Source organism: Ranitomeya imitator, chromosome 1 (genome assembly GCF_032444005.1).
Source record: "Ranitomeya imitator isolate aRanImi1 chromosome 1, aRanImi1.pri, whole genome shotgun sequence".
NCBI lineage: Eukaryota > Metazoa > Chordata > Amphibia > Anura > Dendrobatidae > Ranitomeya > Ranitomeya imitator.
In genome coordinates, this window is record NC_091282.1 from 577700959 (window position 1) to 577912225 (window position 211267).

At 45.8% G+C, this 211267-nt stretch overlaps 1 protein-coding gene and 1 long non-coding RNA gene across 2 annotated transcripts; both read right to left on the reverse strand.

The window, feature by feature from the left end:
- Positions 1–59233: 59233 nt before the first annotated feature.
- On the reverse strand, positions 59234–210520 carry LOC138680117 (serine protease ami-like). Its single transcript, XM_069767851.1, has 5 exons — positions 210401–210520; positions 170426–170579; positions 128934–129072; positions 127885–128142; positions 59234–59729 (listed from the first exon to the last, which is right to left on the reverse strand). Exons 1-5 carry the CDS (start codon positions 210456–210458, stop codon positions 59541–59543), a joined length of 798 nt encoding a protein of 265 aa, XP_069623952.1. The 5' UTR covers positions 210459–210520; the 3' UTR covers positions 59234–59540.
- Positions 145809–147281, reverse strand: LOC138680133 (uncharacterized). The gene is made up of 3 exons (XR_011321616.1): positions 147218–147281; positions 145965–146175; positions 145809–145889 (listed from the first exon to the last, which is right to left on the reverse strand). It is a non-coding gene; the product is annotated as an uncharacterized lncRNA (long non-coding RNA).
- Positions 210521–211267: the final 747 nt, after the last annotated feature.

Below are 211267 nucleotides of genomic sequence, written 5' to 3' on the forward strand. Positions count from 1 at the left end.
CGCCCCCCCCAGCTGTTCTGAAAATACTCACCCGGCTCGCTCCCTCGCCGGCGCTGCTTCCAGTTCTGGCCGCATCTTCTCTTGTATGCGGTCACGTGGGGCCGCTCATTTACAGTAATGAATATGCAGCTCCACCCCAATGGGAGGTGGAGCCGCATATTTATGACTGTAATCGGCGGCACCACGTGACCGCTGATACAGTAGAAGATGCGGCCAGGACAGGAAGCAGCGCCACCCAGCGAGGGAGCCGGGTGAGTATTTTCAGAACAGCGGGGAAGCGCACAGGGGGTGGGAGGGCGGGGAGCACATAGATCTTTATTTTAAACACAATTATTCATATCTTCTCTACAGCAAACGCTGCTGCGGGGAAGATATGAATCGCGGCTTCAGCACCAGTGGGGGGGACAGCGCTTAATGTAGTGCTGTCTCCTGCACGGCACACGGACTGCACACGGACAACGTCCGTGTGCGGTATGTGTTTTACACGGACCCATTGACTTTAATGGGTCCGTGTAATACGTGCACTCCCACGAACACTGACATGTCTCTGTGTTTGGCACACGGAGACACGGTCCGCAAAAAATCAATGACATCTGAACAGATGCATTGATTTTAATGTGTCTACGTGTGTCAGTGGCTCCGGTACGTGAGGAAACTGTCACCTCACGTCAGGGCCGGCGTCAGCACCCGGCACAGCGGGCAAATGCCGGGGCCTTGGGAAGAAAGGGGGGCCCACTAGCAGCTGGGAGAGCAGAGCAGGAGATAACATGCTCTCTCCGCCCACAAAGTCACTGCTGGCTGCGTTCTCTTAACCCCTATGTGCCAGCTCTGACACAAGCATCTTCTCACTCAGTCAGTGCAGCCAGGCAGGCACACATAGGGGTTAAGAGAAGGCAGCCAGCGTGACTGTTTGTGGGCGGAGAGAGCAGTTCTCTGCTCTGGCCCCTGGCTGGCTGCAGACAGTGCTGCTGAGCTGAACTTATCAGGAAGATTCCGGAGGAGCTAGTCCTACCAGAGTGCAAAGGTATCCAGCAATAATTGCAGTTGGTCCTGTGGCTCAGTCTGCTGCTGTCTGTCTCCGCTGCCTAAAAATGTGGGTGATGTCTGGAGGAGCAGCTGGTGGGGTGCAGCCTGCAGCCGCCCAGCTCTCCCAGAACCCCAGAATACATGCATGCTGCACCAAACCTGCACCAGTGGGGTAGGAAGAAGCTTAACCCCTTCCCATCTGTATGAAGGTTATTGCTAAACCTTAAATATAACAATCTGACCCGCATAAATGGGGTTAACCAGATGCCAGGAGGAAGGGGAGCTGCTGCCATGTGGGCTGTAGGTTGGGGCCCGTGGCCCCATGCTGGTGACTGGAGGGACTCTGCCCAGTGCTGGCATGTGGGTGATTTCTGCTCCGGAGTCTCAGCTTCTCTCCTCCACATCACACTGTGCAGTCACAGCAACATTGGTTGTGTCTGTCCAGGTCCAGCAGCTGCCACTGGTCCCACCAAGGACATGGCATCACTTAACCCTTCCCCTGCAGCCTCCGGCAACAAATCCACATTATTCCTTGATTAAATCAGGTTCCAACCCAATAGAGGAGCAGACATTTCCTGCTGCCATTAGGGTCCGGGAGGGGTGACATTGGCTGCCCTGCTACTCTGTAGTGGGGGGTGACAAGTGTAACACGGGGTAACGATGAGGGAGAAATGCACAGGATAATAGTGAGAGCGACAGAGGGCAGTGTATGGTATGGAGCAGTCAGGGGGTGGGCTGCAGGATCCCCCCATACTGTACATGACTGCTCGGGACAGGGAGGCGTTTAATGAGCTTCTAATGACGGGGCACTAATTGGGTCATTAGGGTTTGTGGAAAGGATTCAGCATCAGGTCCCTCATTAATGCCCGAGCGATGTTACTTTGTAGCACAGATCTGTTAGGGCCGCAAAACCAAACAACGTTGTTTATGTAGAAAAGTCTTTGTTTCATAGAAAAACTCAAAACAGAAAAGATTTTCTGATACAACAACGCCCTGCTCACGACACTGCACAGCACCTCTCCTGTATATATACACTGCACAGCACCTTTCCCCCTGTATATATACACTGCACAGCACCTTTCCTCCTGTATGTATACATTGCACAGCACCTCTCCTGTATATATACACTGCACAGCACCTTTCCTCCTGTATATATACACTGCACAGTACCACTCCTCCTGTCCTGTATATATACACTGCAGAATTTACAATAGCTGTCACTCATGTAAGAAGTGAAATCTGGCATTGTACTATACATTTCTCTGCCATATCTGTGCATCATAAATCGGGTATGTGTTAAAGGGGGGGGGCCCACTGAGACTCTTTCGCCCGGGGCCCTCAAAAACCTGGAGCCGGCCCTGCCTCACGTACCGGAGCCACTGACGTGTGAAACCGGCCTTAAAGTGTGTCCGAACTTTGTGGGTCTCATAGAATGACACAGGGATCTGGATTCAGCCCACAGACCTTGAGTTTGACACTTGTACCTTACAACATAGATTTTTTTTTAGCCAAAACCCTTATTTAAATTTGTTTCCAAATTTCATTAAAATAACTGCATTGAAGTGCAGTGTGAACTGGAACTTAAAACGTGTGAGCTGCTTCAGTGGTCTGTAAAAAAAAAATGAAGAGCTATATTTCAGATTCATTCCCATTTATACTTTGGTTCGCAGATGGCTTAAATGTGAATATTAGCCTTTAAATGTATGTAATTTGAAGACTTCTGTTCACCAGTATAGTGATATTTAGCAACTGCATATATATAAACTGGGATACAAATCCACTTTAAATTTGTGTTCCTCTTTTCTTATGAGAAATTTCATTAAGGCCTCCTTCACATCTCCGTGTTTCCAGTATGCGTGGTATCAATTTTTTTCACATATACACATACAGTACCTATTATAATCTATGGTGTTATGCATAAGTCTATGTTTTTACATGGACCATGTGTTCATCCCAGGGGCAGATACTGACAGTTTTGGGTCTCTGTGAAAGAAATATATCTGCCCCCCCTTTCATGGTGACAAAGCTATATACAGCTGTGGCAAAAATTAAGAAACAATCACATCAAAACCCTGTCATGGGAAGCCCAGACCTGAACCCCATTGAAATTCTCTGGAATGTAATCAAGAGGATGATGAATAGTCACAAGCCATCAAACAAAGAAGAACTGCTTAAATTTTTGCGCCAGAAGCAGTGTGAAAGACTGGTGGAAAGTATGCCAAGACAAATGAAAGCTGTGATTAAAAATCATGGTTATTCCACATAATATTGATTTGTGAACTTTTCCTGAGTTAAAAGTTTAGTATTGCTGTTTCTAAATGATTATGAACTTGTTTTTTTTTTGCATTATTTGAGGTTTGCAAGCAATGCATTTTTTTGTTATTTTGACCATTTCTCATTTTCAGAAAATAAATACAAAATTATTGCTTGGAAATTCGGAGACATGTTGTCAGTAGTTTATAGAATAAAAGAACAATTTACATTTTACTCAAAAATATACCTATAAAGAGAAAAATTAGACAAACTGAAAATTTTGCAGTGGTCTCTTAATTTTTGCCAGAGCTGTATATTGTGGTATTTCTCACTTGGCCGGTCGTTGAGGCATACGCTGGGACATTCAGGGATAAAACAAAAGTCCATTTGGTTTATTAAAACACAGCATAAATCGAGTTTCAGGTATTTGGTAACATGCAGCACCCCGTGCACCATCCGGCAACCGTTTGGCTTTACAGTACCCACTGTCCTCGCTGAGCCTTTGTGTGCCTAACACGGATTATTATCTGTTAACTGTCTGCACAGGTTCCCGGATACATCTTATCCTCAGAGGCATCCTCTCTGGAGGTGTACCACAGGCATCCTCTCTCTGGCTCGGCCTAGCCAGCACTGCCCGTGCACAAACACACAGACTCCGTCTTAGGTATTCAGACACACTCTGTAGGTGACTGGACCCACCCATCTCTCCAAGTCACCTGGACGCCTTCTCAATGTATAGTAAACCCTGCTGTAGATCTGCTGAAAAAACAAGCTCAGGCTTCCATCACAAGGCCACCCACCTCTGTGATACATACCACCCATTAATTAACCCATTATCTACCAATGTCCTTTTTTAGGGACGCCTAATCTTTTCCTTCTAACAACTAAAGGTACCATCACACATAACGATATCGTTAACGATATCGTTAACGATATTGTTGCTTTTTGTGACGTAGCAACGATATCGTTAACAAAATCGTTATGCGTGACAGCGACCAACGATCAGGCCCCTGCTGGGAGATCGTTGGTCGCTGGGGAATGATCAGGACTTTATTTTGGTCGCTGATCTCCAGCTGACATCGCTGAATCGGCGTGTGTGATGCCGATCCAGTGATGTGTTCACTGGTAACCAGGGTAAATATCGGGTTACTAAGCACAGGGCCGCGCTTAGTAACCTGATGTTTACCCTGGTTACCATTGTAAATGTAAAAAAAAAACACTACATACTTACATTCCGGTGTCTGGTCACGTCCCTCGCCTTCAGCTTCCCGCACTGACTGTGAGCGCCGGACGGCCGTAAAGCGGAGCACAGCGGTGATGTCCCCGCTCTGCTTTACGGCCGGCCGGCGCGCCGCTCACAGTCAGTGCGGGAAGCTGAAGGCAAGGGACGTGACCAGACACCGGAATGTAAGTATGTAGTGGGTTTTTTTTTTTTACATTTACAATGGTAACCAGGGTAAACATTGGGCTACTAAGCGCGGCCCTGCGCTTAGTAACCCGATGTTTACCTGGTTACCCAGGGACTTCGGCATCGTTGGTCGCTGGACAGCTGACTGTGTGACAGCTCTCCAGTGACCAAACAGCGACGCTGCAGCGATCGGCATCGTTGTCTATATCGCTGCAGCGTCGCTTAATGTGACGGTACCTTAAGATTTTATAATTTTTTAAATTAGGTCCAATTTTTTGTGTCGTGTTTGTAAAATGAAGGTTTTCAAAATAGGAAATCATGTCATTGTCATTTTTAATTGAATATTGGGACGCTCTTTTCTGAAAAATCCGTAAAATGAAAATTTCTAATTTGGCAAGTAATGGGTTAACCATATGGCCACTCGACATACCATAATATATATATAAGAACAGAGGAAAAATGATCCAGCTTGAAGCAGAGGGGGCTCAAACTTTGTAAAGCTTTATTGGACAACTTAAAAAATATATAAAGTTCTTGAAAAAATCTGCATAGCAAACACCTGGCACACCAGTGAGTCCGATCAACACGTTTCAATTAAAAAGTCTTACTCATGATCTACCTCGTAGTGCATTGAGAACATATATATAGTATACACGTGACTAATGTTGAGTAAGGTTGAGCGACTTTTAGTTTTTTAGGGTCGAGTCGGGTTTCGCGAAACCCGACTATCTCAAAAGTCGAGTCGAGGGAAATCGGCCGATTATCGTGAAAAGTCGGGGATCGACCGAAACACGAAACCCAATACAAGTCAATGGGGAAGCATAGTCGGCAGTGAGTGGAGGCCAGGAAAACACCTACAGTGCCCATTTTAATGGCAAAAACATCCATTCTTGGTACTAAAGCTTGTCAATCTTAACTTACCTTATAATAATAGTTAGGCATTGGACATTGGGGGTCATTTGGCTAAAGTTGTGGGGGGTATCGCTGGGTCAAGTATTTAGTGGGCCCAGGAAACGTGGACCACATCACGGCAGTGGAGCAGGGAGAGGTAAGTACCGTATTTTTCGCTTTATAAGACGCTCCGGATTATAAGACGCACCCCAAATTTTGAGGAGAAAAATAGGAAAAAAACATTTTTAATAAAATGGTGGTGCTTTTTATAATCCATGCATCTTATTGCTTACCGGGGTGGTGGCTGTGTTGAAGCTGGGTCTCAGCATTGCTGCTGCAGGAGGTGGGTGTTGCCGTCGCACTCTGTCCCATGCTGCCGTGTGCTGCCGCCATGCTGTGTCTCCGAAGCTTGCCATTGCACTCTGTCCCTTGCTGCCGGGTGCTGCCACCATGCTGTGTCCCTGATGCTTGCTGCCACACTTTTTTTACTGGGTGCTGCTGCCACGCTGTATCCCTGATGCTTGCTGCCGCGCTCTTACCGGGTGATGCTGCCGTGCTGTGTCACCGATGCTTGATGCCATGGTCTGTCTAATGCTGCCGGGTGCTGCCGCTGCCCTCTGTCCCGTGCTGCATGGGGGAGCTCTGCAGCTCCATCCATGCTTTCCTGTTCGGTGGATTCCTTCCGGGAAAATGGCCGCCGGGAGGTGGCGCATGCGCACACGAAGATCTCGGCAGCAAGATCTCGGTAGATGAGATTTCAGTACTGAGATCTCATCTCCCGAGACCTCCCGGCGGCCATTTTCCTGGAAAGAATCCACTGCACAAGAAGGCATGGATGGAACTGGAGAGCCCCCCCATGCAGCACGGGACAGAGAGCGGCAGCAAGCACCTGTGACACAGCGCGGCGGCAGGAGCACAGGGTACATAGCGCGGCGGCAGCAGCAGCACACAGCAGCATCGGGAATAGTGTGGCGGCAAGCATCGGACACCCGCAGCGGCAGCACCGATAAGGTATGTCCGCATTGTAAGACGCACCCCCCATTTTCCCCCAAATTCTGGTTGAAAAAAGTGCGTCTTACAAAGCAGAAAATACGGTATTTCAACTTTGCAAGTGCTGTGATCCTGAGCAAGTGGGGGGGCCCACTCGTTCGCATTGGCACTGGCACAGGGCCCCTCAAAGTACGGCGGTGTGTTTGCACGGCGGGGGCGCCTCCCACTGGCAGCGACAATTTTGCATACTATGAGGGGCCCTGTGCCAGTGACGTCACCAACGAGTATCCCCCCCGCACCTGATGAAGGAACCTGCACTTTCATCTGCACCTTCCTCTTTGTCGCCGTGTAAGGTGGTATAGTATGCGGGAAGGGGAACCTCACTTTCAGCAGGGTCAGAATCTGGCTGTGTAGCGTGCAAGGGGAATGTAGCGGTCTGGGTCAATGTACCAGCAGAGTCATCTAGCACTGGCTGGGCAATGGGCAGGATGAGGAGGAAACACAGATATAGTCCCAAATACAAAAGTAGGCTAAAAGCAGTTAAAAATTGTTAACAGGACTAAACAGGCATTGCTTTGTTCAGTGGAGGACAACTGTAATGAGAGGCTGACACAGTGAGTAGGCCCAAATCAGTAAGTAGTCTAAATGCAGTTCAAAATTGGTAACAGTAGTAAACAGGCGGCACTGCTTTGTTCAGCGGAGGAGAACAGCAAGGAGCGGCAGACACCATTAGTAGGCCCCAACCCAACTAGTAGGCCAAATGCAGTGTTATATTAACAACTACTGAATGAGAGCCTGAAAATGGAAGCTCAGGAAAGGCAACCAGGAGAAAAGCAAGGTGCGGCAGACACCGTTAGTAGGCCCCAACCAAACTAGCAGGCCAAATGCAGTGTAATATTAGAAAAACTACTTAACGAGAGCCTGAAAATGGAAGTTCAGGACAGGAAACCAGGAGAACAGCAAGAAGCTGCAGACACCGTTAGTAGGCCCCAACCAAACTAGCAGGCCAAATGCAGTGTAATACTAACAACTACTTAACGAGAGCCTGAAAATGGAAGTTCAGGACAGGAAACCAGGAGAACAGCAAGGAGCGGCAGACACCGTTAGTAGGCCCCAACCAAACTAGCAGGCCAAATGCAGTGTAATATTAACAACTACCTAATGAGAGCCTGAAAATGGAAGTTCAGGACAGGAAACCAGGAGAACAGCAAGGAGTGGCAGACACCGTTAGTAGGCCCCAACCCAACTAGCAGGCCAAATGCAGTGTAATATTAACAACTACTTAACGAGAGCCTGAAAATGGAAGCTCAGGAAAGGCAACCAGGAGAACAGCAAGAAGCGGCAGACACCGTTATAAGGCCCCAACCAAACTAGCAGGCCAAATGCAGTGTAATATTAACAACTACTTAACGAGAGCCTGAAAATGGAAGTTCAGGACAGGAAACCAGGAGAACAGCAAGGAGCGGCAGACACCGTTAGTAGGCCCCAACCCAAATAGTAGGCCAAATGCAGTGTTATATTAACAATTACTGAATGAGAGCCTGAAAATGGAAGCTCAGGAATGGCAACCAGGAGAACAGCAAGAAGCGGCAGACACCGTTAGTAGGCCCCAACCAAACTAGCAGGCCAAATGCAGTGTAATATTAACAACTACTTAACGAGAGCCTGAAAATGGAAGTTCAGGACAGGAAACCAGGAAAACAGCAAAGAGCGGCAGACACAGTTAGTAGGCCCCAACCCAACTAGTAGGCTAAATGCAGTGTAATATTAACAACTACTTAACGAGAGCCTGAAAATGGAAGCTCAGGAAAGGCAACCAGGAGAACACCTTGGAGCGGCAGACACTGTTAGTAGGCCCCAACCAAACTAGTAGCCCCACTGCAGTTTTAAAATTCCGATAGTCTGAAAACCTGATAATTGCAGGTCCTTTTTTTTAAGAGGACAGCTGTATTGAGTGGCGCAGCCAGACACTGCTAGTAGGCCTTACACCACAAAGTTGGCTCGATGCAGGTTTAAAAAAGGTTACATGGGTACACGGTCAGCATTGGTGTGGTCAGTGGAGGACAATTGGAAGGAGGGACCACAGACAGACTTACTAGGCCTAAAATAAAAAAGTAGGCTCTATGCACTTTTAAATAGGTTCCAGGGGTACACAGGCAGCATTTGTGTGGTCAGCGGAGGACTATTGGAAGGAGGGACCGCAGACAGACTTAGTAGGCCTAACATAAAAAAATATAATAACATACCAGAACTGACCATATATAATGACCATATTTACAAGGAAAGACTCAATATAACGATAAGATAAACATAGAGAAACCAAGAGCTTTTAAATCCCAAAGTATAGAAATAATGTATCTATTAGTAAATAAAAATAAAAACAAATGTCCAGCAAATAACTATCAAAATACCTTTTATTATAATACAAAACACAAACTAGACATAAAAAATACATACAATACAATACAAAAAGAAAAGAAATCACTGGATAGGTCTAATGGACGATAATGCAAACTGGCAGGGGTGAGCAATCCACAGAAAGGGAGGCACTCAGCAGTATGAGAAATATACCCCAGCAACCATGTTTTAAAAGCTGGGTAACGCAATTACGTACACATACAAAAAGGAGTAGCCACAAAATGACCCTAATATGAATGGGCAAAGACACCAAGGATCATGGGAACCACTACACTACAATATATGCCATGTGGCAGAATTACCATATCCCCATGACTCCTAAAGTTAAAGTGCCAATAGTGCGCATATATAAGAACATGTCTTACCCATGGAAGCCAGACACCCACCGCACAGGTACCCCAACGCGCGTTTCACCGCTGCTTCTTCAGGGGGCAGTGTGTAAATGTGCAAGATTCAAGGTTTAAATACCCCCGTGTGAAAAGCATGACCCAATCACCTGCGTGGAATAAGGCTAGCTCCAGCCGCGTCTGACGAGCGCATGAGGGCGAGGTCCACTACAGCCAATCCCGTCCGGCGTCAGGAAGCGGTGAGTGTTGGGAAAAAGTTCCCATGACAACGTGTACACTCATCGCATGTAATAGACGCCATTGTGGACCAGAGGTGGAGGGGACATCAGTGCGCATGCGCTACCCGCGGCAGGAGGTAACCACGCCGCAATGAATGCAGGGGAAGGAGTTACCATGACGATACCCATACCATGCTGCACAGCGCCCGGAAAGAGACATAAAAAGGGCGGAAGTGAGAGAGCGGACATCTCAGGTATGGGCAGCAGCAGTGATAAATGTACCAAGTGAATAAATATATAAGCATTATAATAAATTATGCAAATACAAGTACCGCAATATATATGTAAGTATAGTACAGTACAATGGTCCATTTAATACAGGAAAATAATGGCATGAATCCAAATGTCCTCAGTATGCTGCTGATTTCAAAGATGATGCAGGTAAGGGGTTTTGATCCCAAATCGTTCATTGTTCACAAAAATGCTCATCACAATAGGGGTATAACACGATTGAAAGTTGATCCAATAAGACGTACACTAATAGGTGAAAGACACAAGAACACACAAAGTTAAAATAAAATGAAAAACAAAGACTCCAAGGACAGATGATCAATACTATAGTAAAAGGATCACCATATATAGCTAAGGCAACCTCAGAGCAGGCACACACGGTTATAAAAATGATGAAAAGCTGATATTTTCATTTAGTCCATGTGGGGTTATGGTGTCTAGCGTGATGATCCAACGACACTCGAGCTGTGCCAACCTACGCTTGAGGTCACCACCCCTAATCCCCCCATGTACTCTATCGATACCCCGAATCTTGAGCCCATCGGGATTACAGGCATGGCACAGCCTAAAATGGCGGGGAATCGTTTTTAGGGACGCTACGTCGAGAGGTGACTGGGCCGCTTTAACGTCCCTTCCATGTTCCCTAGTTCTCACCCACAGAGTTCTAGAGGTGAGACCCACATATATCAGGCCGCAGGGACATGTGGCGTAATACACCACAAAATCGCTGCTGCATGATATATATTCTCTAATCCTGAATTTTTTAACACCATCAGATGAGCTAAACTCCGATACTCGTTCAATATTCCGACAGGCCAAACACGACCCGCATGGAAAGCATCCTTGTTTGGGCTTCGCAGTATAAAAGGGAAGAGAGGGAGTCGAGACATAATGACTTCTGACTAGGAGATCCCTCAAATTATTGCTCCTCCTTGCCGTCATCAGCGGTCTCTCGGGGAGCAACCTACCAAAGAAGTAGGTGCGCTCGTCAGACGCGGCTGGAGCTAGCCTTATTCCACGCAGGTGATTGGGTCATGCTTTTCACACGGTGTATTTAAACCTTGAATCTTGCACATTTACACACTGCCCCCTGAAGAAGCAGCGGTGAAACGCGCGTTGGGGTACCTGTGCGGTGGGTGTCTGGCTTCCATGGGTAAGACATGTTCTTATATATGCGCACTATTGGCACTTTAACTTTAGGAGTCATGGAAATATGGTAATCCTGCCACATGGCATATATTGTAGTGTAGTGGTTCCCATGATCCTTGGTGTCTTTGCCCACTCATATTAGGGTCATTTTGTGGCTACTCCTTTTTGTATGTGTACGTAATTGCGTTACCCAGCTTTTAAAACATGGTTGCTGGGGTATATTTCTCATACTGCTGAGTGCCTCCCTTTATGTGGATTGCTCACCCCTGCCAGTTTGCATTATCGTCCATTAGACCTATCCAGTGATTTCTTTTCTTTTTGTATTGTATTGTACGTATTTTTTATGTCTAGTTTGTGTTTTGTATTATAATGAAAGGTATTTTGATAGTTATTTGCTGGACATTTGTGATTATTTTTATTTACTAATAGATAGATTATTTCTATACTTTGGGTTTTAAAAGCTCTTGGTTTCTCTATGTTTATCCTAACATAAAAAAGGTGGCTCTATGCACTTTAAAATAGGTTCCAGGGGTACACAGGCAGCATTGGTGTGGTCAGCGGAGGACAATTGGAAGGAGGGACCGCAGATAGACTTAGTAGACCTAAAATAAAAAAAAATAGGCTCAATGCAGTTTCAATTATCTTGCAGGGGTACACAGGCATCATTTGTGTGGTCAGCGGAGGACTATTGGAAGGAGGGACCGCAGACAGACTTAGTAGGCCTAACATAAAAAAAGGTGTCTCTATTGTTGTGAATTCTGTGGCCAAGCTCCCTCCTGTGGTCGTGAGTGGTACTTCGGCTGGTTCTGTCTATGAGCTTCCTTTTGTGGATGAGAGTGGTACTGCGGCTTCTGAGTTTCCTTCCTCAGGTGATGAGGTTAAGTCGTTAGGTGCTGCTCTATTTCACTCCACCTAGTGCTTTGATCCTGGCCTCCAGTCAATGTTCTAGTATTGGTCTTGCTTCCTTCTGGATCGTTCCTGTGGCCTGTCTATCCTGCATAAGCTAAGTTTTGCTTGTGTCATTTTTGTTTGCTATTTTTCCTGTCCAGCTTGCTATATTGGTTTTTCTTGCTTGCTGGAAGCTCTGGGACGCAGAGGGAGCACCTCCGTACCGTTAGTCGGTGCGGAGGGTCTTTTTGCCCCCTCTGCGTGGTTGTTTGTAGGGTTTTGTGTTGATCGCAAAGCAATCTTTCCTATCTTCGGTCTGTTCAGTAAGTTGGGCCTCACTTTGCTAAATCTATTTCATCTCTGCGTTTGTATTTTCATCTCAACTCACAGTCATTATATGTGGGGGGCTGCCTTTTCCTTTGGGGTATTTCTCTGAGGCAAGGTAGGCTTATTTTTCTTTCTTAGGGCTAGCTAGTTTCTCAGGCTGTGCTCGAGGCGCATAGGACTGGTCAGGAGCGCTCCACGGCTACCTTTAGTGTGGTTGGATAGGATTAGGGATTGCGGTCAGCAGAGTTCCCACGTCTCAGAGCTTGTCCTATGTTTTTGGTAATTATCAGGTCACTTTGTGTGCTCTGAACTTCAAGGTCCATTGTGGTTCTGAATTACCTGTTCATAACACTCTATACACTTTTAAATAGGTTCCAGGGGTACACAGGCAGTATTGGTGTGGTCAGCGGAGGACAATTGGAAGGAGGGACCGCGGACAGACTTAGTAGGCCTAAAATAAAAAAATAGGCTCAATGCAGTTTCAATTATCTTGCAGGGGTACACAGGCATCATTTGTGTGGTCAGCGGAGGACAATTGGAAGGAGGGACCGCAGACAGACTTAGTAGGCCTAAAATAAAAAAAAGTAGGCTCTATGCACTTTAAAATAGGTTCCAGAGGTACACAGGCAGCATTGGTGTGGTCAGCGGAGGACAATTGGAAGGAGGGACCGCAGACAGACTTAGTAGGCATAACATAAAAAAAGTAGGCTCAATGCAGTTTCAATTATCTTGCAGGGGTACACAGGCAGCATTGTTGTGGTCAGCGGAGGACAATTGGAAGGAGTGTCTGACACAGTTAGTACTCCAAAATAATACATAGATGTTAATGTCTCGCAAAAAAAACAAAAAAAAGGGTGGCATACTTAGATACAGGGGTGGGCTCCTCTGTTGACTTTCAGACATTGTTATTTGGCGCCAAGTATTTACTGGTGTAAATGTAGGACAGGGCCACTGAATATTTTAAGTAGCATCATACATGTCAACAAATTGGTATTGTCAGTGCCAGGCATTGAAGGATTTCACCGCATAGACTAAACAGCGGTGGAGCAGTGACAGATAATTTTGCAAGTGGTAGAGCACAGGTTGAGCTGGGGGGTGGGAGGCACTCTCTCGTGCCTGGCGGTACTGGCCCAAGGCCCCTCATGTTACAACGGTGTGTCTGATGTTGGGTGCGCGCCACCACCGCCAGAGACACTTCATTGTACTATGAGGGACCCGGTGCCAGTGTCGTCGACCAAAGTGGGCACACCCACCTCTTCAGACAAACGGCACTCTCACGGGTGCTTTCGCCAAGTGGCAAGACCACTGCCACGTGGGGGGAGTCAGCCCATTTAGGGAGGTGTAAACATGTCATATGCTGGACAAACAGCAGCTGCAAATGGAGAAATTGGAACACTCAATAAGACCAATCCAAAAGCAAGACCTTTTTAAAGGAAAGCTAGGTGTCAGCTGGGAAAGGTGGGGCAAAATAATTAGAAATCCATGAGTGGTTCATTTTAATGAAGGTTAGATCATCAACATTTTGGGTAGCCAGACGAGTCCTTTTTTCGGTCAGTATTGAACCAGCAGCACTGAATACTCTTTCTGATAGCACACTAGCTGCTGGGCAAGCGAGCTCCTGCAATGCATATTCGGACAATTCAGGCCAGGTGTCTATTTTGGATGCCTAGTAATCAAATGGGAATGACGGGTGAGGGAGAACATCGATAGGGGAGGAAAAATAGTTAGTAACCACACTGGACAAATGTTGTCTCCTGTCACTTTGAATTGATGCTGCAGTACCTGTCCTGTCTGCGGTCATTGCGAAATCACTCCACAACCTGGTCAGAAAACCCCTCTGTCCAATGCCACTTCTGATTTGTGCACCTCTAACACCTCTGCCCTGTTGCCCCCTGCAGCTCGTGTGAGAACCATCACCGGCGCTGTGTGCTGGGAATGCCTGAATCAAACGGTCAACAAGAGTTGCTTGCTTGGTTGCCAATATTTGTTCAAGGTTCTCATGTGGCATGATGTTTTGCAGTTTCCCCTTATAGCGTGGATCCAGGAGGCAGGCCAACCAGTAAACGTCATCGGTCATCATTTTTATAATTTTTCGGATAGGCAAGGCATAATTCGCCATGTGGGCCAATGTTCCAGTTGTCAATTCACTGCTTGTGCTGGGTTGAGGAGCACTTTCAGGCAAATCAACGACACTTGCCTCCCTCAAAAACCCTGAACCTGGCCTTGCAACGCCACCAGGTTCTATTGCCTCCTGAGAAGCTTCCTCATCCAAAAAATACTCATCCCCATCATCCTCCTCGTCCTCCTCCTCTTCGCCCGCCACCTCGTCCAGTAGACTTTCCTGACCAGACAATGGCTGACTGTCATCATGGCTTCCCTCGTCCTCGGCTGCAGATGCCTGCTCCTTTATGTGCGTCAAACTTTGCATCAGCAGACGCATTAGGGGGATGCTCATGCTTCTTATGGCATTGTCTGCACTAACCAGCCATGTGCATTCCTCAAAACACTGAAGGACTTGACAGAGGTCTTGTAGCTTCGACCACTGCACACCTGACAACTCCATGTCTGCCATCCAACTGCCTGCCCGTGTATGTGTATCCTCCCACAAATGCATAACAGCACACCTCTATTCGCACAGTCTCTGAAGGGGGATGCTCATGCTTATTATGGCGTTGTCTGCACTAACCAGCCATGTGCATTCCTCAAAACACTGAAGGACTTGACAGAGGTCTTGTAGCTTCGACCACTGCACACCTGACAACTCCATGTCTGCCATCCAACTGCCTGCCTGTGTATGTGTATCCTCCCACAAATACATAACAGCACGCCTCTATTCGCACAGTCTCTGAAGCATGTGCAGTGTGGAGTTCCACCTTGTTGCAACGTCGATGATTAGGCGATGCTGGGGAAGGTTCAAAGATCGCTGATGGTTCTGCATACGGCTGGAGTGTACGAGCGAATGGCGGATATGCGAGCAAAGTCTGCGCACCTTCAGGAGCAGGTCGGGTAACCCCGGATAACTTTTCAGGAAGCACTGCACCACCAGGTGTGAGCCAGGCAAGGAATGTGTTTCAGTTGTGAAAGGGCTATGGCAGCCATAAAATTCCTTCCGTTATCACTCACTACCTTGCCTGCCTCAAGATGTACACTGGCCAGCCATGACTGAGTTTCTTGATGGAAGAACTCAGACAGAACTTCCGCGGTGTGTCTGTTGTCGCCCAAACACTTCATTGCCAATACAGCCTGCTGACGTTTGCCACTAGCTGTTCCGTAATGGGACACCTCGTGTGCAACAGTGGCAGCTGCGGATGGAGTGGTCGTGCGACTGCGGTCTGTGGACGAGCTCTCGCTTCTGCTGGAGGACGAGGAGGAGGAGGAGGGGGGGCGAACGCCTACAGCCAACTGTTTCCTAGACCGTGGGCTAGGCAGAACTGTCCCAATATTGATGTCCCTTGTTGACCCTGCATCCACCACATTAACCCAGTGTGCCATGATGGACACATAAAGCCGTTGGCCATGCCTACTGGTCCATGCATCTGTTGTCAGGTGCACCTTTCTACTCACAGATTGCCTGAGTGCATGGACAATGCGGTCTTTTACATGCTGGTGGAGGGCTGGGATGGCTTTACTCGAAAATAAGTGTCGACTGGGAAGCTCGTAGCGTGGTACAGCGTAGTCCATCAGGGCTTTGAAAGCTTCGCTTTCAACTTACCGGTAGGGCATCATCTCTAACAAGATTAGTCTAGCAATGTGGGCGTTCAAACCCTGTGTACGAGGATGAGAGGATAAGTACTTCCTTTTACTAACGAGAGTCTCTTGCAGGGTGAGCTGGACTGGAGAGCTGCATATGGTGAACTAGCGGGGGTGCCGGTGGACATGGCAGACTGAGAGAGGGTTGGTGATGGTATTCTTGCTGTTGGCCTACATACAGTGTTTCCTACCAAGAACCTGGTGATTCCCTGACTGCTTTGGCCTTGCGACGAAACCTCCACATTTGCTGCAGGTGGTGTGGTAAACGGTGGGCTTACAGTGAAGGAAGGGATGTAGCGTTGCTGACTAGCTTTCAATGTGAGAGGGTGCAGCAACGTTAAGGAACATTTGGTAGTTAGTCCAGGCTTGCAAGTGCATGGTGGTTAAATGTCTACGCATGCAACTTGTATTTAGATTTTTAACATTCTGACCTCTGCTGAAGGTCCTTGAGCATTTCTTACAGATGACTTTGCACTGATCATTTGGATCTTGGTTAAAAAAATGCCAGACTGCACTCTTCCTACTATCGGATACCTTTTCAGGCATTGCACACTGAGCTACTTTAACCGGATGGCCACGCTGTCCTACAACTGGTTTTGGTTTTGCCACACGTTTTTGGCCAGATACGGGCCTGCCAGATGGAACCTGTTGCAATGTTGATGCCTGCTGCGGCTCCTCCTCCTACGCTTCAGAGCTACTGCCGGCTGCACCGTGATCCCCCAATGGCTGCCAATCAGGGTCAACAACTGGGTCATCTATGACCTCCTCTTCTATGTCCTGTGCACCTTCCTCTGTGTCACCGTGTAAGCCGGTGGTATAGCGTTCGTGACGGGGCTCCATAGTCTCATCTGGGTCAGATTCTGGATCAGTACACTGCGAGGGCAATGTTGTGATCTGAGTCAAAGGAACAGCATAATAATCTGGCTGTGGCTGTGCATCTGTGCACTCCATGTCCGATTCATCTTGTAATGGGCATGGCCTGTTAACAATTTCCCTTTCTAACCCAGGAACGGTATGTGTAAAGAGCTCCATGGAGTAACCCGTTGTGTCACCTGACGCATCCTTCTCTGTTGTTCTGGGTGAAGAACGCAAGAAAGCGACTTGTCCCTGACCGGGAACATCCACTGACGACGTGAGTCTTTTACATTTTGCACTTTCCGAAGAGGAGGCAAAAGAGCTAGAGACAGAGTCAGCAAGGAAAGCCAAAACTTGTTCCTGCTGCTTTAAAAGCGGTTTTCCTACTCCCAGAAAAGGGAGCGTTCGAGGCCTTGTGTTGCCAGACGATGACGGTGGCTGAACAACTTGAGACTTAGGTGCTATATTGCTTTTCCCACGACCACCTGATACTCCGCCACCACTACCATCATTACCAGCTGGCAATTACCGCCCACGGCCACGACCTCTTCCACCAGACTTCCTCATTCTTGGAAATATGTAACCAAACTAACAAACGGTTTTTGGTACTGTAAAACCAGTCACAAGGTGGATGCAAAATTGTTGTGAATTTAAATCTCCCTTTATAGATGTGTGAGACTGCAGGGAAAATCAGGCCCACTGTATTACAGTACACAGTTTCAGTGGCAGACAGTGGCTGACAGATATGCCACTAACAGGACTGACGCAAATGCACACACTGGAAATAAAAATCTCCCCTTCTTTTTTTTATTGATGGGAGACTAGTGAATAAATCTGGCCCACTGTTTTACAGTATTGTTTCAGTGGCACAAAATAACAGACCGATACCACAGACTGGACTGGCACAGATGCACAGATTTGCCAATATTAATCTCCCCTTCTTTTTTTTTTGATGGGAGACTAGTGAATAAATCTGGCCCACTGTTTTACAGTATTGTTTCAGTGGCACAAAATGACAGACCGATACCACAGACTGGACTGGCACAGATGCACAGATTTGCCAATATTAATCTCCCCTTCTTTTTTTTGGTGATGGGAGACTAGTGAATAAATCTGGCCCACTGTTTTACAGTATTGTTTCAGTGGCACAAAATGACAGACCGATACCACAGACTGGACTGGCACAGATTTGCCAATATTAATCTCCCCTTCTTTTTTTTGTGATGGGAGACTAGTGAATAAATCTGGCCCACTGTTTTACAGTATTGTTTCAGTGGTACAAAATGACAGACCGATACCACAGACTGGACTGGCACAGATGCACAGATTTGCCAATATTAATCTCCCCTTCTTTTTTTTATGGGAGACTAGTGAATAAATCTGGCCCACTATTTTACAGTATTGTTTCAGTGGCACAAAATGACAGACCGATACCACAGACTGGACTGGCACAGATGCACAGATTTGCCAATATTAATCTCCCCTTCTTTTTTTTATGGGAGACTAGTGAATAAATCTGGCCCACTATTTTACAGTATTGTTTCAGTGGCACAAAATGACAGACCGATACCACAGACTGGACTGGCACAGATGCACAGATTTGCCAATATTAATCTCCCCTTCTTTTTTTTGGTGATGGGAGACTAGTGAATAAATCAGGTCCACTGTTTTACAGTATTGTTTCAGTGGCACAAAATGACAGACCGATACCACAGACTGGACTGGCACAGATGCACAGATTTGCCAATATTAATCTCCCCTTCTTTTTTTTGGTGATGGGAGACTAGTGAATAAATCTGGCCCACTGTTTTACAGTATTGTTTCAGTGGCACAAAATGACAGACCGATACCACAGACTGGACTGGCACAGATGCACAGATTTGCCAATATTAATCTCCCCTTCTTCTTTTTTTTTTTGATGGGAGACTAGTGAATAAATCTGGCCCACTGTTTTACAGTATTGTTTAAGTGGCACAAAATGACAGACCGATACCATAGACTGGACTGGCATAGATGCACAGATTTGCCAATATTAATCTCCCCTTCTTTTTTTTTGTGATGGGAGACTAGTGAATAAATCAGGTCCACTGTTTTACAGTATTGTTTCAGTGGCACAAAATGACAGACCGATACCACAGACTGGACTGGCACAGATGCACAGATTTGCCAATATTAATCTCCCCTTCTTTTTTTTTTTTTGATGGGAGACTAGTGAATAAATCTGGCCCACTGTTTTACAGTATTGTTTCAGTGGCACAAAATGACAGACCGATACCACAGACTGGACTGGCACAGATGCACAGATTTGCCAATATTAATCTCCCCTTCTTTTTTTTATGGGAGACTAGTGAATAAATCTGGCCCACTGTTTTACAGTATTGTTTCAGTGGCACAAAATGACAGACCGATACCACAGACTGGACTGGTACATATGCACAGATTTGCCAATATTAATCTCCCCTTCTTTTTTTTATGGGAGACTAGTGAATAAATCTGGCCCACTATTTTACAGTATTGTTTCAGTGGCACAAAATGACAGACCGATACCACAGACTGGACTGGCACAGATGCACAGATTTGCCAATATTAATCTCCCCTTCTTTTTTTGTGATGGGAGACTAGTGAATAAATCTGGCCCACTGTTTTACAGTATAGTTTCAGTGGCACAAAATGACAGACCGATACCACAGACTGGACTGGCACAGATGCACAGATTTGCCAATATTAATCTCCCCTTCTTCTTTTTTTTTTTTGATGGGAGACTAGTGAATAAATCTGGCCCACTGTTTTACAGTATAGTTTAAGTGGCACAAAATGACAGACCGATACCATAGACTGGACTGGCATAGATACACAGATTTGCCAATATTAATCTCCCCTTCTTTTTTTTTTTTGATGGGAGACTAGTGAATAAATCTGGCCCAATGTTTTACAGTATTGTTTCAGTGGCACAAAATGACAGACCGATACCACAGACTGGACTGGCACAGATGCACAGATTTGCCAATATTAATCTCCCCTTCTTTTTTTTGGTGATGGGAGACTAGTGAATAAATCTGGCCCACTGTTTTACAGTATTGTTTCAGTGGCACAAAATGACAGACCGATACCACAGACTGGACTGGCACAGATGCACAGATTTGCCAATATTAATTTTCCCTTATTTTTTTTTTTTTGATGGGATACTAGTGAATAAATCTGGCCCACTGTTTTACAGTATTGTTTCAGTGGCACAAAATGACAGACCGATACCACAGACTGGACTGGCACAGATGCACAGATTTGCCAATATTAATCTCCCCTTCTTTTTTTTATGGGAGACTAGTGAATAAATCTGGCCCACTATTTTACAGTATTGTTTCAGTGGCACAAAATGACAGACCGATACCACAGACTGGACTGGCACAGATGCACAGATTTGCCAATATTAATCTCCCCTTCTTTTTTTGTGATGGGAGACTAGTGAATAAATCTGGCCCACTGTTTTACAGTATTGTTTCAGTGGCACAAAATGACAGACCGATACCACAGACTGGACTGGCACAGATGCACAGATTTGCCAATATTAATCTCCCCTTCTTTTTTTTGTGATGGGAGACTAGTGAATAAAACTGGCCCACTGTTTTACAGTATTGTTTCAGTGGCACAAAATGACAGACCGATACCACATACTGGACTGGCATAGATGCACAGATTTGCCAATATTAATCTCCCCTTCTTTTTTTTGGTGATGGGAGACTAGTGAATAAATCTGGCCCACTATTTTACAGTATTGTTTCAGTGGCACAAAATGACAGACCGATACCACAGACTGGACTGGCACAGATGCACAGATTTGCCAATATTAATCTCCCCTTCTTTTTTTTGGTGATGGGAGACTAGTGAATAAATCTGGCCCACTGTTTTACAGTATTGTTTCAGTGGCACAAAATGACAGACCGATATCACAGACTGGACTGGCACAGATGCACAGATTTGCCAATATTAATCTCCCCTTCTTTTTTTTTTTTGATGGGATACTAGTGAATAAATCTGGCCCAATGTTTTACAGTATTGTTTCAGTGGCACAAAATGACAGACCGATACCACAGACTGGACTGGCACAGATGCACAGATTTGCCAATATTAATCTCCCCTTCTTTTTTTTTTGTTGGGAGACTAGTGAATAAATCTGGCCGCCCACTGTTTTACAGTATTGTTTCTGTGGCAGGAAATGACAGACAGATACCACAGACTGGACTGGCACAGATGCACAGATTTGCCAATATTAATCTCCCCTTTCTGTTTTTATATGGAAAACTAGTGAATAAATCTGGCCCACTGTTTTACAGTATTGTTTCAGTGGCACAAAATGACAGACCGATACCACAGACTGGACTGGCACAGATGCACAGATTTGCCAATATTAATCTTCCCTTCTTTTTTTTTTTTTGATGGGATACTAGTGAATAAATCTGGCCCACTGTTTTACAGTATTGTTTCAGTGGCACAAAATGACAGACCGATACCACAGACTGGACTGGCACAGATGCACAGATTTGCCAATATTAATCTCCCCTTCTTTTTTTTATGGGAGACTAGTGAATAAATCTGGCCCACTATTTTACAGTATTGTTTCAGTGGCACAAAATGACAGACCGATACCACAGACTGGACTGGCACAGATGCACAGATTTGCCAATATTAATCTCCCCTTCTTTTTTTGTGATGGGAGACTAGTGAATAAATCTGGCCCACTGTTTTACAGTATTGTTTCAGTGGCACAAAATGACAGACCGATACCACAGACTGGACTGGCACAGATGCACAGATTTGCCAATATTAATCTCCCCTTCTTTTTTTTGTGATGGGAGACTAGTGAATAAAACTGGCCCACTGTTTTACAGTATTGTTTCAGTGGCACAAAATGACAGACCGATACCACATACTGGACTGGCATAGATGCACAGATTTGCCAATATTAATCTTCCCTTCTTTTTTTTGGTGATGGGAGACTAGTGAATAAATCTGGCCCACTATTTTACAGTATTGTTTCAGTGGCACAAAATGACAGACCGATACCACAGACTGGACTGGCACTGATGCACAGATTTGCCAATATTAATCTCCCCTTCTTTTTTTTGGTGATGGGAGACTAGTGAATAAATCTGGCCCACTGTTTTACAGTATTGTTTCAGTGGCACAAAATGACAGACCGATATCACAGACTGGACTGGCACAGATGCACAGATTTGCCAATATTAATCTCCCCTTCTTTTTTTTTTTTTGATGGGAGACTAGTGAATAAATCTGGCCCAATGTTTTACAGTATTGTTTCAGTGGCACAAAATGACAGACCGATACCACAGACTGGACTGGCACAGATGCACAGATTTGCCAATATTAATCTCCCCTTCTTTTTTTTTTGTTGGGAGACTAGTGAATAAATCTGGCCGCCCACTGTTTTACAGTATTGTTTCTGTGGCAGGAAATGACAGACAGATACCACAGACTGGACTGGCACAGATGCACAGTTTTGCCAATATTAATCTCCCCTTTCTGTTTTTATATGGAAAACTAGTGAATAAATCTGGCCCACTGTTTTACAGTATTTTTTCTGTGGCAGAAAATGACTGACAGATACAACAGACTGGACTGGCACAGATGCAGTGATTCACAATATAAATCTCCCTTTTTAGGTGTGGGACAGTGCAGAAAAAATACAGGCCCACTGTTTCACACTACACAGTTTCAGGGGCAGAAAGTGGCTTGAAGATATATAAAATAAATAAATAAAAAAAAGGGACTGTACTACAATTACTATCTCCCTACACTAATCTCAGAAAAGTATGGCAGGCAGCAATAAAAAGGACTGCTGCACACAAAAGTGTGGACAAACAAACAAGATAGCTGTGCAGAAAGGAAGGAACAACAGGATTTGTGCTTTGAAAAAAGCAGTTGGTTTGCACAGCGGCGTACAAACAGCAATGCAGCTATCAGGGAGCCTTATAAGCTACAGAGCTAATGCACAGAAATCTAGCCTCCACTGTCCCTGCAAGGAAAAGGTGGTGTTGGACAGTGGAAATCGCTACAGCACAAGCGGTTTGGGGGTTTATATTCCCTACCTAATGCTATCCCTGCTTCTAACGAAGCAGCAGCAACCTCTCCCTTTGCTCAGATCAGCAGCAGTAAGATGGCGGTCAGCGTGCACGCCCCTTTATAGCCCTTGTGACGCCACAGAAAGCAAGCCAATCACTGCCATGCCCTTCTCTAAGATGGTGGGGACCAAGAACTATGTCATCACGCTGCCCACACTCTGTGTCCACCTTCATTGGCTGAGAAATGGCGCTGAACGTGTCATATGAAATGCGACTTTGGCGCGAAGGTCGCCGACCACGTGGCCGACCCCACACAGGGATCGGGTCAGGCTTCATGAAACCCGACTTTGCCAAAAGTCGGCGACTTATGAAAATGATCGATCCGTTTCGCTCAACTCTAGTGTTGAGCCACCCCCCTAGTGTTCGAGTTCGATTCAGTTCGTCAAATTGGGGCGTGTTCGACGAATGTTCATCGAACTTTCGACGAACACCGTCGAACCCCATTGAAACAAATGGCAGGCAAACACAAACACATACAAACACATAGAAAACACATAGAAAACACCTTAAAAGGTGTCCAAAAGATGGCAAACTGCTCAGAAGACACAACAAACACATGGAAAAGTCACAACTACATATAGTCATGCGAAAAGAAAAGAGGTGGAGGAGTAAAAGGAGGAGGAGAAACAGATATAGGCATGTCATTGTTATGCCGCTACCGCTGCCGCCAGCTCCGCCCACCCATACTCACCTGCCTTCGGCGTTCCGGCATGCTTCCTCTCCTGCGGCACCTTCCTCTCTGCGCTCGCTCCCGGCCTCTGATGTTCGTCGGGTGCACGCGCACACCAGATTCAACACTGCGCGTGCGCACTTCTGATCCTCCTGCCGGACGCTCCTTCTCGTCCTCTCTATCTTCCTGGGGGACTGCTACCCGGAAGTGTTCTTTCTCGCAGGTATGTATAACCGCTTCCTGCCGCCCCTCTGTGCCTGATGATCATATGTGTTTTCATGTGCTCTTGGCCGCCCGTGGTCCCCGTGCATTCTATGCTCTCTGACTTTGGGTCTCTTTTGTCTCTGCGGTACCATGCCAATTCCTGTGTCTCAGCCATATCCCCGTCTGTCCCTGTGTCTCTATGGTATTTCGTCTGTTCCTGTGTCTCTGGCATGTTGCCATCATTCCCTGTGTCTCTGCGTACCTGGTTAGTCCCTTGGTCTCTGCAGTGCTCCCGTCAGTCCCACTGTTGTTGCAGTATCCACCTATCCTGAGTTCCCTCCGCTCTGCTCCCGCCAGTCCGTTTTCTCATCTTTTTTCGTCTTGGTCCCCCAGCTTCCGTGGCAATAGTCCCTTACGGGCCTGCCCCTAACTCTCCCTGTATAGGGGGCGGTCCATCTGGCTAGCTCGTCCGTGAGGGGATCGTCGTCACGGTCCATAGGGTCCACTTTTGTTTTTGTATGGATCGTCACAGTCATGCCCTTCTAAAATCAAGAAAGGCTAGAGTAAAAATCTAAAATCACCCTACCAACACCCAGACGTCGTGCCAAAAAAATTTAAAAAATAAATATCTTTAGGTAGAATGGCGGCGAGTCCATTCAGAACACTTTCCTTAGAAGACGTAGTGGTATCCCTGTTGGGAGTTGTGCCAAAAAAGGAACCCAATACATTCAGACTAATTCACCATTTGTCATATCCAAGGGGCAGGTCAGTAAACGACAACATCGACTCGGAACCAAGTACAGTACTATGTACTGTACCTCCTTTGACGAGGCAATCATGCAGGTCAAGAAGTAGGGAAGGGGCACCCTAATGGCCAAAACAGACATTGAGGGGCGTTCCGGTTACTACCTGTGCCTCCGAATAGTGTCCTTCCATTGGGCTGCTTCTGTGAAGGAGCATACTACATAGATCGCTGTTTGCCCATGGGGTGCTCCATATCTTGCTCACTATTTGAGGTGTTTAGTTGCTTCCTTGAGTGGGTCGTCATGGATGTTTCTAAGGGGGCACATATTATCCATTACCTCGATGACTTCTTATGCCTGGGCCCAAAAGATTCACCACAGTGTGAATACACGCAGTAGTCCACCTGTGAGAAGGAGAGAGCTGGAGGGAGAGTGGACACCCCAGAGCCGAGGGGTTATATTGAGTAAGGAAGAAGGCAGTGTAGCTTGCTTCATGGGTGGGGTACTCTGCTGAGTAGCACAAAATGCTACTAGGCCAAAAAGGATTTCCTGGGCTAGATGCAGTTAAAAAGTAGTATTTAGATAAACAGGCAATGTAGCTGTAGCTTGCTTCATGGGTGGGCTACTCCGCTGACATGCAGACACTGCTCCTAGGCCCAAAACTATTTACTGGGTTAGATGCAGTAAAAATTTAGATACACAGGCAGTGTAGCTAGCTTCACAGTCGGACTACTCCACTGACGTGCAGACACTGCTACTAAGCCCAAAACGGTTTCCTGGGTTAGATGCAGTAAAAATTTAGATACACAGGCGGTGTATCTAGCTTCACAGGCGGGCTACTCAGATGACTACACGACAATGCTACAAGCCTGAAAGGATTGGCTGAGCTAAATTACACCAAATGCTGTGACAAACACTTGCACAGCACTGGCACAGACCTGCCTTGCAAAAAGTGCTATGAACTGCTGTAACCTACCCTGAAAAGGGCTGATATTACAACTAGTCCCGACTCCCGACTCCCTAAACCTATCTCTCAGAAAATTCGCTCTCAAAAAAAGACTCTTTGACTGTATAGCGCCCACAGCAGCAGCGGTGCCGTCTAACACTAAGCTGCAGCAGTGAGGAAATGGTGGCGATGGGGAAAATGGCTGGTTCTTATAGGGCAAGGACATGTGACATACCCAGCCAATGACACATACCCTTGCTTGTGTGCATCACATGCACATTGCTGTGTGTGCACTGCTGATAGGCTGAGAGACTGCCCCGCCCCACTGTAAATGCAGGTAAGAAAAAAAAAAAGGAGATCAGCATTATTTCAGCACAGATCTATCCCCGCCTGCTATACACTGAAACAGTCTATTAACAATGATAAACAGTTTTAATGTGCAAATGAAGTTAGGCTTTTGGTGAACGAACAGTTATTGAACAGAAACTCGAACAGACGAATTTTAAGCAAATTGTTCAAGTTCGACGAACGACTCGAACACCGCCCAAAACAGCTCGAATTTGAAATTGGCGAACAGTTCGACTCGAACACCGCTCATCTCTACACGGGACATTGATTGGACAGACAATTAAAAATGCAAAAAAGCACATATAAATATAGAAAGAAGTGATAGCAGTACTCAGCAAGGGATTAATTTCTCCCCAACAACTGACTTTGAACTATTCAAAACTTTACTTAACTTGAATACATTTGCACATAACTTGACAGTGAAATGCCATTTCCTTTCAGATGTTGCTATTGAAAATGTTATTTGTACAGAAAATCTTGATTTTTCCACTACTGATAATATACGTATGTTTCATGAACAGAAAGCATTTCTCAGTCTAAAAATGTTGGAGAGAGAATCTTCTTTAAGATCTGCATGATAACCATGATCTTATAAGACAATCAGATAAACGAGGCATTATCGTGTTACTAGATGCAGGGCTATATAAAAAAACTGAACTTACTAGGCCTGGAAAAAAAGGAAATGTACCTTGAACTTAGTTCTAATCCCACTGAAGAATTTAATTCATTGCTCCACAATCTGCTATTGGAAGGTGTATATATGATTGTTATTGATGACAGAATAGCAGAATTTAAAAAAAATGATCATCCTGTCACTCCAATTTATCATTCATTCCCAAAAATACATGAAAATGTGTTTCCTCCCCCAATGAGACCAATAGTTGCAGGTATTAGCTCCATAGGGGAAAGACTGGGATCTTGGGTGGACCATTACCTGCAACCATTGGTACAAAATACCCCCAGTTTTATACGAGACTCAAAATATATAACTTCGGTTTTTGGTCAATTTTACTGGAAGAAAGAATATGCAGGGCTTACATGTGATGTGGTGGGCTTATATCCATCAATTCCCAACTCTGTGGCTCTATCTAGTTTGTCATACTCTGCGTACAACAATGACACAAAAAACTTTCTGATATCTGCAGTAGATTTTTTATTAAATCACAACTATATTTGCTTTGATAACAGGTTTTTCAAACAACTAACAGGAGTGAGTATGGGTGCGAAATTTTCGCCTTCTCTAGCTAATATTATGCTGAAATGAGAAGAAAGTCATATTTATGATGATGATAATGATATATGCAAACACATTGTGTGGTATGGTCGCTATACAGACGACTTGATCCTAGTATGGAGGGGTACACAGGAGGAGGCTATTAAATTTGTTGATCATATTAATAATAATAATTTTAATTTAAAATTTACTTATTCTTTTCAGAAAAAAACACACCAATTTTTGGGATTTGAATCTCCTTGTAATACATTCAAGCATACCGTTGAGATTACCCCCTACAGAAAGCTGACTTCAAGCAATTCAATCCTCAGAGCTAACTCTTGCCATCCAAATCATGTCATAAATAACATTCCATACGGTAAACTCATTAGAATAAGAAGGAATAAGAAGGATGGCACCATTGAAGCTCTAAAAAACTAAAGGGAGAAAAATACTTTATCTAAAAAACTAATTAAAGCTGCCAAAAAGGAAACAGAGAAGCACATTGCTAAGGAGAGTAAAACTAATCCCAAACTGTTCTTCAACTATATCAATAGTAAAAGAATAAAAACTGAAAATGTAGGCCCCTTAAAAAATAGTGAGGAAAGAATGGTTGTAGATGACGAGGAAAAAGCTAACATATTAAGCACCTTCTTCTCCACGGTATTCACGGTGGAAAATGAAATGCTAGGTGAAATCCCAAGAAACAATGAAAACCCTATATTAAGGGTCACCAATCTAACCCAAGAAGAGGTGCGAAACCGGCTAAATAAGATTAAAATAGATAAATCTCCGGGTCCGGATGGCATACACCCACGAGTACTAAGAGAACTAAGTAATGTAATAGATAAACCATTATTTCTTATTTTTAGGGACTCAATAGCGACAGGGTCTGTTCCGCAGGACTGGCGCATAGCAAATGTGGTGCCAATATTCAAAAAGGGCTCTAAAAGTGAACCTGGAAATTATAGGCCAGTAAGTCTAACCTCTATTGTTGGTAAAATATTTGAAGGGTTTCTGAGGGATGTTATTATGGATTATCTCAATGAGAATAACTGTTTAACTCCATATCAGCATGGGTTTATGAGAAATCGCTCCTGTCAAACCAATCTAATTAGTTTTTATGAAGAGGTAAGCTATAGGCTGGACCACGGTGAGTCATTGGACGTGGTATATCTCGGATTTTTCCAAAGCGTTTGATACCGTGCCGCACAAGAGGTTGGTACACAAAATGAGAATGCTTGGTCTGGGGGAAAATGTGTGTAAATGGGTTAGTAACTGGCTTAGTGATAGAAAGCAGAGGGTGGTTATAAATGGTATAGTCTCTAACTAGGTCGCTGTGACCAGTGGGGTACCGCAGGGGTCAGTATTGGGACCTGTTCTCTTCAACATATTCATTAATGATCTGGTAGAAGGTTTACACAGTAAAATATCGATATTTGCAGATGATACAAAACTATGTAAAGCAGTTAATACAAGAGAAGATAGTATTCTGCTACAGATGGATCTGGATAGCCAAGTTGGGCTACATTTAGCCCAACTTGGGTCTCTCCCTAAGGTGGCTAGCATATATGTATCGCTTGCTCACCGAGCCCCACTCCATACAGCCAACCAATTCCAGCCCTGTGCTGATGAGGGCCTAAAGCCCGAAACACGTGTCCACAGGTAGGAATTGGTTGGCTGTGTAAATTTAGAAACTAATCCGCAGCATTGCACGCTTGGCGGTTCCAAGCGCTGTGGATTAGACAGGGGTGGAAAGAGATGATTTGCATAGCTCCGCCTACTGCAAAGGATTCTGGGTAAACCTGCTATTCTTTGTATTATGCTGCTTGCAAGTACTTTCCGTTTCAGGAAAGCATCCACTATGTATTTCCTTTAAGTAGAGGGCTTTTCGGTCTCTTTTGTCCCGCTACATTTAGCCCAACTTGGGTCTCTCCCTAAGGTGGCTAGCATATATGTAAACAAGATGATAAATTAAAACGAATAGTAACACAAAATGATATTAAATTTGTTGCTAAAAGAGATCCCACTGTGGGCTTGATCTTGTTTCCTAGCCTGTTCTCTTGTTCTTCACGGGATACTAACTGAGCTACTTGGCTCGATGCCACAGGGTTTTTTAGATGTGGAGCCAATCGTTGTAAAACATGTAACTATGTCTATAAAACAAATAAATTCTCATGTTTCCACAATCATAAGGCTGTGTGCACACGTTCCGGAGTTTTCAAATTTTTTGCGTTTTTTTGCTATAAAAACGTAATAAAACAGCGAAAAAAAACCCGCTCACATTAAGCATTCTATTAATAGAATGCAATCCGCATTTTGTAAGCACATGCTGCGTTTTTTTCCAGAGCGGAAACGCATTCTGGAAAAAAAAGCAGCATGTTCTTTAATTTGTGGCATCATGGGTGTTAGGAGTCGAGTTTCCTCTGCTGCACAGGGGGAATCTCAATCCGTGTCTGCTGCGGTCTCCCATTCTGCATCGACCGCAGTGAGGTCTGCTCAGTGGAGGCGTCGCTCCCAGCGTCTCGCTGGGGCTGATTCTGTGCAAAGGGTTACTACTGCCTTTTCTGGCTCTCCCATTGTACCCTGCACTGATCTGCGGCGAGCAGGCTTCTCTAGGACTAAGTCCTTATTTTCACACACTGAGCATGCCCAGGGCAAGATCTCTCAGTGGAGGTCTAGGGTCACACGCTCAGGTACTGCAGCGACTCCCATTGGTCCTTCTCATGGAAGGTCCTGCAGGTACTAGGACTAGTTCTGCTTTGCGCACTGAGCATGCCCATGGCAGGATCTCTCAGTGGAGGTCTGGGGTCAAGTGCTCAGATGCTGCAGCAATTCCATTGGTCCTTCTTTCACAGGTCCTGAATGTGCTGCAGCTATTTAAGGTTCGCATGGCCGCACGGCTATGCGCTAGTATTGTCTTTATATTATGTGTGTGTGTTGATGGATGGATGTCGAAGGATGAAAGCTCCTAAATATCCCATTCCTAGTGTTGTTGTCTGTTTGTGGATGATGGTAGCTATCTAGCGCCCGACTAGCCATCAGCATGTTACACACATTACAGCGTCCAGTTGCTGTGTCCGCCAGTACGGCGCCGTGCGCTTTCTCTGCGCTTTCCTGACCCAAGCCTGGGTGGTTAGTGGCGTCCGTCGGTGCGGCACCGCACGCACTCTCGTGCCTTTGTATATTATTATTTCTGTTTCTCTGACACCCCAGTTGCGGTGTCGAGCACATGAGGTCTTTGAACTCAAATCCTCAGTCTTGGGATTGAGATTAGAGACTCCTTGCTTGCGCTCTAGGTGCGGTACCGCGGTCCTGTGACGCAACAGGGTTCGCTTCCAGTATACAGGGTGAAGTTAACCCATGAGTGTATTTTGATAGTACCGCCATATAGTCCGTCTCTACTAGCAGCAGGGTTTTTACCTGCACGGTGGACCTCGGACTGCGAACGCACCTAATTCCATAACATCTTATTCTTGGTGCGTTCCGCCAGTCCCTAACATAATACTAGGGCCAAGGTCTGGCTAGTAAATGACGGACGATCAGCGTTCACAGCGGTACATCCAGCAGCTGGAGGGAAGGTTGGCGGCTCTCGAGCGTTCAACCTCAGCTGTGGATGTCACTGCTGTCGCTGTTCAGGCTGCTACTGTGGCTGCAGCCACCTTGTCCACTGCCGCCCCTGTACTGACTCTATCTCGCCTCCCGCTACCAGAGAAATTTTCTGGTGACAGTAAGTTCTGTAGGGGTTTCGTGAGTCAGTGCTCAATACATCTCGAGCTTCTGGCCTCTCGTTTCCCCACAGAGCGGGCTAAGGTGGGGTTTATTGTATCTCTACTGTCGGACAGGGCGTTGCAGTGGGCTACGCCGCTGTGGGAGCGTGGCGATCATGTGGTGCAGAGTTCTCCGTTGTTTCTGAGCACTCTGAAACAGGTCTTTTTAGGACCTCGTGTCACCCATGATACGGCGCTCCAACTGTTGGCATTGACTCAGGGCTCGTCCTTGGTCAGCCATTTTGCCGTCCATTTCCGCACCTTAGCATCTGATTTGGAGTGGTCGGATAAAGCCCTTATTCCAATATTTTGGAGGGGGTTGGCTGACCATGTTAAGGACGCCCTGGCCACTAGGGAGATTCCCGCCACACTGGAGGAATTAATAACCGTATCCACTCGTATTGACCTCCGTTTTCACGAGCGGAGGTTAGAGCGGGCCCAGTGTAGGCAGAGGTTTCGGCTGGCTCCCACCTTCGCCAAACCTTTGGAATCTCCAGTCCAGGCACCTGAGTCCCATGAGCCTGTGGTAGTGTCACGAGCGGGATCTAAGTCCCGGACCGCTCGTGCACAGGTTTGTCATGTTTGCCAACAGTCAGGACATCTTGCCGCCAGATGTTTCCAGCGGTCGAGGAAACCTCAGCGTCTAGTGGTAGTGGGTGGAGGTGCACTAGACACGGCGACGTTTGCCTCCAAATTGTCCTTTAAGGGGACAATAACATTAGGCTCATCCTCCCACTCGGTAGAGCTCTGCGTGGATTCTGGGGCGGAGGGCGATTTCATGTCTTCTGCCTTCGCCCAACCAGTGCTATCTCAACCAGTAACGGTACAAGTGGTGAATGGGTCGACACTCCCCGCACAGATAACACATCAGACTATCCCTTTTACTCTGTCCATGTCACCATCTCATCAGGAGATTATATCTCTGCTCATCATTCCTGAAGGAATTGATGAGGTCCTGTTGGGGATACCTTGGCTACGGTACCACTCTCCTCACATCGAGTGGTCCTCGGGCAGAATTCTGGGATGGGGTGAATCTTGTGGGGGCAGGTGTCATCAAGAGTGCGTTCAGGTTGCTACTACAGAGGTACCCGCAGATCTTTCCTCTCTCCCCAAGCAATATTATCTTATGGTCTTATGCAGACGTGTTCTCCAAAAAGGCGGCGGAGACCCTTCCGCCCCATCGCCCCTATGACTGTCCTATTGATCTCTTGCCTGGTGCTGAGCCTCCCCGGGGTCGAGTTTATCCACTATCTCTCCCGGAGACGGAGGCAAAGTCTCAGTACATTCAAGAGAATCTGGCAAGAGGGTTCATCAGGAAGTCAGTGTCTCCTGCTGGGGCACGGTTCTTTTTCGTGCAGAAGAAGAATGGGGAACTACGTCCATGCATAGACTACAGGGGTCTTAACGCTATCACCGTTTAGAACAAGTATCCTTTGCCCTTGATATCTGAGCTCTTCGATAGGCTTCGGGGAGCTAGAGTGTTTACTAAACTAGATCTGCGGGGTGCTTATAACCTGATTCGCATCTGTGAAGGGGACGAATGGAAAACGGCGTTTAACACCAGAGATGGGCACTATGAGTATCTGGTGATGCCCTTCGGGCTCTGTAATGCCCCAGCCGTTTTCCAAGACTTTGTCAACGACATCTTCCAGGATATGCTTTCCACCTCAGTTATAGTCTATCTGGATGATATTCTCATCTTTTCTCCAGATATTGATTCCCACCGGAGAGATGTTGGCAGAGTCTTCGACCTCCTACGGGCAAACTCTCTGTATGCTAAGTTGGAGAAGTGTGTGTTTGAGCAGGAGTCTTTACCTTTCCTGGGCTATATCATCTCCGCCCAGGGATTGGCTATGGATCCTGCCAAACTACAGGCTGTGATGGACTGGCAGGAGCCCCACTCTCTTAAGGCGGTGCAGCGCTTTATGGGGTTAATTAATTATTACCGCCAGTTCATTCCCCACTTCTCAACTCTGGTAGCTCCCTTGGTAGCCCTCACCAAGAAGGGAGCGAATCCCAAATTGTGGTCGGAAGAGGTCTCCAAGGCCTTCACTGCTATTAAGTCTCATTTTGCTAGCGCTCCCATCCTACATCGCCCTGATGTGGATAAGCCATTCTTAATGGAGGTGGATGCCTCATCCGTTGGTGTTGGAGCAGTCCTCTATCAAAAGGATGCTCAAGGTCGGAAGCATCCTTGCTTCTTCTTCTCCAAGACCTTCACACCAGCGGAGAGAAATTACTCCATTGGGGATAGGGAGTTGCTAGCAATGAAGTTGGCCTTTTCGGAGTGGAGACACCTTCTGGAAGGTGCGCGGTTTCCCTTCCAAGTTTTCACGGACCACAAAAGTTTGGTTTATCTACACACTGCCCAGCGGTTGAATTCTCGTCAGGTCAGAAGGTCCTTATTTTTCTCCCGGTTTCATTTTACTCTGCATTATCTCGCCGGGGAGAAGAATATTCGTGCAGACGCTCTCTCTCGCTCCCTTAATGTCAACTGAGGAGGAGGAAGAGGAGCCTCGGCTTATTGTCCCTTCAGAGAGCCTGAGGACCGTAGCACCGGTTTCACTAGAGTCTGTGCCTCTGGGTAAGACTTTTGTGCCCATTAATCTGCGACCGGAGGTTCTCTCTTGGGCTCATTCGTCCAGGGTGGGTGGACAATTTTGGGACAAAAAGGAGATCTGAGCTACTGGGGAGGACGTATTGGTGGCCACATATGGTCCGGGACGTCAGAGGTTACATTCAGGCGTGTGTCTCTTGCGCCAAAAATAAATCTCCTCGTCAAAGGCCAGCTGGGTTACTCTATCCCTTGCCGGTGGCAGATAGGCCCTGGGAGATGGTCGGGATGGACTTTGTTGTAGGATTACCCAAGTCTCGCGGCTGTACCATCATTTGGGTCATCACCGATCATTTCTCAAAAATGGTGCATTTTGGTGCCGCTACCACGGTTACCTTCCGCACGGGCCTTGGCAGCGTTGTTCATAAAACACATCTTTCGCCTACATGGTATGCCAGACAAAATTGTCAGTGACCGGGGTCCCCAGTTTTCGTCTCGGTTCTGGAGAGAGCTTTGTCGTCTTCTCAGCATTGAGTTGAATCTCTCTTCCGCATATCATCCCGAGACGAATGGCTTGGTAGAGAGGGCCAACCAGACCTTGGTCACATACCTGCGACATTTTGTTTCAGCCAGGCAGGATGACTGGGCATCCTTGCTATCATGGGCAGAGTTTGCACTGAACAACGCCGTAGCCGATTCCACTGGACAAACCCCATTCCTCCTCAACTATGGTCAGCATCCACGGGTACCTGTGCCTTTGCCCGTGTCTTCCGCAGACTTCAGGGTGGCAAACTGGGCTGTGGAGGCACAGGATATTTGGGACCGCACTCAGGATGCCATTCGGGCCTCCAAGGAGAGAATGAGGTCCTCTGCCGATGCTCATCGGCGCCCCGCTCCGACCTTTGCTCCTGGCGACTTAGTGTGGCTCTCCGCCCGTAACATCAGGCTGCGAGTTGAGTCCACTAAGTTTGCTCCTCGCTACTTGGGTCCCTTCAAGGTCCTCGAACAGGTTAATCCTGTGGTCTATCGTTTGGCCCTTTCGCCATGCCTGGGTATCACCAACACCTTTCATGTGTCCCTCCTGAAACCCGTGTACATGTCCCGGTTTTCCGAATCATCTGCTGGGACATCGGGTTCGTCTACGGACGATTACGAGGTGAACGCTATTTTGGGGTGCGAGGTGGTACGTGGCAAAAAATTTTATTTGGTGGACTGGAAGGGTTATGGTCCTGAGGACAGATCCTGGGAGCCTGCTGAGCACATTCGGGCTCCGCAGCTCATTGCTGCCTTCGAGCGTAACGAGGCCCAGGGAGGGGGGGGCCCTGGGAGGGGGGGGTGATGTTAGGAGTCGAGTTTCCTCTTCTGCACAGGGGGAATCTCGATCCGTGTCTGCTGCGGTCTCCCATTCTGCATCGACCGCAGTGGGGTCTGCTCAGCGGAGGCGTCGCTCCCAGCGTCTCGCTGGGGCTGATTCTGTGCAAAGGGTTACTACTGCCTTTTCTGTCTCTCCCATTGTACCCTGCACTGATCTGCGGCGAGCAGGCTTCTCTAGGACTAAGTCCTTATTTTCACACACTGAGCATGCCCAGGGCAAGATCTCTCAGTGGAGGTCTAGGGTCACACGCTCAGGTACTGCAGCGACTCCCATTGGTCCTTCTCATGGAAGGTCCTGCAGGTACTAGGACTAGTTCTGCTTTGCGCACTGAGCATGCCCATGGCAGGATCTCTCAGTGGAGGTCTGGGGTCACGTGCTCAGGTGCTGCAGCAATTCCATTGGTCCTTCTTTCACAGGTCCTGAATGTGCTGCAGCTATTTAAGGTTCGCATGGCCGCACGGCCATGCGCTAGTTTTGTCTTTATATTATGTGTGTGTGTAGATGGATGTATGTCGAAGGATGAAAGCTCCTAAATATCCCATTCCTAGTGTTGTTGTCTGTTTGTGGATGGTGGTAGCTATCTAGCGCCCGACTAGCCATCAGCACGTTACACATATTACAGCGTCCAGTTGCTGTGTCCACCAGTACGGCACCGTGCGCTTTCTCTGCGCTTTCCTGACCCAAGCCTGGGTGGTTAGTGGCGTCCGTCGGTGCGGCACCGCACGCACTCTCGTGCCTTTGTATATTATTATTTCTGTTTCTCTGACACCCCAGTTGCGGTGTCGAGGGCATGAGGTCTTTGAACTCAAATCCTCAGTCTTGGGATTGAGATTAGAGACTCCTTGCTTGTGCTCTAGGTGCGGTACCGCGGTCCTGTGACGCAACAGGGTTCGCTTCCAGTATACAGGGTGAAGTTAACCCATGAGTGTATTTTGATAGTACCGCCATATAGTCCGTCTCTACTAGCAGCAGGGTTTTTACCTGCACGGTGGACCTCGGACTGCGAACGCACCTAATTCCATAACATCTTATTCTTGGTGCGTTCCACCAGTCCCTAACAATGGGGATTCCACACACATAGGAATGCATTGATCCGCTTACTTCCCCCATGGGGCTATGCCCACCATGTGGGAAGTAAGCAGATCATGTGCAGTTGGTACCCAGGGTGGAGGATAGGAGACTCTCCTCCAGACCCTGGGAACCATATAATTGTTAAAAAAAAAAAGAATTAAAATAAAAAATAGGGATATACTCACTTTCTGATGGCCCCCGGAGTCCTCCCGATACTCAGCGGTGCACGTGGCGACTTCCATTCCCATGGATGCTTTGTGTGAAGGACCTGGGATGACGTCGCGGTCACGTGATCCCAGGTCCTTCGCACAAAGCATCCATTGGAACGGAAGCCGCAGCGTGCACCGCTGAGGAGATCGGGGTACGTCGGAAGGTGAGAATAACCTTTTTTTTTTTATTATTATTATTTTTAACATTAGATCTTTGTACTATTGATGCTGCATAGGCAGCATCAATAGTAAAAAGTTGGTCACACTTGTCAAACACTCTTTTTGACAAGTGTGACCAACCTGTCAATCAGTTTTCCAAGCGATGCTACAGATCGCTTGGAAAACGCTAGCATGCGATATATCCGCTGCAGGAATTGCGGAATTGCCGCGGAAATTTCCGCGGCAATTCTGCAACGTGTGCACTTAGCCTAAGCAATTTGACATACATGATTACATTAATTGCAACACTGAAAATGTGGTGTATTTAATAGAATGTACCACATGCAAAGTTCAGTATATAGGCTGTACTACATGTCCGCTAAAAGTGCGAGTCAGACGGCATCTATCAGATGCTGAAAATTCTAAAGCCCTCTCTGCTTCAGCTATGTCTAGACATTTTTACAATGTGCACAAAGGTAATTTAACCCCTTCATGACCCAGCCTATTTTGACCTTAATGACCTGGCCGTTTTTTGCAATTCTGACCAGTGTCCCTTTATGAGGTAATAACTCAGGAACGCTTCAACGAATCCTAGCGGTTCTGAGATTATTTTTTCGTGACATATTGGGCTTTATGGTAGTCATAAATTTAGGTCAATAATTTTTGTGTTTATTTGTGAAAAAAATGGAAATTTGGATAAAATTTTGAAAATTTCGCAATTTTCAAATTTTGAATTTTTATTCTGTTAAACGAGAGAGTTATGTGACCCAAAATAGTTAATAAATAACATTACCCACATGTCTACTTTACATCAGCGCAATTTTGGAAACAAAATTTTTTTTTGCTAGGAAGTTATAAGGGTTAAAAGTTGACCAGCGATTTCTCATTTTTACAGCAAAATTTACAAAACCATTTTTTTTAGGGACCACCTCACATTTGAAGTCAGTTTGAGGGGTCTATATGGCTGAAAATACAAAAAAGTTACACCATTCTAAAAACTGCACCCCTCAAGGTGCTCAAAACCACATTTAAGAAGTTAATTAACCCTTCAGGTGCTTCACAGCAGCAGAAGCAACATGGAAGGAAAAAATGAACATTTAACTTTTTAGTCACAAAAATGATCTTTTAGCAACAATGTTATTGTACAATTTGTCCTGAGTACGCCGATACCCCATATGTGGGGGGAACTACTGTTTGGGTGCACGACAGGGCTCGTAAGGGAAGGAGTGCCATTTGACTTTTTCAATGAAAAATTGGCTCCAATCTTTAGCGGACACCATGTCGCGTTTGGAGAGCCCCTGTGTGCCTAAACATTGGAGATCCCCCACAAGTGACCCCATTTTGGAAACTAGACCCCCCAAGGAACTTATGTAGATGCATAGTGAGCACTTTGAATGCCCAGGTGCTTCACAAATTGATCCGTAAAAATGAAAAATAACTTTATTTTCACAAAAAAAATCTTTTACCCTCAATTTGTTCATTTCCACATGGGCAACAGGATAAAATGGATCCTAAAATGTGTTGGGCAATTTCTCCTGAGTACACCGATACCTCATATGTGGTCACAAACCACTGTTTGTGCACACGGCAAGGCTCGGAAGGGAAGGAGCGCCATTTAACTTTTGAATGAAAAATTAGCTCCAATCGTTAGCGGACACCATGTCGCGTTTGGAGAGCCCCTGTATGCCTAAACATTGGAGCTCCCCCACATGTGACCCCATTTTGGAAACTAGACCCCCAAGGAACTTATCTAGATGCATAGTGAGCACTTTAAACCCCCAGGTGCTTCACAAATTGATCCGTAAAAATGAAAAAGTACTTTTTTTTAACAAAAAAATTATTTTAGCCTCAATTTGTTCATTTCCACATGGGCAACAGGATAAGATGGATCCTTAAATTTATTGGACAATTTCTCCTGAGTACACTGATACCTCACATGTGGGGGTAAACCACTGTTTGGGCACACGGCAGAGCTCGGAAGGGAAGGAGCGCCATTTGACTTTTTGAATGAAAAATTAGCTCCAATCGTTAGCAGACACCATGTTGTGTTTGGAGAGCCCCTGTGTGCCTAAACATTTGAGCTCCCCCACATGTGACCCCATTTTGGAAATTAGACCTCCCATGGAACTAACCTAGATGTGCGGTAACCACTTTAAACCCCCAAGTGCTTCACAGAAGTTTATAACGCAGAGCCGTGAAAATAAAAAAATAATTTTTCTTTCCCCAAAAGTTGTTGTCCAGTTTTTCCTGAGTACCCTGATACCCCATATGTGAGGGGGAACCACTGTTTGGGCACACGTCGGGGCTCAGAAGGGAAGTAGTGACATTTTGGAATGCAGACTTTGATAGAATGGTCTGCGGGCATCATGTTACGTTTGCAGAGCAACTGATGTGCCTAAACAGTAGAAACCCCCCACAAGTGACCCCATTTTGAAAACTAGACCCCCCACAGAACTTATCTAGATATGTGGTGAGCACTTTGAACCCCCAAGTGCTTCACAGAAGTTTACAACGCAGAGCCGTGAAAATAAAAAAATTATTTTTCTTTCCTCAAAATGATGTTTTAGCAAGCAATTTTTTATTTTCACAAGGGTAACAGGATAAATTGGACCCCAATAGTTGTTGCCCAGTTTGCACTGAGTATGCTGGTACCCCATATGTGGGGGTAAACCACTGTTTGGGCACACGTCGGGGCTCGGAAGGGAAGTAGTTATGCTTTGAAATGCAGACTTTGATGGAATGGTCTGCGGGCGTCATGTTGCATTTGCAGAGCCCCTGATGTGCCTAAACAGTAGAAACCCCCCACAGGTGACCCCATTTTGGAAACTAGACCCCCCCAAGGAACTTATCTAGATATGTGGTGAGCACTTTGAACCCCCAAGTGCTTCACAGAAGTTTACAACGCAGACCCGTGAAAATAAAAAAATAATTTTTCTTTCCTCAAAATGATGTTTTAGCAAGCAGTTTCTTATTTTCCCAAGGGTAACGGGAGAAATTGGACCCCAATAGTTGTTGCCCAGTTTGCACTGAGTATGCTGGTACCCCATATGTGGGGGTAAACCACTGTTTTGGCGCACGTCGGGGCTCGGAAGGGAGGGAGCACCATTTGACTTTTTGAACGCAAGATTGGCTGGAATTAATGATGGCGCCATGTTGCGTTTGGAGACCCTTGATGTGCCTAAACAGTGGAAACCCCTCAATTCTAACTCCAACACTAACCGCAACACACCCCTAATCCTAATCTCAACTCTAGCCATAACCCTAATCACAACCTTAACCCCAACACACCCCTAACCACAGCCCTAACCCCAACACACCCCTAACCCTAATCCCAACCCTAACTATAATCCTAACCCTAATCCAAACCCTAACCCCAACACACCCCTAACCACAACCCTAACCCCAACGCACCCCTAACAATAACCCTAACCATAAGCCTAATTTTAACCCTATTTCCAACCCTAACTCTAATTCCAACCCCATGTGGGCTATGTGCCCACGTTGCGGATTCGTGTGAAATTTTTCCGCACCATTTTTGAAAAATCCGCGGGTAAAAAGCACTGCGTTTTACCTGCAGATTTACCGTGGATTTCCAGTGTTTTTTGTGCAGATTTCACCTGCGGATTCCTATTGAGGAACAGGTGTAAAACGCTGCGAAATCCGCACAAAAAATTGACAAGCTGCGAAAAATACAACACAGCGTTCCTGCACTGTATTTTCCGCACCATGGGCACAGCGGATTTGGTTTTCCATAGGTTTACATGGAACTGTAAAGCTGATGGAAAACTGCTACGAATCCGCAGCGGCCAATCCGCAGCGGATCCGCAGCCAAATCCGCTGCGGATCCGCAGCCAAATCCGCACCGTGTGCACATAGCCTAATTTTAAGGGTATGTGCACACGATACGGAAAACGCTGCAGATCCACAGCGTTTCCGCCACTGCGGGTCCGCAGCAGTTTCACATGAGTTTACAAAAAACGCTGCGCAAATGCTGCGGAAAAAACTGCGTGGAAACGCAGCAGTTTACATTCCGCACATTTCACTTCTTTCTGCGGATTCCACAGCAGTTTTACAACTGCTCCAATAGAAAACCGCAGTGAAATCCGCAGAAAAACCGCGGTAAATCCGCGATAAATCCGCAGCGATTTTGCACTGCGGATTTATAAAAACTGATGCGGAAAAATCCCCAGAGAACCAGAATACGTGTGCACATTCCCTAACACTAACCCTAACTGTAGTGGAAAAAAAAAATTTTTCTTTATTTTATTATTGTCCCTACCTATGGGGGTGATAAAGGGAAGGGGTCATTTACTTTTTTTTTTATTTTGATCACTGTGATAGGTTTTATCACAGTGATCAAAATGTACATGGAACGAATCTGCCGGCCGGCAGATTCGGCGGGCGCACTGCGCATGCGCCCGCCATTTTGGAAGATTGCGGCGCCCAGGGAGAAGACGGACGGACACCGGGAGGCCCGGTAAGTATAAGGGGGGGGAGATCAGGGCACGGGGGGGCATCGGAGCACGGGGGGGTGGCATCGGAGCACGGGGGGAGCGGACAATAGGACAGGGGAGCGGAGCACACGACAGAGGGTAGCGGAACATAGATCGGAGGGCTGGGGGGGAGATCGGTGGCAGTACACCAGTGTTTCCAGCCATGGCCGATGATATTGCAGCATCGGCCATGGCTGGATTGTAATATTTTACCAGTTTTTTAGGTGAAATATTACAAGTCGCTCTGATTGGCAGTTTCACTTTCAACAGCCAATCAGAGCGAACGTAGCCACGGGGGGGGGGGGTAGAAGCCGCCCCCCCCGGGCTAAACTACCACTGCCCCTGTCCCTGCAGATCGGGTGAAATTGGAGTTAACCCTTTCATCCGATCTGCAGGGACGCGATCTTTCCATGACGCCACATAGGCGTCATGGGTCGGATTGGCACCGACTTTCATGACACTTACGTGGCGTCATGGGTCGAGAAGGGGTTAGCTAGTCTTAGATTCTGTGGAATAGAAAAGGCCTACAAACCTCCAAGAGGAGGTAACTTAAAAGCAGAAACTTTTCAGTCGAGAAACATATTGGATGTTTATGCTTGACACTCGTACCCCTCACGGTCTCAATGATAGACAAGACTTAATAAAACAATATTAATTAATGCTTAAATAATACTTCTCAAGGGAAAATATCATGCAAATTTAAGTTAATTAATATCCATGATGGTTTGGAACTGGTAATCACTTCTTTTTACATTTATATATGCTTTTTTTGCATTTTTTAATTGTCTGTCCCATCAATGTCACGTGCATACTATATATATGTTCTCAATGCACTAAGAGGTAGATCATAAGTAAGACTTTTTAGTTGAAACGCGTTGATTGGCCTCACTGGTGTGCCGGGTGTTTGCTATGCAGATTTTTTCAAGAACTTTATATTTTATATATTTTTTAAGTTGTCCAATAAAGCTTTACAAAGTTTGAGCCGCCTCCACTTCAAGCTGGATCATTTCTCCTCTGTTCTCATTTGGCGTGGGTGCTCACCCCGATCCATGCTGGGCGTTGGCACTTTTCGGGATTTCATTGCAGACTGGTAAGCTGACTATTTTTCTTTTTATTATACAATATATATATATATATACTGTATATATAGTTATGTATATATAGATATATATCCGCAAACACACACACACACACACACATACATGTATACATATTACACAATCTGCTTCATTTTGTATATTGCCATCCCTTATTACACAGTGCCCCCTCTTATGTACAGCACCATCCCTTAGATATCAGATTTTATAGAGCCCTGTGTTTATTACATACCATCCTGTCTTGTAAGATGTATAATGCAATGACAGAGCATGGATACTTCACACTAGACCTCGGAAATCAAGGTCCCAGAGTCTAGAGGAAGAGTAGAGAGGCACACAATCCAAGCTGCTTGAGGTCTAGTGTGAAGTTTACACAATCAGTGATGGTTTGGGGTGCCATGTCATCTGCTTCTGTAGGTCCACTGTGTTTTATCAAGAACAAAGTCAACCATCTACAGCCATCTACCAGGAAATTTTAGAGCACTTCATGCTTCCCTCTGCCGACAAGCTTTTTGGAGGTGGAAATGTATTTTTCCTGCAGGACTTGGCACCTGTCCACACAGCCAATAGTAAACATGTTAGGTGTCGAGATCCCGCCTCTGCACAGGGGGAATCTCGAACCATCTCCGCTGCAGTCTCCCATCCTTCTCCAGCCGCAGTGGAGTCTGCTCAGTGGAGACGTCGGTCCCAGCGTCTAGCTCAGGCTGATACTGGACGACTGGTTACTGCTGCCTTTCCAGCTTCTGCCATTGGAACAAGGGAACCCAGTGGACTTAGTCTATATGGACTTTTCAAAAGCTTTTGATACGGTGCCACACAAAAGGTTGATGCATAAAATGAGAATAATGGGGATAGGGGAAAATATGTGTAAGTGGGTTAAGAGCTGGCTCAGGGATAGGAAACAAAGGGTGGTTATTAATGGAGCACACTCGGACTGGGTGGCAGTTACCAGTGGGGTACCACAGGGGTCAGTATTGGGCCCTCTCCTTTTTAACATATTTATTAATGACCTTGTAGGGGGCATTCAGAGCAGAATTTCAATATTTGCAGATGACACTAAACTCTGCAGGGTAATCAATACAGAGGAGGACAATTTTATATTACAAGATGATTTATGTAAACTAGAAGCTTGGGCTGATAAATGGCAAATGAGCTTTAATGGGGATAAATGTAAGGTCATGCACTTGGGTAGAAGTAATAAGATGTATAACTATGCGCTTAATTCTAAATCTCTGGCCAAAACCATCAATGAAAAAGACCTGGGAGTATGGGTGGATGACAAACTCATGTTCAGTGGCCAGGCAGCTACTACAAAGGCAAATAAAATAATGGGATGCATTAAAAGAGGCATAGATGCTCATGAGGAGAACATAATTGTACCTCTATACAAGTTACTAGTTCGACCACACTTAGAATACTGTGCACAGTTCTGGTTTCCGGTATATAAGAAAGACATAGCTGAACTAGAGCGGGTGCAGAGAAGAGCGACCAAGGTTATTAGAGGACTGGGGGGTCTGCAATACCAAAATAGATTATACTTGGGGCTATTTAGTTTGGAAAAACGAAGACTAAGGGGTGATCTTATTTTAATGTATAAATATGAGGGGACAGTACAAAGACCTTTCTGATGATCTTTTTAATCATAGACCTAAGACAGGGACAAGGGGGCATCCTCTACGTCTGGAGGAAAGAAGGTTTAGGCATAATAACAGACGCGGGTTCTTTACTGTAAGAGCAGTGAGACTATGGAACTCTCTGCCGTATGATGTTGTAATGAGTGATTCATTACTTAAATTTAAGAGGGGATTGGATACCTTTCTTGAAAAGTATAATGTTGCAGGGTATATATACTAGATTCCTTGATAGGGCATTGATCCAGGGAACTAGTCTGATTGCCGTATGTGGAGTCGGGAAGGAATTTTTTTCCCCAAAGTGGAGCTTACTATTTGCCACATGGTTTTTTTTTTGTATTCCTCTGGATCAACATGTTAGGGCATGTTAGGTTAGGCTATGGGTTGAACTAGATGGACTTAACGTCTTCCTTCAACCTTAATAACTATGTTACTATGTTACTATTGTAGCCAATACTGGGCAGCGGCGAGCAGACGTGTTTGGGACTAAGTCCTGCTCTTCCCTTTCTGAGCATGCCCAGGGCAAGATCTCTCGTTGGAGATCAAGGGTCACATGCTTAGATACTGCAGCAAATCCCATTGGTCCTTTAGGGAGATCCTGAAGGTGTTCTTCTTCTGTGGCTGACTCCCATTGGTCCTTCTGGGAAGGTCCTGTTCTTGCTGCAGCTATAAAAGGTTCGCCTGGCCGCATGGCCATGCGCTAGTGTACATTTGGAATCGTGTGTGTGTTGATGAGTGCAAGTTGTTCTTTAAAATCCCCTCCCTTGTATATGACAGTTCGCAAAAGGTGGATGCTTGCTGTCTAGCTCCCGACTAAGCTGTCAACGTAAAGACACACGATACAGTATCTATTGCTGTAACCGCCAGTGCGGCGCAGTGCGCTTATAGAGCACTTAACTATCCCATGTCTGGGTGGTTAGTGGCGTCCGCCAAAGCGGCACAGCACGCACTCTTGTACTTTGCTATATTTTCTGTTACTTTGACACCCTAGTTGCAGTGCGAAGCGCAAGTGGTCTGAACGTACTCTAATCCTGTGTCTTGGGATAAGTCCTGAGACTCCTTACTTGCGCTCTTGGTGCGGTACCACGGCCCTGTGACGCAACAGAGTTTGCTTCCTTCACACAGGGTGAAGTTAACCCATGTGTGAATCCACATTGTACCGCCATATAGTCCGTCATTACTCAGCAGCAGGTTCCAGCTCTGCACGGTGGACCCCGAGCTGCGAATGCACCTTATACCATCTCTCTTATAATTTGGTGCGTTCCACTAGCCCTAACATTACACTAGCGCCAGGGTCTGACTAGTAATGATGGACAAACAGCAATCCTTGCGGTACATCCAGCAGCTGGAGGGTAGGTTGGCGGCTCTCGAGCGCACAACCTCAGCTGTGGATGTAACCGCAGTTGCTGTTCAGGCTACTAGCGTGGCTGCAGCAACCTTGTCCACTGCCACCCCTGTTCCGACTCTATCTCGCCTCCCGCTGCCAGAAAAATTTTCTGGTGATAGTAAGTCTTGTAGGGGTTTCGTGAGTCAGTGCTCTATACATCTCGAGCTTCTGGCCGCACGTTTCCCCACAGAGTGGGCAAAGGTGGGATTTATTGTGTCTCTCCTGTCGGACAGGGTGTTGGAGTGGGCTACACTGCTGTTGGAGCGTGGCGATCATGTGGTGCAGAGTGCTTCGTTGTTTCTGAGCAGTCTGAAACAGGTCTTTTTAGGACCTCGTGTCACCCATGATACAGTGCTCGAACTGTTGGCATTGACTCAGGGCTCGTCCTCGGTCAGCATTTTGCCCTCCACTTTCGCACCCAAGCATCTGAGCTGGAGTGGTCGGATAAAGCCCTTATTCCGATATTTTGGAGGGGGGCTAGCTGAGCATGTGAAGGATGCTCTGGCCACTAGGGAGATTCCCGCCACACTGCAGGAGTTAATAGCAGTGTCCACTCGTATTGACCTCCGTTTTCACGAGCGGAGGTTAGAGCGAGCCCAGGCAGAGGTTTCAGCTGGCTCCCACCTTCGCCAAACCTTTGGAATCTCCAGTCCAGGCATCTGAGTCACATGAAGCCATGGAAGTGTCACAAGCGTGATCTAAGTCCCGGACCGCTCGTCCACTCCAAGTTTGTCATGTTTGCTAGCAGTCAGGACATCTTGCCACCAGATGTCCCCAGCGGTCGAGGAAACGTCAGTGTCTAGTGGTAGTAGGTGGAGGTACACTAGACACGGCGATGTTTGCCCCCAAATTGTCCTTTAAGGGGACAATTACTATAGGCCCATTTTCCCACTCGGTAGAGCTCTGCGTGGATTCTGGGGTGGAGGGCAATTTTATGTCATCTGCTTTCACCCAAAGTCACGCAATTCCCCTGGTAATGTTAGCTCAACCAGTGACCGTACGAGTGGTAAATGGGTCGACACTGCCCTCACAGATAACACACCAGACCATCGTTTTCACTCTGTCCATGTCGCCATCTCATCAGGATATCTCTGCTCGTCATTCCTGAGGGAATTAACGAGGTCCTGTTAGGGATGCCTTGGCTACGGTACCATTCTCCTCATATTAAGTGGTCCACAGGCAGAATTTTTGGATGGGGTGAATCTTGTGGGGGTAGATGTCAGAGGGAATGCGTTCAGGTTGCTACTACTGAGGTACCCACAGATCTATCCTCTCTACCCAAGCAATATTGGCCCTATGCGGACGTGTTCTCCAAAAAAGCTGCGGAGACCCTTCCGCCTCACCGCCCCTATGACTGTCCTATTGACCTCTTGCCTGGTGCTGAGCCTCCCCGGGGTCGAGTCTATCCATTATCTCTCCCAGAGATGGAGGCAATGTCACAGTACATCCAGGAAAGTCAGTGTCACCTGCAGGGGCTGGGTTCTTCTTCATGCAGAAGAAGAACGGGAAACTACGTCCATGCATAGATTACAGGGGTCTTAACGCCATCACCATTAAGAATAAGTATCCTTTGCCCCTGACATCTGAGCTCTTTGATAGGCTTCGGGGAGCAAGGGTATTTACTAAATTAGATCTAAGGGGTGCTTACAACCTGATTCGTATTCGTGAGGGGGACGAATGGAAGACGGCATTTAACACCAGGGATGGGCACTATGAATATCTGGTGATGCCCTTCGGGCTCTGTAATGCCCCAGGCGTTTTCCAAGACTTTGTGAACGACATCTTCCAGGATATGCTCTCCACCTCGGTCGTAGTCTATCTGGATGATATTCTCATCTACTCTCCAGATATTGACTCCCACCGAAGAGATGTTTGCAGAGCCTTCGACCTCTTACGGTCAAATTCCCTCTATGTAAAGTTGAGAAATGTGTGTTTGAGCAGGAGTCCTTACATTCCCTGGGCTATATTAACTCTGCCTAGGAATTGGCTATGGATCCTGCCAAACTACAGGCTGTGATGGACTGGCAAGAACCCCATTCTCTTAAAGTGGTGCAGCGCTTTATGGGGTTCATTAATTATGATCGCCAGTTCATTCCACACTTCTCAACTTTGGTAGCTCCCTTGGTTGCCCTCACCAAGAAGGGAGCAAATCCCAAATTGTGGTCTGGGGAGGTCTCCAAGGCCTTTCTCTCCATTATGTCACACTTCGCTAGTGCTCCCATCCTACATCGCCCCTATGTAGATAAGCCATTTATAATGAAGGTAGATGCCTCATTTGTTGCTGCTGGAGCAGTCCTTTTCCAAAAGGATGCTCAAGGTCGGAAGCATCCTTGCTTCTTCTTTTCTAAGACCTTCTCACCAGCAGAGAGGAATTATTCCATCGGGGACAGGGAGTTGTTAGCCATGAAGTTGGCCTTCTCGGAGTGGAGACATCTCTTGGAGGGAGCTTGTTTTCCCTTCCAAGTCTTCACAGATCACAAGAATTTGGTGTACATGCAGACAGACCAGCGGTTAAATTCTCGCCAGGCAAGATGGTCCTTGTTCTTCTCCCGGTTCCATTTCACCCTCCATTTTCTTTCCGGGGAGAACTACATTCGTGCCGATGCTTTCTCTCGCTCCATTGTATCATCTGAGCAGGAGGAAGAGGAGCCTCGGCTTATTGTCCCCTGAGAACTGTGGCCCCGGTTTCGCTCGAGTCTGTGCCTCTGAGGAAGACTTTTGTACCATCCAATCTGCGTCCAGAGGTTCTCTCTTGGGCTCACTCGTCCAGGGTGGGTGGACATTTTGGGTTCAAAAGGACATCTGAGCTACTGGCGAGGACATATTGGTGGCCGCATATGGCTCGCTGCAGACTATGTTCGGGCGTGTGTCTCTTGCGCCAAGAACAAGTCTCCTCGGCAACAGCCAGCTGGGTTGTTTTATCCCCGGCCAGTGGTGGACAAGCCCTGGGAGATGGTCGGGATGAACTTTGTGGTGGGCTTACCCAAGTCTCGTAGCTGCACCATTATCTGGGTGATCGCCGACCATTTTTCCAAAATGGTGCACTTATTGCCTCTTCCATGGCTACCTTCTGCACGGGCTCTGGCAGCGTTGTTCATCAAGCATATCTTTCGCCTACACGGTATGCCGGACAAAATTGTCAGTGACCAGTTTTCCCCAGTTTGCATCTCGACTCTGGAGAGAGCTTTGTCGTCTTCTCAGTATTGAGTTGAATCTTTCCTTGGAATATCATCCCGAGACGAATGGGTTGGTTGAGAGGGCCAACCAGACCCTGGTCACATATTTATGACATTTTGTTTCTGCCTGGCAGGATGACTGGGCATCCTTGCTACCATGGGCAGAGTTTGCGCTTAACAACGCTGTAGCCGACTCCACCGGTCAGATTCCTTCTTCCCATATGTATAACCTTACATTTATCATTGTTAAACCGCATCTGCCACCTTTTGGCCCAAGTTTCCAACTTATCAAGATCCATCTGTAGCAGAATACTATTTTCTCTTGTGTTGACTGCTGTACATAGTTTTATATCATCTACAAATATCGATATTTTACTGGGTAAACCCTCTACCAGATAGCTAATAAATATGTTGAAGAGAATAGGTCCCCACACTGACCCCTGCGGTACCCCACTGGTCACAGCGAGCCAGTTAGAGAATATACCATTTATAACCACCCTCTGCTTTTTATCACTAAGCCAGTTACTCACCCATTTACACACATTTCACCCCAGACCCAGCATTCTCATTTTGTGTACCAACCACTTGTGTGGCACGGTATCAAACGCTTTGGAAAAATCAAGATATACCATATCCAATGACTCATCTTGGTCCAGTCTATAGCTTACCTCTTTATAAAAACTGATTAGATTGGTTTGACAGGAGCGATTCCTTGTAAACCCATGCTGATATGAGTTAAACAGTTATTGTCATTGAGATAATCCAGAATAACATCCCTCAGAAGCCCTTCAAATATTTTACCAATAATAGAGGTTAGACTTACAGGTCTACAATTTCCAGGTTCACTTTTAGAGCCTTTTTGAATATTGTACCACATTTGCTATGCGCCAGTCCTGTGGAACAGACCCTGTTCTGCCTTCCTCCACGTATGATGCGGTGTGGATTCTAGCATATGGCTAAACCTTCATCCATTTCCTCAGTAAACCAACTGTATAGGTTCTTAGGTCTATATTTATTAAGATGGTGAACGATGAACAACAATAGTGGATGATATTGTGAGCTATGTGATATAATGGATGATCAGGTAAAAACTACAAAGGAAATAACAGTGCATCAGTATTTGGCACATTACAGCATGTTACAGGATGCAATAACATGAACAACAGAGATTACAGAGCTAACACAAAACAAGCACATACACAGTTATCATTGCTATCTTAGGGCAAGTTCAGGATGTCAGCATTGTATTACTTTATATAGGCAAGCATCTATCTGCATACAGAGAAACAGCAATATGAAACAAAGCACAAAATGTCTAACTACACACTCTGCTACACAGTGGTTGCATAACTGTTCTAACACACACATGTAAGTACATTTTTGCCTCACCAGAATCCGCTTATCAAAAGCAATGATTTGCAGGAAGAGAGAGCCAGGAACATGTGTGTAAGACTCAAGGTCCGGGGGAAAATGGTTACTCTTGCTCGGGATACCAGGGGGGAGGTTCTAGTCAAAACACAGGCTTAATGGGAACCTGTCCCCCCAAAATCGAGGGTGTGCTAAGCCCACCGTCATCAGGGGCTTATTTACAGCATTCTGGAATGCTGTAGATAAGCCCCCAATGAATCCTAAAAGTTGAGAATAAGAGGTTATATTATACTCACCTGGGCGGGCGGTCTGATCCGATGGGCGTCGCAGTCCGTCCGGGGCCTCCCATCTTCATAGGATGATGTCCTCTTCTGATCTTCACTCTGCGGCTCCGGCACAGGCGTACTTTGTCTGCCCTGTTGAGGGCAGACCAAAGTACTGCAGTGTGCAGGTTCCGGGAAAGGTCAGAGAGGCCCGGCGCTTGCACACTGCAGTACTTTGCTCTGCCCTCAACAGGGCAGACAAAGTACGCCTGCACCAGAGCCGCAGCGTGAAGACCAGAAGAGGACGTCTCTCTGATGAAGATGGGAGGTGCTGGACCGGACCGCGTCACCCATCGGACCGGACCGGGACCGGGAACGCCCCTGGGTGAGTATAAAATACCCTCTTTTTCTCATCTTTTAGGATACATCGGGGGCTTATCGACAGCATTACAGAATACTGTAGATAAGCCCCTGATGCTGGTGGGCTTAGCTCACCCTCGATTTTAGGGGTGACAGGTTCCCTTTAAAGCAAAATGCTCCTGGATACAGGAATAGGATAAATGTGTACCTAGTGACCTCTAATGGTGACAACTGGAACTACATTGTGAATTAACTTGCTGCACATTAATGGGCAGAACACTCCCCGCTTGGCATCAACAGATGCCACTATTTGGTTCTTTTGGGGATAATAACAATACAAGTTCAGTAACTGGCCCGAGGAACAGTTTGTTCTCCCCAAGCTTGCACACTCTGACCTCTACTTTGCGCACCTTCCCGTCCTTGCTGGGAAAGGGCTTGGTGACTAGGCCAAGTGGCCACTCGTTTCGATGTGACCGGCTGTCTTTGACTAATACAACATCACCAGGTTGGATGTTTGGGCAGTCTTTCTGCCACTTTGTCCTGATTTGCAGGGTGGAGAGATATTGCTTTCTTCATGTGTCGCAAAAGATATTGGACATGCTTTGTACAACACGAAGTATTGTAACCTTGGCTCTTCCAGGTTGGAAACAGTAAAGACCTGCTTGTAGTGATGCCAACCTTTACAAGGTTTCTGGCATGCAGGTAGGGCTGACTGGTAGGACTGGAATACATGAAGTAGACAAGCGATGGCTCGAACAACTGACTTTCAGGTTGAGAACCTGATGAACCGATGAGATTCGAGGTGTTGACTTGAAATCACTATATGTAGAGCAGACACTCGAGGACGGAGCTCTTCGTCGGTATCTGGATCCACTAGTTCGAATGTATCACAACTGCTGATGTGAGGCATAGAACGGTTCAAGGAGGCAGGGCCTGTGAACCATGTAGTGTCCTTAAGATGACTTGGTGCAATGGATCTAGTCGCATGCTCTGCAGGATTGTGGTGAGTAGGCACGTAGTGCCACTGATTAGGGCAGGTGGATCATTTTATCCTCAGTTTCCGGTTGTTGACGTAGACATAGAAGCGTTGCGTTTAGTTGCAGATGTATCCCAGTAACACATTCCTATCAGTGTAGAGCTCTGCATCTTTGATCTCCAGATTCATCCCATCTGAGATAAGCTCAGCAAACTCAACTGCGAGGATGGCAGCGCAGAGTTCCAGTTTGGATATCGTGTGTTCGCGTAGTGGTGCCAGTTTAGTCCGGCTCATCATGAATCCAATATGGCATTGTTCTTTCTTTTCTATGGTTTTGAGGTACGCTACTGCTCCGATCGCTTTGACTGATGTGTCACAGAAGATACAAAGTCTTTGTGTTTTGACTTCTGTGGATGGCACAGGACCATACGGTCGTTTCACACGAAGGTCAGTCAAGGTTTCGAGAGACTTCCTCCACTCTGCCCACAGGTCAGCCTTTTCTGCTGGAAGTGGATCATTCCAATCAGATGTGTCTTGGGTGAAGTTCCTTAGCATCATTTTTCAGTGGATGGTTACTGGACTTACAAATCCCAGGGGGTCGTATAGACTATTCACAAAAGAAAGAACTCCTCTGCGCGTGAATTGTTTCTCGTCCTTGCAGATCTGAAAGGTGAAGGGCCAGGCATCCGTCTTCAGATCCCAAAGTAATCCAGGGCTCCGTTGCATGGGAAGGGAGTCGATGCTTATGTCTAAGTCTTTTAGATCATTGGAATAGTCTTCAGAGGGAAAGGCATCCATCAACTCTAGGCTGTTGGATTAAATCTTGTGTAACCTTAGGTTAGACTGAGCGATCATTTCTTGAGCCCTTTTTAGTAAACTGATTGCAACCTTATTTGTTGGTGTGGACTTCAAACAGTCATCTACATTGAAGTCCTTTTCTACGAAGGGTCTGACGTCTGACCCATACTCTTCTTCCCCTTCTTTGGCGGAATACCGGAGGCCATAGATAGCGACTGCTGGGGAAGGGCTGTTCCTGAAGATGTGTACAGTACTCTCATCCGGTACTCTGCGATGTCTTTGCCTGTGTCATTGTCACGCTACCTGAAGAACCTCAAGTAGTTTCTGTGTTCCTCCTTGATGAGAAAACAGTGGAATATCTGTTGTATATCAGCCATAAATGCCACCGTATCTTTGTTGAAACAGAGTAGTACTTCTAGAAGTCTGTTTTTCAGGTCTGGGCCCGACAGTAGGACATCATTCAATGCAACGTCTTCAAATTTGGTGCTTGAGTCGAATACCACTCTTATTTGACCTGGCTTCTTAGGATTGTACACTCCGAATATGGGCAAGTACCAACACTCCTCTGAGTGCCGAAGTGCAGGTGCAATCTCTGTGTGTTTGTTCAGGAATATCTTCCCCATGAAAGTAAAGAAATGTTCCTTCGTGTCAGGTGACTTCTGAAACTTGTGTCTGAGGGAGATGAATTGATTGTAGACAAGTTCCCTGTTGTTGGGTAGGTGTCTTCTCCGAGGTCGAAATGGTAAGGGTGTGACCTAACTGTTTGAATTGTCCTTGACAATTTGACTATCCATTATGTCCAAGAACATCCTGTCTTCTATAGACATCGCTACCTTGTCATCTTCCTTTGTCCTGTGGAAGACTGTACATCCTACAGTATGTGGTCTTGTTCACCCTCACAAGCGTTGTCTTCGTTGGTAAGAACTGAGAAAGGGCAAGGTAGGGAAGTGCTGTTTGGTAATTCCTTTATCAGTAGACTATTGTGACATGGCTGGAAGAGAGATGGACGTCCATTTTCAAGTGTGCTGGTAAGCATACTGTTGACTGAGGCCAGCTTGTGTGCTCCTCCAAGACAGAAGTCTCCTATAATGACCCATCCAAGGTCGAGCCTCTGTGCATATGGAGCGTTCCGGGAGCCGTTGATATATTCTCTAGTCTTGTGGGCTCGTAGTATATCTCTTCCCAGGAGTAAAGCTATTGGGGCTTCTGGGTCCAACTCGGGTATCAGGTGGGTTATACGCTTCAGGTGGGGGTGATGTGTTACCGCCTCCATTGAAGGTATCTCAGACCTGTTGTCGGGAATCTGGTTGTACTGCAGGATGGTCGGTAGTGATAGGCAGGTCTGGTCATCTACAGTCATGGCCAAAAGTATTGACACCCCTGCAATTCTGTCAGATAATACTAATTTTCTTCTTGAAAATGATTGCAAACACAAATTCTTTGGTATTATTATCTTCATTTAATTTGTCTTAAATGAAAAAACACAAAAAGAATTGTCCTAAAGCCAAATTGGATATAATTCCACACCAAACATAAAAAAGGGGGTGGACAAAAGTATTGGCACTGTTCAAAAAATCATGTGATGCTTCTCTAATTTGTGTAATTAGCAGCACCTGTAACTTACCTGTGGCACCTAATAGGTGTTGGCAATAACTAAATCACACTTGCAGCCAGTTGACATGGATTAAAGTTGACTCAACCTCTGTCCTGTGTCCTTGTGTGTACCACATTGAGCATGGAGAAAAGAAAGAAAACCAAAGAACTGTCCCTATGGGAGGTGGAGCCGCATATTAATTTCTCTAATCAGCGATCCCACGTGACCGCTGTACAGGGGAAGAGCTGCGGCACCCGGAGACCGTGTGACGGGCAGAGGGAGCGTCAGGACTAGGTGAGTATGCCTCAGCGCCCTCTCCCCCTCACCCGCAGACCCTGCCACCCACCGTGACTCCAGTATAAGCCGAGAGGGGCACTTTCAGCCCAAAATTTTGGGCTGAAAATCTCGGCTTATACTTGAGTATATACGGTACATGGTACATCTTGAAGTTTGTTCTCTTCTGGAGGGGCTTACTAGTATTGTGAGGAGGACCTGTGGAAACAATATTAGTTTTTTGGGCTGCCACAGGTGTCTTACTGGGTTTGACACCAGGGGCAGTGAAACATGACAGAGTGAAGTCAAAACTAGGGTCATTTCTGGGTGACAAATTCCACAAACACAGTAAAAGGAGGGAATGGTACGTTATGAGTTTGCTTATACCGTGAACCATGTGTAACTCACTTTTCTTTTAAGTTGTAAGGGAGTTTCTGTACTATTGGATTGACACCCCTAGCAGTGTCTAAGAATGCCAATCTGTGCAAGTGACCTTCCTTCTGGGCAACCTGTAACTCTATCAATAAATCACTCAATTCTCTAAGCTTCTGATAACCTTTAGGCCCTATCTTAGGGAAATCATCAATTCTTTTGTATAATGCATTCTCTATGATTTCTATGCACCCATAGCATTCATCAAGTCTTTCCCACACTTTGCGTAGACCTATGTGTGGATACTTTATATTAATGTCTCTTAGTCTTTTGGCATGCTTGACCGACTCACTTCCGAGCCACTTTACCAGGAGATCTAATTCCTCACTACTAGAAAGGTCCACTCCCTTAATGGCGTTCTGGAATGAGGCACGTTATGATCTGTAGCTTTCGGTTTTATCAGTGAACTTTACAAGTCCTTTAGTAACCAGTTCTCTGTGGGCAAAGAACTTTGCAAAGTCTATGGTGGCTTGGTCAGAGCTGGTACGAGGCAGTGTGTTATAGTCATGTCTAATGTGTGGTGTGCCACCATACCTGTGAGACGTTCCTGGTTTCGGAGAGTCTGCATAGTACATTTCTGGTGAAGGTGTCTCTTTAAGGCGGGACTGGAGCCGTACCTTCTGATCAGTGGAACGGTAGCTGTGATCGACATCTCTATGCTGGGCATCCTCTTGTCTATAGTAGCGAAGTTCGAGGTTGGATCACTGGTAATCAGCCTAGGCTGGTTGGTGTAGTGCGTCAGGGCTGTCATCCATGCCAGAATGTTGATGGACGTACTCTGCGATGCGCTGCGCTGGATCTTGCTGCTCTAGATGTGTTCCAAGAACGTTGCTGCATCTCTCATCATCAGGATCCTCCATCGCTTCCAAGTACTCTGCTTTAGCTATTGCAACTGCTGTCTCTTTGTCTGCCGCAAGTCTTTCTAGAGACGCTCGCAGGCGTGCACTTTCTGCTTCATGTTCTGCTTCATGTTCTGCTTGTCTCATCTTTAGATGCATCTCTTGTTCAGCGAAAGAGGACCTCGCTTTGGCCGCTTCGGCTTCAGTACGAGCAACAGCAGCAAGCTCTCTTATTGAAGAATTGTTAGAGTCTGCTTGAGACCTTGTTTTGAGTGAGGATGTATCGCGTCGAGATATTGTGCGCTTAGCTGCATACTACTGAGTATTTTGGCGGGAAACTGAGTTTTTGTGCGGGCGAGCGTCCGCTTGGTGGGAATGGCGTAGCACTTCTTGGCAGGCTGCAGTATTGTTCTGCGGCTGTATGGCAGCTGCTGTGATACCCATATGCGAAGCAGTGTGGGTGTTAGCTGTCCCGTACAGTCTGATCAACTACAGCCTGCGACCGGCTATCAGTTTCACTGAAGGCGGCTAATCGGTTCTTACTGGATCCTGGGTTCTTATTCCCTGCGGCTGTATGGCAACTGCTGTAATAGCCGTACGCGGAGCAGTTTGGGTGGTATTGGTCCTGTAAAGTCTGTGTAATCAACGCGAGCGACCGGCGGTTCCGTTTTTACTGTCCGGCCTTCCTCCACATATGATGTGGTGTGGATTCTAGCATATACTAAACCTTCCTCCATTTCCTCAGTAGACAGACTGTATAGGTTCTTAAGTCTATATTTATTCAGATGGTGAATGATGAACAACAATACTGGATGATATTGTGAGATATGCGATATAATGGACAATCAGGTAAAAACTACAAAGGAAATAACAGTGCATGAGTATTTGGCACATTACAGCATGTTACAGGATGCAATAACATGAACAACAGAGATTACAGAGCTAATACAGAACAAGGCAGATACACAGTTATCATGGCTACCTTAGGGCAAGTTCAGGCTGTCAGCATTACTTTATACAGGCTAACATCTATCTGCATACAGGGAAACAGCAATATGAAACAAAGCACAACATGCCTAACTGCACACTCTGCTACACAGTGGCTGCATAACTGTTCTAACATAACACACACATTGCTTATCAAGAGCAATGATCTGCAGGAAGAGAGAGCCAGGAACATGTGTGTAAGACTCAAGGTCCAGGGGAAAATGGCTACTCTTGCCCGGGAAATCAGGGGGGCGGTTCTAGTCAGAACACAGGCTTAAAGCAAAATGCTCCTGGATACAGGAACAGGATAAATGTGTACCTAATGACCTCTAATGGTGACAACTGGTACTATATTGTGAATTAACTTGCTGCACATTAATGGGCAGAACAGACCCTGTCGCTATAGAGTCCCTAAATATTAGAAATAATGGTTTTTCTATTACATTACTTAGTTCTCTCGGTACTCGTGGGTGTATGCCATCTGGACCCGGAGATTTATCTATTTTAATCTTATTTAGCCGGTTTCGCACCTCTTCTTCGGTTAGATTGAATACAGACCAGAGTCAGAAACTAAAGTAAAGCCACTAACGCAATCACGAGTGATAGTGTGGTGCAGTCGCCCATGGCAACGGACCTATTTAGCAGGTTTCGCACCTCGTCTTGGGTTGGATTGGTGACCCTTAATATAGGGTTTTTTTTGTCTCTCGGCATTTCACCTAATATTTTATTTTCCACCGTGAATACCGTGGAGAAGGTATTTAATATATTAGCTTTTTCCTCGTCATCTAAAACCATTGTTGCCTCACAATTTTTTAAGGGGCCCACATTTTCAGTTTTTATTCTTTTACTATTGATATAGTTGAAGAACAGTTTGGGATTAGTTTTACTCTCCTTAGCAATGTGCTTCTCTGTTTCCTTTTTGGCAGCTTTAATTAGTTTTTTAAAGTATTTTTTCTCCCTATATTTTTTTAGAACTTCAATGGTGCCATCCTGGTTTAGTAGTTTAAATGCTTTCTTTTTACTGTTAATTGCCTGTCTTAGGGTACCGTCACACAGTGGCACTTTTGTCGCTACGACGGTATGATCCGTGACGTTCCAGCGATATCCATACGATATCGCTGTGTCTGACACGCAGCAGCGATCAGGGACCCTGCTGAGAATCGTACGTCGTAGCAGATCGTTTGGAACTTTCTTTCGTCGCTGGATCTCCCGCTGTCATCGCTGGATCGGTGTGTGTGACACCGATCCAGCGATGCGTTCGCTTGTAACCAGGGTAAACATCGGGTTACTAAGCGCAGGGCCGCGCTTAGTAAGCCGATGTTTATCCTGGTTACCATCGTAAATGTAAAAAAAAAACAAACACTACATACTTACATTCTGGTGTCCGTCAGGTCCCTTGCTGTCTGCTTTCCCGCACTGACTGACTGCCGGCCGTAAAGTGAAAGCAGAGCACAGCGGTGACGTCACCGCTGTGCTGTGCTTTCACTTTACGGCCGGCAGTCAGTCAGTGCGGGAAGTAGACGGCAAGGGACAGACACCGGAATGTAAGTATGTAGTGTTTGGTTTTTTTTTTACGCTGGTAACCAGGGTAAACATCGGGTTACTAAGCGCGGCCCTGCGCTTAGTAACCCGATGTTTACCCTGGTTACCCGGGGACCTTGGCATCATTGGTCGCTGGAGAGCTGTCTGTGTGACCACACAACGACTTACCAACGATCACGGCCAGGTTGTATCGCTGGTCGTGATCGTTGGTAAATCGTATAGTGTAACGGTACCCTTACTTCTTTGTTTAGCCACATTGGGTTTTTCCTTTTTCTTGTCCTTTTATTACCACAAGGTATTAACCGCTTATAGTGCCTATTTGGGATGTTCTTAAACATTTACCATTTATTCTGTATTCTTATCTCTGAGGACATTGTCCCAGTTAACCAGATTAAGGGCATATCTAAGCTGGTCAAATTTTGCCTTCCTAAAGTTCAGTGTTTTTGTGACTCCCTGACAAGTCCCCCTAGAGAAAGTCAAGTGAAACTGTACAATATTGTGGTCGCTATTTCCTAGATAATAATTATAATCCTTATTTTTATATAGTTTATTTTTATATTACTGAGCCACCATGCTCCCCCTAGATGCCCGACGACCTGGGTCTCCCATAGACTTACATTGGGCTCGCTGTTCTGGCCGAGTACCTGAGTATTCTAATTTGGTTGACCCGAGCAACGAGCACCCAAGCATTTTAGTGCTCGCCCATCACTAGTAATCATGTTTTTAAACACAGCGCCATATTTTTTCTCAATAAAGTTTATTCTTTAATACCTATGACAAAGACTTCTATTTCTTTGTAGGTTGAGTAATTGATTTGGAAGTGCCAATTATTTAGACCTTTATTTGTAGGGTTTATTATACCACTCTACAGGTTGCATATGGTATTACAGCATAGTTACATTTACTGAAAGAGAGCACTGCAATACTGTAATATGCAGGTGCTGGGATGCAGTAACACAAATTCTGCAGAGCAGGGGCTAACTATATTTAATTAATCGACAGTAGGGAACTCCGCACAGGGACATAGCAGGGTAAAAGGGTACAAAACTAAATGGTTGTTTAACTAATAGTCTCTGATTAACAGTTCAGTTATCGTGGCTCCGCAGCCTGACATTCGCTGGAGGTCCCGTGGGTAGCAGGATGCTGGTGGTGGTCTTTGTGGTGTCTGCTGGCATTCTCGTCCAGCACATGTTCCTACTCTGGAGGCAGCGGGTGGTCACCAGTTTTGCCCGCTGAGCCCCTAGTCCATGTATCTGTGGAGCAAAAGAATAGAGCTCTCCACTGGATTCCTCTCCACGCGTGTCTCTTTAAAAAGCCGCTGTTACCTGAAGGGCTGTGCTGCAATGCTCTGCCAACGTGCGCCTCTCTGGATGTCACAGCTGCGATGCTCCATTGGTCGCACGCTCCTCTATGCACCCACCGGTTTCGGTGAGTCCCTCACTATGCCGCCCTTTCTCTTCACGCTGCAGCCTGTCATTCCCATCTCAGCGTTTGTGGTCTGTATCTCCTCAGCATTCTGGCGGGAAGACTACTTCCGTTGCCGCACAACCCATTTTACCACACACTGACTGGCCACGCCCCCTTCACCCTGGTTACTGGCTCGCTCCAGTTGCAAACTTATTCCCCCCCAGGAACAGGAGGTTCGGCCCCAGAAGTTCCGGACCCTGCTTTTCAGCAGCTCTGGCATCCCGGTCTTCCCTTCTGCAATACTACATCTAAGTTTTCAGTAGCTATTTTTGGAAGGACGCAATCATATTTTTCGAATCCATCAAAACTCTTTTAGGTATTCAATAAAATAACAAGTAGAAGTTGTACAATACATACTTTAATAAGTAATGATACAAGACAGGCTGATGCTGTCCTCATAACATAACCACTTGCACTGTTGTTGAGTGTGGGCACAAGGTGGATCGTACATAACAATGAAATGCCACAATCCTACACAATACCTCAACTACAGTGCTAACTAAAACAGATGCATATAGTTCTAGCACATAAAGCCAGTCTGCTGTGGTTATTGACAATTCTAACTAAATACCCAGAGTAAGGTTTTTTCTTCACAGATATAGATTTAAAGAATATACTTTCTACAGAAATCCATCATTTCATGTTACTCAGACTTTTACAGTTGGAATAGGTATGGTTGGTTCGGTGAAGTTACGCATGGTCTCTACAATCCAGTTCTTATAGGGAGCAATGCGTGTGTATTTTCCTGGACGTTTTAGATTGCCACAGACGGTAAATCCAGAAGACACTATAGCTTCCACGACTTCATTGCATATCAAAGGTCCACCAGAATCACCCTAATGAATAGAAATGGTAATAAATATTATTTTAAGTCCAAATTTTATTCAAAATCCTTAATCATTGGCAGAATTACTGCCTTTTTAGTTCCTCAATGTAGATCAAATACACTACTCAAAAAAATAAAGGGAACACTAACATACCAAATCCTAGATATCACTGACTGAAAATTCCAGTTAAAAATCTTATTCATTACATAGTGGAATGCATTGAGAACGGTAGAACATTAAAATGATCAATGTAAATCAAAATTAATATCCCTTTGAGGTCTAGATTTGGAATGATGCTCAAAATCAAAGTGAAAAATCAAATTACAGGCTGATCCAACTTCAGCAGAAAAACCTCAATACAAGGAAATGATGCTCAGTAGTGTGTGTGACCTGCACGTGGCTGTATGACCTCCCTATAATGCCTCGGCATGTTCCTGATGAGGCTGCAGATGTTTTGCTAAGTGATTTGCTCTCAGAGCTGGATTAAAGCATCAGTCAACTCTTGGACAGTCTGTGGTGCAATGTGGCATTGGTGGATGGAATGAGACATGATGTCCCAGATATGCTCAATTGGATTCAGGTTTGGGAAATGGACATACCAGTCCATAGCATCAATGCCTTCATCATGCAGGAACTGCTGACACACTTCAGCCACTTGAGGCTTAGCATTATCATGCATCAGAAGGAACCCAGGGCACACTGCACCTGCATATGGTCTTACAATGGGTCTGAGGATTTCATCCCTGTACCTAATGGCAGTCAGGGTACCTCTGGCTAGTACATGCAGAGCTGTGCGACCCTCCAAAGAAATGCCTCCCCACACCAATACTGATGAACTAAAAACAGTCATGCTGGAGGATGTTGAAGGCAACAGAATGTTCTCCACTGAGTCTCCAGATTCTGTCACGTCTGTCACATGTGCTCAGTGTGAACCTGCTCTTATTTGTGAAAATCAGAAGGCACCAATGTTAAATCTGCCAAACTGGATGATCTCTGGCAAATGCAAATCACCCTGCATGGTGTTGGGCTGTAACCACAACACCCACTTGTGGACATCGGGTCTTGATACCACCATCATGACGTCTGTATATGACAGTTTGAGCAAACACTTGCTGCTGGTTTGTTGCCCTCTCCACATCTCATGATATATTGGCCTGACTCTTAGTGTCTGCTCCATTCTCTGGATACTGAGCTGACAAAAAAAGCTTCCCTTCTTGCTACAGCTTGCATTGATGTGCCATCCTGGATGAGCTGCACTACCTGAGCAATGTCTGTGGGTTGTAGACACCATCTCATGCTATTGTACAGCACCTCTTAGGGTCAGAGCAATGAATAAATGCAAAAGTGACCAAAACAACAGCCAAAAAGGATGAGAACAGAGAAATGGTCTGTGTTCACCCCCTGCCAATCCGCTCCTTTCTAGGGCTTGTCTTGCTAATTGCCTATCCCATTTGCACAACAGCAGGAGAAATTAATTCACTATGAGTGTTGCCTTATAACTGGACAGGTTGATTTCACAGAAATATGATTGACTTGGAGTTACATTGTTTCCTTTATTTTTTGCCTTGGAATATTGTCTCTCTTCAAGTTAATTCTATGTGTACCTGTAGATTTTACCTGCAGATTTCCAAAAGAAAAATCTACAGTGGATACAACATCAGGCAAGTAGATACAATTTTACAAATATTATCCACATCACCTGTGGCAGACTTTTTTCAGGGTGGATATTAAAAATTAGTGTAAATTTCCAGATTTCTTGTCCTTTTGGCTCCCTCAATAATATTAACCAGTATGCAATAAGCATTTTAGTAACCTCAGGAGCCAGCTACAAGCATACAGTATGTTGGGTATAGGCATATGATTCTGTCCTTTAGGCCACATTCAAACGTCCAGTATTTAGTGAGTATTTTACATCAATAATTATAAGCCAAAACCAGGAGTGGAACAAGCATAGCAAAAGTATACACCATGTTCCAAATTATTATGCAAATTATATTTTTCTCGGATATTCCTAAATGATAGGTACAAATGACAGTCAGTCTAATAAAAGTAGAGTATACATCGAATCAAGGCAGCAAAGATTGAGACAGAGAGACTCATTAACAGAGAGTAAAAATAATCCCAAAATATTCTTTAACTACATAAATAGTAAGAAACTAAAAAATGATAGTGTTGGCCCCCTTAAATATAGTCTGGGTGAAATCGTGGATGAGGATGAGGAAAAAGACAATATGCTAAATGACTTTTTTTCATCACTATTTACACAAGAAAATCCCATGGCAGACAAAATGACTAGTGATAAAAATTCCCAATTAAATGTCACCAGCTTAACCCAGCAGGAAGTGCAGCGGCGTCTAAAAATCACTAAAATTGACAAATCTCCGGGCCCGGATGGGATACACCCTCGAGTTCTGCAGGAATTAAGTACAGTCATTGATAGACCATTATTTTTAATCTTTAAAGACTCCATAATAACAGGGTCTGTACCACAGGACTGGCGTATAGCAAATGTGGTGCCAATATTCAAAAAGGGGACAAAAACTGAACTCGGAAATTATAGGCCAGTAAGCTTAACCTCTACTGTGGGTAAAATCCTGGAGGGCATTCTAAGGGATGCTATTCTGGAGTATCTGAAGAGGAATAACCTCATGACCCAGTATCAGCACTGGTTTACTAGGGACCGTTCATGTCAGACTAATCTGATCAGCTTCTATGAAGAGGTAAGTTCCGGACTGGACAAAAGGAACCCAGTGGATGTAGTGTATATGGACTTTTGAAAAGCTTTTGATACGGTGCCACACAAAAGGTTGATGCATAAAATGAGAATAATGGGGATAGGGGAAAATATGTGTAAGTGGGTTGAGAGCTGGCTCAGGGATAGGAAACAAAGGGTGGTTATTAATGGAGCACACTCGGACTGGGTAGCGGTTAGCAGTGGGGTACCACAGGGGTCAGTATTGGGCCCTCTTCTTTTTAACATATTTATTAATGACCTTGTAGGGGGCATTCAGAGTAGAATTTCAATATTTGCAGATGACACTAAACTCTGCAGGGTAATTAATACAGAGGAGGACAATTTTATATTACAGGATGATTTATGTAAACTAGAAGCTTGGGCTGATAAATGGCAAATGAGCTTTAATGGGGATAAATGTAAGGTCATGGTAGAAGTAATAAGATGTATAATTATGTGCTTAATTCTAAAACTCTGGGCAAAACCGTCAATGAAAAAGACCTGGGTGTATGGGTGGATGACAAACTCATATTCAGTGGCCAGTGTCAGGCAGCTGCTACAAAGGCAAATAAAATAATGGGATGCATTAAAAGAGACATAGATGCTCATGAGGAGAACATAATTTTACTTCTATACAAGTCACTAGTTCGACCACACTTAGAATACTTTGCACAGTTCTGGTCTCCGGTGTATAAGAAATTCATAGCTGAACTAGAGCGGGTGCAGAGAAGAGCGACCAAGGTTATTAGAGGACTGGGGGGTCTGCAATACCAAGATAGGTTATTACACTTGGGGCTATTTAGTTTGGAAAAACGAAGAATAAGGGGTGATCTTATTTTAACCCCTTTACCCCCAAGGGTGGTTTGCACGTCAATGACCAGGCCAATTTTTACAATTCTGACCACTGTCCCTTTATGAGGTTATAACTCCGAAACGCTTCAACGGATCCTGGTGATTCTGACATTGTTTTCTCGTGACATATTGTACTTCATGATAGTGGTAAAATTTCTTTGATAGTACCTGCGTTTATTTGTGAAAAAAACGGAAATTTGGCGAAAATTTTGAAAATTTCGCAATTTTCAAACTTTGAATTTTTATGCAATTAAATCACAGAGATATGTCACACAAAATACTTAATAAGTAACATTTCCCACATGTCTCCTTTACATCAGCATAATTTTGGAACCAATTTTTTTTTTTGTTAGGGAGTTATAAGGGTTAAAAGTTGACCAGCAATTTCTCATTTTTACAACACCATTTTTTTTTAGGGACCACGTCTCATTTGAAGTCATTTTGAGGGGTCTATATGATAGAAAATGCCCAAGTGTGACACCATTCTAAAAACTGCACCCCTCAAGGTGCTCAAAACCACATTCAAGAAGTTTATTAACCCTTCAGGTGTTTAATAGGAATTTTTGGAATGTTTAAATAAAAATGAACATTTAACTTTTTTACACAAAAAATTTACTTCAGCTCCAATTTGTTTTATTTTACCAAGGGTAACAGGAGAAAATGGACCCCAAAAGTTGTTGTCCAATTTGTCCTGAGTACGCTGATACCCCATATGTGGCAGTAAACCACTGTTTGGGTGCATGGGAGAGCTCGGAAGGGAAGGAGCGCCGTTTGACTTTTCAATGCAAAATTGACAGGAATTGAGATGGGACGCCATGTTGCGTTTGGAGAGCCCCTGATGTGCCTAAACATTGAAACCCCCCACAAGTGACACCATTTTGGAAAGTAGACCCCCTAAGGAACTTATCTGGATGTGTGGTGAGCACTTTGACCCACCAAGTGCTTCACAGAAGTTTATAATGCAGAACCGTAAAAATAAAAAATCATATTTTTTCACAAAAATTATATTTTTGCCCCCAATTTTTTATTTTTCCAAGGGTAAGAGAAGAAATTGGACCTCAAAAGTTGTTGTCCCATTTGTCCTGAGTACGCTGATACCCCATATGTGGCAGTAAACGGGGAACGGGGAGAGAGCGGGGAACGGACCGCGGGCCAGGAAACACCGGCACGTCGCTAGCGCGTGCCGAACATGGCACGCGCTAGTGCTGCGCGTTCCCATTGCCGTGAATGGGCGCGCTAACGGACGCGTTGCACGGCGTTAATTTCACCGTGCAACGCTGTCCGTTAGCGCTTTCCCATTAACGCAATGGGAACCAAGCCTAAATCAGATGAACTTGTCTGGCAGAAACATTCCTCATTATGCTTTTATCAGCATGAACACGTCTGTGCTCAGATTCAGCCACAAATCTCTTAACAGTACGATAATCACGCTTACGTTTTTGGGAAATATCTAATGTTTTCATCCCTTGACCAAGGCATTGCACTATTTGATGCTTTTCGGCAGCAGAGAGATTCTTTTTCTTTCCCATGTTATTTGAAAACTGTGGCCTGCTTAATAATGTGGAACATCATTTTTAAGTAGTTTTCCTTTAATTAGAATCACCTGGAAAACTAATTATCACACGTGTTTATGATTGATTTCAGTGATCCATTGAGCCCTGAGACACAATAACATCCATGAGTTTATTTGAAAAACTAAACAATTAAATTTTTATGCCACTTAAATCCAATTTGCATAATAATTTGGAACACGGTGTAGAAACACGTGCCCCACTTTTGCATTTTTCACACAGTCTGGGTTTTGGCTTACAAATACTGATGTACAATGCTGAATGTGTGAACATGGCCTTAAAGTGAATGAGGTGGTTTGTTTTGATGCCCTATTCCTTGATTGACAGCTCTGGATTTACAGAATCCAGGGGAGGAGAGTATTAGAAAGAAAACAAGTAGATGGGAATATGCACTGAATTGCTCAGCCACATCAAGGGTGCATTGCCCACTTGATTAGCATATTTGAATAAAGAAAGATTTCTGGCGAACACAAAAATGGATTTGATCACTGTGGAGACACAGGGGGGTCAGCGGACATCCCAGTCCACTAGCCAAAACTGCACGGACCAGGGAGCATCCCATGGAATGCCCACTCTCCTTTTAATGTGGTCATAACACTACTCAGACATAACAAGGTGAGAGTAAAACAGTGTGGTAATGCTTTATTGAACCACAAAACAGGCAAATAACACAAAGAACAGTAACAGAAAAATAGTCAAGATAGTGCACTATCGCCGGGATAAGAGCAGCTGTTACTTCATAGCTTCCAGGCCTGACTACCCCACCTGTGGCATGCACAGACAGAAGGTAAGGACAAGCTTAGGAAGATGACAGTCCATTGAGATACAAGGCCAGTTGACCGGAGGGTCACAACCTGGCTTTACCTTACAGAGCTGACTACCCCACTTGTGGCACGCACACAGAGGAGGTAATGACAAGCTTAGGAAGATGACAGTCCATTGATATACGAGGCCAGTTGACTGGAGGGTAACATCCTGCATTCTCCAAACATCACCATGGAGCCAGGCGACCAGCGGATCCCAATACTGGCTTTCTCCAAACATATCCATGGATGGTCAATAGAGCAAATCTGTATTCTTCCTGCTGAGGTTGTGGTCCCCTAAGCTGGCTTCCTGTAGAATGACAAATCTGTGTCCCTCATGATGGAGCCATGATGTCTTGGCTGCTGTGCTGTAGAGAGTCTGGTTCTCTGGATCTCTGTCTTTCTCTCTGTGGATGTAAATATCCCCCTTTTTATAGTCCACACTGTCCTCGAAACCCGTATCCAGAGGTCAAGAAGAAGATAGGTGGTGAGATAAACTCGCATTGTTCAATTATTTAATCTACTTGCATAGTTTTTCCTTTTCTGTTTTTCAAGTCAACAAACTGGCTGGCCTGGAGAATGTGTAATCAACATATCAGCAAACACCATTGTTCAATGACCCTTTATCACTAGTCATCCTAAATAAGAGCATAATATGTTACAACAAATTGTCAACTTACAAATCAATATTACAGGCTTACGCAAGCAAAAGTCTGTTTTCTTGACCAACCAGAAAGAAACACATAAATTCAAAAGTCAACGAATACAGTCTATTCCTAATGGCTTGCTGAAAGTAGGCATTTGGTTAATTAAGATAACATGCTGCGTTCTCACAAACAATAAAGATATGATTTTTAAAAGTGATATGTCCACTCCAAGATGCTTGGTTGAGGCTGGTTTCACACTTGAGTAGGTGTAACACCCCAGGGTCCTGGTTTTTACAGTGGCATTGCTTTCCTCAGAGTGATGTCACGCTGGGAAGCGAGGGAAGATCTCTTATCAGGTAAACACAAACATGCAGCATGTTCACACTCCAGGCCAGAAGGGGGAGCTCTAAACCCGGTTTAAGGGGAACTTCCCTATATAAATTTTCTGGTCTGGAGGGGAAGTCAGTCAGTCTGTCAGGAGGACAGAGAAGAGATCAGTCATACAGTGAGTGTCGGAAGGACTGGAGAAAGATAATACAAAAGTAAAGAACAGATTGTAGAAAGCGTGCAGGAGAGCAAAACACAAGAGAGTGACACCAGGGGAGTACAGCAACATTTGGGCTACCTCCCTGCAGAGCGCAGATTCCGGTAGCTGGAAGACCGAGGTTGTGTCGGACTCTAAGAGTCACAGCAGAAACCGGCAGGACAGCTGGACTACATGTAACCTGTCCGCCCTAACACCCAGGAGGCACAGTGGCACATAGAGCCCGGCTTGTGATAGAGACCCTGTAAAAATGCTCAAGCCACCTGTCATATGGGTTAGTGTCCCACCTTTATGGAGGACAGAGAGAACCGTAAAGACCTTGATAGAAGCCACAGGCAGCAAGGGACTACAGCAAAGCGCTAGTAGGAAGGCTTTCATCACCACCTGGTAAAGGGGACTCTGAACTTGCTTCCAAGCCGGCCGGACCCTGCCTGTACCTGTGATCTGGTGCCCTGGACTGTGGATACCTGAAGTCTCCAGTAAACCAGGTAAAGAGACTGCAAACCTGTGTTCTCCGTTCTTTACTGCACCACTCACCATCCTCATCTACACACCGGGAGCCCTGGGGAATTAACTTCACCTGTGGGAAGCCATACCATCCCTGCTGCAATAACATCACCCCAGAGGACCCCTTTAAGCAGCGTCGGTCCCCACTGACCGAATACGACAGGTAGCGTCACGAACACAAACTTTATTACGACTCCCTTAAAAGACCTTTCCCTTTTATTTGGGTGCCCAGGGCCGTGGACCGGGTCGCAGACATTCCCTTTAAGTATCAGACCTGGTATAGAGTGCCCCACGGCCCTGACAGGCGACTCATAAGGCAGAACTGCGAAGTGCTGCATAGTTCCTCCTCCGAACTGCACATGTTGCATTTTGTTGCGGTCGGCGCAGTGGCAAAATGACGCATGCAGAGGCATCCGCATACATTCGCATGGCATGCGTAACCAATGTTAAAGATAGGTACGCAGGCCGCATGCCGACATAGGCAGAGATGAATAAAAGAGGTGCAGCAGTGGACGGGGTTTAACGGATGAACTATGCAGCCCTGCGCAGCTCTGCCCTACGCAAATGTGAAACCAGCCTGAAACAGTAATAATTCATAAGGGAGACAGTATGGCAGTTGAAGTTCACAGGGGTGGACAATGTGGCTGGAAAGTTCAGTAGTTACAGCTGAGGGAGAACAGTGCCTTGAAAAGGTATTTATAAATTGAGAACATTTCCACGTTTTTTTACACCCACAAATTGCTGGTCACAGACACTCTCCATCCAATCTCATTGCATAGTATGCAAACAAGAATGGACAAAAGTTTCAGCCTCTAGATGAGCAAAGCTTGTAGAGACATACCCCAAAGGACTTGCAACAGTAGCTGCAGTGAAAACGGTCCTACAAAGTATTATCTTGGGGGCTTTAAAAGGGGGGCTGAATACAAAAGCACATCACAATTTATAGATTTATATTTTTAAAATATTTAGAAAACCATTTATCACTTCTTTTACACTTCACAAATACTTGCTTTGTGTTGATATATTACATCAATTCCCAATAAAATACATTTAATTTTGTGGCTGCAACATGAAAAAGTGTGGAAAAATTCATGGGGTATGAATACTTTTTAATGCACTGTAACATAGTAACATAGTAACATAGTTAGTAAGGCCGAAAAAAGACATTTGTCCATCCAGTTCAGCCTATATTCCATCATAATAAATACCCAGATCTACGTCCTTCTACAGAACCTAATAATTGTATGATACAATATTGTTCTGCTCCAGGAAGACATCCAGGCCTCTCTTGAACCCCTCGACTGAGTTCGCCATCACCACCTCCTCAGGCAAGCAATTCCAGATTCTCACTGCCCTAACAGTAAAGAATCCTCTTCTATGTTGGTGGAAAAACCTTCTCTCCTCCAGACGCAAAGAATGCCCCCTTGTGCCCGTCACCTTCCTTGGTATAAACAGATCCTCAGCGAGATATTTGTATTGTCCCCTTATATACTTATACATGGTTATTAGATCGCCCCTCAGTCGTCTTTTTTCTAGACTAAATAATCCTAATTTCGCTAATCTATCTGGGTATTGTAGTTCTCCCATCCCCTTTATTAATTTTGTTGCCCTCCTTTGTACTCTCTCTAGTTCCATTATATCCTTCCTGAGCACCGGTGCCCAAAACTGGACACAGTACTCCATGTGCGGTCTAACTAGGGATTTGTACAGAGGCAGTATAATGCTCTCATCATGTGTATCCAGACCTCTTTTAATGCACCCCATGATCCTGTTTGCCTTGGCAGCTGCTGCCTGGCACTGGCTGCTCCAGGTAAGTTTATCATTAACTAGGATCCCCAAGTCCTTCTCCCTGTCAGATTTACCCAGTGGTTTCCCGTTCAGTGTGTAATGGTGATATTGATTCCCTCTTCCCATGTGTATAACCTTACATTTATCATTGTTAAACCTCATCTGCCACCTTTCAGCCCAAGTTTCCAACTTATCCAGATCCATCTGTAGCAGAATACTATCTTCTCTTGTATTAACTGCTTTACATAGTTTTGTATCATCTGCAAATATCGATATTTTACTGTGTAAACCTTCTACCAGATCATTAATGAATATGTTGAAGAGAACAGGTCCCAATACTGACCCCTGCGGTACCCGACTGGTCACAGCGACCCAGTTAGAGACTATACCATTTATAACCACCCTCTGCTTTCTATCACTAAGCCAGTTACTAACCCATTTACACACATTTTCCCCCAGACCAAGCATTCTCATTTTGTGTACCAACCTCTTGTGCGGCACGGTATCAAACACTTTGGAAAAGCGTAAAACTGTAGATGTCAGCTTCTCTATGCATCTATGTATATATCAATGTTTGCGCGTGATTTTTTTTTATTTGCATCAGTGTTTGCATGTGTGTTAGTGTGTGTATATGTAGTGCCCCTGAGGGTTCAGTCTCCACTGAGGTGTGGTATCCCACTCTCAGGCAATTAGGCGGCGCTACCCAGGACTCTAACACCAGCATCCAACACTACACCACACCAGTCATGGCATCTGGGCGTACTCCAAGGGAGGATGACTTCATCCCAGTCTGGAGAGGGTAACTAGGTAGAGGGTGTGGGTGGAGCCAGTAGTTAGGGGAGGAGCTAATTAGGAGGGAAAGTTAGGAGATTGTGAGAGGAAGTGGAAGGAGTATGACATGCTGAGAAGGAGCTCCCAGAGAGAGGGAGCTAGAGAGAGAAAGAAGCTTCAGAAGCAAGAAGGGGTCCTAGGGGCACAGGTAGTGAGCAATCCACCCGTGGGACCCGCATCTATGCTGACCATCAACAGGTGGAGGGACCAGGTGCAGTGGGGAACCGGCCCCCAAGACTAGTGGAGAACTACAAGGCTCAGCTAGCCAGCCGGAGGCTGTGGTATCTGTACATGCCACACAGCCACATGCACACATATTCGCTGAAAAGGCAGCCAGAGGACTGGAGATGTCGCCCAACAGGATCTGAGGCTGCTGGCTTGGGACAGTGTGTGTGAAGGCACAGAGCAGGAGAGCTGGGAACCAGCACAGTGAGCTAGCCAGGAAAGGAACATAAGCGAGGAGTCCTGGAGAAGTGTACCTCAAATTATCTGGGGGTTGGCTGGACCACAGACCCGGAGGACGCAGCACACGGCTGGAGACAGTAATCTGCAGAAATGTGAGTAAACCATTGAAACTGCACCCAACTGTGTCCTTTGAATTATTTATTCCTGCATCACTTGCCCCGTCCCATACTACAACTACCACAACCACCATCATCACAATTAACACCTATATTTGCCTTGGGGACTAGCTATGCCCGTGGAGAGCTGAAAGATCTTGGCTGCGTCACCAACTGCCCCAGTGGATCTGAACTGCAGCGTCGGCTATATTGACCGAGTACCATGGGTGGCGCCATGAACAATTGCCCTATAAACTTTATTTGCCCTTTCGCGCGCGCTGATGCAGTTACATTATGCGGCAGAGCAGGGAGAATCAATCTTCCTGCTCTACCGCTATGGGGCCCCTGAGCAGATGGGGGGGCCTGGTGCCAGCAGTGGGCCCCCGGCCATCTTCGCATGGTGAGCTGTATCGGCAAATAGCCGATACAGCTCACCGCATTGATGAGGGAAAGAGTGCTGCGCTGTGCTCCTTCCCCCATCATCCCCCTGTCAGCATCTGACGTCACTCGCAGCCACCGACACTGACAGTGGGCGCGGTGACGTCACCGCCCTGCGCCCGCTGTCAGGACAAGAGCGGGAGCAGGGAGCGCCGCTGAAACAAGGAGGAAGAGAGGTGAGTGTTGTGGGTTTTTTTAAGGGGGCTGCTTAATACACTACAGGATCTGACTATTGGGGGGCTGCTGCCTAATACACTACAGAATCTGACTATGGGGGGCTGCTGCCTAATACACTACAGGATCTGACTATGGAGGGCTGCTGCCTTATACATTACAGGATCTGCCTATGGGGGGCTGCTGCCTTATACATTACAGGATCTGACTATGGGGGGGTGCTGCCTTATACTATAGGATCTGTCTATGGGGGGCTGCTGCCTAATACACTACAGGATCTGCATATGGGGGGCTGCTGCCTAATACACTACAGGATCTGCCTATGGGGTGCTGCCTAATACACTACAGAATCTGCCATTGGGGGGCGCTGCCTTATACACTACAGGATCTGCCTATAGGGGTACTGCCTTATATTACAGGGTCTGCCTGTTACGTGTTACGGAACCACTCCGCACTCAGAATATGTTGTGCAGTTATATGCATGTATAATAGGTTCCATGTGAGATGCATCAGCCCACAGTCTGCGCCCCTGGGCAGAGGGGACAAGATATCCCCCTTCTGTCCTCCCCCACCTTTGTAATTCCCACAGTAAATATCGGCAGGCTCCGGCCCCCTGTGGCTATTGTAATGTATGTCTGGCCTGCCCTCTGTATCTGTGTGATATATTCTGTGTCCTGTGAATAAAGTGTGTTCAGACCGGTAATATGTGGAGAAGCAGTGATATTTTATATGCTCCCAGGTAACCAAGGAATTCTAGCCAGCGTCTTTCATTCAGACTCCAGCCAAAGCAGAGTGGACCTCCTGAAACACGGGGTGGTACTGAAAGAGGTACCCCAGCTTGGTAGACCCCGTTACACTGGTGGCAGACAGCGGGATATGATACCCTTTCTAAAGGAGGAAAGGAATGAATGGAAAACAACTACTAGAAGTTAAAGAGGACTACATTAAAAGATCTGGTGGAAGCCCGAGGGTTGATCACCAGCAACAAAACAAAAGCAGATTTGATATCAGCCATCATGGAACACGACAGTGCAGCGCCCGCCAATGTGAACATGGAGGAGACTGAATTCCAGAGGGAGGTAAAGAACGGACGGGCATTCTATGGCCCAAACCCTGCAGTAGAGATCATACGAGAAGTGATGGCTGATGTGTGTACTGATCTGAAGGAAAAGATGGCCGAGCGAACCAGGATAGAGCTAGCCAAGATGGAGATGGCAGAACGGACCAAAGTGAAGCTGGCCAAGATGGAGATGGCAGAGCGGAGAGAGGAGAGTCAGCGAGCAGGGGGAGCTCTGGCCTCCGACCAGGTACCTTCAACAGTAAAGGTACCGTCACATAAGCGACCCTGCAGCGATATAGACAACGATGCCGATCGCTGCAGCATCGCTGTTTGGTCGCTGGAGAGCTGTCACACAGACAGCTCTCCAGCGACCAACGATGCCGAAGTCCCCGGGTAACCAGGGTAAACATCGGGTTACTAAGTGCAGGGCCGCGCTTAGTAACCCGATGTTTACCCTGGTTACCATTGTAAATGTAAAAAAAAAACACTACATACTTACATTCTGGTGTCTGGTCACGTCCCTCGCCTTCAGCTTCCCGCACTGACTGTGAGCAGCGCGCCGGCCGGCCGTAAAGCAGAGCGGTGACGTCACCGCTGTGCTCTGCTTTACGGCCGGCCAGCGCTCACAGTCAGTGCAGGAAGCTGAAGGCGAGCGACGTGACCAGACACCGGAATGTAAGTATGTAGTGTTTTTTTTTACATTTACAATGGTAACCAGGGTAAACATTGGGTTACTAAGCGCGGCCCTGCGCTTAGTAACCCGATGTTTACCCTGGTTACCAGTGAAGACATCGCTGAATCGGCGTCACACACGCCGATACAACGATGTCAGCGGGAGATCAGCGACCAAAATAAAGTCCTGATCATTCCCCAGCGACCAACGATCTCCCAGCAGGGGCCTGATCGTTGGTCGCTGTCACGCATAACGATTTCGTTAACGATATCGTTGCTACGTCACAAAAAGCAACGATATCGTTAACGATATCGTTATGTGTGACGGCACCTTTAGCCACAAAAAGATCCAGTATAATGCCTTCCGACAGTTGGGGGAGGCAGAGGAAGACATTGATGGCTTTCTGCAGGACGCAAGCTGACAGACTGGGCAGCGGACACCTATCGCACGGTACCTGACGAGGACTGTATGGACTATGAGCGGATCAAAGAAGTGATCTTGGCCCGGTATGCGCTGACACCAGAGGCATACCGCTAAAAGTTCCACGGACTTATAAAACGAGTAATAAATACGCACGCTGAAAGGGCCTGTAAATTACGATGGTCAATGTTACAGTGGGTACAAGGGGCCAAGCAACCACTAAGGAGGACATCCTCCAGCTCGTCTTGTTAGAACGATTCTTTAATGGACTAACCCCCGAGACACAGGAATGGCTTTGGGACAGGCAGCCAATGACTCTTGAGGAAGCCGCTCGTCTGGCCGATGAACATCATGATGCCAGGAGGCCTCAGTTGTCCGGATCAAAGATGGTCACTAGGGGTCCGCCCATGGACCTGGAGGGCCCCAAAACACCGAAGATTGTAGGGGGACCAGCTAGAAACCCGGTCTACCACAGTTCCCTTGGGGCGCGATGCCACACCAGCCGTCAGATGGGCCACCTGCAAAGACAATGTCCCAAACGGACTCAGCATGCCCAGTGGCCAAAGGCGGGAACAGCTGCCTTCAGCCGGGCCGCTGTACACTGCTACCAAGGCGAAGCTGACCAGACATTGGGGGCTACGACTAACCAAAGGGTGGAAGAGATGGAGGAAGTGCTGCATGAAGTGGACCCCATGCAGGCAGCCCGGGCAGATAATCGACAACAGCATCGACAGGTCATGTGGGTTAATGGAAAACGTATGCAGGTACTAAGAGATTCAGGGGCAACTTTGACACTTGTGAAGCCTCATCTTGTCCGGGACCAAGAGAAGACGGACCGGACAGTGGCAGTCCGTGTAGCAGGGGGAGCCATACATCGGCTGCCCGCTGCCAGGATTCACCTGAACTGGGGAGTCGGGGATGGCCTTGTTGAGGTCGGCTTGATGGAGGATTTGCCCGCAGACGTCTTGCTGGGAAATGACTTGGGGCCCATGTTGTCTGCCTTCTCGGTTGCCCCTCTGGCTGAGACATATCCTGTGACCACCCGGAGACAAGCTCGAGCTGCAGAGGCGGAATCACACTCAGAGGAGGCCCAGGTAAGACATCTCAGCCCTACATGTATTCCCATAGCCAGGCACATTTCTTGGGCCACTCCAGATGAATTTAAGAGGGAGTTACTTGACGATCCTTTATTGGAGGGATATCGAGGGAAGGCACAAGAGGGGAGAGGGGTACTGGAAGGTGAACAGTTTATATGGAAGCAGGGACTCCTCTACCGGATCCCAGAGCAGCACCACACAGGGACGAGCCCCAGTATAAAACGACAGCTGGTAGTTCCCAAGAAGTATAAACAGGAGTTACTGCGAATCTCTCATGACATACCCTTGGCCGGGCACTTCGGCGTCAGTCGCAGCAGGCATCGTCTGCCACAAAACTTCGTTTTGGCCAGGGGTAGCCTATGATGTTCGTCAGTACTGCCAGACCTGTGACAGTTGCCAGCGCATTGGCAAGAGGGGAGATCGATGCAAGGCTAAATTACGCCCCCTCCCCATTGTGGAGGAACCATTTAGCCGAGTAGCGGTCGATCTGATAGGGCCGTTAGCCAAACCCAGTCGGTCAGGGAAAAGGTATATATTGACAGTGGTAGATTATGCCACACGGTATCCAGAGGCGGTTGCGTTACCTAACATATTGGCAGAGACGGTGGCGGCTGCCCTGCTCCAGGTTTTCTCACGGGTTGGATTTCCCCGGGGGATTATCTCGGACCAGGGTACCCAGTTTACAGCAGAGGTGACCAACCAACTGTGGAAGCTGTGCGGCGTAAAGTCCATTAAAAGCGCCCCGTACCACCTGCAAACCAATGGGTTGTGTGAACGCTTTAACGGGACATTAAAACAACTCATTGGGACTTTTACCAGGACCTACAGGGACTGGGATAAATTCTTGCCTCACCTCCTGTTTGCCTATCGGGAGGTGCCCCAAGAATCCACGGGGTTCTCCCCATTCGAACTGATATACGGGAGACGGGTAAGGGGACCCCTAGACTAAAGGTACCGTCACATTTAGCGACTTTAGAACGATAGCGATCCGTGACGTTGCAGCGTCCTGGATAGCGATATCGTTGTGTTTGACACGCAGCAGCGATCAGGATCCTGCTGTGACATCGCTGGTCGTTGCTGAAAGTCCAGAACTTTATTTCGTCGCTGGATCACCCGCTGACATCGCTGAATTGGCGTGTGTGACACCGATTCAGCGATGTCTTCACTGGTAACCAGGGTAAATATCGGGTTACTAAGCGCAGGGCCACGCTTAGTAACCCGATGTTTACCCTGGTTACCATTGTAAAAGTAAAAAAAAAAACACTACATACTTACATTCCTGTCACGTCCCTCAGCGTCAGCTTCCCTGCGTCCCCCAGTGTCAGCGTCGGCCGGTGACGTGACCGCTTTGCTTTCCGGCCGGCGCTTACACAGTGCAGGGAAATATTGTCTCAAATTTTCTCTTCTCTGTGGGAGTGTGGTAGTTCTTATTGGTGTAAATCTCCTCCAGACGCTGGGGGACGTGACAGGAATGTAAGTATGTAGTGTTTTTTTTTTTACTTTTACAATGGTAACCAGGGTAAACATCGGGTTACTAAGCGCGGCCCTGCGCTTAGTAAGCCAATGTTTACCCTGATTACCCGGGGACTTCGGCATCGTTGGTCGCTGGAGAGCTGTCTGTGTGACAGCTCTCTTAGTGCTAGAACACTGGGAAGGGGAGGGCATCGTGTGGGCGGCACGGTGGCGCAGTGGTTAGCACTGCAGCCTTGCAGCGCTGGAGTCCTGGGTTCAAACCCCACCAAGGACAACATCTGCAAAGAGTTTGTATGTTCTCTCCGTGTTTGCGTGGGTTTCCTCTGGGCACTCCGGTTTCCTCCCACATTCCAAAGACATACTGATAGGGAATTTAGATTGTGAGCCCCATCGGGGACAGTGATGATAATGTGTGCAAAAATGTAAAGCGCTGCGGAATATGTTAGCGCTATATAAAAATAAAGATTATTATTATAGAAGGGGTACCTATTGTACCCTATGTGCTGGAATTCCGGGACCGCCTACAGGAGCTGACCCAGGATGTACGTGGGAACATGCAGGCGGCCCAGCTGCGCCAGCGCGTATGGTACGATCAGAGGACCAGAGAGCGGACCTTGGAAATAGGGCAGAAGGTCCTGGTGTTAGAGCCCTCCAGGCAGAACAAGTTCCAAGCTGCATGGTAGGGGCCCTACCAGGTAGTGGGGAAAATAGCCGACACAACCTATAATGTCGCCGATTGTGACGACCCCAGGGTTATCCGCATGTTCCACGTGAATATGCTGAAGCCCTACTGGAAGCGCCCTGAAGAGGTAGTGGCCATCTATGCACCTGAAGCAGAGGATTTAGCCGGACTTCCCTTGCCTGATGTTTTAGGGGAAAGGACTCAGTCTAAAACATGGTACCAGGTACACTTGGGTGAAGACCTAGGCCCCCGGAAGAGACAGCAGGTGGAGGAGTTGTTGAGGCAGCGACAGAGGATGTTTTCGGCGGAAACCAGGGTACACTCGCCTGGCACAACACAAGGTTGAGACCCAGGATCAGACCCCCCTGCGACAACCCGCCTTCCGCGTCCCTGAGTCTGTACGAGAAGGGATGCAACAAGAGATACAAGAGATGTTGCGTTTAGGGGTCATTGAAGAGTCAGATAGTTCCTGGGCATTTCCCGTAGTTTTAGTGCCCAAGAAGGATGGGACTACACAATTTTGTGTAGACTATCGTAAGCTCAATGAAAAAACAGTGACAGATGCGTATTCCATGCCGCGTGTGGATGAGTTGTTAGACCGGCTGGCGGGGGCAAATTATTTGACCACCATCGATCTATGCAAAGGCTACTGGCAGATTCCACTTAGTCCTGACGCTATTCCCAAGTCGGCATTTGTCACCCCGTTTGGCTTATTCCAGTTTCGAGTTATGCCATTTGGGATGAAGAATGCCCCAGCGACCTTCCAGAGGCTAGCTGACCGGCTTCTGGATGGTCTCCAGGGCTATGCTTGTGCCTACCTGGACGACATCGCCATCTACAGCGCGACATGGGAAGAGCATCTAAGTCACATAGAGACAGTATTGGACAGGATCCACAAGGCCGGAATCACCCTGAACCCAAGCAAGTGTCACGTAGGCAAAGCAGAGGTTCAGTATTTAGGGCATTGGGTGGGAAGCGGGAAACAGAGACCAGAACCAGCCAAGATTGAGGCCATAGCCAAATGGCATACCCCACGCACTAAAACCCAGGTCAAGGCGTTTCTAGGGACAGTGGGGTATTACAGGAAATTCATTCCCAATTACAGCAGCGTAGCCAAGCCCCTCACTGATCTGACCCGTAAGAACCAACCCCGCCAGGAAACCTGGACCCCAGATTGTGAGGAAGCCTTCTGCCAACTAAAGGATGCCCTCACCAATACCCCTGTATTGGCCGCACCCGATCCAGCTAAATGTTTCCTGGTTCACACAGACGCTTCTATGTTTGGATTGGGGGCAGTACTGAGCCAAGTCGGGCCGGATGGCCAAGAACACCCAGTAGCTTACCTGAGTCGGAAACTACTGCCCCGTGAAGTAAGCTATGCGGCCATCGAGAAGGAGTGCCTGGCAGTAGTATGGGCACTCAAAAAGTTGCAACTATATTTGCATGGACGACAGTTTTCTCTCCTAACGGACCATAATCCTGTAGTCTGGCTTAATCGGGTCTCCGGAGACAACGCCAGATTACTGTGGTGGAGTTTAGCCCTACAGTCATGGCCAGAAGTTTTGAGAATGACACCAAAATTATATTTTCACATTATCTGCTGCCCTCTGGTTTTTATTAGTGTTTGTCTGATGTTTATATCGCATACAGAAATATAATTGCAATCATATTATGAGTACCAATAGGTTATATTGACAGTTAGAATGAGTTATTGCAGCAAGTCAATATTTGCAGTGTTGACCCTTCTTCTTCAAGACCTCTGCAATTCTCCCTGGCATGCTCTCAATCAACTTCTGGACCAAATCCTGACTGATAGCAGTCCATTCTTGTATAATCAATGCTTGCATTTTGCCAGAATTTGTTGGTTTTTGTTTGTCCACCCGTCTCTTGATGATTGACCACAAGTTCTCAATAGGATTAAGATCTGGGGAGTTTCCAGGCCATGGACCCAAAATCTCTATGTTTTGTTCCATGAGCCATTTAGTTATCACCTTTGCTTTATGGCAAGATGCTCCATCATGCTGGAAAAGGCATTGTTGGGCGCCAAACTGCTCTTGGACGGTTGGGAGAAGTTGCTCTTGGAGGACATTCTGGTACCATTCTTTATTCATGGCTGTGTTTTTAGGCAAGACTGTGAGTGAGCCGATTCCCTTGGCTGAGAAGCAACCCCACACATGAATGGTTTCAGGATGCTTTACAGTTGGCAAGACTGGTGGTAGCACTCACCTCTTCTTCTCCGAATAAGCTGTTTTCCAGTTGTCCCAAACAATCGAAAAGGGGATTCATCAGAGAAAATGACTTTGCCCCAGTCCTCAGCGGTCCACTCCCTGTACCTTTTGCAGAATATCAGTCGGTCCCTGATGTTTTTTCTGGAGAGAAGTGGCTTCTTTGTTGCCCTCCTTGAAACCAGGCCTTACTCAAAGAGTCTCGGCCTCACAGTGCGTGCAGAAGCACTCACACCAGCCTGCTGCCATTCCTGAGCAAGCTCGGCACTGCTGGTAGTCCGATCCCGCAGCTGATACAGTTTTAAGATACGGTCCTGGCGCTTGCTGGTCTTTCTTGGGCGCCCTGGAGCCCTTTTGACAACAATGGAAGCTCTCTCCTTGAAGTTCTTGATGATGCGATAGATTGTTGACTGAGGTGCAATCTTTGTAGCTGCGATACTCTTCCCTGTTAGGCCATTTTTGTGCAGTGCAATGATGCCTGCATGTGTTTCTTTAGAGATAACCATGGTTAACTGAAGAGAAACAATGATACCAAGCACCAGCCTCCTTTTAAAGTGTCCAGTGATGTCATTCTTACTTAATCATGACTGATTGATCGCCAGCCCTGTCCTCATCAACACCCACACCTGTGCTAATGGATCAATCACTAAAATGATGTTAGCTGCTCCTTTTAAGACAGGACTGCAATGATGTTGAAATGGGTTTTGGGGGTTAAAGTTCATTTTCTGGGCAAATATTGACTTTGCAAGTACAGTAATTGCTGTTAACCTGATCACTCTGACATTCAGGAGTATATGCAAATTGCCAATATAACACTGCAAGTTAGCACACTCAGTATATGGGGTCTCTTGACTGGCAGTATACCCCTCAAATGATCTCGGGTGGCCCGCTCTGTATCTGGTTGGGACCTGGATACATAGCCTAAGCATATACTGTGATGGGCATACCGGTATGATTATTCTTTGGAATATGTGTGTTTGGGCACTGAGCATGCTAATATAACACTACAAACTGTTATTTTTATTATTATTATTATTATTATTTATTTATATAGCACCATTAATTCCATGGTGCTGTACACGAGAAGGGGTTACATCAAAATAAAAATATCACTTACAGTAAACAAAACTAACAATGACAGACTGGTACAGAGGGAAGAGGACCCTGCCCTTGCGGGCTTACATTCTACAGGATTATGGGGAAGGAGACAGGAGGTCGAGGGTTGCAGTAGCTCCAATGGTGTTGAGGTGGCCGTGTGGTCTTTACAGGCTGTAAGCTTCCTTGAAGAGGTGGGTTTTCAGGTTTCTTTTGAAGGATCCAAAAGTAGTGGATAACCGGATGTGTTGGGGCACTGAATTCCAGACGATGGGTGATATTCGGGAGAAGTCTTGGAGGCGATTGAGTGAGGAGCGAATAAGCATGGAGGAAAGGAGGAGGTCTTGGGAGGACCGGAGATTATGTAAGGGAAGATATTGAGAGATTAGTGTGGAAATATACGGTATGGTATGGTCAATATACGGTTTGGTATGGTCAATATATGGGATTATTATAATATCCATGTGTGACTTTAGTGAATTGTATGTTCCCATTTAATTCTTTTTGCCTTGCATGTATTATACAATATGTTGGCATATCTTTGCGCCATTTGAGACATCATACCTGAGAACATGAGACTATATATATATATTTCTGTATACATATAACCAAGTATATTATTTCACTTGGACTGGCAATAATAATTCATATTATGGTTATGCTGTATTATGCATTTTGTACCTAGGGGTGAGGGCTATTGGTCCTGTATTCAGGCCCTTTTAAATGGTTTTATTCTATGTGTGTCTTTTTTGAGGTGTTAATAAAATTGGTTGATTTTTTGTACGATTCATGGGTGTGCATACCATCATTGGTCTAATCTTTTTTCTTCCGAATTTGTCTAAGTTTCCCACAGACGAGGTTTTGCACCCTGCTTCAGCATTTATACAGGGGTGCACCCCTTATACCAATATTTTCAGGTGCAGTAATAGGGACACATACGGCAGCAGCGGCTCAGTATTGGGGTATCAGGTGCAGTAATAGGGACACATATTGTAGCAGCGGCTCAGTATTGGGGTATCAGGTGCAGTAATAGGGACACATATGGCAGCAGCGGCTCAGTATTGGGGTATCAGGTGCAGTAATAGGGACACATACGGCAGCAGCGGCTCAGTATTGGGGTATCAGGTGCAGTAATAGGGACACATACGGCAGCAGCCGCTCAGTATTGGGGTATCAGGTGCAATAATAGGGACACATACGGGAGCAGTGGCGGCTCAGTATTGGGGTATCAGGTGCAGTAATAGGGACACATACGGCAGCAGTTGCTCAGCATCGGGGTATCAGTGGTAGTAATAAGGACACATACGGCATCAGAGGCTCAGTATTGGGGCATCAGGTGCAGTAATAGGGACACACACGGCAGCAGAGGCTCAGTATTGGGGTATCAGGTGCAGTAATAGGGACACATACTTCAGCAGTGGCTCAGTATTGGGGTATCAGGTGCAGTAATAGGGACACATACGCCAGCAGCGGCTCAGTATTGGGGCATCAGGTGCAGTAATAGGGACACACACGGCAGCAGAGGCGGCTCAGTATTGGGGCATCAGGTGCAGTAATAGGGACACATACGCCAGCAGCGGCTCAGTATTGGGGAATCAGGTGCAGTAATAGGGACACATACGCCGGCAGCAGCTCAGTATTGGGGTATCAGGTGCAGTAATAGGGACACATACGGCAGCAGCAGCGGCTCAGTATCGGGGTATCAGGTGCAGTAATAGGGACACATACGACATCAGCAGCTCAGTATTGGGGTATCAGGGACAGTAATAGGGACACATACGGCAGCAGAGGCTCAGTATTGGGGCATCAGGTGCAGTAATAGGGAAACATACGGCAGCAGCAGCTCAGTATTGGGGTATCAGGTGCAGTAATAGGGACACATACAGCAGCAGCTGCTCAGTATTGGGGCATCAGGTGCAGTAATAGGGACACATACGGCAGCAGCAGCTCACTATTGGGGTATCAGGGACAGTAATAAGGACACATACGGCAGCAGTGGCTCAGTTTTGGGGTATCAGGGGCTGTAATAGGGACATATACGGCAGCAGCGGCTCAGTATCGGGGTATCAGGTGCAGTAATAGGGACACATACAGCAGCAGTGGCTCAGTATTGGGGTATCAGGTGCAGTAATAAGGACACATACGGCAGCAGCGGCTCAGCATTGGGGTATCAGCCGGATGAGGAGTTTGTGCAGGTTGGGAAAAGATGGTGATGGGGCTGGAATATGAGAAGTGAATCGTGTCTTTGTTGTATTCTCTGCAGACGAGTCCTGGCTGGAAGAAGTTGTCATGTCGGTCTGGGCCAGATGGAAAAGACGGGAAAAGTGAACAACTCCATTAGAAAACATAAGCGGTAAGACATTATCTGTATCTGTGCTGTGATCTCTTATATGTTCTGTAGGACTGTATTTACCACTGACCGTATGGTGGTAATATCTATGTTGGTTCTCCTCCACTCCTCCACTATTAGGGCGCGTCACCGAATGGTAATCAAGGTTACCTGGTTAGGGGCCCACTCAGAAGCTTCGCCCTCCCCGAACCAAAACCCTAGCTACGCCTCTGTGGTTACCGTATCCCTGTGGGATGCCAAGGTACTTGTAGCATATCTGTATATCTGCTATGTGCCCTGCTGGTAATTACACTCCATCAGTCTTGACTACCTTGCCTCTCTTTGTTACCAACCGGCCGCATTTCTCCTGTCCGAAAGACATCCCGATGTCTTCACTGTAGATCCTTGTCAGGAGGATCGGTGAATTGATGTTATTTTTCGCATACAGCTTGATGTCATCCATGTAGAGGAGGTGGCTGCTGGTGCTTTCACTCTTGAACTTGTATCCATAGCCAGACTCTGTAATTATCTGACTGAGGGGGTTCAAGCCTCTGCAGAACAGCAATGGGGACAGTGCAACACCTTGGTATATGCCGCATTTGATGGTCACTTGTGCTAGTTGACTCACTTGAGTTGACTTCCTATGTTGTTCTTCATTGTCTCATTGAGTTTCTGAGGAAGGTTCTTAATTTCCTGTTAACATACACAGATCCATGTGTGTGGCATTGAGTCATAGGCTTTCTTGTAGTCAATCCAGGCTGTGCTGAGCTTGGTCTGTCTGGATCTTAAGTCTTGAACGACTGCTCTATCTACTAGGATCTGTTGTTTAGAGCTTCTGGTGTCAGTCCCAGGCCTTTCTGAGCTGGATTCATGTACTGGTTCATATGGTTCTGTAGCTTGGTGGCTATGATGCCTGACAGGAGTTTCCATGTTGTTGTAAGGCAGGTTATTGGGCAGTAGTTGAATGGAACTGTTCCTTTGTGAGCATCCTTCATGACAAGCACTGTTCTACCTTGTGTTAGCCAAGCTGAGTGGAGGCCTGTTTATAGCAGTTGGTTCATCTGCTTTTCCTTGCGTTCATGTATCGCTATTAATTTCTTAAGCCGATAGGTGTGGATCATGTCTGGGCCAGGTGCTGTCCAGCTCTTCATGTTCTCGATCACTGGTTCTTGCTCTAGATGGTTGCTGTATTCATTCTCAGATCTTGCAGCCACATTGAAATGGTGTTGTGTGTTTTTTCATTCTCCCATATGTTCCTCCAGTATTGTTCTGTCTCTGCTATTGATGGAGTTGCTGCCTTTGTGCTGTTACTCTGTAGTTGAGAGTACACCTTGGATGGTTCCTTGGAGAACAAGGCATTTATCTTCTTGGCCTCAGCTTCTCTAGTGTATCTCCCTAGTCTTGCAGCGAGTGCTGTGAGCCTTTGTTTAGCAGTCTACAGGGCCTCAATTGGGGACAGGCCTTTGCACTTGTCTAACTTGGTCTTATTCTTGATCTTCACATCCTTTTGAACTTCTGTTAGTTGGCTGACTTCCCTTTGTGTCACCTTGATTTTTGTCTCCAGTCTTCTTTTCCAAGGGGGCACAGTACTTCTGTTGTTTTTGCTGGTTGTATAGCCAATCATTTCCATGATTGCTCGTCGGAAGACGAGGTCACAGATGTATGGAGGAGACAGGTTGTGGATGGCTTTGTACGTCATGGTTAGGGTTTTGTAGTGGAGTCTCTGTGTAAGGATTCCGGACTTTCCTGGTGTCTGTTCGCCCTGATCCAAAATGGAGTCTTGGATCTCGCCCTGTCATGGAACTTCCTGTCTGTCCTGACTATTTAAGTCCGGGTCTTCTGTTCACCTGTGCTTGAGTATTTTGTGCTGCTGGCTCCTGAGCATCTGCCTGTTTGCTGGCTAACTCCCTGCTTCTGCTGCTCTCTACTCGGTGGTCTGCCTCACCCCATTCAGCTACCTCTCGCCTCTGGAACTGCTGCGACTTGCAGCACACCAGTGGAAGGATTTCCTTTGTGTATAAAACTTTTCCCAGTGTTGTGCCTCTTTGCACAACCACACCAGGTGAGCAAGATTCAAGATGTGCTTTTGTCTCCAAGAAAGATGTACTCATCTACTACGCTTAGATAGCGCTCTCCCTCTTTCTCCCCTCGTCCTCTCTTTCCAGGACGTCATTCACATGACGCACCATCTGTGAACAATTGGACTCCTACTATAAGTACTGTGCACACGTGTGAGCAAGTTTGCTGGACTTCATCATTTAAGTACTGTGTGCCTTTGCACTATAACTTTATTGGACTTCCTCGTTCAAGTGTCTTATTTGCTTCCACGTTATTTCCTTGCTGTACTGGTTCACATTAGCGGTCGCGCCCCGCTTCTCAGTTCGCTGTGATTTTCTATATAGAGCTGAGGACCTCGTTACTATTGCAGATATATCTGTTAGTTCTGTTTACATTTCTGTTTTTGAGTAAATACATCTTTTGTTGCAACTTTGCTCTCAGACTGACTTTATCCCATGCTATCAGATTCCGTAGTACCCTTATAATTATTACACTCTGGGCAATGGGGAGCCAGTGAAGGGATTGACAGAGGGGAGAGGAAGGGGAATAGCGGGGGGACAGGTGGATTAGTCGGGCAGCAGAGTTTAGAATAGATTGGAGGGGTGCGAGAGTGTTAGAGGGGAGGCTACAGAGCAGGAGGTTGCAGTAGTCAAGGCGAGAGATGATGAGGGCATAGACTAGGCTTTTTGCAGATTCTTGGTCGAGGAATGTATGGATTCGTGAAATATTTTTGAGTTGAAGTCGGCAGGAAGTGGAAAGGGCTTGGATATGTGGTTTGAAGGAGAGATCAGCGTCAAGGATTACCCCAAGGCAGCGAGCTTGTGGGACTGGGGAGAGTGGGCAGCCATGCACTGTAATGGATAGGTTCGTTGGGGGGGGGGGGTTGCGTGAGATGGGGGAAAGATGATTAATTCTGTTTTGTTCATGTTAAGTTTCAGAAATCTAGTGGAGAAGAAAGATTAAATTGTGGACAGACATTGAGGGATTCTGGTTAGTAGGGACGTGATATCTGGTCCAGAGATGTAGATCTGTGTGTCATCAGCATTGAGGTGATACTGAAAGCCATGAGATTCTATGAGCTGTCCCAGGCCAAAGGTGTAAATGGAGAAGAGCAGGGGCCCAAGGACTGAACCTTGTGGGACTCCGACAGATAGGGGTGAGGAGATGGTGTGTGAGTGGGAGACGCTGAATGTCCAGTCTGTTAGGTATGATGAGATCCAGGATAGGGCCAAGTCTCTGATGCCAAGGGATGAGAGGGTCTGTAATAATAGGGAATGGTCCACTGTGTCAAAGGCAGCTGACAGGTCAAGGAGGAGGAGGACAGAGTAGTGTCGCTTGCTCTTTGCGGTTAAGAGGTCATTGGTGACCTTAGTTAGGGCAGTTTCAGTGGAATGGTGTGACCGGAAGCCAGATTGTAAGCGGTCAAAGAGGGAGCAAAAAGAGAGATGAGAGGACAGTTCAAGGTAGACATGTTGTTCCAGTAGTTTGGAGGCATAAGGGAGAAGTGATATAGGGCGATAGCTAGATACAGAGGATGGGTCAAGAGAGGGCTTTTTGAGGATAGGTGTGATGGAGGCATGTTTAAAGCTTGAGGGGAAAACACCAGTTGTTAGTGATAGGTTGAAGAGATGGGTTAGGGTTGGGATGAAGACTGTGGTGAGGTTTGGGATGAAGTGGGAAGGGATCGGGTCAAGGGCACAGGTGGTGAGATACGATCTTGAGAGTAGAGTGGAGAGTTGATTTTCTGTAATGGTGGAGAAGCTGGTTTTGGAGGTGGAGGGCTGGGAAGTTGGGAGGAAGGGCTCTGGGGGTTGTTGACCAAAACTGTCTCTGATGCTATCAATCTTCTGCTTGAAAAATGAGGCAAAGTCTTCAGCTGAGATAAGTTGGGAGGGAGGAGGTGCTGGGGGACGGAGGAGAGAATTGAGGGTGTTAAATAACTGTTTAGGGTTGTGAGACAGGGAGGATATGAGAGATGAGAAGTAGGTTTGTTTAGCTGTGGCGAGTGTGGTCTTGAAAGTAGTGAGGGACTGTTTGAATGCGATGAAGTGCTTGTTGGAGTGGGATCTTTTCCATCTGCGCTCAGCAGCCCTGGAAGCTCACCTCAGTTCTTTGGTCAGGCTGGTGTGCCAGGGCTGTCTATTGATTTTGCGAGCTTTGGTATGTGTTAGGGGGGCAGCAGACTCCAAAGCTACAGCTATTGTGGTGTTATATAGAGCGGCAGTGTCATCCGAATTGTGTATGGAACTTATGTCTGTGATAGGGAGGAGGGATTCAGAGAATCAGTGTAGGTCAAGATGTTTAAGATTTCTGCGAGGATGTGAAAGTTTTTGGGTTGGGGATTGTAGACATGAAGTGGAGAGAGATACGAATGTGAGAAGGTTGTGGTCAGAGAGAGGAAGAGGTGAGTTAGAGAGGTTAGGGAGCAGAGGCGGGTGAAGATGAGGTCCAGTGTGTGACCATTTTTGTGGGTGGCTGCAGAAGACCATTGAATGAGGCCGAAGGAGGAAGTGAGAGATAGAAGTTTAGTGGCAGCTGAGAGGGAAGTGTCAATGGGGATGTTGAAGTCGCCCATGATGATAGTAGGGATGTCCACGGAAAGGAAATGAAGTAGCCAGGTGGTGAAGTGGTTAAAGAAAGTGGTGGCTGGCCCTGGGGGGCGGTAAATGACAGCCAGTTGGAGGTTGGAGGGAGAGTAGATGCGCACAGAGTGCACCTCAAAGGAAGGGAGGGTAACAAAGGGTGGGATTGGGGTGAAGGAGCAGTTATCTGACAGGAGAAAACCCACTCCTCCACCATGTTTGCTGCTGGGGTGGGGTGTGTGAGAAAGGTGGAAACCACCGTAAGAGAGTGTAGCAGGGGAGGCTGTGTCAGAAGGGGTGAGCCAGGTTTTGGTGATGGCGAGGAAGGAAAGTTTGGTAGTAACAAAAAGATCATGGATGTAGGAAAGCTTGTTGCAGACAGAGCGAGCGTTCCACAGAGCTCCTGTTAGAGGGACTGGGGAAGCGGGGGCTGGGTGAATGGGTATAAGGTTAGAGAGGTTACGGAAGGTTGTGATAGAGCGTGGATGGGAGGTAGAAATGACTGTGGGAATATGGTGAGGAGGACCAGGATTTGGAGAGATATCACCAGCAGTGAGAAGGAGCAGAGAAAGTGTTAGCAGGTGGGAGCAGGAGAGGGCATGAGGTGGCTGTCTGTGTTTGGAGACAGAGGATTGTATGTTAAGGAACAGTTCTGAGGAGGAGGTGAGATGGATGGGGAGGATTGAAGCAGAGATAAACAGTTCCTTACTTGGTGTGGGGATTGGGGAAGGTAGCAGAAAGTGAAGGATTATAGGGGTGAAAGTGAAAACAAGCAGAAACATTGTTTACAGTGACTGGCCAGTTACCTTCAGTTCCCTTCAGGTTCAATTCAGGTTTTAATTCTACTGTAATCCACACTTTTAGGACACACTTATAGGAATCACACTGCAGACTGAAGTCTATGCAGACTTGAGCAATGCAATATATGTAAAACTAAGTGCGTTCAGGTGTGAAGTAGAGAGGAGTGCTCTCTGCTCATCATGGTCAGAGAATTAGGAGTGGACCAGATGCATACAATCAAGCCAGAGTAAACCAGGTCATAAATAACACAGGGTAAGCTGGTGTTAGCTGAAAGGCATACCATGAGAATGCTAGGAGCAGAGGAAAGTCTGTGTGCAAAGCTGGGTGATGTAATATGTGCACTTCATAGACAGACAGTAGGAGAGCAGGAGAGCTGGGTGGATGAACACACCATGAGAATGCTAGAAGCAGAGGAAAGTCTGTGTGCAAAACTGGGTGATGTAATATGTGCACTTCATAGACAGCAGGAGAGCTTGAGTTATGGTGGTTAGGGTTGAGTGACTTTTAGTTTTTTAGGGTCGAGTCGGGTTTCGCGAAACCCGACTATCTCAAAAGTCGAGTCGAGTGGAATTGGCCGATTATCGCGAAAAGTCGGGGATCGACCGAAACACGAAACCCAATGCAAGTCAATGGGGAAGCATAGTCGGCAGTGAGTGGAGGCCAGGAAAACACCTACAGTGCCCATTTTAATGGCAAAAACATCCATTCTTGTTACTGAAGCTTGTCAATCTTAATTTACCTTATAATAATAGTTAGGCATTGGAAATTGGGGGTCATTTGGCTAAAGTTGTGGGGGGTAGGGCTGGTTCAAGTATTTAGTGGGCCCAGGTAATCTGGACCACCTCAGGGCAGTGGAGCAGGGAGAGGTAAGTATTTCAACTTTGCAAGTGCTGTGATCCTGAGCAAGCAGGGGGGGCCCACTCGTTGGCACTGGCACAGGGCCCCTCAAAGTACGGCGGTGTGTTTGCACGGCGGGGGCGCCTCCCACCGGCAGCGACACTTTTTGCGTACTATGAGGGGCCCTGTGCCAGTGACGTCGCCAACGAGTATCCCCCCCCCACCTGATGAAGGAACCTGCACTTTCATCTGCACCTTCCTCTTTGTCCCCGTGTAAGGTGTTATGGTATGCGGGAAGGAGAACCTGACTTTCAGCAGGGTCACATTCTTGCTGTGTAGCATGCACAGGGAATGTAGCGTTCTGGGTCAATGTACCAGCAGGCTCATCTATTACTGGCTGGGCAATGGGCAGGATGAGGAGGAAACAAAGATATAGGCCCAAAGAATAAAGTGGGCTAAATGCAGTTCAAAATTGGTAACAGGACTAACCAGGGGGCATTGCTTTGTTCAGTGGAGTACAACTGTAATGAGAGGCTGACACAGTGAGTAGGCCCAAATCAGTAAGTAGGCTAAATGCAGTTCAAAATTGGTAACAGTAGTAAACAGGTGGCACTGGTTTGTTCAGTGTAGGAGAACATCAAGGAGCGGCAGACACCGTTGGTAGGGCCAACAAAACAAGTAGGCCAAATGCAGTGTTATATTAAAAACAATTTAACGAGAGCCTGAAGATAGAAGCTAGGGAAAGGCAAACTGGAGAACACCTTGGAGCGGAAGACACCGTTTGTAGAACCCAGACCCAACTTGTAGGCCTAATGCAGTGTTGTTTCAACAACTATTTTAGGAGAGCCTGAAGATTGAAGCTCAGGAAAGGCAACCAGGAGAACACCTTGGAGCGGCATACACTAGTAGTAGGCCCCAACCCAACTAGTAACCCCACTGCAGTTGTTCGATTAAAAAACTATTTAACGAGAGCCTGAAGATTGAAGCTCAGGAAAGGCAACCTGGAGAACACCTTGGAGCGGCAGACACCGTTAGTAGGCCCCAACCAAACTGGTAGCCCCACTGCAGTTCAATCTTCAGGCTCTTGTTAAATAGTTTTTTCTATTTAACAAGAGTATGAAGATTGAAGCTCAGGAAAGGCAACCTGGAGAACACCTAGGAGCTGCATACACCGTTAGTAGGCCCCAGCCCAACTAGTAGCCCCACTGCAGTTGTTCCATTAAACAACTATTTAACGAGAGCCTGAAGATTGAAGCTCAGGAAAGGCAACCAGGAGAACACCTTGGAGCGGAAGAATCAGTTTGTAGACCACAACGAAACTTGTGGCCCCAATGCAGTTTCATAATTCTGACAGGCTGAAAACCAGCCTTTTTTTTTTTTTTTTTTAGAGGAGAACAGCTGTATTAAGTGGCACAGACAGACACTGCTAGTAGGCCTTACACTACAAAGTTGGCTCACTGCAGGTTGAAAAAAGGTACATGGGTACACGGTCGGCATTGGCGTGCTCAGCGGAGGACAAATGGAAAGATGGACCGCAGACAAACTTAGTAGGCCTACAATAAAGAAAGTAGGCTCTATGCACTTTTAAATAGGTTCCAGGGGTACACAGGCAGCATTGGTGTGGTCAGCGGAGGACTATTGGAAGGAGGGACCGCAGACAGTCCTAAAATAAAAAAAATTAGGCTCAATGCAGGTCGAATTATCTTTCAGGGGTATACAGGCAGCATTGGTTTGTTCAGCGGAGGACGATTGGAAGGAGTGTCTGACACAGTTAGTACTCCACAAAAATAAATAGATGTTAATGTCTCACAAAACAACTAAACCAAAAAACAAAAGGGTGTCATACTTAGGTACAGGGGTGGGTTTCTCTGCTGAGTTTCAGACATAGTAATTTGGCGCCGCTAAGTATTTACTGGTGTCAATATAGGACACTGACCCTGACTATTTTAACTAGCATCATACATGTCAACAAATTGGTATTGTCAGTGCCAGGCATTGAAGGATGTCAGCGCATAGACTAAACATTGGTGGAGCTGTGAGAGATAATTTTGCAAGTGGTAGAGCACTGTTTGAGCTGGGGGGGAACTCTCTTGTGGCCGGCGGTACAGGCCCAGGGCCCTTCATGTTACAACGGTGTGTCTGACGTTGGTTGCGCGCCACCACCGCCAGAGACACTTTATTGTACTATGAGGGACCCAGTGGCAGTGCCGTCGGCCAAAAGCGGGCACACCCACCTCTTCAGACAAACGGCACTCTCACGGGTGCTTGCTCCAAGTGGCAAGACCACGGCCCCATGGGGGGGGAGTTAGCGCATTTAGGGAGGTGTAAACATGTCGTATGCTGGACAAACAGCTGCTGCAGATTAAGAGATTGGAACTGTCAGTAAGACAAGTCCACAAGCAAGACCTTTTTATAGGAAAGCTAGGTGTCAGCCGGGAAAGGTGGGGCAAAATAATTCGAAATCCATGAGTGGTTCATTTTAGTGAAGGTTAGATCATCAACATTTTGGGTAGCCAGACGAGTCCTTTTTTCGGTCAATATTGAACCAGCAGCACTGAATACTCTTTCTGATAGCACACTAGCTGCTGGGCAAGCAAGCTCCTGCAATACATATTCTGCCAATTCAGGCCAGGTGTCTATTTTGGATGCCCAGTATTCAAATGGGAATGACGGTTGAGGGAGCACATTGATAAGGGATGAAAAATAGTTAGTAACCATACTGGACAAATGTTGTCTCCTGTTACTTTGAATTGATGCTGCAGTACCTGTCCTGTCTGCGGTCATTGCGAAATCACTCCACAACCTGGTCAGAAAACCCCTCTGTCCAACGCCACTTCTGATTTGTGCAACTCTAACACCTCTGCCCTGTTGCCCCCTGCAGCTCGTGTGAGAACCATCACCGGCGCTGTGTGCTGGGAATGCCTGAATCAAATGGTCTACAAGAGTTGCTTGTTTGGTTGCTAGTATTTGTTCGAGGTTCTCATGTGGCATGATATTTTGCAATTTGCCTTTATAGCGAGGATCAAGGAGGCAGGCCAACCAGTAATCGTCATCGGTCATCATTTTAATAATGCGTGGGTCCCTTTTGAGGATACGTAAGGCATAATCCGCCATGTGGGCCAAACTTCCAGTTGTCAAATCTGCGGTTGTGCTGGGTTGAGGGGCAGTTTCAGGCAAATCTATGTCACTTGTCTCCCTCAAAAAACCTGAACCCGGCCTTGCAACGCCACCAGTTTCTATTGGCCCCGGAGAAGCTTCCTCATTCAAAAAATACTCATCCCCATCATCCTCCTCGTCCTCCTCCTCTTCGCCCGCTACCTCGTCTTGTAGCTTGCCCTGACCAGACAATGGCTGACTGTGATCAAGGCTTTCCTCTTCCTTGGTTGCAGACACCTGCTCCTTTATGTGTGTCAAACTTTGCATCCGCAGACGCATTAGGGGGATGCTCATGCTTATTATGGCGTTGTCTGCACTAACCAGCCGTGTGCATTCCTCAAAACACTGAAGGACTTGACACAGGTCTTGTACCTTAGACCACTGCACACCTGACAACTCCATGTCTGCCATCCAACTGCCTGCCCGTGTATGTGTATCCTCCCACAAATACATAACAGCACGCCTCTGTTCGCACAGTTTCTGAAGCATGTGCAGTGTGGAGTTCCACCTTGTTGCAACGTCGATGATTAGGCGATGCTGGGGAAGGTTCAAAGACCACTGATGGTTCTGCATATGGCTGGAGTGTACGGGCGAACGGCGGATATGCGTGCAAAGTCTGCGCACTTTGAGGAGCAGGTCGGGTAACCCCGGATAACTTTTCAAGAAGCACTGCACCACCAGGTTTAAGGTGTGAGCCAGGCAAGGAATGTGTTTCAGTTGGGAAAGGGCTATGGCAGCCATAAAATTCCTTCTGTTATCACTCACTACCTTGCCTGCCTCAAGATGTACAGTGCCCAGCCATGACTGAGTTTCTTGCTGCAAGAACTCGGACAGAACTTCCGCGGTGTGTCTGTTGTTGCCCAAACACTTCATTGCCAATACAGCCTGCTGACGCTTGCCACTAGCTGTCCCATAATGGGACACCTCGTGTGCAACAGTGGCAGCTGCGGATGGAGTGCTCGTGCGACTGCGGTCTGTGGACGAGCACTCGCTTCTGCAGAAGGACGAGGAGGAGGAGCAGGGGGGGCGAACGCCTACAGCCAACTGTTTCCTAGACCGTGGGCTAGGCAGAACTGTCCCAATATTGCTGTCCCCTGTGGACCCTGCATCCACCACATTAAATCAGTGTGCCGTGATGGACACGTAACGTCCCTGGCCATGCCTACTGGTCCATGCATCTGTTGTCAGGTGCACCTTTGTACTCACAGATTGCCTGAGTGCATAGACGATGCGGTCTTTTACATGCTGGTGGAGGGCTGGGATGGCTTTTCTCGAAAAGAAGTGTCGACTGGGTAGTTGGTAGCGTGGTTCAGCGTAGTCCATCAAGGCTTTGAAAGCTTTGCTTTCAACTAACCGGTAGGGCATCATCTCTAATGAGATTAGTCTAGCAATGTGGGCGTTCAAACCTTGTGTACGCGGATGCGAGGATGAGTACTTCCTTTTCCTAACGAGAGTCTCATGTAGGGTGAGCTGGACTGGAGAGCTGCAGATCGTGGAACTAGCGGGGGTGCCGGTGGACATGGCAGACTGAGAGAGGGTTGGAGATGGTATTCTTGCTGGTGCCCTACATGCAGTGTTTCCTACTATGAAACTGGTGATTCCCTGACTGCTTTGGCCTGGCGACGAAATCTGCACATTTACTGCAGGTGGTGCGGGAAATGGTGGGCTTACAGTGAGGGAAGGGATGTAGCGTTGCTGACTAGCTTCATTGGCCGAGGGTGCTACAACCTTAAGGGACGTTTGGTAGTGAGTCCAGGCTTGCAAATGCATGGTGGTTAAATGTCTACGCATGCAACTTGCATTTAGACTTTTAAGATTCTGACCTCTGCTTAAGGTAGTTGAACATTTTTGACAGATGACTTTGCGCTGATCATTTGGATGTTGTTTAAAAAAATGCCAGACTGCACTCTTTCTACTATTGGATACCTTTTCAGGCATTGCAGACTGAGCTTCTTTAACCGGATGTCCATGCTGTCCTACAACTGGTTTTGGTTTTGCCACGCGTTTTTGGCCAGATACGGGCCTGGCAGATGGAACCTGTTGTGATGTTGATGCCTTCTGCGGCTCCTCCTCCTCCGCTTCAGAGCTACTGCCGCCTGCACCCTGTTCCCCCAATGGCTGCAAATCGGGGTCAACAACTGGGTCATCTATGACCTCCTCTTCTATCTCGTGTGCAACTTCGTCTGTGTCACCGTGTAAGCCGGTGGTATAGCGTTCGTGATGGGGCACCATAGTCTCATCAGGGTCTGATTCTGGATCAGTACACTGCGAGGGCAATGTTCTGGTCTGAGTCAAATGAACAGCATAGTAATCTGGCTGTGGCTGTGCATCTGTGCACTCCATGTCCGATTCAACTTGTAATGGGCATGGCCTGTTAACTGTTTCACTTTCTAACCCAGGAACTGTATGTGTAAAGAGCTCCATGGAGTAACCCCTTGTGTCGCCTGACGCATCCTTCTCTGTTGTTCTTGGTGAAGAAGACAAGGAAGCGACTTGTCCCTGACCGTGAACATCCACTAACGATGCGCTGCTTTTACATTTAGCAGTTTCAGAAGAGGAGGCGAAATAGCTAGAGGCTGAGTCAGCAAGGAAAGCCAAAACTTGTTCTTGCTGCTCCGGCTTTAAAAGCGGTTTTCCTACTCCCAGAAAAGGGAGCATTCGAGGCCTTGTGTAGCCAGACGACGAACCTGGCTCAACAATTCGAGACTTAGGTGCTCTATTGCTTTTCCCACGACCACCTGATGCTCCACCACCACTACCATCATTACCAGGTGGCAATGACCGCCCACGGCCACGACCTCTTCCACCAGACTTCCTCATTGTTTGAAAAACGTAACCAAACTAATGGTATTTGTTACTGTAAAACCAGTTACAAGGTGAACTCAAACTTCTGTTGGATTTATATATCCCTTTATAGGTGGGTGAGACTGCAGGGAAAATCAGGCCCAATGTATAACAGTACACAGCTTCAGTGGCAGACAGATAAGCCACTAACAGGACTGACGCTGATGCAGACACTAACAATTAAAATCTCCCCCTTTTTATTTTTTCTGGGAGAATATTGAAGAAATGTGGCCCACTCTTATACAGTATATGTTCTGTGGCACAAAATTAGAGACAGATGCCACACACAGCACTGGCACTGAGGCAGAATTGCCAATCTTAATCTCCCACTATTTGTTTTTTTTCCAGGGAGAATTTAAAAGAAATCTGGCCCAGTGTTACACACTAGGTTTTCTGTGGCACAAAATTAGAGACAGGTGGCACACACAGGACTGGCACCGAAGCAGAAATGCCAATCTTAATCTCCCACTATTTTTTTTTCAGGGAGAATGTAAAAGAAATCTGGCCCAGTGTTACACACTAGGTTTAATGTGGCACAAAATTAGACACACGTGGCACACACAGGACTGGCACCGAAGCAGAAATTCCAATCTTAATCTCCCACTATTTTTTTTTTCAGGGAGAATTTAAAAGAAATCTGGCCCAGTATTACACACTAGGTTTAATGTGGCACAAAATTAGAGACAGGTGGCACACACAGGAATGGCACCTAAGCAGAAATGCCAATCTTAATCTCCCACTATTTATTTTTTTCCGGGAGAATTTGAAAGAAATCTGGCCCAGTGTTACACACTAGGTTTAATGTGGCACAAAATTAGAGACAGGTGGCACACACAGGAATGGCACCGAAGCAGAAATGCCAATCTTAATCTTCCACTATTTTTTTTTTCAGGGAGAATTTAAAAGAAAGCTGGCCCAGTGTTACACACTAGTTTTAATGTGGCACAAAATTAGAGACAGGTGGCACACACAAGACTGGCACCGAAGCAGAAATGCCAATCTTAATCTCCCACTATTTTTTTTTTCAGGGAGAATTTAAAAGAAATCTGGCCCAGTGTTACACACTAGGTTTAATGTGGCACAAAATTAGAGACAGGTGGCACACACAGGAATGGCACCGAAGCAGTAATGTCAATCTTAATCTCCCACTATTTATTTTTCCAGGGAGAATTTGAAAAAAATCTGGCCCAGTGTTACACACTAGGTTTAATGTGGCACAAAATTAGAGACAGGTGGCACACACAGGACTGGCACCGAAGCAGAAATGCCAATCTTAGGCTACGTTCACACTAGCGTTCGGCTAGTGTGCGTCGCGCTAGCGTCGGGCGACGCAGCGGCGACGCACGCGTCATGCGCCCCTATGTTTAACATGGGGGACGCATGCGTTTTTGCTTGTTGCGTTTTCCGACACGTGCGTCTGTTTTGACGCTAGCGTCGGACCAAGAAAACGCAACAAGTTGCATTTTTCTTGCGCACGCGTCGAAAAACGCAGCGTTTTTGCTTGCGTTTGCACGCGTTTTTCGGTGCGTTGTGCGTCGCGTCGCAGACGCAGCGGCGCACAACGCTAGTGTGAACGTAGCCTTAATCTCCCACTATTTTTTTTTTCAGGGAGAATTTAAAAGAAATCTGGCCCAGTGTTACACACTAGGTTTAATGTGGCACAAAATTAGAGACAGGTGGGACACACAGGAATGGCACCGAAGCAGTAATGCCAATCTTAATCTCCCACTATTTTTTTTTTCCAGGGAGAATTTGAAAAAAATCTGGCCTAGTGTTACACACTAGGTTTAATGTGGCACAAAATTAGAGACAGGTGGCACACACAGGACTGGCACCGAAGCAGAAATGCCAATCTTAATCTCCCACTATTTTTTGTTTTTCCTGGGAGAATTTAAAAAAAATCTGGCCCAGTATTACACACTAGGGTTTCTGTGGCACAAAATTAGAGACAGATGCCACACACAGCACTGGCACCGAAGCAGAAATGCCAATCTTAATCTCCCACTAATTTTTTTTTATTTATGTGAGAATTGGCAAGAAATCAGGCCCACTGTTAGACTGTATGTTTTCTGTGCCAGAAAATAAGACACAGATACCACACACAGGACTGCCACTGATGCAGATTTGTCAATTTTAATCTGCACCCTTTATTTTTTTTTTTCTTCAGGGAGACTAGTGAATAAATCTGGGCCACTGTATTAGAGTATATTTTCTGTGGCAGAAAGTGGCTTGAAGAGATATAACGAAACAAAAAAAAAAAAAAGGGACTGTCCTACAATTACTATCTCCCTGCAGTAATCTCAGCAAAGTATGGCAGGCAGTAATAACAAGGAGTGGACTGCTGCACAAAAAAGTCAATAGTGTGGACAAACAAGATAGCTGTGCAGAAAGGAAGGAGCAACAGGATTTGTGCTTTGAAAAAAGCAGTTGGCTTGCACAGCGGTGTATAAACAGCAATACAGCTATCAGGGAGCCTTCTAGGGCAGCCTAATGAGCTACAGCGCTGAGGAAAAAAAATGTAGCCTCCACTGTCCCTGCAAACAAAAGGTGGTGTTGGACAGTGGAAATCGCCACAGCACAAGCGGTTTGGGGGTTAATGTACCCTGCCTAACGCTATCCCTGCTTCTGACGAAGCGGCAGCAACCTCTCCCTATACTCAGATCAGCAGCAGTAAGATGGCGGTCGGCGTGCACGCCCCTTTATAGCCCCTGTGACGCCGCAGAAAGCAAGCCAATCACTGAAATGCCCTTCTCTAAGATGGTGGGGACTGAGACCTATGTCATCACGCTGCCCACACTCTGCGTCCACCTTCATTGTCTGAGAAATGGCGCTTTTCGCGTCATTGAAACGTGACTTTGGCGCGAAAGTCTCGTACCACATGGCCGACCCCACACAGAGATCGGGTCGGGTTTCATGAAACCCGACTTTGCCAAAAGTCGGCGACTTATGAAAATGAACGATCCGTTTCGCTCAACCCTAATGGTGGTACGTATTGATGCAAGTGTTCTATTGGCATCTTCTAGCATACTGTTTCAGATCAGCTGCAGTGCTCTCTAGTTGCAGGATTGGATCAGGATCTTCAGGGGGTTGCACGGGGCATTTGGTCAAACTATTTGACCAAGTCAGATTTAGGAAAACCTGATATGGGCTTTTTTAATTTTGTGAGTTTTGAAAATAAAGACTTTTAAGTTGAACTTTCGTGGGTCATTGCCTCATTGCTACACGGACGCGAAACCTGCAGCCTTACAATATTTACAGTCATGACCAAAAGTGTTGACACGCTTAAAATTGTTCCAGAAAATGAAGCATTTCTCTGAGAAAATTTTTGTAATTACCATATTTTTCGCTTTATAAGACGCTCCGGATTATAAAACACACCCCAAATTTTGAGAAGAAAAATAGGAAAAAATGTTTTTTAAACAAAATGGTGGTGCTTCTTATAATCCATTCGTCTTATTGCTTACCGGGGGTGGTGGCTGGGGTGAAGCGGGGACCCAGAATCGCTGCTGGAGGAGGCAGGAGTGGGGTGATGCTGCAGGCCACAGGCCACAGGCTGGGATGAAGAGGTGTCCGTCAGTGCTGCTGGTGTCTGGTGCTGCTGCCCGGTGCTCTGCAGGTGTCTCCGGTGCCCAGCGGCACTGTGTGTCCAGTGGTCCTGCTGTGGGTATCTGGCGCTGCTGCCCAGTGCTCTGCTGGTGTCTGTGGTGCTGCGGGTGCCCGGACGGCACTGCCCAGTGCTGCTGCGGCAGTCCCAGTGCTGCCGAGGTTCTGCTGACATTTTGTGAAGGGCCAGAGCCCCGGCAGTCCCATGATTTCCCGTGCGATGGACACAGGAAAAATGGCCGCTGGTAGAGTGGTGCATGCGCAGATGGAGATCTCTGCACCGAGATCTCGGCACCGAGATTTCAGTGCTGAAATCTCATCTCCTGATCATCTCTGATGTAAGGGTTTGCCCACTGACAAAGACATGACCAGTCTATAATTTTAAGGGTAGGTTAATGTTAACTTTGAGAGAAAGAATATCACAAATTAAATCCAGAAAATCACATTGTATAAATTATATAAATGTATCTTCATTTTGCAGTGAGAAATAAGTATTTAATCCCCTACCAACCATTAAAAGTTCTGTCTCCTGCATACCAGTTAGATTCTCCTAATCAACTTGTTACCTGCATTAACCCCTTCCCGACCTTTGACGCCACGTAGGCGTCATGAAAGTCGGTGCCATTCCGACCCATGACGCCTATGCGGCGTCATGGAAAGATCGCGTCCCTGCAGATCGGGTGAAAGGGTTAACTCCCATTTCACCCGATCTGCAGGGACAGGGGGAGTGGTAGTTTAGCCCAGGGGGGGTGGCTTCACCCCCTCGTGGCTACGATCGCTCTGATTGGCTGTTGAAAGTGAAACTTCCAATCAGAGCGATTTGTAATATTTCACCCATTATAACGGGTGAAATATTACAATCCAGCCATGGCCGATGCTGAAATATCATCGGCCATGGCTGGAAATACTAGTGTGCCCCCACCCCACCCCTCCGATCGCCCCCCCAGCCCTCCGATCTGGCCGGTACACTGCTCCGGCTCCCCTCCGTCCAGTGCTCCGTTCCCCCCCGTGCTCTTGTCCGCTCCCCCCGTGCTCCAATCACCCCCCCGTGCTCCAATCACCCCCCCCTGCACTCCGATCCACCCCCCCCGGTGCTCCGTTCCACCCCCCCGTGCTCCATTCCAGCCCCCCCGTGCTCCGTTCCACGCCCCCCGTGCTCCGTTCCACCCCTCCCACACTCCGATTCCCCCCCCCGTACTCCGATCCCCCCCCCCCCCACCCCATCATACTTACCGATCCAGCCGGGGTCCCGTCCGTCTTCTCCCTGGGCGCCGCCATCTTCCAAAATGGCGGGCGCATGCGCAGTGCGCCCGCCGAATCTGCCGGCCGGCAGATTCGTTCCAAAGTGCATTTTGATCACTGAGATATAATCTATCTCAGTGATCAAAATAAAAATAATAATAAATGACCCCCCCCCTTTGTCACCCCCATAGGTAGGGACAATAAAAAAATAAAGAAATTTTTTTTTTCCACTAATGTTAGAATAGGGTTAGGGGTAGGGTTAGGGGTAGGGTTAGGGTTAGGGCTAGGGGTAGGGTTAGGGTTAGGGCTAGGGCTAGGGGTAGGGGTAGGGTTAGGGTTAGGGCTAGGGGTAGGGGTAGGGTTAGGGTTAGGGCTAGGGTTAGGGTTTCGGGATGTGCACACGTATTCTGGTCCTCTGCGGATTTTTCCGCTGCGGATTTGATAAATCCGCAGTGCTAAACCGCTGCGGATTTATGGCGGATTTACCGCGGTTTTTCTCCGCATTTCACTGCGGTTTTACAACTGCGATTTTCTATTTGAGCAGTTGTAAAACCGCTGCGGAATCCGCACAAAGAAGTGACATGCTGCGGAATGTAAACCGCTGCGTTTCCGTGCAGTTTTTCCGCAGCATGGGCACAGCGATTTTTGTTTCCCGTAGGTTTACATTGAACTGTAAACTCATGGGAAACTGCTGCGGATCCGCAGCGTTTTCCGCAGCGTGTGCACATACCTTTAGAATTAGGCTATGTGCACACGGTGCGGATTTGGCTGCGGATTCGCAGCAGTGTTCCATCAGGTTTACAGTACCATGTAAACATATGGAAACCAAATCCGCTGTGCCCATGGTGCAGAAAATACCACGCGGAAACGCTGCGTTGTATTTTCCGCAGCATGTCAATTCTTTGTGCGGATTCCGCAGCGTTTTACACCTGTTCCTCAATAGGAATCCGCAGGTGAAATCCGCACAAAAAACACTGGAAATCCGCGGAAAATCCGCAGGTAAAACGCAGTGCCTTTTACCCGCGGATTTTTCAAAAATGGTGCGAAAATATCTCACACGAATCCGCAACGTGGGCACATAGCCTTAGGGTTAGGGTTGGAATTAGGGTTGTGGTTATGGTTAGGGGTGTGTTGGGGTTAGGGTTTTGGTTAGGGGTGTGTTGCGGTTAGGGTTGTGTTTAGGGTTATGGCTACAGTTGGGATTAGGGTTAGGGGTGTGTTGGGGTTAGTGTTGGAGGTAGAATTGAGGGGTTACCACTGTTTAGGCACATCAGGGGTCTCCAAACGCAACATGGCGCCACCATTGATTCCAGCCAATCTCGTATTCAAAAAGTCAAATGGTGCTCCCTCACTTCCGAGCCCTGACGTGTGCCCAAACAGTGGTTTACCCCCACATATGGGGTACCAGCATACTCAGGACAAACTGCGCAACAATTACTGGGGTCCAATTTCTCCTGTTACCCTTGTGAATAAAAAAAAATGCTTGCTAAAACATAATTTTTGAGGAAAGAAAAATGATTTTTTATTTTCACGGCTCTGCGTTGTAAACGTCTGTGAAGCACTTGGGGGTTCAAAGTGCTCACCACATATCTAGATAAGTTCCTTGGGGGGTCTAATTTCTAAAATGGGGTCACTTGTGGGGGTTTCTACTGTTTAGGCACACCAGGGGCTCTGCAAACGCAACGTGACACCCGCAGACCATTCCATCAAAGTCTGCATTTCAAAAGTCACTACTTCCCTTCTGAGCCCCGACGTGTGCCCAAACAGTGGTTTACCCCCACTCATGGGGTATCAGCGTACTCAGGAGAAACTGGACAACAACTTTTGGGGTCCAATTTCTCCTGTAACCCTTGGGAAAATAAAAAATTCTGGGCTAAATAATTATTTTTGAGGAAAGAAAACGTATTTATTATTTTCACGGCTCTGCATTATAAACTTCTATGAAGCACTTGGGGGTTCAAAGTGCTCACCTCACATCTAGATAAGTTCCTTTCGGGGTCTAGTTTCCAAAATGGGGTCACTTGTGGGGGGTTTCTACTGTTTAGGCACATCAGGGGCTCTGCAAACGCAACGTGACGCCCGCAGAGCATTCCATCAAAGTCTGCATTTCAAAACGTCACTACTTCAATTCCAAGCCCCGGCATGTGCCCAAACAGTAGTTTACCCCCACATATGGGGTATCACCATACTCAGGAGAAACTGGACAACAAATATTGGGGTCAAATTTCTCCTGTTACCCTTGGGAAAATTAAAAAATTCTGGGCTAAATAATTATTTTTGAGGAAAGAAAACGTATTTATTATTTTCACGGCTCTGCATTATAAACTTCTATGAAGCGCTTGGGGGTTCAAAGTGCTCACCACACATCTAGATAAGTTCCTTTCGGGGTCTAGTTTCCAAAATGCGGTCACTTGTGGGGGGTTTCTACTGGTAAGCCACATCAGGGGCTCTGCAAACGCAACGTGACGCCCACAGAGCATTCCATCAAAGTCTGCATTTCAAAACGTCACTACTTCACTTCCGAGCCTCGGCATGTGCCCAAACAGTGGTTTACCCCCACATATGGGGTATCAGCGTACTCAGGAGAAACTGGACAACAACTTTTGGGGTCCAGTTTCTTCTGTAACCCTTGGGAAAATAAAAAATTCTGGGCTAAATAATTATTTTTGAGGAAAGAAAACGTATTTATTATTTTCACGGCTCTGCATTATAAACTTCTATGAAGCACTTGGGGGTTCAAAGTGCTCACCACACATCTAGATAAGTTCCTTTGGGGGTCTAGTTTCCAAAATGGGGTCACTTGTGGGGGGTTTCTACTGTTAAGCCACATCAGGGGCTCTGCAAACGCAACGTGACGCCCACAGAGCATTCCATCAAAGTCTGCATTTCAAAACGTCACTACTTCACTTCCGAGCCCCGGCATGTGCCCAAACAGTGATTTACCCCCACATATGGGGTATCAGCGTACTCAGGAGAAACTGGACAACAACTTTTGGGGTCAAATTTCTCCTGTTTCCCTTGGGAAAATAAAAAATTGCAGGCTAAAAGATCATTTTTGAGAAAATAATTTTTTTTTTTTTTTCATGGCTCTGCGTTATAAACTTCTGTGAAGCACTTGGGGGTTCAAAGTCCTCACCACACATCTAGATTAGTTCCTTTGGGGGTCTAGTTTCCAAAATGGGGTCACTTCTGGGGGATCTCCAATGTTTAGGCACACAGGGGCTCTCCAAACGTGACATGGTGTCCGCTAATGATTGGAGCTAATTTTCCATTTAAAAAGCCAAATGGCGTGCCATCCCTTCCGAGCCCTGCCGTGCGCCCAAACAGTGGTTTACCCCCACATATTGGGTATCTGCGTACTCAGGACAAACAGGACAACAATATTTGGGGTCCAATTTCTCCTATTATCCTTGGCAAAATAGGAAATTCCAGGCTAAAAAATCATTTTTGAGGAAAGAAAAATTATTTTTTATTTTCATGGCTCTGCGTTATAAACTTCTGTGAAGCACCTGGGGGTTTAAAGTGCTCAATATGCATCTAGATAAGTTCCTTGGGGGGTCTAGTTTCCAAAATGGGGTCACTTGTGGGGGAGCTCCAATGTTTAGGCACACAGGGGCTCTCCAAACGCGACATGGTGTCCGCTAACAATTGGAGCTAATTTTCCATTCAAAAAGTCAAATGGCGCGCCTTCCCTTCCGAGCCCTGCCGAGTGCCCAAACAGTGGTTTACCCCCACATATGAGGTATCGACGTACTCGGGAGAAATTGCCCAACAAATTTTATGATCCATTTTACCCTACTGCCCATGTGAAAATGAAAAAATTGAGGCGAAAAGAATTTTTTTGTGAAAAAAAAGTACTTTTTCATTTTTACAGATCAATTTGTGAAGCACCTGAGGGTTTAAAGTGCTCACTAGGCATCTAAATAAGTTCCTTGGGGGGTCTAGTTTCCAAAATGGGGTCACTTGTGGGGGAGCGCCAATGTTTAGGCACACAGGAGCTCTCCAAACGCGACATGGTGTCCGCTAACGATGGAAATAATTTTTCATTCAAAAAGTCAAATGGCGCTCCTTCCCTTCCGAGCCTTACCATGTGCCCAAACAGTGGTTTACCCCCACATGTGAGGTATTGGTGTACTCAGGAGAAATTGCCCAACACATTTTAGGATCCATTTTATCCTGTTGCCCATGTGAAAATGAAAAAATTGAGGCTAAAAGAATTTTTTTGTGAAAAAAAAGTACTTTTTCATTTTTACGGATTAATTTGTGAAGCACCTGGGGGTTCAAAGTGCTCACTATGCATCTAGATAAGTTCCTTGGGGCGTCTAGTTTCCAAAATGGGGTCACTTGTGGGGGAGCTCCAATGTTTAGGCACACGGGGGCTCTCCAAACGTGACATGGTGTCCGCTAAAGAGTGGAGCTAATTTTTGATTCAAAAAGTCAAATGGCGCTCCTTCCCTTCCAAGCCCTGCCGTGCGCCCAAACAGTGGTTTACCCCCACATATGAGGTATCATCGTACTCAGGACAAATTGGACAACAACTTTCGTGGTTCAGTTTCTCCTTTTACCATTGGGAAAATAAAAAAATTGTTGCTAAAAGATAATTTTTGTGACTAAAAAGTTAAATGTTCATTTTTTCCTTCCATGTTGCTTCTGCTGCTGTGAAGCACCTGAAGGGTTAATAAACTTCTTGAATGTGGTTTTGAGTACCTTGAGGGGTGCAGTTTTTAGAATGGTGTCACTTTTGGGTATTTTCAGCCATATAGACCCCTCAAACTGACTTCAAATGTGAGGTGGTCCCTAAAAAAAATGGTTTTGTAAATTTCGTTGTAAAAATGACAAATCGCTGGTCAAATTTTAACCCTTATAACTTCCTAACAAAAAAAAATTTTGTTTCCAAAATTGTGCTGATGTAAAGTAAACATGTGGGAAATGTTATTTATTAACTATTTTGTGTCACATATCTCTCTGGTTTAACAGAATAAAAATTCGAAATGTGAAAATTGCGAAATTTTCAAAATTTTCGCCAAATTTCCGTTTTTATCACAAATAAACGCAGAATTTATTGACCTAAATTTACCACTAACATGAAGCCCAATATGTCACGAAAAAACAATCTCAGAACCGCTAGGATCCGTTGAAGCGTTCCTGAGTTATTACCTCATAAAGGGACACTGGTCAGAATTGCAAAAAACGGCAAGGTCTTTAAGGTCAAAATAGGCTGGGTCATGAAGGGGTTAAAGACAACAACATAGTCACTTTTATAAAAGTCTTCTGCCCACAGACTCAATCAGTCAGACTCTAACCTCTACAACATGGGCAAGACCAAAGAGCTTTCTAGGGATGCCAGGGACAAGATAATATACCTGCAAATGGGCTACAAAACCATATTTAAGGCGCTGGGTGAGAAAGAGACAACTGTTACATAGAACCAAAGAGAAAAGGGTAGCTTTTCTCTCCCTTATAGGTAAATATAATCTTTGATCTATTTGTATGGTGATCCCTTTAATATGCATGCTACCCTTTTCTCTTTGGTTCTATGTTGCGCTTGTTTGTAGCATGCTATAGGTGATCCCTGGCAGTGGTGCCCGCCTAAACATTGTTGTCTTAAAGAGACAACTGTTGGTGCAATAGTAAGCAAATGGAAGAAATACAAAATGACTGCCAATCGACATCGATCTGCGGCACCATGCAAAATCTGACCTCATGGGTTAGCCTTGATCATGAGGAAGGTGAGAGATCAGCCTAAAACTACACGGGGCGAACTTGTTAATGATCTCAAGGCTGCTGGGACCACAGTCATTTAGAAAACAATTGGCAACACATTACGCCGAAAAGGTTTAAAATCCTGCAGTGCCCGCACGGTCCCCCTGCCCAAGAAGGCACATGTGCAGGCCCATCTGAAGTTTGCCAATGAACACCTGAATGATTCTGTGAGTGACTGGGAGAAGGTGCTGAGGTCAGATGAGACAAAAATCAAGCTCTTTGGCATTAACTCAACTCACCGTGTTTGGAGGAAGATAAATGCTGCCTATGACCTAAAGAACACCGTCCCTACTGTCAAGCATGGAGGTGGAAACATTATGTTCTGGGGTGTTTCGCTGCTAAGGGCACAGGACTACTTCACCGCATCAATGGGAGACTGGATGGAGCCATATACCAAATATAAAATCCTGAGTGACAACCTCCTTCCCTTTACCAGGACATTAAAAATGGGTCGTGGCTGGGTCTTCCTGCAAGACAATGACCTTAGCAGATTCGAGATAAGTCAAGTTCTTATGATCAGTCAATACCACCACGCGATGCTTAGCTCCTTCAAGCCAATGACGCCACTCCTCGAATGCCCACTTCATGGCCAGCAACTCTCGGTTGCCCACATCATAATTTCGCTCAGCAGGCGAAAACTTCCTGGAAAAAAAAGCGCATGGTTTCATTACTGAGCAATCAGAACCTCTCTGCGACAAAACAGCCCCTGCTCCAATCTCAGAAGCATCAACCTCGACCTGGAACGGAAGAGAAACATCTGGTTGACACAACACAGGGGCAGAAGAAAAACGACGCTTCAACTCTTGAAAAGTTTCCACAGCAGCAGAAGACCAATTGACCAAATCAGCACCCTTCTTGGTCAAATCAGTCAATGGTTTGGCAATACTAGAAAAATTGCAGATGAAGCGACGATAAAAATTAGCAAAGCCCAGGAACTTTTGCAGACTTTTCAGAGATGTCGGCTGAGTCCAATCATGGATGGCTTGGACCTTAACAGGATCCATCTCGATAGTAGAAGGGGAAAAGATGAACCCCAAAAATGAAACCTTCTGCACACCAAAGAGACACTTTGATCCCTTCACAAACAAAGAATTAGCACGCAGGACCTGAAAAACCATTCTGACCTGCTTCACATGAGACTCCCAATCATCTGAGAAGATCAAAATGTCATCCAAGTACACAATCAGGAATTTATCCAGGTACTCTCGGAAGATGTCATGCATAAAGGACTGAAATACTGATGGAGCATTGGCAAGTCCGAATGGCATCACTAGATACTCAAAATGACCCTCGGGCGTATTAAATGCAGTTTTCCATTCATCGCCTCGCCTGATTCGCACCAGATTATACGCACCACGAAGATCTATCTTGGTGAACCAACTAGCCCCCTTAATCCGAGCAAACAAATCAGATAACAATGGCAAGGGGTACTGAAATTTAACAGTGATCTTATTAAGAAGGCGGTAATCTATACAAGGTCTCAGCGAACCATCCTTCTTGGCTACAAAAAAGAACCCTGCTCCTAATGGCGACGATGACGGGCGAATATGCCCCTTCTCCAGGGATTCCTTCACATAACTGCGCATAGCGGTGTGCTCAGGCACGGATAAATTAAACAGTCGACCTTTTGGGAATTTACTACCAGGAATCAAATTGATAGCACAATCACAATCCCTATGCGGAGGTAGGGCATCGGACTTGGGCTCATCAAATACATCCCGGTAATCAGACAAGAACTCTGGTACCTCAGAAGGGGTGGATGACGAAATTGACAGAAATGGAACATCACCATGTACCCCCTGACAACCCCAGCTGGACACCGACATGGATTTCCAATCCAATACTGGATTATGGGCTTGTAGCCATGGCAACCCCAACACGACCACATCATGCAGATTATGCAACACCAGAAAGCGAATAACCTCCTGATGTGCAGGAGCCATGCACATGGTCAGCTGGGTCCAGTATTGAGGCTTATTCTTGGCCAAAGGCGTAGCATCAATTCCTCTCAATGGAATAGGACACTGCAGGGGCTCCAAGAAAAACCCACAACGCTTAGCATATTCCAAGTCCATCAAATTCAGGGCAGCGCCTGAATCCACAAACGCCATGACAGAATACGATGACAAAGAGCAGATCAAGGTAACGGACAGAAGAAATTTTGACTGTACCGTACCAATGGTGGCAGACCTAGCGAACCGCTTAGTGCGCTTAGGACAATCAGAGATAGCATGAGTGGAATCACCACAGTAGAAACACAGCCCATTCAGACGTCTGTGTTCTTGCCATTCAACTCTGGTCAAAGTCCTATCGCACTGCATAGGCTCAGGTTTAAGCTCAGGTAATACCGCCAAATGGTGCACAGATTTACGCTCACGCAAGCGTCGACCGATCTGAATGGCCAAAGACATAGACTCATTCAAACCAGCAGGCATAGGAAATCCCACCATGACATCCTTAAGGGCTTCAGAGAGACCCTTTCTGAACATAGCTGCCAGCGCAGATTCATTCAATTGAGTGAGCACTGACCACTTTCTAAATTTCTGACAATATACCTCTATCTCATCCTGACCCTGACAAAGAGCCAGCAAATTCTTCTCTGCCTGATCCACTGAATTAGGCTCATCGTACAGCAATCCGAGCGCCAGGAAAAACGCATCGATATTACTTAATGCAGGATCTCCTGGCCCAAGAGAAAATGCCCAGTCCTGAGGGTCGCCGCGCAAAAAAGAAATAATAATCAAAACCTGTTGAACTGGATCACCAGAGGAACGAGGTTTCAAGGCCAGAAATAGCTTACAATTATTTTTGAAACTCAGAAACTTAGTTCTATCTCCAATAAACAAATCAGGAATAGGAATTCTTGGTTCTAACACAGATTTCTGATCAATAGTGTCTTGAATCTTTTGTACTCTTGCCGAGAGCTGATCCACAAATGAAGACAGACTTCTAATGTCCATCGCTACACCTGTGTACTGAACCACCCAAATGTCTAGGGGAAAAAAAAGGCAAAACACAGTGTAAAGAAAAAAAAATGGTCTCAGAACTTCTTTTTTCCCTCTATTGAGAATCATTAGTACTTTTGGCTTCCTGTACTGTTATGAAAGGCAATTCAGTATCACAATGGACATGGAGGTCAGAGCACATACAGTGATCTGACAATAACCCAAAATAATAGAACGAGCTCTGAGATGTGGGAACTCTGCAGACCGCAATCCCTAATCCTCTCCAAACAACACTAGTGGCAGCCGTGGATTGCGCCTAACTCCGCCTATGCAACTCGGCACAGCCTGAGAAACTAACTAGCCTGAAGATAGAAAATAAGCCTACCTTGCCTCAGAGAAATACCCCAAAGGAAAAGGCAGCCCCCCACATATAATGACTGTGAGTAAGATGAAAAGACAAACGTAGGGATGAAATAGATTCAGCAAAGTGAGGCCCGACTTTCTAAACAGAGCGAGGATAGGAAAGATAACTTTGCGGTTTACACAAAACCCTAAAGAAAACCACGCAAAGGGGGCAAAAAGACCCTCCGTACCGAACTAACGGCACGGAGGTACACCCTTTGCGTCCCAGAGCTTCCAGCAAAACAAATAGACAAGCTGGACAGAAAAAATAGGAAACAAATAGCAAAGAAGCACTTAGCTATGCAGAACAGCAGGCCACAGGAATGATCCAGGAAAAAACAAGTCCAACACTGGAACATTGACAGGAAGCATGGATCAAAGCATTAGGTGGAGTTAAGTAGAGAAGCACCTAACGACCTCACCAGATCACCTGAGGGAGGAAAAACAGAAGCCGCAGTACCACTTTCCTCCACAAACGGAAGTTCCCAGAGAGAATCAGCCGAAGTACCACTTGTGACCACAGGAGGGAGCTCTGCCACAGAATTCACAACACATGGGCATGCATGGCTTTCAATGGCACTGGGTCACTTGTGTTTATTGATGACATAAGAGCAGACAAGAGTAGCCGGATGAATTCTGAAGTGTACCGGGATATACTTTCAGCCCAGATTCAGCCAAATGCTGCAAAGTTGATTGGACAGCGCTTCATAGTACAGATGGACAATGACCCCAAGCATACAGCCAAAGCTACCCAGGAGTTCATGAGTGCCAAAAAGTGGCACATTCTGCAATGGCCAAGTCAATCTCCAGATCTAAACCCAATTGAGCATGCATTTCACTTGCTCAAATCCAGACTTAAGACGGAAAGACCCACAAACAAGCAAGACCTGAAGGCTGCGGCTGTAAAGGCCTGGCAAAGCATTAAGAAGGAGGAAACCCAGCGTTTGGTGATGTCCATGGGTTCCAGACTTAAGGCAGTGATTGCATCCAAAGGATTTGCAACAAAATATTGAAAATAAAAATATTTTGTTTGGGTTATGTTTATTTGTCCAATTACTTTTGACCTCCTAAAATGTGGAGTGTTTGTAAAGAAATGTGTACAATTCCTACATTTTCTATCAGATATTTTTGTTCAACCCTTCAAATTAAACGTTACAATCTGCACTTGAATTCTGTTGTAGAGGTTTCATTTCAAATCCAATGTGGTGGCATGCAGAGCCCAACTCGCGAAAATTGTGTCACTGTCCAAATATTTCTGGCCCTAACTGTATATGCTGGTGCGGTTGGCCCTGGGTTTCTCCTAATGCAGGGCAATGCTAGACCTCATGTGGCTGGAGTGTGTCAGCAGTTCCTACATGATGAAGACATTGAAGCTATGGACTGGCCCGCCCGTTCCCAAGACCTGAATCCGATTGAACACATTTTGACATCATATCTCGCACCATCTACCAACGTTAGGGTTGAGCGAAACGGACCGGACAAATTCAAAAGTCGCCGACTTTCGGCAAAGTTGGGTTTCGTGAAACCCGACCCGATCCTAGTGTGGGATCGGCCATGAGGTCGGCGATCTTCGCGCCAAAGTCGCGTTTCGTATGATGCTTTCAGCGCCATTTCTCATCCAATGAAGGAGGACGCAGAGTGTGGGCAGCGTGATGACATGGGTCTCGGTCCCCACCATCTTAGAGAAGGGCATTACAGTGATTGGCTTGCTTTCTGCGGCGTCACAGGGGCTATAAAGGGGTGTGCACGCCGACCGCCATCTTACTTCTGCAGATCTTAGCATAGGGAGAGGTTGCTGCAGCTTCATCAGAAGAAGGGATATAGTTAGGGAGGGAAGATTAAGCCCGAAACTGCTGTAGCGATTTCCACTGTCCAACACCACCTTTTCTTTGCAGGGACAGTGGAGTTTATATTTTTGTGCATCAGCTCTGTAGCTTATTAGGCTGCCCTACAAGGCTCCCTGATAGCTGCATTGCTGTTTGTACGCCACTGTGCAAACCAACTGCTTTTTAAAAGCAAAAATCCTGTTGCTCCTTTCTGCACCGTTCTCTTGTTTCTTTGTCCACACTTTTGTGTGCAGCAGTCCTTTTTATTGCTGCCATACTTGTCCTGAGATCATTGTAGGGAGATCGAAATTGTACTACAGTCCTTGTATTTTTTTATATATCTTCCAGCCACGTACTGCCACTTACATTGTGTAGTGTAACACACTGGGCCTGAGTTTTGTTGCAGTCTCCCCCCGAAAAAAGGGAGATTGAAATTGGCACTAAGTGGATCTACGTCACAGTTCTGTTAGATTGTCGTACATCTTCCAGCCACGTTCTGCCACTTACATTGTGTAGTGTAATACACTACGCCTGAGTTTTGTTGCAGCCTCCCCCCAAAAAAAGGGAGATTTATATTGGCACTAAGTGGATCTACGTCAGAGTTCTGTTACTTTGTCGTACATCTTCCAGCCACGTTCTGCCACTTACATTGTGTAGTGTAATACACTGGGCCAGAGTTTTGTTGCAGATGCATGTAAAGAAGCTGCGGAGACACCATCACGTGTTTCTCGACGCAAGCAGTGAATAGCCAGGCCTTTCCCCGGGAAGGAACAACCACGGGAAGGGCAGCATCCTATGAAGGAAAGCCACCTATGCCAAGCATGGTATCCATCCACAGACAGCTGTTTCGGGGTTTTTGCCCCTCATCAGTGTGGAGTAGGAATCTGGCTATTAGGAGCAGTGCCTAGTAAAAAGGCTATAAAGGCACAGATGATTGGCCTCGGGGAGACCAAAACATCCAACACCGCGGAGACACCATCACGTGTTTCTCAACGCAGTGATTCCAGAACACTGCCCCCATTCCTTATGGGAAATATGCAGATGCATGTAAAGAAGCTGCGGAGACACCATCACGTGTTTCTCGACGCAAGCAGTGAATAGCCAGGCCTTTCCCCGGGAAGGAACAACCACGGGAAGGGCAGCATCCTATGAAGGAAAGCCACCTATGCCAAGCATGGTATCCATCCACAGACAGCTGTTTCGGGGTTTTTGCCCCTCATCAGTGTGGAGTAGGAATCTGGCTATTAGGAGCAGTGCCTAGTAAAAAGGCTATAAAGGCACAGATGATTGGCCTCGGGGAGACCAAAACATCCAACACCGCGGAGACACCATCACGTGTTTCTCAACGCAGTGATTCCAGAACACTGCCCCCATCCCTTATGGGAAATATGCAGATGCATGTAAAGAATCTCCACCCCAAAACAGCTGTCTGTGGATGGATACCATGCTTGGCATAGGTGGCTTTCCTTCATAGGATGCTGCCCTTCCCGTGGTTGTTCCTTCCTGGGGAAAGGCCTGGCTATTCACTGCTTGCGTCAAGAAACACGTGATGGTGTCTCCGCAGCTTCTTTACATGCATCTGCATATTTCCCATAAGGGATGGGGGCAGTGTTCTGGAATCACTGCGTTGAGAAACACGTGATGGTGTCTCCGCGGTGTTGGATGTTTTGGTCTCCCCGAGGCCAATCATCTGTGCCTTTATAGCCTTTTTACTAGGCACTGCTCCAAATAGCCAGATTCCTACTCCACACTGATGAGAGGCAAAAACCCCGAAACAGCTGTCTGTGGATGGATACCATGCTTGGCATAGGTGGCTTTCCTTCATAGGATGCTGCCCTTCCCGTGGTTGTTCCTTCCCGGGGAAAGGCCTGGCTATTCACTGCTTGCGTCGAGAAACACGTGATGGTGTCTCCGCAGCTTCTTTACATGCATCTGCATATTTCCCATAAGGGATGGGGGCAGTGTTCTGGAATCACTGCGTTGAGAAACACGTGATGGTGTCTCCGCGGTGTTGGATGTTTTGGTCTCCCCGAGGCCAATCATCTGTGCCTTTATTGAGTTTTGTTGCAGTCTCCCCCCCAAAAAAGGGAGATTTAAATTGGCACTAAGTGGATAGTTTGTCATACATCTTCCAGCCACGTTCTGCCACTTACATTGTGTAGTGTAATACACTGGGCCTGAGTTTTGTTGCAGTCTCCCCCCAAAAAAAGGGAGATTTAAAATGGCACTGAGAGGATGTATGTCACAGTTCTGTTAGTTTGTCGTACATCTTCTAGCCACGTTCTGCCACTTACATTGTGTAGTGCCACTTACATATGCCTGAGTTTTGTTGCAGTCTCCCCCCCCCCCAAAAAAAGGGAGATTTACATTCTCCACAAGTTTATATACATCTTCTACCTTGTTTCACAGTACCATATAACGGTTGTTATTTTGGTTAGATTTTTCCAAAAATGAGGAAGTCTGGTGGAAGAGGCCGTGGGCGGGCGTTGCCAGCTGGTACTGATGGTGGTGATGGTTGTGGTGGTGGAACATCTGGTGGTAGTGGGAAAAGCAAAATAGCACCAAAGGCTCGAGGTGTTGAGCCAGCGTCATCGTCTGGCTACACAAGGCCTCGAAGGCTCCCTTATCTGGGAGTAGGAAAACAGGTTTTAAAGCCGGAGCAGCAGGAAAAAGTTTTGGCTTTCCTTGCTGACTCAGCCTTTAGCTCTTTCGCCTCCTCTTCAGAAGGTTCGAAATCTTAAAGCAGCGAGTCGTCAGTGGATGCTCCCGGACAGGAACAAGTCGCTTCCTTGTGTCCTTCACCCATACCAAAAGTGAAGGATGCGGCAGGCGAAACTACAGTTTACTCCATGTAGCTCTTTACACATACCGTGCCTGGTTAGAGAGGGAAATTGTTAAAAGCCCATTACAAGATGAATCGGACATGGAGTGCACAGATGCACATCCACAGCTAGATTATTATGCTGTTCCATTGACTCAGATCACTACATTGCCCTCGCAGTGTACTGAGCCAGAATCTGACCCTGATGAGACTATGGTGCCCCGTCATGAATGCTATAGCACCTTACACGGTGAGACAGAGGAAGGTGCACATGAAATTGAAGAGGAGGTGATAGATGACCCAGTTGTTGACCCAGATTGGCAGCCATTGGGGGAAGAGGGTGCCGCTGCCAGTAGCTCAGAAGCGGAGGAGGATGATCCGCAGCAGCCATCTACATCGCAACAGCTTTCATCTGGCAGGCCCGTATCTGGCCAAAAATGTTTGTCAAAACCAAAAACAGTTTTAGGACAGCGTGGCCATCCGGTGAAAGTAGCACAGCGTGCAATGCCTGAAAAGGTAATCCATAGTAGGCAGAGTGCAGAGTGGGAATTTTTTAACCAAGATCCAAATGATCAGTGCAAAGTTATCTGTAAGAAGTGCTCAAAGACCTTTAGCAGAGGGAAGAATCTTCAAAATTTAAATACAACGTGCATGCGTAGACATTTAACCAGCATGCATTTGCAAACCTGGACTAACTACCAAACATCCAGTACCGTTGGTGCACCTGCTCAGAATGAAGGTAGTCAGCAACGCTACATTGCTTCCCTCACAGTAAGCCCACCGGTTAGGACACCACCAGCAGCAAATGCAAGGCCAAAGCAGTCAGGGAATCACAAGGTTCTTGGTAGGAAACACTGTAGGTAGGCCAACATCAAGAATACCATCACCAACCCTCTCTCAATCTGACATGTCCACCACCACCCCCGCTAGTTCCACCATATGCAGCTGTCCAGTCCAGCTCACCCTACAAGAGACTCTCGTTAGGAAAAGAAAGTACTCATCCTGTCATCCGCGTACACAGGGTTTGAACGCCCACATTGCTAGACTAATCTCGTGATGATGCCCCACCAGTTGGTTGAAAGCGAAGCTTTCAAAGCCCTGATGGCCTACGCAGAACCACACTATGACCTACCCAGTCGACACTTCTTTGCGAGAAAAGCCATCCCAGCCCTCCACCAGCATGTCAAAGACCGCCTACGGTCTAGGAAACAGTTTTTTTGTAGGTGTTTGCCACCCCTCCTCCTCCTCCTCATGAAGTGAAAGCTCGTCCACAGAGCGCAGTCGCACGACCACTCCTTACGCAGCTGCCAGTGTTGCACACGAGGTGTCCCATTATGGAACTGCTAGTGGTAAGCGTCAGCAGGCTGTGCTACAAATGAAGTGTTTGGGCGACAACAGACACAGCGCGGAAGTACTGGCCGAGTACTTGCAGCAAGAAACTCAGTCATGGCTGGGCAGTGTACATCTTGAGGCAGGCAAGGTAGTCAGTGATAACGGAAGGAATTTTATGGCTACCATAGGCCTTTCAGAACTGAAACACATTCCTTGCCTGGCTCACACCTTGAACCTGGTGGTGCAGTGCTTCCTGAAAAATTATCCGGAGTTACCAGCCCTTCTCCTGAAGGTGCGAAGACTTTTCTCACACATCCGCCGTTCGCCCGTACACTCCAGCCATATGCAGAACCATCAGCGATCACTGAATCTTCCAATGAAACCGCCTAATAATCGACGTTGCAACAAGGTGGAACTCAACACTGCACATGCTTCAGAGGCTGTGTGAACAGAGGCATGCTGTCATTTATTTGTGGGAGGATACACATACACGGGCAGGCAGTTGGATGGCAGACATGGAGTTGTCTGGTGTGCAGTGGTCGAAGCTCCAAGACCTGTGTCAAGTCCTTCAGTGTTTTGAGGAATGCACACGGCTGGTAAGTGCAGACAACGCCATCATTAGCATGAGCATCCCACTAATGCGTCTGCTGATGCAAAGTATGACGCACATCAAGGAGCAGGCGTCTGCAGCCGAGGAGGAGGGAAGCCTTGATGACAGTCAGCCATTGTCTGGTCAGGGAACTCTCCTGGACGAGGTGGCGGACGAAGAGGAGGAGGAGGAGGATGATGGGGATGAATATTTATGGGAGGAGGATGATTCTCAGGGTTTTTGCGGGCCAGAAGTGATGTTTATTTGCAAGAAAGTGTTCTTGGAACATTTGCCCACATGGCAGAGTATGCCTTGCATATCCTAAAAAGGGACCCCCGCATTATCAAAATGATGACCGATGATGATTACTGGTTGGCCTGCCTCCTGGATCCACGATACAAAGGAAAATTACAAAATATCATGCCACATGAAAACCTTGAGCAAATATTGGCTACCAAACAAGCAACTCTTGTAGAACGTTTGGTTCAGGCATTCCCAGCACACAGACGCGGTGATGCTTCTCACACGAGCTGTAGGGGGCAACATGGCAGAGGTGTTAGAGGTGCACAAATCCGAAGTGGCATTGGACAGAGGGGTTTTATGACCAGGTTGTGGAGTGATTTCAAAATGACCGCAGACACGACAGGTACTGCTGCATCAATTCAAAGCGACAGGAGACAGCATTTGTCCAGTATGGTTACCAACTATTTTTCCTCCCTTGTCGATGTTCTCCCTCACAGGTCATTCTCCTTTGATTACTGGGCATCAAAAATAGAAACCTGGCCTGAATTGGCAGAATATGCATTACAGGAGCTCGCTTGCCCAGCTGCTAGTGTGCTATCAGAAAGAGTCTTCTGTGCTGCTGGTTCAATACTGACCGAAAAAAGGACACGTCTGGCTACCAGAAATGTTGAAGATCTAACCTTCATTCCATACCAATCATGGATTTCAAATTATTTTGCCCCACCTTCCCCTCCTGACACGTAGCTTGCCTTAAAAATGTCTTGCTTTTGGCCTCCTCTTACTGACTGCTCCAATTTCTCCATTTGCAGCTGCTGAATGTCCACCATAGGCCATTTTTATACCTCCCTAAATGGGCTGACTCCCCCCGCAGGACCGTGGTCACCACTTGGCGCAAGCACCTGTGCGAGTGCCGTTTGCCTGGACAGGTGGGTGTGCCCACTCATGGGCCACGGCACTAGCACAGGGTCCCTCATAGTACAATGAAGTGTCTCTGATGGTGGTGGTGCACAAACAACGTCAGACACACCGTCGTAATATGAGGGGCCCTGTGCCAGTACCGCCGCCCACGAGAGAGTGTTCCACCCCAGGTTGAACAGTGCTCTACCACTTGCAAAACTTACCTCTCCCTGCTCCACCACTGTGTAGTCTGTGCTGTTAAATCCTTCAATGGCACTGCCAATACAAATTTGTTGATAGATGATAGTAAAAATATACAGGGGCCCTGGCCTCCATTTAGACCAGTTAATACTTTGCGCCAACTACTACTGTCTACTACTCAGCAGAAGAGCCCACCCCTGTACCAAGCTATGCCACCAGTTTATTTATGAACATTTTTTGGGCTGACATTTAGCCCACTTTATTATTTTGGCCTACTAACTGTGTCAGTCACTTATTACAGTTGTCCTCCACTGAACAAAGCAATGCCACCTGTGTACTCCTCTTACCGATTTTGAACTGCATTTAGCCTACTTACTTACTTGGGCCTAGTAACTGTGTGAGCCTCTCATAACAGTTGTCCTCCTCTGCTGAACAAAGCTATGCCACCTCTTTAGTCCTGTTACCAATTTTGAACTGCATTTAGCCAACTTTTTTATTTTAGGCCTATTAAGTCTGTGTGAGTCTCTCATAACAGTTGTCTTCCTCCGCTGAACAAAGCTATGCCACCTGTGTACTCCTCTTACCAATTTTGAACTGCATTTAGCCTACTTACTTATTTGGGCCTAGTAACTGTGTGAGCCTCTCATAACAGTTATCCTCCTCCGCTAAACAAAGCTATGCCGCCTGTGTACTCCTCTTACCAATTTTGAACTGCATTTAGCCTACTTACTTACTTGGACCTAGTAACTGTGTGAGCCTCTTATAACAGTTGTCCTCCTCCGCTGAAAAAAGCTATGCCGCCAGTTTAGTCCTGTTAGCAATTTTGTACTGCATTTAGCCTACTTACTTATTTGGGACTAGTAACTGTGTCAGCCACTCCTTACAGTTGTCCTCCGTTGAAAAAAGCAATGCCGCCAGTTTAGTCCTATTACCAATTTTGAACTGCATTTAGCCTACTTTCTTATTTGGGCCTACTAACTGTGTCTGCCCCTCATTACAATTGTCCTCCACTGAACAAAGCAATGCCGCCTGTTTAGTCCTGTTAGCAATTTTGAACTGCATTTAGCCTACTTACTTATTTGGGCCTACTAACTGTGTCAGCCACTCCTTACAGTTGTCCTCCACTGAACAAAGCAATGCCGCCTGTTTAGTTCTGTTAGCAATTTTGAACTGCATTTAGCCTACTTTCTTATTTGGGCCTACTAACTGTGTCTTCCCCTCATTACAGTTGTCCTCCACTGAACAAAGCAATGCCGCCAGTTTAGTCCTGTTAGCAATTTTGAACTGCATTTAGCCTACTTACTTTTTGGGGCCTACTAACTGTGTCAGCCTCTCATTACAATTGTCCTCCGCTGAACAAAGCAATGCTGCCTGTTTAGTCCTGTTACCAATTTTGAACTGGATTTAGCCTACTTTCTTATTTGGGCCTATATCTGTGTTTCCTCCTCATCCTGCCCATTGCCCAGCCACTGCTAGATGAGTCTGCTGGTACATTGAACCAGACCACTACATTCCCCTTGCACTCTACACAGCCAGAATCTGACCCTGCTGAAAGTCAGGTTCCCCTTCCCGCATACTATACCACCTTACACGGGGACAAAGAGGAAGGTGCAGATGAAAGTGCAGGTTCCTTCATCAGGTGGGGGGGCATACTCGTTGGCACTGGCACAGGGCCCCTCATAGTACGCAAAAGTGTCTCTGGCAGTGGGAGGTGCCACCTGCCGTCAAACACACCGCCGTACTGTGAGGGGCCCTGTGCCAGTGCCAACTAGTGGGTACCCCCTGCTTGCTCAGGATCACAGCACTTGCAAAGTTGAAATACTTACCTCTCCCTGTTCCACCGCCGTGACGTATTCCGCGTTTCCTGGGTCCACGAAAATCTTGAGCCAGCCCTACCCCCCCACAACTTTAGCCAAATGACCCCCAGTTTTCAATGCCTAACTATTATTATAAAGTAAATAAAGATTGACAAGCTTAAGTAATAAGAATTGATGTCTTTGGCATTAAAATGGGCACTGTAGGTGTTTTCCTGTCCTCCACTCACTGCCGACTTTGATTCCCCATTGACTTGCATTGGGTTTCGTGTTTCAGTCGGCCCCTGACTTTTCACGATAATCGGCCAATTTCACCCAACCCGACTTTTGAGAAAGTTGGGTTTCGTGAAACCCGACTCGATCCTAAAAAAGTTAAAGTTGCTCAACTCTAACCAACGTCATGTTGCACCACAGAATGTCCAGGAGTTGGTGGATGCTTTAGTCCAGGTCTAGGAGGAGATCCCGCAGGAGACTATCCGCCGCCTCATCAGGAGCATACCCAGGCGTTGTAGGGAGTTCATATAGGCACGTGGAGTCCACACACACTACTGGGCATCATTTCCTTGTCTTGAGGCATTTCCACTAAAGTTGGATTAGTCTGTATCTTCATTTTCCACTTTGATTTTGAGCATAATTCCAACTCCAGACCTCTGTGGGATATTATGATTTATGTTGATCATTTTTAGGTTGTTGTTCTCAACACATTCCACTATGTAATGAATAAAGATTTATAACTGGAATATTTCATTCAGTGATATCTAGGATGTGGGATTTTAGTGTTCCCTTTACTTTTTTGAGCAGTGTAAATTTATTTATATATATATATATATATATATATATTCACTAGCTGAAGAGCCCGGCGTTGCCTGGGCATAGTAACTAACTCTGGTTAGTTATAACAAATTATAATGAATATCCTCCATCCGATAGTCCCGTGTCCATATACCCATCATACATATCCTCCATCCCAGAGTCCAATGCCCATATACCCATCATACACATCCTCCATCCTATAGTCCTGTGCCCATATACCCATCATACACATCCTCTATCCCATAGTCCCGTGCCCATATACCTATCATACACATCCTCCATCCCATAGTCCCATGCCCATATACCCATCACACATCCTCCATCCCATAGTCCCGTGCCCATATTCCCATCATACATATCCTCCATCCCATAGTCCCGCGCCCATATTCTCATCATACATATCCTCCATCCCATAGTCCAGGGTTATCCCGGAAAAACAGTTGATTCCTTCTGCTCAGGCAATGTTCCCCAACTCTGAGGACTGATTTTTCCAGCAGGACAATGCGCCATGCCACACAGCTAGGTCAATCAAGGTGTGGATGAAGGACCACCACATCAAATTCCTGTCCTGGCCAGCCCAATCTCCAAACCTGAACCCCATTGAAAACCTCTGGAATGTAATCAAGAGGAAGATGAATATTCACAAGCCATCAAACAAAGAACTGCTTAAATGTTTGTACCAGGAGTGGCCTAAAGGTCACCCAAAAACAGTGTGCAAGACTCGTGGAAAACATGACAAGATGCATGAAAGCTGTGATTAAAAATCAAGGTTATTCCACAATATATTGATTTATGAACTCTTCCTGAGTGAAAACATTTGTAGTGTTGTTTCTAAATCATTATGAACTTGTTTTTTTTCCCATTATTTGAGGTCTGCAAGCAATGCCTTTTTTTGTTAATTTGACTATTTCTCATTTTCAGAAAATAAATACAAAATGTATTCCTTGGCACTTCGGAGACGTGTTGTCAGTAGTTTATAGAATAAAAGAGCAATTTACATTTTACTCAAAAATATACCTATAAAGAGAAAAATCAGACAAACTGAAAATTTTGCAGTGGTCTCTTAACTTTTGCCAGAGCTGTATACTCACTGTCAGGATTTGGCTCCACTTGCTGCTTCCAGTGGTTATTATGTAACCACTCATATGAAAATGTCATACTTCCAGTCACGTGATGACTAACTTCTCTTTCTGTGTCTCTCTATGAAGCAGGGACTGTAATTTTTCACTGAACATTGAGAGAATTAGGAAGATCAACTAGTCATCATGTGCCTATTGCATTTGTAAGTATTCAAAACGAATATGAATGGTCACCTAATGACTGGCCACACTGGTTGGGTGGTATATAGATAAAGGAATTGTAGTACACATATTACACACATAGGTCACATACAAAAGTAAATACCAATAACTAATAATAACAGCAAAATGTGATGTGCTATGTGTGTATATAAGGACTAATTTCGCAGGGACAACTGTATAACAGGAATCCTACACAACCTCAGAAAGAACACAGTCAATATGTCCCATAAAGTATAAAATATAAATCTTTATTGAATATCTATACATAGAAAACTAAACCGGAACAAATACATACAATACAGATGGGGCTAGTCAAAACCAACCAAATATAGCACCACAATACACAGAAAAGGGCTACATGGTGCCCCCCATAGACAAAGACACACCCAGGGTATTACTAATAATCAAAAAGTTAAATAATACCGGATATACACGGGAACATGGGCCAAGTGTGAATATCCTATAATGGACAATAATAGGGAACAAAAATGGACAAATATAGAAATCAATTGCCAATGCAGATGGGCACAGACGCCCCATATATGGAAATAAATTGCTAGTGCAGATTGGCACAAACGCCCCATATGTCCACAGTTGTCCCCATACAAATATCCATCCACAAACAGGACATGGCCTCATGTACTCACAAAGATTACCTGGTAGTGTGACAGCAAGGGGGGAACCAGAGCCCACCCCGACGCGCGTTTCGGAGCGCTACAAAGGCTCCTTCCTCAGGGGGTGTAGAGGGTAGATGTAGATAGCGGTTTTTATATAAAAAAACAAGGCGCCGGAAGCAGTTCCCCGCGCATGCGCACCCGCCGCGCACACCGCCAACCAAGGCGCCGCCGCCATCCGGAACCGGAAACACGCGGGCCCACGTGATCCGGCACCCCATGACCGCAGACGCCACGGAGGACAGCCGCACAGATGCGCACAAGCAGGAACAGCTCCCGGACGCCATTTTGCATGAGGGCACATAACAGGGAAGGAACACATATGGAACAGTGCAGTAACAAAAGACAATTGCAAGACATATTTCGGCCACACTGAAAACATAGTTTCGGCACATAAGTAAGGCCAAAGAGTCCTGCAAGAATAATATGCGCAAAACCTAAACTAAAAAACTGCACACCATGCAGAACGCCCGGCCGCAACACAAAAACAGATAACAAATAACATAGCCACAACAAAATATAAATGACAAAATATAAATACAGACAACAATAAACATACAAAAAACTCAAAAAATACAAACAAAATAATATATGTAAACATATAACGTAGAAATGTTCATATATAAAGATGGACTTGATAGTAGAAACAGAACTCGACCCAAACTATGGCACTGGACATAGTGTTCCGAATATCCCCAATTATCAAAGGTATGACAAGACACAAGAACACCTACCTAAAACAAAAAAGCAAAAAGTTAAAACATATATAAAACTATAAAAGCAAGGTGTATACAGTTGGCTGGCTTATATATATATATATATAGAAAGTTGGAGGTATATCATTATAAAAAAGGAGCAAATGAGATATGCTCATTCAGTCCTTGTGGGTGAACAGTACCAAGTGTCCAGATCCACTTGGACTCAAGCTGCGCAAGACGCTTAGAGAGGTTTCCCCCTCTTACATTAATTTGAAGTAGGTCAATGCCTCTAACCCTTAGGAGCCTTTCATTACAGTTATGGAAATCACGGAAATGTCGAGGAATGGTTTTGAGGGTGGATGCGTCCGCACAGGAGGCCGCCGCAACAATACCCAATACGTGCTCCCGGATACGGACCTTAAGCTGCCGTGTGGTTAGCCCTACATAGATCAAACCACACGGACAAGTAGCATAATAGATCACGTACCGGGAGACACATGTGATTCGTTGTTTGATGGAAAATTGTTTTGACCCATTAGAGTTGGAAAAAGAATCACATCTATCAACATTAGGGCATGCGACACACCTCCCGCACGGAGCACATCCACCCCCCAACCTCGCAGCATCCAAAAACGTTGGCACCGTCTGCCCAACATAGTGGCTCCTAGTTAGCCTATCCCTAAGATTCTTCGCTCGCCTGAACGTGATTGCAGGATTGTCCGGGAGGAATTTCGCTAGGATGGAGTCGGCCTTCAAAATAGGCCAAGCATTTTTAACTGCCATACGTAGTCTCTTATGTTGAAGGTTATATGTAGTAATAAGTCTAACCCCATTATCAATATTAGATTTCGTGGGGGCTCTACCGTATAGCAAATTATCACGATTTGCATATTTGGCACGATGGTATGCCTTCTTAATGCTTCGGCCACTATAACCTCTAGATAAAAACCGCTGTTTCAGCTCCTCCGCCCGAACCTCGAAGTCCAAATCACTTGAACAAATCCGGCGAAGGCGGAGGAATTGACCAATAGGTATTGCCTGGACCATATGGCGCGGATGGCAGGAGGAAGCATGAAGCAAGGTATTTGTAGCAGTACGCTTACGGTAGATATCCGTCTGGGTAAGACCAGATCCGTCCTTATAAATAGTCACATCGAGGAAATCAATTTTCTCGGCATCCCACACTGGGGTGAGACGAATATTAAGATCATTGCTGTTTAAAGAGGCTATAAATTGCGCAAGGTCGACGGCGGTGCCCTGCCAGACAAAGAAGATATCGTCGATATAGCGTGTCCATAAAAGGACACGGTCTATCGACCCCTGTTTGTCTGACAGGAAGAGATCCCTCTCCCACAGCCCCAGGAACAGGTTAGCATAGGCGGGCGCAAAGGCCGCACCCATTGCTGTGCCCTGGAGCTGTAGGTAGAAGGACCCCTTAAACACAAAAAAATTATGTGTGAGGGTGAACTCAAGAAGCTCCAGGATGAGGTCCCTCAAGGGCACGGCTAAAGTAGATGTATTCAGAAAAAAACGTACCGCACGTAGCCCATCACTATGACGAATATTAGTGTAGAGGGACTCAACATCAACTGAAGCAAAAAGAGTATCACCCTCCAAACACAAGCCGTCGACCTTGCGCAACAGATCCCCAGTATCTTTAAGAAAGGAGGGGAGGGTCAGCACAAGAGGTTGAAGATGATAGTCGATCCATTTATTGACTTGCTCCAGGAAATTCCCCCTCCCAGACACGATTGGGCGGCCGGGCGGCGACCTAATGTCCTTATGCACTTTAGGGAGGAGATATAATGTAGCGACTGTAGGTTCCCTGACAGTGACTCCGTAATCATGCATATCATCCGTACAAAAGGCGTCCCTGGGGTCAGGTTGGCGCGGATGGTAGGGATAATAAGGTAATTAATCTCAGTGCGCATGTATTATCTGAGGTGGATATTTCTGTCTTGGGTAGGGGTCTGTCCTTTTCCCCCACACCGGGGTTTGACACCTTTACTGCGGTGAAGGATTTGCACCTATTCGCGAGATCATTGCTGTTTAAACGCCACTTCTACAATGACGAGTTTCAACGTCTTTTTCCTACAGAAGAAGAGCAGGAGGCTGTAAGAATTCTGGAGGAGTTGGCACTTGAGCATGAGGACTCTGGAGGTAAGATTCCCCCATGTATTCGGCCACGCTCCACGAGATTCCCCCCGTTTTCGCTATGTCCCAGCATCGATTGGTTTGTACGGGTGGTGACTAATGAATTCCTAAAAATCCCCAGATTTGGGGGGGGAGGAGATAATCTAACTAAAGAAGAAAGGGTTAGACTTGCGTACCTTCAAGATCTCCCTGACGTGGTGCTGAAGCCAGCCGATAAGGGTGGCAATGTCGTTGTATGGCCTAAAGTGATGTATGAGAGGGAGGCGTTTCGCCAGCTTAATGACACTGTGTGTTATAAGAAATTGACATACAACCCTCTTGTTGCCTTTAGTGCCAAGCTGGAGTCTATTCTTACAAAAGCACTTGACAACGGCATTGTCACCAAAGATTTGGTTTCGGCACTCACTGTCAGGGAACCTACAGTCGCTACATTATATCTCCTCCCTAAAGTGCATAAGGACATTAGGTCGCCGCCCGGCCGCCCAATCGTGTCTGGGAGGGGGAATTTCCTGGAGCAAGTCAATAAATGGATCGACTATCATCTTCAACCTCTTGTGCTGACCCTCCCCTCCTTTCTTAAAGATACTGGGGATCTGTTGCGCAAGGTCGACGGCTTGTGTTTGGAGGGTGATACTCTTTTTGCTTCAGTTGATGTTGAGTCCCTCTACACTAATATTCGTCATAGTGATGGGCTACGTGCGGTACGTTTTTTTCTGAATACATCTACTTTAGCCGTGCCCTTGAGGGACCTCATCCTGGAGCTTCTTGAGTTCACCCTCACACATAATTTTTTTGTGTTTAAGGGGTCCTTCTACCTACAGCTCCAGGGCACAGCAATGGGTGCGGCCTTTGCGCCCGCCTATGCTAACCTGTTCCTGGGGCTGTGGGAGAGGGATCTCTTCCTGTCAGACAAACAGGGGTCGATAGACCGTGTCCTTTTATGGACACGCTATATCGACGATATCTTCTTTGTCTGGCAGGGCACCGCCGTCGACCTTGCGCAATTTATAGCCTCTTTAAACAGCAATGATCTTAATATTCGTCTCACCCCGGTGTGGGATGCCGAGAAAATTGATTTCCTCGATGTGACTATTTATAAGGACGGATCTGGTCTTACCCAGACGGATATCTACCGTAAGCGTACTGCTACAAATACCTTGCTTCATGCTTCCTCCTGCCATCCGCGCCATATGGTCCAGGCAATACCTATTGGTCAATTCCTCCGCCTTCGCCGGATTTGTTCAAGTGATTTGGACTTCGAGGTTCGGGCGGAGGAGCTGAAACAGCGGTTTTTATCTAGAGGTTATAGTGGCCGAAGCATTAAGAAGGCATACCATCGTGCCAAATATGCAAATCGTGATAATTTGCTATACGGTAGAGCCCCCACGAAATCTAATATTGATAATGGGGTTAGACTTATTACTACATATAACCTTCAACATAAGAGACTACGTATGGCAGTTAAAAATGCTTGGCCTATTTTGAAGGCCGACTCCATCCTAGCGAAATTCCTCCCGGACAATCCTGCAATCACGTTCAGGCGAGCGAAGAATCTTAGGGATAGGCTAACTAGGAGCCACTATGTTGGGCAGACGGTGCCAACGTTTTTGGATGCTGCGAGGTTGGGGGGTGGATGTGCTCCGTGCGGGAGGTGTGTCGCATGCCCTAATGTTGATAGATGTGATTCTTTTTCCAACTCTAATGGGTCAAAACAATTTTCCATCAAACAACGAATCACATGTGTCTCCCGGTACGTGATCTATTATGCTACTTGTCCGTGTGGTTTGATCTATGTAGGGCTAACCACACGGCAGCTTAAGGTCCGTATCCGGGAGCACGTATTGGGTATTGTTGCGGCGGCCTCCTGTGCGGACGCATCCACCCTCAAAACCATTCCTCGACATTTCCGTGATTTCCATAACTGTAATGAAAGGCTCCTAAGGGTTAGAGGCATTGACCTACTTCAAATTAATGTAAGAGGGGGAAACCTCTCTAAGCGTCTTGCGCAGCTTGAGTCCAAGTGGATCTGGACACTTGGTACTGTTCACCCACAAGGACTGAATGAGCATATCTCATTTGCTCCTTTTTTATAATGATATACCTCCAACTTTCTATATATATATATATATAAGCCAGCCAACTGTATACACCTTGCTTTTATAGTTTTATATATGTTTTAACTTTTTGCTTTTTTGTTTTAGGTAGGTGTTCTTGTGTCTTGTCATACCTTTGATAATTGGGGATATTCGGAACACTATGTCCAGTGCCATAGTTTGGGTCGAGTTCTGTTTCTACTATCAAGTCCATCTTTATATATGAACATTTCTACGTTATATGTTTACATATATTATTTTGTTTGTATTTTTTGAGTTTTTTGTATGTTTATTGTTGTCTGTATTTATATTTTGTCATTTATATTTTGTTGTGGCTATGTTATTTGTTATCTGTTTTTGTGTTGCGGCCGGGCGTTCTGCATGGTGTGCAGTTTTTTAGTTTAGGTTTTGCGCATATTATTCTTGCAGGACTCTTTGGCCTTACTTATGTGCCGAAACTATGTTTTCAGTGTGGCCGAAATATGTCTTGCAATTGTCTTTTGTTACTGCACTGTTCCATATGTGTTCCTTCCCTGTTATGTGCCCTCATGCAAAATGGCGTCCGGGAGCTGTTCCTGCTTGTGCGCATCTGTGCGGCTGTCCTCCGTGGCGTCTGCGGTCATGGGGTGCCGGATCACGTGGGCCCGCGTGTTTCCGGTTCCGGATGGCGGCGGCGCCTTGGTTGGCGGTGTGCGCGGCGGGTGCGCATGCGCGGGGAACTGCTTCCGGCGCCTTGTTTTTTTATATAAAAACCGCTATCTACATCTACCCTCTACACCCCCTGAGGAAGGAGCCTTTGTAGCGCTCCGAAACGCGCGTCGGGGTGGGCTCTGGTTCCCCCCTTGCTGTCACACTACCAGGTAATCTTTGTGAGTACATGAGGCCATGTCCTGTTTGTGGATGGATATTTGTATGGGGACAACTGTGGACATATGGGGCGTTTGTGCCAATCTGCACTAGCAATTTATTTCCATATATGGGGCGTCTGTGCCCATCTGCATTGGCAATTGATTTCTATATTTGTCCATTGTTGTTCCCTATTATTGTCCATTATAGGATATTCACACTTGGCCCATGTTCCCGTGTATATCCGGTATTATTTAACTTTTTGATTATTAGTAATACCCTGGGTGTGTCTTTGTCTATGGGGGGCACCATGTAGCCCTTTTCTGTGTATTGTGGTGCTATATTTGGTTGGTTTTGACTAGCCCCATCTGTATTGTATGTATTTGTTCCGGTTTAGTTTTCTATGTATAGATATTCAATAAAGATTTATATTTTATACTTTATGGGACATATTGACTGTGTTCTTTCTGAGGTTGTGTTGGGTGGTATATAGGAGAGGGCGCCAATATGAATTTTTGCCCTGGGTGCAGAAAAACCTAGATTTTCCTCTGCCTTAAATGTTGGCCTTTGCAGGAGTTTTAGAGCTTTAAATTGGAAAAACAAACCTCTGGCAGCTAAATGAAATATTAAGAAATCTATCAGTATATGTGGCATTTCTTGATAATTCTATTGCTATTTTCTTTGTCCCCACATTATCTGTCATCGTAGGCTTTGACTTTAGGGACCTCCCCCCCTCCCCCATTAGGTAACAACCAATTTAATCATACATGTATAGGGGAAGTAACAGAGAAATGGAAACATATGCTCCCAAATTTATATAAGACCCTGTTCACACTATCAGTATGAGGTCAGTATGGTACCTATGAGGTCAGTATTGTACCTCAGTATTTGTAAGCCAAAACCAGGAGTGGAGCAGTCAGAGGAAAAGTATAATAGAAACATGTCACCACTTCTGTATTTATCACCCACTCCTGGTTTTGGCTTACACATATTGAGGTAAAATACTGACCAATACTGATAGTGTGAACGTGGCGTAATATTAGGAATACAATATTTTTTTAAATAGGCATGTTAGAAGAGTTCTCCTGTTTAAATAAATTACTATATATGTTATAGTTTATCTCACCTCACATGAATCCCGTTTATTGTCTCCTGCGCAGATTATGTTGACAGTGACTTCTCCATGATAGTAGTCCCGACGATTGCATACTTCTCGGCTAATTACTGGGACCAATACCTCATGTAAGACATCTGGCTTCTTTCCAGTCTTCTTGATTTTTCCCCAACCAGCTACCATGCAAAGTGTATTTTCTTTAATCATGATATCTTCAGTCTGGTAACGTAGAGGGCTTATTGATTCGCTCAATGGAACCTTTTCTGGGAGCTTTGTAAAAAGGGTAAAGCATATATTTATATATTACATTTATTTCTCTGCTCAGTTCACGAAGCCAATTTACAATATACTGATTTTGGACCATTGAAATTGATAAAAGACATCTCTAAGCAAAACACCTAAATGTTAATCTGTTTACTATGTTGTATGGACTATCACAATGCAGCTTATGGCTCCCTAGTATTTACAGTAGGGACTTTTTGTGCCACACTATACTGTACCACTGTGGTACAATGCACATGGCTCTACCATATGCATAACATATTCTGATTATCATAGACAAAGGTGCAAAATTCTTATAACGCTGGAATCACACTAGCGTATAGCATGCGATGCGAGAGTGTGGATACGATCTGCTAATGACACTCGACTCCAGCTCTGCTGCGAGTGTGAGCCAAGTGTCAGTGCTCTGTGCTCCATTCCTCTTGCATCAGAGAATCGCAGCACAGGTGCAGAGGAGACAGAGAACTTAATTTCTCCATCTCCTCCATAGCCAACATTTGCGAGCATTGCACTGCACTCGGGTGACATCTGCAGTGCGATGTTTCACACGCACCCATAGACTTGTATGGGTGCATGGAATCTGAATTTCGCATGCATTCGCAGCATGCTGCATTTTTTTTCCAGTCCGATCTCGATCCTATGGGCGCTGAAAAAAATAACGCAGATGAGCACACAATCATAGAATAACAGTGGTCTGAATGCAATCTGATTTTTCTATCGGATTGCATTCGTCTAATTTATTTGCAAGTGTGAGCGAACCATGAGGCGAATAGTCTTACCTTCAGAAGAAGTAAATCATGGTGTTTATTAGATGTGTTAAACTCAGGATGTATTACTTGAGTTTCAATATCATAAACTAACTTTTTGGGATCAGACAGAGACTTAATCCCTAGGACAGCTTGCAGAGTTGTATTGATACTGAAAGATAAGAATAAATAAATGTTAGCTTTTTCTCATTGACTCTTTTACAAGCACATCACAATAAACCTTTTAACCTTGTATACTACGCTAGTTATCCCCTTTTTTAGTTATGTAAAAAAAACCTTTAATATTCTTTATGTTCATTAACAGATGGCACTCTTCTAAATATCTCATCTTCGGCGACTGACCCTAATAGGTCCTATTAATGGCTAATCTAGACCAAGGAGATATTGAAAAAACACCAAAGTGAGTGGATAGTTCCCAGACAAAAATATATCCCCGTGAAAAAAATCAATATTCAAAAGACAATGGAAACTGCAGGGTATGTCATCAATTATAAATTGCCTTACCTGCCTGCAATTTGCAGGGCTGGACACATAGATACCACCAAATACCCGCTGTCCTTTTATTGTGGGCATAATGCTACTCAGACAACACAGGGTGAGTGTAAGACAGTGTGTCAATACACTTTCATAGTTTTCCTCCTCTGTTTTCAAAGTCAACAAACTATCTGGCCTAGGCAATGCATAATTAGCATATCAGTAAACATCACTAGTCATCAAGGATAGGAGCACAACATGTTGTTATTAGTGATGAGCAAGTGTACGCGTTGCTCGGGTTTTCCCGAGCATGCTCGGGTGGTCTCCGAGTATTTATGACTGCTCGGAGATTAAGTTTTCATCGCCTCAGCAGCATGATTTTACAGCTATTAGCCAGCTTGATTACATGTGGGGATTACCTAGCAACCAGACAACCCCCAAATGTACTCAGCCTGGCTAATAGCTGTAAATCATTCAGCTGCAGTGATGAAAATTACGGTAAATCTTTGAACACTAGCAAATATTCAGAGGTCACCTGAGCATGCTAGGGAAAACCCGAGCAACGAGCATCACTAGTTGTTATATCAAACTAGCTATTGAACCCGTTCTATGCCCAGGTGGCTGGCATTTATATTGGTATATGGTCTCCATCCTGTTATGTGCTTCTTCCATCCTGCGCCCCCTTCCTGTCATGTGCTCCCATCCTGTGCCCTCATCCTGTTTTGTGCGCCTCCATCTTGTCATGTGCTACTCTCTTCCTGTGCCCTAATCCTGTCATATGCTGCGATCCTGTGCCCAAATCCTGTCTATGTGGTGCTTCCATCCTGCGCCCCCATTCTGTCATGCGGTGCTCTCATCCTGTACCCCCATGCTGTTATGTGCTGCTCCCTTCCTGCGCCCCCATTCTGTAATGTACTGCACCCATCCTGCGCCCCATCCTGTCATGTGCTGTTCTCATCTCCCCCTCTCGTCATGTGCTGCTCCAATCCTGTGCCCCCATCCTGTCATGTGCTGCTCTCATCCTGCGCCCCATCCCGTCATGTGCTGCTCCCATCCTACGCCCCCATTCTGCCATGTGCTGCTCCCATCCTGCGCCCCCATTCTCTGATATGATGCTCCCATCCTGCGCCCCCATTCTGTCATGTGCTGCTCCAAATCTGCGCCCCCATCCTGTCATGTGCTGCTCCCATCCTGCACCCTCATTCTGTAATGTGCTGCCCCATCTTGTGCCCCCATTTTGTCATGTGCTGCTGCCATCCTGCACCACCCCCATTCTGTCATGTGCTGCTCCCATTCTGCACCCTCATTCTGTCATGTACTGCTCCCATCCTGCGCCCACATCCTATCATGTGCTGCTCCCATCCTGCACCCCCATTCTGTAATATGCTACACCCATCCTGCACCCCAATCCTGTCATGTGCTGGTTCTATCCTACGCCCCATCCTGTCATGTGCTGCCTGCATTCTGCGCCCCATTCTGTCATGTGCTGCTCCCTTCCTGCTCCCCCATTCTGTAATGTGCTGCTCCCATCCTGTGCCCCCATTCTGTAAAGTGCTGCTCCCATCCTGCGCCCCATTCTGTATTGTGCTGCCACATCCTGCTCCCCCATTCTGTCATGTTCTGCTCCCATCCTGCACCCCCATTCTCTAATGTGCTGCTCCCATCCTGCGCCCCCATTCTATAATGTGCTGTCCCCATCCTGCGCCCCCATTTTGTCATGTGCTGCTCCCATCCTGCACCCCCATTCTGTCATGTGCTGCTCCCATCCTGCACCCCCATTCTGTCATGTGCTGCTCCCATCCTGCACCCCCATTCTGTAATGTGCTGCACCATCCTGCGTCCCAATCCTGTCATGTACTGCTCTCATCCTGTGCCCCCATTTTGTCATGTGCTGCTCTCATTCTGCACCCCCATCCTGTCATGTGCTGCTCTCATCCTGCACCCCCATCCTGTCATGTGTTGCTTTCATCCTGCGCCCCCATTCTGTAACGTACTGCTCCCATTCTGCGCTCTTATTCTGTCATGTGCTGCACCCATCCTGCGCCCCCATCCTGTCATGTGCTGCTCCCATCCTGTGCCCCATTCTGTCATGTGCTGCTCCCATCCTGCACCCTCATTCTGTAATGTGCTGCACCCATCCTATGCCCCCATCCTGTCATGTGCTGCTCTCATCCTGTGCCCCCATTCTGTAATGTGCTGCACCCATCCTATGCCCCCATCCTGTCATGTGCTGCTCTCATCCTGTACCCCCATCCTGTCATGTGCTGCTCTCATCCTGCGCCCCCATCCTGTCATGTGCTGCTCCCATCCTGGGCCCCATTCTGTAATGTGCTGCTCCCATCCTGCGACCCCATCTTGTCGTATTCTTCCCCCATCCTGCGTCCCCATCCTGTCATGTTCTGCCCCCATCCTGCGCCCTCATCCTGTCATGTGGTGCTCCCATCCTTGCCCCCATCCTGTCATGTGCTGCTCCCATCCTACGCCCCCATTCTGTCATGTGCTGCTCCCATCCTGCGCCCCCATTCTGTCACATGCTGCTCCCATCCATATGCCCTGTATGCTGCTTCATAAAGGTTAATGGCCCCATAAGATGCTCCATAGCATAATATGCCCGTATGCTGCTGCTGCAGGTGGGGATACCAGCGCATTATGGGGGTCAGGTGCCAGAGTCGCCACTGGCTCAGGTCCCCTGCACTTGCGATATTCACCTGTCCCAGTTCCACCGCTGCATGCCGCTCTGTCTTCCGGATCCTCTGGCTGTGACTGATCAGTCAGAGGGCATGCACTAAACACATCATCGCGCCCTTTGACCTGAATGTCACAGCCAGAGAACGCGGAAGACACAGCGCGGTGGTGGAACGGGGACTGGTGAATATCGCATACTCACCCCTCCCCGTCATACTCACCCTCCTGGCATGTCCCTGCTTCTCCGTAGGAGATCGTGGTATGCGTTCAGTGCTTACTCATACCCTGATCTCATGGGCCACTATTCTCATCCCCGGATGCGTCACTCTGTTGGATTCAGACTGCGCAGGAGCTTGCGCTTGCGCAGTCTATAAATGCTTTGGACAGAGTGACCCTCCCAGCATTATATTATAGATGTCAACGTACAAGTCAATATTACAGGCTTATACAAGCAAAAAGTCTGTTTTCTTGACCAACCAGAAAGAAACGCATAAATTCAAAAGTCAACTTATACACTGTGTGCAGAATTATTAGGCAAGTTGTTTTTTGGATCACATGATACTTTTTATACATGTTGTCCTACTCCAAGCTGTTCAGGTTTGAGAGCCAACTACAAATTAAATAAATCAGGTGATGTGCATCTCTGTAATGAGGAGGGGTGTTGTCTGATGACATCAAAACCCTATATAAGGTGTGCTTAATTATTAGGCAACTTCCTTTTCTTTAGCAAAATGGGTCAGAAGAGAGATTTGACGGGCTCTGAAAAGTCCAAAATTGTGAGATGTCTTGCAGAGGGATGCAGCAGTCTTGATATTGCTAAACTTTTGAAGCGTGATCACCGAACAATCAAGCGTTTCAAGGCAAATAGCCAACAGGGTCGCAAGAAGCGTGTTGGGCAAAAAAGGCGCAAAATAACTGCCCATGAATTGAGGAAAATCAAGCGTGAAGCTGCCAGGATGCCATTTGCCACCAGTTTTGCCATATTTCAGAGCTGCAACATTACTGGAGTAACAAAAAGCACAAGGTGTGCGCTACTCAGGGACATGGCCAAGGTAAGGAAGGCTGAAAAACGACCAGCTTTGAACAAGAAACATAAGATAAAATGTCAAAACTGGGCCAAGAAATATCTTAAGACTGACTTTTCAAAGGTTTTATGGACTGATGAAATGAGAGTGACAATTGATGGGCCAGAGGCTGGATCAGTAAAGGGCAGAGAGCTCCACTCCGACTCAGACGCCAGCAAGGTGGAGGTGGGGTACTGGTATGGGCTGGTATCATCAAAGATGAACTTGTGGCACCTTTTCGGGTTGAGGATGGAGTGAAGCTCAACTCCCAGACCTACTGCCAGTTTCTGGAAGACAACTTCTTCAAGCAGTGGTACAGGAAGAAGTCGGTATCGTTCAATAAAAACATGATTTTCATGCAGGACAATGCTCCATCAGATGCCTCCAACTACTCCACAGTGTGACTGGCCAGTAAAGGTCTCAAAGAAGAAAAAATAATGACATAGCCCCCTTGTTCACCTGATCTGAACCCCATAGAGAACCTGTGGTCCCTCATAAAATGTGAGCTCTACAGGGAGGGAAAACAGTCCACCTCTCGGAACAGTGTCTGGGAGGCTGTGGTGGCTGCTGCACGCAATGTTGATCGTAAACAGATCAAGCAACTGACAGAATCTATGGATGGAAGGCTGTTAGTGTCATCATAAAGAAATGTGGCTATATTGGTCACTAATTTTGGGGGGTTTTGTTTTTGCATATTAGAAATGTTTGTTTCTAAATGTGGTGCAGTTATATTGGTTTACCTGGTGAAAATAAACAAGTGATATGGGAATATATTTGGTTTTTATTAAGTTGGCTAATAATTCTGCACAGTAATAGTTACCTGCACAAACAGATATCCTCCTAAGATAGCTAAATCTAAAAGGAAAACACTCCAATTTCCAAAAATATTAAGCTTTGATATTTATGAGTCTTTGGGTTGATTGAGAACATAGTTGTTGATCAATAATAAAAATAATCCTCTAAAATACAACTTGCCTAATAATTCTGCACACAGTGTATATAACAGTCTATTCTTTATGGATTGATAAAAATAGATACAATTAAGACAATTAATTATGATGCAATGCTGTGTCTTCACATTGCTCCCTCATCTCAATTAGCCAGACGTGATAGGATTACAATCATCCGACTCACCTTTGTGAGAACAAAACTTTGTATCATTCAGTTTCCTCAGAGTATATTCCGTGTCTTCCTTACAAAAATAAGCTCCACAAGTAATTAAGGAGAAACAACTGGTGTCCATTGGGTCCACACATGATGTCCTCCGCATTCCGTAGTTCCTGGATTAAATCCCATTCAATCCGTTGAAGCTGGCACAGCTCCTGTAGTTTCCATTTCTTGTTGATGTTAAACATCCACTCTGGTCTTCTTCCCAAGGCCGAGTTGATAGGGTTGGACATAGTGGCATCTGAAACATGCTGTGCATGCCTTATCAATGGTCTGCTGGGTTTGTCTGTACATCTCCCTGGTTGTGGAGCCCTTGACAGTGTCTGAGAACACCAGTCCCCTGCAGCTCCCCCCCGGTTCCGCCAGGCTGAGTAGTATGCTACTGCTGCCACTATAATGTGGAGACAAGAGAGGGGGTCGACGGGGCGCCCCGATCCGCTAGCTGAAACCACATGGACAAGGCGTCCTCCCACTGAACTCCCCCTCTCTTTTTAACGTGGGCATAGCGCTACTCAGACGACACAGGGTGAAGGTAAAACAGTATGGCAATACTTTATTGAACCACAAAACAGGCAGATAACACATAGAACAGTCCCAGCACAGTACTCAAGATGATGCACTGGGGGACTGCAATGGCCATCAGCTTTCAGAAAGTGTTTGTATACACCAGGTGGAACAGCAGCATTTCTTTAGCTAAACAGATGGGGAGGAGAACATGACAAACTGGATTGTGAATGAGGTGCAGGCAGAAATGTTATGGTAGATTGAGAAGGATGTGAGGTGTATGAAGTCTGTTAAAAACAGCAGGCATGCCCACTTCCATAACAGCTGACTTATGTGAGAACCCTTGCAACAGTGACAGAGGAGGAAGCAGCAGCAGATACGGTTGATGGAGTTGTCAGTGGTTGGCGAGGCCCACCAGGCCACATTTTAGCGCAATGAAATTCCCAGACTGATGCATATTGATAGCGCATGTGACGGTTCATGCAAGTAGTAGTCAAATTATTACAATTTTTGCCTCTATTGGGTATTTTTTTACAAAGCTGGCAGATAACGTGAGTTGGGTCAGCCTTTTCGGTCTCATCCAGGCTAGGCAACCTTTGTCGCCCATGTAAACTACAGACCCCCACCACTGCTGGCCACAGCCAGAGTTGTGTCTGAGGATGCAGTTCTATTTCTCCATCTCCTCTGATCAGCTACTCAGCTGCATTGCTATGGGTTCACACCAAGTGGGATCTACGACCTCATCTTCATCCTCTCTGTTCTCCCACTCCTCACCCTGAGAGTCACCTTCCTCCTCTTCCTGCCCTGATAGTGCACTACAGTCCATGTGTGCCTCAGGTATCTGACTCACATCCGGATCACCTCCACCCCTGGTGATTAATGACTGGTGATGAGGGTCTGGATTCTGTTTGGGCCCTACTTCGTTTGGCTCAGATCCAAATGAAAAAAAATTTGTGCATATTGGTGCAGATGCTCCTCTTGAGTCTGTGACTCTTCGGAGTAGACGTCTGATGCCCATAATAGAATGTGTGAACAGCTCTGAAGACTTGCACATCTGTGGTTCCCCACAGTCAGTTGGGTGGCTGGAGAGTTTTGACGCAGGGGAGAAACAAGGGTAACTGGGGTGCCACTTCTGAGGACTGTGCTGTGTGTGATGTTAAGGTGGAGAAAGAGGAGCAGAGGCCACTTGATGCAGTGCTTACCATCTACTGGAGCACATGCTCTTTCTGGCATTCATCTGCAAGGCCTAAATGAGGCCGTCCATCAAGCTCTCTACCTTGGGGTAGCCCTGGACTCTGATCTCTATTTCAAAACACATATCCATGCCATTTCCACTTCCTACCAACTACAACTCAAAAATATTTCTTGGATCCGTACAGTCCTTAATCAAGAATCTGCAAAAACCCTAGTCCATGCGCTAATCCTCTCCTGCCTCGACTACTGCAAGCTCCTGCTTTGTGCCCTCCCTTGTAACCCTCCAATCAGAGGCATAGCTGGGGTTTTGGTTCAGGGAGGGTGAAGCTTCTGAGTGGGCCCATAACCAGGTAACCTTTATTACAATTCGGTGACGCGTCCTAATAGTGGAGAACCTCAGCAGATGACTGCTCTATTACTGAAGATATTCTCTATATAATGACCAACATGGATATTACAGTCATATGGTCAGTGATAGATACCATTCCTACAGAACATATGAGATCAAAGCACAGTTACAGATAATGTCTTACCGCTGACGTCCTTTCTGATGGAACGGTTCACTTTTCCAGTCTTTTCCATCTGGCCCAGACCGACATGACAACTTCTTCCAGCCAGGACTCGTCTGCAGAGAATACAACAAAGACACATTTCACTTCTCATATTCCAGCCCCATCACTATCTATTCCCAACCTGCAGAAACTCCTCATCCTGCTGATACCCCATTTCTGAGCCGCTGCTGCCGTATGTGTCCCTATTACTACACCTGATACCCCAATACTGAGCCGATGCTGCCGCATGTGTCCCTATTACTGCTCCTACTGTGTGGTTCTCTGTGCCTTCTAAATTCTAAAGCACCCCTCTATAATATAGTAATTTTTGCTCCCTATAAAGTAATATTGCCATGTGCGCCCCTTTGATAGTCACAGTAACCTGAGATCCCCTATAACAAGAAGTGCCCACTTTACATTTAATAATGTCCGGAGTCTCCCCCCTGTACAGTATAATGCCCCCTCACTGTATAGTACCATCCACACAGTATACTGACCCCTTAGTAGCCCCCAAACTGTTTGATGGCTCCAACAATGTATTATGGCCCCTTCACTGTAATCTCCACACTGTATGATGGCCTGTTATGATCCGGTGACCTTGGAGCAGCATGAAAACTTTCACTGGAGTAGGTGGTAACTATACTGACCGCAAATCCTGATCTTAACACGGCAACTAGAAGTAGCCGTGGGGTGTACCTAACAAGCCCTAGACACCTTGTCACAGCCGGAGGACTAAATACCCCTAAAGATGGAAATAGGAATACTATCTTGCCTCAGAGCAGAACCCCAAAGGATAGGCAGCCCCCCACAAATATTGGCTGTGAGTAGGAGAGGAAAGACACACACAGTCAGAAAACAGGATTTAGCACAAGAGGCCGCTCTAGCTAAAATAGGAAAGGATAGGACAGAGTTCTGTGCGGTCAGTATTAAAACCCTTCCAAAAATATCCACAGCAGATAATACAAAAATTCCTCCATCTAACTAAAGACGTGGAACGTATATCTGCAACTCCAGAGACTACTAAACTCAGAGCAGGAATACAATCAAAAAACAAGCACACCGCTTGTGTGCCATAGAAAAAGAAACAGACACTTATCTTTGCTGAATTGGCAGCTAAGCAGGAGAAGCCAGACAGGGATCCAACACTTCCCAAGAAACATTGACAACTGGAAAGGACTAATGAGTCCTGCAAACCTAAATACTCCAGTCAGAACTGCAAACAGCAGATACACCTGTCCAGGACTGCAGCCCAGAGACAACTGCATTACCACCTACAACCACCGGAGGGAGCCCAAAAGCAGAATTCACAACAATGGCCCACTAGATGGCCTCCATATAGTATAATGCACCAGATCATCCTAAATATAGTATAATGCACTCCCCATAGGTCTCCATATAGTATAATGTACTCCCCATAAGCCTCCATATAGTATAATGCACTCCCCATAGGACTCCATATAGTGTAATGCACTCCCCATAGGACTCCATATAGTATAATGTGCTCCCCATAGGACTCCATATAGTATAATGCACTCCCCATAGGCCTACTCTATAGCACAAGGCAGCACCCATAGGCAGATTCTATAGCACAAGACAGCATCCCCACAGGCAGACCCTGTAGTGTAAGACAGCACCCCATAGGCAGACCCTGTAGTATAAGGCAGAACCCCATAGGCAGAGCCTGTAGTATAAGACAGCACCCATATAGGCAGATCCTGTAGTAAAAGGCATTACCCCCATAGGCAGATTCTGAAGTATAAGTCAGCCCCCCTATAGGCAGATCCTGAAGTATAAGGCAGCCGCCCGATAGGCAGATCCTGAAGTATAAGGCAGCACCCCTAAAGGCAGATCCTGAGGTATAACGCAGCCCCCTATAGGCAGAACCTGAAGTATAAGGCATCCCACCTATAGGCAGATCCTGAAGTATAAGGCAGCCCCCTATAGGCAGATCCTGAAGTAAAAGGCAGCCCCCCTATAGGCAGATCCCAAAGTATGAGGCAGCCCCCTATAGGCAGATCCTGAAGTATAAGGCAGCCCCCCTATAAGTAGATCCTGAAGTATAAGGCAGCATCCATTAAAAAAACTATTAAAAATACTCACCTCTCTTCCTCCTTGTTTCAGCGGTGCTCCGACCTCCCGCTCATCTTCTGACAGCGGGCGGTGACGTCATCGCGCCCACTGTCAGCGCTGCTGTCGGTGACGCCAGTCGCTGACGGGGATGATGGGAGAAGGAGCGCAGCGCTCCTTCATCAGTGCGGTGACGGAGGGGGGGGCCCATTACTGGCACCGGGCCCCCCGGCCTGCTCAGGGGCCCCATAGCAGGTGGCAGAGCAGGGAGATATATTCTCCCTGCTCTGCCGCAGAAGGCAACTGTATCGGGGTGCGCATCTATTGAATCCTCATCTGGCCCTTATAAACTGTGAGCCCTAACAGGCAGGGTCCTCTCTCCTGCAGCACCAGTCAATGACTTTTATTGTGTAAGTGTGGTGCCCCAGGGTCCTGGTCGTCACAGTAACATTGCTTTCCTCATGGGGAGAGTGATGTTACTTTTGGAAGCGATGAAGGATATCTTTTATCAGGTAACTACCATACACACATGTTCACACTCCAGGCCACAAGGGGGAGCTTTTGATCCTATTCCTAGGTGACTCCCCTGCATATGCATATATATTGTGGTTTTGGAGGGAAAGTTGGTCAGAAAGTGCCAGGAAGCAGACTGGAGCAGTCTGAGGCAGGAAGGGGCCGTGTAGTATGAAGTACTACAGCTCTTAAAGAAAGAGACATACAGAAAGCCGTACATTGTTCAGTGAGCGTGCAGGAGAGCAAAGCACAGGAGAGTGACACCAAGGGGAGGACAGCAGCGAGCAGACTGTCTCTCTGGCAAAGTGCAGATAACCGGTAGCCGGACCACCAAGGTTGTAAGAGACTCTTGGACTTACATCAGAAACCGGCAGGACAGCTGAACTGCAAGTTACCTGTCCACCACACACACCTGAGAAACAGTAACACATAGAGCCCGGGGCGTGCTAGAGTCCCTGTAAAAATGCTTGAGTTACCTGTCATGCAGGTATTGTCCTATCCTATATGGGGGACAGAGAGAAGAACTGTGAGGACCTTATCTGAAGCCATAGGCAGTAAAGGACTACAACACCACCGCGCTAGAGGAAGACTTTTAACTCCACCTGGTAAAGGGGACTCTGGATTCGCTTCCAAGCCGGCCGGACCCTGCCTGCTCTGTGATCTGGTACTCTGGACTGTGGCTACCTGAAGTCTTCAGTAAACCAGGTAAAGAGACTGCAAACCTGTGTCATCGTTCTTTACTGCGCCATTCACCATCTTCCATCTACACACCGGGAGCCCTGGGGATATACTTCACTTGTGGGAAGTTATACCAGCTAGCTGCCATAACATCACCCCAGAGGACCCCTTAAAGCAGCGTCGGTCCCCACTGACCAAATACCACAGTTGGCATCACGAACATAAACTTTATTCAATTTCCCCTTTTACATGGGCGCCCAGGGCCACGGACATCCCCCTGTGAACACCAGACAAGGTACTGGGTACCCCTCGGCCCTGGCGGGCGACTCATTAGGTTATAGTACTTGTTTTTAATATGTATACCCCTTTTCACAAAGTGCCATTGAATAAAAGGCGCTATAACAATAAATAATAATAATACCGCTGCGCGGCTGCCAAAGAAAGGGAGTCGCGAGTAACCCATCCAGTAACAGAAGTTGTAATAAAGCTGCACAATTATACCATTTCTACTCTGGGGAAATTGATGCTACTTCTGTAGTGTGTGACAATTTTTTTTGTAATGTGGACACTCCAAGTTGGGTCTACATCTGGCGGGTTGCCTCTGGTGGAAGAGGTTGTCAGAGGCCTATTATACTATTTCTACTATGGGGAAATTGATGCCACTTTAGTAATGTGTGACAATATTTTGAAATGTCGACACTCCAAGTGGGGCCAGTAGCAGTATCAGATGCCTACTATACTGTTTCTAATCTATGGAAATTGATGTTACTTTTGTGGTATGTGACAATTATTTTTTGTAATGTGTAAATTCCAAGTTGGGTCTGCATCTGGTGGGTTGCCTTTAGTGGAAGGTGTGTCAGAGGCCCATTATACTATTTCTACTATGGGGAAATTGATGCCACTTTAGTGGTGTGTGGTAATAATTTTTAAAATGTTTGCACTCCAATTTGGGTCTTCTTCAAGCGTGTTGAATGCAGCAGTAAGGCTCCCTATAACATTTGTGGTCTAACAAGCTGATATTTGTGCCATCTGAATGTGGCTGAACAAAAAAGCAGTTTGAGCTGTTACATGACGTATCAGGGCTCCCAGCAAAGAATCCTTACATCGCTCCCTCATCCTCCGCATCTTAATTTAAACTTAAATTCAAAGCACTAAATTCTGGCCCAGACTATGAAACTTTATGCATGACCCATGGCTGACTGCTTGTGGTCCATTATAAAATGTTCTACTGTGGGTCAATTGACCAGTCAACTACCTGTGTTACTTTACTAATATTTATCTAACATTAGTGCTCTATATATTATCCCTGTCGGCATCACTGCATGGCTTCCCATCCCAGACCAGGCACATACATTGACTTGCTCACCACATCTGGCCATGCAGTGAATTTTGTCCTCTGCTTGCTGTATGTGGAGCGCTCCCAAGGGCTACGGGAACTCGGTACCGGGTCCTTCGGTTCACAGGGGGGATGTCACGGTGGCTGACCCGGTCCGTGGCCCTAGGGATGTCCGTGTGAAAGGGAAAGGTCTTTAAAGGGGAATGTTCGTGACGCCACCTGTGGTATTCTGTCAGGGTGACCGACGCTGCTTTAAGGGGTCCGCTGGGGTGATGTTATTGCAGCTAGATGGTATACCTTCCCACAGGTGAAGTGTATCCCCAGGGCTTCCCAGCGTGTAGATGGTGAATGGTGAGAGGTGCGGTGAAGAACGAGGACACAAGGTTGCAGTCTCTTTACCTTTTACTGTAGGTTTCAGCATCCACAGTCCAGAGCACCAGACCACAGGGTAGGCAGAGTTCGGCTGGTTTGGAGGCAAGTCCAGAGCTCCCTTATCCAGGTGGAAATCAGTAGCCTTCCTCGAGCGCCGTGTGTTGTTGTACCTTATTGCTAAGCATCTCATAAGGTCCTCACAGATGTTGTAGATGTTGTGTCTCTCTCTGTCCCCAAGATGGATAGGACAAACCCGTATGACCGGTGGCTTGAGGCATTTTACAGGGACTCTATCATGCCCCAGCCTCTCGTGGGTGCCACCTTGCCTCCTGGGTGTAGGGGCGGATCAGTAACGTGAAATTAGCTGTCCTGCCGGTCTCTGGAGCAAGGCATAAAGAACTGTTGCTCCCTTGGTGTTCCACTACAGGGATCCTGCGCCTCAGAAGGAGGCAGCCTGTGCAGGGCAGAACTCCTTCTGTATCCACTCCTTTTGCTATGACTTATTCACCCTCTCTACAATACAGTTCGCTTTGGTGTCCGTTCTTAGGAACTGCCGCAGTTAGGGCAGGTACAGCTCCGTGCCCTTCTATCTAGATCTCTGACAGGCTCCCACCCCTGTCAGGGACCAACTACCTGAGTAAAGCTCAGACAGCAACTGCCTAACTTCCTCTCCAGGCCACCAGTTTTACCTAAGTGTGAAGAGTGCCCTAATAAATAGGAGCATAGCTCCCCCTGGTGGACAGGAGTATGAAATGTGTTTTATGTTTGTGATACCTGGTAAAGAGATCTCCTTCATTGCCTCCAAACGTAACCTCACTCCCCCCTAGAGGAGAATGATATTACTGCAACGACCAGGACCCTGGGGAACTGCACATGCTGTAAACCATCTGTAATCTGTTTGCTGTGTGCATACTTCCTGGCTGTATGCTTAGGTCGGCCGCACCTTTCCTTCCTGATTCTTAAAGAGACAGTGTGCACCTTACTAATGTGTCCCCAGACTATGGCTAATGCTACTTTCACACAACAGTTTTCTGGCGCCTTGCAGATTCCGGTGTCACACCGCAGAGCCGGATCCGGCATAATTTGTGAAAACCGTATGGAACGGATCCGTTTTTTTGCCGGATCCGATACCCGGATCTGACAGTAAACCAGATCCGTTCCATACGGTTGGCATTCATTTCTTCTTTTTCATCCGGTTTTTAAAAATACCTCTGGGAGGCTCCAAAATGTGATTGGCCCCCTGAAAACTATATATACAGTCTTCCTACAGCCCATCTGCGACAGGTTGTAGAGGAGCAAGTGTTTGGAGAGCAAGATGGATGTCGTTATTGCGAATATTCTGAAGATCAATGGATTTCACTGTGGAGGCGAATCGCTTGAAAACAATTGTTCTGGAGAAGGAGCGAGAGAGACAATGCATCATGTGTTTGCGCCGACGGCGTTTGTGGATCCACCCCATCACTGCACAGAGAATGTGGGGTGCTTTCTACACTGTACATGGAGCTACGAGGAGACCCAGAGAAATTTTTCTCATATGTGCGCATGAAAGCTGAGAACTTCGATCTATTGGTGGAACGAATTGAACATCTCATCCGAAGGAGTGATACGTATTGCTGATTCTCCATTTCACCAGCGGAGCGTCTGATGGTCACTCTTCAGTAAGCCTTTTTTTATTGTATCTCATCCTGTAAAGCACACTTTAATGTTGTTGCTGGTAATTTTTTTTTAGAATAGTTTTAGTGATCTTTTTTATTGTTTCTTCTACTGTTTAATGCTGCCTTATAACAGTAATGTTATTGCTGGTATTTTGTAATAATGTTTGCCTTGCTATTATTCCTTGCAACTGGAGAATCCCTTTCGTCACTACATTTCCAGTTCAGACTTGGGATTTCCACCATCTCTGGAATTGTCAAGCACACCTGCCATGCACTGTTGGGGTGCACTGTTCACTCTTTGCACGGTGAATTTATACAACATCCCACAATGGAGAGTTGGTTGGAAGTAGCCGAGAAATTCCAGCAAGTGTGTTAGTTTCCCAATTGCGTGGGCACAGTGCACGGGAAACATATCCGCATCGTGAAACCGGCTGGTTCTGGCAAAGAATATTTCAACTATAAAAAATTGTGCTGATGGCCATCGCCGATGCGGAGTACAAATTTATAGCGGTGAATATTGGGGCATATGGCCGCTCCAATGATTCCCAAGTTTTCAAACTGTCTGCAATGGGGCGTCATCTGTATGGAAACACCTTCCAATTACCCCCCCCCCCCAAGACCACTGCCTCAAACCTCTGGGCCACCAATGCCTTTTGTTTGTGTTGGGGGTGAAGCGTTCCAACTATTGGAGCACCTGCTGAAACCCTACTCCAGTGGGTTAACACAAACCAAAAGAATTTTTAACTACCGCCTCACACGAGCACAGAGAATCGTGGAGTGTGCTTTTGGGATTTTGACCGCCAAATGGCGAGTTCTATTGACAGCTATAAACTTGAAGACTGACACTGTTGACGAGGTGGTGAAATTGTGTGTTGTCCTGCACAATTATGTGATATGCAAGGAACATATTTCCATTGAAGACCACTCTGAAGAAGCCACGTTCGCTGATTATAACAACATTACGTATAGAAGTTCTGTGGCAGTTTCCTGAATGAGGGACCAATTCGCAGTATATTTTATTTCACCTGAAGGAAGAGTAGACAGGCAGAATGAGAGAGTTTGAACAATTTTTCTTGGACCTTGTTAACGGTATTTTACCTTATTGTAGCCAAGTTGTGTACCTGTTTGTGTTGCCCCCAAAGTATTTAACCTTTAACCTTATATTACCAAAGTTTTGTACCTGTTTGGTTTGCACCCAAAGTATTTTACCTTCTTTTACCCAAGTTATGTACCTGTTTGAAGTATTTAACCTCTAACCACATTCTTAAATGTATTACTATACCTTATAAATAAAATACATATTTTCCTTTACCAAAACAGTTTTATTAAAGATATTTTTTTTAAATAACTTTTATACGTTAGCATAATTTGGGGTGGAGATATTGCTGGAGGGGCTGTCAGATTGGGACACTTCGACAGTGGGAGTGTTGAGAGAGGAATGTGGTGGTGGTGGTGAAGGATCAGTAGGTAGCGGTGAAGGGGTGGAGAAAGAAAATGAACGGGTGGACAGGAAACTGGGAGTTGTATTTGGAATGATGGAGGGGTGTAGTTGACGGATTGGGAGGCAGAAGAGGTAATGGGTGGAGAAGATGGTTGGGAAAGTGACATGATGGGTGAAGGAGACTGGTGGTAGTGGGCAGGGAGAGGAGGTGTGGAAGATGTTGTTGGGAACTGGTATGGGAAGGGATGTTGGTATGGGTCAGGATGCTGGGACAGGGCACGAGAAGGATGTGGGTATGGGTCAGGATGCTGGGACGGGGTATGGGTAGAATGATGGTACGGGGCAGGGGCAGGATGCTGATACTGGACAGGATGATGGTAGTGACTGGAGTGAGGGAAAGTGGCTGGAGGGGGGGCAGGTGCAGGTGGGGGGCAGGTGTTGTGGCTTGAGAGGTAACAAGCGCTAGAGTAGACTGGCACGATTGCATTACTTGCATCTGCTGTTCAGGAGAAAGCTTATCCATGCGATCGAGTACCGACCAGAAAAAAGTGTGGTTCGGTGATTGACTTGCTTCTGAATGCATCTGTAGCAGAAGTGTATGCAACTCGAGAATGCTTTTATTTACCAAATTGAAACCTGCAGCCATTTGCTCAGACAAAACTTTCAGACAGTTCTGGAAGGATGCATTCAGGTGCAAGAACTTGGGCGCATAGCTCTGTACCTGACCCCTCTGCCGCTGCCGCCATGAAGCTACAGGTGTAGAGGGGTGGGGTAAAGGAAAAGCTATATCCTCACCAGCAGATTCATGCAATGCAACCGGCCAGGATGCTCCAGCGCTGGTGGATGGGACCGAGGGATCAGATGCGAGGGAAGGCTGGGAAGGTGCAGAGGGGCCGGGACTGTCGAAGTGCCCCGCGGTGTTGGACTCCTGAGGGATCGCCGCAGAAGGGTGCAACTCTGCTACAGGCTCTGGAGTGCTGCCGACGGTGCTGTGGAACAAAGAAAAAAATATATAATTAATATATTGATATTGCATGGCTCTGGCTGAAACAGCAAAAGAGGGTTAGACATGTAAAACATTGGTTATTAAATGTGGTGGGTAATATTTACCTTCGGCTCACCATCGTTGACCTGAGGAACGACAGGGCTTGGGCATATTTATATTTGCTCCTGCGTCCTCCAGTTCCTCTCGTGGCCCGCATCTCTTTGTTGAACTCCTTTGTGAAGCGGTCCCTGATCAACCGCCACCGCTTGACAATCCTCTCACCTGAAAAAAAAGGGAAAACACAAATTGGTTAGGATACAACACTTTAAATCCATCAACTGAACTGTGTATACTTACATTCTTGATTCTGGGCCCGAACATCGAGGTCCTCCCAGTTGTCTACAAGCTGTTCGCAGGCTTGCTCCCCGAGCCGACGGGTCACAATGACATCAGCGTGGCGGCGGTCAGCCATGTTCCACAGCGGCTCCCTCTCTCAGATCAGATTGATGAGGAAGTCAATATTTAGCCTGATCTCTTCACCGTCTGACTCAAGAGCACGCTGTGAAGCCTGTTAAAAAAAAGGAGAAAAAAAAAATAGATTCACAACAATATAAAGTTTAAAATAACAGAAAAAAAAAAAGGTGCTTACACGATGACGACCGCCCTTAGTCTCACGCCGACGACCCTGGGAGCCGCTGTCACGAGGCAGAAATAGGAAAACAAGAGATGAGGAATCTGGGCCCCTGAACTGCCCCTCAGGCTAGGGGAAGCCCTGTCTTTCCTTAACTTGGGGGTACCCTTGAAGGTAGTGAGGCCCAAGTAACAGACTTGTCCCTGTCTCCTGTTAAACCCTGAACTTAACCCCCAACCTCCACCCCAGGAGGTGAACAGTGTAAACAGCAACACAAAGCAAATAAACAGGAATAAACAATATGAGAGTAAGGGGAACAGGATACCAAAAGGTGAATGCACAAACTACAAAGGGACAAAGAAACAATAACACCACACTTCGCTTTCTCTGCTGCAATGCACCGCACAGCAGAGTAAGGCACTAGGAATGAGTATTTAACTGTAGAACAACAGCACTCAGCAAGCTCCTATTCCAGCAAGGTTGGTATCCAAAGGACCTGTATAACCAACAGTCAGCTGAAGCACCAGGTGACCTTATAAAAAATGGTGGAAGTGGTCACAAACATCAGCTGACCCAGCAGCAATGCAATAACACCATCGGCCACCGGGGGAGAGAAAACTGCATTAACCCCCAATGACCAGAAAGGAAAAAAGGTTTTAATCTGAAGGAAACCAGATCTGCCACAGATCCAAACATGGATCGTCACAGCCGCTGTGAGAAACTCTGGATCGAGCACCAGAATCAGAAGACTATGGGAAAGAAAAATAAAAAAAATTATGTGCTTGTATGTTGCCTTTTTATGTGTTGTGTGCAGTGTGATATCTATAATGATCATTTTGTTTGTGTTGTATGTTGTGTGATGTCTATAATGATCAGTTTGTATGTGTTGTGTGCAGTGTTCTTTCTGTAAGGATCTTTTGTTTTTATGTGTTGGGTGTAGTGTGAGGTTGTGGTTCCGCAATGCATGCAAGAAACTTACCAATTGCGATCCCACTCCAGGTCTCTCTCCAACCCTTCGGTCTTCTTCTGGAAACACCTCTTCTCCTGCATCTTCCTACAAAAATGAGAGATTGATAAATATATTAATTAATAAGATAGATAGATAGATAGATAGATAGATAGATAGATAGATAGATAGATAGATAGATAGATAGATATGGGATAGATAAAAAATATTCACTAAAAACAGAACTTTTATTTACCTCAGTGCACTGCCGACGTTGGGGTGGGCTCCCAGAAGAAGACATGGCTGATGGCTGGCTGATGGCTGAGATGCTCTTTGGCTGGCAGGCTAGGCTCTCTGCTGGCTGGCTCTTGGCTCTCTGGCTGGTAGGCTAGGCTCTCTTCTGGCAGGTTCTTGGCTCTCTGGCTGGTAGGCTAGGCTCTCTGCTGGCAGGCTCTTGGCAGGCAGGCTCTTGGCTCTCTGGCTTGCAGGCTCTTGGCAGGCAGGCTCTTGGCTCTCTGCTGGCAGTCTAGGCTCTCTGCTGGCAGGCTCTGGCTGGCAGGCTAGGCTCTCTGATGGCAGGCTTTTGGCTCTCTGGATGGCAGGCTCTTGGCTCTCTGGCTGGCAGGCTAGGCTATCTGCTGGCAGGCTCTTGGCTCTCTGGCTGGCAGGCTAGGCTCTCTGCTGGCAGGCTCTTGGCAGGCAGGCTCTTGGCTCTCTGCTGGCAGGCGACTGGCAGGCAGGCTCTTGGCTCTCTGCTGGCAGGCAATTGGCAGGCAGGCTCTTGGCTCTCTGCTGGCAGTCTAGGCTCTCTGCTGGCAGGCTCTTGGCTCTCTGGCTGGCAGGCTAGGCTCTCTGCTGGCAGGCTTTTGGCTCTCTGGATGGCATGCTCTTGGCTCTCTGGCTGGCAGGCTAGGCTCTCTGCTGGCAGGCTCTTGGCTCTCTGGCTGGCAGGCTAGGCTCTCTGCTGGCAGGCTCTTGGCTCTCTGCTGGCAGGCTCTTGGCAGGCAGGCTAGGCTGTCTGCTGGCAGGCTCTTTGCAGGCAGGCTCTTGGCTCTCTGGCTGGCAGGCTCTCTATGGCTGGAAATGAGTGAGGGCCTCACTGGCATTGTTTATACACAGTGGGGCAAAAAAGTATTTAGTCAGTCAGCAGTAGTGCAAGTTCCACCACTTAAAAAGATGAGAGGCGTCTGTAATTTACATCATAGGTAGACCCAACTATGGGAGACAAACTGAGAAAAAAAAATCCAGAAAATCACATTGTCTGTTTTTTTAACAATTTATTTGCATATTATGGTGGAAAATAAGTATTTGGTCAGAAACAAAATTTCATCTCAATACTTTGTAATATATCCTTTGTTGGCAATGACAGAGGTCAAACGTTTTCTGTAAGGCTATGTTCACACCTTGCGGCGTCCCTCTGCGGGTTTTCCCGCAGCGGATTTGATAAATCTGCAGGGCAAAACAACTGCGGTTCTCCCTGCAGATTTATCGCGGTTTGTTCCGCGTTTTCCGCTGCGGGTTTCCGCCTATACTATTGATGCTGCATATGCAGCAATATGCAGCATCAACAGTAATGTTAAAAATAATAAAAATTGGTTATACTCACCCTCTGACGTCCCGATCCCTCGGCGCTGCACCCGGCGGTCCGGTTCCAGAGATGCTGTGCGAGAAGGACCCTTCGTGACGTCACGGTCATGTGACCGCGACGTCACCGCAGGTCCTGGTCGCACAGCAACTCTGACCGGACAGCCGCGTGCAGCGCCCAGGAGCTCCGGACATCAGAGGGTGAGAATAACCAGATTTTTTATTTTTTAACCCCAAATATGGTTCCCAGGGCCTGGAGGAGAGTCTCCTCTCCTCCACCCCGGGTACCACCCGCACATTATCCGCTTACTTCCCGCAACGTGGGCACAGCCCCATGCGGGAAGTAAGCGGTTCAATGTATTCCTATGGGTGCAGAATCGCAGCGATTCTGCACAAAGAAGTGACATGCTGCGGGTTGTAAACCGCTGCGTTCCCGCGCGGTTTTTCCCGCAGCATGTGCACAGCGGTTTGCGGTTTCCATAGGGTTTACATGTTACTGTAAACGCTATGGAAACTGCTGCGGACCCGCAGCATCAAAATCGCGGCGGTTCCGCGGTAAAAACCGCTAAGTGTGAATATAGCCTAAGTCTTCACAAGGTTGCCACACACTGTTGTTGGTATGTTGGCCCATTCCTCCATGCAGATCTCCTCTAGAGCAGTGATGTTTTTGGCTTTTCGCTTGGCAACACGGACTTTCAACTCCCTCCAAAGGTTTTCTATAGGGTTGAGATCTGGAGACTGGCTAGGCCACTCCAGGACCTTGAAACGCTTCTTACGAAGCCACACCTTCGTTGCCCTGGCGGTGTGCTTTGGATCATTGTCATGTTGAAAGACCCAGCCACGTTTCATCTTCAATGCCCTTGCTGATGGAAGGAGGTTTGCACTCAAAATCTCACGATACATGGCCCCATTCATTCTTTCATGTACCCGGATCAGTCGTCCTGGCCCCTTTGCAGAGAAACAGCCCCAAAGCATGATGTTTCCACCATCATGCTTTACAGTAGGTATGGTGTTTGATGGATGCAACTCAGTATTCTTTTTCCTCCAAACACGACAAGTTGTGTTTCTACCAAACAGTTCCAGTTTGGTTTCATCAGACCATAGGACATTCTCCCAAAACTCCTCTGGATCATCCAAATGCTCTCTAGCAAACTTCAGACGGGCCCGGACATGTACTGGCTTAAGCAGTGGGACACGTCTGGCACTGCAGGATCTGAATCCATGGTGGCGTAGTGTGTTACTTATGGTAGGCCTTGTTACATTGGTCCCAGCTCTCTGCAGTTCATTCACTAGGTCCCCCCGCGTGGTTCTGGGATTTTTGCTCACCATTCTTGTGATCATTCTGACCCCACGGGGTGGGATTTTGCGTGGAGCCCCAGATCGAGGGAGATTATCAGTGGTCTTGTATGTCTTCCATTTTCTAATTATTGCTCCCACTGTTGATTTCTTCACTCCAAGCTGGTTGGCTATTGCAGATTCAGTCTTCCCAGCCTGGTGCAGGGCTACAATTTTGTTTCTGGTGTCCTTTGACAGCTCTTTGGTCTTCACCATAGTGGAGTTTGGAGTCAGACTGTTTGAGGGTGTGCACAGGTGTCTTTTTATACTGATAACAAGTTTAAACAGGTGCCATTACTACAGGTAATGAGTGGAGGAAATAGGAGACTCTTAAAGAAGAAGTTACAGGTCTGTGAGAGCAAGAAATCTTGATTGTTTGTTTCTGACCAAATACTTATTTTCCACCATAATATGCAAATAAATTGTTAAAAAAATAGACAATGTGATTTTCTGGATTTTTTTTTCTCAGTTTGTCTCCCATAGTTGAGGTCTACCTATGATGTAAATTACAGACGCATCTCATCTTTTTAAGTGGTGGAACTTGCACTATTGCTGACTGACTAAATACTTTTTTGCCCCACTGTATGTGTCCTAGGGGCAGGCCAATAGGTTCTGAGCATGCTCAAATCAAAAAGCCAGATCAGGTCGCCGGATCAGGCTTTTTCCGGATCCGGGGCATTCCGGCGTCCATAGACATGCATTGTAGCAAAAATCCGGAAACGCCGGCTTTTTCTCTGCAGACAAAAAACTTTACTGTAGACTATTTTTCCAGATGCCAGAATTGAAATTTTCGCCGGATCCGGAAAAAACAGGAAGGAATGGTGGGCCATGCGGCGCAATCCGGCACTAATACAAGTCAATGGGGAAAAAACGGTTCCGGTTTTTAATTTCGCCGGTTCTGTTTTTTCTAAAGATAGCCGTAATGGGTCGGAATGAAAAAACCTGATGTGTGAAAGTAGCCTAAGAGGCACCTGGTACTTAAGGCATCTCCACCAATGGGAAGATGCCTGCGCAACATTCTCTTTCGGTCTGTGTTTTATCAACTGAATTGCCAGGTCCTATCCTGTTTCTGTCATCCTGGGGGCTGGATACCCAGGCCTGTACCCTGAGTTTTTACCTGTACCTGACCTGTCTTGTCTCCGCCACTCTGGGGGGCTGAGTACCCAGGTCTGAATCCTGAAATCTGAACTTGATCCTGTGTCTGTTCTTGTCTGAATTAAGACCTATCCCTGTAACTGCTTATATCCTAGTCTGGATCCTTCCTTAACCTGTTGTGTCTGTCCCTGTCCCTGTCTGAACCAGCTTCTATTCCTTCTATCAGGATCTGTATTGTCACTTATCTCAAAAACCTGCAGTATCTGGACCAGCACCTATCTCTATTGTCAGCACCTATCACTGTTGTCTCTGCACAACGTTAGTGATCTTTGTGTATGTAACACCCCAGGGTCCTGGTTGGTACAGTGGCATTGCTTTCCTCTCCCCTCTGTACCAGTCTGTCATTGTGAATTTGTTTACTGTTAACGATATCTATAAACCCTGTATGTAACTCCTTTTCACATGTACAGCACCATGGAATTAATGGTGCGATATAGAAATACATAATAATAATAATAATAATAATAATAATAATAGTAATAATGTCACGCTTGGAAGCAGGGGAAGATCTCTTCTCTCAGGTAAACACAAACATGCAACAGGTCACACTCCAGGCCAGAAGGGGGAACTCTGATCCTGCTTATGGGTGGCTCCCCTATATATGAAGTCTGGTCTGGAAGGAAAGTCAGACAGTTAGTGCTGGACAGCAGACTGGAGCAGTCTGAGGCAGGAAGATGTGTGAGGGGCCGTGCGGCCAGAGGTGCTGCAGCTCCTGGATAGTGACATACCGAAGGAAATAACAGTTTGTGGAGACGGTGCAGGAGAGCAGAGCACAGGAGAGTGACACCTGAGGAGGACAGCTGTGACTGGGCTGCCTCCCTGGCGGAGCACAGATGCCGGTGGCCGGAAGACCAAGGTTGTGTCAGACTCTAGGGGCACAGCAGAAACCGGCAGGATAGCTGGACTGTATGTAATCTCTTCACTCTAATACCCAGGAGATACAGTGGCGCATAGAGCCCGGGTCGTGATAGAGATAGAGACCCTATGAAAAGGTTCGAGCCACTTGTCATACGGGTTCGTGTCCCACCTTTATGGAGGACAGAGAGGAACAGCGAGGACGTTGCTAGAAGCCAAAAAGCAGTAAGGGACTACATTACTACCGCGCTATGAGGAAGGCTTTAATCTCCACCTGGTAGAGGGGACTCTGAACTTGCTTCCAAGCCGGCCGGACCCTGCCTATACCTGTGATCTGGTGCCCTGGACTGTGGATACCTGAAGTCTCCAGTAAACCAGGTAAAGAGACTGAAAACCTGTGTCCTCGTTCTTTACTGCACCATTCACCATCTTCACCCACACACCGGGAGCCCTGGGGACATACTTCAAGTTATACCATCTCAGCTGCCTTAACATCACCCCAGTGGACCCCTTTAAGCAGCTTCAGTCCTCACTGACCGAATACCACAGGTGGCGTCATGAACATGAACTTTATTCAAAACCCCTTTCAGGACATTCCCTTTAACATGGGTGCCCAGGGCCACTGTTCGGGTCGTCTCCACCGTGACATCTCCCTGTGAGTACCGAACCCGGTACCGAGTACCCCACGGCCCAGGTGGTGGACTTATGTACACTTGCTACTTCATTGTAAGTACCTGTGTGAGTCTGGTCCTGTCTGTTCTGTTCCGCACCTTTGGCTCTGCATCTTTTCCACACCTGCGGCTCCTTGTCTGTCCAGTCTGTACTGGGTCCTACCCCTCCCTGTATTCCAGTCATATCTGCCTGTGTCCCAATACTTACAAAAACTGTTCCTGCCTGTCTAGTCTGAACTGGGTCCTACCCATCCCTGTATCCCACTCGAATCTGCCTGTGTCCTGGTCCTTCACAAAACTGTTTGTGTCCGTCCAGTCTGAACTGGTTAGTACCCATCCCTGTTCCCCACTTGTACCTGCCTGTGTACCAGCCTGAACTGTGCCCACCTGCCTGAGTGTCAGCCATGCCTGCCTGCCTGCCAGAGTGTCAAACATGCCCACCTGTACATCACCTGTGCCCTCCAGTGTTACGGGGTCTGCCGTGCTGGGGTACCTCTTTCAGTACCACTCCGTGTTTCAGGAGGTCCACTCTGCTTTGGTTGGAGTCTGAATGAAGGACCCTGGCTGGAATTGCTTGGTTACATGGGCGCATATAAAAGATCACTGCATCTCCACGTATGACAACACTTTACTCACAGGACACAGAATATATCACACAGATACAGAGGGCGGGCCAACTGAAAAGTGGCAGGCCAGACATACATTACAATAGCCGCAGGTGGCCGGAGCCTGCCGATATTTACTGTGGGAATTACAAAGGTGGGGAAGGTCAAAAGGGGAATATCTTGTCCTCTCTGCCCAGGGGCGCAGCCTGTGGGCTGATGCATTAGGAACATGCATCTCACCTGGAACTTTTATACATACATAAATCTGCACAACATATTCTGGGTGCAGTGGGGTTCCGTAACAGCCAGTATTGCCTGTCTACACATCAAATGAGCCAGACATTATATCTACAGTACTAGCCTGCACCTCTCGTTAGTGTTCTGTCCCATTGGGAGTCAGCTGCTACTGCCAGACGCCACCTGTTGTGAATTCCGCTCTTGGGCTCCCTCCGGTGGTTGTAAGTGGCACTTTTGTGAGTTCTGCTCTTGGGCTCCCTCTTGTGGTTTCAAGTGGTATGGCTGCTCCTTGGAGTTAGCTGTCATCAGCTGCCTTCACTTATCTTCTCTTCTGCTCGGCTATTTAGGCCTGGCTGTTCCTTCAGCCAGTGCCACTTGTAAATGGTTTCTGGTTGGATTCACATCTCTTTGGATTTCCCTGTTTTCCTGACCAGTTCAGCAAAGCTAAGTTCTTACTTGCTCTGTTCTGTTCACAGATTGTGGACTTATCCGTTCAGTGCTTTCTATGTTTGTCCAGCTTATCAGTATGAATTAATTCTGTCTTGCTGGAAGCTCTGGGAAGCAGACTTACCCTCCACACCTTTAGTCAGGTGTGGAGATTTTTTGTAAACTCTGCGTGGATTTTTGTAGTGTTTTATACTGACCACACAGTATTCCATCCTGTCCTATCTATCAAGCTAGACTGGCCTCCTGTGCTCATCCTGGTTTCATTCTGTGTATGTCTTTTCCCTCTCCACTCACAGTCATTATTTGTGGGGGGCTAATCTATCCTTTGGGGATTTTCTCTGAGGCAAGATAGCTTTCCTGCTTCTATCTTTAGGGGTAGTTAACTCTTAGGCTGTGACGAGATGCCTAGGTAGAGTTAAGAGCATTCCACGGCTACTTCTAGTGTTGTGTTGAGCTTAGGGACTGCGGTCAGTACAGTTACCACTTCCTTCAGAGCTCGTTCCATGTTGCTCCTAAACCACTGCGTCATAACAGTACAAGTGGCCAAAAATGAATTAAATGCAGCTCAAAAGAAGGAAAAGAAAGTTCTGAACCATTTCTTTTCTGTGCTCTAGTTTGTCTCTTTTTTCCTCTTGATATCTGGGTGGTTCAGGATATATGCTCTGGCATGGATGTTCAGGGTTTGTTTTCTCGTGTGGATCAACTTGCTGCAAGAGTACAGAATATCCAAGATTATGTTGTCCAGACTCCGGCTTTAGAGCCTAGAATTCTTACTCCTGATTTGTTTTTTGGAGACAGATCCAAGTTTTTGAACTTTAAAAATAACTGCAAATTGTTTTTTGGTTTGAAACCCCGTTCTTCTGGTGATCCCATTCAGCAAGTAAAAATCATCATATCCTTGCTGCGTGGTGACCCTCAAAACTGGGCTTTTTCTCTTGAAACAGGGGATCCGGCATTATTGAATGTAGACGCATTTTTTCAAGCGCTCGGATTATTGTTTGACGAACCTAATTCTGTGGATCATGCAGAAAAAACCCTGTTGGCCTTGTGTCAAGGTCAGGAAGCGGCAGAATTATACTGCCAGAAATTTAGAAAATGGTCTGTGCTCACAAAATGGAATGAGGAGGCTCTGGCTGCTATTTTCAGAAAAGGTCTTTCTGAAGCCCTTAAAGATGTTATGGTGGGCTTTCCTACGCCTGCCGGTTTGAGCGAATCTATGTCTCTAGCCATTCAGATTGATCGGCGTCTGCGCGAGCGCAAAGCTGTGCACCATATGGCAGTGTCCTCTGAGCAAAGTCCTGAACCTATGCAATGTGATAGGATTTTGACTAGAACAGAACGGCAGGAATTCAGACGTCAGAATAGGCTGTGTTTTTACTGTGGTGATTCGGCTCATGTTATCTCTGATTGCCCTAAGCGTACTAAGAGAGTCGCTAGGTCTGTTACCATTAGTACTATACAGCCTAAATTTCTCTTATCTGTGACCCTGATTTGCTCATTGTCGTCATTTTCTGTCATGGCATTTGTGGATTCAGGCGCTGCCCTGAACTTAATGGACTTAGAATTCGCCAGGCGCTGTGGTTTTTCCTTGCAGCCTTTGCAAAGCCCTATTCCTTTGAGGGGTATTGATGCTACACCCTTGGCCAAGGATAAACCTCAGTACTGGACGCAGATGACTATGTACATGGCTCCAGCACATCAGGAAGATTGCCGTTTTCTGGTGTTGCATAACCTGCATGATGTTGTTGTACTGGGTTTTCCATGGTTACAGGAACGTAATCCGGTGCTGGATTGGAAAACTATGTCTGTGACTAGTTGGGGTTGTCAAGGGGTACATAGTGACATTCCTTTGATGTCAATTTCCTCTTCCCCCTCTTCTGAGGTCGCTGAGTTTTTGTCGGATTTCCAGGATGTATTTGATGAGCCCAAGTCCAGTTCCCTTCCACCGCACCGGGACTGTGATTGTGCTATTAACTTGATTCCTGGTTGCAAGTTCCCTAAGGGTCGACTTTTCAATCTGTCTGTACCAGAGCATGCCGCCATGCGGAGTTATGTTAAGGAGTCTTTGGAGAGGGGAATATTCGGCCCTTTTCGTCACCAATTGGGAGCAGGTTTTTTTTTTTGTTGCTAAGAAGGATGGCTCCTTGAGACCCTGTATTGATAATCGTCTTCTTAATAAGATCACGGTCAAATTCCAATACCCCTTGCCTTTGCTTACTGATTTGTCTGCTCAGATTAAGGGGGCTAGTTGGTTTACTAAGATTGACCTCCGAGGGGCATATAATCTTGTTCGTATTAAACAGGGTGACGAATGGAAAACTGCATTTAATACGCCCAAAGGCCATTTTGAATACCTTGTGATGCCATTTGGGCTCTCTAATGCTCCATCTGTGTTCCAGTCTTTCATGCATGATATTTTCCGCAATTATCTTGATAAATTCATGGTCGTATATTTGGATGATATTTTGATTTTTTCCGATGATTGGGAGTCTCATGTGAAGCAGGTCAGGATGGTGTTCCAGATCCTTCGTGATAATGCTTTGTTTGTGAAGGGGTCTAAGTGCCTATTCGGAGTTCAGAAGGTCTCTTTTTTGGGTTTTATTTTTTCTCCCTCGTCTATACAAATGGATCCTGTTAAGGTCCAAGCTATTCATGACTGGATCCAACCCACATCTGTGAAGGGCCTTCAAAAATTTTTGGGCTTTGCTAATTTCTATCGCCGTTTCATTGCCAACTTTTCCAGTGTGGTTAAGCACCTTACTGATTTGACGAAGAAAGGCACGGATGTGACGAATTGGTCCTCTGCGGCTGTTGAGGCCTTTCAGGAGCTTAAACGCCGATTTACTTCTGCCCCGGTGTTGCGTCAGCCGGATGTTTCTCTTCCTTTTCAGGTTGAGGTCGACGCTTCTGAGATTGGGGCAGGGGCCGTTTTGTCTCAGAGGGAGTCTGATGGTTCTTTGATGAAACGTGTGCTTTTTTTCCAGAAATTTTTCGCCTGCGGAACGCAATTATGATGTCGGCAATCGGGAGTTGTTGGCTATGAAGTGGGCGTTTGAGTTGTGGTCCTGACCGATCATAAGAATCTGATTTACCTCGAGTCGGCCAAGCAGCTCAATCCTAGACAGGCTCGATGGTCCCTGTTTTTCTCCCGTTTTGATTTTGTGGTCTCGTATCTTCCGGGATCTAAGAATGTTAAGGCTGATGCCCTCTCTAGGAGTTTTTCGCCTGATTCTCCTGGAGTCCTTGAGCCGGTTGGCATTCTTAATGAAGGGGTGATTCTTTCTGCCATCTCTCCTGATTTGCGGCAGGTGCTTCAGGAATTTCAGGCTGATAGGCCTGACCGCTGTCCTGTGGGGAAGCTGTTTGTTTCTGATAGATGGACAAGTAAGGTAATTTCTGAGGTTCATTGTTCAGTGTTGGCTGGTCATCCTGGGATTTTTGGTACCAGAGATTTGGTTGCTAGGTCCTTTTGGTGGCCGTCCTTGTCGCGCGATGTCCGTGCTTTTGTGCAATCCTGTGGGACTTGCGCCCGAGCCAAGCCTTGCTGTTCCCGCGCTAGTGGGTTGCTTTTGCCTTTGCCGGTCCCTGAGAGGCCCTGGACGCATATTTCCATGGAATATGGCTGGAAGCTCTGGGAAGCAGATTTACCCTCCACACCTTTAGTCAGGTGTGGAGATTTTTTGTAAACTCTGCATGGATTTTTGTAGTGTTTTATACTGACCGCACAGCATTCCATCCTGTCCTATCTATCAAGCTAGACTGGCCTCCTGTGCTCATCCTGGTTTCATTCTGTGTATGTCTTTTCCCTCTCCACTCACAGTCATTATTTGTGGGGGGCTAATCTATCCTTTGGGGATTTTCTCTGAGGCAAGATAGTTTTCCTGCTTCTATCTTTAGGGGTAGTTAGCTCTTAGGCTGTGACGAGATGCCTAGGTAGAGTTAGGAGCATTCCACGGCTACTTCTAGTGTTGTATTGAGCTTAGGGACTGCGGTCAGTACAGTTACCACTTCCTTCAGAGCTCGTTCCATGTTGCTCCTAAACTACCGCGTCATAACATCCACCCTGGAGTGTTACCTGGCAGCTACTGCCGCACAAGCCTAACCTCACCACTAGTGGTTCCAGCGAACACCAAGGTAGCTGCTTAGTCATGCCACTCCAGGGTAAGTCTGGTTTGTGGCACAGTGGGACCACAATCCTCACTCGCGCCAACTAGTCTGAGTGCTAGCATTACACTTTACTAAGCTGATATTTGTACCACCTGAGTGTGGCTGGGAAAAAAACAGTTTGAGCTGTTACCTGAGGTATCAGGGTTCCCAGCAAAGAAGAATTACACTGCTCCCTCACCCACGTCGTCTTATTTGGAACTTCAATTCAAAGCTCTTAACTGCTTACCCAAACTCTTATACCTTATGCATAGCCCATGGCTGATCACTTCTGTGCCAATATAAAATGTTCTACTGTGGGTCAATTGATGCCACTTTTCCTGGTGTCTGCCCCTAACTTTTGGAAATGTTTGGACTGTACGCTGGGTCTCCTTGATGTGTGTTTCCTGAATTTGGCAGAGCACCAGGCCTACCTACACCTTTCACTCATCCACCTGTTACTGATCAATGTTTCAACTAGAAATGCTGTTCCAAGCCTTGTCCCATGCATCCATGCTGCGTAAGTATACTATTTGTACTCGGGGTCAATTTATGACACTTTTCCTGTTGTCTGCCTCTAATTTGAGCTGTTTGGGAAGCTTTTTGGCCCTCCTTAAGGTGTTGTCTATGTGTTTAGTTTTGCCTCCCATAGAATTCAGTGGGGTTCAGGTGCATTTGATGAACCAAACCGAACCTTGAAAGGTTCGCTGATCTCTATTCACCTTGCTTCAGAGATAAGAGCTGAGCCCTATATCTGGAACTGCAGAGGATTTATCAGTAAAGTAATAGTTACAGTTGAATAAAAAACATGCCCATGAAATTCAATTGAGAAATGAGAAATTATAGGAAATGAAAAGGACAGGAAATAATAATGGACATAAAGGAGATGGGGTGTATTGGCTATCAATCAACTTGGCCAAACATTTATAAAAGAACTTTACATATTTACATAATTTTTCTCTTCGCCACGACAGCACCCACTGAGAGAGGGGATCCACCCCTAGGAACAGGAAACCCTACGGAGAGATAAAAGGGGCGGTCCCCCTCACTCCCACAGTTTGGTTTCCTGTTCCTACGGGAAAATCCACGGAGAAGAGGATGCCCAGCCTGGACGCCGCTTGCGCAGTTTACCTTTGAGGACGGCAAGGGCTCCAGGGCTGGAAGCAGCGTCGGGGGTCCTGGCTCAGTTTCCCCCCTCTTCTGGCAGATGCCGTGAGACCAGGACGGGCGGTTGCTGGCTCACGAGGTACCATCCGGATTGTCTGCGGGGAGTAAGCGCTGCGGCAGGGAGCGTTGCGCCGTCCTCGGCGGATGCTCAGGCAGCATGGAGCCCCAGTGTGTTCCCCCGGAAGTGCAGGTAAGTTTCCGGGGTAATGGAGGAGGGAGACGGCGCCTGCGCTGATGCCGGTGGCAGCGCAGGCGCATAGAATATGGCCGCGACCCGGAGGTGGTTAGCACTTCCGGGTTCAATAGGAAGAAGATGGTGGCCCCCATGTGAAAAGGACGCCAGCGCTGACAATCCAGGGTCCAATATGGATTCTGCGCAGGACCCTGCGATGTCTTCCGTGGAAGTCACCGCTACCACTCCACGCAGCCATGCCAGCAGCAGTCGCTCTAGACAGAGCGGATCTTCTAGGAAGAGCAAGTCAGATCGAGCTGTTCCTCTGCTTGTGCCTCAGTCTCCTCCTAATCAGCCGATACCTTGACAGACAGCTTCACTGGGTGAGTGTGCATCTACCCCACTAAGCTGATTATTGTTCCCTTTCCCTCTATACATCCTAGGCAAAAAGAACTGAAAAAACGAAACACAAACAGTGTGCGTTATGTCTCCAGCCCCTTCCGGATAGTCACACTAAGAGGCTTTGTAAACCATGCATTGATACTACCTTATGGGAGGAAGCCTCAGTTAAATCAGAAGACATTAGAGTCATGATTAGGGAAGAATTACGAGCCCTGCATAGTTCGGACAAGGAACCGCGTACTAAGGGAAAAAGGGGATACGTTTCCCCTATATCTGACCAGTCTTCTGATATAGAGAATGCAGACTCTGATAAATCCCAGGAATATGTTTCCTCAGACGAGGATCAAGATACATGCTTTCCCAGTGATAGTATTGATAACCTTGTGAAATCCGTTTGTAACACCATGGGCATCGAGGATTCTAAGGTCCCTAGAACACAGCAAGACATAATGTTTGCTGGTCTATCTGAAAGGAAAAGGCCCTCCTTTCCGGTAATAGCAGCAATGAAAAATTTAGTCAAAAAAGAGTGGGAAAGCCAGGGGCAAAGGGGATTGCCACCATCTTCAAAAAGGCGTTATCCCTTCAATGATGAAGAGTTCTCTGCATGGTCAAAAGCCCCGAAGGTAGACGCGGCAGTGGCGTCCACATCCAAAAAATCCTTGCTGCCTGTGGAGGATTCGGGCTCATTACAAGATCCACTGGACCGTAAAGCCGACTCGCTTTTAAAAAGAGCCTGGGAGACTTCTACGGGGGCTTTTAGACCGGCTATATCGGCTACATGCACCGCTAGGTCCAAGCTAGTCTGGCTAAGTGACTTGGAGGAAGGACTGAAAGGAGGTCTCTCTCGAGAAAAATTGTTATCCTCTATACCCCTAATTAGGGGTGCTACAGCTTTCCTGGCGGACTCATCTGCTGACTCCATACGCCTGGCAGCCAAGTCGGCAGGACTGACGAATGCAGCACGTAGGGCCCTGTGGCTTAAGGGCTGGAAGGGTGATCCCCAAACAAAATCCAAATTGTGTGGCCTCCCATGTCAGGGTGAGTACCTGTTTGGTACTAAACTGGACGAGACCCTAACCAAAGCGGGAGAAAGAAAAAAGGGCTTCCCTAATAATAATAATTACCTTCCATTCTATAGGAGAGCATTCCGAAAGTTTAATTAAAGGAAGGATTTTAAGAACCAAGACCGCTGGGCCACAAGGGACACCAAACAAAGAGGTGCATTCTTTGGGAAGCGCCCTTTCAAAGTTGAAGACAAACCCCGTTAGAGCAGATCTACCTGTGTGAGATAGATTGTCCTCCTTCTCAAATCAGTGGCGAGCGATAAAGTCAAATATTTGGGCAAATAGCCTCATCACCTCTGGCTTAAAATTAAAATTTTCCCAAGTCCCTCCGGACTCATTTCTATTGACTTCTTTAAAGTCTCAGTGGCAGCAGGAGGCATTGGAGCAGGAAGTAATGAATCTTCTATCCAAGGGAGTTTTGGTCGAAGTTCCATTCCTTCAGGAGGGAAAGGGATTCTATTCCCCTTTATTTTTGATTCCAAAACCGGATGGATCATTCAGAACCATTATAAACCTTAAAAAGTTGAACATCTTCTTAGAAAATCAAACCTTTAAAATGGAGTCTATCCGGTCCACCATAAAACTCCTGTTTCCCCATTGCTTTATGATGGTGCTTGACCTTAAAGATGCGTATTACCATCTACCAATCTATATAGAACATCAACAATATCTCCGCGTGGCGATTGTATTAAATGGGTGTATACGGCACTTTCAGTACGCCGCAATGCCCTTTGGACTATCAATAGCTCCAAGAGTATTCACTAAATTAATGGCGGAGGTGATGTCATACCTAAGGTTAAAATACACCCTCATAATTCCATACCTAGACGACCTTTTGGTAGTAGGAAATTCCCCTTCACAATGTCAGCAACGATTGTGTAATATGATTTCATCTCTACAGGGGTTAGGGTGGTTAATAAACTGGGAAAAATCTAGGCTATTCCCAACAACTCGGCAAATTTTTCTGGGGATTATATTAGATTCTATAAGCCAGAGATGTTTCCTCCCGGAAACTAAACAAATAACAGTTAGAAATAAGGTTCAGTCTGTAATAGATAAACCTCTAATTTCTTTGAGAGAAGGCATGTCCCTTCTTGGCTCCTTCACGTCATGTATCCCAGCTGTTCCATAGGCTCAATTCCATTCGAGACGTTTACAGTACGCAATTTTACATGAAGAGGTAAAATCACAAGGTCGTTTAGACGGTAAAATTTCCCTTTCTGGTGAGGTAATCCAATCTCTGAACTGGTGGCTAGAACCAGAACACTTGGTTAGTGGGGTCCCCTGGGTAATTAAACCCTCAAACACAATATATACGGATGCCAGTCCTAGTGGTTGGGGAGCACATTTAGGAGACCACCTAGTCCAAGGACTATGGTCAGTTGCGGAGTCAGACAACTCTTCTAATATAAGAGAGCTTAAAGGTATCTATCATGCTCTATGTGAATTCCTTCCGCAGCTACACGGGACACATACCAGAATTCTGTCAGACAACATGACATCAGTGGCTTATATCAATCATCAAGGAACAAAATCAGGAACTCTCATGTCTATAGCCGAAGACATTCTAACTATAGCCGAAGAACATCTTCTGTCCCTGTCAGCGCTACATGTCAGAGGAGTGGACAACTCAAAAGCGGACTTCCTCAGTCGTCATACCCTCCACCAAGGGGAGTGGGTTCTAAATCATCGAATTTTCAAAATGATAACCGTGAAATGGGGTATACCCGATATAGATCTCTTCGCTACAAGAGACAACAGGCAGTTAAAAAGATTTGCTTCAATGTTCCGGACCGACAATCCTGATATTCTCGATGCCCTTCAGGTTCCATGGACATTTCAGAAAGCATATGCTTTTCCTCCATGGATTCTTCTTCCAACAGTAATCAGGAAGATAAGGGAGGACAGAGCAAATATAATCCTGATTGCCCCATTTTGGCCAAAGAGACCATGGTTTTCCCTGCTCAGAGCCATGTCCATCTCAGATCCATGGATTCTCCCAGAGGATCAGGATCTTCTCTTCCAGGGGCCCTTCAACCACCCTCATGTGAAGGGTCTACGGTTGACAGCCTGGAATTTGAGAGGCAGCTGTTAAAACTAAGAGGCTTCTCTGATAAAGTACCGTATATACTCGAGTATAAGCCGAGATTTTCAGCCCAAATTTTTGGGCTGAAAGTGCCCCCCTCGGCTTATACTCGAGTCACGGTAGCGGTGGGGTCGGCGGGTGAGGGGGTGAGGGCGCTGAGGTATACTTACCTAGTCCCAGCGATCCTCGCGCTGTCCCTGCCGTCCCACGGGCTTCGGCGCTGCAGTTTCTTCCTCTCTTCAGCGGTCACGTGGGACCGCTCATTACAGAAATGAATAAGCGGCTCCACCTCCCATAGGGGCGGAGCCGCTTATTCATTTCTCTAATCAGCGGTGCCGGTGACCGCTGATAGAGAAAGAAGCTGCGGCACCGAAGACAGGAGGGGACAGCGCGAGGATCGCCAGGACTAGGTGAGTATAGCATATTCACCTGTCCTCGTTCCAGCCGCCGGGCGCCGATCCATCTTCCCGGCCGGCGCCTCCATCTTCCCGGCGTCTCTGCTCTCTGACTGTTCAGGCAGAGGGCGCGATGACGCATATAGTGTGCGCGGCGCCCTCTGCCTGATCAGTCAGAGCAGAGACGCCGGGAAGATGGAGGCGCCGGAACGAGACGCCGGGAGCTGCAATCAAGGGAGGTGAGTATGTGGTTTTTTTTCTTTATTGCGGCAGCGGCGGCACAAATTTATGTGGAACATCTATGGGGCACAGTGAACGGTGCAGAGCACCGTATATGGCACAGCAATGGGGCACAATGAACGGTGCAGAGCACCGTATATGGCATAGCTAGGGGGCACAATGAACGGTGCAGAGCACCGTATATGGCATAGCTAGGGGGCACAATGAACGGTGCAGAGCACTATATGGTTCACACCTATGGGGAAATATGAACGGTGCAGAGCACTATATGGCACAGCTATGGGGAAATAATGATCTATTTTTATTTTTGAAATTCACCGGTAAATGCTGCATTTCCACCCTAGGCTTATACTCGAGTCAATAAGTTTTCCCAGTTTTTTGTGGCAAAATTAGGGGGGTCGGCTTATACTCGGGTCGGCTTATACTCGAGTATATACGGTAATTAATACCTTATTGTCAAGTAGAAAAAAATCCACTACATCCATATATGTGAGAGTGTGGAAGAAATTTCTAAGTCTCTATCCATCGGCCTTGTCAAATGAAATTCCCGTCTCTACTATTCTAGAATTTCTTCAGAAAGGACGTGATTTAGGCCTTTCAGTTAGTACTCTAAAAGTACAAGTTTCTGCTCTAGGGGCCTTGTATAGTCACAACATTGCGGGTGATAGGTGGATAGCCAGATTTATTTCAGCCTGCCAGAGATCAGAACCAGTTCAGATTCCCCAGATACCTCCTTGGGATATTAATTTGGTCCTGGAAGCCTTGACAGGTCACCCGTTTGAGCCTCTAGACTCAGCTCACATTAAATGTATTTCCCTCAAGACTGCTCTTCTTGTCGCTCTGGTGTCGGCAAGAAGGGTAAGGGTACCGTCACACTAAGCGAAGCTGCAGCGATACCGACAACGATCCGGATCGCTGCAGCGTCGCTGTTTGGTCGCTGGAGAGCTGTCACACAGACCGCTCTCCAGCGACCAACGATGCCGGTAACCAGGGTAAACATCGGGTTACTAAGCGCAGGGCCGCGCTTAGTAGCCCGATGTTTACCCTGGTTACCATCCTAAAAGTAAAAAAAACAAACGCTTCATACCTACCTTCCGCTGTCTGTCCCCGGCGCTCTGCTTCTCTGTACTGGCTGTGAGCTCTGCTTTCCGGCCGCTGTGCTCACAGTGAGTGCAGGAAAGCACAGCGCCGGAGGACAGACAGCGGAAGGTAAGTAGGAAGCGTTTGTTTTTTTTACTTTTAGGATGGTAACCAGGGTAAACATCGGGTTACTAAGCGCGTCACACACGCCGATTCAGCGATGTCAGCAGGAAGTCCAGCGACGAAATAAAGTGCTGGACTTTCTGCAGCGACCAACGACATCACAGCAGGATTCTGATCGCTGCTGTGTGTCAAACTGAACGATATCGCTAGCCAGGACGCTGCAACGTCACGGATCGCTAGCGATATCGTTTAGTGTGACGGTACCTTAAGTGACATACAGGCACTATCAGTAGATCCTCCCTTTATGTCAATATTTCCAGATAGAATTGCCCTGAAAACAGACCCTTCCTACCTACCTAAAATGTGTACTAAATTTCATAGGTCTCAAGAAATCCTTCTTCCTTCTTTCTATAATAACCCTACAAATCAGGAGGAGGAAAAGTACCATACTTTAGATGTGAGAAGGGCTATAATAGCTTATCTAGACAGGACTAGCGCCTGGAGGAAGAGCAGGGCTCTCTTTGTTTCCTTCCAGGGTCAAAGGAAAGGATCTGGTGTTACAAAAGGCACATTATCCCGTTGGATTCGGGAGGCGATATACCTGGCCTATTCGTCTAAAGGGGAGAATCCACCTGAGGCTGTGAAGGCACATTCCACCCGGGCGATAGCATCATCCTGGGCTGAGCGAGCAGAGGTTCCTATAGAACTCATATGTAAGGCCGCAACCTGGTCTTCTCCTACTACCTTCTATAGTCACTATAGATTAGATCTATCTGCCTCCACTGACTTGTGTTTCGGTAGATCAGTTCTTAATACGATAATCCCCTCCAAATAACTATCTCTGAAAGTCTCTCAGTGGGTGCTGTCGTGGCGATAACACATGCGATAACACATGCAAGAAACACGTCCGTGTCTCGCATGTGAAACCCAAGCTCTGGCGCCAGCACTCCAGAGCGGAGCGTGCGGCTCCATGTGTTGCTATGTGGCCGCACGCTCCGAAGTGCCGGCGCCAGAGCTGGGATTTCACATGCGACACACGGACGTGTTTCTCGCATGTGTGATCCTGGCCTTAGATGTCTCTTCTCAACACTGAATAAATGCAATTATTTTACTCTTTCCTCATTTCCAAGATATCATTATACAAGCTTCATGTATACGTTTGAATATCACTCATTTGCTCTTGTACATACAGCTCTGGCAAAAATTAAGACACCACTGCAAATTTTTCAGTTTATCTTATTTTTCTCTTTATAGGTTTGAGTAAAATGTAAATTGTTATTTTATTTTATAAACTACTGACAGCATGTCTCCGAAGTTCCAAGCAATAAATTTTGTATTTACGGTATTTTCTGAAACAGGACTGCCATCAGGGCATTACAGCCATGACTGGCGTATGGGGCCCGGTGGGCAGAGGGGGCCCACATCGGGCCCCATCTCATCTGCTCACTGGGCCCCCCCTGCAGGCGCTGCGGCACACTATTGACGTGCGGGCCTGTGCCCGCACGTCAATAGTTAACAGCCGCTGCCAACCAGTCTGAGGCTGGCAGCTGACTTGAGCGGCCGCAGTGCGCAGTCGCACTTCGCCAGCGTCTGACGTCATTGTCAGCCGCCGGCGAGTGCGTCCTTCACCTGCATGGAGGAAGTGAGCTTCGCCCGCCGCAGAAGCACGGCCAGGTAAGAACTCTTTTTTTTTTTTGAGAGCGGCGATCCGGGGTAGGGGGCTCGGGGCAGAATGCTGGACACAGGGGCAGAATGCTGAACAAAGGGGCAGAAAGCTGGACACAGGCGCAGAACGCTGGACACAGGGGCAGAAACGCTGGACACAGGGGCAGTATGCTGGACACAGGGGCAGAACGCTGGACACAGGGGCAGAAACGCTGGACACAGGAGCAGTATGCTGGACAGGGGCAGAATGCTGGACACAGGGGCAGAATGCTGGACACAGGGGCAGAATGCTGGACACAGGGGCAGAATGGAGATACGGGGTATGATTGGAGACACGGGGCAGGATGAAAGACATGGGGGCATGACTGGAGACAGATGGGGCAGAATGGAGACACAGGAGGCATGATTGGAGACAAGTGGCAGGATTGCAGACATGGGGGCATGATTGGAGACACTGGGGGCAGAATTGGAGACAGATCGTGCAGGATCATGGGGCAGGATGGATACGATGGAGACAGATGGGGCAGGATGGGGAGATCATATGGGGCAGAATGGATACTCATGAGGACAGGATGGGAGAACATATGGCTGGAGCCAGGAATTGGACACACGGTGGCCAGGATGGGGAATATTATTACCATAGGGACTAATTTGAAGATATTATTAATGCAGTGACGTATTTATTTTATTTTTTGAGGATACTGTTTTAAATGAGGGGGCAGTCCTGTTACTGTGCAGAGTGATACTATGTTGCCTCTTTTTCATCATGTGGTGTAATGTGGAAGTTGGGAAACATTAAGTAATGTGTTCTACAAGCGGAGCTCGAGATAAATGTGCTATTTCCTGCAGAGACGAGTCCTGGCTGGATGAAGTGATGGCGGTCTGTGCTGAATGAAAGATGAATGAGTTCACCTAGAGACGTCACCAGGGGCGGATTGTAAGAGGGTCAATATGGGCGGTAGCCCAGGGCCCAGTGGTGTGGGGGAGCCCTGGGCTACCGCACAGATTGACCCTCTTATAATCCGGCATTTGTGTGCCCCCAACCCGGTGGGCAAAGAGAGGGGGCCCACATGATGTGGAGATCATATGGGGTAGAATGGATACTCATGAGGGCAGGACGCGAGAACATATGGCTGGAGCCAGGAATGAGATAAACGGGGCCAGGGTGGGGAATATTATTACCATAGGGTCTAATTAAGGGATATTATTACTGCAGTGATGTATTTATTTTATTTTTTGAGTATACTGTTTTAAATGGGGGGGTCAGTCCTGTTACTGTGCAGAGTGATACTATATCGCCTTTTTTTCTTCATGTGGTGTAATGTAGAAGTTGGGAAACATTAAGTAATGTGTTCTACAAGCGGAGCTCGAGATAACTGTGCTATTTCCTGCAGAAACGAGTCCTGGCTGGATGAAGTGATGGCGGTCTGTGCTGAATGAAAGATGAATGAGCTCACCTAGAGACGTCACCAGGGGCGGATTGTAAGAGGGTCAATATGGGCGGTAGCCCAGGGCCCAGAGGTGTGGGGGGGCCCTGGGCTACCGCACAGATTGACCCTCTTATAATCCGGCATTTGTGTGCCCCCAACCCGGTGGGCAAAGAGAGGGGGCCCACATGATGTGGAGATCATATGGGGTAGAATGGATACTCATGAGGGCAGGACGCGAGAACATATAGCTGGAGCAAGGAATGAGATAAACGGGGCCAGGGTGGGGAATATTATTACCATAGGGTCTAATTAAGGGATATTATTACTGCAGTGATGTATTTATTTTATTTTTTGAGTATACTGTTTTAAATGGGGGGGGGGCGGTCCTGTTACTGTGAAGAGTGATACTATATCGCCTTTTTTCTTCATGTGGTGTAATGTAGAAGTTGTGAAAAATTAAGTAATGTGTTCTGCAAGCGGAGCTTGTGATAACTGTGTTATTTCCTGCAGAAACGTGTCCTGTGCTGGATGAAAGATAAAGGACTTCACCTAGAGACATCACTGGTGAGTCAGTGTTACCTATACACTGACACTATACACTGTATACTATATACAGAGGTCCTGTGTACAATGTCACCAGTGATCACTGTATTACCTATACATTATATACAGAGCTCCTGTGTATAATACCACCAGTGATCTCTGTATTACCTCTACACAGACACTGCATACTAAGTACAGATCTCCTGTGAATACTGGCACTTATGGTGATAGTATTGTGTTTTGTTTTGTTTTGTTTTATTACTGATCAGTATTGTAGTATTCAGTCACTATGTGGTGGTAATATGTGGTCTGGAAATGGTGTTGTGGTATTTGTCCCTTGTATGTGCTATTTGGTCACCAAGTGGTGGTAATATGTGGTCTTGACATGGTGCGGTGGTATTTGTTCCTTGTATGTGATATTATTCGATCACTGTGGTTGTAATTTGTGGTCTGGTCATGGTGCGGTAGTATTTGTTCCTTGTATGTGATATTATTGGTCAAGATATACCTAAATTGTATTGCAAATTTTAACAAATATTTAATAGGTTACAGTAGAGTAGGGCCCGGCCATTTTTCTGGAATAATCTGGTTCGGGTATATCATGACCCCGTCACATGACCCCCGTCACATGACCCCCGTCACATGACCACGGGGGCCCACAGTGTCTGAACAGCCCGGGGCCCTGGCTACCCTTAATCCACCCCTGGACGTCACTGGTGAGTCAGTGTTACCTATACACTGACACTATACACTGTATACTATATACAGAGCTCCTGTATATAATGTCACCAGTGACCACTGTATTATCTGTACACAGACACTGCATACTAAGTACAGATCTCCTGTGAATACTGGCACTTATGGTGATAGTATGGTGCTTTTTTTATTACTGATCAGAATTGTAGTATTCAGTCACTATGTGGTGGTAATATGTGGTCTGGTCATGGTGCGGTGATAATATGTGGTCTGGTCATGGTGCGGTGGTATTTGTTCCTTGTATGTGATATTATTCGGTCACTGGTGGTAATATGTGGTCTGGACATGGTGTTGTGGTATTTGTTCCTTGTATGTGATATTATTGGTCATTTTAAAAATTGATAAATAAATAAATATTTATTTTTATATAGCGCTAACATATTCCGCAGCGCTTTACAGTTTTGCACACATCATCATAAATAAAAATATACCTAAATTGTATTGCATATTTTAACAAATATTTAATAGGTTACAGTAGAATAGGGCCCGGCCAAAAGTGTCTACCGTGTTATGGTGGCGGCTTAAAAAATCTTTTGGCCAAAACAAAAGCTGCCGGCTATATGTGTGATGGGAACTGTTAATGTGTGATAGGTGAGAAGTGGAGTGGATAGGTGGGACTGTGGACAGTTTGAGGGGTGGAGCGTGGAGGTGGGGCTGGGGTGGAGCCTGAGCGGAGTCTCAAGGGGGCCCTGAAAATTTTGCCAGTATGGGGCCCCGAAATTTCTAGTGGCAGCCCTGTTCTGAAAATGAGAAATTTTCAGAACTCAGGAAGAGTTCAGAAATCAATATTTTGAATAATAACCATGATTTTTAATCACAGCTTTCAAGCGTCTTGGCATGCTTTCCACCTGTTTTTCACACTGCTTTTGGGTGACCTTATGCACACCTTGTCCATAAATTTAAGCAGTTCTTCTTTGTTTGATGGCTTGTAACTATCTTCCTTCCTGATTACATTCCAGAGATTTTCAATGGTGAAATCTACTAATGTGCCACAAAAAGGGACATCGACCCATGGACCAGAAGTTCCTCACCCCTGCTTTAAATTTATGAAAAACATGATTAAGAATTGAATTAGTAAAGTTATACCTTTCTGGCTTACAATGTGCAGCACTCAGCACCCACTCATCTGATATTAGCAGTCCACCGCATGAGTGTTTTCCTTCCACTTGCAATGAAACCATAAAAGGTTTAAACTGTTGGGACTCACTTCCACCCAGGATTCGACCACGTGGGTAGCTCTCTAAGTGGAGAAAAAACAATTTATATACAGTATATACACAGTTCAGTGCAGTAGTATAGTACAGTATATAATCTATCTATCTATAGTCCTTTAGCATACACTCCAAAAGATTTATCAGAAAACCTGCAGTTTCCCATTAACCTCTTTACCCCCAAGGGTGGTTTGCACGTTAATGACCAGACCAATTTTTGCAATTCTGACCACTGTTCCTTTATGAGGTTATAATTCTGGAACGCTTCAACAGATCCCGGTGATTCTGACATTGTTTTCTCGTGACATATTGTATTTCATGATAGTGGTAAAATTTCTTTGATATTACCTGCATTTATATGTGAAAAAAACGGAAATTTGGTGAAAATTTCGAAAAGTTTGCAATTTTCCAACTTTGAATTTTTATGCAATTAAATCACAGAGATATGTCACACAAGATACATTTCCCACATGTCTACTTTACATCAGCACAATTTTGGAACGAAAAAGTTTTTTGTTAGGGAGTTATAAGGGTTAAAAGTTAACCAGCAATTTCTCATTTTTACAACACCATTTTTTTTTAGGGACCACATCTCATTTGAAGTCATTTTGAGGGGTCTATATGATAGAAAATAACCAAGTGTGGCACCATTCTAAAAACTGCACCCCTCAAGGTGCTCAAAACCACAGGTGTTTCGCAGGAATTTTTGGAATGTAAAAATGAAAATGAACATTTTACTTTTTTTCACAAAAAATTTACTTCAGCTCCAATTTGTTTCATTTTACCAAGGGTAACAGGAGAAAATGGACCATAAAATTTGTTGTACAATTTGTCCTGAGTACGCCGATACCCCATATGTGGGGGTAAACCACTGTTTGGGCGCATGGGAGAGCTCGGAAGAGAAGGAGCGCCGTTTGACTTTTCAATGCAAAATTGACTGAAATTGAGATGGGACGCCATGTTGTGTTTGGAGAGCCACTGATGTGCCTAAACATTGAAACCCCCCACATGTGACACCATTTTGGAAAGTAGACCCCCTAAGGAACTCATCTAGATGTGTTGTGAGAGCTTTGAACCACCAAGTGCTTCACAGAAGTTTATAATGCAGAGCCGTAAAAATAACAAATCATATTTTTTCATACAAATTATCTTTTCGCCCCAAATTTTTTATTTTTCCAAGGGTAAGAGAAGAAATTCGACCCCAAAAGTTGTTGTGCAATTTGTCCTGAGTACGCTGATACCCCATATGTGGGGGTAAATCACTGTTTGGGCACATGGCAGAGCTCGGAAGGGAAGGAGCGCCATTTGACTTTTCAATGCAAAATTGAGTGGAATTGAGATGGGACGCCATGTTGCGTTTGGAGAGCCACTGACGTGCCTAAACATTGAAACCCCTGTTGTGAATTCTGTGGCAGAGCTCCCTCCTGTGGTCACAAGTGGTACTTCGGCTGATTCTCTCTATGAGCTTCCGTTGGTGGAGGAGAGTGGTACTGCGGCTTCTGAGTTTCCTTCCTCAGGTGATGTGGGGAAGTCGTTAGGTGCTGCTCTATTTAACTCCACCTAGTGCTTTGATCCTGGCCTCCAGTCAATGTTCTAGTATAGGACTTGCTTCCTCCTGGATCGTTCCTGTGGCCTGCTGCTCTGCATAGCTAAGTTCCGCTTTTGTTATTTTGTTTGCTGTTTTTTTCTGTCCAGCTTGCTTATTTGGTTTTTCTTGCTTGCTGGAAGCTCTGGGACGCAGAGGGTGTACCTCCGTGCCGTTAGTCGGTACGGAGGGTCTTTTTGCCCCCTTTGCGTGGTTGTTTGTAGGGTTTTGTGTTGACCGCAAAGTTACCTTTCCTATCCTCGCTCTGTTCAGAAAGTCGGGCCTCACTTTGCTAAATCTATTTCATCTCTACGTTTGTCTTTTCATCTTAACTCACAGTCATTATATGTGGGGGCTGCCTTTTCCTTTGGGGTATTTCTCTGAGGCAAGGTAGGCTTATTTTCTATCTTCAGGCTAGCTAGTTTCTCAGGCTGTGCCGAGTTGCATAGGGAGCGTTAGGCGCAATCCACGGCTGCCTCTAGTGTGGTTGGAGATGATTAGGGATTGCGGTCAGCAGAGTTCCCACGTCTCAGAGCTCGTTCTATGTTTTTGGGTTATTGTCAGTCACTGTATGTGCTCTGACTTCTATGTCCATTGTGGTACTGAATTACCTTATCATAACAGTACTGGAGGCCCAAAGTACTAATGATTCTCAATAGAGGGAAAAAAGAAGTTCTGAGACCATTTTTTTTCTCTGCACTGTGTTTTGCCTTTTTTTTCCCCTAGACATTTGGGTGGTTCAGGACACAGGTATAGCGATGGACATTAAAGGTCTGTCTTCATGTGTGGATCAGCTCACGGCAAGAGTACAAAATATTCAAGACTTTGTGGTTCAGAATTCTATGTTAGAACCAAGAATTCCTATTCCTGATTTGTTTTTTGGAGATAGAACTAAATTTCTGAGTTTCAAAAATAATTGTAAATTATTTCTGGCTTTGAAACCTCAGTTCAACAAGTTAGGATCATTATTTCTTTTTTACGTGGCGACCCTCAGGACTGGGCATTTTCTCTTGCGCCAGGAGATCCTGCATTAAGTAATATTGATGCGTTTTTCCTGGCGCTCGGATTGCTGTACGATGAACCTAATTCAGTGGATCAGGCAGAGAAAAATTTGCTGGCTCTGTGTCAGGGTCAGGATGAGATAGAGGTATATTGTCAGAAATTTAGAAAGTGGTCCGTACTCACTCAATGGAATGAAGGTGCGCTCGCAGCTATTTTCAGAAAGGGTATCTCTGAAGCCCTTAAGGATGTCATGGTGGGATTTCCTATGCCTGCTGGTCCGAATGAGTCTATGTCTTTGGCCATTCAGATCGGTCGACGCTTGCGTGAGCGTAAATCTGTGCACCATTTGGCGGTATTATCTGAGCATAAACCTGAGCCTATGCAGTGCGATAGGACTTTGACCAGAGTTGAACGGCAAGAACACAGACGTCAGAATGGGCTGTGTTTCTACTGTGGTGATTCCACTCATGCTATCTCTGATTGTCCTAAGCGCACTAAGCGGTTCGCTAGGTCTGCCACCATTGGTACGGTACAGTCAAAATTTCTTTTGTCCATTACCTTGATCTGCTCTTTGTCATCTTATTCTGTCATGGCATTTGTGGATTCAGGCGCTGCCCTGAATTTGATGGACTTGGAGTATGCTAGGCGTTGTGGGTTTTTCTTGGAGCCCTTGCAGTGTCCTATTCCATTGAGAGGAATTGATGCTACGCCTTTGGCCAAGAATAAGCCTCAGTACTGGACCCAGCTGACCATGTGCATGGCTCCTGCACATCAGGAGGTTATTCGCTTTCTGGTGTTGCATAATCTGCATGATGTGGTCGTGTTGGGGTTGCCATGGCTACAAGTCCATAATCCAGTGTTAGATTGGAAATCCATGGCTGTGTCCAGCTGGGGTTGTCAGGGGGTACATGGTGATGTCCCATTTCTGTCTATTTCGTCATCCACCCCTTCTGAGGTCCCAGAGTTCTTGTCTGATTACCGGGATGTATTTGATGAGCCCAAGTCCGATACCCTACATCCGCATAAGGATTGTGATTGTGCTATCGATTTGATTCCTGGTAGTAAATTCCCAAAAGGTCGACTGTTTAATTTATCTGTGCCTGAGCATGCCGCTATGCGGAGTTACGTGAAGGAGTCCTTGGAGAAGGGGCATATTCACCCGTCATCGTCGCCATTAGGAGCGGGGTTCTTTTTTGTGGCCAAGAAGGATGGTTCGCTGAGACCTTGTATAGATTACCGCCTTCTAAATAAGATCACGGTTAAATTTCAGTACCCCTTGCCGCTGTTATCTGATTTGTTTGCTCGGATTAAGGGGGCTAGTTGGTTCACCAAGATAGATCTTCGTGGTGCGTATAATCTTGTGCGTATTAAGCGAGGCGATGAATGGAAAACTGCATTTAATACGCCCGAGGGCCATTTTGAGTACCTAGTGATGCCATTCGGACTTGCCAATGCTCCATCAGTGTTTCAGTCCTTTATGCATGACATCTTCCAAGAGTACCTGGATAAATTCCTGATTGTATACTTGGATGATATTTTGATCTTCTCGGATGATTGGGAGTCACATGTGAAGCAGGTCAGAACGGTGTTTCAGGTCCTGCGTCCTAATTCTTTGTTTGTGAAGGGATCAAAGTGTCTCTTTGGTGTTCAGAAGGTTTCATTTTTGGGGTTCATTTTTTCCCCTTCTACTATCGAGATGGACCCTGTTAAGGTCCAAGCCATCCATGATTGGACTCAGCCGACATCTTTGAAAAGTCTGCAAAAGTTCCTGGGCTTTGCTAATTTTGCTAATTTTTATCGTCGCTTCATCTGCAATTTTTCTAGTATTGCTAAACCATTGACCGATTTGACCAAGAAAGGTGCTGATGTGGTCAATTGGTCTTCTGCTGCTGTGGAAGCTTTTCAAGAGTTGAAGCGTCGTTTTTCTTCTGCCCCTGTGTTGTGTCAACCAGATGTTTCGCTTCCATTCCAGGTCGAGGTTGATGCTTCTGAGATTGGAGCGGGGGCTGTTTTGTCGCAGAGAAGTTCTGATTGCTCGGTGATGAAACCATGCGCCTTCTTTTCCAGGAAGTTTTCGCCTGCTGAGCGACATTATGATGTTGGCAATCGAGAGTTGCTGGCCATGAAGTGGGCATTCGAGGAGTGGCGTCATTGGCTTGAAGGAGCTAAGCATCGCGTGGTGGTCTTGACTGATCATAAGAACTTGACTTATCTCGAGTCTGCCAAGCGGTTGAATCCTAGACAGGCTCGTTGGTCGCTGTTTTTTGCCCGTTTTGACTTTGTGGTTTCGTACCTTCCGGGCTCTAAAAATGTGAAGGCGGATGCCCTGTCTAGGAGTTTTGTGCCCGACTCTCCGGGTTTATCTGAGCCGGCGGGTATTCTCAAAGAGGGAGTAATTGTGTCTGCCATCTCCCCTGATTTGCGGCGGGTGCTGCAGAAATTTCAGGCTAATAAACCTGATCGTTGCCCAGCGGAGAAACTGTTTGTCCCTGATAGATGGTCAAATAAAGTTATCTCTGAGGTTCATTGTTCGGTGTTGGCTGGTCATCCTGGAATCTTTGGTACCAGAGAGTTAGTGGCTAGATCCTTTTGGTGGCCATCTCTGTCGCGGGATGTTCTTTTGTGCAGTCCTGTGGGATTTGTGCTCGGGCTAAGCCCTGCTGTTCTCGTGCCAGTGGGTTGCTTTTGCCCTTGCCGGTCCCGAAGAGGCCTTGGACACATATCTCTATGGATTTTATTTCAGATCTTCCCGTCTCTCAAAAAATGTCAGTCATTTGGGTGGTTTGTGATCGCTTCTCTAAGATGGTCCATTTGGTGCCCTTGTCTAAATTACCTTCCTCCTCTGATTTGGTGCCATTGTTCTTCTAGCATGTGGTTCGTTTACATGGCATTCCAGAAAATATCGTTTCTGACAGAGGTTCCCAGTTTGTTTCGAGGTTTTGGCGAGCCTTTTGTGCTAGGATGGGCATTGACTTGTCTTTTTCCTCGGCTTTCCATCCTCAGACTAATGGCCAGACCGAACGAACCAATCAGACCTTGGAAACATATCTGAGATGCTTTGTTTCTGCTGATCAGGATGACTGGGTGTCCTTTTTGCCTTTGGCTGAGTTCGCCCTTAATAATCGGGACAGCTCGGCTACCTTGGTTTCGCCGTTTTTCTGCAACTCTGGGTTCCATCCTCGTTTCTCTTCAGGGCAGGTTGAGTCTTCGGACTGTCCTGGTGTGGATACTGTGGTGGACAGGTTGCAGCAGATTTGGACTCATGTGGTGGACAATTTGACCTTGTCCCAGGAGAAGGCTCAACGTTTCGCTAATCGCAGACGCTGTGTGGGTCCCCGACTTCATGTTGGGGATTTGGTTTGGTTGTCTTCTCGTCATATTCCTATGAAGGTTTCCTCTCCTAAGTTTAAACCACGTTTCATTGGTCCGTATAGGATTTCTGAGGTTCTTAATCCTGTGTCTGTTCGTTTGACCCTTCCAGATTCTTTTTCCATCCATAACGTATTCCATAGGTCATTGTTGCGGAGATACGTGGCACCTATGGTTCCATCTGTTGATCCTCCTGCTCCGGTTTTGGTGGAGGGGGAGTTGGAGTATATTGTGGAGAAGATTTTGGATTTTCGTGTTTCAAGACGGAAACTCCAGTATCTGGTTAAGTGGAAGGGTTATGCTCAGGAAGATAATTCCTGGGTCTTTGCCTCTGATGTCCATGCTCCCGATCTTGTTCGTGCCTTTTATATGGCTCATCCTGGTCGTCCTGGGGGCTCTGGTGAGGGTTCGGTGACCCCTCCTCAAGGGGGGGGTACTGTTGTGAATTCTGTGGCAGAGCTCCCTCCTGTGGTCACAAGTGGTACTTCGGCTGATTCTCTCTATGAGCTTCCGTTGGTGGAGGAGAGTGGTACTGCGGCTTCTGAGTTTCCTTCCTCAGGTGATGTGGGGAAGTCGTTAGGTGCTGCTCTATTTAACTCCACCTAGTGCTTTGATCCTGGCCTCCAGTCAATGTTCTAGTATAGGACTTGCTTCCTCCTGGATCGTTCCTGTGGCCTGCTGCTCTGCATAGCTAAGTTCCGCTTTTGTTATTTTGTTTGCTGTTTTTTTCTGTCCAGCTTGCTTATTTGGTTTTTCTTGCTTGCTGGAAGCTCTGGGACGCAGAGGGTGTACCTCCGTGCCGTTAGTCGGTACGGAGGGTCTTTTTGCCCCCTTTGCGTGGTTGTTTGTAGGGTTTTGTGTTGACCGCAAAGTTACCTTTCCTATCCTCGCTCTGTTCAGAAAGTCGGGCCTCACTTTGCTAAATCTATTTCATCTCTACGTTTGTCTTTTCATCTTAACTCACAGTCATTATATGTGGGGGCTGCCTTTTCCTTTATGGTATTTCTCTGAGGCAAGGTAGGCTTATTTTCTATCTTCAGGCTAGCTAGTTTCTCAGGCTGTGCCGAGTTGCATAGGGAGCGTTAGGCTCAATCCACGGCTGCCTCTAGTGTGGTTGGAGAGGATTAGGGATTGCGGTCAGCAGAGTTCCCACGTCTCAGAGCTCGTTCTATGTTTTTGGGTTATTGTCAGTCACTGTATGTGCTCTGACTTCTATGTCCATTGTGGTACTGAATTACCTTATCATAACAAACCCCCCAAAGTGACACCATTTTGGAAAGTAGACCCCCTAAGGAACTCATCTAGATGTGTTGTGAGAGCTTTGAACCCACAAGTGTTTCACTACAGTTTATAACGCAGAGCCGTGAAAATAAAAAATCTTTTTTTTCCACAACAATTATTTTTTAGCCAGCAGTTTTGTATTTTTCCAAGGGTATCAGTTGAAATTGGACCCTAAAAGTTGTTGTCCAATTTGTCCTGAGTACGCGGATACCCCATATGTTGGGGTAACCCCCTGTTTGGGCGCACGGGAGAGATCGGAAAGGAAGCACTGTTTTACTTTTTCAACGCAGAATTGGCTGGAATTGAGATCGGACGCCATGTCGCGTTTGGAGAGCCCTGATGTGCCTAAACAGTGGAAACCCCCAATTCTAACTGAAACCCTAATCCAAGCACACCCCTAACGCTAATCCCAATGGTAACCCTAACCACACCCCTAACCCTGACACACCCCTAACCCTAATCCCAACCCTTTTCCCAACCGTAAATGTAATCCAAACCCTAACCCTAACTTTAGCCCCAACCCTAACCCTAGCCCCAACCCTAACTGTAGCCTTAACCCTAGCCCCAACCATAGCCCTAGCCATAACCCTAGCCCTAACCCTAAACCTAACCCTAGCCCTAATCTTAGTCCTAGCCCTAACCCTAATGGGAAAATGGAAATAAATACATTTTTTAAATTTTTTAACTTTTCGCTAACTAAGGGGGTGATGAAGGGGGGTTTGATTTACTTTTATAGCGGGTTTTTTAGCGGATTTTTATGATTGGCAGCCGTCACACACTGAAAGATGCTTTTTATTGCAAAAAATTTTTTTTGCATTACATTCTAAGAGCTATAATTTTTCCATATTTGGGTCCACAGAGTCATGTGAGGTCTTGTTTTTTGATGGACGAGTTGACATTTTTATTGGTAACATTTTCGGGCACGTGACATTTTTTTGATTGCTTTGTCTTCCGATTTTTGTGAGGCAGAATGACCAAAAACCAGCTATGCATGAATTTCTTTTGGGGGAGGCGTTTACACCGTTCCGCGTTTGGTAAAATGGATGAAGCATTTTTATTCTTCGGTTCAGTACAATTACAGCGATACCTCATTTATATCATTTTTTTATGTTTTGGCGCTTTTATACGATAAAAACAATTTTATAGAAAAATAATTATTTTTGCATCGCTTTATTCTGAGGACTATAACTTTTTTATTTTTTCTTTGATGACACTGTATGGTGGCTTGTTTTTTGCGGGACAAGATGATGTTTTCAGCGGTACCATGGTTATTTATATCAGTCTTTTTGAAGGCGTGTTATTCCACTTTTTGTTTAGTGGTATGATAATAAAGTGTTGTTTTTTTCCTCGTTTTTTTATTTATTTATTTTTTACGGTGTTCACTGAAGGGGTTAACCAGTGGGACAGTTTTATACGTGGGGTCGTTATGGACGCGGCTACACTAAATATATGTATTTTCATTGTTTTGTTTTGTTTTTTAATTTAGATAAAGAAATGTATTTATAGGAATAATATATATATATATATATATAGCAGATTATAACATGCACCATTTTATTTCAAAATAATTTTTTCCTACTTTCCTCCCAAAAATTTGGGGTGTAGTTTATAAACCGGTGCATTTTATAATCCGCAAAATATGGTAATTTTCCTAACAAACTCATTCAGCATATTGTTGCAACAATAGGTACATCCCAATGAAAATCTTGGGCGCAAATCTTAGAATACAAAATTCTAATCAACAAGAATTGAATCACAGGTAAGTCTAATTATTCATTACAACAGATAGTTGACCATAAAATTGTGTTACTTAGGCCTCTTTCACACTTACGGGTCCCTCGCTATGCATCGGGCCGACATACCGACGCACTTTGTGACATTTGTGCACAACGTGGGCAGCTGATGAAGTTTTTCAGCGCATCCACTGCCCATTCTGAAGTCCGGGGAGGAGGGGGCGGAGTTTCGTTCACACATGCACGGTAGAAAATGGCGGACGCGACGGACAAAAAACGTTCACTTGAACGTTTTTTCGTGCCGACGGTCTGCCAAAACACGATGGATCCATTGCACGATGGACACGACATCGCGATCCGTCGCTAATACAAGTCTATGGTAAAAAAACATCCTGCGAGTACATTTGCAGGATCCATTTTTTCCCAAAATGACGGATTGCTAAAAACGTAAGTATGAAAGTAACTGTTTCAAAGTGGTTTATGATCCATGTAGACCTGGACTTTTGTTTATCTGTTCACTACATTTATTGTGTCCTGCTGTCTCAACTGAGTTAGATTGATTGCTAACGAGAGGCAAACCAAAAAAAAAAAAAAATGAGATCTAAGAGCTAGTCTTCTATAAATGTAGACATACTTTGGGGAAGCATTCGTGCAGGGGTGCATTCGTGCACTATTATTCGTGTACTTTCATTCAGAGTACTTTATTCTAAGTACTCGCAGTTATACCATGGCAGTTAGACAGGGCAGGAGACAGGTAAGACAATCTATATCTATTCCCTGTTCATTTGGCACAGAACAAATACTCACCATATTTATTTGTATATTCTATATCCTGGCTGCCGCATTCACTCACATTCACCGCCCTTGCATTAACTCTTTTCACTCCATCCATATCGACCCCTCTGTCCATCCCTCTCCTATGTATAGCACTCATGCTCTGTTCACATTGCTTAACAGCGCAGATCCATTCAGTCCCACCATCCAACACAAGAGACGCTCTCACAAATCACTTAACCATCTGCTTACTCTTTCTATCCTCCTTCTCCTAGTCGCTAGTGACATCTCTCCCATCCCCAGCCCTCCCATGTTATAGCCAGTCAAACCTCCCAACTGCTACACTCAGAAACCCCTCTAACCTTATTAATATTCCATGCATGTCTTCTGTCTTTTTCAATTGTGCCCTTTGGAATTCTCGCTCTGTGTGTAATAAACTATCCTTCATCCATTACTTCTTCCTTTCTAATTCTCTTAATCTCCTGGCTCTTACTGAAACCTGGATCCGGCAAGCAGACACCACCGCTGCTGCTGCTCTTTCATATGGTGGACTACACTTTTCTCATACCCCAAGATCGGACAACAGAGCAGGTGGAGGCGTTGGTCTGCTGCTTTCACCCAAATGTATGTACCTTCCAAGATATCCCCCAAGTGCCCTCACTTGTCTTCCCTTCCTTTGAGGTCCATGCTGTCAGACTCTATATCCCCTTCTCCATGCGAGTGGCGGTGGTGTATCGTCCCCCCGGCCCCTCTCATCAGTTCCTGGATCACTTTGCCACCTGGCTTCAACACTTTCTCTCCTGTGACATCCCCACCCTCATCATGGGTGATTTCAACATCCCCATTGCTTCTCCCCTCTCCCCATCTGCTTCTCACCTTTTAGCTCTAACCTCCTCTTTTGGCCTCTCGCAGCATACTAACACTCCAACGCATGAAGATGGAAACTTCCTCGACTTAGTCTTCTCCCGGCTTTGCTCAGTGGATGATTTCACAAACTCCTCTCTCCCGCTCTCTGACCACAACCTTCTTTCATTCTCTATCAAGAACTGCCATCCCGCTCAGGTCACCCCCACTTTCCACACTTATAGAAACATACAGGCCATTAACACCCAGAGACTTATGAAGAACTTGCAGTCCTCATTGGCCCCAATCTCCTCCATCTCATGTCCTGATTCTGCTCTGAAGCATTACAATGAAACCCTGCAAAGTGCTCTGGATGAAGCTGCACCTCCTATACATAAAACAACTCAGCACAGACGGCAACAACCGTGGCACACACTGCAAACACGTTTCCTGCAGCGGTGCTCCAGGTGCACCGAACGTCTATGGAGAAAATCTAATCTACCCGAAGACTTCATCCATTATAAGTTCATGCTAAAAACATACAACTCTGCCCTTCACCTCTCCAAACAAACCTATTTCAACTTCGTTATACCAAGAAACAGAAAGATGATCGGCACAGAGCTTCACTATAGCGCAATTGGAGATTCGCTTAAACGATCTGTTTCAGAAGGACAGATGAGGTCTCCCTTGCTGTGAGCTGCGGGTGGTGCTATGCAATCGTCAGAGTTTTGTAAAAGACCATATAATGAGAAGAAAAATGATGCAGCACTCACCCTTGCGCTTCTTCCAAGTGTGCTCTTTATTCAGCAAAACATACTATGCATAGTATGAACCGGCATACGCAGTGATCTGTGAGGGAGCGGGAGTGAGGAGAGACCGGACGACAGCCGTTTCGCGCTACGGCGCTTCTACAGGTCCATGCTAAAAACAGGTGATGTCGTTTCCTTTTTAAGTTTTTTTTTTTTTTTGACTCACCTGATTCTATTAATTACAATTGTGCGAGTTAAAAACAATGAGATCTCTTATTACAGAATGAACATTTACAAGTATATTACAAAATGAACATTTACAAATGTATTATAAGAACACCGCCATGTCAAGTTTGTCGTTAAGACCCCCTGGGCCCTGTGCGTTTGTTTGTAGGATCCATTTCGCTTCACGCTGCAGCAGTAGGCGGTCATTATTACCGCCGTTTTGTGAACATTTAACTATTTCCAAACCTGCAAACCGCAATTGATCTGGATCACTATTATGTGTCTCTGCCATATGTTCTACAAAACGCACGCGTCCCTTTCCTGTCCGAATTGAGTTATAATGCTCTCGTATTCGGACTGTGAGAGGTCTAATAGTCTTACCTATATAAAACCGTTGACACGGACAGAAAATTACATAAACCAGAAATTTACTCTTGCAGGTTATGAAGTCTTTCACAAAATGCTCAATTATACCTATTTGCAAGGGGTTCTCAATTTTATGCAGATGGCATATGCTACAATTGCCGCATCTGTGGTTACCTTGCGGTATGGTTTTTGCTAACCAATTATTTGTTGGTGGTGATACTTTATTTTTTACAACAAGGTCTCCTATATTAATTGATCTTTTATATGAGAATAGAGGACATGTATCCGGGAGATTTCTAAAGTCCACGTCTTTCTGCAGCACATGCCAATTTTTTCGCATTGCTGTTTGTATATCTCTATCTAAAGGGCTATGTTTAAATGTAAATGTGAATCTGCGATTTTTATTTTGATATTCGTTTGCATCTTTTCTTTTTCCATTGTTTTTTCTTTTTTTGCCCTTTTCTAACAGCTGAACTTGAGATAATTTGGCTGCTCTAATTTCTGCTTGTTGGAGAATATCTGTTGGATATCCTCTGTTTGAAAGGCGTGTTTTTAATTCTTCTACTTGAGTTTTATAATTTTCCTCATTATTGTTGATTTTACGTATTCTCACCATTTGACTATATGGAATACTGCGCTTCGTGTGATTCGGGTGGTCACTTTTAAAATGTAAAATGTTGTTCGTCGCTGTGCTTTTTCTGTGGACTTTCGTTACTATATTTTCATTTACAATTTCTATTTTTACATCTAGGAATTCCAATTCTTTTTTATTGAATACTGAAGTAAATTTCATGTTTTCTTTATTATTATTGTTCAGGAAAGTAACGAATTCGTTAAATTTAATTTCTTCGCCATCCCACACCATAAAAATATCGTCGGCAAATCTTAAAAAAAGCCGTATGTGCCGAAGGTATGGGTTCTGGGGTCCGGTGACGTACCTCTCCTCAAAAGCTGCTAGAAACAGATTTGCGAAGACGCACGCCACCGGAGTACCCATCGCGGTACCAACAACATTTTACATTTTAAATCACACGAATCACACGAAGCGCAGTATTCCATATAGTCAAATGGTGAGAATACGTAAAATCAACAATAATGAGGAAAATTATAAAACTCAAGTAGAAGAATTAAAAACACGCCTTTCAAACAGAGGATATCCAACAGATATTCTCCAACAAGCAGAAATTAGAGCAGCCAAATTATCTCAAGTTCAGCTGTTAGAAAAGGGCAGAAAAAGAAAAAACTATGGAAAAAGAAAAGATGCAAACGAATATCAAAATAAAAATCGCAGATTCACATTTACATTTAAACATAGCCCTTTAGATAGAGATATACAAACAGCAATACGAAAAAATTGGCATGTGCTGCAGAAAGATGTGGACTTTAGAAATCTCCCGGATACATGTCCTCTATTCTCATATAAAAGATCAATTAATATAGGAGACCTTGTTGTAAAAAATAAAGTATCACCACCAACAAATAATTGGTTAGCAAAAACCATACCGCAAGGTAACCACAGATGCGGCAATTGTAGCATATGCCATCTGCATAAAAATTGAGAACCCCTTGCAAATAGGTATAATTGAGCATTTTGTGAAAGACTTCATAACCTGCAAGAGTAAATTTCTGGTTTATGTAATTTTCTGTCCGTGTCAACGGTTTTATATAGGTAAGACTATTAGACCTCTCACAGTCCGAATACGAGAGCATTATAACTCAATTCGGACAGGAAAGGGACGCGTGCGTTTTGTAGAACATATGGCAGAGACACATAATAGTGATCCAGATCAATTGCGGTTTGCAGGTTTGGAAATAGTTAAATGTTCACAAAACGGCGGAAATAATGACCGCCTACTGCTGCAGCGTGAAGCGAAATGGATCCTACAAACAAACGCACAGGGCCCAGGGGGTCTTAACGACAAACTTGACATGGCGGTGTTCTTATAATACATTTGTAAATGTTCATTTTGTAATATACTTGTAAATGTTCATTCTGTAATAAGAGATCTCATTGTTTTTAACTCGCACAATTGTAATTAATAGAATCAGGTGAGTCAAAAAAAAAAAAAAAAAACCTTAAAAAGGAAACGACATCACCTGTTTTTAGCATGGACCTGTAGAAGCGCCGTAGCGCGAAACAGCTGTCGTCCGGTCTCTCCTCACTCCCGCTCCCTCACAGATCACTGCGTATGCCGGTTCATACTATGCATAGTATGTTTTGCTGAATAAAGAGCACACTTGGAAGAAGCGCAAGGGTGAGTGCTGCATCATTTTTCTTCTCATTATAAAACCTATTTCAACACCCTCATCACCTCACTGTCCAATAACCCTAAACGTCTCTTTGACACTCTCCAGTCTCTACTCAACCCAAGAGTGCAGGCCCCAACCACGGATCTCCGTGCTGACGATCTGGCGAATTACTTCAAAGAAAAAATTGACCACATTCGACAGGAAATCATCTCCCAATCTCTTCATAGCATGCACTGTCCTCCCTCCCCTACTGCATCTAGTTCACTCTCTGATTTTGAACAAGTTACAGAAGAAGAAGTAATCAGGCTCCTTGCATCTTCTCGCCCAACCACTTGCACCAGTGACCCCATTCCGTCACATCTCCTCCAGTCCCTTTCCCCAGCTGTCACCTCTCACCAAACAAAAATATTTAACCTTTCTCTCACTTCCGGTATTTTTCCATCCTCATTTAAGCATGCCATCATACATCCATTACTTAAAAAACCATCCCTCGATCAAAACTGTGCCGCTAATTATAGACCTGTCTCTAATCTTCCCTTCATCTCTAAACTCCTCGAACGCCTGGTCCACTCCCGTCTTACCCGCTATCTCTCAGATAACTCTCTTCTCAACCCTCTTCAATCTGGTTTCCGCTCTTTACACTCTACTGAAACTGCCCTCACTAAAGTCTCTAATGACCTACTAACAGCTAAATCTATGGTCACTACTCCATGCTAATTCTCTTGGATCTCTCCGCAGCATTCGACACTGTGAATCATCAGCTCCTCCTCACTATGCTCCGCTCCATCGGCCTCAAAGACACCATTCTCTCCTGGTTCTCCTCCTATCTCTCTGACCGATCCTTCACTGTATCTTTTGCTGGTTCCTCCTCCTCTCACCTTCCCCTTACTGTTGGGATTCCTCAAGGATCAGTCCTAGGCCCCCTCCTTTTCTCTTTGTATACTGCCCCTATTGGACAAACAATCAGTAGATTTGGTTTCCAGTACCATCTCTATGCTGATGACACCCAATTATACACTTCTTCTCCTGTTATCACGCCGATCTTTTTAGTAAACACCAGTGATTGTCTTACCGCTGTCTCTAACATCATGTCGTCCCTCTATCTGAAACTGAACCTGTCAAAAACTGAACTCCTCGTGTTTTCTCCCTCTATTAACCTACCTTTGCCTGACATTGCCATCTCCGTGTGCGGGTCCATCATTACTCCAAAGCAACATGCCCGCTGCCTTGGGGTCATCCTTGATTCCGAGCTTTCATTCACCCCCCACATCCGATCACTGGCTCGCTCTTCTTATCTGCATCTCAAAAACATTTCTAGAATTCGCCCTTTTCTTACTTTCGACTCTGCAAAAACTCTTATGTTTCACTTATTCATTCTCGTCTGGACTATTGTAACTCTCTACTAATTGGCCTCCCTCTTGCAAAACTTTCCCCGCTCCAATCTGTCCTGAATGCTGCAGCCAGGATCATATTCCTCACCAACTGTTACACCGATGCCTCTACCTTGTGCCAGTCATTACACTGGTTACCCATCCACTCAAGAATCCAGTACAAAACTACTACCCTCATCCACAAAGCACTCCATGGCTCAGCACCACCCTACATCTCCTCCCTGGTCTCAGTCTATCACCCTACCCGTGCCCTCCACTCCGCTAATGACCTCAGGTTAGCATCCTCAATAATCAGAACCTCCCATTCCCGTCTCCAAGACTTTACACGTGCTGCGCCAATTCTTTGGAATGTACTACCTAGGTTAATACGATTAATCCCCAATCCCCACAGTTTTAAGCGTGCCCTAAAAACTCATTTGTTCAGATTGGCCTACCACAACGCATTAACCTAACTATCCCTGTGTGGCCCATTAAAAAAAAAACATAATCAGGTTCCTCGCAACATGTTCTCATACACTTTATGCAGTTATTAGCCCTCTGTGTCTGTACTGCTACATACTTAGGCAGTTAACTGGTTCATGCAGCTTTACATGAACACCCGAGCCTTACACTACGGCTGGTCTGACTAACTAAAGCAATTGTTACCATCCACCTCTCGTGTCTCCCCTTTTCCCCATAGTTTGTAAGCTTGCGAGCAGGGCCCTCATTCCTCTTGGTATCTATTTTGAACTGTGATTTCTGTTATGCTGTAATGTCTATTGTCTGTACAAGTCCCCTCTATAATTTGTAAAGCGCTGCGGAATATGTTGGCGCTATATAAATAAAATAATATTAATTATTATTATTATTAGCCTTAAAGGGAACTTGTCAGCAGGATTGTGCACAGTAACCTACCGACAGTGTCAGTTCAACTCTGTTATACTGATTAAAATGATACCTTGGTTGATGAAATCTGTCTTGTGGCTGTCGTTTAATCTTTATTTTCAGTTTTGAGTTAATGATATTCATACTTGACAGATCACTAAATACCTAAGCAGAGCACCACATTAAGACCCCTCCCACAGGCCCACCCCAAAGCACGAGCATATCATTAACTCAAAACTGAAAATAAAGATTAAACAACAACCACAAGATGGATTTCATCAACCAAGGTACCATTTTAATCAGTATAACAGCGCCGGTCAGACACTGTCTGTAGGTTACTGTGCACAATCCTGCTGACAGGTTCCGTTTAACAAAGAAAACCTTTTCCCATGTTATCCTTTCAGCAATGGCACTACATGGAATAGAAATATAGCATGACCTGAGAAAGAAAATAATTTATTTACACAAGAAAGATGAAGGCTACAAGACTTGCGAGGGCATGTGTCCATGATCCGGAATAGCAGTGATTTGGACGCAGCTCTCCTGCATTCTAGTTTACAAGCACAGTGGATGGGATTTATAGAAATCCCATGCCCACTGTGCTGCGGTGCGGATTTACAAGCCACATAGCATGTCTGACGCTAGCCTCCTCTGCGTAGTCTCACCCATAGCAATTCTTAAATCCCCTTAATGAAAACATGCAGATTTACGTGCGTGAGTAAAAGGCAGCGTTTTGGATGCAGCGAAAATATGCTGTGTCCAAAACGCTGCTATATCCTGATTGTGGGCACATATCCCAAAGCTTTACTTATCAGTCAAAATACTAGAGCAAAAGTGATCCAAAAATGTAACACAGAAAAAAGTGCAAACATCTCACAGAGACATCCAGGCTGACCACAGAAGTTAACCCTTAAACAGGAGCGTCTTCTGATGAAAATGGTTGAAGAAAACTAGCATATACAGTAATTCCACTGCAGTTAGCTAAAGACATCGAAAGCCAAAAGAAGGGGAGAGATTTCCATGAATACTAGAAAGAAATGGCATTCATGGGTATCGTCCATGAAGGAAGCCTCTCTTAAAGCACATGAACAAAAATGCCCACTGTAAGGATTTGATTTTGTGGGTTGTATTAATCACCTAGGCAGGTTAACGATGCAATTACCGTATTTTTATTTCTTCCATCCATGGCCTTACATCAACTCCGTATAGATGTCCCCAGTCCACAAGATCCCAATTCAAGACCGGTAGTTCCACTGCTCCCATGCAAGGAAATACCCACTATCTCCCAACTTTTATTTGGCCAACAGCTTTTGTATCTCATGCTGGTATAGTCTGCAGTCACAGCCTATGCTCCTGCAGACATCAGATACCATGATCCTAGTGCATGTATCCAGCTCCAGTTGGCAACAACATATAATATAGTCCCAGCAGGTATATAAGATGGTACAAATGACATAGTCTCACCCTTTCACTGGCTCACCAGGGATTAGAACCTCTGTGACTTTGGGACATCGAAGACATCCATCCGTGCACCCACAGAGGAGGGGGAAGCTGACGGAGCACAGTGAGGTATGTGGCAAGGTGACTTGATTGTCCCAAACTGGGTTCTCCAAACATCTTTGTGGGTTCAGTGATGGGCAGTGTAGCAGATCTGTATTCCACCAGCTGGAGCCATGGTTCCTTGGACTGACGTCCTGTAGAGTCTCTCTAAAGATAGAGGCTGTCCCCTTTTTATATTCCACAGCTTTCTTTCTTGGCATTCTCCCACAAGATTGGGGTGGGGGGTGGTAATCCCTTAACCTGCATAATTGCCCTCCAAAGTGTTTGCATAGTGAACCACAGGGGACAGATACAATATGTAATCAGTGGACATTCCACAGATTAACATACAGTGAAAATCAACATACAGGCTCATGCCCATACAGTATAATGACCCCCATGTATTGCTCCATACAGTATATGATGGCCCCATATAGTGCTCCCAGGGCTACCACTAGAAATTTTGGGGCCCCATACTGGCAAAATTTTCAGGGCCCCCTTGAGACTCCGCCCAGGCTCCACCCCAGCCCCGCCTCCACGCTCCATCCCTCAAGCTGTCCACAGTCCCACCGCTCTCTCTTGGAAAAACTCCACTTCTCACCTATCACACATTAACAGTTCCCATCACCAGATCACACATATAGCCGGCAGCTTTTGTTTTGGCCAAGATATTTTTTAAGCCGCCACCATAACACGGTTGACACTTTTGGCCGGGCCCTACTCTACTCTAACCTATTAAATATTTGTTAAAATATGCAATACAATTTAGGTATATTTTTATTTATGATGATGTGTGCAAAACTGTAAAGCGCTGCGGAATATGTTAGCGCTATATAAAAATAAAGATTTATTTATTTATTTTTCAATTTTTAAAATTACCAATAACATCACATACAAGGAACAAATACCGCAACACCATGTCCAGACCACATATTACCACCTGTGACCGAATAATATCACATACAAGGAACAAATACCACCGCACCATGACCAGACCATATATTACCACTGCACCATGACCAGACCACATATTACCACCACATAGTGACTGAATACTACAATTCTGATCAGTAATAAAAAAAAACACCATACTATCACCATAAGTTCCAGTATTCACAGGAGATCTGTACTTTGTATGCAGTGGCTGTGTACAGATAATACAGTGATCACTGGTGACTTTATATACAGGAGCTCTGTATATAGTCTACAATGTATAGTGTCAGTGTATAGGTAACACTGACTCACCAGTGACGTCTCTAGGTGAAGTCCTTCATCTTTCATCCAGCACAGACCGCCGTCACTTCATCCAGCCAGGACTCGTCTCTGCAGGAAATAACACAGTTATCTCGAGCTCCGCTTGTAGAACACATTACTTAATTTTTCCCAACATGCCTCCTATGTCTCTATTCTGCTCCATCTGTCTCTAATCCTGCCCCATCTGTCTCCAGTCATGCCCCCATGTCTTTCATCCTGCCCCGTGTCTCCAATCATACCCTGTGTCCAACATTCTGCCTCTGTGTCCAGCATTCTGCCCCTGTGTCCAGCATTCTGCCCCTGTCCAGCATACTGCCCCTGTGTCCAGCATACTGCCCCTGTCCAGCATTCTGCCCATCTCCAGCATTCTGCCCCTGTGGCCAGCATTCTGCCCCTGTCCAGCATACTGCCCCTGTGTTCAGCATACTGCCCCTGTGTCCAGCGTTCTGCCCCTGTGTCCAGCATTCTGCCCCTGTGTCCAGCGTTCTTCCCCTTTGTCCAGCGTTCTGCCCCTGTGTCCAGCATACTGCTCCTGTTTCCAGCATACTGCCCCTGTGTCCAGCATTCTGCCCCTGTGTCCAGCATCTCTGCCCGTGTCCAGCATCTCTGCCCCTGTGTCCAGCATCTCTGCCCCTGTGTCCAGCTTTCTGCCCCTTTGTCAAGCATTCTGCCCCTGTGTCCAGGATCTCTGCCCCAGCGTGTCCAGCATAATGCCCATGTCCAGCTTTCTGCCCCTTTGTCCAACATTCTGACCCTTTGTCCAGCATTCTGCCCATGTCCAGAATTCTGCCCCTGTCCAGCATACTGCCCCTGTGTAGCATTCTGCCCGTGTCCAGCATACTGCCCGTGTCCAGCATTCTGCCTGTGTCCTGCGTTCTGCCGCTGTGTCCAGCGTTCTGCCCGTGTCCAGCATACTGCCCCTGTGTCCAGCATACTGCCCCTGTGTCCAGCAAACTGCCCCTGTCCAACATTCTGCCCCTGTGTCCAGCATCTCTGCCCCTGTGTCCAGCATAATGCCCCTGTGTCCAGCTTTCTTCCCCTTTGTCCAGCATTCTGCCCCTGTGTCCAGCATCTCTGCCCCAGCGTGTCCAGCATAATGCCCCTGTGTCCAGCATTCTGCCCCTTTGTCCAGCACTTTGCCCCGGGCCCCCCACCCTGGATCGCCGCTCTCAAAAAAAAAAAAAAAAGAGTTCTTACCTGGCCGTGCTCCTGCGGCGGGCGAAGCTCACTTCCTCCACGCAGGGTGAAGGATGCATTCGCCGGCGGCTTATAATGATGTCAGACCCTGGCTAAGTGCGACTGCGCACTGTGGCCGCTCAAGTTAGCTGCCAGCCTCTGACTGGCTGGTGGCGGCTGTTAACTATTGACGTGCGGGCACGAATCCACATGTCAATAGTGTGCCGCAGCGCCTGCAGGGGGGCCCGGTGAGCAGATGAGATGGGGCCCGATGTGGGCCCCCTCTGCCCACCGAGCCCCATACACCAGTCATGGCTGTAATGCCCTGATGGCGGCCCTGGTGTCAGTGTATAGGTAACACTGACTCACCAGTGACGTCTCTAGGTGAAGTCCTTCATCTTTCATCCAGCACAGACCGCCATCACTTCTTCCAGCCAGGACTTGTCTCTGCAGGAAATAACACAGTTATCTCGAGCTCCGCTTGTAGAACACATTACTTAATTTTTCCCAATTTCTACATTACGCCACATGAAGAAAGAGAGGCGACATAGTATCACTCTGCACAGTAACAGGACCGCCCCCTCATTTAAAACAGTATACTCAAAAAATAAAATAAATACGTCACTGCAGTAATAATATCCCTAAGTTAGTCGCTATGGTAATAATATTCCTCATCCTGGCTACCGTGTGTCTCATTCCGGGCTCCAGCCATATGTTCTCCCATCCTGCCCTCATGAGTATCCATTCTGCCCAATATGATCTCCCCATCCTGTCCCATCTGTCTCCATCGTATCCATCCTGCCCCATGATTCTGCACGATCTGTCTCCAATTCTGCCCCCAGTGTCTCCAATCATGCCCCCATGTCTGCAATCCTGCCACTTGTCTCCAATCATGCCTCCTGTGTCTCCATTCTGCCCCATCTGTCTCCAATCCTGCCCCATCTGTCTCCAGTCATGCCCCCATGTCTTTCATCCTGCCCCGTGTCTCCAATCATACCCCGTATCTCCATTCTGCCCGTGTCCAGCATTCTGCCCCTGTGTCCAGTATTCTGCCCCTGTGTCCAGCATTCTGCCCCTGTGTCCAGGGTAAACAGTATGGGAGTATCAACTTCCTAATAATGGGATCGTTGCTTTCATGTGGCACTCATTTTTGTTTGTTAAAAGGGTTTTTGGGGTGCGTCCACACTTGGTGAAGGCCTTGCATTCACTTCATGGGCAAACAGTATGGGAGTATCAACTTACTAATAACAGGAACTTTACTTTCAGGTGGCACTCATTTATGTCTGTTAAAAGGGTTATTGAGGTACATCCATATTTGGTGAAGGCCTTGCATTCACTTCAGGGGAAAACAGTATGGGAGTACCCACTTCCTAATATTGGGAACATTGCTTTCAGGTGGCCATCCTGTACATCTGTTCAAAAGCTTATTGGGGTGTGCCCACATTTCGTGCAGGTGTTGTATTCACTGTATAGGCAAACAGTATGGGAGTATCAACTTCTTAATAATGAGAACATTGCTTTCAGGTGGCCATCCTGTACCTCTGTTCAAAGGGTTATTGTGGTGCACCTAAATTTGGGCCAGGTAGGCCTTGAATTCACTTCATGGGCAACCAATATGGTAGTACCAAATTCCTATTAATGGGAAAGTTGCTTTCATGTGGCACTCATTTCTGACTGTTCAAAGGGTTATTGGGGTGTGTCCACATTTGGGGAAAGCCTTGGATTCACTTCATGAACAAACAGTATGGGAGTACCAACTTCTTAATAATGGGAATGTTGCTTTCACATGGCACTCATTCACATCTGTTCAAAGGGTTATTGGGGTGCGTCCACATTTGGGGAAGGCCTTGCATTCAATTCATGGGCAAAAAGTATTGGAGTACCAACTTCCTAGTGGAAACATTGCTCTCAGGTGGCCATCCTGCACGTCTGTTCTAAGCTTTGTTGGGGTGTGTCTAAATTTGGGACAGGGCAGGCCTTGCATTCACTTCATGGGCAAACACTATGGGAGTACCAACTTCCCAATAATGGGAATGTTGCTTTCATGTGGCACTCATTTATGTCGGTTCAAAGGGTTTTTGGGGTGTGTCCACATTCGGGGCATGTATTGCATTCACTTCATGGACAAACAGTATGGGAGTACCAACTTCCTAATATTGGGAACATTACCTTCAGGTGGCCATCCTGTACATCTTTTCAAAAGGTTATTGGGTTGTGTCCACATTTCCTGCAGGTGTTGTATTCACTGCATAGGCAAACAGTATGGGAGTATCAACTTCCTAATAATGGGAACATTGCTTTCAGGTGGCCATCCTGTACCTTTGTTCAAAGGGTTATTGTGGTGCACTTAAATTTGGGCCAGGGCAGGCCTTGAATTTACTTCATGGGCAAACAGTATGGTAGTACCAAATTCCTATTAATGGGAACATTGCTTTTGCGTGGCACTCATTCACGTCTGTTCAATAGGTTATTGGGGTGCGTCCACATTTGGGGAAGGCCTTGCATTCAATTCATGGGCAAAAAGTATTGGAGTACCAACTTCCTAATAATGAAAAACATTGCTTTCAGGTGGCCATCCTGCATTTCTGTTCAAAGGGTTATTGGGGTGTGTCTAAATGTGGGACAGGGCAGGCCTTGCATTCACTTCATGGGCAAACACTATGGGAGTACCAACTTCCCAATAATGGGAACTTTGCTTTCATGTGGCACTCATTTATGCCTGTTAAAAGGGTTTTTGGGGTGTGTCCATATTTGGGGCAGGTGTTGCATTCACTTCATGGACGAACAGTATGGGAGTACCAACTTCCTCATAATGGAATCATTACTTCCAGGTACCCATCCTGTACATCTGTTCAAAGGGTTATTAGGGTGCTCCTAAATTTGGTTCAGGGCAGGTGTTGAATTCACTCCATGGGAAAAAAGTATGGGAGTACCAAATTCCTAATAATGGCAATGTTGCTTTCAGGTGGCCATGCTGTACGTCTGTTTAAAGGGTTATTGGGGTGCGTCCACATTTGGGGAAGACCTTGCATTCACTTCATGGACAAACAGTATGTGAGTACCAACTTCCTAATAATGGAAACATTGCTTTCAGGTGGTCATCCTGTACGTCTGTTCAAAGGGTTATTGGGTGCGTCCACATTTGGGGAAGACCTTGCATTAACTTCATGGACAAACAGTATGGGAGTACCAACTTCTTAATAATGTGAACTTTGCTTTTAGGTGGCCATCCTGTACGTCTGTTCAAAGGGTTATTGGGGTGCGTCCACATTTGGGACAGGTATTTCATTCACTGATAGGCAAACAGTATGGGAGTATCAACTTCCTAACAATGGGAACATTGCTTTCAGGTGGCTGTCCTGTACGTCTGTTCAAAGGGTTATTGGGGTGCACCTGAATTTGGGCCAGGGCAGGCCATGAATTCACTTCATGGGCAAACAGTATGTGAGTACCAAATTCCTAATATTGGGAACATTGCTTTTAGGTGGCACTCATTTACGTCTGTTCAAAGGGTTATTCGGGTGCGTCCACATTTGGGGAAGGACTTGCATTCACTTCATGGGCAAACAGTATTGGAGTACCAATTTCATAATAATGGGAACATTGCTTTCATTTGGCCATCCTGTATGTCTATTCAAAGGGTTATTGGGGTGCGTACATATATGGGGAAGGCCTTGCATTCACTTCATGGGCAAACACTATAGGAGTACCAATTTCCTAATGATGGGAACATTGCTTTCAGGTGGCCATCCTATACATCTGTTCAAATGGTTATTGGAGTACATCCACATTTGGAGAAGGCCTTGCATTCACTTTATGGGCAAACCGTATGGGAGTAACAACTTCCTAATAATAGGAACATTGCTTTCAGGTGGCCATCCTGTACATCTGATCAAAGGGTTATTGGGGTGCATCTACAGTATATTTGGGGAAGGACTTGCATTCACTTCATGGGCAAACAGTATGGGAGTACCAACTTCGTAATAATGGGAGCATTGCTTTCCAGTGGCCATCCTGTACGTCTGTTCAAAAGGTTATTGGTGTGCTTCCACATTTGGGGCAGGTGTTGCATTCACTGATAGGCAACAGTATGGGAGTATCAACTTCCTAAGAATGATAACATTGCTTTCAGGTGGTCATCCTGTACGTCTATTCAAAGGTTTATTAGGGTGCGCCTAAATTTGGGCCAGGGCAAACCTTGAATTTACTTCATGAGCAAACAGTATGGGAGTACCAAATTCCTAATAATGGGAACGTTGCTTTCAGGTGGCACTCATTTACGTCTGTTCAAAGGGTTATTCGGGTGCATCCACATTTGGGGAAGGCCTTGAATTCACTTTATGGGCAAACAGTATAGGAGTACCAACTTCCTAATAATGGGAACATTGCTTTCAGGTGGTTATCCTGTACGTCTGTTCAAAGAGTTACTGGGATACGTCAACATTTGGCTAAGGCCTTGCATTCACTTCATAGGCAAATAGTATGGGAATACCAACTTCCTAATAATGGGAACACTGCTTTCAGGTGGCACTCATTTATGTCTGTTCAAAGGGTTATTGGGGTGCGTCTAAATTTTAGCGCAAGGCAGGTCTTGCATTCAATGCATAGAGAAACAGTATGGGAGTACCAAATTCCTAAAATTGGGAACATTGATTTCATTTGGCCCTCCTGTATGTCTCTTCAAAGGGGTATTGGTGTGCGTCAAAATTTTGGGCAGCCCTGACACTCACTGCATACGCAGCAACATTATAGGGGATCCACTGTTTAATAATGGGAACAAAAAATTAGAGCCGGCTGATGGCTCTCTAAGAAAAGAGATGTCTGAGTGCTAGCCATTTAAGAATAGGAAAGGTCGCCTTATGGCGGTATAAAATAGGCTTTGTGTCTTTCAGAGTCCCTCCTTCATAAATTAAGCAGGATGTGTCACACACCACAAGGCCAAATAAGGTTGTAAAATGACATTTCCCAGTGAATGCATTTGTCTTGGTTGAAAGCAATGCTAAAGTTGAAAAACACATCAAAAACGCTACGAGTAAACATAGCCCAAGTGGTGGAGGAGAATTTTTGTTTTTGGTTATTTATTTTGCCTTATATACAAGTCATTACCCTGGAAAGGATGTTCCTTAACATATTTCCCAGGAAAATCTCTTCTGGTTTAGTTTTTGTATGTTTTATTGTGAGTCTGTAAAAGTGGCGTAAGACTCTGACAACATTGTTCACAGCAGTGACCTTGGAGTCAGAAATGCTTCCAGGGGTCTTCGCCATGCTGTTCCCATGTTATATGAGCACTGTTCCCATTGGTTTCTGCAATTTTTAGTTCATCTCCAGACCGCCGGGGGGTGCGCAGTAAAAATGCTCGAGTTTCCCTTAGACTATCATTGGGCTCGTTGCTCGGGTCGAGCACCCGATCATTCTAATTTGTACAACCTGAGCAATAAACACCTGAGCATTTTATTGCTCGTCCATCACTAGTGTTTATTAAAATTTGAAATATTTAAATGTACTTTGTTTATTTTCATTATATTTATTACACTTCTCAGAGCCCCCTTTAGTGTAATTAGATGTTACATTGGAATAGATGCAGAGGACAAATTAGGTTACATGTAGTATTGTGTTGTGCCTATAGGTAGAAAATGGTATGAAAAACTAGTTGTAGGCTACCTCATAAAAGCGCAAGAATTGAGGAATAATTTATGAAAACTAGCATTTCATGCTCCAATCTAAACCTAATGTATGCTGGAGTAGAATGCACCTAATTGATTAAAAGGCAAGCACTTCTTAATAAATTTGATGCGTCTCTACTCAGCTGTATTTGCATATAACAGTGCACTTACGGCCAGTCTCACACGTCCAGATAATTCCGGTACCGGAAAAATCGGTACCGGAATTATCCGTGTCCGTGTGTCCGTGCGTTTATGTGGCACATCAGTGTGGCACACATGCGGCATCCATGTGCCGCCCGTGTGCCGACTGAGGACCACACGCACCATGCAGGAGACAGCGCTACAGTTAAGCGCTGTCCCCTGCATCTGGTGCTGAAGCTGCTAATCATTTCTTCTCTCCAGCATCGTTCGCTGGAGAGAAGATATAAAAACTCTTTTTTTTTCTTTTTTTTTTGTGTTTAAAAAAAAGATTCCTGTCCCCAACCCCCTCCCACCCCCTGTGCGCCCCCCGCTGTTAATGAAATAATTACCCGGCTCCCTCGCTGGCGCTGCTTCCTGTCCTCGCCGCAGCTTCTCCTGTATGAGCGGTCACGTGGTGCCGCCTATTACAGTGATGAATATGCGGCTCCACCTCCCATACGTAAGTATTTCATTAACAGCGGGGGGGGGGGGGGGTTCACAGGGGGTGGGAGGGGGTTGGGGACAGGAATCTTTATTTTAAACACAAAAAAAAAGAGTTTTCATATCTTCTCTCCAGCGAACGATGCTGGAGAGAAGAAATGATTAGTGGCTTCAGCACCACGCGGGGAGGACAGCGCTTACAGTAACGCTGTCTCCTGCACGGCACACGGCCTGCACACGGACAACATTCGTGTGCGGTACGTGTTTTACACGGACCCATTGACTTTAATGGGTCCGTGTAATACGTGCGCTCCCACGAACACTGACATGTCTCTGTTTTCCAAACGGACACACGGTTCGTGAAAACCCGCTGAGATGTGCAGAGACACATTGATTTTAATGTGTCTACGTGAGTCAGTGTCTACGGAACGTGAGGAAACTGTCACCTCACGTACCTGAGCCACTGACGTATGAAACCGGCCTACATCTGTTTTCTAATTATCAGGCAGAATAATCAAGCCGTTAGTAACCCCAAAAATTCTCAAGTGCAGAGAGTTTTAATAAAGAGATCCTGTCAGCTTGATTATGTAATATAAAGACGTGTCTGTAATGGCACTGTAATATAAATCAAATTGATACCTTTGTTAAAGAAATCCGTTTTGTGGTTCTTTTTTATCCCCTTGGGTGCAATAGTACATCGATGTCGGACTCCCGCTGTTTGGTGTGGGCTCAGGCGCTGAGCCTGCACCTTTCTGGGCACATGACAGCTGATATTTATAGCTGACATGTGCCTGAAACAACCACGGGTAGAATCGCAATTCACCCACAGATGTTGACTAGTTAAATGACCCTGTCAATCTCTGATAGCGGCATTTAACTTGTGCTTACTGGAAGCGTGTCACTAAACCCACCCATCGGTGACCCCGTCACATGATCGCGGGTCATTGATGGGTCGGCATGACAACCAGAGGTCTCCAGCAGACCTCTATGGTTGTCATAGCCAGATTGCTATGAGCACCACCCGGTGGTCGATCTGATCATCGCATGCATGTAGCAGAGCCGATCAGACAACTGCAGATTCTAGTCTCCCATGGTGACTATTGAAGCACGGTAATATGTTTCTAAAAATATATACAAAATATAAAATCACTCCCCTTTCGCCCCATTCAAAATAAAACAATAAAATAATCAAATATACACTTATGTGGTATCGCCGCATTCAGAATCGCCTGATCTATCAATATAAAAAAAGATTATCCTGATCGTTAAACAGTGTAAAAAAGTAAAAATGCCAGAATTACTTTTTTTGGTTACCACAGCATTAGATAAAGTTCGTATCTGCACCAAAATGGAATCATTAAAAACATCAGCTCGGCAAACAAAAAATAAGTCCTCGCCCTTTCCCTATATCATGAAAAATGGAGATGCTGCGAGTATTGAAAAATGTTGCAATTTTTTTTTAACAAATTTTGGATTTTTTTTTCTCCACTTAAATAAAAAAGAACCTGTACATGTATGGTATCTATGAACTTGCAATGACCTGGAGAATCCTTAAGGCAGGTCAGTTTTAGCATTTAGTGAACATGGTAAAAAAAAAAAAAAAGCACTGTGCGATTGTTGCACTTTTTTATGCAATTTCACCGCACTTGGAGTTTTGTTTCCTGTTTTTCAATACATGATATGCTAAAACCAATGGTGTTGTTCAAAAGTAGAACTCGTCCCGCAAAAACTAAGCCCTGACATGGCCATTTTGACCAAATAATGAAAAAGTTATGGCTCTGGGAAGGAAGGGAGCGAAAAACAAAACTGCAAAAACAAAAATAAGTCTGGTTGTTAAGGGGTTAATCACCATTTGAACTTTTCTGCTGGGGAATCATAGACAGGGAGGTGAAGATCCCCCCCCCTTCAAATTGGTTTTAAGTTTAGAATATTATAAAGAATGTACCCGTTTTGTAATCACTCTGTATCCACTGACTAGTAGAGTCATGACCATATAAAAATTACAAATATCTTTATTATTACATGAAAAAATACCAATAATCAACATTTGCGTAATAAAAATAAATTACAGTGGGTATATAAAGGGTTTTGATCCGTAGGTGAAATGACGGTGGCTGAAGGCCAAGTCAAGGATTACATAATAAGGAAGGGTATGCGAACTACCTATAAATTATAGTAATCTACATAAGAAACACCAGCATCTTCTATCATTCTTATACTACTGTAGATTGCTTTATCCATTACCGTGTACCAAAATATATAGCAAAAAGATAATATGGTAAGGTGCTATGATGTCAAATCTATTGTGAAATTCATGGTATGTAATTAGTGCTTGCTATACATGTATCATGATAGTATTAAATAAAAGGTTAATTGCCCATTGGAAGAAAAGATCCTGCGGCCACGTATTTTGATGTGCATTTCGCATGGTTATCGCTTCCTCAGGGGGCATGGCTTCAGTGTGTTAATTGTCCGGTATAAATATTGGGCTGTTACGGTCACTTGACTGGGCTGCAGCTAATAGAAAGTTTCGTATGTGTTCATACGCTGTAGGCAGCAGGAAGAATGCAGGAGAACTCAGCGCATGCGTGAGTTACGGTATTGTGATCTATTAAGTTGTACTGAGAAAAATCACTATTGTGTAATCCGTGACATTGTGCTCTTTGTGACGTATGTGTCTAATCTGAAGTGCAAAAGGTGCCAAGAAGAAATATTAAGAAATACTATTACAGATTGCATTATAAAGTAAACTAATAATAAAACAATATTAGGTACAATTTATATTATTGTGTAATATTTCCAAGTATAATCCATAATGATTATATATATATATATATATATATATATGTAAAATATATAAAGCTGAATGTGTGTGTGTGTGTGTGCGTGTGTACAGGTCCTTCTCAAAAAATTAGCATATAGTGTTAAATTTCATTATTTACCATAATGTAATGATTACAATTAAACTTTCATATATTATAGATTCATTATCCACCAACTGAAATTTGTCAGGTCTTTTATTGTTTTAATACTGATGATTTTGGCATACAACTCCTGATAACCCAAAAAACCTGTCTCAATAAATTAGCATATTTCACCCATCCAATCAAATAAAAGTGTTTTTTAATAACAAACAAAAAAACCATCAAATAATAATGTTCAGTTATGCACTCAATACTTGGTCGGGAATCCTTTGGCAGAAATGACTGCTTCAATGCGGCGTGGCATGGAGGCAATCAGCCTGTGACACTGCTGAGATGTTATGGAGGCCCAGGATGCTTCAATAGCGGCCTTAAGCTCATCCAGAGTGTTGGGTCTTGCGTCTCTCAACTTTCTCTTCACAATATCCCACAGATTCTCTATGGGGTTCAGGTCAGGAGAGTTGGCAGGCCAATTGAGCACAGTAATACCATGGTCAGTAAACCATTTACCAGTGGTTTTGGCACTGTGAGCAGGTGCCAGGTCGTGCTGAAAAATGAAATCTTCATCTCCATAAAGCATTTCAGCCGATGGAAGCATGAAGTGCTCCAAAATCTCCTGATAGCTAGCTGCATTGACCCTGCCCTTGATGAAACACAGTGGACCAACACCAGCAGCTGACATGGCACCCCACACCATCACTGACTGTGGGTACTTGACACTGGACTTCAGGCATTTTGGCATTTCCTTCTCCCCAGTCTTCCTCCAGACTCTGGCACCTTGATTTCCGAATGACATGCAAAATTTGCTTTCATCAGAAAAAAGTACTTGGGACCACTTAGCAACAGTCCAGTGCTGCTTCTCTGTAGCCCAGGTCAGGCGCCTCTGCCGCTGTTTATGGTTCAAAAGTGGCTTTACCTGGGGAATGCGGCACCTGTAGCCCATTTCCTGCACACGCCTGTGCACGGTGCCTCTGGATGTTTCCACACCAGACTCAGTCCACTGCTTCCTCAGGTTCCCCAAGGTCTGGAATCGGTCCTTCTCCACAATCTTCCTCAGGGTCCGGTCTCCTCTTCTCGTTGTACAGCGTTTTCTGCCACATTGTTTCCTTCCAACAGACTTACCATTGAGGTGCCTTGATACAGCACTCTGGGAACAGCCTATTTGTTGAGAAATTTCTTTCTGGGTCTTACCCTCTTGCTTGAGGGTGTCAATGATGGCCTTCTTGACATCTGTCAGGTCGCTAGTCTTACCCATGATGGGGGTTTTGAGTAATGAACCAGGAGGGAGTTTATAAAAGCCTCAGGTATCTTTTGCATGTGTTTAGAGTTAATTAGTTGATTCAGAAGATTAGGGTAATAGGTCGTTTAGAGAACCTTTTCTTGATATGCTAATTTATTGAGACAGGTTTTTTGGGCTATCAGGAGTTGTATGCCAAAATCATCAGTATTAAAACAATAAAAGACCTGACAAATTTCAATTGGTGGATAATGAATCTATAATATATGAAAGTTTAATTGTAATCATTACATTATGGTAAATAATGAAATTTAACACTATATGCTAATTTTTTGAGAAGGACCTGTTTATGTCCGGGATTGGCATCTGAACCGTCGCAGCTACAGCCACAAAATATTGCACAGTCACACGTCTGGACCCCGAGAGCGTCATAGGCTATGTTGTGAGGTGAAATTTTAACCCCGCGCTTTCCAATTAACCAAACAATTTTGCCCCTATCTACATAATGTGGAAAAAGTGAAAGGAAAAGTGTTGGAGGCGTCGCAGCTACAGCCACAAAATTTTGCACAGTCACACGTCTGGACCACGAGAGCGTCATAGGCTATGTTGTGAGGTGAAATTTTGACCCCGCGCTTTCCAATTCACCAAACAATTTTGCCCCTATCTACATAATGGGGAAAAAGTGAAAAGAAAAGTGTTGGAGGCAAATTGACAGCTGCCAGATGTGAACAAGGGGGACTTAAAGAATGAGAGCGATGGCGCCAAAGAGTATATACCGTACAGTTGCTAAGGTGGGGCTCCGACATGGGATACTAACCACACACAGGGATATGAACACACACACAAAATGCGCCACACACTTCCACGTGCTTGAACACATATACCACCCTCAGCACACATTTCACCACACATACACCAACCTCGCCACATAAGTCGAAACACAAAAGTCGCGCTCAAAACTCGCCACGCACAAAACTCACCACATGCAAAACTAGGCTCACGCAAAACTCGCCACACGTGCAAAACTCACCTCATGGGAAAACTCACCACACGCAAAACTTGCACCCGCGGAAAAATTGCCACATGCACAAAAGTTGCAACACATGCAAAAGTTGCCTCACACAAAACTTGCACATACTCAAAACGCACCACACAAAACTCGCCATGCGCAAAACTTGCTGCACACAACTTGCTACACTAACCTGTCACATGCAATTCGACACACAAAAAGTTGCTACACGCATGTCGCCACACAAAACTCATCTCACAAAAGTCGCTACATGCATGTCACCACATGCAACTCAACACACACAACTTGACACACTCACCCTAAAACACACACAAGTCTGGTATTATCCTTCAAAAATAAAAATCTGATTAATAAGCAGACAAACTACAGGAGCAACAAATGTACCATATAGGAAATACGGCAGCTGTCAGTCACATGACCTGTCTATTATGTGTATGTGTGATCTAATATATACTGCCAGGGGGAGGGCTTCCTGTTGGCTGGGGATTTACCAGACTGCCAATTTAGCTTACAAATACTGAAGTAAAAATACTGACCAAATAACGTGTGAACGAGGTCTAATAAAGGAGGAGATGACATACAGATATATACTATATACAGGAGGAGATGTGTTGTGAATTCTGCGGCAGAGCTTCCTCCTGTGGTCACAAGTGGTACTTCGGCTGGTTCTCTCTGTGAGCTTCCGTTGGTGGAGGAAAGTGGTACTGCGGCTTCTGAGTTTCCTTCCTCAGGTGATGTGGTGAAGTCGTTAGGTGCTGCTCTATTTAACTCCACCTAGTGCTTTGATCCTGGCCTCCAGTTAATGTTCTAGTATTGGACCTGTTTCCTCCTGGATCGTTCCTGTGGCCTGCTGCTCTGCATAGCTAAGTTCCTCTTTGCTATTTGTTTGCTGTTTTTTTCTGTCCAGCTTGTCAATTTGTTTTTTTCTGCTTGCTGGAAGCTCTGGGACGCAGAGGGTGTACCTCCGTGCCGTTAGTTCGGTACGGAGGGTCTTTTTGCCCCCTTTGCGTGGTTTTTGTAGGGTTTTGTGTTGACCGCAAAGTTACCTTTCCTATCCTCGCTCTGTTCAGAAAGTTGGGCCTCACTTTGCTAAATCTATTTCATCTCTACGTTTGTCTTTTCATCTTAACTCACAGTCATTATATGTGGGGGCTGCCTTTTCCTTTGGGGTATTTCTCTGAGGCAAGGTAGGCTTATTTTCTATCTTCAGGCTAGCTAGTTTCTCAGGCCGTGCCGAGTTGCATAGGAAGCGTTAGGCGCAATCCACGGCTGCCTTTAGTGTGGTTGGAGAGGATTAGGGATTGCGGTCAACAGAGTTCCCACGTCTCAGAGCTCGTTCTTGTTTTTTGGGTTATTGCCAGGTCACTGTATGTGCGCTGACCTCTATGTCCATTGTGGTACTGAATTACCTTTCATAACAGAGATGACACACAGGTATATACTATATACAGGAGGAGATGACATACACATATATACTATACACAGGGGAGATGACACACAGGTATATACTATATACAGGAGAGATGACACACAGGTATATACTATATACAGGAGGAGATGACACACAGGTATATACTATATACAGGGGAAAAGACACACAGATATATACTATATACAGGAGAGATGACACACAGGTATATACTATATACAGGAGGAGATGACACACAGGTATTTACTATATACAGGGGAGATGACACACGTACATACAGGAGGAGATGACACACAGGTATATACTATATACAGGGGAGATGACACAGGTATATACTATATACAGGGGAGATGGCACATAGGTATATACTATATACAGGAGGAGATGATACACATGTATATACTATATACAGGGGAGATGACACATGTATATACTATATACAGGGGAGATGACACATGTATATACTATATATAGGAGGAGATGATACAGATATATAATATATACAGGAGGAGATGACACAGGTAAATAGTATATACAGGGGGAGATGACACACAGGTATATACTATATACAGGAGATGACATACATGTACATACTATATACAGGAGGAGATGTGTTATGATACGGTGGTCTAGGAGCAACATGGAATGAGCTCTGAAGGAAGTGGTAACTGTACTGACCGCAGTCCCTAAGCTCAACACAACACTAGAAGTAGCCGTGGAATGCTCCTAACTCTCCCTAGGCATCTCGTCACAGCCTAAGAGCTAACTACCCCTAAAGATAGAAGCAGGAAAGCTATCTTGCCTCAGGGAAAATCCCCAAAGGATAGATTAGCCCCCCACAAATAATGACTGTGAGTGGAGAGGGAAAAGACATACACAGAATGAAACCAGGATGAGCACAGGAGGCCAGTCTAACTAAATAGATAGGATAGGATGGAATACTGTGCGGTCAGTATAAAACACTACAAAAATCCACGCAGAGTTTACAAAAAATCTCCACACCTGACTAAAGGTGTGGAGGGCAAATCTGCCTCCCAGAGCTTCCAGCAAGACAGAATTAATTCACACTGATAAGCTGGAAAAACATAGAAAGCACAGAATGGATAAGTCCACAATCTATGGACAGAAAAGGGCAAGCAAAAACTTAGCTTAGCTGAACTGGTCAGGATAACGGGGAACTCCAAAGAGATGTGAATCCAACCAGGAACCATTTACAAGTGGCACTGGCTGAAGATAGAGACAGACTATAATGGCCGAGCAGAAGAGACGATAAGTGGAGGCAGCTGATGACAGCTAACTCCAAGGAGCAGCCATACCACTAGAAACCACAAGAGGGAGCCCAAGAGCAGAACTCACAAAAGTGCCACTTACAACCACCGGAGGGAGCCCAAGAGCGGAATTCACAACAGAGATGACACACAGGTATATACTATATACAGGAGCAGATGACACACAGGTATATACTATATATAGGAGGAGATGACTTACAGGTATATACTATATACAGGAGGAGATGACACACATATATACTATATACAGGAGGAGATGACATACACGTATATACTATATAAAAGAGGAGATGACACATAGGTATATAGAGGAGGAGATGACATACAGCAGGTATAGACTATATACAGGGGAGATGACATACAGGTATATACTATATACAGGAGATGACATACAGGTATATGCTATATATAGGAGGAGATGACATACAGGTATATAGTATATATAGAAGAGATGACATACAGGTATATAATACAGTTAGGTCCATATATATTTGGACAGAGACAACATTTTTCTAATTTTGGTTGTAGACATTACCACAATGAATTTTAAACAAAACAATTCAGATGCAGTTGAAGTTCAGACTTTCAGTTTTCATTTGAGGGTATCCACATTAAAATTGGATGAAGGGTTTGGGAGTTTCAGCTCCTTAACATCTGCCACCCTGTTTTTAAAGGGACCAAAAGTAATTGGAAAGATTCAATAATGTTAAATAAAATGTTCATTTCTAGTATTTGGTTGAAAACCCTTTGTTGGCAATGACTGCCTGAAGTCTTGAACTCATGGACATCACCAGACGCTGTGTTTCCTCCTTTTTGATGCCCTGCCAGGCCTTCACTGCGGTGGTTTTCAGTTGCTGTTTGTTTGTGGGCCTTTCTGTCTGAAGTTTAGTCTTTAACAAGTGAAATGCATTCTCAATTGGGTTGAGATCAGGTGACTGACTTGGCCATTCAAGAATATTCCACTTCTTTGCTTTAATAAACTCCTGGGTTGCTTTGGCTTTATGTTTTGAGTCATTGTCCATCTGTAGTATGAAACGATGACCAATCAGTTTTGTTGCATTTGGCTGGATCTGAGCACACAGTATGTCTCTGAATACCTCAGAATTCATTCGGCTGCTTCTGTCCTGTGTCACATCATCAATAAACACTAGTGACCCAGTGCCACTGGCAGCCATGCATGCCCAAGCCATCAAACTGCCTCCGCCGTGTTTTACAGATGATGTGGTATGCTTTGGATCATGAGCTGTACCACGCCTTTGCCATACTTTTCTCTTTCCATCATTCTGGTAGAGGTTGATCTTGGTTTCACCTGTCCAAAGAATGTTCTTCCAGAACTGTGCTGGCTTTTTTAGAAGTTTTTAAGCAACGTCCAGTCTAGCCGTTTTATTCTTGATGCTTATGAGTGGCTTGCACCGTGCAGTGAACCCTCTGTATTTACTTTCATGCAGTCTTCCCTTTATGATAAATTTGGATATTGATACGCCGACCTCCTGGAGAGTGTTATTCACTTGGTTGGCTGTTGTGAAGGGGTTTCTCTTCACCATGGAGATTATTCTGCGATCATCCACCACTGTTGTCTTCCATGGGCGCCCAGGTCTTTTTGCATTGATGAGTTCACCAGTGCTTTCTTTCTTTCTCAGGATGTACCAACCTGTAGATTTTGCCACTCCTAATATTGAAGCAATTTTTCGGATGGGTTTTTTCGGTTTTCGCAGCTTAAGGATGGCTTGTTTCACCTGCATGGAGAGCTCCATTGACCGCATGTTTACTTCACAGCAAAACCTTCCAAATGCAAGTACCACACCTCAAATCAACTCCAGACCTTTTATCTGCTTAATTGAGAATGACATAACGAAGTGATTGCCCACACCTGTCCATGAAATAGCCTTGGAGTCAATTGTCCAATTACTTTTGGTCCTTTTAAAAACAGGGTGGCACATGTTAAGGAGCTGAAACTCCTAAACCCTTCATCCAATTTTAATGTGGATACCCTCAAATGAAAGCTGAAAGTCTGAATTTCAACTGCATCTGAATTGTTTTGTTTAAAATTCATTGTGGTAATGTCTATAACCAAAACTAGAAAAAATTTTGTCTCTGTCCAAATATATATGGACCTAACTGTATATACAGAAGAGATGACATACAGGTATATAATATAAACAGGAGGAGATGACACACAGGTATGTACTATATACAGGAGGAGATGACACACAGGTATATACTATATACAGGGGAGATGACATACAGGTATATATTATATACAGGAGATGACACACAGGTATATTCTATATACAGGAGGAGATGACATACTGCAGGTATATACTATTTACAGGGGAGATGACATACAGGTATATACTATATACAGGGGAGATGAATGAGACACAGGTATATACTATATAGAGGAGGAGATAACATACAGGTATATAGTATATACAGAAGAGATGACATACAGGTATATACTATATACAGGAGGAGATGACACACAGGTATGTACTATATACAGGAGGAGATGACACACAGGTATATACTATATACAGGAGATGACATACAGGTATATACTATATACAGGAGGAGATGACACACAGGTATATACTATATGCAGGAGGAGATGACATACAGCAGGTATGTACTATTTACAGGGGAGATGACAAAAAGGTATATACTATATACAGGAGATGACATACAGGTACATACTATATACAGGAGGAGATGACACACAGATATATACTATATACAGGAGGAGATGACATACAGCAGGTATGTACTATTTACAGGGGAGATGACAAAAAGGTATATACTATATACAGGAGATGACATACAGGTACATACTATATACAGGAGGAGATGACACACAGATATATACTATATACAGGAGGAGATGACACACAGGTATATACAGGGGAGATGACACCCGTATATACTATATACAGGAGGAGATGACACATAGATATATACTATATACAGGAGATGACACACAGGTAAATACTATATACAGGAGGAGATGACACACAGGTATATACTATATACAGGAGGAGATGACATACAGGTACATACTATATACATGAGATGACACACAGGTATATACTATATACAGGAGCAGATGACACACAGGTATATACTATATACAGGAGGAGATGACTTACAGTTATATACTATATAACTATACTATATACAGGGGAGATGACACCCGTATATACTATATACAGGAGGAGATGACACACAGATATATACTATATACAGGAGGAGATGACACACAGGTATATAGTATATACAGGAGGAGATGACATACAGGTACATACTATATACAGGAGATGACAAACTGGTATATACTATATACAGGAGCAGATGACACACAGGTATATACTATATACAGGAGGAGATGGCACAAGTATATACTATATACAGGAGGAGATGACATACAGATATATACTATATAAAAGAGATGACACATAGGTATATAGAGGAGGAGATGACATACAGTACGTATATACAGGGGAGATGACATACAGGTATTTACTATATACAGGAGATGATATACAGGTATATACTATATATAGGAGGAGATGCCATACAGGTATATAGTATATACAAAAGAGATGACATACAGGTATATACTATATACAGGAGGAGATGACATACAGCAGGTATATACTATTTACAGGGGAGATGACATACAGGTATATACTATATACAGGAGATGACATACAGGTGTATACTATATATAAGGGAGATGACAAACATGAGGGGAAAATAAGAGGTGTGAGGTGAAAATGAGGGGTGTGAGTTGAAAATGAAAAGGTGTGAGTGCAAAATGAGAGGAGTGAGGGAAAATAGTGGAGTGATCGGAACATGACAGATGTGAGGTCGAAATGACAAGTGTTAGGGGGGAATGAGAGGAGTGAGGGGGAAAATAAGAGGAGTGAGGGGGAAAATGAGAGGTGTAAGGGAGAAAATGAGAGATGTGAGGGGGAAAATGAGAGGCGTGATGGGAAAATAAGAGAAGTGAGGTGCTATAACTAACCACAGATATTTACTATGCCCAGGCAACGCCGGGCTCTTCAGCTAGTATATATATATATATATATATATATACTTACTGTACCTTGTAATATCTTCACATCCTGTTCCATCCAGATGTGTCCGGATCCCAGAATTCCAACAGGCGGAAGTTCACTGACCTCCATATTGGGACACCCAAGTGATGCGTGTCCCAATATGGAAACTGCTGGTGGTACCAGCCTCTTGCGTGGTACCACCAGCGGAACAGAGGCACACCACACACACACACACACACACTGTATATGCCGTACGCACCAAACTCACACTGTATATGCCGTACACAGCACACACACACATACTGTATACGCCGCATGCACCACATACACACTGTATATGCCGTACGCAGCACACACACACTATATACGCCGTACGCACCACACACACACACTGTATATGCCAAGATTGCCTTGTGCAGGCGTGTACTACGGAGGACAGAGAATGAACTTCAATCCAATATTGCAGCCAGCATGCAGCCGGCGGGTAAGGAAAGGGTGAATCAAACACCCGAAAACCCCGCCTCTATGGCTGAAAATTGTTCCCTCCAAATTCAGGTGACAGAGTCCCTTTAAGGATTCATAGAACAATTGCTCATTTTGTCAAACCATTCTCCCTGACTGTTCACATTACGGCATCCTACTGTATATATTTTTCTCATGCCTGTGAGTGACCTATGCTTCATAACAATCTCCGACCAGAGTATTTTACTGTAATATTTGTTGAAGAAAAAAGTTACAGCATGTAGTAATAAAGACATAACATCTGACTGGTGCGTAATCACAAGGAGAAATATAACAAAGAGAAATGCACACATGGAAATGGTCAGTTAAATGGATGCCATACTGATATCCTAGCTACCAATTAACTATAAAGGATCTGAAAGTGTGTGAAGATGGATTTTTTCTTTTATCATGTAGGATAGCTCATGGGGTTAAACTACTAGACCTAAATTACTATATTATAGATTTTCCAATTAAAGAAAAAAACCTATTTGGACACAAATACAGATACAGTATAATAGAAGGTGTCACATAAAGCTTTGAAAAAAAAAACACATCAATTTGTTTTAAACCAAATGTTGTCTCTCTATTGAAAGAAAAAAATATATTAGATGTATACACAACACTACATATCACTTCTATCATCATTTACACACACTAGACCGTACCGATACTTGTGCCATTATAGAGAGGTATTACTTACCATAACGTGGGATGCTCAGCAGCACTGTCAAAACAGACAGAAGTTTGGGTACAGCCATTCTGTATTGCAAGCACAACTCTCTCTGACCTTTTCCAGATTGTCTTCCTGGAATATATAACTTGCTGGTGTAACTCCCATACCTTATCTATTACCTTCCTGTGCTTTCAGCATTATCAGCTGCATAAACAGGAAACACAACTCCGGCTGATGGGGATTTATGTATGGGAACCAACATTGCTAATCTGTCATAAAAGGGTTATCACAAAGGTTTCTGTATAGCAAATCTGTAAGTGGAACTGGCTTTCCAGTAAATTAGTGAGTAGCAATGTTCAGTATATTTCTACTCATGACCCAACTAAGGATTATACTGTATAGTATATACGTTCCTTGACATACTATCACAAGGGTGTCACGTCCCCCTGGAAGACCTGAAGATACACAGTCATGTTGAGTAATGAATCACAGGGTACCCAGTGGGGTACCGCAGGGGTCAGTATTGGGACCTGTTCTCTTCAACATATTCATTAATGATCTGGTAGAAGGTTTACACAGTAAAATATCGATATTTGCAGATGATACAAAACTATGTAAAGCAGTTAATACAAGAGAAGATAGTATTCTGCTACAGATGGATCTGGATAAGTTGGAAACTTGGGCTGAAAGGTGGCAGATGAGGTTTAACAATGATAAATGTAAGGTTATACACATGGGAAGAAGGAATCAATGTCACCATTACACACTGAATGGGAAACCACTGGGTAAATCTGACAGGGAGAAGGACTTGGGGATCCTAGTTAATGATAAACTTACCTGGAGCAGCCAGTGCCAGGCAGCAGCTGCCAAGGCAAACAGGATCATGGGGTGCAT

Excerpts from the sequence above, each read along its gene's own strand:
- LOC138680117 (XM_069767851.1), bottom strand. The coding sequence starts at position 210,458 with ATGGCTGTACCCAAACTTCTGTCTGTTTTGACAGTGCTGCTGAGCATC. Across the intron at positions 170,580-210,400 it reads GCTGAGCATCCCACGTTATG|AGAGCTACCCACGTGGTCGA; the intron begins GTAAGTAATACC and ends TTCTCCACTTAG. Across the intron at positions 59,730-127,884 it reads ATAAACGGGATTCATGTGAG|GGTGATTCTGGTGGACCTTT; the intron begins GTGAGATAAACT and ends TCTATTCATTAG.